Raw genomic sequence first — 233,193 nt, 5'->3', positions numbered from 1 at the left:
CTAAGTCATGTTTTGCAGAGGGGTCAAATATTTATTTCCCTCATTAAAATGCAAATCAATTTATAAAAAAATTGACATGCGTTTTTTTGGATTTTGTTGTTGTTATTCTGTCTCTCACTGTTCAAATAAACCTACCATTAAAATTATAGACTGATCATTTCTTTGTCAGTGGGCAAACGTACAAAATCAGCAGGGGATCAAATACTTTCTCCCTCACTGTAGCTGCTCGCGAGCAACACTAGCCCCAACAGTCTGATCAGGTTATTAAAGGGATCTTTGTCTCTAATGGACATCTGTGTAAAGGAGCTTAACAGCTCATCGGATTCCTCCAGTATAACATTACTATCTCTCTCACTCACACTAAACTGCAAACTTTTTTTCATTTTACTTGTTAAGGCTCCACTGAGCTATGTCCTTGCTATCTTTCAGACGCGACCTGGCCATCACAAATGATAGTTCCCCGAAGTGGCTTATCGTCATCATCATCATCAACGTGACGTTGTATCTAAATGTGGAGGGAGAACCTGGAGGTCCAGGAGCTAAATCCACGCGACCAAGGGGAGAGAGAGAGAGATACACGCAAACACCAATTATACAGCAAGCGTCACGGTCGGCATCGAACCCACGACCTTCTATATTCCAGGCAAGGTAGTGAACATATCCTAGCAACCATAACATTAGTTGTTGAGGCCGGTCTAGTGGATATACAGAAAGGATAATGATCATCATCGGAGTTGGCGACTGCAGTTGTTAACACCACGGGGGTCTGATGAGAATCGCACTGCGTTAAATGAGGCAATCTAAACATACACACATATTTATTTATTTTAAATTGAGTTCTCATCAGGTCTCGTGGTGTCTAAAGGCTCTCTTACATGAAGGTCCTGCCAGTAGGGGGTGACAACAAACTAAACAAACTGCTACCCATAGACTCAGCACTGCACCATAGACTCAACTCTACTACCTATAGACTCAGCACTGCACCATAGACTCAACACTACTACCCATAGACTCGGCACTGTACCATAGACTCAACACTACTACCCATAGACTCAACACTCCCCATAGACTCAACACTACTACCCATAGACTCAACACTACTACCCATAGACTCAGCACTGCACCATAGACCCAACACTACTACCCATATACTCAGCACTGCACCACAGATTCAACACTACTACCCATAGACTCAGCACTGCACCATAGACTCAACACTACTACCCATAGACTCAGCACTGCACCATAGACTCAACACTACTACCCATGGACTCAGCACTGCACCATAGACTCAACACTACTGCCCATATACTCAGCACTGCACCATAGACTCAACACTACTACCCATATACTCAGCACTGCACCATAGACTCAACACTACTACCCATAGACTCAGCACTGCACCATAGACTCAACACTACTACCCATAGACTCCACAGTGACCATAGACTCAGCACTACTACCCATATACTCAACACTCCCCATAGACTCAACACTGCTACCCATAGACTCAACACTCCCCATAGACTCAACACAGCCCATAGACTCAACACTACTACCCATAGACTCAGCACTGCACCATAGACTCAACACTACTACCCATAGACTCAACACTCCCCATAGACTCAACACTGCCCATAGACTCAACACTACTACCCATAGACTCAACACTCCCCATAGACTCAACACTGCCCACAGACTCAACACTACTACCCATAGACTCAGCACTGCACCATAGACTCAACACTACTGCCCATAGACTCAACACAGCCCATAGACTCAGCACTACTACCCATATACTCAACACTCCCCATAGACTCAACACTACTACCCATAGACTCAACACTCCCCATAGACTCAAGACAGCCCATAGACTCAACACTACTAACCATAGACTCAGCACTGCACTATAGACTCAACACTACTACCCATAGACTCAACACTCCCCATAGACTCAACACTGCCCATAGACTCAACACTACTACCCATAGACTCAACACTCCCCATAGACTCAACACTGCCCACAGACTCAACACTACTACCCATAGACGCAGCACTGCACCATAGACTCAACAATACTACCCATAGACTCAACACTCCCCATATACTCAACACTGCACCATAGACTCAACAATACTACCCATAGACTCAACACTCCCCATAAACTCAACACTGCCCATAGACTCAACACTACTACCCATAGACTCAACACTCCCCATAGACTCAACACTGCCCATAGACTCAACACTACTACCCATAGACTCAACAATCCTCATAGACTAAACACTGCCCACAGACTCAACACTACTACCCATAGACTCAGCACTGCACCATAGACTCAACACTACTACCCACAGACTCAACACTCCCCATAGACTCAACACTGCCCATAGACTCAACACTACTACCCATAGACTCAACACTCCCCATAGACTCAACACTGCCCATAGACTCAACACCACTACCCATAGACTCAACACAGCCCATAGACTCAACACTACTACCCATAGACTCAACACTCCCCATAGACTCAACACTGCCCATAGACTCAACACTACTACCCATAGACTCAACACTCCCCATAGACTCAACACTGCCCACAGACTCAACACTACTACCCATAGACTCAGCACTGCACCATAGACTCAACACTACTACCCACAGACTCAACACTCCCCATAGACTCAACACTGCCCATAGACTCAACACTACTACCCATAGACTCAACACTCCCCATAGACTCAACACTGCCCATAGACTCAACACCACTACCCATAGACTCAACACAGCCCATAGACTCAACACTACTACCCATAGACTCAACATAGCCCATAGACTCAACACTACTACGCATAGACTCAACACAGCTCATAGACTCAACACTACTACCCATAGACTCAACACTACTACCCATATACTCAGCACTGCACCATAGACTCAACACTACTACCCATAGACTCAACACTCCCCATAGACTCAACACTGCCCATAGACTCAGCACTACTACCCATGGACTCAACACTCCCCATTTACTCAACACTACTACCCATAGACTCAACACTCCCCATATACTCAGCACTGCACCATAGACTCAACACTACTACCCATAGACTCAACACGGCCCATAGACTCAACACTTCCCATATGCTCAACACTCCCCATAGACTCAACACTACTACCCATAGACTCAACACTCCCCATAGACTCAAGATAGCCCATAGACTCAACACTCCCCATAGACTCAACACTGCCCATAGACTCAACACTACTACCCATAGACTCAACAATCCTCATAGACTAAACACTGCCCACAGACTCAACACTACTACCCATAGACTCAGCACTGCACCATAGACTCAACACTACTACCCACAGACTCAACACTCCCCATAGACTCAACACTGCCCATAGACTCAACACTACTACCCATAGACTCAACACTCCCCATAGACTCAACACTGCCCATAGACTCAACACCACTACCCATAGACTCAACACAGCCCATAGACTCAACACTACTACCCATAGACTCAACACTCCCCATAGACTCAACACTGCCCATAGACTCAACACTACTACCCATAGACTCAACACTCCCCATAGACTCAACACTGCCCACAGACTCAACACTACTACCCATAGACTCAGCACTGCACCATAGACTCAACACTACTACCCACAGACTCAACACTCCCCATAGACTCAACACTGCCCATAGACTCAACACTACTACCCATAGACTCAACACTCCCCATAGACTCAACACTGCCCATAGACTCAACACCACTACCCATAGACTCAACACAGCCCATAGACTCAACACTACTACCCATAGACTCAACATAGCCCATAGACTCAACACTACTACGCATAGACTCAACACAGCTCATAGACTCAACACTACTACCCATAGACTCAACACTACTACCCATATACTCAGCACTGCACCATAGACTCAACACTACTACCCATAGACTCAACACTCCCCATAGACTCAACACTGCCCATAGACTCAGCACTACTACCCATGGACTCAACACTCCCCATTTACTCAACACTACTACCCATAGACTCAACACTCCCCATATACTCAGCACTGCACCATAGACTCAACACTACTACCCATAGACTCAACACGGCCCATAGACTCAACACTACCCATATACTCAACACTCCCCATAGACTCAACACTACTACCCATAGACTCAACACTCCCCATAGACTCAAGATAGCCCATAGACTCAACACTACTACCCATAGACTCAACACTGCCCATAGACTCAACACTACTACCCATAGACTCAACACTCCCCATAGACTCAACACTGCCCACAGACTCAACACTACTACCCATAGACTCAGCACTGCACCATAGACTCAACACTACTACCCACAGACTCAACACTCCCCATAGACTCAACACTGCCCATAGACTCAACACTACTACCCATAGACTCAACACTCCCCATAGACTCAACACTGCCCATAGACTCAACACCACTACCCATAGACTCAACACAGCCCATAGACTGAACACTATTACCCATAGACTCAACATAGCCCATAGACTCAACACTACTACCCATAGACTCAACACAGCTCATAGACTCAAAACTACTACCCATAGACTCAACACTACTACCCATATACTCAGCACTGCACCATAGACTCAACACTACTACCCATAGACTCAACACTCCCCATAGACTCAACACTGCCCATAGACTCAGCACTACTACCCATGGACTCAACACTCCCCATTTACTCAACACTACTGCCCATAGACTCAACACTCCCCATATACTCAGCACTGCACCATAGACTCAACACTACTACCCATAGACTCAACACGGCCCATAGACTCAACACTACCCATATACTCAACACTCCCCATAGACTCAGCACTGCACCTTCGACAACACTACTACCCATAGACTCAACACTCCCCATAGACTCAACACTACTACCCATATACTCAGCACTGCACCATAGACTCAACACTACTACCCATAGACTCAACACTCCCCATAGACTCAGCACTACACCAATAACTCAACACTACTACCCATAGACTCAACACTCCCCATAGACTCAACACTGCCCATAGACTCAACACTGCTACCCATAGACTCAACACAGCCCATAGACTCAACACTGCCCATAGACTCAACACTACTACCCATAGACTCAACACAGCCCATAGACTCAACATTACTACCCATAGAATCAACACAGCTCATAGACGCAACACAGCCCATAGACGTAACACTGCCCATAGACTAAACACTGCCCATAGACTCAACGCTATATGTATTCACGTTGAATTTCCTTCGCACCGCATGTAGCCAACCGTGCTAATCGTATTTGCGGGGGAAGGACAACAAACTAAACACAAATAGCAGTTATATATAAGTAAGTTGTCAATCTGGATGATTTCTAAGTGCATAGCTCCAGTGGCTTTTAATAGCGGAAGGAAGAGCGTTCCAGACGGCCACAGAAGCAGTGTATCTGAAAGCGCACAATATGGTTACCATCTTTGTTCAGCATTGTTTGTTGGGATGTAACGTGGCCGATAGCAGTTCCACTGTGTGTGTGGATTGTGCTATGGGTGGAGGAAACCGAAGAACCCGCACCCCCGATTAGCACTGTTGGCTACCTACGGTGCGAAAGAAGTTCACCATACACACACACACAGAGATATAACCCAGAGGAAACCCTTGCTGAACAGTGGGAGGGAATACAAACTCCACGCATTGAAGGCGCCTGAGTAAAGAGTCGAACCTGAGAGCTTTTAGCTGTGAGGCAGCGCGAGTGTCCCCACTGCACCGCTCTTTTTAATCAAACACAGCAGTAACAACATATTGTTTTATTTTTTTATTTTATTGTTTCCCTTCTATGTGACTTTACCGAAAGAACTAAGTATATAACAACAACGATATTGATAATAAATATATAATCAGTTGACCAATAATTAAGATACAACTTTATTGAGTTACATCCATATTCGATGCGTATGTTGTGAGGATAAAATCAATGTTTGTCAAGGGATCGATGCATTGTTACACCAGAGTGGTGTTGATGACTCTGTATGTGGTCCTGGGACTCCTGTAGGTAGACTCAGCCTTAAACGAGTACCTTTCACGGTATGCAAATGGAGTGTGCTAATTCATAGACACTAGTAGGAGGTGCTCTCTCTCTCTCTCTCATTTATCCCGGCCTTCACAGCCATAGGGGATAACTATACACCGGGTCAGGACAGCCAACATGCCTCCTGACCCACAGCTCGAAGATGCGAAGACCATGACGACGGCAGCACAACAAGTTCCACTCCAGACCACGGCAGCCCCGACTGTCAGTCGGAGCTCGCCTTTTATCCTCCCCAGCGTGGCCAGGCTCCGCCCTCCGCCACGCCCCCTTCTGGATTCCCCCAGAAGGCTCTGGGCTTTGCCCACGTGTCCCACCGGTAGATCGGGCTGCTACCCATAATGCCACTTTCTACCAGTCCCCAGCGCTACGCGTTCCAGTGACTCATTCTATGTCACTACACAAACATCAACGCTGCGAAGACAAAAGCGGTTGGGGTTGGTCATATCTTCCCCTCGTGTGGCCTTGCCGGCCTACACAGGTGCTGCTACTCGCTTACAGCACTTGCCCGGAGCAGTCTACTAAAGACTATACAGGCATTCTTTACCTTTAGGGAGCGGTGGCACAATGATTAGTGCACCGCGCTACGAACCCGGCGCTCGATCCAATTGGCGAATATTCGAACAGGGCCCAGGTCCTCGTCTTGGTCGACTCAGCCTTAAACAAAAAATATCTAGTGCAGCGTGTATTAAACAGCACTGGGTGGAAAAATCAGTGATGAATAATATAACTGATTGTGCATTTCGTCTTAGGTCGACTCAGCTTTAAATAAATATCCGTTACGGGGTGTATTCATTAAACATCAGCACTGGGGAGTCAAAGGTGTCCGGGCGTGGTACTGCGTTATGAACTTTACAAGCCGAGTTCGATCGCCGCTCACAACCACCATTATCAGTGAGGAATATATGAATTGGTGCAGGGCCTCCCCCTAGGTCGACTCAGCCTCAAAATGAGCACTTGGCGCGGTGGTGTGTAGCAAACATCGCCACTATGGAGACAAAGGCGGCCTGGCGTAGTGCTGGTCACCCACCCCCTCGCGTGCCGTGCCGGCCTTCAAAGGTTGCTGCTTCCTCGCAACTAACAGCACTTGCCCCGACAGCCTGCGCAGGTCACACTGGTGCGTGCGGATCTTTGTCTTTATCTTTATAGAGAAAAGCAATCAAAATCCACTGCCACGTGTTGTCGTGTTTACATCGAGCAGCTGTTTTTGTTCGGATCATGCACAATAAGAACAACCTTATCTCCATTCAGAGATCAACTGATACATATTAATGACCCATTGTTATAATCTCTGCTATTCTCTCTCTCTCCGCGAGGAGCAGTGGGGGTAGGGGAGATTATTTTGGCTGCTGCTATACATTTCCATGCGATGATAAGAAGCAACTTCGTTGAGCTCTCATTTGTAGCGGCCAGATCGCTTCTGAAAAAAGAAGCTAAGAGCTCAGTGGCTTTACCTGGTAAGATAAAACAAATTAATTGGGTCTTTCGGTAAAGTCACGTAGGTAGAAAAATAAAATAAAACAAAAAAATAATACATCACGACGTTATGATAACATGTTGTTGTAAAAGCTCTCTCGCTGGTTCAGCAGTTCCACTGCTGGATTATTTTTTCTGCCTGAGGACGACCGCTTGTGTTGTGATCAAAACGTCGTGATATTTTTACTTATTTATTGTATTTATCTACCTACGTGACTTTCCCGAAAGACCCAAAGACGATGAATTCATGCAGTCACGAAAGCTTTAAGCGAAGACTTAAGTGATTTGTTTACCTTTCCAATACCTTTCACTCCTATCGTGTTATCCAATCGTTTGTTGTTGTAACGTTCTGACTCCGTGCCCCCTGACTGGATATCTGCGAAGAAGCGCTTAATAGCTCATCGGATTGAGCCCGATAAAAAATGTATATTCTGATCACATCATCCCCTCGTGTGTAGCCGTGTCGACACTCATAGCAGCCCTCTCTGGGTACTAATGAGGTTAAATAAACGGCTGAACCGGTAACCGGTTTGGGAATTGGTTACCGGTTCGGTGAAGTCGTGAACGTACAACTAAGAGAGATAGGCATACCCACGATGCTTCCCACCACACCCAACCATCAAACACGTAACTGGGATTTTAATCGGGTTTTGTTCACTCAGGTACCAATAATAATGCAACAAAAACGATGGTTCAAACAACAAGAATAGTCAGGTGGCAACCCAAGTAGGTGGGTAGGTAGGTGGGTGAGCGAGTGGGTGGGCAGGTAGGTGGGTGAGCGAGTGGGTGGGTAGGTAGGTGGGTGAGTGAGTGGGTGGGTAGGTAGGTGGGTGAGCGAGTTGGTGGGTAGGTAGGTGGGTGAGCGAGTGGGTGGGTAGGTAGGTGGGTGAGCGAGTGGGTGGGTAGGTAGGTAGGTAGGTGAGCGAGTGGGTGGGTAGGTAGGTGGGTGAGCGAGTAGGTGGGTAGGTAGGTGGGTGAGCGAGTGGGTGGGTAGGTAGGTGGGTGAGCGAGTGGGTGGGTAGGTAGGTAGGTGGGTGAGCGAGTGGGTGGGTAGGTAGGTGGGTGAGCAAGTGGGTGGGTTGGTAGGTAGGTGGGTGAGCGAGTGGGTGGGTAGGTAGGTGGGTGAGCAAGTGGGTGGGTTGGTAGGTGGGTGAGCGAGTGGGTGGGTAGGTAGGTGGGTGAGCGAGTAGGTGGGTAGGTAGGTGGGTGAGGACTGGGTGGGTAGATAGGTGGGTGAGCGAGTAGGTGGGTAGGTAGGTGAGTGAGCTAGTGGGTGGGTAGGTAGGTAGGTGAGCGAGTGGGTGGGTAGGTAGGTGGGCGAGCGAGTGGGTGAGTAGGTAGGTGGGTGAGTGAGTGGGTGGGTACGTAAGTGGGTGAGCGAGTGGGTGGGTAGGTAGGTGAGTAAGCGAGTGGGTGGGTAGGTAGGTAGGTGAGCGAGTGGGTGGGTAGGTAGGTGGGTGAGCGAGTGGGTGGGTAGGTAGGTGGGTGAGCGAGTGGGTTGGTAGGTAGGTAGTTGAGCGAGTAGGTGGGTAGGTAGGTGGGCGAGCGAGTGGGTGAGTAGGTAGGTGGGTGAGTGAGTGGGTGGGTACATAAGTGGGTGAGCGAGTGGGTGGGTAGGTAGGTGAGTAAGCGAGTGGGTGGGTAGGTAGGTAGGTGAGTTAGTGGGTGGGTGGGTAGGTGGGTGAGCGAGTGGGTGGGTAGGTAGGTGGGTGAGCGAGTGGATGGGTAGGTGGGTGAGCGAATGGGTGAGTGGTTGGGTGGTTGGGTGGGTGGGTGGGTGAGTGAATGGGTGGTTGGTTGGGTGGTGACTGAGTGAGTGGGTGGGAAGTAGGTGGGTGAGCAAGTGGGTGGGTAGGTAGGTGGGTGAGCGAATGGGTGGGTAGGTAGGTGGGTGAGCGAGCGAGTGGGTGGGTAAGTAGGTGGGTGAGCAAGTGGGTGGATAGGTAGGTGGGTGAATGAGTGGGTGGGTAGGTAGGTGGGTGAGCGAGTGGGTGGGTAGGTAGGTGGGTGAGCGAGTGGGTGGGTAGGTACGTGGGTGAGCGAGTGGGTGGGTAGGTAGGTGGGTGAGCGAGTGGGTGGGTAGGTAGGTGGGTGAGCGAGTGGGTGGGTAGGTAAGTGGGTGAGCGAGTGGGTGGGTGGTTGGGTGGGTGAGTGAATGGATGGTTGGTTGGGTGGTGGCTGAGTGAGTGGGTGGAGAGTAAGTGGGTGAGCGAGTGGGTGTGTACGTAGGTGGGTGAGCGAGTGGGTGGGTGGGTGGGTGGTTGGGTGGTTGGGTGGGTGAGTGAATGGATGGTTGGTTGGGTGGTGGCTGAGTGAGTGGGTGGAGAGTAAGTGGGTGAGCGAGTGGGTGGGTAGGTAGGTGGGTGAGTGAGTAGGTGGGTGGTTGAGTGAGTGGGTGGGTGGTTGGTTGGGTGGTGGCTGAGTGAGTGGGTGGGGAGTAGGTGGGTGAGTGGGTGGATGAATGTGTAGGTGATTGGTTGAGATAAGGGCCACATAGGCTCACAGAGAGGCATCTTGCCTCACACAAAGACCCATAGACGAAAGTTCAGCGAGTCAACCATTGCTCCTCGGATTAGCACAGTGTGGCTATGCATGGTGCGAAAGACGTTCAACAGACGTAAGTACGTGCACCTTGTCAAGAGAGTCAGTAAGTGCACGTGACAGGCCGTGTTCCCGAGGGAGCGTCACAATCTGTTGTTGTCAATGTTGTTTATATGATCGTTGTTGTTATCGTTGCTATCAAGTGCTGCTGCTCCAAGATTAATTTTGGTGGCGGTCGAGAAGCTACCCTTTTCCCCACACCTCCGATTACATACATGCACACATTATCATGGTTGGCTATGTACGGTGTGAAAGAAGTTCAACATACATATACCAGCAACCCTACCTCTACTGCCCCATCCACCACTGGACGGACTGCTACCCCATCACCCAACCCAGCCCAACCTGGTAGGAAGTGGTGGATCCTAAAGAGGAAGTGGTGGACCCTAAAGAGGAAGTGGTGGATCCTAAAGAGGAAGTGGTGGATCCTAAAGAGGAAGTGGTGGATCCTAAAGAGGAAGTGGTGGATCCTAAAGAGGAAGTGGTGGATCCTAAAGAGGAAGTGGTGGATCCTAAAGAGGAAGTGGTGGATCCTAAAGAGAAGGGGCACGGCCTATAGAAGTTGAATTTCACCTGTGTTGATGTAGGGCGATAGAAGCATAGATGGGAGCCTGTGCAGCAGGTAGCGGCAACAGCTTTTGTGCTGTAGATGCGGCCTCAAGCCGGGCCGGCCGTAGCAAGTCGCAGTAATAATAGTGGCGATACAATGGCGCGCCAATAAACTGATACAGCCACAGCCGCAGTTATTTTGGGACTCGGCCCTTAAGCACTGATATGTGAAATGCTCCCGCATCGATCACCATTTCGGAGACGGCAAATGGAGTGATTGGAAAGTTGTGCCCCGTATGTATCGATGGGAGGGATGGATCGGCTGACGGCGAGATGGGGCGACACTATCAAAATAAGAGTCACCTCCAATTCCACTGATTTACAAAAAGCAATTTTTTTTGTGAACTAAAGCCGCGGTGCCTCGGATCGCTCCAGTAATTCCAATTAGCGGCCCCAAAAAATCCCACTCTGGGGAAAAAAAAATGTCAATGGGTATTGCGTAACGGTGATCCATGCCGCGCACACACACACACACAGTCATTATTATTATTGACCTTGTTTACTCAGGAATTAAGCCTCGCCGAGTCTCAGGGCTTATTGTCAGGAGGGTCCTACCAGGTTTGTCGCGTTAGGGGGTGGCGGGGGGGGGGTATTACTGTTGTGTCTGTGTGTGATCCAATTTAAGTGATTTTTTTCCGAGTGATTTATCAGCATTGGGGATTTCGCATTGAGAGTTTGCACCAATACCAGTTGCACCGTGTGTGAGTTTAACACGTAGTAGTCGGCTTTCGCGACCAACATTATCCATAATAAAGGTTTTTTTTTTTCAGGTGCGCGTGTATGGGTTTAGCTCTTGGAGGAAAGAGCGAAGGACCAAAAAAAACTCATGCAGAACAGGGGGAGAAGAACAAACTCCACGTTCCGTGGCGTTCCGCGTCGAGACTCGAACCCAGGGCGCCTCCTGCTTTCGGGTGCGAGCGTCACGGCTGCGCTGCCACCCGGCCGCCCTATGTACGTAACAGACAAAGCACAGCCCTGAAATTGCTCTATCACGCCACATTCAGGGACACACACAGACAGAGATGCACACAGAGACAGACAGAGAGACACACACAAGAGACACACGCACAGAGTTGCACACACACACACGTCCAGAGACACACACACAGATACACACACAGAGCCACACCACACAGAGACACACACACAGACAGAAACAATAAAGCCACAAATCACACACACGCACAGAATTACATGCACACAGACACAGAGTGATAACAACAACAAGACAAAGATCCCCCGCATAGCCGTTAACAGACTGTTGGACAAGTGCTGTAAGCGAGCAGCAGCAGATATGAAGTCCGGCACTGCACACGAGGGGTGGGTGGCTAGCACCACGCCGGGCCATCTTTGTCTTCCTAGTGGCGATGTTTCGCACACACCGCACCAGGAATTCATTTGAGGCTGAGTCGACCGAGGGAGATGCCGCGGATCGGTTCAGAGAATCGTCACCGATTTTGGTGAGTTTGCGACCTCCAATCAAATTCGGCTCGCCAGGTTTACAGCGCAGCGCGCTAACCACTACACTCCCGCACCCCCCACAATCTACAAACCGTGCCACGCAGCCTTCTGCACTGCAGGGCCCGCCGGCCCCTGGTGGGCCCTTAGTGGCGTTTCGTGCGGCGCCTGACGCGCGGCCCCCAACAAAACACAACATGTGGAAAATACCCCCATCGACATCGTTCTGCTGTCAACCCCCCAATGGTTTCAAATGTGTCACGGCCCTACCACTGATGAGTCTCATCGGCAAAAGTGGCCCACCTCTGGAAATGTGTGATAACAACTGATGTAATATAGACACACACATAGGGGTAAAGGGATGTGAATTACCTCGCCTGGTATGCTGGACGTGAGTTTGATCCCAACCCTGACGCCTGCTGTAGATTTGGAATTTGCGTGTCTCTCCCCATGGTTGCGTGGATTTTTCTCCGGGTCCTCCGGGTTTCACCTCCACATTTAGAATCAACAGCACGCGTTTAGAGTTAGTTGGCTGTTGCTATACATGTCCACGTGATGATGTTGATGATAAGCCACTTCGTTGGGCTATCATTTGTGATATTCAGGTCGCATCTGATAAAAGAGCTACATAGCTCAGTGGACCTTACCTGGTAAAATCGAGAGTAGTTTAATAGTATATATATACGTGTGTGGAGGGGCTGTGTGTATCCGATTGGGGTGGCTGGGTCGGCTGTTCCACACAGGTCCCCCGTGCCTGTCGCTTTGAGATGGCGAGAGGCGCTCGTGTTGATCTTCGCCGGGATTTAACGCGGACGGGAGATTCGCTCTCCGTCACCCCTAATTGATTTCGAGTGATCCCCCCGTAACAATTGAAATTGATGAAGGACCTCGGCCAATTCTCCCGGTGCCTTAGAATTCTGAACGTTAATGGGCATCGAGTCCAAAATTGCTGGAAATTGATTGCGGTGGTTTAAATAATTGCGTTTCTCTCTCTCTCTCTCTTTTTTAATATCCACGGTTAGCTGAGCCTAAAATCCACCGACACGGCAAGCGGCCAGCAACACACGGCACTGTTAATGCTGTAATAGATACGAGCGAGCGGCACGTGAGTTGAATAGGGCGAGGTTATTGCTGTTGTTGTTGCAGTGAGACTGTGGGGGTGGTGGGAGGGTGGGAAGAGACGGCGATGGTGATGATGATGGGAGAGGGAATTCCAGAGTGGTGCAGAGCGAGGGGAGAAGCTGAGAGAGAGAGAGAGTGTGTGGAAGTGACCTGTAGTATGGTGTGCGGGTGAGTGAGTGGGTGGATGGGTGAGTGCGTGGGTGAGTGGGTGGGTGAGGGTGTCGATGGGTCAGTGAGCGGGTGAGTGGATGAGTGAGTGGGTGAGTGGGTGGATGAGTGAATAGGGGAGTGAGTGGGTGGGCGAGGGAGTGATTAGGTGAGTGAGTGAGTGGGTGAGTGAGTGGGTGAGTGAGTGTGTCGTTCTGACCTGCAGTGTAGTGGATGAGGCGCCAGAATCAGTGTCTGGAACAGACGGAATCCTCATCACGTGTTCAAGAGGAATCAACGATTGAAGCTCACGTGAACATGTATTCAATTGAGGCTGAGTTGACCTAGGAGACGCCCAGCAGCGGTTTCAGATAATCGTCACCGATGCTGTTGGTGTTCGTGAGCGGGATTCGAACGTGGTGCAGCGCGCTCCTTTCACACACACGCCTACACATAACACGCACACACGCACACACACACCTACACATAACACGCACGCAGCTGAAAAGCTTTTCAATTGGGCTCAGGATAACCTCCTGGCCTCTAACTGCCCACAGACAAGAAACCGTGATCACACATTGACTCACAAGTTACCATCTTAACCCTGTATGTGTACGTGTGTGTGTGTGTGTCTGTGTACGTGGGGAGCGGTGGTGCAGCGGTCAGCGCGCTGCGCTATGTACCCGGCCACCCGAGTTCGAATCCCGCTCATGGTTAACACCAGTGATAATTATCTGAACCGGATTTGGGCCTCCCCGAGGTCGACTGAGCCTCAAATACGTACCTGGTGGGGTGTATAAACATCGATGCTGGGAAGACAATGGCGGTCGGGCGTGTATGTATGTATGTATGTTGAACGTCTTTTGCACCATACGTAGCCAACCTTGCTAATCGGATGTGTGCAGGCGTGGTACGAGCCACCTATCCCCTCGTGTTTCGTGCCGATCTTCATAATCGGGGCTGCTTGCTAATAGCACTTGCCCAAACAGCCTGGTCTAGGCTATACGGGGGATCTTTGTCTTTGTGTGCACGGGTGGGTGGGTGGGCGGGTTGTCACGTGGGAGCGGTCGCGCAGCGGTTAGCGCCGTCGGCTCCGTGGTCAGCGCTAACTGATGCGCGCCCCGATTTGCATAAAATTTGCATTAATTGTTTAAAAAAATCGATGGCTTGCATGCGTGCTCGTGTGAGTCTGCACGTATGTATCGATGGTAAAAAAAAAATCAATGTTAATTGATGAGCTGTCACGGGCGCGGTCCGACTTGGAGCTGTGACGTGCAGTCCCAGCGCGATGGGGTTGTATGAGTCTCCATGCATCTCTGAGTGGGTCTCTGTATATCTCGAAAGGTCTCCTAACCCACTGGTGTCACTATTAATCTCTATGAATCTCTATGTGTCTCTATGGGTCTCTTGTATAGGTCTCTATGAGGAAGACGAACCGCTTTCTCCCCTCGGATTCTCACGATGGGGGAGGGGAGGATTTTAAACAAATCTCGTTTGGGAATTAAATTGTCTTCGAAGCATTCAGCTGGGGAAGATTCAGTCGTGGACAACATTCTCATACAGATATATGAATGGAGTCTGCGTGTCTCTCTCCCCGTGGTCGTGTGGACTTTTCTCCCGGTTCTCCGTTTTTTTCCCCTTCCACATTTAAAATGAACATCACGGGTTCAGAGTATTTGGCCGCTGCTTTAAATTTCCACACAATGATGATGATGATGATAAGCCACTTCGTCGCTTCTGAAAAAGAGTTAGACAGCTCAGTGTGGGGCTTTACCTGGTCAAATATAAATAAATAACTAGTTTAGTTCTGTTTGTATAGTATGGGCGAATGTCCTATTCCGTCTGTATGAGATAGAGCGTTGCGCCCTTGCACACGTTGCTTTACTCCAGGTGCTCCGGTTTCTTTCCGAATGTGAACACACTCATTGACTTGCTGATTACACCTACATATAGAGAGGACCGCAGAGCTTGGGGGACAGTTGTTCATATCTCCTCCTCCTCACCACCGCGTGGCTGCTGCTGCTGCTGCTGTCCACCCGCTCCTGGTTTGTAGTCCCTCCTCCTGACGCCTCTGAGTCGTCCCCCCCCCCCCTCTCTCTCTCTGAGTCGTCCCCTCTCACTCTCTTTGAGTCTTCCTCTCTCTCTCTCTGAGTCGTCTTCTCTCTCTTTGAGTCTTCCTCTCTCTTTTAGTCGTCCTCTCTCTCTGAGTCTCTCTCTCTCTGTACGAGAGCAATGAGCGGATACCGTGCAGTGTTACGAGTTTACATAAGGATGATGATGATAATGACGGTAAAATAACCACTCCTGTGCTGGATCAAACGTCAGCGTCATTCTGTCTCCCACGTGCATAAAATGCTCGGACCTATTGGAATTTCCCCAGAGCTTCTTGTTTGAGGTCACGGTTGAATATTTATATAATATATAAATATTTTAGAAATTTGAGACTAAATTAGAAAAAGAATACACTTTCAAGTCGATTTGGCAAACGTTCCCTGTTTAATTTGCGGCTTTTAAAAAAAGAAAAAGAGACCATTTATAAAAAGGGACAACTTTAAAAGATGTGATCAAATTCACGCGCCATCGTCATATATAACTTGGCCTGAATAAAAAAAACCCGCCCATCAGTTCACTAAGTAAGGCATCAGCAGAGCTTTGTCTCGATAACTCGTTTTAAACTTTTGCAAATGCAGGCTGGTCTCGACTTACGAACCCCCGACTTTCGAACACCCGACTTACGAACCCCCGACTTACGAACACCCGCACTTACGAACCTACTTTTAACATGGACTTAAAACGCGAACTTGCAAATTGAACCGCGGAATTAGTTTGTTCCAGCGGAGCGATCCTCCGTGAGATGTAAGGAGCCAGCCGCAGCCTGGGAGTGAGTGTTTGTGTGTGTCTGTGTGTGAAAGTGATTGTGTGGGGAGCGGCAGTGTAGCGGTTAGCACGCTGCACTACGAAGACGGCGACCCGAGTTCGATTAACCGGTCCTGGGCCTCCCCTAGGTCAACATCGCCACTGCAGAGTCAAACGGGGCCGGGCGTGGTGCTGGCCATCCACCCCCTCGTGTGCCGTGCCGGCCTTCTTAGGCACTGCTGCAAACAGCACTTGCTCCAACAGTTTGTGAACGATACGAGGGGTATCTTTCGTTGGTGTGTGTGTGTCTGTGTGTATGTGTGACGGGTGCGTACTAATTGTGGGGACAAGCAAGCCAGCATCAGGACTCGCGGTAAGTGAAAATAAAACTGAATCTTTTTCTATTCGTGTTACTTCATTTTATGTTTTATTTCATTTGATATACAGTATTTATTCCAGTATTCCATGCAAATGCACAACATTTCCTATTATTTACGAGTTTTAAAATGTTTAGATGTTCAAGCACCAAATATGTACCTTTGTGTAAGGCATATAGTCTGGATGAACCACGCCACGCCTAGTTGTGGCAAAACATGCAAACAGACATGCCCCCCTCCCCCAGGCCACGTGTCCCACGCGCATCATCGCAATGAGCACGCGGGGGCATTCAGGAATCACCACCCCCCCTTCCCTCCCCCCCCAGTAGGAGCCCCCCCCACTGACAGGAGACGCGGGGGGAGAGGAGGAGGAGGGGGTTGGGGTGAGGGGGGGAGGGGCCCCCATCCGCCTCCCCAACCCGAACCGTAATGAGACTCCACGGGGGGTGGGGCCATAGGCGTCTCTCCCCCGCAAGCCCCCCCCCCCGCCCCCCCGTGTCTTACCGATCCCGCGACTCCTCCATCGGTCTCTCGCTCTCTCTCCCTCCAGCTGGGCGTGCAATGCCGCGGTAAGTAATCATCATCATCAACATCATCATCAGCAGCAGCATCCACAACAGACAATAACAACATATAGCGACGCAATGCCCGAAGCTGACTTGCGAGAGCTGAATGGAGTTCAAAAGAACTCACAAACAAACAAACACCTTACGAAAGAACAATCTCTGGGGTTTGATCTTCCATGGAGCTCATGGTCGACCCCAAACCACACCCGTTCAAATCATGGCAGTAGGTGCGGCTACCTGGTGATGCTCAATTGGAAAGTAAAAAAAAAACTCTCCAGTTGTAGTGTGCGACTGTGGTCATCCAGGACAGGCCGTACAACGTGTAACTACGCAATGCCCCGATTTACAAATACGAAAGAGACATCGCAGCGATGATACACTCCGCCACTCTTGACGCGGTTGTCTGGGCTTGATCACCTGAATTTTTACATTTTTGTCGTTCCGCAATCTACATCAGCCGTATGCAGAAGCATCAGCATCATTAGCAGCAGCAGCAGGAGCTTAATCATCATCAGCATCATCATCAGTAGCAAGCAGCAACATCAGCAGCATCATCATCAGCAGTCACAGTCAATCAATCCACTGCTGGATGAAAGCTTCCCCCATGACGTCGCCACACCGCTCTCACGCTACGGGTGAAGTCAACGCTCCGTCTCATCCGGGCTCTCGAACGCGTTCCCGAATGTAGCTGCCGCTCCGCCTGTTGTTGTTGTCATTGTTGTTGGTGTTGTGATTCCTTACACCCGCACCTCCGATTCGCCACGGTTGGCTACGTAGGGTGCGAAAGACTTCAACATACATGCGTACATTCCGCTCGTTCGTTTGTTTGTTTTACGAATAAAAACTAAAGTAAACTATGTTTTACTTTACCCACTGAGCTATGTAGCTATTTTCAAAAGCGACCTGGCCACAAGTGACATTACAACGAAGTGGCCTATTATCACGTGGACATTTAAAGCAGTGGCAAAAATAAATGTGGAGGGAAAAACCGGAGGACCTGGAGAAAAATCCACGCGACCATGGGGAGAGAGACACGCAAACTCCAAATACACAGTAGCAGGCGAGGTAGTTAACATCTCCTCGTATACCAGGCGAGGTAGTTAACATCTCTCCGTATACCACACGAGGTAGTTAACATCTCCCCGTATACCAGGCGAAGTAGTTAACATCTCCTGTATACCAGGCGAGGTAGTTGACATCTCCTCGTATACCAGGCGAGGTAGTTAACATCTCCTGTGTACCAGGCGAGGTAGTTAACATCTCTTCGTATACCAGGCGAGGGAGTTAACATCTCCTCGTATACCAGGCGAGGTAGTTAACATCTCCTGTGTACCAGGCGAGGTAGTTAACATCTCTTCGTATACCAGGCGAGGTAGTTAACATCTCCTGTATACCAGGCGAGGTAGTTAACATCTCCCCGTATACCAGGCGAGGTAGTTAACATCTCCTGTGTACCAGGCGAGGTAGTTAACATCTCATGTGTACCAGGCGAGGTAGTTAACATCTCATGTGTACCAGGCGAGGTAGTTAACATCTCCTGTGTACCAGGCGAGGTAGTTAACATCTCCTGTGTACCAGGCGAGGGAGTTAACATCTCCTGTGTACCAGGCGAAGTAGTTAACATCTCCTGTGTACCAGGCGAGGGAGTTAACATCTCCTGTGTACCAGGCGAGGTAGTTAACATCTCCTGTGTACCAGGCGAGGGAGTTAACATCTCCTGGCCACCGGGAAAGTCTCACCGAGTCTCAGGAGTCGTTATTCACGAGGGTCCTGCCAGGTGTGTTGCGTGATTCCAGTCGAGTTATTTTGCAAGTGATTTGTCACTGTTGTTTTGGATATTGATTTAGCCGATAGCAGTTCCACTGTGTTTCTTGGTTTAGCTATGAGGGTAGGAAACTGGGAAACCTGGAGGAAATCCACGCTGAACAGGGGGAGATGTATGTATGCTGAACTTATTTCACACCGTACGTAGCCAACCGTACTAATCAGAGGTCCGGTGGAACAACAACACACAATTCAGTTCTAAAAAAGTGAGTTTTCAATTTAGATACATACAAACTCCACTCTCTCACACACTCCACAATCACAACGATCCCCCTTATAGCCTTAACAGCCTTTTGGGGCTAGTGGTTTTAGCGAGTAGCACCGATAACGAAGACCGCCATGAGGGGGTGTTGTGGCCCACACCATGCCCGGCCGCCTTTGTCTCCCTCTTGGCGATGTTTACACATCGCAACAGGTACTCGTTTGAGGCTGAGCCAACCAAGAGGAGGCGCAATACTGGTTCAGAAAATCATCACTGGTGTTGGCCGTGAGTGGAACTCGAACTCGTATTCATACTGCTCGCTACCAACCCAATACTGACACTCTGCAGAACAGCAGCCGCCCGAGTCAGTAGTTTAATCCAGGGACCTTTTTTGCTGTGAGACTTGAGCGTCACCACAGTGCTACCACCGCCACCATTCGACCCACACTACCACCACCCTGCCACCCACACCACCACCACCCTGCCTCCCACATCAACACCACCACCCTGCCATCGACACCACCACAACCACCACCACCACCCACCTTTCCACCGCAACGAACACGGCTCACACAGCCACACTGCGAACTGGGGGAAACGTCGATTGGAAATTCTAAACACAGCAGGAGAAACCTCCCACAATCCGGCCTGACCAAGATGCCTTGTGTGTTGTGGTTATTGTTGTTGATCTGAATATCTAGTAAAGTAAACGGATAAAAACATTTGAAATTAAATGCCCCATTAGAAACTCGTGGCAGTTGAAGCGGAGATAATTCTCTCTGCATGGATGGGGAGAGAGACCCCTACCCCTGACATGAATTGGGCCCCGCTATGAACGGCGCCACTTTAATTTTCTGCCTTAATTCTTCGTAAAATTGAAAGTCTCCCCTGGCTTCATTCTCTATTTGTTACGTGCTAATGATTTATTTATTATTTCTAGAAGCACTTCTTTCCACCGTGTGTGCTTTATTGGTTGTGCGTGTGCGTGCGTGCGTGCATGTGCGTGTGTTTAATTCGCACTGCGTGTCTTCTCTTGAATATAAAATAAACTGGCTGGAATGAGGACAGAATGACGCATGGACGCCACGCGTGATGGTGATTCTTAATGGTTATGGACGAGACCCGTAGACGGTGGCTCCAGGAGGAATCCGTGGCGAATGTCTGAACGATCCTCTTTGCGGGTTCATTAATTTTAGGGGTTTGCTGGGAGGTGGCGGTGGCACGGTGGTAACATAGTGCTTCACAGCAAGAAGGGCCTAGATTAGATTCCCGATTCGATGCGCTGTGGCGCAATGGCTTGGGATCGAGAATGGGATTGAGAATTGGATCGAACATGAGATCGAGCATGGGATCGAGTATGGGATCGAGTATGTGATTTAGCATGGGATCGAGCCTGGGATTGAGTATGGGATCGAGCATGGGATTGAATATGAGATCTAACCTGGGATTGAGTATGGACTCGAGCATGCGATTGAGGAAGGGATCGAGGATGGGATAGAGCATGGAATTGAGGAAGGGATCGAGGATGGGAACGAGTATAGGGTTGAGTAAGGGATTAAGCATGGGATCGAGTATGGGATCGAATATGGGATCAAGCATGGGATCGTGTATGATATTGAGCATGGATTCCTGTTCCATAACTCCTTATATGTGCAAGCACACGCCCAGGATAATATTGTTTGGGAATGACACACAGACTCTACATCATAATCATTGAGCGCTCAATATTACACAGACGCGTGATGTCGTTTTACAGCGCCGGTTTGTGTGGAGTTTCTGTGTTATCTTCCTGATCTCCAGAGTGTGAGTGTGTGTGTGTATGTGAGTGCAGCGCTCACAACAACGAGCAGAGCGCCAGGCAGCTAAAACGCAGCAAGTTGGCACAATAGGGAGCACAGTCAATACATCTGCCAGTCATCTCGGTTAGTCAACCCACGGCACCTGGTTCTGTACCGTAACCTCCTGCACCTAGCTTGCCACAGCAGTCATCCCATGGAATCCCGTGACCTCCTGCACCTAGCCTGGCACAGCAGTCAACCCATGGTACCTGGGTCTGTCCCGTAACCTCCTGCACCTAGCCTGGCACAGCAGTCAACTCACGGCACCTTGGTTTTGTCATATGACCTCCTGCACCTAGCCTGGTACAGCAGTCAACCCATGACACCTGGGTCTGCCCCGGGACCTCCTGCCAGCGAACCTTCTACACTTCACCTGATAGCCTCAATGTGCACCTAGTCTGGTACAAGAATCGGGGAAACGTCACTGACACTTAGTGGCGAACGGCGGCTGCTGCTGTTGTTGTTGTTGTTGAGAGTGAGCGAGTGAGTGGAATATGAATTAGAATCAGAATCTTGACTTAAAGCTTTCGTGACTGCAGGAATACATATTCTATGGGTCTTTCAGTAAAGCCACGTAGATAGAAAAATAATAAAGAAAATATCACGACGTTTAGATCACAATGCAAGCAATCGTCTCTCACCTGAAGACGATTGCTTGTGTTGCGATCGAAAGTTCGTGATATTTTTTTTCTATCTACGTGGCTTTATCGAAAGACCCATAGAATATAGAATAAGAATATTTATTTATACTGGAGGAATCCGATTAGCTATAAAGCTATTTTCCACAGATGTCCAGTAGGGGCAGGTCACAACGTTACAACAACAAACAGTACAAAAACACAATAGGAATGAAAAGTATAGCAAAGGTAAACAAATAATTACGAAAAAGCATATGCAAGTAAAACATAACTATTTTTTTTAAATCTTACTACGTAATGCCCACTGAGCTATTAGCTTTCTTTCTCAGGAGCGACCTGGTCATAATTGATAGCTCCACGAAGTGGATTATTACGTGGATAGCAGTAAAACAATAGAGACGCACGTTTCTAAATGTCGATGGGAAGACCGGAAAACCCGGAGAAAAGATCCACGTGACCACCAGGAGAGAGACAGATTGAGAGACGCAAACTCTAAATATACAGCAGCAGGCGTCAGGGTAGGGATCGAACCCCCGACCACGTGTATACCAGGCGAGGGAGCTAACATCACACCACTATGGAGCTCCTTAAATAAATAATGCGTATACGTTATAATTGATTTTGTACATCAATTCTCAAGTTTGGGAAAGGCAGTAAAACACAAATAGTCCCAGGCCACACCAAAACAACACACAGTCCATCAATACGATTGTACATTAAAATGTAGCTGTCGATACATTGTTAAGAATCTAATTTACAAATTACATTGGCAAAGAGAAGATTATTGCTGGCTGCATCCAGCAATAATCTTCTGTTTTAGAATATTTTTGAAGGAAGATTTACGATGTTTCAAAACGTTGGCGCTGCAACGGCAAAGCCTTTGTCACTTATTCCGGGTCTTGTTCTTGGGATAGTTAAAAGGCAATTATATGGACGTATAAAGTTTTTTGGATTTGACGATGGGTGAATGAAATAGCTAATTATAGCACAGAATTGCCAATTTTTGTAATGGATGGAAAGGGCCCGATGTAGATTTGTATTGCATCAAGTGATGTGAGATTGGATTTAAGTAGCGGTAACAATGGTGGGTCCTGTATGGTACATCCAGTGCGAATCGAAGAGCAAAATGATGAAGCAGGTTGAGTCTTATTCTTAGTTTTTTCGGTAAAGTCACGTTGAAGAGAAACAACAAAATAACAAAATATATATAAAACAATAAAAAATTCTCACGACGTTTCGACCATAACTGATGACCGTTTGAGTTATGGTCGAAACGTCGTGAGAATTTTTTATTGTTTTATATATATTTTGTTATTTTGTTGTTTCTCTTCAACGTGACTTTACCGAAAAAACTAAGAATATGAATTACTGCAGTCACGAAAGCTTTAAATCAAAATTCAGGTTGAGTCTGTTTAGTGTTTCCTTAGTAGCTCATCTGTAAGCAGCATCACCGTTAGCAAACAGTGGTAGAATGATAGCGTCAACAATTTGAAGGCGTAATCGAATTGGAAAACAATGTTTTTTGCCCGTATAAACAACCTATTTTTTTATTTCGTTTTCTGCGAGATGCGATGAATCGACGAGTAAACCCAAAGCATCCCAGCGATTCTGAATCAAAAATCCCCTGAAAATTACTCCACTGCGCCCAACAGTGCAGCAGCATCATCCCTACTGAAACTAAACTAATACAACTAGAACTATGGATATGTTACCAGGTAAGGCCCACTGAGCTATTTATATATATTTTTAGAAGCGACCTTGCCATCACAAATGATAGCTCAACGAAGTAGCGTATCATCATCACGTGGAAATGCATAGCAGCAGCCAAATCCTCTGAACGCGTGATGTTGATTCTAAAAGTGGAGGGGAAAAAACAGAGGAACCGGAGAAAAATCCACGGGACAATGGGGAGGGAGAGAGAGAGAGAGACGCAAACTCCAAATCTACAGCAGGCGTTAGGGTCGGGGCCGAACCCACTACCTCCTAAAACACTATAAACTGTTCAGACCTGACCTGATCCTCCTGAAAATAGGTGTTGCTTCCTTGCATAAAGAAGCGTCTCTACAAGAAAACGTGGTAAGAATGTTACACATATTATTTAAATATATAAATAATAATGATATATCTCAGAAAGGAGCCTGAGGCTATTCCAGACCGAGGCGGTTTAATAATCCCTTTTGCGATCTGAGAGAGCATCTCGGTGATGGTGACCCGTGGCTCTGCAGCGGGATGATAACCGGGGTACTCACGAGTCTGCGGGGCTTTGCAGCCTTCTTCACTTCGCATTTCTACCCCCCACGCGACGGAGTGACGTTGGCAGGGCAAAATGTCGCGGAGAACAATTCGGGCTGAAAGCAACCCCCCTTTGAATCAGCTCGAATTTGTCCAGCAATTTGATTGAGCGGGGCGTATAGATGATGGCCCGAGATGATGAACCGCGTTGTATCTGGCGATCCATCTTCCTTTGCCTCGATGATGATGATGGACACGTACGAAATACAAAGATACCCCGTGTAGCCTTAACACACTGGTTGGGGGCAAGTGCTGTTCGCTCGTAGCGCCTATCAGGGCGGGCACAGCACCCGAGGAGAGTTCGTGGACAACAACAGTCGGGTCGCCGGGTCCGTGTGTACACCACCACACTCATCCATGAGCGTGCACACACACACACACACGGGTGTGTGCGTGGCGACGGGCCTGTTATCTCTCTGCATCTCCCTGTATCTCTCTGTATGTCTGTCTTTCCGTGTCTGTATTTCTGTGTCTCTCTGTATCGCTGCGTCTTTCTATGTCTCAATATCCCTGTTGTCTCTCTCTCTGTGTCTCTGTATCCCTGTTTCTCTCTATGTCTCTATATCTCTGTTTCTCTCTGTATCTCTGTCTCTCACTATCTGTGTCATTCTGTGTCTCTGTATCTCATGTCTCTCTGTATCTCTGTGTCTCCGTGTGTCTGTGTATCTGTTTCTTTCCGTGTCTCTTTGTCTCTGTGTCTGTCTGTTTGTCTCTGTATCTCTCTGTTTGTCTCTGTGTCTGTGTGTCTGTGTGTCTGTCGGTTTGTTTCTGTGTCTGTGTGTCTGTCTGTTTCTCGCTCTATCTTTGTGTTTCTCCGTGTCTCTTTGTCTCCGTGTGTCTCTACGTCTCGGTATATCTGTGTCTGAGTCTATGTGTCTGTGTGTGTCTGTGTGTGTCTGTGTGTGGCTCTGTGTCTCTGTGTGTCTCTGCGTGTGGTTCTGTGTGTCTCTGTGTCTCCGTGTATCTCTGCGTCTCGGTATATCTGTGTCTGGGTCTATGTGTCTCCGTGTGTCTCTGTGTGTGTCTGTGTGTCTCTGTGTGTGTCTCTGTGTGTGGCTCTGTGTGTCTCTGTGTGGCTCTGTATGTCTCCGTGTGTCTCTGCGTCTCGGTATATCTGTGTCTGGGTCTATGTGTCTCTGTGTGTGTCTCTGTGTGTGTCTCTGTGTGTGTCTCTGTGTGTGTCTCCGTGTGTGTCTCCGTGTGTGCCTCCGTGTGTGTCTCTGTGTGTCTGTTTCTTTGCCCGTGGAGCCGTTTTGTCGTGGCCGCGAGACCCCGGCGCACGCGGCCTGCATAGCGATGCCTCGTACGCGCCTCTCTCTTACTGCTGCTGCTGTCATTGATACTGCTGCTATTGCTGCTGCTGACATTGCTATTGCTGCTGTCACTGCTATTGCTGCTCTCACTGCTATTGCTGCTGCCACTGCTCTATCTACTGCTATCACTGACATTGTTGCTGTCACTGACACTGCTGTCACTGTCACTGCTGCTGCTGTCACTGATACTGCTGCTGCTGTCACTGACATTGCTGCTATTGCTGCTGCTGTCACTGACATTGCTGCTATTGCTGCTGCTGACACTGCTATTGCTGCTCTCACTGCTATTGCTGCTGCTGCCACTGCTGTATCTACTGCTGTTACTGCCATTGTTGCTGTTACTGATATTGCTGATGTCACGACTATTGCTTTCACTGCCTTAACAGACTGTTGGGGCAGGTGCTGCTAGCGAGTAGCGCCGATGAAGAAGGATCGCCGGGTTCGTAGAGCGGCGCACGAACCGCTGCACGAACCACCATCGGAACCACTAAAACACGCACACAGGAGACAAAGATCCCCCTTATAGCCTTTAACAGACTGTCGGGGCAGGTGACACACAACAACAACGACCGCCATTCTCCACTAAGTGGCGGTGACGTCACCACGACGCTTGTGCCAGACTATGTGCACCTTGAGGCCAAGTGAAGTGTCGAACGCCCCCTGGCAGGAGGTCACGGGGCAGACCCAGCAGGTGCCACAGGTCGACTAACACCTGTTTCCCCTACGTGTTAAATTGATGTGCTTTAATTCTAGATTTAAAGCTTTCGTGACTGCTAGGATCCATACTCTTTGGTTCTATTGGGTAAAGTCACGTAGGTGAAAATAAAATAACAAAAAATCACGACGTTTCGGCCACAACACAAGCGGCCTTCATCAGGTGAAGGGACGAGACTGTCTGGAGGACAGCGCTGGAGTGGGAGAAGCCACGCTTAGATCGTGATCTAAGCGTGGCTTAGATCACCTGATGAAGGCCGCTTGTGTTGTGGCCGAAACGTCGTGATTTTTTGTTATTTGATGTGCTTTAGCCACCCGGCTCTCCGCTCGTTGTTGGCAGCGTGGCTCCTCCGCCTTCCTTTGTTGTTGGAGGGTGACTGCCTCCAACTGCCCAGTAGCAGCATCCTTCACGAGCCTCCTCCACAGAGGCCGATCTTGACACCGCTGGTAACAGTCATCGGCAAGTCCACTCAGCTCCACGTCTTTCTGTACCACGTTACTCCATCTCTTATCTAGCCCGTGCCGCGCCCGTTTAGCCCCCTCGATCCGGCCGAACAAAAGCTGTTTCGGCATGCGGTGGCTGGGCATGCGGGCTACATGACCCAGCCAACGCAGCCTTGCCTGCTGGAGGAGCTCACCAATGGGACCGTGCCCAGATCTTTCAAAGATTTGTGAGCTCCTCACACAATCCAGCCTGGTTAAACCCAGGATGGATCGTAGGCAGGCCAGCCTAAATGTTTCTAACCGGCGAAGATGTTCAATTAAGGGGTCCACGTTTCGCAAGCGTAGAGAAGGGAGGGAATAACCGTGGCCGAGAAGACCTGAAGCTTAGTGCGGAGCGACAGACAAGGTAGCTTCCATACAGCGTTACGCAACCGATGAAAAGATATTGTCGCTCGACTGATTCGGAGTGAGACCTCTGCTGCTAAACTGGAGCCAGTCGTAAGCACACTGCCCAGGTATGGGAAAGGTAAGGCCCCATCTCTTAGTGGCATGCTCCAGTCTCAGCAGCAGCGTCTCCAACTCCTCCTCTGAATGAGCAGCTATTACCAAATCGGCATACATAACATGGTTGAACAATAGGGAGCCATCCCTTGACCACACCCGGGCATCGATCAGCCTCCCATCATATATGTACCAAATGGAGATTCTCCCGGTAGAGCTATTGAAGGCTTTACGAACTACGTGGTTAAAAAAGATGTTAAATAATGTGGGAGCCAGAGGACATCCCTGCCACGTAGTTTTACCCGGGCCCACTCACCATCATGAAGGTCCTTAATGATCGTGAGCAGAGGGTCAGGGACTCCAAAAGCACGAAGAACAACCCAGAGCCCAGGCCTACTGATGGTATCATAGGCCTTGACCAGGTCAATAAAGCAGAGATGTAGGTCTTGTTGGAATTCCCTACACCTCTGCTGTAGCAGACGGACAGAAAATATGGCAAATGGAGATTCTCCCGGTACAGCTATTGAAGGCTTTACGAACTACGTGGTCAAAAAAGATGTTAAATAATGTGGGAGCCAGAGGACATCCCTGCCACGTAGTTTTACCCGGGCCCGCTCACCATCATGAAGGTCCTTAATGATCGTGAGCAGAGGGTCAGGGACTTCAAAAGCACGAAGAACAACCCAGAGCCCAGGCCTACTGATGGTATCATAGGCCTTGACCAGGTCAATAAAGCAGAGATGTAGGTCTTGTTGGAATTCCCTACACCTCTGCTGTAGCAGACAGACAGAAAATATGGCATTTGTGCAGGACCGCCCTTCCCTGAAACCGCATTGGAGCTCCGCAAGCCTCTCCTCAGCATGCCTGGCAAGGCGATGTTGAATAATCCTTGCCAGGACCTTTCCCGGCACACTGAGGAGCGAGATGCCCCTGTAGTTGTTAGAGTCTATGCGGTCCCCCTTCTTAAAGAGGGGGACCACCAGGGCATCCTTCCAATCCTGCGGAACCCGTCCATTGGTCCAGACTGTTGTTATGATGTCATAAAGGGCAGTCTGTGTACAAAAGCCACCCTCCCTCAGCATTTCGCTTGGGAGATCATCTCTGCCCGCTGCCTTTCCTGGTCTCAGACTCCGGATCACCTTCAGTACTTCCTCAACAGATGGCACCTCAGCCAGCCACTCACAGGGGGTGACTTCTTCCAATATTTGAGGCACTGCAGCCTCAGCAAGGTCATCCCCACTTTGTGCCACGATGTTTTCCTGGCTGAGGGATTTCCCCTCCCCCAGGACCTCACAGAAATGCTCAGCAAATCTGTTTCGGTCGGAGATTGGATCACCGTTTTTTCTCCTAATTATGGTAATAGGTGTGGCGCTGCAGGTTACTCTTTTGATGGAGTTAAATAGAGATTTGTGATCGCGGGCCACTGAGGCAGATTCCATCTCCTCAGCAACCCGCGACCACCACCCATCCTTGCAGCGCCTCACGGCTCTCCGAACCTCTGCGCGAAGGCTGCGGTAAGCCTCCTCATTCTCTGACGTGGGATTCTGTAGCCGATGACAGTGGGCCTGTCGCTTTTTCTCAACCATCCTGAACACCTCCTCTGTCAGCCAGGGTCTCTGGGGAGGTCTGGACCGCGTACCCAAAGCAGCCATTGCAGCTGCATGAGTCACAGTCCTAAACCTCGCCCATTTGCCCTCGACATCAGGAGGAGTCGGGGACGATGCCAATCCCAGCCGCAAGCGATGATGAAATTCTCGCTTGCAACTTTCATCACACTGACACACAAAGATCCCCCATATAGCCTTAACAGACAGTAGGGGCAAGTGCTGTTAGCGAGCACCTATGAAGGCCGGAACGGTACACGAGGGGGTGGGTGGCCAGCACCACGCCCGACCGCCTTTGTTTCCCTAGTTGCAATGTTTACACACCGCACCAGGTACTCATTTGAGGCTGAGTCGACCTAGGGGAGGCCCGGGACCGGTTCAGATAATCGTCACTAGTGTTGGCCGTGAGCGGGAATCGAACTCGGGTCGCCAGGTTCATAGCGCAGCGCGCTAACCGCTACACTATCGCTCCCCACTGACACACACACACTGACACACACACACTGACACACACACACTGACACACACACACTGACACACACACACTGACACACACACTGACACACTGACACACACACACTGACACACACACTGACACACACACTGACACACACACACACTGACACACACACACACTGACACACACACTGACACACACATGCGCAAACTCACCCAGAGTCCCGCATGATTACATGACGGGCACCCTTTATGCTGCGTTGATAAATATCCCCATTGTGGACATTTATTTAGCCAAATTATACCCGCGATGTACCCGGCTCCACGCGTATAAATATAGACGCGATACATTTTATTGTGTGTGTGTTTTTATGACTCAGAGGAGAAAAAAAATCAATGCGGCTTTTAACGCAAACAATAGCAGCCTTGCGCATCTCACGCGCTCTCTGTTTAATGTTGTGGGATCGATTCGCGGGACAGCCATCGCACAAAGACAAAGACCCCCACCACCACCACCCCGCATCGCCTGTAACGGACTGTCAGGGCAAGTGTTGTTAGCGAGTCGCACCTATGAAGGTCGGCACGGCACACCAGGGGTGGGTGGCCAGCAACACACTCGGCCGCCTTTGTCTCCCCATTGGTGAGGTTTACTAAACATCGCACCAGGATACTTAGTTGAGGCTGAGTCGACCTAGGGGGCAGGCCCAGGACCGGTTTATATAATCACTGGTGTTGGCTGTGAGCGGTGATTGAACACCACCACCACTCCCCACAACAAAGACAAAGATCCTCCGTATAGCCTTAACAGACTGTAGGGGCAAGTGCTGTGAGCGAGCACCTATGAAGGCCGGCACGGCACACGAGGGGTTGGGTGGCCAGCACCACGTTCGACCGCCTTTGTCTCCCCAGTGGCGATGTTTACACACCGCACCAGGCACTAATTTCAGGCTGAGTCGACCCACAACACACACACATACACACACGCGTCCATACGCGCCATTTGCCCCTTAGAGACAGTGATGTCACCACAGCGCCTATGCTAGGCTAGGTGCACTTTGAGGCCACGTGAAGTGTCGAAGGCTGGCTTACAGGAGATCACGGGACAGACCCAGCAGGTGCCATGGGTTGCATGATATGACTGGCAAAGCAGCACCTTAGGCCCCCTACTGTGCCAACTTGCTGGGTTTTATCTGCCAGGCTTTCCGCTCGTTGTTGTGAGCGTCCCTCCCCTGCCCTCCGTTGTTGTTGGAGGGCGACTGCCTTCCAACTTGCCCAGCAGCGTCCTTCACGAGCCTCCACTCACTCATTCACACCCACACCATGCCAAAAGTTTCCCGTACAGCCTCAGCAGACTGTAGGGTGGTAGTGCTGTTCGCCTATTAAGATCACACGTTATAATCATCCATAGTCCTTGTGGCAAATTAAAGTCGCAGCTTGGCTCGAGAGACAATTCCATTGCACGCTACGCACACACCCCCGTCCCTCCACCGACCTGTTGCTCATGCTGAACCAATGCAGCTGATGCATCTTGGACTCCCGGAAGGCCGTGTGTTTGCTGATGGGATGTGTGAAAACAATAATAATGAGATTTCACACTCAAGATTATGATTCATTATACATATTTTTTTGTTTAGTTTGAAAGGCGCCCCAACGTCAACACTTGACCAGAAACTCTTTAGAGTATTTGGCTGCTGCGAGAGATTCCCACGTGACATCAGTCACCTCTTTCAGCTGTCTTTAGTGGCGGTCTGGTCACTTTTGAAAAATAAGCTAACATCTCAGTGGGCTTTACCTGGTAAGATAAAATATATTTATTTTTCGATTTAAAGCTTTCGTGACTGCAATGATTCATCTTCTTTGGTTCTTTCGGTAAAGTCACGTATTCTCATTCTACGTGACTTTACCGAAAGAACCAAAGAAGAAAAATATATTTAGTTCAGTTGTATTTGTATTTATTTTTAAAGTGATTTGTTTTACTTTTCCTATACTTTGCAACTCCTGTCGTAGTTTATATTATTTGTTGTTCTCACGTCCTGACCCCGTGTCACCTACTCACAAACACACTCACAGACACACTCGCAGACACACTCACAGACACACTCGCAGACACACTCACAGACACACTCGCAGACACACTCACAGACACAATCGCAGACACACAGACACAATCACAGGCACAATCAGACACAATCACAGACACACTCACAGACACAATCACAGACACACTAGAGACACACTCACAGACACTCTCACAGACACACTCACAGACACACAGACACACTCACAGACACACTCACAGACACACAGACACTCTCACAGACACACTCACAGACACACAGACACACTCACAGACACGATCACAGACACACAGACACACTCACAGACACAATCACAGACACACAGACACACTCACAGACACAATCACAGACACACTCACAGACACACTCACAGACACACTCACAGACACACTCGCAGACACACTCACAGACACAATCACAGACACACTCACAGACTCACAGACACTTTCACAGACACACAGACACACTCACTGACACACTCACAGACACACTCACAGACACACTCATAGACACACTCACAGACACACTAACAGACTCACAGACACACTTACAGACACAATCACAGACACACTCACAGACACACTCATAGACACACTCACAGACACACAGACACAATCACAGACACACAGACACACTCATAGACACACACACAGACACACAGACACAATCACAGACACTCATAGACACACAGACACAACAAAGATCCCCCATATAGCCTTAACAGACTGTAGGGGCAAGTGCTGTTAGCGAGCACTTATGAAGGCCGGAACGGTACACGAGGGGGTGGGTGGCCAGCACCACGCCCGACCGCCTTTGTCTCCCTAGTGGCAATGTTTACACACCACACCAGGTACTCATTTGAGGCTGAGTTGACCTAGGGGAGGCCCAGGACCGGTTCAGATAATCGTACACACAGACACACTCACAGACACACAGACACACAGACACAATCACAGGCACACTCACAGACACACAGACACACTCGCAGACACACTCGCAGACACACTCACAGACACACTCACAGACACACTCACAGACACAATCACAGGCACACTCACAGACACACAGACACACTCGCAGACACACTTATAGACACACTCACAGGCACACTCACAGACACAATCACAGACACTCTCACAGACACACAGACAGACACACTCACAGACACACTTACAGACACACTCACAGACACACTCACAGACACACTCACAGACACACAGACACACTCACAGACACACTCACAGACACTCTCACAGACACACTCACAGACTCACAGACACACTTACAGACACAATCACATACACTCTCACAGACACTCACAGACACACTCATAGACACACACACAGACACACTCACAGACGCACAGACACTCACAGACACACTCACAGAAACACTTACAGAAACAATATCAGACACAGTCATAGACACACACACAGACACACTCACAGACACACAGACACTCACAGACACACTCACAGAAACACTTACAGACACAATATCAGACACACTCACAGACACACTCACAGACACACTCACAGACACACTCATAGACACACTCACAGACACACTCACAGACACACTCATAGACACACAGACACACAGACACAATCACAGACACACAGACAGACTCATAGACACACACACAGACACACAGACACAATCACAGACACTCATAGACACACTCACAGAAACACTTACAGAAAAAATATCAGACATACTCATAGACACACACAAAGACACACTCACAGACACACAGACACTCACAGACACACTCACAGAAACACTTACAGACACAATATCAGACACACTCACAGACACACTCACAGACACACTCACAGACACACTCATAGACACACTCACAGACACACTCACAGACACACTCATAGACACACAGACACACAGACACAATCACAGACACACAGACAGACTCATAGACACACACACAGACACACAGACACAATCACAGACACTCATAGACACACAGACACACTCACAGACACACAGACACAATCACAGGCACACTCACAGACACACAGACACACTCGCAGACACACTCGCAGACACACTCACAGACACACTTACAGACACAATCACAGACACACTCAAAGACACAATCACAGGCACACTCACAGACACACAGACACACTCGTAGACACACTCACAGACACACTCACAGACACACTCACAGACACAATCACATACACACTCACAAACACACTCACAGACACACTTACAGACACACTCACAGACACACTCACAGACACACTCACAGACACACTCACAGACACACAGACACACTCACAGACACACTCACAGACACTCTCACAGACAAACTCACAGACTCACAGACACACTTACAGACACAATCACAGACACTCTCACAGACACACTCACAGACACACTCATAGACACACACACAGACACACTCGCAGACACACTCACAGACACACTCACAGACATACTCACAGACACACTCACAGACACACTCATAGACACACACACAGACACACTCACAGACACACAGACACTCACAGACACACAGACACACTCACAGAAACACTTACAGACACACACACAGACACACTCACAGACACACTCAAACGAGATCTGGCGGAGAGGGGAACGCGTTGCTAGCGAGGAGGTGGTGATGGTGGAGGTGGTGGTGGTGATTGTCGAGGTTGTGGTGGAGGAGGTGGTGGAGGTTATGATGGTGGTTGTGGTGATGATAGTCGAAGTTGCAGTGGCGGTTGTGATGGTGGAGGTTGTGGTAGTGGTGTTAATGGTCGAGGTGGTGGTGCTGGTGGGGGAGGTTGTGGTGATAGTTGTGGTGGTGGAGGTTGTGGAGGTGGTGGTGGGGAAGGTTATGGTGGTGGTTGTAGTGATGGTTGTGTTGGTGGAATTACACTTTCATCACCAAAGCAGCGATCCAACCAAGTTTCCGAAGAGCTCGAGGCAAGCGCTTAATCTCTCTCTGTCTCTTACTCTTAAGATCTCAAAAAACATCGCCTCCGTCCCTCCCCCCTCGCCCCCCTTCCCTCCCCCTGCCCCCCATCAATGCCCACAAAATGTGAGCGTAATTACCGCTCGCGACTGATGAGCGATTATTGTGTGGCAGGAAACGTCTCCGCGCGCTGATCCTAAAAGCTTTCTGCATTAAAGAGCCGCGCCGATCCCCCCTCGCTCGCCGTGAACAACGCGCGACTGGCACCGCGTCGGTGGAGATGGCAGGGAGAGAGACAGGGAGAGACACAGAGAGAGACAGGGAGAGAGACGGGGAGAAAGGCAAAGAGAGGCAGGGAGAGAGACGGGGAGAGAGGCAGGGAGAGAGACATGGAGAGACACAGAGAGAGACAGGGAGAGTGACGGGGAGAAAGACAAAGAGAGGCAGGGAGAGAGACAGGGAGAGAGACGGGGAGAGAGACAGGGAGAGAGACGGGGAGAGAGACAAAGGGAGAGGTAGGGACAGGGAAGGACAAGGAGAGAGACAGGGACAAAGACAGGGAGAGAGACACAGAGAGAGGCAGGGAGAGAGGCAGGGAGAGACCGAGAGGGAGTTGCATTTGGGTGGCTAGTCCCGTACCTCACAGCCAAATGGCCATTCAATTCCCTCCAGACTCGACGAATATTGACGAACATCTACAATAAATCGGACCTTCCCCTAGGTCGACTCAGCCGTAAATCAGTATACCTGGTTATGGAGGGTAAAACATCAGCGCCGGGGATACAAAGGCGGCCGGTCGGCCGGGGGTGGCGTTGGCTATAACACCCCCTCCCCATACGTGCGCCGTTCCAGCGAACTGCACTTTCCCTTAGACCATGCGTGGGCTACACGGGGGGTCTTCGTCTTCGTTTTGCATGCATATGTGGGGGTGTGTACATAGCAATGCGGGTGTGTGTGTGGGGGCGTAAGCATGTCTCTGCGTGTTTCAATGTGTACGCCTCTGTGCATGTCTTTGTGTCCGTGTGCGTGCGTTAGTGCGCGTGTGTGTGTCCGTGTGTGAGAGTGGTGTGTGGGTCGCGGTACCTGGTGTGTAAAAACATCACCACTGGGGAGACAAAGACGGCCGAGCGTTGTTCTGGCCACCCACCCCCTGGTGTGCCGCGCCGGCCTGCATAGCTGTTTGCTTACAGCATTTGCCCCAACAGCATGTTCAAGGTTCAACGGGGATCTTTGTCTGTGTGTGTGTGTGCGTGTCAGCGCGCTGCGCTACAAACCCGGCGACCCGAGTTCAAATTTCGCTCACGGTCACGGACACCCACCCAGTGATAGCAATTATCTGCAGCGGTTGCTGGGCCTTCCCCGAGGTCGACTCAGCGCTATAACAAGTGGACACGTGTGTCCCTGGTGCAGTGGGTATAAAGCATCAAGGCGGGACCGGGCGTAGTGTTGGCTACCCACCTGCCCGTCAGCTCTCTCCCACGCCCCCCCCCCTCCCGTTGGCCGCCTAACTAAACCACACTTGCCCCAACAGAAACCGTAAAGACTATGCGAAGGCACTATGTCTTTGTTATTCGCACAGTTGGTGGCACCTCGCGGGGGGAATCTGCCACCGTGCCACGTGACGGGGACGACGAGTGACGGATGTGCAAGAGGCGCGCCCGTGGCCCCGAGTGGTTGTCGATTGATGGCGTGTCCACGATGAATGAACGTCTCACACACAGACACACACACACACAGACATACAACAACAACAACCGCATTCGCCACTAAGTGGCGGTGACGTCACCACGACGCTTGTGCCAGGCCATGTGCACCTTGAGGCCACGTGAAGTGTCGAACGCCCGCGGGCAGGAGGTCACGGGGCAGACCCCGATGCCACGGGTCGACTGACTGAGATGACTGGCTGATGCACCACCTGTGCCCCTTACTGTGCCAACTTACTGTGCTTTAGCAACCCGGCGCTCCGCTCGTTGTTGTGAGCGTCGCTCCTCCGCCCTCCGTTGTTGTTGGAGGGCGACTGCCTCCAACTGCCCAGTAGCGTCCTTCACGAGCCTCCTCCACAGAGGCCGACCTTGACACTGCTGGTACCAGTCATCGGCAAGTCCACTCAGCTCCACTTCCTCTTGTACCACATCATTCCATCTCTTCTCTAGCCCGTGCCGCGCGCGTTTAGCCCCGGCCACGTAGTTTTACCAGGGCCAGCCTACCATCATGAAAGTCCTTAATGATTTTGAGCAGAGAGTCAGGAACTATGAAAGCACGAAGAACAACCCAGAGCCCAGGCCTACTGATTGTATCATAGGCCTTGACCAGGTCAATAAAACAGAGATGTAGGTCTTGTTGGAATTCCCTGCACCTCTGCTGTAGCATACAGAAAGAAAATATGGCATTTGTGCAGGACCGCCCTTTCCTGAGAGCACATTGGGGCTCCGCAAACCTCTCCTCAGCGTGCCTGGCCAGACGATTTTGAATAATTCTTGCCAAGACCTATTCCGGCACACTGAGGAGTAAGATGCCCCTGTAGTTGTTACAGTTTGTGCGGTCTTCCTTCTTAAAGAGGGACACCATCCTTCCAATCCTGCGAAACCCGTCCAGTTGTCCAGACTATATTACGTCATTTTAGGGCAGTCTGCGCACAAACGCCACCTTCCCTCAGCATTTCGCTTGGGAGATCATCTCTGCCCGGCGCTTTTCCTGGTCTCAGACTCTGGATCGCCTTCTGTATTTCCTGAACAGATGGGACTTCAGCCAGCAGCTCACGGAGGTGACTACTTATTCCAATATTTGAGGCACAGCAGCCTCAGCAGGGTCAGCCTCACTTTGCCCCATGATGTTTTTCAGGCTGAGGGATTTCCCTTCCCCAAGACCTCACAGAAATGCTCAGCAAATCTGCAAATCTGTTCTCTGGCGTCGAAGATCGGGCCACCTCTTTTTTATACTCTTTGGTTCTTTCGGTAAAGTCTCCGAACCTCCGAGCCAAGACTATGGTAAGCCTCCTCATTCTTAGATGTGGGATACTTTAGACGGTGAGAGTGGGGCTGTCGCTTTTTCTCAGCCAGCCAGAACACCTCCTCTGTCATCCAGGGTCTCTGGGGAGGGTTGGACCGTGTACCCAAAGCAGCCATTGCTGCTGCATGAGCCACAGTCCTAAACCTCGCCCATTTCTGCTCGGCATCAGAAGGAGTGGGAAACGATGTCAACTCCAGCTGCAAGCGATGATGAAATTCTCGCTTGCATCTTTCATCAGCTGGCTGAGACCAGGACAGGGACCTGGATGTACACCCACCACTGGAGTGGAAGAATGGCAGGCGCATCTTACAGATGACAAGCCGATGGTCAGTGGGCAAATTAGCTCCACAGTAGGCCCTGTTCTCAAGAACATGGGCCCGCATCACCTGTTCCATCACTTTATAGTCCAGCAGATTTTGATTTAAAGCTTTCGTGACTGCACTGATTCATATTCTTGGTTCTTTCAGTAAAGTCACGTTGAAGGGAAACAATAAAATAATAAAACGTGAGAATTTTATTGTTTTATATATATATTTTATCATTTTATTGTTTCCCTTCAACGTGACTTTACCGAAAGAACCAAGAATATGAGTCCAGCAGATGTTCTTGCTTGGACCCCGCGTGCATCCATGACGTGTGGATGTGCCGATGCCGGAACAGCGTGTTGGTAATTACATGCGCATGGGCTGCACAAAAGTCGACCAGCCTCTTACCGTTGTTATTTAGCTGATCTGGCCCATGCCTTCCAATCACTCCAGACCAGGTGCCAGCATCCTGACGCACTCGGACATATTTTCACCCAACAAGATGACTCTATCCCGAGGACCAACTTTAGCTAGCACCTGTGACAGGAGGTCATAGAAGGCATCCGATTCATCGGCCTTGCCTGCATCCCTCCACGGATGTTCGTCTTCGGTGGGGGCATAAGTAACCACGACCACCGCTCCTCACCTCTGGGCGCACACACACACGGACAAAGACACACACAGAGCTGTTGCTTGCCCCGTTGAGACGGCAGCGCTCTGACCAAAATACAAAAATCCCCCGTGTAGCCTTGGCAGACTCTTGGGGCAAGTGCTGGTAGTGAGCAGCACCTATGAAGGCCGGAACGGCACACGAAGGGGTGGTAGGCCAGCACCATGCCCATCCACTTACACCACACAGACTACACATACCACACGCACCAAACGCACCATACTCGGCGCACACACACGAGTAGGGAGCGGGAGTCAAACTGTCAGCGTGCTCCGCTACATGCAAATCACGAGCATAAAGTGTGGATACTGCAGACTTTGCGTCTTGAGACGCAAACTCAAATATAGAGCAGGCGTCAGGGTCGCGATCGAACCCACGACCTCGTGTGTAACATGCGAGGTAGTTAACATCTCCTCGCCACTGTGACGTCAGGGCGTATCGCTACCGTGAGCTCAGCTAAGCAGGCGTTGCGCCTGCCTTGTAACGAGTGTTGAGAGAATGGAGCAGGCCTGGAGACCTCCATGACTCCCGAGTGTCGAGGAGGTTTCCAAGCCCACGTATCTGGCAGACGATACCATAAACTACTCTGTCCCTCACACACAGAGAGAGATAGGAGCCTCCTCTCTCACACACGCACACAGAGCGCGGCTGTTTGTTTTGTGGCCGTAATTTTTTGGGTGAAATGCGGACGCCATTATTCCGTCACTTTAGCCGCCTCGGGATTGATTTTCATGGCTCAGGGATGCGGTTTCCGTCTTTTCCTCTTTCTCTCTCTGCCGCTCTCTCCATTCCTTTCTCTCTACATCCCTCTCTCGCCCCCCCTCTCCCCGTTCCTCTGTCTCTCGCTCTCTCGCCCTTCCTCGTTCAGAGGCCGAGTCTTGGGTCGCGGCTCGGTCTCCAACACTCGGGCCCGGGTCCAGCCTGAAGCTACTCAGTCGCTCCCAGCATTTCCCTGCACTCCGCTCTACTAGAATCCAGCCTGGTGCTTCTCAGTCGCTCCCAGCATTTCCCTGCACGCCACTCTGCTAGGATCCAGCCTGGAGCCACTCAGTCGCTCCCAGCATTTCCCTGCACTCCGCTCTGCTAGGATCCAGCCCGGAGCCACTCAGTCGCTTCCAATGGCACGGCTCGACTCAAGCTCGGTTCGTGGGGGGAAAATCCCCGAGCGTGGCTCTGAACCGTTCATTGCTCGGGGCCGGCTCAAGAAGTTAAGCGTGGCTCTTTCAGCCGCCTCGCTGGAGCCAGAGCCAAGTCGCCACCAAGACCACAGTGGGGGGGGGGGGGGGGGAGTCTTACAACCTCACGGTCCATTCTCAGGCTCATCACCACCACCATCATCATCGGTTGTTGCTGTGTCTGTGTGTGTGTCCGGTGAGCGTGGCGGTGTATAGTAATCATCACCACCCACCCCCTCGTTTGCCAGCCTTTGAAGGAAGGTGCTACTCGCTTACAGCACTTGCCCCAACAGTCTGTTAGAGGCTATACGAGGGATCTTTGTCTCTTTTGTGCGTGGCTTGGGTGATTGCTCGGAGCCGGCTCAGACGTTAATCGTGGGCTTTGAGCCGGCTCACTTGAGCCAGAGCCAAGTCTGGGCCTTGACTCAGAATATTTATTTATACTGCAGGAAATGTCCAGTAAGGGGCACGGGGTCTGAAAGTTACAACAAAAATACGAAAACAAGATATGAGATTCAATGTATAAAAAGGTAAACAAATTAAATATATATCCATGTTTCATTTACCAGGTAAAGCCCACTGAGCTATGTAGCTCTTTTTTCAGAAGCGACCAGGCCACAAATGAAAGCTCAACGAAGTGGCTTATCATCAGCATCATAATCACGTGAAAATGCATAGGAGTAGCCAAATACCATAAGCGCGTGATGCCGATTCTAAATGTGGATGGGAAAACCCGGAGGACAACCCGGAGAAAAATCCACACGACCACAAGGGGAGAGAGAGGGAAGCAACCTCCAAATATACAGCAGGCATCAGGATCGGGATCGAACCGACGTCCTTCTGTGTACCAGGCGAGGTGGTTAACATCTCTTAACCACCCTGAATATTACCCCGGCCTTCGTCGCTGCCAGCTGACTGTATGTGTTTTTTATATATATATTTTGAACCGTTTCACAATAGAGTGCTGAATAACAATCATCATCAGCAGCAGCCGCCTGCCAAGGTGGTGCAGGAATGAATTGGACCAATCACACAGAGGGAGCCATCAAAGAAACAAAATCAGGCGAACACAAAAGGATTTGACACACGAGCCCGAAGTAGCAGACAGCCATTTCGCCATTCAGGATTACTACATAAATGCAAAACCGCATTGTAATGGTGGTTGTGATGATGATGAGGTTGTTGGTGGTGGTGGTGGTGCCAATGATGGTGGTGGTGGTAATGATTATGGTGGTGATGATGGTGGTGATGATGGTGGTGATGATGATGGTGGTGATGATGGTGGTGACGATAATGATGCTAATGGTAATGGCGATGATGATGATGGTGATGATGGTGGTGATGATAATGATGCTAATGGTAATGGTGATGATGATGGTGGTGATAATGGTGGTGATGATAATGATGCTAATGGTAATGGTGATGATAATGATGCTAATGGTAATGATGATGATGGTGGTGATGTTAATGATGCTAATGGTAATGGCGATGATGATGATGATGAATCTGTACCGATGGCATGAGCGCGGCACTGGGCGCTCATCACGGAGCGGGCGTGGAGAGGTTCCAGTCGGTCCCAAGGCGCCGCTCCCATCGCGAGCCTCGCCTCCACGTGCAGCAGCGCGCGGTGACGTGCGGCGGATGCCCGCGACGCCGCTCCGCGGCGAGTTGAGACAACGCAGCACGTGTCTGGACCCCACCCCCTATTACCACAGTGAACTCCATGGGCAGATCGCGTGCGCTGGAGTCAGGAGCGCAACGATGGGGTGGGTGGGTGTGGGTGGCTGTATGGCAGCGTGATGCGACGCGTGTAGGGGCCCAAGCGGCCACAAGTGCCTTCCCGAATCGCATTGAAAGCCAAAAAACGTTTAAACGTTTCTTTTTTTTTAATATCCCACCAATGAACCACGAATGTCAACAAAAAAATCGTTATTAATGAAAAGAATTATATTTCCGATAAATACACGCGGGGTAGAATATAGTAGCGTAAAATATAGTCGCTCTACTGTTGGTGTCACTGTAGAAACTGTTTATGTGAGGCTGAGTCGACCTAGGGGAGGCCCAATACCGATTCAGAACATGGTCACCTGGTGTTGGCCGCGAGAGGGAATCGGGTGCTCGCTGGGTTCGTAGCCACCGCTCCCCACACTCACGCAAAAAGACACTCACCGCACGCTCACTCTGCAGAACAGAGGGAGAACATGCGGACACAGAATAGCAAGACAGATCTCCCATACAGCCTTCACAGATTATTTTGGGCAAGTGCTGTTAGCGAGTAGCACCTATGACTAACACTCGAATATAAATAAACCACAGAATCTCCTTCCTTCCCATATCTGCCTCCGCATATTAAAATAAACACGGAAGTTTTCGTGGGAATTTTTTGCTTGTAGCTTGGGATCACAAAACGGAGCTCTGCCGACACCTGGTGGTCCAAATTGTTATGGAAATGCCGCAGTGGCGAGATGTTAACTATCTCGCGAGGAATACAGGAGATCATGGGTTTAATTTCTGAAATATGACGATGCATGCTATATATTTGCAGTTTGCGTGTCTGCCTGTCTTTCTCTCCCCGTGGTCGCGTGGATTTTTATCCGGGCCCTCCGGTTTTTTCCCCCGTCCATATTTAGAATCAACATCACGCGTTTTAGAGCATTTGGCTGCTCGAAATGTCCACGTGATAAGCCACTACACATTGATATCATTTGTGATGGCCAGGTTGCTTCTGAAAAAAAAAGCGATGCATCTCTGTGGGCCTTACCTGGTTCAAAAAAGATTTTAAACTTTGAGTTTTTATTGCCGGCTAACGCCTCAGCGAGGGAGCGGTGGCGGAGTGCTTCGTGCACTGTTCTGTTTGACCTGGCGACCAGAACTGGGATTTTTTCCGCCCAGGGTCAAAACAATTCCTTGAAACCGATTTCGTACCCACCGCTTCTCCCCCATTTAATAATCATTTCTGCGAATTAAAGTTTGGGAAAAAGTGAACGAATCCTCCCACTTTAAAACTTGCAGTAAGCTTTCACGACCAATATTAAATCTCTTTTTTTGTTTAATCGCGTTAATATAAGTGTCCTTAACGCACCACCACCACCACCCAACACAGCCAATTATTAAGGGTTGTCACGTGAACAAAGTATGCCACACCGATGCTCGGCAGTAAGCCCACAAGATTTAGAATTCAAATTGTAAGTAATTGGCACGTTTTGTTTGCGTGACAAACCTAGCTACTATGCCGTGTAGGGTGGTGGTGGGTTAACGTCACATTCATATTTATGCGATCGAACCAAAAAATACCTTTATTATTTAAATCCTCCAAGACTCCTTTTGCAAACTCCACAATCTCACCTCGTTACCGTTGGTGTGTTGTTGTGGTGTTCACGTTGAATATCGCCCGGTCTCGTTGTCTCGAGATTTAAATATCGCGGTGGCTCAGACATTTTATTATTAATTTCATAAGAAATCAGAGGACGAGAGATTTCCGTTTCACACAGATTTAATTTGTGGTCAAGTATGACATTTCTTCCCGAGTCCCCATCCGTTTTCAATGCTTCAGAGTTTCCGCTGCCACTTGGCCTAAAGGAGAAAGAATCGACATGGAATTTAGATTTTTTTTGTTTCATCTCGAGAATTTGTTTACTCAAATTTCCCATTTCCCCCGATCGTGCTGTGCGCATCGTGCAACAGAAACGCCCCGCCTGGATTCCCGAGCCTCTCGACAGGACTGGGGCGCCACGTTGGCGAGATGTCTCCCTCGCCTGGTGTGCAGGAGCGCGTGGGTTCGATACCGACCCTGACCGCCTGTTGTATATTTGGAGTTTGCGGTCTCTCTCTCGCTGTGGTCGCGTGGATTTTTTCCCCCTCGACATTTAGAGTCAACATCACGCGTTTATATTAAGAAAACTCCAAGTAGCACGGTGGGCTATGTACGGTGTGAGAGAAGTTAATAGGTGCATGCTTACATACACTACCTCACACCGACTCGCATCACAACCGCCAATTGCCACTAAGTGGAGGTGACGTCACCACGCCGCTTATGCTCGGCCAAGTGCACTTTGAGGCCACCACGTGACGTATCGAAGGACTCGCCGACAGGTCACGGGACAGAGAGGTGCCACGGGTTCATTTGACCGACTGAGACCATTTCGGCTGCTATAAAATGTCCACGTAATAAGCCACTTCGTTGAACTATCATTTGTGGTGGCCACGCCGCTTCTGAAAAATAGCAACATAGCACCTCGGTGGGGACTTTCCTTGTAAAGTATTTTTTTTTTAGTTTTAAAGGCGGGTGGCTGGGTGGTGGTGGTGGTGGTGACGGGTTGAATGATGCGAGTGTTGAATGGAGCGAGGATGTTGTTCTGGTGAGTTTGGGGGGGGTGGTGCGTCGGAAAGTGGATGATGATGATGATGATGATGCCGATGGAAGAAGGAATTCTTCCACAGTGGAGCAGTGCAAGGGGAGACGCGTAGAGAGACTGCAATGTGGCGAGGGAGCGAGTGGGTGGGCGTGCGTTAATGGCAAGTGAATGGTGAGCGAATCATCAAGTGGATGTGTGCGGGCAAGTAAACAGGTGAGCGGATGAGCTGCCAGGGGATGAGTGAAGTGAATGTCAACACCAGTGACGATTATCCAAACCGATCCTTGGCCTCACCTAGGTTGACTCAGCCTCAAATATATACCTCGTGCGATGTAAAAAACGTCGCCACTCTAGAGAAAAAGGTGTGGTGCTGACCACCCACCGCCTCGTGTGCCGTGCCGGCCTTCATAGGTGCTGCTCCTCGCTAACAGTACTTGCCTCAACGGTCTGTTAAGGCTATATGGGTGATCTTTGTCTTTGTGTGTGTACGTGCATTCACCTTCGTCAAACGCCTTGTTCCTGAACTGCGACTCCAGGCCAGAGATTTGAGATGTACGCGCCTCCTTCGTGATCTCTTTGCCATCTCTGTGCGCGCACACAGACGCATCAGCAGTTACACCACCAACTGAAGTCAAAGCAACAGCAGCAACGACAGAAACAGCAGCAATATCAGCCAGTCGTAACAGCAGCAGCAGTAGCAGCAACAGTAACAACAGTAACGGAGCGTCACGATGGCTACTTCGCCTGGTACACAGGAGGTCGTGGGTTCGATCCCGACCCTGACGATGCCTGCTGCTGCTGCTGTATATTTGGGGCTTGTGCGTCTCTCGCTCTGCTCGCGGTCGTGCGGATTTTTCTCCGGATCCTCCGGTTTTTCCCTCCACATTTTTTTTTAAACACATGCATTTTGAGTATTTGGCTGCTATAAATATCCACTTGATAAGCCAATTAAATGGGCTATCGTTTGTTTCCAGGTCGCTATTCAACTCAGTAGGGCCTTAACTGTTAAATACAAAAAAAATTGTTTCGTAAATAGTTTAAGTTTAACAGCAACCGCGCCAACCTGGCAAAAACGGCACCAAGCTGCAGGATGTACAACCATTCTCTCAGGCACGTGTCGTGACGGGTACTGCGAAACCCGACCATGCCCGATCAGTGATCGCCGAGCTGCATTGACTCCCGGTTGCCGCACGATGACAGTAGAAGGTCGCACTCATCACACACAAAGCGCCTTCCACAAATGAACCACAATACCTTGCTGATCTCGTAAAGCAGTTTTTTTTGTCAACCATGAAACAAAGTCGGTCATCGCATCGCGCGTTTTCAGATGCGCTTCTGCGGCAATCTGGAACGCTCTTCCTTCCGATGTGAGGAAGCTACTGGAGCTATGCACTTTTAAATCATCATCTAGATTGGCAAACATTTCTTCAGAACTGCTTTGTGTTCTTCCACTTCCGATTAGCACGCTTGATTACGTATGGAGCTAAAGAAGCTCAACGTACGCACACACGGCGCACGTAATACCATGACTGCGAGTCGCTCGATGGAGCGCGAGAATCATTTGTATTGGTGAAGACGGCACACGACGGCCTCGCTATTCCCCCCCCTCTCCTACCGATGTCACCGCGAGGAACTTTAAGGAGCACCGTGCAGTGGAGCAGAGCAGCACCGCGCCACGTTCGCTCCACGCCACAAACTACCGGCGTTTACCAGTGCCGGCTGCTCGTCCTCCAACACCTCCACAACGGCGACCAGCGGCGCCACTGGCTCATCGGCGCGGAGGGCTCGCCGGGGGCCCGCCGACGCCAGAGGCTCGCCGGCTTACCGGCTGGGCGCGAGCAGCGCGGCGGTGAGCGCAAAGAGCAGCACGAAGAGGATGGAGCAGAGCACGGAGGTCACCACCACCATGCCCCCCGTGCGCTTGCCGGGCCACACGTGGATCTGCTCAACGCTCACCACTGTGACAACGACCACAGCGAGAACAACCATGATAAGCACTACGACCGCTACTGCTACACTTGTTTACCCATGGAATAATAACAACAACAATAGTCTAATGAGAACAACGCCAACCCTACGCTGCGCCACCGCACGGTATCCTCTCATCGCTCTCGCGTAGAAAGCGAGAGAGGGGGGACGACTCTCAGAGAGGACGACTCCGAGAGAGAGGGAACGACTCCGAGGTGCCAAGAGGAACAATAGACGAGGAGCAGGAAGGCAGCAGCAGCAGCAGCCACGCGGTAGTGAGGAGGAGGGAGTGAGGAGCAGTGGGGAGGAGGGAGAGGAGGGGGTGGCGCTACCAACAATTACCCCCCCAAGCTCTGTGGCTCTATACATATTAAGTTGTTATTGACACAACTAACGAGTGTTTATACCCACTCGTGCGAAGGGGGCAACAGCCTATCCCAATTTTTTTCATCGCAAGGCCCCGCGGGCCACTGCCAAACCCCGATGGCCTTTAGTGCGGCCCCTGACAATACACAGTGAAGCCCCCCCCCCCTCATAATGCTGCTGTCAAATCCCCAATGGTTTCAAATGTGGCGGCCCTCACTCTGAAATGCCCCCCCCCCCCCCCACCACTTAAAAAGAGCGAGGAACACTGCCCCATCTCGGAGCGATGGAGATCATTTGTGCCTTCCCCTGCACCGCCATCTCCTGGCAGACCCAGGGCACGGCTCCTCCTAGACGCACATCCACTGGATAGGAAGGGAGCTTCACAGCCCATCCGCGTGAGAGCCACCAACCCTGGTTACTGCCTACACAGCGGTGCTGGATCTCGGGCTCCTCCTCTTCGTGGCGAACGCGTCGCTCTTGCGCTCTCTCTATGCGCTTAAGGGCCGTTGCCTGAAACGTCGCCCATTAAAAAAGACTCGTTTCCCGTAATCGTTAGCACGGCCTTCTCCACCTCACCTGGCTTGGTGGATATGGGGTCGGACCACGGCGTCTCCATGGCAGGAGGGGAGAGCAGAGAGCTCCTCGCCAGGAGCACGAACTTCACTCTGACGGAGGGAGAGAACGCGAGAGAGAGAGAGAGGAGAATTCACGTGGGATAAAGGCAGTGGGGATGATGGAGGAGTCTGGACAAAATCAAGGTTTCGGTAGATTCGGGTTGTTGTTGTTTTTGTTAAACAGTAACCGTTTTTTTTACTGATTAGTCGTGGTTCAGAATGTCAGGAGAACCGGTAACCGATAGGGAGTTGAATTAGCAGTTCCGTAACGAACGCAAGCCATTTAAGAGATGGCATTGAAGCAGCGACCTCCTGAGTTCACAGGTCCAGGGTGCTGCCGACCCGAGTCCCACCGTTGAGTCGTTATCAGGGGTGACCGGTCCCATACATTTCCTATAAGAATTAAAGTGTATACTGTATATATATTTAACAGCGAAAGAATGACATAAATTAGGAGCACGAGTTGAAAAGCTGTAGCGATTTTTTTTTAAATGAGCAGTGGTCATTCTTCTGCATTCACTACTCTCACCGTCTTTAATATTGCTTCCATTATTTATAATTTTTATTAAATGTCTCCCGAACTTCTTATGCCACCACTTCAACTCAATGTTTATTTGTTGCACGGAAAATTCCGGTGTAACCAGCTACCCAGCTATGGTTACGGTGGCTACAGGCCCGCAGCAGCCACTAACAGCAGAGTTACCGTTGCGGTGGAGATTCGCACAGCCCTGCCAGGAAACTCGAGGCATGAATTATTTATAAATCGTGCAATGATTGGGACACAGATAATCATCATCATCACAGATTAGTTGACACTTGCTGATGTTGTTAGTGACATGGACAAAAGCGTTGTCGTTGTGGTGGACAAGAACAGAGCCAGCAGGCAGCCAGCAAACCTTCAGAATCAGAATATGTATTTCTACTGGGTGGAATCCGATTAACTATCAAAAGCTCTTTTTCACAGATGTCCAGGAATGGCGGGTCAGAACGTTACAATACAATAACACAAGTGCAAAGTATAGGAAAGGTAAACACATCACTTAAATATGCAACTATTTTTATTTAACTAGGTAAAGCCCACCAGGTGTTAAACTTTTTTTCAGAAGCGACCTGGCCAACACAAATATCATCATCACGTGGACATTTATAGTAGCAAAATAATGTATGGCAGAAAAATAATAATCATCATAATGTTGCCAGGGTGTGGCAGTGGACAGGAGCCAAGCCAGTCAGCCAGCAAACCTTACCGGTAGGCCGTGCCGTTCCAGAGGGGGCCGTTGCACACAAGCGCCGCGGGGTCATCGGCGATGCCCGTGGCGCAGGCCGGGTCACCCCCGAGACGGAAGATGACCATCCCGAGGAGGGCCAGGGCAACGCTGGACCCGCCGGTGCCCACCACCACGGAGGGCGGCGGCGGCTGCGCGCAGGGGGGCACGGGGAAGTAGCCGGCGAGGTAGGGGCCCCGATCTCCTGCGCCGGTGGCCACCCTCGACCCCACGGCTCCGAGCACGCGTGAGAACGAGTAGCCTGGAAACACCACAAAGCCGAAAACGAGTAGCCTCAAAACCACAAGGACAAAGGCCGACACAGGAACACTTGAACCGTATGGCGGGACCCTGGGGTCCCGAATAAACGGAAGTCAAAATCGTAATTTATTTATTTTTGGCGACTCCGTCCCACCGCGCACAAACGCCACGACCCACCTGGCGCGGATCGTTCTGTTGTCGTGTCGTACAAGCGCAGCAGCGAGGACGAATACGCAGAGGAAACAAAACTTTGGAACTGATTAGCGCATCGTGTAGAGCTCGTCGAGGGGAACAGATTGCCGTATCGTTCGCCTTCAACAGGCATAAAATGACATCGCAACGCAGTTTGTGCGAGAACCGGGGGCTTATGAGACCCCGGGGTCCCGCCGTAAGGTTCACTTCACAATTCTGGCTATCGCGCCGGATGAAGCTGGTTGTCATCACCGGCGAAATGTCACTCTAATTGGAAATGTTGTGGGTTTACTCTCCAACACACCGGTGTTCCGAATTCATAACCAACTTTTGTTTGCTTGACAAACTTGAATAATTGGTTGTACCGGGTGGTGGCGAGTTTTACGACGCATTTATATTTAACAAAAAAAACGGAATTATGGATAATAATGCTAGGGAAAGCCTACTAGGTGTTAAATTGACAAAGATCCTCTGTATAGCTTTAGCAGACTGTTGGGGCAAGTGCTGTTAGCGAGTAGCACCTATGAATGCTGGCACGGTACGCCAGGGGGTGGGTGGCCAGCACCACGCCTCACCACCGCCTTTGCCTAGCTAGTGGCGACGGTTGCGCACAGCCCCAGGTACTCATTTGAGGCCGAATCGACCTTGGGGAGGCCTAGGACCGGTTCAGATAATCGTCACCTGTTGCCAGCCATGAGCGGGAATCGAGCTCAGGTGGCCGGATTCGTAGCGCAGTTAACAGCGACGTTATTGCTCCCTCACCCATTACACACAGAGACTCGCAGCACGCACACTCACTCTGCAGAGCACGGGGGAGACCATACACATTCCACACAAGGCGACAGAGTCGGGAATCTAACCGAGGCTCTTCTATTTTTATTTTACAATGTAAGGTCCGCCGAGCTACGTAGCTCGTTTTCAGAAGAGATCAGACAACAAATGATAGCTAAACTGAGTGGCTCATCATCACCACCATGTGGACATTTATAGCAGGAGCCAAATACTCTCAACGCATGATGTTCATTCTAAATGTAGCGGGAAAAAACTGGAAGACCCGTAAAAAAAATCAACGCGACCACTACGGGGAGAGCGAGAGAGACGCAAACTCCAAATATACAACAGGCGTCGGGATCCAACCCAGAAACCTCCTGCATACCAGGCGAGGGAGCTAACATCTCCTAGCCAATTTCGATTTAAAGCTTTCGTGACTGCAAGGATTCATCTTCTTTGGTTCATTCGGTAAAGTCACGTAGAATGAGAATAAAATAATAAATTAATAAAATAAAATAACACAATAAAATTCTCACGACGTTTCGGCCACAACACAAGTGGCCTTCTTCAGGTGAAAGGAACAGACCTGTCGGGACGACAGAGCTTCAAAGAAGATCTCCTAGCCACTGTGCGCCACTGCAGGCAACCCTCCCCCCGCCCCCTCTCCCCTCCTCACCTTTCCCGACCTGTGCGGTCACCACGCCGACCACGGAGCCGGGGTCTGACGGGAAGACGCAGATGGGCCGAGCCAGGATGGCTGTGCTCTGGGTCGGGTTGTACGGGAAGATCGCCGCCGACACGAGCCGGGGTTTGGTTCCGTCACCTCGTATCACACAAAGACAAAGACGCCACCCCGTGTAGCCGTAACAAACTTTTGGGGCAAGTGCTGTGAGCGAGTAGCAGCACCGATGATGGCCGGCAAGGCACGCGAGGGGATGCATGGCCAGCACCATGCCTGGCCACCTTTGTCTATAAATGTAGCTGCTACTAGAGATTTACACGTGATGATAATCCACTTGATTGAGCTATCATTTGTTGTTAGGTCGGTGGACTTTACCTGGTCAAATTAAAAGTTTAGTTTCCGTTTGTTTATTGATTTAATTTGTGATTTGCTTACGTTTCCTATATTTTGCGCTCCCTGTCGTTTTTTTTTGTATTGTTTGTTGTAACTTTCCGACGCCCTAACTGGACATCTGCGAAAAAGAGAGCTTCCACAGCTCATCAGATTTCTCCAGGAGGAATAAATATTCTGGTTGTCCCTAGCGGCGATGTTAACGCACCACACCAGGTCATCATTTGAGGCCGAGTCGACCTCGGGGAGGCCCGGGACCGATTCAGATACTCTCCACACCACTGGGGTTCCGTTCACATACGCACAGACGTACGGTACTTGTGTTAATCTACTGCTGGATGATGGCATTTGTACTACATAGTTGTTTCTTCACCCATCACGTGTTTATAATCCCCTACACACATATACAGTATATACTATAGAAGCACATTTTACACAGATTCCTGACAACCATACTTGTAGGAAACAATTATAAAAAAAAACATCCAGGCATGAAGGCTCTTACCCGTACAGCCAAGTTGGTTAAGTTTAAGTGGATTTCCGTTTGTTAAATTAAACTATTATTTTCATTTACCATGTTAGGCCCACTGAACTATATAGCTCTTTTTCAGAAGCGACCTGGCCACAAACGATAATTTACAGAAGTGGCTTATCATCATCTGGACATGCATAGTAGCAGACAAATACTCTAAACGCGTGATGTCGAGTCTAAACCTGGAGAAAAAACCTGGAGAGAATGCCCGGAGGACCCGGAGAAAAATCCACGCAAACTCTAAATATACAGCAGCAGGCATCGTCAGGGTCGGGATCAAACCCACGAACCTCCTCCTGCATACTAGGCGAGGTGGTTAATATCTCGCCCTAGGTGAATTGCCTCGCTATTGTATGCTGGGATATCGGTGGTGCTGCGTGAGCACTGCAGCAGCAGCAGCAAAGACATCAACATTGCAGAGAACAAGTCCAGCAGGATCCTTAAGGGAGATCGTAAATGAGAAATTTACTTCCCACTGAGTGAAGCCCACGGAGCCAAGGCGCTCCTTTTTCATGGCGAATCGGCCGGCAGACAACACAATTATAGATTTAAAACCAAAACAACTTAATAATCGCAATCATGTTGTAAACATTACAGCCACACAAACTTTATTGATATTGATAACAGTCAGTTTCAACCAGGGGTCGGGCAACCTGCGGCACTTTAAGAACTGCTTTGGGACGTTATTGATTAAGAACAGACACAAATATTTAAACAGATCCTTCGTATAGCCTTAACAAACTATTGGGGCAAGTGCTGTTAGCGAGGTGGTGGGTAGCCAGCACCACGCCCGGCCCCCTTCGTCTACCTGAGTGGCGATGTTTACACACCGCACCAGGCTGAGTCGACCTAGGGGAGGCCCAAGACAGATTCAGATAACATTAACCGCATTGCATTGCGGCTCTCGAATTGTTGGGTTCTTGCTACCGAATTCTAAATAAATAAATGTACCTCCTTGTTCATTTCGATTTCAGACCCCCCCCCCCGGTTTAAAAATGGAAGACAGAGATGGCGGAATTGGGGAGATCGAGAGCCTAAAAACTCGGGATGGCTCCAAACAATGAAGCTACATTACAATTATTGTGATCCAAACGGTGCGTGCAAAAAACTATTACTAGACAAAATCAGCCACGGTGGCTAGGGGATGTTAACTACCTCGCCTGGTATACAGGAGGCCGTGAGTTCGACCCCGACCTTGACACCTGCTGCTGTATATTCGGAGTTTGCGCGTCTCGCTCCCCGCGTTCGTGGATTTTGCGCCGGATCCTCCGGGTTTTCCCTCCACATTTAGAATCATGCGTTTAGAATGTGGCCGCGATACATTTCCACACGATGACCCACTTCGTTGCGCTATCATTTGTGACCAGGTCGCGTCATTTAAAAAAAAAAGAGCTATATAGCTCAGTGGGCCTTACCTGGTAAAATAAAAATAGTTCTTAGTATTTCACAACCAACTCACGAACTCATCGTTTCTCACATTCTTACCGAGCAGGAGTTGAGAAGTTCCGGCTCCAAACAGCGCGTGGTGGATCGCCACCAAAAAACACAGCAGCCATCGGCGAAAGATACACGTCTTATGAAACATTGCAATGTACCGGAGACGATTTCTCCTCTTTTTAAATATTCGGTTCACGATAGTGGAGCGGAGAGAGAGGAGAGGAGAGATTCTGAAATGCACCCCCCTCCAGTTACAGCGGTCAAACCGGAATAACGGAACACGTTTCAGCGAGCAATCAAATCCGGCGGAGTCGGATTTTATCCTCCCCCCCACACGGGTTGAGTTGATGGGTGATTGTGACGATGACGTTGCACTGTACCACGCGCGTGACCATCGCACCGACACGCGCCTCAGTTTCACTTCAGAATAAGAATCTGTATTTGATACCGGAGGAATCCGATGAGCTATAAAGCTGTTATTTGACAGATGTGCAGTAGTTTCACAGCTGTCAAGATACAAAAACACAATTGGCCAACTATCTAAAGATGTAATGCACATACCGTGTTATAAACACATCATATTTACGTTGTGTTATTTATTTTATAAATTCCGCACATTTATTTATTTATTCCGTGTATGCTTATTATTTTTATTATTAACTTTTAGTTTTCCCAAATCCCGCCCGAGTGTTCGGTGGCTCGGCTAATGAGCGAGTCGGCTCGGAATTCGAAATGCCGCGAGTTAAAATCCTGGTTGAGTTGGGTGAGGGTTGACTCAGCCCACTCATCCCATCACCATCAGCAATCCCTCCGGGGTCGATAAAGTAGGTACCACTTCGTGGGGAGAGATCAACACCAGCGGTTGTCCTATGGAGAGACTCGACACACCCCTCCCTGTCATCCATAAGAATGTGGAATTTCTAATTGTGGCTCCCTGCAGGGGCTATTAAATCTGGGAGGTGGGCACCACCAAGTACTTAACTGCTGTTCATTTGACCAAACAAAAAATCAACGTTGACTCTAAACTGGTATTTGGGACGCTACGGAATAGCGAGATGTTAACTACCCTGCCTGGTATACAGGAGGTCGTGGGTTCGATCCTGTCCATCACGTCTGTATTTTTGGAGTTTGCGTGTCTCTCTCTCTCTCTCCCCGCGGTCGTGTGGATTTTTCGCCGGGTCCTACGGTTTTCCGTCCACATTTAGAATCAGCATCATGCGTTTAGAATATTTGGCTGCTGGTATGCATTTCCACGTGAAGAAAAGCCATCATCGTTGAGCTATCATTCGTGATAGCCAGGTCGGTTCTAGAAAGAGCGCTAAATAGCTCAGTGGGCCCTTACCTGGTAAAATAAAAAAAAAATTGTAGTTTATCCGGTCAAGGTCTCACGGAGTCTCAAGACTTGTTATCGGGAGGGTCCTGCTACATTGCGATGTTTGTCCATGGATGCCATGAGTGGTGGTGAAGAGGCTCGTGAAGGACGCTACTGGGTCAGTTGGAGGCAGTCGCCCTCCAGCAACAAGAACGGAGGGCAGAAGAGTGACGCTCAGCTGGTGCATCTGGTCAGTCATCTCGGTCGGTCAACCCATGGCGCCTGCTGGGTGTCCCGTGACCTGTCGGCAGCGAGCCTCCGACTCTTCACGTGATGGCCTCAGGGTGCACCTGGCCTGGCACAGGCGCTGTGGTGACGTTTTCATCCCTCCACATTTAGAAACAAGCGTTTAGACTTATTTAGATTATTTTGCTGATATAAATGTCCAAATGATAAGGCGCTTTGTTGAGCTATTATTTGTGACGAGGTCGCTTTTGAAAATCAAGTCCTTACCTCAGTGGGCTTTGTCTGGTAGGATGGTTTGGGTGATTTGTTTACCTTTCTTGCACTTTGTACTCGTATCAAGTTTTTGTACTGTTTGTTGATGTAACCTTCTTACTCGCCCCGACTGGACGTATGTGAAAAAGAGCTTCATAGCTCATCGGATTCCTCCTCCAGTACAAATAAATGTTCTGATTCTAAGTGGCGAATGGCGGGTGGTGAGCGTTTGGCTGCCCGTGGGAGGGAACCGGAGAAGCCGGTTTCAAGCTTAATTATATCATCACTTCAACCACCATCATCATCATTACCACGATTCGTATCTTCAGCAGCAAGAGGACTAATTCACTTTGGGCGTCATTGCCCATTCGTATGATGAAGACGGCTGACTATGCAGGTGTTATACGATGTTGAAACGCCAAATAAAACTCACCGATTACAAGGCTGCATTCACCCACACACGCTTGTGCTAAAACAGGCACACAGACGTGCTTTGATGACAATGCACGGATTGTCCTGGGAACTGTTTGGCCTACATCAGAGCTACAGCATCCTCTTTGGCCGTGTCTCTGCATCAGTGTTAGCCCAAAATGGCAAAAGGCGAAGAGCACACGAGGCTGGAAGGGGTGACCAGCACAATGGCCGGCGGTTTTTGTCTCTCTCGCGGAGATGTTTTAGAAACACTGGGCACCCTACTCGACTGAGCGGGGGTGCCCAGAACCGGTTCAGATAACTCTTCCTGGCGTTGGTGGTGTTGGCCGTGAGCGGGAATCGCCGAGCTCGCAGCGCGCTAACCGCTGCACTAGGGCTCACCTACAATTGTGGGCGCGTTTCCCATTGACTCGTACACACCCCCCCCCCACCAACCGCCTCCGACTGACACGGGACCCTGGATCTTCTGGTGTTTTTTCTCGAGTTGACGGATTTGTGGTCGGCGTGACCACGAAAGCGATGAGACCAACAACCGCAGCGCGTCACGAATGCGGCAGCCAAGACTCCTCGCTGGCACGAGGCCGAAAGGACCACGGACTCATTACCCATACTAACATGATCACCATAACCACAACCACCACAACCACCACCATGGTGAAACGAGCATGGCCGGGCGTGGTGCTGGTGACCCACCTCCTCGTGTTCCACAGTGCCGGCCGACATAGGTGCTACTCGCTAACAGCATTTGCCCCAACAATCTAAGGGTATACAGAGGATCTTTGTCTTATCTATGTGTGGTGTAGTTCACTGGAGCGGTATACAGTGCGGTGTTGTCGAGTGGCTCGTGCGGTGGTTGTGGTTGCTGCGTGGTGTGTTGTACAATGCTGTGGTACGTTGTGAATGTGGAGGTGTGTGTACTGTAGCATTATCTTTTCATCGGCTGCGTAATGTGAAAGCTACCTGGTCTGTCGCTCCATACGAAGTTTCAGGTCTTCTCGGCCAGTCAAGCCCCTTTCTCTACGCTTGTGAAACGTGGATCCCACTATTGGAACATCTTCACCGGTTAAAAACATTTAGGCTGGCTTGCCTATGATCCATCATGTGTTTAATCAAGCTGGATTGTGAGCTCACAAATCCTGGAAAGATATGGACAAAGTCCCATTGGTGAACTCCTCTGGCGAATTAGGGTTACGTTGGCTGGGTTATGTAGCCCGCATGCCCAGCCGCCGCATGCCCAGCCGCCGCATGCCCAGCCGCCGCATGCCCAGCCGCCGCATGCCCAGCCGCCGCATGCCCAGCCGCCGCATGCCCAGCCGCCGCATGCCCAGCCGCCGCATGCCCAGCCGCCGCATGCCCAGCCGCCGCATGCCCAGCCGCCGCATGCCCAGCCGCCGCATGCCCAGCCGCCGCATGCCCAGCCGCCGCATGCCCAGCCGCCGCATGCCCAGCCGCCGCATGCCCAGCCGCCGCATGCCCAGCCGCCGCATGCCCAGCCGCCGCATGCCCAGCCGCCGCATGCCCAGCCGCCGCATGCCCAGCCGCCGCATGCCCAGCCGCCGCATGCCCAGCCGCCGCATGCCCAGCCGCCGCATGCCCAGCCGCCGCATGCCCAGCCGCCGCATGCCCAGCCGCCGCATGCCCAGCCGCCGCATGCCCAGCCGCCGCATGCCCAGCCGCCGCATGCCCAGCCGCCGCATGCCCAGCCGCCGCATGCCCAGCCGCCGCATGCCCAGCCGCCGCATGCCCAGCCGCCGCATGCCCAGCCGCCGCATGCCCAGCCGCCGCATGCCCAGCCGCCGCATGCCCAGCCGCCGCATGCCCAGCCGCCGCATGCCCAGCCGCCGCATGCCCAAGCAGCTATTGTTTGGCTGGATAGAGGAGGCTAAATGGGCGTGACATGGGCTGAAAAAGAGATGGACTAATGTGGTACAGGATGTGGACCTGAGAGGATTTTCCAATGACTGGTACCAGCGGTGTCAAGGTCGGCCTCTATAGGGGAGGCTCGTGAAGGACGCTACTGGGCAGTTAAAGGCCGTAACCCTCCAACAACAACGGAGGGCAGAGGAGCAACGCTCACAGCAACGAGGGGAGCGTCAGGCGGATAAAATACAGCTAGTTGGCGCAATAGGGGGTACAGCTGGTGCATCGGCCACTTATCCGAGTCAACTCATGGCACCTGAGTCTGTCCAGCGACCTCCTGTCGCGAGCCTTTGATACTTCACGTGGCCTCAAAGTACATGTAGCCCGGAACAGGCGCCGTGGTGAGTTCATCACTTAGTGGCGAATAGAGGCTGTTGTTGGTGGTGGTGATCTTGTTGTTCCACGAGCCCCACGAGAAACGTACAGTGACCGCTCTCTTCACAACGAGCCCTTTACATTTCATAACACAGCGCGATGAGATGGAAATGTGAAACAGAGATGATTTTACAGCATTTTTCATTTCGTAAATGACTATTTACACTAAACGTCTCTTTACATCAACTGATAAGACGGATTTAAACAACGCAGAGCACCACGCGTGACGCACCTCCACCAATATGGTCTCCTGCGTGTCAATGCACGCGTGTGGCCTCCACTGCAATGGAGACACTTGTAAACGCCCGGTGATTGATTCACCCAACACCTTCTGCTGGCTTGCTGTGCAGACCTCGGAACCAGTGGCGAGTTGCTTCAATGGTGGGCGTCACAGTCCCAGTAATACGTTAGTGCGTGGCCTAGCCCCCGAATTCTGGCTGTAAAATTTTTGGTTGAGTGCTTGAGAAACCTCATGGCTTTGTAGGTTTTCCTTTTTAGAAACATATTAATTTCTCAGTCAAATTGGACAGCAAGGACTAGAGAGTCCCTGAAATAAAATTAAAACGTGTTTTTATTCCCTTCCATAAAACTCTCTCCCTGGCTTTTAGGGTTCATGAATTTCAAATATCAGAAAGTCATTTTGCTCCTAAAATATCGTGGGGAGCCTCTCGAATACTATTGCAATAATCATTGGAATATACGAACGGCCTTTCTATTGGTCTCACGAGTCACTGGTCTCTACTGCCCCAGCAGCTGTGGAATCTGGCACAGCGTAACAAGAAGGTGGTAGTGGTGTCATCGACATGTATTGGGTCTACGATTTGCGGAAGTACGCCAAACGCCACTTCTGCCCGGAACAGGGCACCAGCACGAGCTCCAGGCCATAGCTTTTCTGAGCATTCTCTTTCACCTCCAGGCACTTTCCTCCTTCCTGGAGCCTCAGTTCTCCGTTCTGCAGCCGCACAGTAAACAAACATTGAATCTTGAAGCGGGTCTTCCATCAGCAACTAAATAATCATCAGCATTGTTGTGGTAACTAACACAATAGATAATCAGGCAATACAGCTCCTTCCATATGTCTGTGTCCCTGCACACTTTAGTAAAATAAAAGTCTTCAGGTGGAGAGGCAGATCAACGAAAGAGGGTTTGTAATGAACCAAATCTGATCAGCATTGCTAAATCAATTCCTAATGAAACGTATTTTGGTGACTTAAAAACCCACGTGGTTACTGTCAAGTCCGTCACCTCAAAGTGAAGCACCCTGCTGCTGGCCTCCTGACCGGACAGCTGACAGTCCACAAACGCAGGCTCGACTCCCGATGTTGACACCCCCAGACACACAGCTCCGGGGCTCACCAAGTCCATGTTCAGCCCGATCATAATCCGGTTATCGGAGGTTCTCATTGCCAGCTGCTCAATACAACAAACACAAGGAGACACACAGACACGCGCAGACACGTACAGATTGCAAGGGCGGCCCGTCTATGTAGGCGAACTAGGCGGTCGCCGAGAGCACCAAGTAAGTGGGGTGCCAAATTCTAGTAAAAAAAAACTCATAAAAAAACAAATAAACGAATGGAGATGTCATTATTTCACTTCCCGTGCACGTACAGAGGGAATATGAATTATAATTCATTTCTAAAAATGTATGAGAATTTATATAGTAAAATATTTACTGCAAATATAAATACCTTAAATTGAACTGAAATATGATCTAGCTGTCGTTTACAAATCTATTCTGAAAATTCGTATCTCTATTTCATCTGATCTCAGAAACACTAGTTGGGCAAACGGACAGACAGACAACCCGAATAATTATGCTTCTGTCGAAAAAAATACGCTTAGAAAACATTAAACAGAAAATAGGAGCAAAACGTGTCCCAGCTTACAAAACAACCTCAGCCTAGATCTGCCCTTGGACTTTAGGGGTGGGGGAGCCGATTGCATGGTTCGCCCTAGGGCGCCAGTTGCTGGCAGCTCATCTAGGGCCGCCCCTGACAGATTGGGTAGCAGGGTGGCGTAGCGGTGACACTCGTGTCTCACAGCGAGAAGCACTTGGGTTGGAGTTTTATTATTACAGTAGACACTCAATTATTCGCGTGACATTTTGACAGAAATTGAAAACTCATGGATTTCCCCTTAAGCGCAAATCGAAGAACAGTTATACATTGTTATTCTTGGAAATATGTATTACAAGTCATGTGTCTAAACCCAGCAAATATTTGCGCCAGTTAATCCGAAATCCACGTGATCGCCTATACAGTACAGTAATTGAACATATTTACAACAGTGGGCAGAGTTTGATTGATTTTGATTGGCGTGGCTCTAAACACTTAGTGGGCGGAGTCTTCATTAACAAACTAAATTTTTATTTAACTTAAACATAATTTAAACCTATATTAGTGCTTTTTGGCATATAGATCCGCGAAAATTTGATATTTTGGGATTATCCGCAATTTTTTATCTGCGGCCGTGCTCGCCGTAATTATTGTGGATAATCGAATCTATTGTATTTATGCTTTTTAAGGCGCGGAAGACCCAACGAAGGGCTTCAGAGGATTGTACAGAAAATATGAAGATACATCTTTAGTTTATCTGATATTTCCTAGGTAAAAAAGTGTTTTTTTGTTCTAAATGGGATAATATCAGCGATCAGGCGCAGTTCTTCAGGCAGAGAGCATTCTAAATCTGAGGGCCAAGGACAGAAAAAGCCTAAAAGCATCAATTATTGAGGCAAATGCTGAAATAATGCATCGTGAATTAAGCACAACAATTTTAATCGTGCACGGAGCTCAATTGGAAGCAAGTGGTGGAGGTCCAGTAAGGTTTGGGAGATTGGGTCTTGACAAGAATGACGAGTCAGTAAATCGTCGCACAGAGGCGTTCCAGATGCCCTGGAGTAGTCTAACTCGACACCATGGAAGACTCTCGTACACAGGGCATTTCTATAGTCGAGAACAGATGTTGCAAGGGCATTCAGTCCCATAGTGCAATCGCTGTCTGAAAGGAATGGTTTAACCTTTTGTTGTCCGTAAGTGGAACACACAGGTTTTTACTACTTGATTTATCTGGGGCATAAACGACAGTGAATTATCTCACACCAAGCCAAGTCTCTTCGTCATATTTGCCAGTTGGGATGCCATTCCATAGACAGTTAAAGACACTGCCAAGAGCCTCAGGTCAAAAAGTTTAGACTCCTACCCTACCAGCAAATATTCCAATTTGTCTGGATTGAGTTGTATCTGCTTGTCAGACATTCAACTGTCGATATCTGACAAACAAGCGAAGATGGTAGTAAAGTCCTGCTTGTCCCGAAATATCAAGGTATAGTAATACCCTGATTTACACCCTCCCGCTTTTCATACTTTACCATCGACGCTTAGAGCAAATCTATTTTTTTTGGAGCCGCTGGGTCAAGAGCTTTGATAAGTGAAACGTTATGCAGGTTTACTAATTCGGCAAGCTGAATTGTGGAGCAAACAGTCCACAGTTCCTCCTGCATAAATGGTGTCAGGTGGTTCATCATTGAGGTATAATAAGAATGATTTATATTTTAGGATAATTGGGATGTAAACTAGCTTTGATGAGAAGCTGAAATTAAATCAGGAAATCATCCGACCAGTCGACCTGAATCATGTCCAAAATTTAGATTTGTCCAGATCCATAGGTTGGGCGATTGACAGCTTCAATATAGCCTAGGCTAAGCATATTGTCTATGAACTGGCAGGCTAACTTGTCATGAGGAGAGTCGGCCCAGTATAAGGGAGATAGGGGACTCGAGTGACGGGGGTATGCTCAGCTCAAACATGTCATCCAACCAATCAGAATCTGAACGAGGGGGAGAATAAAGAATAGACAGCTGAAAGGAGCAATGTTTTGAAAAGAGCAATGAGCAGATAGATATTCTGATGATTTAAAATAAATAGGAGGCCTAAACGTGCAGTGCAAATTATCTTGAAAGATGAGAGCTACACCACCACCAAGTTTTGCAATTTTATTCACATTGAGAACTTTATAACCAGGGGAAAGTATGTTACCTACATCTGGAGAAGATGATTCATGTAACCAGGTCTCTGTCATGCAGGCAATTTGGGGTTTCAGCCCCTCCGTTGTGTCTGATAATGATAATGCATGTCTTTCTGCAGATCTGGCATTAATGAGAAAGGCATTCATTCCCAGGATGGGATGAGAGTCATTAAGGATAGGAGTATGTTGTTTGGGAATAGTGATTAGATTTTCTAGGTGGATTTGTTCTTGTAAGTGAGGCTAATTGGTTGAAAGTTAATAAAGCTGGTATTGTGAATGATAGGTGGTATGAGATTGATTGCGTGAGGGGTAGATAGGTTAATAAGGGGGGATGCACGTGAGGAAAAGAGGACATGGGCAAACAAGTTGGGACATAATCTTACATTGGCCCCACCCACATTGCATGTAGGGCAGCCAACATAGTATGCCCATTGATTTACACATCAATGATAGACATCTCTTGAGATAAAAATAGATATCAACCATAATAAGGTGGCACAAGAATAGTTGACCATGGGTAGGTATCCCAGAAATCCTAATATATGAACACCCAGGTCTGTGATTCTATCATTCTGTCATTCTGTGACTACCGTGGCACAGATTGGTTGAAGTGCGTCACGTGACCGGGACCAAGCAGCCAACCAACGCTTGGCGGGGCTATAGAGGGGCGGGTGAAAGTCCGCATCGAACCAAACCCCCAGCAAGGCCATCTACTTAACGACGAGAGGAAATTCACACGAAATGTCGTTTTCATTTAAGTATTCCAGATGTAAAGTGATATAAGCTTTTAATGAAGAAATAAAATTATCTAATTCAAAATATAATACAATTCAAAATGTTTCATTTTAAAACTTCAAAACGGAGCATCTGGTGCTTGCGTGAATGCGTCGTTCGTGTGCAATGTTTTTCGTGACATTCCTGGCCGAAGGCCGTAAATGGTTGTGAGGGGCACCACAGGCGCCCCCTAACAACCCCTAGTAAAGATATTGTTGTTGATGGCGTCGGGCTGCCCGACAAAAACAATGGAGCTGCCTGGCAATAGCGATGGAGTTGCCTCAAAATGGCATGGCCATGGAGCTGTCTGACAATGGCCATGGAGCTGCCTCATGATGGTGATGGAGCTGCCTCATGATGCCGATGAAGCTGCCTAACTAGAGAAACACAGCAGATAGGCGCAGTAGTTAGGAAGCGAGACGACAAAGCACTGGCGTTTCCTGCAGCCGGTGACATCACACGTGTGCTGCTGCACATTAAGGCTTGCCTCTCATCCTCCGGCTTAGACACGGTACTTCATCAACTTGTTTGTGTGTAAATGTTTGTTCAATTGAAGTTGCCTCTCTGTGTGAAGTTTTGTATGTTCTCTCTCCCCCTGCTCTTGGTTTCCTTCAGGTTTTCCGGATTCCTCCTCCCATAGCTTAAAAGCTTAGCAATGGTGGAAAATTACCTGCAAACTACTCAAATGGGATTTCACTTCATAACAGAACTGGCAACCTTTCTTGCAAGTCTGGTGTGCTCACCATTACACCACAAAGACACCCCTATAGCTTTAAGAGACTGTTGGCGCAAGTGTTCTTAGCAAGCACCTATGAAGGCCGTTACGGCACATAAGGTCGTGGATGGCGACCACCACGCCCAACCACCTTTATCTCCCCAGTGGTGATGTTTACACACACATTAGTTACTCATTTGAGGCTGAGTAGACCTAGGGGTGCCTCAAGACCAGTAAAGATAATCGTCACTGGTGGTGGCTGTGAGCAGGAATCCAATTCGGAATGCCAGGTTCAATGCGCAGCATGCTAACCTACCTCACTGCTGCTCCCCACCATTACACCACGGGCAACATCACACATTCATTGGCCAGGCGTTCAATACAACACAGTACCTGGGGGGTGTATCCATGGCATGGGTACAAAATGGGAAATTTATCCTTTGGGTCTCCTTTGTCCAGACAGAGGCTTTCTTTTTTGTTGTTGGTCATCTGAAATAAGAAAATTGTAACGATGTACATTTTCAAATTATTACACGCGAGTGCTTTAGAGCCTCTGTCATTACAGCATCGGTGAAACTTAAGACCACTTTGTAAGTTTTCGCGGCTGTGCTGCTGCATAGCTGTCTGATGTGTTTTTGGGTTGTTCCACTGTGTTGCTCGGCATGATGTCAGACGTTTCTCTCCGCGTGAGGGAGCTTCTTCAGGGACTTAATTGTGCCACTACATTTCTCGACGTCCGTGGAACAGCTCCAGCTTCTGCAGTGGAAAAACCACACTGGTGCCTCCTGAGCTGTGCTGGGCTGGCTCGATCCCGGCATGGCTTGGATATGCCAGTGGAAAAGGGGCATCGGATATGCGCCACACCATGCTGGATATGCACCATACCATACTGAGTACTCACCACATCGTACTGGATACTCACCACTCCATACTGGATACTCACTATGCCGTACTGCACGATGTCGTCGTGCCGTGGTAGTGAGGGCAGCACGTTCTCCAGGTACCACGCGAAGCTTTTGCAGTTGAGCCGCTTGCGCAGAGCCACACGCTCTGAGATGTCGCCGATGTCTATCCCAGAGCCCTAGTGTGGCACCACCAACGAGACAAGAGTTATACACCCGGTGAACGTTGGGTCAATGCTAGCAAACATTAACATTTGGTTGGAAACGTTGCACCAAAGTTGGCCCAACGTTCCATGTTCATTGAGAGGTAATCGGGATGGTGAAGCTGTGGGCCCACCGCTCGTTGCACAGTTTCGTGGTTCATCTCCGGCAGGTGGCACAGGTTAACACTGTAGGGTATGCTCCATTAAATACCACTTAATATGCGCCATCTGCTCGTTCAAAATGAGGAAAGCCATTGCGTGCTGACGTCACTGTGAAAACAAGTTGCCAATTTTGAAAAATCACCCCGCAAATTACTCAATTGGGATCACACCCAGCAGCAGCAGTATCGCAATTGACTTGGGCTATGGGAATGAATGCGTGAACACAAAATGGGGCAAATGGTTTGGCTGGGTTCCACCCAGGGGCTCAGCACTCCAGACTCAGCGCGGGCCACACGCGGCCACCTCCGGAATGTGGCGTCTCGCTGAGTTGGCCGAACGAGACGCATGGCATTGTGTCTCATGTCTTGTATCACGTAGAACACAATGGGCCCATCTGGTAACTTTACAGACCTTGACGACCCACCATGCCCGAGTGCGTGCCCTTACGTGAATATGCATCATGTATACATGCATATGCATCACGTCAACATGAATATGCATCACATCCACATGAATATGCATCACATCCACATGAATATGCATGAGTTTGATACACGTGAATCACAGAGGGTGCCCTGCATCGCGCACGTTCATGGGCACGTTCCAGGCCATGTAGACGTTTCTCTTGTAGTCGTCCATCCAGATCTCGGCCACACGCAGCGCATTCCTGCGCATGTGGACGCTCAGGTCCAGGGCATACGGCTTGAAGTAGCGCTCGATGTGAGCCAAGCGTGAGCAGGGCAGCACCTCCACGCGGCCCCCGCACTGCCACACCTGGATACACGGGGGTGGGGGGGGCGGAGAGTAGGGGCTGGTCACCAATAGCCCAGGCACTGTGATCGGCCACTCGGAACAGGGCAGCCAGTTGGGGTTGGCGTACACAGATCCTCCATTTTTCTGCAGTCGCCCAGGAGAGCTTCAAGACTATTTTCTTCAGGAGGGTCCCGTTAGTTTTTTGCAGCAGTGGGGGCAATGTTGTTGCTGCTGCTGTGTGATCTCGATTGAGTAATTTTCAGGTAATTATTCCACATTCCGATGTTGCGGCCAATGCCTGTTACATTATATGTTTTTTAAGCTATGGGAGGAACCTGAGAACCCAGATGAAGCCCAAACGGAACAGGGCGAGACCTGATACCTTCCACAAAGAAGGCACCCGAGGCAGGAATCAAACCCAGGCTTGTCTTGCTGTGAGGTACGAGTGTTACCAGCGTGCCACCCTGCGCCACGGTGGCGATATTGTTAGCTACCTTGCCTGGTATACAGGAGGGCATAGGTTCGACCCCAACCCTGATGCCTGTATATTTAGCGTTTGCGTCTATCTCTCCCGGTGGTCGCGTGGATTGTTCTCTGGACCCTCCAGTTTTTCCGTTCACATTTAGAATCAAAGTCAGACATTCAGAGTTTTTGGCTGCTATACATTTTCACGTGATATGCTGCTTCATTCAGCTATCATTTGTGATAGCCAAGTTGCTTTTTAAAAAGAGCTAAATAGCTCAGTGGGCCTTACCCGTGTAATGAGAGTGCGCAACCTACAGGACGACCGGGGGGGTTATTGCAGATACGTGCTATGTTGTCTCACATCCAATCAGTACGGGGGTTCCCATCTGGATGTAAGGTAAATGGGCAGAGCTAGCGGGAAGCCTCGAGAGCCCTCTGGAAGGTTCCGAGAGGGGCGTGGCTAGAGGCGGGGCTTAGCCCCGCCGAGAGGGATATAAGCAGAAGCAGGAGAGGACTCTGGGTTGTCGGTGTGAAGAGCCTGGGTATGAACGTCGTCACCGCCTGTGCTCCCACCATCAGCCACGTGGCCGGCTCCACCAGCTGATCCTCTCCTCTCTCCGACACGCGGTTAGCCAGCGGTGGGGCGGAGAGAGAGGGAGTGCCACGAGGCAAGCGTGAGCCGCGTCCCGAAGAAGAGAGAAGCAGGCCGCGAAGGAAAGAGAGGGAGACACGTGCTGTACTGCAACTTAAGAATACAACTGAAGTTAACCCGTGTCGGAGACGATTATTACACCTGCTAAAAAAAGTTTGGTATAATAATCTATAAGGGCCGATAATGTATTTGTCTTTGTGCCTTAGCATCCTCACCCTGAGGCCCAGCTCCACGTTCTCCCCTCCGTACACCTGCATGCCTTCATCCAGAAACCCGATCTCCTCCAAGTAACTCTTGCTGGCCGCCATACAGCCCATCACAATCGGGCTCCTGGAAGCGAGAGGGGGGTGAGTAAGCTGGATGACAAATAATCACAGAAATATCTCAAGTAGGGCTTTGCGAGCAAAGACTCACCATCTGAGGCCAACGGGCTGTCATTGACACCGGCATAAGGAGAGGAAGCCTGCAACGCAGTTCAGTCTGACTGCAGTTAACATCTCACCACAGTGACGAGATGCTAACTACCACGCCTGGTATGGAGGAGGTCGTGGGTTTGATTCCGATCCTGATGGATTTCTATTTGGAGTTTGCATGTTCTCCCCGTGGTCGCATGTATTTTTTTCGAGATCCTTCGGTTTTCCATTTCACATTTAGAAACATGTGTTTAGAGTATTTGGCTGCTATAAATTTCCACGTGCTAAGCCACTTCATTGACCTATCATTTGTGACCAGGTCGCTTCTGAAAACGAGCTCTACAGCTCAGTAGGCCTTACCGGTAAAATTAAAAGTTGAGTTTAGTTCATTTATTGGTATATACGAGCACTGCCTGCGCAAACCTGGGCAGGGTTACGCAAAGGTGGACGTGGTTAGGCGAACGTGGGCATGGCTGCGCAAATGTGGGCGGGGCTACACATTTGGCAGCCTTCAGGATAAGTACCTGATGGGGGCCGTGGGGTCGTTTCTGTTGATCCATTCGAGGGGGGGCACCATGTAGGTGCACCACAGCTGCCAGGTGAACGTCTGCGCCTGCGACTGGTAGCGGTGGACCTCGAGCGTGTCGTAGTGCGTGTTGTCGAACACCGTGGAGACCACGACGCGCCGGTCCTCCTGGATCCGTGCCAGGATCGGCTCGGCCCTGGTTAGCGAATTGAACAACGCGAATTATTTATTTTCAAATATTTACTGTCATCAGAGGTGACCAAATGGCTCATGAAAGATTGTGTTGTGAATACTTAGATCCTGGGTTAATCGGATTTGAGTGTGTCCGTGATTAAACCAGGTTCTTAAGTGCAGTGAGATAATGGTTTGTCCACATACAGTAAAACCTTGGACAGAGAGTAACTTGGTCTGCGAGTGTTTTGCAAGACGAGCAAAAATGTTAAATAAATATTAATTTGATAAACGAGCGAGGTCGTGCAATACGAGTAGTACGTACACGCTTCGTCTGCCGAGCGTCACGTGATCACAACTGATATACGAGTGCTTTGATAAACGAGTGCTTTGGATTACAATCACGTTTCCGGAACGAATTATGCTCGCAATCCAAGGTTTTACTGTATACCAATGACTCACAAAGAAACCTATAAACAAACAGAACCCACACATAAACCCATAGACTCACATAGAGACCCATAGACTCACATAGATACGCATAGACTCACAGTCAAGAGCTATAGATTCACACAGAGACCTATATACTCACACATAGACCAATAGACTCGCAGATAGATCCATAGACTTACATAGAGAGCCATTAACTCACACAGAGACTCATAAACTCACACAGAAACCTGTAGACTAACACAGATACCCACATACTCACACAGAGACCCATACACTCACACAGCGTTATACAGGCTCACATAGAGACCTATAGAAGCACAGAGACCAATGGGTGGCAAAATGCTGCCCTCTATGGTGTTTGAAGCAAAGGGTCACTTGAAGGGATCTCGGCGGTACTTCTGTGATATCCACTTCCCTGGCCCATTATCATCCATATTCATAAAAGGCAGTCACAATCCAGATTGGAACCCAGGGTTTCATTGGTGCCGGTCCAGTGTCTCTGACCTCAACGCTACCAGGCCAGCTCACACATCGGTAATAAACATATGACGGTAAGTCCTCGTTTACCACATTAGATGCCTTCCTGAAAAGTGGCTGCATCAAGCGAAACACACGTTTGAGCAATAACAATTTCCCCATAAATAATGCGAAGATCACGTTTGGTGAGATACGATGTCACTACGACAACGAACACACAGAAAGAATGCCGGGACATAACTGAGGGTACACCGCCGTGTTATTGTATACTCCGCGTACTGTATAACTGTACTACTCAGCTACACAGCTCAAGAAAGTAGTTCGTTGACGACTGCTGAGAAACTGCGTTATAAAAGTGCACATTCCACGTTATAACTAGTGCCTTCCGCGTTATAACGGTGGGGTTTCATATTATAACAGGTGCCTGGTTGGCTGGCACGGTGGTGACGTCACTGCTGTACGTCTGCGTGATGAAGTCACCCGCAATCCACAGCCCTTTGAGCTGGGTGCGTCGCACTGTGACATCATCGCGCCTCTCCACCCTCTACCCACCCACCCCACTCACCCCACCCACCCCACCCACCCTCCAGTATGGCCCAGTGTTGGTTACTATGATCTATTGAACTCGCGGTGCAAAGCGTCATGGCCCAGCAGACTCACCAGTCGGAGAGAGTTTGGGACTCACCATCCGACGGGGAACTCCACGTGGGCGTCCATGACGGCCACCACGGGCCCCGAGGCCGCCTGGACGCCGGTGACCCGGGCCGCGCTCAGCCCCCTGCGGGCAGCATGCCGGATGATGCGGAGAGACACCTCCGGGTACCTGCTGTCCAGCTCCTCGATCTGAGCATTGAATTGTTGCTGCAGGTCTCCTGGTGAAGGGCACCATTCATTGTTGTCTGTATTTATCATCATAAATCATGAGTAAGTGTAGCTGCAGCCGTGAGCATCCCACAGCTGTGTGAAGGGTTGTGTGTGTCAGTCCGCCACGTGGTCTGTGTATGCCGACCTCGTGCTGATGACCTCCGCACCTTTGACTAAGCACGGTTGGCTATGTATGGTGAAAAAAAAGTTCAGCATACATACTATACACTACTATACTCTACACTACTATACACTTCTATGCTAAATTGAAAACGAATTTCTTTAGAACTGCTGTTTGTGTTTAATTTACTGTCCCCCCAAACCTCCGATTAGCCACTGTTGGCTACGTACGGTGCGAAAGAAGTTCAACATACATACATGATAACATACAAAGTATGTCCTTTAAAATGTTGTTTTTTTTGCCTTGTAGCTCTCACGGTGGCCGCTGCGGTCGTCGACGAGGATGATCTCCTTGAGGAGGTGGTGCGGCGTGTTGCGCACGGCGGAGGTGACGGCACGCAGCAGGATGGAGACGGCCTCGTTGTAGAAGATCAGCACCAGGCTCAGGGCCGGCAGCTCCGACGGGTACCGCTTGGAGCTGCAGCTGGGGGGGGGAGGCGGGAGAGAGGAAGCGACCCACGTGGTGAAGTATGGGCGAGTAACCCCTCCAGTGACCCACGTGGTGACGTATGGTCCAGTAACCCCTCCAGCGACCCACGTGGTGACGTATGGTCCAGTAACCCCTCCTGCGACCCACGTGGTGAAGTATGGTCAAATAGCCCCACACGTCGCCTATGAGTACCTTATCTAAGGATTATGAGATGCACTTTTTTTCCCCCACTGTGTTTGAAATCAAAAGTTTTGGGGTGTGTCTCGTAATAGCAACTTGGGAGGGGCAGTAGTGCGGGAGAGGGGAAGTATGGTCAAATGATCCCCCATGAACCGCATGGCGTGCAGAGGCCTCTCTTCCAGCAATGGATAGACCGTGGTTGATCATCAATAATGATGGTTATGAACTTATGGGGCTGGCATGTTTTGGTCTGGTTGGTGCATACAAGTGGTTTAGCGGGACTGGTTTTCAACAGGGCGAGTTCCGAAGAGTATCAACACAACTTGATACTCAAGTTTTGTTCATATCGGATCAGCTTCACGAGAGTTATTGTGCCTCTCCCTTAAAGACGAATGCATGGACAGATAGATAGACAGATCGGTGAATGGGTGGACAGACTGAGAGAGGGACAGGCAGACCGATGTTCATCAGGCAGGAGGAAAGGAGACAGACAGAGCTAAGGTAGGCTCACGCTCAGCTGGTGATCGCTATGATGAGGATGATGGTGATGTTGATGGTGATGATCATGACGATGGTGATGATCATGACGATGGTGATTGTGATGATGATGAGTGAGTGAGTGTGACTGTAGGTGGCGCATTCGGGGAGGGGGGGGGGGTTCATGATGATAATTATGGGAGTGATGATGATGCGGAGTGATTGTGGACTCCAAGTGGTGTACGCAAGAGGGCTGTTGATGATGACGATGGTGATGATGATGATGCCGATGGTAATGATGATGATGACTATGCTGATTACAGTGATGATACAATAATGATGGTGGTGGTGGTGATGATGATCATATAAATGTGTCGTTAACCCGCCACCACCCGACACAGCCAATTAGTAAGTTTTGTCACGTAAACAGAACATGACAATTTGTCACTAGTACAGCACACCGGTGTGTTGGAGAGCAATTCCACAACATTTACAATCTGAGCACGACTTTTCGCCAGTAATTACAACGAGCTGGCTGTCGCCTGATGAAGCTAGTTGTAATTATTCGCAAAACATCGTGCTCAGATTGTAAATGTTGTGGGTTTACTTTCCAACACACTGGTGTGCTGTAATAGTAACGAATTGGCATGTTCTGTTTATGTGACAAACCTTACTAAGTGGCTGTGTCGAGTGATGGGGGGTTTAATGACGCATTTATACTTACGCGATCTAACCCAAACAATCCTATATTATGGATGATATTGGTCGCAAAAACATAGGTGTTAAACTGATGATGATCATGATGGTGGTGGTGACGCTGAGCGAGAGTGTGACTCCGAGTGGCGTACCCGGGAGGGCGGTTGTCGGGCACGTCGCGGTCGAGGGGCAGCCGGTCGCTCAGGTAGGCGTTGTAGCCGTAGGTGAGGAAGCGGGCGCACGCCGCGCGCTTCTGCCGGGCCGGGAGCTCCTTGCCCCACTCCTTGAAGAGCTGCATCTCGGGGTCGGGTACCCACTGGCTCCCCTTACACACCGGGCCCTTCTCAGATGGCTCCTCGGGCTTAGCGCCATCTGAAAGGGTGGTTGGGGGTCGGGATGACGCGCAGCTCACGAGCACGCAGTCTCTATGTGCGTCCCCCCGGGGCGACCAGGTCGGCGCACCTCACACGCCTGGTTAACGGGGGGGGCAGGGGGGGGAGGGTCTGTACACTTCCCCCAATGCTATTCATCCTCTGGCTACACGAGCGCGCTGCCGCTCTTTCGCATCGCTGTGTCATGTACGCGGACGATGGTGTCGCCACGCGAGCTCTCGGTCTCGGTGACCCTGGAGGGCGCTCCCGAGACTCCGACCTCAACCGTCATGGCAGCGCCGGGGTTCTTGCCGAAAGCGGCGGCGGCTAAGACCAAAGCCAGGGCCCAGCGATAGTCTGGGTGCTGCGGTGGCTGGGAGATGTTCACTACCTCGCCTGTTCTACACGAAGTCGTGGGTTCGATCCCGACCCTGACGCCTGTACCTTTGGGGTTTGCATCTCTCTCTCTCTCGCACCCCGTGGTCGCACGTAGATTTTTATCCGGGTCCTCCAATTTTTTTCCTCTCCATGTCGAGAATCAACGTCTTGCATTTAGAATATTTGTCTGCTGCTATACATTTCCACATGATGATGATGATGAGCCGCCACTTCATTGGTCGCTTCTGGAAAAGAGCTACATAGCTCAGTGGGGCCTTAACCTGGTAAATAAAAATAAATAAAAACTGTTTAGTTTCAGTCTCGGTTTCATCTCAATGACAGTGCCAATGGTGCACTTGATGCCATCTTCTGTATGGCGAAAAGGAGGAAATACGACCTTGGTGGGACAGTTACTAAACTTATTTATATTTATATATACCAGGCAAGGCCCACTGAGCTGTGTAGCTATTTTTCAGAAGATACCTGACTTTCACAAATGATAGCTTATTACGTGGAAATCTATATCAGCCAAATATTCTAAACGCGTGATTCTAAATGTGGAGGGAAACATCGGAGACAAATCCACGTGACCACGGGGAGAGAGACACCGCAAACTCAGAGTCGGGATCGAAGCCACGACCTCCTGCATACAAAGCGACGTAGGTAACATCTTCTAGCCACGGTGGCTCACTATTAATGAAAAAAAGGGCTGCTGGAAAAAAACCAAGACACAAGTGAACCTCATTCAAAAATTACGTGGAAGGAGATGGGGAGCCAGCAGATCCCCCCCCACCCGCCGGTGCTTTGGACATTGTGGGTTGCCCGGGCAAGGTCAACCACAGAGAACTGCACACCAGGTTTGGGCAAAGAAAGCCAACACTGCCGACTACGACGAGAGACAACTGAACGCCGATCGCGATACGGACCTTCTCGGGGAGTTTAGCATCTATGCCGGTTGCCTTGGGATCCTGGTGCTGTCAAATATCAAAACCCCAAGGTTGGGATGGGAGGCTGGCGGGTACACCAGCATGAACACCACCTCCACCATATCACCAGCACCAAAACCACCAACACTATATGGATCTATGCGTGTCTGTGTAAATGTATGGGCCTCTGCGTGAGTCTGTGGGTCTCTGTGTGAGTGTATGGGTATCTGCTCGAGTCTATGGGTATCTACGTGCATCTATGAGTCTCTGTGCGAGTCGAATCTCTGTGTAAGCAGATAGCACAACTACTCGCTCGGATGTTGACAAAGCAGTCAAAACAGCCATCTCTAAACACAAATTTGAGTGAAACTCACCTTCCAGAATCATTTTTAGCATCTCCTCAATGTTGTTAAGTTGCTCAGCGAAAGCCAGGGGATTGTGTAGGAGTGTCTTCTCGGAAGACGTGCTGGCCGGCCCTTGCGATCTGATGACAACCGTGGTGCTCCTGAAACCCCTCAGCATCCACAGGAGGTTCCCGAAGCAGGAGAAGACGAGGAAGAAGCACAGGATACTGGACTTCCTCGCCACGGCCATCGTCGCTGTCACAAATCACATGTCGAGACGTAATGCATCCTCATAATTACGGAAGGGTCGAGAGCATCCTGGCTCGCCACCCATACCGTGGTGAGGTCACGATCGATAGGAAAACGGGGCAAAAAATGTTAACATCGCTTAATTCACGTTACCGCTAACCGCATGAGAGATCTCGGTGTTTGATTTTGCCGCACGTGTAACAATAAGCGCCGCATGGTACCTGAAGGCAAATGAACCACGCGGTCACCTCGGCCGCCAGGCGGTTTGTACGTTCCCACGGCGCGCCAATCGCTGCGCTCGTTATTAAAACTTCGCTGTAAATGGTTCCCGGTTCAGCGGTTATCGTTCAGTGAACCCGAAACACAACAACAACAATAACAACAAGGCGTTTGAGCCGCTTGCATTCAAGCGTTCAACGTGGATAGTGATAAAATGTTGCCACTAAAAGAAGACGCCCTGCTGCTGCTGATGATGATGATGCAGTGATGAGAATGAAACGGCCCTATTTCGACACATCCGTAGGATGGATAAAAGCAGGAATATTAAAAGTGATTCATATTAAAAGTGTGTGATTCGAAAAAATGGAAGGAACCGTTAAGAGAGCAACACCGACGCTTTCCAGGGGGGTCGGTGACCTCTCAAAGAGGAAGAGACACTTTTATTTCAGTTACGTTTTTGTTGTCTTTGACCAAAAAATAGGCCGAGAGCCGCATCACAACGCAGAGCCACTCGCACACAGACGCAGCAGCAGGTAACAGCAGCAGCAGGTAACGCAGCAGCAGCAGCAGGTAACGCAGCAGCAGGTAACGCAGCAGCAGCAGCAGGTAACGCAGCAGCAGCAGCAGGTAACGCAGCAGCAGCAGGTAACAGCAGCAGCAGGTAACAGCAGTAGCAGGTAACGCAGCAGGTAACAGCAGCAGGTAACGCAGCAGCAGCAGGTAACGCAGCATGTAACAGCAGCAGGTAACAGCAGCAGGTAACAGCAGCAGGTAACGCAGCAGCAGGTAACAGCAGCAGCAGGTAACGCAGCAGCAGGTAACAGCAGCAGCAGGTAACAGCAGCAGCAGGTAACAGCAGCAGGTAACGCAGCAGGTAACAGCAGCAGGTAATACAGCAGCAGGTAAAGCAGCAGCAGGTAACAGCAGCAGCAGGTAACAGCAGCAGCAGGTAACAGCAGCAGCAGGTAACACAGCAGCAGGTAACAGCAGCAGGTAACGCAGCAGGTAACAGCAGCAGGTAATACAGCAGCAGGTAAAGCAGCAGCAGGTAACGCAGCAGCAGGTAACTAGCAGGTAACGCAGCAGCAGGTAACTAGCAGGTAACGCAGCAGCAGGTAACTAGCAGGTAACGCAGCAGCAGGTAACTAGCAGGTAACGCAGCAGCAGGTAACTAGCAGGTAACGCAGCAGCAGGTAACTAGCAGGTAACGCAGCAGCAGGTAACGCAGCAGCAGGTAACAGCAGCAGGTAACGCAGCAGGTAACAGCAGCAGGTAAAGCAGCAGCAGGTAACGCAGCAGCAGGTAACAGCAGCAGGTAATGCAGCAGCAGGTAACGCAGCAGCAGGTAATACAGCAGCAGCAGGTAACACAGCAGACGGCAACACAGCAGCAGGTAACACAGTAGCAGGTAATGCAGCAGCAGGTAAAGCAGCAGGTAACAGCAGCAGGTAACGCAGCAGCAGCAGGTAACGCAGCATGTAACAGCAGCAGGTAACAGCAGCAGGTAACAGCAGCAGGTAACGCAGCAGCAGGTAACAGCAGCAGCAGGTAACGCAGCAGCAGGTAACAGCAGCAGCAGGTAACAGCAGCAGCAGGTAACAGCAGCAGGTAACGCAGCAGGTAACAGCAGCAGGTAATACAGCAGCAGGTAAAGCAGCAGCAGGTAACAGCAGCAGCAGGTAACAGCAGCAGCAGGTAACAGCAGCAGCAGGTAACACAGCAGCAGGTAACAGCAGCAGGTAACGCAGCAGGTAACAGCAGCAGGTAATACAGCAGCAGGTAAAGCAGCAGCAGGTAACGCAGCAGCAGGTAACTAGCAGGTAACGCAGCAGCAGGTAACTAGCAGGTAACGCAGCAGCAGGTAACTAGCAGGTAACGCAGCAGCAGGTAACTAGCAGGTAACGCAGCAGCAGGTAACTAGCAGGTAACGCAGCAGCAGGTAACTAGCAGGTAACGCAGCAGCAGGTAACGCAGCAGCAGGTAACAGCAGCAGGTAACGCAGCAGGTAACAGCAGCAGGTAAAGCAGCAGCAGGTAACGCAGCAGCAGGTAACAGCAGCAGGTAATGCAGCAGCAGGTAACGCAGCAGCAGGTAATACAGCAGCAGCAGGTAACACAGCAGACGGCAACACAGCAGCAGGTAACACAGTAGCAGGTAATGCAGCAGCAGGTAAAGCAGCAGCAGGTAATACAGCAGCAGATAACGCAGCAGCAGGTAACAGCAGCAGGTAACAGCAGCAGGTAATACAGCAGACGGCAACACGCACTCTGACTTACATTTTAAAAAATGTGTGATGAAATCAACTGTGTCTATTTAATATTTTTTTCCCCATTTAGTTATTCTTTAACAAAACAGTTTGACTGTTGTACATTTTCACCAAGACATTCCATAGGGACCCATTCCCCGCCATATTTAATACATTATCTTTATGTTAAATTATGTTTAAGATTAATTTATTTATTTTAATGGCTGCCCACAACGGGCCAGCCAAGGAGCCAGAATGCAGCTGTGGAGTGGCAGGTTACCGACTCCTGTTCGAGATTGAGGGGCTGCCTCTGAACCGCTCATCGCCAAGCAGTGGTGTGAGCACCAAATGGCAAGGCAGCACCCGTCCCTCGTGTGCCTTGTACCTGCTATAGCGATCAGGAGACGTTCCGGGTAAACGGAGCGCGATACGAAACGGCACTGAGGTCTGTTTGATTGAAAGCTTTCGTGACTGCAGGGATTCATATTCTTGGTTATTTCGGTAAAGTCACGTAGAAGGGAAACAATAAAATAATAAAAAATATAAAACAATAAAATTCTCACGACGTTTCGACTGCAACACAAGCAATCATCATCAGGTGTGAAAACCACAGCAAGAAAATTTGAAAAAAGTGGCGGTTATTTTTAACGTTAGCACCACGGAGAGCAATTTTACAGTTTGTTCCTTATTCACCAAAGTTACTGTACCTGACACCATCGCAATCATTGAAGGCTTGGTTCATCAAGGACTAATCACTGAGGTACCCCCCCTGGTGAGACACTGCTTAACCAATACATACTTCACTTGGAATGGAAGTATCTACAAACAAACTGAGGGCACCCCAATGGACTCTCCCCTATCTCCGGTTGTAGCCAACATTTTCATGGAGAAATTTGAGACTGACGCCATCCAGACTGCCACTCTGCGCCCAACCTTATGGAAGAGGTACGTGGATGACACTGTTGCCATCTGGCCACATGGTCGGCCTGCTCTAGACCAATTCTTCGACCACAACAATTCCATACACCCAGCCATCAGATTTACCATGGAAGTCGAAAAAGATGGCAAGCTACCTTTTTTGGATGTCCTAATAAAAAAGAGACCTGATGGTTCAATGAGCCACTCTGTCTACAGGAAAGATACCCATACGGATGCTTACCTGAAACCGGATTCCCACCACCATCCATCCCAGAAGGATTCCCTCATCAAGACTCTGCACCATAGAGCCCAATGCATATCCAACCAGGAACACATAGCCAGTGAACTCAAGCACGTACACCAAGCTCTTAAGGCTAATGGTTATTCCAACTACACAATCCGTAAAGCTATCACTCCAACCATGAAGAAGGACCCTCTTGAGGAGCCTTTCAAAACCATCACTTTACCCTACATTTAGGGGATCACAAAAAAGATCTCCAAAATCTTGAATAAACACAAGATCCAGGTCCGTTTCAACACATTACATAAAATCCGTGATCTGGTTCCGTCTGTAAAAGATGTGATTCCAGATATACAGTACCCTGGCGTCTACAAACTAAGTTGCCTCTGTGGTAGTAGTTACATTGGAGAAACCAAACGACATGTCTCGGACCGCATTCGTGAACACAAAGCAGACCTGAAACACGGTAGGACCAACACCTCGGCCGTGGCAGATCACTGTTATAATTCAGTAGGCTCACATGACATTGACTTCTCCAAGACAGAGGTTCTTTGCAAACCATCTGGCTACCATGAGAGATTCGTTCATGAGGCTATCCACATATACAAACATAGAGACAATTTCAACCGAGAAGATGGATTCTGGCTTAGCAATCATTGGAAAGATTTGGTAAACCATTTCGGGTCTTAATTGATAGATCACGCTTAAGGTGCATTTCAGACCGCATCCATTATTTTTCGTCTCCCCCCTCCTCTTTTCCGAACATAGATGGACTCGTCCATCTGAAAAAACTGTCAAATCGCTCTCCGTGGGGCTAACGTTAAAAAACCCGCCACTTTTTTCAAAAAATGTTGCTGTGGTTTTCACACCTGATGATGATTGCTTGCGTTGCGGTCGAAACGTCGTGAGAATTTTGTTGTTCAATATTTTTATTATTTTATTGTTTCCCTTCTACGTGACTTTACCGAAAGAACCAAGAATATGAATACCTGCAGTCACGAAAGCTTTAAATCAAAATTCAGCGCGTTCGTCAATACTATGGCCTAAACAGTAAACAGCTAATAGGCGACGTTCCGGGCAATGGCCTTTCTTTAGAGCAAACCTATTAACAACGATGTGTTTACTTAATATGAGTTACTCAAACGTCATTGTCAATTAATTTTCAGCACCAGTTGTCGTTTGTGTGTATGTTGAACTTTTTTCGCACCGTACATAACCAACCGTGCTGACAGGAGGTGCGCAAAACAAAAAACGGTTATAAAAAAAATTCGTTTACTTACGGATAGGTCGATCTCCCGGCTTGGCAGTCCGTGGTTGAAATTTTGAACAAACAAACGAACTGAACAGAAAAACTCCGTCGAGCTGTGTAGAGTGTACGTGTTTTATATGCCACTCGACGTGTCCCCTTGCCAGGCAAGACAGTAAAGGTATTTCGGCGCAGCCGTGCAAGAGCCCGCTCACGCCCACTGCTAACGAAAGTTTCAGTTTTTTCAGTTTCAATTATTTAGTATAGCCCTGTGAGCCATTCGGCTCTTGACTCGGGTGCAACCGCAACAAACAAAAACAGGAACAAGAAACATATTAAAGTGACTATGTGCCAACAGAAAAATCCAGAAAAAAACAGCAAAGTCTGCCAGAAAAAGCACCGTATATCAATGCTGTGTGCAAAAATCTCATTGGGAAGTAAGTCAAACAATAACAACCATAAGACAATTTTAGCTTAAAGTTATCTGTCTAACTATGTACTACAACAAACAATACGTTTGCTTTTTGATTTAAAGCTTTCGTGACTGCAGTGATGCATATTCTTGGTTCTTTCGGTAAAGTCACGTTGAAGGGAAACAATTAAATAATAAAATTTATATAAAACAATAAAATTCTCACGACGTTTCGACTGTAACACAGTCATCATCACGTACACCAATCTCTTAAGGCTAATGGTTACTCCGACTATACAATCCGCAAAGCCATCACTCCAGTCATGAAGAAGGATCCTCTTGAGGAGCCATTCAAAACCATCACCTTACCCTACATTGCGGGGGTCACAAAAAAGATCTCCAAAATCCTGAATAAACACAAGATCCAGGTCCGATTCAACACAGTACATAAAATCCGTGATCTGCTTCCGTCTGTAAAATATGTGGTTCCAGACATACAGTAGCCGGGCGTTTACAAACTAAGTTGCCTCTGTGGTAGCAGCTACATTGGAGAAACCAAACGACATATCTCGGACCGCATCCGTGAACATAAAGCAGACTTGAAACACGGTAGGACGAACTCCTCAGCCATGGCAGATCACTGTTATAATTCAGTGGACTCACATGACATTGACTTCTCCAAAAGACAGAGGTTCTCTGCAAGCCATCCGGCTACCATGAGAGATTCGTTCATGAGGCCATCCACATATAAAAACACAGAGACAATTTCAACCGAGAGGATGGATTCTGGCTTAGTATCCATTGGAATTATGTAATAAAGCATTTCGGTTCTTAATTGATTGTATTTTACGGTGACCTTCAGACCGCAGTCCATTCGCTGGCACTGCCTCTTAATACCTTTCACACGACGGTCAATGGTATGGTTTATAACATGTGGTATAATAATAATAATAAATAGTATAACATTGTAATGTTTAACATAATTCATAAGGCAATATAGAATCGTAATTCTATAGTGAATATACAGCAGTGTGGTATACAGTAGGGTTGATAGAATAAGACATAGTGTAATATTACAAGTCTAATATTGTATAGTCTAAAGTATAGGGTAGTGTATAGTGACGCATTGTATAATTCAAAGGTGAAGTTTGTCTATGGATATTATATTATACCAGGTAGTTTAGATTGGAAGGTATAATATTGTATTGTATAGTAGTCCAGTTTATAGCATAGCTATAATGCAACACAGGACAGAGTAGCGCACCTTGGCTATTCTTCTTTCTTTTTCTGTGTGCCCAGCCGCCCCCCTCATCCGCTCCGGAGGTGGGGCTGGGTAATATGCTAATTCATATGTTAATTCCGCCCACACAGCTTAAAAGACGCGGTCCATGCTTGGCAGTGTTCACTCAAGCGCTGTCTTCTGGACAGTCCTGTTTCTTCACCTGAAGAAGGCTACTTGTGTTGTGGCCGAAACGTCGTGTGAATTTTATTTTATTATGTTTTATTTTTATTATTTTATTTCCATTCTACGTGACTTTACCGCATGAACCAAGAAGATATAAATGTGTCGCTAAGTCCGCCACCACCACCCGACACAGCCAATCAGTAAGGTTTGTCACGTAAACAAAACGTGTCAAATAGTGACGAGAAACAACACGAACCGGTTGGGTGTTGGAGAGTAAACTCACAACAACATTTACAATTCGATTACCGTGACGTTTCGCTGGCAATTACAGCAACCAGCGTACATGTACACCGTAGATTGGCTGTGTTGGGTGGTGGTGGTGATGGGTTTGACGACACATTTATATTTATGCGACCAAACCCAAAAAAACTCGATTATGGATTTTAATGGCGACAAGCTGGATAGTAATTGTAGGGCTATTCCGCCTGCAACTGATTGAGCAAGAAATTGCAGGGGCTGCGCATTTGCCTGCTCTTTTGTATAATTATTATTATCACTTACATGCAGGGTCATCCGAGTAAAATTTGCAGAAACACGTGCGTATATGCCTGCTCTTTTATATAATTATTATCATCACTTACGTTCAGGGTCATCTGAGTAAAATTTGCATAAACACGTGCGTACATGATGCAACAAATAAGAATGTTTTGTTTTTACCCTTTCTGGCAATAAAACAACAAGATCATCCCTTTTCATCATTATCATACTGGCAAAACAAGGTCCCAAAGATATATCGTGCGTACATGCATAACAGATAAAATACGTCTCGCACATCAACACAATTATAAGTATTTCGTGTACAGCTCATTTGTCAATCCACTCCTGATTGACGGCCTCGCCGTGCCGCGTGGGTCACGGAGGGAGGGGGGGGGGGTTTACCATACTTCACCACGCTGGTCAGTGCGAGTTGATTGAAGGTGGCGAGCAAAGTTTTCCTGTAATTATAGAAATCAACTCAACACGTTAATAAACACAAGAGCGCCGTGTGTGTGTGGCCTTAAAAGGAAACAAATATATGATGTACGACGTTTAGTGTAATGACCCTTCTTCATAGCACGTAAACTAAAAAGTAACCTGTTTTTATTTTACCAGATAAGGCACACTGTGCCGTTATATAATTAGTCTTCAGAAGCAACCTGTCTCTCATACACGTGGAGGTTTAACGGAGTGGCCAAATACTCTAAACGCGAGATGTCGAGTGTGGATGTGGAGGGAAAAACTGGAGGACCCGGAGAGAAATCCACGGGACCACGGAGAGACTTTTGACTTTTAAACAACTTTTATTGCCGCCAGCAGCAAAAGCACTGGAGGCGATTTCGATGTGAAATACACAAAGTCACCAGCAACACAAATGAAAATAAACGTTACAAATCCAAGCGCTGTGGCGCTAAAACGCACCGCGCACAACATGAAAGAAAAGTCACGGAGAGAGAGACTCAAATTGTGCTTGGGCTATTTTTATGATCCTCGGTCCCCTCTTGCAAATGAGGCTCATATCCTGGGACGTTTGAGTCCTGGTCTAGTTAAAAAGAAATAAACGTTACGCTTTAAATTTAGTAGCGTCGACACTACCACTAAAGCAACACCTGTCACCTCACTTCCTCCTTTACCTGAACCCTCCGTTTAACGAGATGGCTTTTGCAACCAAAATTATCCATAACAAATGGGGTTTTGGGTTAGATCGCGTAAATATAAACACGGCCAATTGGTAAAGGTTTGTCACGCAAACCGAACGTGCCAATTAGTTACTAGTTCAGTACTAACCCGTGTTGTATAGTAAACCCAAAACAACAGTTATCATTTCGAGTGTTGTGACGTTTCTGCCAGTGATTACAAAAATCCACAACAATGACAACAACAATGCCTCCATGGCAAAAACAAAAACCTAGGGCTTAAGGGTTCAAGTCGTCGGTGTTAGAAATTAAAGATGCACTTGCGTGTGTGTTGAACATCTTTCGCACCTTTTTAATCATTTTGATACTGGCAAAACACGTTCATCAATAAAGTAACACCGTGTGTGTGTGGCCTTAAAAATACATAAAAATATGATGCACGACGTTTCATGTAATGACCCTTCTTCATAGCACAAACTAAAAACTAAACCGTTTTGATTTTACCAAGATAAGGCCCATTAAGTTGTGTAGGTCTTTTATTAGAAACGACCTGGCCACAAATGAAAGCTCAACGAAGTGGCTTATCATCACCATGTCAAACATTTATAGCCACATCCAATTACTCTAAACGCGAGATGTTTAGAGTATTGGGATTCTTGAATTAAATGTGCCTTACAAATCTAAATTATTATTAATATGATGTTCATTCTAAATGTGGAGGGGAAAAACCGGAGGACCCGGAGAAAAATCCACACGACCACGAGGAGAGAGACAGGCAAACTCCAAATATACAGCAGGCGTCAGGGTCGGGATCGCAACCACGGCCTCCTGTATACCACGCGAGGTAGTTAACGTCTCCTAGCCAGCGTGTTACAGATATAAAAGCCCGAGGTCAGGTGCTCACGGGGCCGAATACAGGGAAGGAGGATGTTGGGCTCGCTGCCCTCCACTCGCGTAGGGACAACGATCGGGAGCGTGGTGTTTTTAGGGGAGGGCAAGGCAAGGGAAGGTGGGGGGGGGGAGAGGTTGGGTGGGGGAGATGCTCTGGGCGCCGTGGTGGCTGGGAGACGTCAACTCCATCGCCTGGTATACAGGAGGGCGTGGATTCGATCCCGACCCTGATGTGAGGGTATTTGGAGTTTTTATGTCTCTCTCCCCGTGGTTGCGTGGACTTTTCTCCTTTTTCCCCGGGTCCTTCGGGTTTTCCCTCCACATTTAGAAACGTGCCTTTAGACTATTTGGCTGCTCTACATTTCCACACGATAAGCCACTTCGTTGAGCTGTCGTTTATAGCCAGATCGCGTCTGAAAACGAGTTAAATAGCTCAGTGGGCCTTATCTGATAAAATAAAAAATAAAAATTATAGATGGCCCGGACATGTGCCTGGCATGGAGGATGATAGAATGCCAAAGAACATCCGATATGGAGAGCCTGCAACAGGCAGAAGACCCACCAGACGCTTCGTACTGCGCTTCAAATATGCCTGTGACGGGACTTGAAGCCTTGCGACATCAACCCAGGGGGCTTGGTGCAAACAGCCGAAGGCCGCCTCAGCTGGTAGCAAGCAGTGAGCACAGGCCTCGGGAGAAGCAGGAAAAAAGGCGCATCACATGGCACAGAGAGCTAAGCGGGAAGAAAGACCCTCAGGCACCTATGCACCTGCCACAAACTTCATTTGCAACGGCTGTGGCAAAGATTACCACTCAACGATTTGCCTACTCAGCCACATAAGACGCTGCACAATTGTCAGCTGACCTCTAAAGCAGAAAGCATTCTCTCGAGACACACAGGACTATATATATAGTTTATTTTAAAAAATCACCCAAACACAAACATCTACCGAGTAAAATAACAAAAGATACGTGCCGAGTCAAACTGTCGGCAGTGAGAATCCCCTGGGGCAGCGGCTGCCTCACGGCCAGAGGTCGGCGATAGAACCAAAGAGTATGGATCCTTGCAGTCACGAAAGCTTCAAATCTAGAACAACAAACTCAACAGAAAAAGCAGTGCCACGAAAATTATAGTTTTCAATCCCGAAAATTAGTTTTCAATCTAGAATGTGAGTTTTCAATAAACAGGTCCCTGCAGGGTGGGCTGGTAGGAACATTGGAATTTTGCGCAATTTTATTTTTACACCCCAACAGCACGAGATTTCACTTCGTTAAAGTATTGAAAGGGGACGGACGGACGGACACATTAATCTATTGCAGGCTGGTACACTCAGTTTACAACTTCGTTCCTACCAGTATAAATTCAAGTATAGTAATATAATGAAGCGTGCTCGTGTACCTACATCGCAATGTCGAGAAGGTTTACTGTGGAACGGCGTTGGTTGTAAAGGTGCGTTGCAAGGTAAAACGGCGTTGGTTGTAAAGTTGCGTTTAAAGGTAAAACGGCGTTGGTTGTAAAGTTGCTATTCATAGAAGAATTCGTATTGAGCGAAATAAAACGGTTTTCTCCGTAGCACAACGTCACCAGGGTGAGATGAGTCCAGTCAAGAATGTAAACTATTAAAAAAAATATTACTGGGTAAGGCCCACTGAGCTCAATAGCTTTTTATTTTATTTTATTCTCATTCTACGTGACTTTACCGAAAGAACCAAAGAAGATGAGAATAGGTTTTCCCCTTTTTTCTGGCAACAAAACAGGTGTTAAGATGTTACAACACCAAACTGAAACCTTTTACAAGGAATCATGTCTGCATTAATCACCATGCTTGTGGTCAGAATGCAAACAAAAACATACTCTGATAATATATGCATTGTCTTTGAAACTGATTGGTCCACACCAGAGACAGCTTTCTTTAGAGCCGAGTCTCAAATGGTGTTCGACCAGAGGACGTCCTCTGGTCCTCTGGTCTAAAACCATTCTTCCACTCCGATGGTGGGTGTTCACATAGGACCTCATTCAAATCTGCAGTAGCCTGGTCTCAGCTAGATGCTCGTAGTTGCACGCAGGAATTTCAACATTGCTTGCAGCTGGGGTTGGCATCGCCCCCCACCCCTTTACCTAATGCTGAGGGGAAATTGTTTAGGTTCAGGACTGTGGCTCATGCAGCTGCAATGGCTGCGTATATAGTCTAGACCTGAAAGAGGAGGTGTGTCCAGCTGGCTGAAAGAAAACGACGTGCCCACTCCCATCATCTGCAAGATCCCCGTCGGAGAATGAGGAAATGGAATTTGCCTCGGTAGGCTGAGGTCACAAGTCACTTTTTATTCCATCACGAAAGTAACTTGCAGCACCTCACCTATCACCATCCTTTGGGGAAGAACGATGATCCGATCTCCAACCCTCATGAACAGGTCTGCACATTTGCAGAGCATTTATATGAGGTATTCGGGGGAAGGGAATGGCCTCAGCCCAGATAACATCAGAGCAAGGTGGGGACGACCCAGCTGGGGCTGTCATGCCTGAAATATTGGAAGAAGTTGCTAACCATTGTGAGTGGTTGGTTGATGTGCCATCTGTGGAGGAAGTATGAGGAGTAATCTGTAGTCTGACACCAGGAAAAATATAGATAATCTCCCAAGCAATATGCTGAGAGAGGGTGGCATCTGTGTGCAGACTGCCCAATATGACATTATCACAAATGGCTCGATCACAGGACAGGTTCTGCAGGATTGGAAGGATGTCTTGGTGGTCCCCCTCTTTAAGGGTGGTCCCCCACTTTCATAGATTGTAACAACTACAGTGGCATTTCCCTCCTCAGTGTGCTGGGAAAGGTCCTGGCAAGGATTATTCAACATCGCCTTGCCAGGCATGCTGAGGAGAGGCTTGCGAAGCCCCATTGTGGTTTCAGACCAGGGTGGTCCCACATGGATGCCATATTCTCTGCCCGTCTGCTATAGCAGAGGTGCAGGAAATTCCAACAAGACCTAAATGTCTGCTTTATTGATCTGGTCAAGGCCTATGATACCATTAACAGGCCAGGGCTTTTGGCTGTTCTTCATGCTTTTGGAGTCCCTTACTCTGCTCACAATCATTAAGGACCTACATGATGGTGGGCAGACCCAGATAAAGCTACGTGGCCTGGAGTCAGAGCAATTCCCTTCGACCACGTATTTTGATAAGCTTTCCATTGCTGTAGCAGAACAAATTCCATCTGATACAGATACAATAGGGGGCTGATCGATACCCGAGTGCAGTCGAGGGATGGCTCCCTATGTTATGTTTGCTGATGATCTGGTAATTGCTGCTCACTCAGAGGAAGTGGAGGCGCTGCTGCTAAACCTGGAGTGACACTGAGAGGTGGGGTCTTCCTATCAGCCCCAACAAAACGAAGCACCTGCCTCGATATGTTGTGCCTTAAAACATTCTATCCCCACAACTCCCCTTTTGTGATGGAGCAGTTGTGGAGAGTGGAGAGTTTTCCATACCTGAGCAGTGTGAAGGACTCGCTCCAATTTAACAGTAGAGGCTTCACTCCGGATCAGTCGGGTGGCATTATCTTTTCATCAGCTGCGTAATACTGTGTGGAAGCTACCTGATCTGTCGCTCCACACGAAGCTTTGGGTCTTCTCGGCAACGGTGATGCCATCGCTTATCTATGCCTGTAAAACGTGGACCCTTCTAATGGAACTCCTGCACCGGTTAGATACATTTAGGCTGAACTGCCTATGCCCCATCGTGGGTTTAACCAGGCTGGAGTGTTTGAGGAGCACACTAATCCTTGAAAGATCTGGACACATTCCCATCAGTGAGCTCCTTCGACAGGAAAAGCTGCATTGGCTGGGTCATGTAGTTGGCATGCCCAGCCATTACAAGCCCAAGCAGCTTGTTTGGCCCGATAGAGGGGGCTAAATTGACACGACACAGGCTGGAAAAGAGATGGACTGATGTGGCACAGGAGGATGTGGAGCTGAGTGGCCTTACCAAACACTGGTAGCAGCGATGTGAAGATCGGCCTCTGTGGGGGAGGCTCGTGAAGAATGCTACTGGGAAGTTGGAGGCAGTCGCCCGCCAACAACAGAGGACAGAGAAGCAATGCTCAAAACAATGAGGGGAGTACCGGGCAGCTAAAATGTAGCAGGTTGGCACAGTAGGGGACACAGTTGGTGCATGTGCTGTTCATCTCAGTCAGTGAATCCATGAAACCTGGGTCTATCCCGTGACCTCCTGTCGGCAAGCCTTCGACACTTCACATGGCCTCAAAGTGCACCTGGCCTGACATAGGCACTATAGTAACTTCACCGCCAATTCATTGCGAATGGTCGCTGTTGTCGATGGTGGTGATCTTGTTACACGAGCCCAACTAGAAACGTAAGGTAACCACTCTTTTCACAACACGCACCCTGTTCTGAGGAGTGAACAAACCCCAGAAGAAACACCTCAAGTTCAACCAACTTCAAGCGAGCCCTTAAAATGTAATAAACAGCGTGATGAGATGACAATGCAGAACAGATATGCTTATACAGCATGAGTTAGCATTTCTTAAATGACTATTTACATGAAATGTATCTTAAAATCAATCTATACACAATTCTAAGCAACGTATGACACACCTCCACCAATATGGTCTACTTTGTGTCAACATGCGCGTGTGGCCTTCACTACAATGTAAAAACTGGTAAACGCCCCGACGATCGATTGAACCAACATCTCCTGCTGGCTCACCGTGCAGACCTCAGAACCAGTGGAGCGTCGCTTCAACGGTGGGCGTCACAGCCCTAGTGACACGCCGGTGCGTGGCCTCGCCCCCGATTTCCGGTTGTATAGTTTTATTTTTGAGTGCTGGACAAACCTCATCCCTTTGTACGGTTCAAAAATGGTGTAACCTCATCTTGGAAGACATTTATTCAAACGACAACATTTCTCAAATTGGATAGCAAGGGCTAGAAAGGCATTTAAAAATATTCTCCATAAATTTCTCTATCCACGGTTGGGGGTTCATGAATTTTAAATATCAGAAATTCCCTTTGCTCCTAAAATGTCTTGGGAAGCCTCTCTAATGCTATTGAAATAATCAGTGGAATATGCTAATGACCTTGCTGTCGGCCTCACAAGTCACAGATCTCTGCTGTGCCAGCAGCTGTGGGATCTGGCACAGCGTAGAACGTGTTGGTGACAAAGCCTTTTCCATTGCTGCACCAACGTTTTGGAACAACCTTGTTTCCTAACTTAACATCATATACATCTTCCTTCCAAATATATTCTGATGCAGAGTAGTGTTGGATACAGCCACATTTGCCCATGTGAATTATAAATTGAATCCTTAACAATGTATTGAGAGTTCAATTGTAATGAACAATTTTTATTAAGGGATTGTATGTTAAATTTTGATTTAAAGCTTTCGTGACTGCAGTAATTCATATTCTTAGTTCTTTCGGTAAAGTCACGTTGAAGGCAAACAACAAAATAATACAATATTATTATTTTAATAATAATAATAAATATTAATAAAATATTATTATTTTAATAATAATAAATATTATTTTGTTGTTTCCCTTCAACTTGACTTTACCGATAAATAATAATATTTTATTATTTTGTTGTTTCCCTTCAACGTGACTTTACCGAAAGAACTAAGAATATGGATTGTATGTTGTCTTGGTGTGGTCTAGGACTGTTTTTGCTGTTGTTTTACTGCCTGTTCGAAGCTTTGGAATTGATTACGCAATTTTAACTTAATACTTTTTTATATATTCAAGAGGCACTACGGTGGTGTGATGTTATGGTATGCAGGAGGTTGGGGGTTCAATCCCGTCCCTTGATGCCTGTATATTTAGAGTTTGCATAATTGGAGTTTTCTTCCCGTGGTCACGTGGATTTTTTCTCCGGGTCCTCCGGTTTTTTCCTCCACATTTATAAACATGCGTTTAGACTATTTAGATTATTTTGCTGCTATAAAGGTTCAAATGTTGGACCACTTTGTTAAACTATCTTTTGTGGCCACGTCGCTTTTGAAAAGCAAGTTAATACCTCAGTGGGGTTTGTCTGATGGCATGGGGATGGTTTAGTGTTTTGTATTTGTTTGTGTTTTGGTGATTTGTTAACCTTTCTTGTACTTTGCACTCCTATCGTGTTTTTGTGTTGTTTGTTGTTGTAACGTTCTTACCCACTCCGAATGGACACCTTTGAAAAAGAGCTTTATAGCTCATGGGATTTCTCCAGTTTATTAAAAAAATATTCTGATACTGATCGACAGCTTTCAGCACGATGATGACATCTTGATATAATGTGTTCCCTGTATTGGGGCTACGATTTGCGGAAGTACGCCAAATCCCACTTCTGCCCAGAACAGGGCACCAGCACGAGCTCCAGGCTGTAGCTTTTCTTTGCAGGTTCCTTCACCTCCAGGCACTTTTCTCCTTTCTGGAACCTCAGTTCTCCGTTCTGCAGCCACACGGTAAACAAACGTTGGATCTTACGAACTATTTGTACTCACTTTTTCTTTTACGAGGTAAGGCCCAATGAGCTGTTTAGCTCTTTTTTTAGAAGTGACCTGGCTATCACAAATGATCGCTCAATGATGGGGCTTATCACGTGGATATGTATAGCAGCCAAATACTCTAAACCCATATTTATAGATGTAGAAGGAAAAACCGGAGGACCCGGAGAGAAATTCGAAAGACCACAGTAAAACATGCAAACTCTAAATATACAGGCGTCAGAGTCAGGGTTGAAACCACAACCTCCTGTATACTCGGCAAGGTGATATACATCTCGCCACTGTGCTGCCCCAACCTTAAAGCCGTACGTCGATCAGCAACTAAATAATCATCATCGGTGCTGTGGGGAATAACAAAATAGAAAATCAGGCAATACAGCTCTTCCTTCCATGTACGTGTCCCTGCACACTATATATATACACAAGGGAAATTTGTGAATATGTGTGTCTGTTCAAAATGTTTAGCGTACTTCCCGACATGCAACAAACTTGAAATTTGCCATGTGGGTACTTTCCAGACTGTACACCATGCAAACATTATACAAATACACTTTTGTATTTTGGGGGGGGGGGGGGCACAATAATGCATGTAATATTTTGCACGGTGGCGTCACGCAGTGTGCTTGCTGAGGTCACGCATCCGCCCCCACCCCAAACCCTTCACGTAGGCCGTGTATCCCGCACAAATGCGCGGCATCGCTGTCTCAATGTTATAAGTCACTATTTTCAGAATATAAGATAGAAATATTCTTAGCTCTTTCGGTAAAGTAACGTTGAAGGGAAACAAAATCATAAAACATATATAAAACAATAAAATTATCACGACGTTTCGACCGTAACACAAACGGTCATCATCAGGTGATCATCACCTGATGATGACCGTTTGTGTTATGTTCGAAACGTCGTGAGAATTTTATTGTTTTATATATGTTTTATGATTTTATTGTTTCCCTTCAACGTGACTTTACCGAAAGAGCTAAGAATATGAATTACTTTTCGATTTAAAGCTTTCGTGACTGCAATGATTCATCTTCTTTGGTTCTTTCGGTAAAGTCACGTAGAATGAGAATAAAATAATAAATTGATAAATAATAAAATAATTAAATTTATACATAATATTATTGTGTTATTTTATTTGATCAATTTATTATTTTATTCTCATTCTACGTGACTTTACCGAAAGAACCAAAGAAGATGAAATATGAATTACTGCAGTCACGAAAGCTTTAAATCAAAATATAAAGTAGAAAGTTCATCTGTTTGAGTGCAGCAGCAAAAACTCTCGAACGCTGAGCTCTGGCGTCTTGGAATTTGCACAGCTTATGCTGTCTGGAATTTCAAAGGGAACACGACTATTTTCAGCTCGCCACGTCATTCCCTTCCCGAGTTGCCTGCTTAAGGTTCAATTTCCTTGAGTGAAAAACATCCGATTTAGTTAAATTGATGTTTTGGATTTTTTCTTTCTTGCAAGCATCAATTCTTTTCAGGGTTTTCCACTGAAATATAAGGGAATATTAAATTAATCCAAGACAAGAATCCAAGTCCCGGGCGAAGCCGGGTAGTAAAGTTAGTTAAAATATAAGTCTCTATGTGGAAAGACAGATGAACGAAGGGGGGTTAGTAACGAGTCAAATATGGTCACATTGCTACATGGCCCGAAACCAACAATCAATAACGAACCAAAATATTGGCTACGTAAAAACCCACGTGGTTACTGTCAAGTCCGTCACCTCAAAGTGAAGCAGCCTGCTGCTGGCCTCCTGACCGGACAGCTGACAGTCCACAAACGCAGGCTCGACTCCCGATGTTGACACCCCCAGACACACAGCTCCGGGGCTCACCAAGTCTATGTTCAGCCCGATCATAATCCGGTTGTCTGAGGTTCTCATTGCCAGCTGCTCAATGAAACAAACACAAGCAGACACACGCACAGAAGGATACCAGGGTGGTGCAGCGGTGACACTTGTGCCACACAGAAAGAAGGCCCTGAGTTCGATTTTGTATGTAGCCAACCGTATGCATGTATGTATGTATGTTGAACTTCTTTCGCACCATACGTTACAAACCATGTTAATCCGAGGTGCAGGGGAAGGACAAAAAACGAAATGCAAAAAGCAGTTCTAAACAAATTAGTTTTCAATCTAAATTTAAAAGTGAATAGCTCCAGTGGCTCCTAATATCGGAAGAGCGTTCCAGACGGCTGCAGAAGCGCATCTAAAAGCTTGCGATGCGGCGGTCGTCTTTGTTCGATGGCTCGCCAAAAGCCGCTGCTGCGAGGATGATCGGAGTTTGCATTGATGGTTTAAGCTTCTTTACAAATGAGCAAGGTATTGTGGTTCATTTGGGGCAAGCACTTTGTCTGTGATGAGTGTGAAGTGTGTTCTTCATAATTGATGTGCTATGAAGGGCCATTGCCTGAAACGTCACATATTGCTGAACGTGTAAGGTTAATTGTTATTTGTGGTTGTACACCACTGACAATGCAGTCTCGCCGAATAATCTGCAGTGCAAATACAGTGTAATGGCCATTAACACCACATCAATACCACAAGTTAATTGGCCAGTTATTCAATACAATACCTGGGGGGTGTATCCATGGCACTGGTACAGAATGGGACGCTGTGAGATTGGGTTTCCTTTGTCCATGCACATGCCCACTTGTTTGTTGTTTGTCATCTGAAATAAAATAAAAAGTTGAACGCTGTAAATTTTTGAATGATGACATGCAAGCAAACGTTCATGAATAACGAGAGTTTTAGGGTCTCTGTCCTTAAAAGAAGTCAATGCATGCTTCCGGTGACGTAATGGCCGAGTGAGCAGCGCTGAGCGGGCCGCTCCTATCCCTACTTCAGAAAACGACCCCTCGAACACGATAAACCACCTATTTACCTGCTTAATCGTTTTCCTTCTCCTTAGATCTTTAGATGATTTTTTTGAGCTTTCCAGGGCATTCGCAGACCCTCTAGGTCTAGGGCCCTTAACGAGCAGCTCGAGCCTGACCTTGTGGCTAGGTTAGCGGGATTCCTCCTCCCCTCCCCCCCCCCCCCCCCGTATCTTCTTGTGCCATGGAAGACACGTCCCCCTGGAAAAAAAGCCAAGGTTTCATCGTCGCTGGCCTTCCCGGTCAAGGTGAGACCAGAGATTCCGGTGGGAGGAGCGTGGGACCTCAACAGGCTCGACGCTAAGAGACAGGTGTGTCAACTTAAACCCTACGGCCTCCCGGAGGCGTTTTAGGGCACCGCTTACCAAAGTGCTCTCACTTACATCCAGCTGCACTTGCCCGAAGCTTCAAGGTGCCCAGAATCTCCTGGGACACAGCCTCTCAAGTCGGAGGGAATTGTGCAGGTGTACCGGGTGGAAAAGAGAGGCAGGAGGCACCTGATGGAGACAAATGATGCAGCTCGGGCGGCAAAAGGGAGGGTAACCATGTTTTCATCGCCCCAGATCTCACTCTGGTGGATGCCAAAAAGAATAACCTCCTCCTGCCCTTTCACAATGACTTGGTTGGGAGAACCGGGGTGCACTCCCAGTTACTGTACCCGGCAAAGATTAAAATCCATGTTGGGGGGAGGTGGGGGGGATTGATTTCCTGATGCTGGATGAAGCAATGGGGTGCAAAGAAGTGCAGGAGATCCTGCAGGGGCCAGCAGGGGCCCGAAAGGAAATGGAGGTCAACCCTGAGTCAGCGTGCTGGAGATGGGGACCTTCATGGCTTGGGCAGTGCAGGACAACCCAGGTCCACGACAGCGGTTCCTGGGCGGCGTGTACTCATCAGGTGGCGGCGTGTAGCGGGAGGCTGCCATGCAGTTCCCCAGTCTCTCTTTATTCCTTCCACTTCATTCATGGTCTTAGTCGGGATTGGGCCCCCCCATCCCCAGGGACGGCCCGGAGTTTGGCACCCTGTGAGGGCGGAACGGAGATGATCTGATTCTTCTCCTCTGGCTCCCCTTCGGATGGCCACTGTTGATGGCGGGCCGGTGGTGCCTGTCCCCTTATCCCCTGGAGAACCCCTGGAGAACCCCCGGAGGGTGCCCGCAGTGCAACTGTCAAGAGGCCCCCTTCTCAGCCCACGTTGTGCATGAGGCGGCGGACTTTCGACGGCGGAAGGACCCATACGTATGGGAGTGTGCTGAGGTACCATGTATATATGTTGAACTTCTTTCGCACTGCACGCAGCCAACCATGCTAATCAGAGGTGCGGGAAAGGTGGGGATGATACACATCCCTGCAGCTGCTCACTGGAGGAGCCGAGGGGCGGTAGCGGCCGTGGTCCCCTTCCCTCCTATACCTCGGAGCACCTCCCAATATGCCCCCCTTGCCCCTGCCTCCTACCCGGCTCCTCAGCAGGACGTGCCGAGCATACAAACCTCGGTTCCCTCCCCTTACCCATCACATTCCACCTGCGGGAGAATAGGCCCTTACCGAGGGGCTCCCCGCATCTTCGGTAAGCCGATATAACTTTATAAGTTTCTGGGTTGTGCTGCTACGTGTCGTTCGGCACAACGTCCAACTTTTAGCTCCACATGCTCAGAGCTTCATAAGGAATTGAATTGTGCCACTATGTGTCCCAACGTCAGCGGAATGGCTACAGCTCCTGCAGTAGAAAAAGCAATACTGGTGCCTCCCGAGCCACGCTGGGCTACCTCGGCCCTTGGCATGGCTCAGATGTGCCAGTGGAAAACGGGAATCAGATACTCACCATGCCTTACTGGATACTCACCACGCCGTACTGGACGATGTCATCATGCCGTGGCAGTGAGGGCAGCACATTCTCCAGGTACCACGCGAAGCTCTTGCAGTTGAGCCGCTTGCGCAGAGCCATGCGCTCCGAGATGTCACCGATGTCGATCCCGGATCCCTGCGCCGGGGTCGTCAACGAGAAGAGAGTTGTACACTCATTGAACGTTAGGCCAAAGTTGCACAAACGTTGGACCGACGTTGGGCCAACGATCCACCGTTCACTGGGAAGTAATCAGGGTGGTGGCCCGCTCCGAGATGTCTCTGATGTCTATCCCAGAGCCCTGCGTGGCAGCCATAACAATTGGAAGAATAAACTCGCAATGAAACTTTCCAAGATGTTTCTGTATTTTCATACATTGATTGCCACCAACATCATCATCAATGTATAAAGACATCCTCATGCTGTCATCATCATTCACGGACTTGTGATGCAACAATTCAACAGCAGATTGATCATGACCGATGCTGATGATAACTATGATGACGAAGGATTAGACTACACCGCGTACATTCATGGGCACGTTCCAGGCCATGTAGACGTTCCTCTTGAAGTCGTCCATCCAGATCTCGGCCACGCGCAGCGCATTCCTGCGCATGTGGGAACTCAGGTCTGGGGCGTACGGCTTGAAGTGGCGTTCGATGTGAGCCAAGCGCGAGCAGGGCAGCACCTCCACGCTGCCCCCGCACTGCCACACCTGGAGACAGGAATAGCCCAGCCAGCAATGAAAAGCCATGGCAGAAAAGTACAATCTGTTCTCCAATAACGGGTGTTTTATAACACAAACTGGATATAACGAGATTAATGTATTAGGGTACACTTTTTTTTTAATCACGCGAATGCGTATTAAATCTGTAATGCAATCGAGTTAACAGAACAACGTCGCACGAGTAGGAATAAGCAGTTGTACGGCTGCCTCAGCGTAGTATCACACAAGGTTGAATGCTTACTGGATGCTTCGAGTTGCTACCCACGCGCCTTAGTCTTTGTTCAGCCTGTGTACATATTTCACATGTTATCGGGGACTGTGCTTTACCCTATATTATCTATTATTATGCAGTGCTTTTCAGGAATGCAACTTCCACGTTATTGGAGAACAGACTGTACATTCAGAATAAGGAAGCCGGCAGCACAGTGGACCCATAACGCCTGTATCTGTCTGTATGGACACGCACAAGTGAGTGAGTGCGGTCAAGGTTGTGTGTCTGGGTCATCACCCTGAGGCCCAGCTCCACGTTCTCCCCTCCGTACACCTGCATGCCTTCATCCAGAAAGCCGATCTCCTCCAGGTAGCTCTTGCTGGCCGCCATGCAGCCCATCACAATCGGACTCCTGGGGGGGTCAGTAAACTCGATGACAAAGTTCACTGTGTGTTTGGTACGATGCCCAAGGTTTCACGACACCACGCCTTCGGGTGGAGGCTCCCAGAGTGTGGAGAAAAACGTGCCAAACAACACACGGCAACAGCCAGAAAATACCCGGGAGAGCCGCTTACTGTGTGAACAAGGGGATAGGATTTGAGTGGGTGTGGTTATGTATAGGTGGGTGTGGCTAGTGTTCATGTGGGCGTAGTTATATAAGTAGGTGTGGCTAGTGTTATTGTGGATGTGGGTATGTGTAAGGGGCATGGCTACTGGTGAAGTGGGTGTGGTTATGTATAATTGGGTACGGTTAGTGGCCATGCGGTGCTTGGCTATATAACTCTAGCTCATTTCATGCTAATCTCTCTCCCTAATCTCTCTCTCCCTAATCTCCCCCGTTAACACAACTGACATACTTGCGCCCGGGGATGGAATTATTTTCCAGCTCAGACCCCGCTTGCTTGCCCATCGCCACATATATAACCTCTTGTAACAGCTCTCTCGCTGGTTCAGCAGTTCCACTGCTGGATTTTTTTGTTCCGCCTGAGGACGACCGCTTGTGTTGCGATTGAAACGTCATATATTATTTTCTGTTTTATTAAAATTTTCTACCTACATGACTTTACCGAAAGAACCAAAGAGTATGGATTCCTGCAGCCATAAAAGCTTCAAATCAAGATTGAATCTGGGTGGGGTTGATATTCTTTGGGTCTTTCGGTGGGTGGGGTTGACTTTTGGAGAATAAGGGGACTGCCAGCTCACTGCATGTCCTGCTTGAAGCCGAGCCCTTGGGGGGGGGGGGGGAGGTACCTGATGGGGGCCGTGACGTCCTTGTCGGAGAACCACTTGAGAGGGGGCACCATGTAGGTGCACCACAGCTGCCAGGTGAACGTCTGCGCCTGCGACGGGTAGCGGTGGACCTCGAGCGTGTCGTAGTGCGTGTTGTCGAACACCGTGGAGACCACGACGCGGCGGTCCTCCTGGATCCGCGCCAGGATGGGCTCGGCCCTAATTCGCAGAAATGAACAACAACATTGTAAGATTTTGGTCAGGGCCCATCACGACATCTCTCCAATACCGCTAGTAAAGCAGTCCAGCCCACCCAAGCTCTCAGCACACACCCAATCCTCAGTACAGTCTGCCAAAAACGAAGAACCACCGACTCTTGCAAGACTTTTTTTTAACGCAACAGAAATAAGCCAAAAAACAATCACGAAACAATCAACCCGCTCACGTCACCCTGAAAGACATCCAACTGCGCAGCAGAGTCTGGACTCTGGTAACCCTTCCAGGCCTAGGACAGGATAGGCTTGCAGCCTCAATCGCCTGGGCTCTGATGCAAAAGCAGCTTGTCGCCTCAGACCCGAGGCAAACTCAGGAGCAGAGTGCTACCTCAAACTCCTGTGCTCTGCACTCGACGGTAATGTAGATGTCGAACGCCCACCATTGCAGAGATCATGCGTGCCTAAGAGGCTCCCAGCCCCCATTCTCGGTGGTGCTGTAGACGTTTAACGCACAGGGGTTGCAGAAATGTGGACGCCTGGGAGATTCATCAACAGCGAACGCTCCCTCCTTGAAAGCGCACGGCAGATGCAGGGCATGAACCACCACCCTAACACTACGATGGCTGGGAGTAGCCTGAATACCACCCTGCCTGAAACACTGAACCTGTTCATTTACTTCCTGTATCACTATGCCTGTAACCACGGAAACCCATTGAAACACGACCTGTATCATGACTATGCCTGTAACCACGGAAACCCATTGAAAAACTTCCTGTATTATCACTCTGCCTGTAACCACGGAAACCCATTGAAACACTTTCTGTATCATCAATATGCCTGTAACCACAGAAACCCATTGAAACACTTCCTGTATCATCACTCTGCCTGTAACCACGGAAATCCATTGAAACACTTTCTGTATCATCACTATGCCTGTAACCACGGAAACCCATTGAAACACTTCCTGTATCATCACTATGCCTGTAACCACGGAAACCCATTGAAACACTTCCTGTATCATCACTATGCCTGTAACCACGGTAACCCATTGAAACACTTCCTGAATCATCACTATGCCTGTAACCACAGAAACCCATTAAAACACTTCATGTTTCATCACTATGCCTGTAAACACGGAAACCCATTGAAACACTACCTGTATCACTCTGCCTGTAACCACGGAAACCTATTGAAACACTTCCTGTATCATCATTACGCGCAGCTACGAGAGCAGACGTCTCGTCCAATCAGAGCGGCTGTTTCATCATTAGACCTCCTTTGCCAGTACCAAAATGTAATAATACGGTTTTTCCCCTTTTCTCTGGCAACAAAACTGAAACCTTTTTACAAGGATTCATGGCTGCATTAACCACAATACCTGCAGTCAAAATGCAAACAAAAAACACACTATGATAATATATGTGGCATTGTCCTTGAAACTGATTGTTCCACACCAAGGGACGGCTTTATTTTGAGCCTCGACCCAATTGGTGCTCGACCAGGGGACATTCGCTGTTGATGAACCTCCCAGGTCTCCACATTTCTGCAACCTGTGAACTGTGAGCGTTCGATGTCTGCAGTACCACCGAGTACGGAAGCTGGGAGTCTGAGGCTGTACGCTGCTCCTGAGTTTAGCCCAGGGGTCTGAGGTGACAAGCTCTTTTTGCATGAGAGCCCAGGGGCCTGAGACTGCAAGCCTGTCCTGCCGAGGCCTGGAAGAGCGACCAGAGTCAAGACTCCTGCGCGGTTGGGTGACTTTCTGTGTGACATGAGCGGGTAGTTTCATGATGATTTTGGTGTTGTGTTTATTTGTGTTGTGTTAAATATTAAAGCGTCTGTTGCAAGAGTCGATGGTTCTCCGTTTTCGACTGAATGTGCTGAGGAGTGGCTGTGTGCTAAAGTGGACTGCTTTACGAGTGGCTTTGGAGAGAGGTCCTGACCCTCATAATCGTCACAACGGCTTATGGCCAGCCATCGAATAAAGTCGGTCACCGTATCGTGCACTTTCAGATGCACTTCTGCGGCTGTCTGGAACGCTCTTCCATCCGATGTTAGGAAGCCACTGGAGCTGTGCACTTTTACATCATCTCAGTTAAACATGTATTTCTCTTGAACTGCTTTTTGTGTTACAGTGTGTTGTCATTCCCCCGCACCTCTGATTAGCATGCTTGGCTACATCCTGTGAAAACTAAGTTCATATAATATCATTTGTATATGCATACAAATGATATTCCCGCTGATTTCACATTCGTCTTGTGCACAGGGAGCCAAGTCGGGTTGTGCTGTGCAGACTCTTGAGTGGCAACCAGTGTCATGCTCCTCGCGACGCGAGGAGCATGACACTGGCCAACTCCACCCCCCCTTCCATGCCGTAAGCAGCCTTCCTTCATCGGTGCTTTTTGCTATTTGCATTCTCGCCAACTGGTAAAGGCTATGCACGGGTGGGGGGGAGGGGAACCTTTACCTTGATGTGGGACTCACCATCCGACGGGGAACTCCACGTGCGCGTCCATGACGGCCACCACGGGCCCCGTAGCCGCCCGGATGCCGGTGACGCGCGACGCGCTGAGCCCACGCTGCGTTGCATGCCGGACGATGCGGATGGAGACCTCTGGGTACTTGCGATCCAGTGCCGCGATCCTCGCTTTGAATTGTTCTTGCAGGTCTCCTGGTGAGAGCAGCGTTCATTCTTTTTTGTCCGCATTCATCATCATTAAGTAGCAACAGAACGCTGCTCAATCCAGAAAAATCGGAGGTTCTGCTGGTAGGCATTCGGGGTCAAGCGAAAATGTTGTTGATGACAGGTTCCGACAGTTCAGTTTTCTACTCAGCTAAAAAAGCCTCAGCACCATACTTGACCACACTACATAATCTGATCACCACGTGCAAAATATAGCCAGGTCCTGTAATTTTTATATCAGGGCTCTACAACACATTCGACCACTTGAGCTGTGACATCGCTAACACGGTGGCGTGTAGCATAGTATCGACAAAGCTTGATGATTACAACTCACTACTGTACGGGGACGTATGTCAAAAACATTACCAAGCTGCCGCATGGACAAGATTCTTTGGCACGTGCTGTGACAGATATTGCATTATCTGTCCATGTCCGTCCAGTGCTCGCTGAGCTGCATTGGTTCCGATTGCCAAACATACATTATAAGGTTTCACTCATTACACACAAAGTGCTTGCCTCAAATGAACCACAATACCTTACTGATCTCGTCAAGGAACATAAACCATCACTCGAACTCCTGTTATCCTCGCAAGCAGCTTTTGGTTAACCATCAAACAAAGACTGCCACTGCATCGTGCACTTTCAGATGCGCTTCTGTGGCTGTCTGGAACACTTCCTTCAGATATTAGGAAGAAAATGGAGCTATGCAGTTTTAAATCATCTCAAATGAAAATGCGTATAATTTGTTGTCCTTCCCGCGCATCTCCGATTAGCACGGTTGGCTATGTACAGTGTGAAAGAAGAACAACGAACTAAACACAAAAATACTAAAGTCGGTTTGTACGGTGCAAACTCCACAATCATTAGCAGCACATTGTCCTGACGCCGGTTTGGTCATGCATCATTCCGCCACTTGGTCTAGCAAGTGATAACCTTGCACTCTCTCATTAATATTAAGTGTCAAAATGGGTTTACCGATTTCATCAATATACAGAGCTTGAGAAGTATATTTGTATGACAATTTGGCATAACAGGTTTCTATGGGCTATTGTACATTATTCCGCCACACGCACGCCCCACATCCCACTCACTGACGTTTGGACATTTCCTGCCACGAGTGGAGGACTGTCCATCCTCGTGGCGACTGGAGCCAGAACCAGTCCACTAGGCCTCTTGTATTCCACAGAGGTCCAGTTAGTAGTGGTTCAGCTCCCAACTTAAAAGATCAACTTAAAGATATAAATTTTACCTGGTAAGGCCCACTGAACATTATAGCCCATTTTCAAAAACGAGGTGGTCATGAATAAAAGCTTAACGAAGTGGCTCGTGGAAATGTATAGTGGCCAAATACTCTTGAGTGCACGTTTCTAAATGTGGAGGGGGAAACTGAGAGAAAGCAATGCGACCATGGGGAGAGAAACGCAAACTCCAAATATACAGCAGGCATCAGGGTCAGGATTGAACCCACGACCTGTAACTCAGGAATTTCAGCCTCTCCAGAGAGCTTTCACACGTTCCAGGCCGACTGAGGAATCCATCCGGATTTGGTCTGCGGTGAAAAAGGTAGCGGGAGTGGAGGTTGGGGAGGAGGAAATCAGGGAGGTGGCAGCCCTGCAGCTCTCACCCAAGGTGCTGCAGTCATCTATGAGGATGACCTCGCTGAGGAGGTGGTGCGGCGTGTTGCGCACGGCGGAGGTGACGGCGCGCAGCAGGATGGAGACGGCCTCGTTGTAGAAGATCAGCACCAGGCTGAGAGCCGGCAGCTCCGACGGGTACTTTTTGGTGCTGCATCTGTTGGATGCACGGGAGAGGGGAAGTATGGTCAAGCGATCCCCGTAACAACGAACTACGTGGGGAGGCCCTAGTCCAGCAGTGCTGATGCACACTCGTACTCACGCTCAGCTGGCGAGTTCTGTGATGGTGATGATGATGAGTGTAACTCTGCGAGTGAGTCGCATGCCTGGGGGAGGGCGGTGGTTGATGATGATGGTGGTGATGATGATGGTAGTGGTGATGATGATGTTCGCCAAATTAACTCTGTACCTCCTCGGTGGTGCCAAATGGTAACGCTTTGGTGGATGTGAGCAATGCCATGGAGGGAAGGCTGATTCCGATCGGCTGTATCCCTCATGGGGCTTGTACCCACCAAAGCGGCCAAACGGGGGCTCTGGATGGGTGCGAGGGGCGGGTAACCCCTCCACCTTCAATTTAAGTACCACAGAACTGCGTGAAAAATATTCAGCTAAGCTTTTTCCAGATGCCCCGGGGGGACAGACGTCTATGACTTCTCCTGGCCAAACTCCATTTGGCGAAACCAGGAGACTGAACTCCAGGGAGTTCCTCCAGAAACAGCAAAACGCCACTGCGAGTGGCCATGTGGAATGTTAGAACGCTAACTGCGGAGGAGAGGCTACCACTCTTCTGTCAGGAACTTGACCAGTACCGCCTGGATCTCTGTGGTATTCTGGAGGTCCAGTGGACTAACTCTGGCTCCAGTCACCATGGGGGGTGGACAGTCCTCTACTCGGGGTAGGGAACTACCAAACAACAAAGAGTGGCTCTTCTTCTGAACAAAATAATGAAGGGGGCGTGGAGCATGGCGGTGAGGTGTGGGAAGCTATAAGCCTCAGGCTACTGTGGGCTCGCCTCCATATCAACCAGAGGAAAGGAGTGGTGGTGGTTGCTTACACCGCCACCGAAGATAAACATGAGTGAAGGGATTAAGGCAAGACCGATGAGTCAGATGCCTTTTATGACCTCCTGTCACAGGTGTTTGCTAAAGTGGCCTCTCGAGTTAGAGTCATCCTGTTGGGTGACTTCAATGCCCGAGTTGGTCATGATGCTGGCAACTGGGCTGGAGTGATGGGAAGGCATGGGCCAGATCAGCTTAATAACAACGGTAGAAAGCTGCTAGAGTTACCATTAGGCTGTTCCGGCATTGCAGCATCCACACAATAACCTGGATGCACGCCGGGTCCAAGCAAGAACATCTTCTGGACTATATAGTGACGGAACAGCGGATGGAGGCCTGGTCTCGGCAAGTTGATGAAAGTTAAAAGTGAGAATATCATCACTTGCAGCTGGGGTTGGCATTGCCCCCCCCCCCCTCCTCCTGATGCCAAGGGGAAATGGGCAAGGTTTAGGACTGTGGCTGCAATGGCTGCTTTGGGTACACGGTCCAAACCTCCCCAGAGACCCTGGCTGATGGAGGACGTGTTGTGGCTCAGAAAAAGCGACAGGTCCACTCCTTCCCACGTCAGAGAATGAGGAGGCTTACCGCAGCCTTCGCTCGGAGGTTCAGAGAGCCGTGCGGAGCTTCAAGGATGAGTGGTGGTCGCGAGTTACTGAGGAGATGGAGTCTGCCTAAGTAGCCCGTAATAATCAGCCCCATCAAAACTAATGATAATAATGGTGATTAGGACGATGATGGTAGTGATGATGATTTCGACGACGATGATATAGTTGATGATGATGATGATAACAATGACGATGGCAGTGATAACGTCGCTGCTGATGATAATGACGCCGACCAAGTGTGACTCCGAGTGGCATACCCGAGAGGCCGATTGTCGGGCACGTCGCGGTCGAGGGGCAGCCGGTCGCTCAGGTAGGCGTTGTAGCCGTAGGTGAGGAAGCGTTCACACGCTTTGCGCTTCTGCCGTGCCGAGAGGTCCTTGCCCCACTCCTTGAAGAGATGAGTCTCGGGGCTATAAACCCACTCGTTCCCTTTACACACCGGTGCATTCTCTGGTGTCTTCTCAGACTTGGCGCCATCTGCAAGGGCGGCGAGGTAGGAGAGACTCGTTTCACTGGATTCATCTCTACGTGAGCTCATGGAACTCTGTGTGAGTTGATGAGTCTCTGTGCGGGTCTATGAATCTCTGCGTGAGTTGATGAGTCTCTGTGCGGGTCTATGAATCTCTGTGTGAGTGGATGAGTCTCTGTGCAGGTCTATGAATCTCTGTGTGAGTGGATGAGTCTGTTTGGGTCTATGAATCTATGTGTAAGTGGATGAGTCTCTGTGTGGGTCTATGAATCTCTGTGTGAGTGGATGAGTCTCTGTGCAGGTCTATAAATCTCTGTGTGAGAGGATGAGTCTCTGTGTGGGTCTAGGAATCTCTGTGTGAGTGGATGAGTCTCTGTGCGGGTCTATGAATCTCTGTGTGAGAGGATGAGTCTCTGTGTGGGTCTATGAATCTCTGTGTGAGTGGATGAGTCTCTGTGTGGGTCTATGAATCTCTGTGTGAGTGGAAGAGTTTCTGTGTGGGTCTATGAATCTCTGTGTGAGTGGATGAGTCTCTGTGTGGGTCTATAAAGCTCTCTGTGAGTGGATGAGTCTCTGTGTGGGTCTATGAATCTCTGTGTGAGAGGATGAGTCTCTGTGTGGGTCAATGAATCTCTGTGTGAGAGGATGAGTCTCTGTGCGGGTCTATGAATCTCTGTGTGAGTGGATGAGTCTCTGTGCGGGTCTATGAATCTCTGCGTGAGTTGATGAGTCTCTGTGCGGGTCTATGAATCTCTGTGTGAGTGGATGAGTCTCTGTGCAGGTCTATGAATCTCTGTGTGAGTGGATGAGTCTGTTTGGGTCTATGAATCTATGTGTGAGTGGATGAGTCTCTGTGTGGGTCTATGAATCTCTGTGTGAGTGGATGAGTCTCTGTGCTGGTCTATAAATCTCTGTGTGAGAGGATGAGTCTCTGTGTGGGTCTAGGAATCTCTGTGTGAGTGGATGAGTCTCTGTGCGGGTCTATGAATCTCTGTGTGAGAGGATGAGTCTCTGTGTGGGTCTATGAATCTCTGTGTGAGATGATGAGTCTCTGTGCGGGTCTATGAATCTCTGTGTGAGTGGATGAGTCTCTGTGTGGGTCTATAAATCTCTCTGTGAGTGGATGAGTCTCTGTGTGGGTCTATGAATCTCTGTGTGAGAGGATGAGTCTCTGTGTGGGTCAATTAATCTCTGTGTGAGAGGATGAGTCTCTGTGCGGGTCTATGAATCTCTGTGTGAGTGGATGAGTCTCTGTGTGGGTCTATGAATCTCTGTGTGAGAGGATGAGTCTCTGTGCGGGTCTATAAATCTCTGTGTGAGATGATGAGTCTCTGTGTGGGTCTATGAATCTCTGTGTGAGTGGATGAGTCTCTGTGCGGGTCTATGAATCTCTGTGTGAGAGGATGAGTCTCTGTGTGGGTCTATGAATCTCTGTGTGAGAGGATGAGTCTCTGTGCGGGTCTATAAATCTCTGTGTGAGTGGATGAGTCTCTGTGTGGGTCTATGAATCTCTGTGTGAGTGGATGAGTCTCTGTGCGGGTCTATGAATCTCTGTGTGAGTGGATGAGTCTCTGTGTGGGTCTATAAATCTCTGTGTGAGTGGATGAGTCTCTGTGTGGGTCTATGAATCTCTGTGTGAGTGGTTGAGTCTCTGTGTGGGTCTATAAATCTCTCTGTGAGTGGATGAGTCTCTGTGTGGGTCTATGAATCTCTGTGTGAGAGGATGAGTCTCTGTGTGGGTCAATGAATCTCTGTGTGAGAGGATGAGTCTCTGTGCGGGTCTATGAATCTCTGTGTGAGTGGATGAGTCTCTGTGTGGGTCTATGAATCTCTGTGTGAGAGGATGAGTCTCTGTGCGGGTCTATGAATCTCTGTGTGAGTGGATGAGTCTCTGTGCGGGTCTATGAATCTCTGTGTGAGAGGATGAGTCTCTTTGTGGGTCTATGAATCTCTGTGTGAGAGGATGAGTCTCTGTGCGGGTCTATGAATCTCTGTGTGAGAGGATGAGTCTCTGTGTGGGTCTATGAATCTCTGTGTGAGAGGATGAGTCTCTGTGCGGGTCTATGAATCTCTGTGTGAGTGGATGAGTCTCTGTGTGGGTCTATGAATCTCTATGTGAGTGGATGAGTCTCTGTGTGGGTCTATGAATCTGTGTTAGTGGATGAGTCTCTGTTTGGGTCTATAAATCTCTCTGTGAGTGGATGAGTCTCTGTGCGGGTCTATGAATCTCTGTGTGAGTGGATGAGTCTCTGTGTGGGTCAATGAATCTCTGTGTGAGAGGATGAGTCTCTGTGCGGGTCTATGAATCTCTGTGTGAGAGGATGAGTCTCTGTGCGGGTCTATGAATCTCTGTGTGAGAGGATGAGTCTGTGTGTGGGTCTATGAATCTCTGTGTGAGTGCATGAGTCTCTGTGCGGGTCTATGAATCTCTGTGTGAGTGGTTGAGTCTCTGCGTGGGTCTATAAATCTCTCTGTGAGTGGATGAGTCTCTGTGTGGGTCTATGAATGTCCACGCCAGTTTATGAGTCTCCGTGTGGGTCTATGAATCTCCACGCGAGTTGATAAGTCTCTGTGTGGGTCTATGAATCTCCACAAGAGTGTATGAGTCTCTGTGTGGGTATATGAATTTTCACGCGAGTTGATGAGTCTATGTGCCAGTCGATGAATCTCCACGGGAGTTGATGAGTCTCTGTGCGGGTCTATAAATCTCCAGACGAGTTGAATTTCTACGTGAGCGGGTTGCGCAACTATTCTCTCAGATGTAGAACAAAGCAGTCGACATTTTCGCGACACGTACCTTCCAGAATAATTTCCAGCATGTCCTCGATTTTATTAAGCTGCGCGGCGAGATCCCAAGGCTCATACGGGACTGCGCTCTCTCTAGACAGAGGGGTCGACCCCTCTCCTGATCTGACGGTGACAGTCGAGGTGCTGGCGAAATCCCTCAGCATCCACAGGAGGTTTCCGATGCAGGAGAAGGTGAGGAAGAAACACAGGAGGCTCGACCTCCTCGCCACGGCCATCTTCGTACCCGGTCTTGGTAAAACACAGATCATTTGGTGATGCTGCTGCTGTGTTGGCAGTTATGCACAAGCACAAATAACAACTCAACGTGTCTGTCAATAACATGGGGTCCTTAAAAGTACCCTTTTGTAATCGTTGACTTTTCAGGCAATGGCCCTTATTCATATCACATGGTGCCACGGTGGCTAGGAGATGTTAACTACCTCACCTGTTATACAGGAGGTTGTGGTTTCCATCCCGACCCTGACGCCTGCTACTGCTGTATATTCGGAGTTTGCGTGTCAAAGTAAAGTTTTACTTTTTTTTGCGAATTACAAACCCGTCTCTAATCCTCCTCTTCCACCTGACCATGAGCGGGGAATGTGGAGGGGGAGAGAAAGGGGTGTGATGCGTGGCTTCTCCTCTGCCTCCCCTTGTGACTTTGTTCGGCGCCGGAGTTCGTCATGGAATCATCAGAACCGTAATGTTGAATCAGAATCAATATTTATGCTGGGAGGAATCCACAGATGTCAGGGACGGGTGGGTAAGCACGTTACGACAACAAACAGCACAACATCACACACGATAGCAGTGCAAAGTACAAGAGCGGTGATCAAATCAGCCAAAAGCATACAGAGCAAAGTAAACCATCCCCATCCAACGAGGCAAAGCCCACCGAGGTATTAACTTGTTTGTCAGAAGCGACCTGCAGGTGACCATCGCGCTGAGCTCACCGCTCTCTGCCTCCGGGGCCCAGTGGCTTTACCCTCACCACCGATGTCACGCGGAAAGAAATGGCAAGGTCCCCTCGCACGGTTGGCACGCAAACCCCTTTTGAACCCATGCAACTAAACCTTCAACAATGCGAGTTCAATCCCTCCCGATGAAGCTTGGGGAGCTGAATGGAGTTCAAAAGAACTCACAAACAAACACCGCCTTGCTGTGAAAGACCCGACGCAGAAGATTGCTGGTGTTTGATCTTCCACGAAGCTGCTCATGGTCTAAGTTGTACTTAGATTTTTCAGCCGCTTTGTATGTATGTGTGTTGAACTTCTTTCACACCGCATGTAGCCAACCGTGCTAATCGGAGGTGAGGCGGGGGACAGGAAGGACAACCAACTAAAGCGCAAAACGCAGTTCTAAAGAAATGTAATTTTCAATTTCGATTTAAGAGGTGTAACCTTTGTAATGCCACCGTCCGCCGAGGAATTAATTGAGGAACCCTCCCGACCAAGTCGAGGGCTTGAGTCAAAATCTGCCTTTGGAACACGGAGCCAGCCAATCATCATCATGGCTGGAGTTGCTGCTACACGACAGCAGCCTCTGTGAAGCGTCGTGTGACAGCCGCTCATCAACGATCGTCTTCTGACCGCGTCGACATCACGAAAAGGCGAACCCCACAAGATTTTCTTGGTTTGGCGAATCGCGGGAAAATAAATAATTGCTGCCAAAAAATCTGCTTATTCTTTTTAACTCGCCTTTTGCCCATCCAAGGACGAGTGTATGGCAGTAAATGTGAAACTTGCAAGCGAAAAGCAGAGAGCGACGTGATATTAATTGCATCAATTCGTGTGCAGTTTGTAAGGGCGCGGTGACACAGACCTATTTAATTTACAGGTTATAATCCCTTGTTCATCACGACGTCCTTTTTACTTTGATGTCTCAACAGCAGCGTGACGGAGATCACGTGATGACGTGAGGGTTCTGTAGTGAGGGTTGTCAGTTGACGCCGAGGGGGGAGGAGGCGCCTCGCCCCCCATGTGGAATGACGTCACCTGCTAATTATTATGAATGGGGGGGGGGGGTGTCCATTTGGAGGACGTCACCTTATAATGATTATTAATTAGGGGGGCTGTTCGATGTGGAGTAATGTCACCTGCTCATGATTATTAATAAGGGGGGGGGGCATGTGGAGGACGTAACCTGTTCATGATTATTAATGAGTGGGGCTGTTCGATCGGGAGTGACGTCACTTGCACATGATTATTAGTGAGGGGGGGGAGTACTCCATATTGAGTGACATCACCCGCTCATGCTTATTAATCAGGAGGGGTGGGGGGGGGGTGTCCATTTGGAGGACGTCACCTGCTCATGAATATTAATGAAGGGGGCTGGTCGATGTGGAGTAATGTCATGAGCGTTAAGGGCAGACATTCCTGGTTGTTACCCAGAACCGAATCATGCAGCATCTAACGTAGACTCGATGCCCGATTCGCAAGTACGGAGGAGGAGGGGGGAGGGGGAGGCATCGTCACAACCGCTGACGACTCCAATGCTCTTGACGCAATCACCTGGCTCAGCCGACCTCGGTGTCAAATCGACAGCTGGTCGCTCAATATCGAAACGCTCTGCATCAACATCAGCCTACGAAGACGAGTATCTTCACCACGTGGCCAGGTTCATGCTCCGTAGAGTTTTACTATGTCCATTAAAAGCCCTCGCACTCTCCCCGAGAAAGGCTTACACCACCAGATATAACCTAATCTCAATAGAATCAGAATCAGCATTTGTATTGCAAGAGGAATCCGATGAGCTATGAAGCTCTTTTTCACCGGTATCCATCATCAACATCGATATGAATGCAAAATAGAGAAAACAGATACCCAAGTCACGGAATATGAATAAAACATTTTATTAACTATATATAAGTCCGATCTATCAAACTTGGGCAAGGCAGCAAAAACAACACCAACATAGTCCCGGGCCACACCAAGATAACGCCTCAAAGCAGTCGTCCCTCACTACAACGGCAGGCTAGCATTGAAAGATCGATACAGAGGTAATGATCAAAGTTACAAAATCACATTTGCAAATGTGACAGCTGTATCCAGCACTTATCTTCTGCTTCAGGATATTAATATTCCACGCAAGAAGCGGCAGTGTTGTCCTTTAAAATATATTGTCGCCGGTCCAACTTATTCCTGTTTGCACATGAAGTAATCACCCCTCTCTCTATCTCCCTGCGCAGGATTACAGCACTGCCAACAACATAATCTCAATATCAATAGAATTATGGAAGAAGCTGGTTGAACCTTGAAATCTATTTCAACCGGCTGTGACCCTGTCTCTCTCCACCTCCAGCTGTGGTTGTAATGAGAATACAGGCCGCCTGAATCTTGAACCAATGAGATCGTGACGTTCTGCGCCGTGTCCTGGGCCTTTTGTTGTGGCGATCAAGAGACGAGTGATCGAGAAGATAGTGTAACTGTATGCAGCCTATTTTGCTAGAACGCCACGTGTTGTTTTCATGACGCTGAATTGGATATAACGCAATGAACGCATTCGTGAGCTCCATTTTTTTTATAACGCGGATGCGAATTTGATCCAATTTAGATGCAGTATCCGTCGATATAAATACATCTCGAACGCCAATATCTTATCTCTGGCAGTCTTTTCTGATGTCCAAGTCTCACACGCATACAAAGCTGTCCTGAACACGTCGGCCAGACTCATGATGTCAGAATCCACACGCCACAAACACCTCACTGCCCAACCCCCTGTAGACGGGAAAACCAAGCAGGTGTTGTTCTTCTCCCACAAAGACTTTATGATCAACTTTAAATTTACAATATGTGTTGCTCATAAACCCCCAATCAATAAACCGTCAAACAATAGCATCGTTATTGTTGTTGCTGTAAATAGCAGCGTAAAAATATGTGTGTTACGTCGGCAGGTTAAGTGTTCCACGATCAAACAGGTTTAAACTATAAACTGTGAAGCATTTTTTTTCATTCACCACGTAAGGCCCACTGAGCTACGTAGCTCTTTTTTTAGAAGCGACCTGGCTGTCACAAATGGCAGCAGAACGAAGTAACGTATCATCATCAAGTGGAAATCAATAGCAGCCAAACGCGTGATGCTGATTCTAAATGCGGAGGGAAAACCCGGAGAAAAATCCATGCGACCACGGGGAAAGTGAGAAACGCAGATTCCGATTATACAGCAGGCGTTAGGGTCGGGCTCGAACCCACTAAACTGAACTATAAACTATTTTTCATTTTGCCAGGTAAGGCCCACTGAGCTATATAGCTCTTTACAGAAGCGACCTGGCCACAAATTACAGCTCAATCGAGTGGCTTATCATCATGTCGAAATGTATTGCAGTCAAATACTCCAAACGCATGCTGCTGAAGGACCTGGAGAAAAATCCACGCGATCATGGAGAGAGAGAGAGAGAGAGACGCAAACTCCAAATATACAGCAGGCGTCAGGGTCGGGATCGACTTTACGATCTCGTGTATACTAGGCGAGGGAGTTAACATCGCCTAGCCACCGCGACGCAGCAGGCATCGTCAAGGTCGGGATCGCACCCAGGAACTCCTGCGTACCAGGCGAGGTAGTGAACATCTCTTAGCCACCGCGGCGTGATGGATGCGGGACTCACCTGGGACTCCGGGCCCACGTCAGAAGCGGCAATGGGCCGAGGGAGTGCACTGGAGTTTGGTTGACCGCCAACGGCCGTGGGTCACGTGGGCGGGACTTCGATGCCCGCGTGAGAGGCTTCAAACTGAAATGTGACAGCGGGGACGGCTGGGATTCGAACGCAGCTCCCGCGGGCCATCGGACAGAGATGGTTCGCCGCAAAAGGCGCGGCGCTTTCGGATGCGCTGTTTCCACGGCCGTCTGGAACGCCCTTCCCTTCCGATATTAGGAATCCACTGGGGGCTTTGCACTTATAAGTCAACATCTACATTGACAAACTCATTTCTCCAGAACTGCTTTATGTGTTTTAGTTTGTTGTCTCCCACCTCCACCGAACCTCCGATTAATACGGTTGGCTACGTACGGCGTGAAAGAAGTTCAACATAACGCATACATGGTGGTGGTGGTGGTGGTGATGCTGATGGTGTTGGTGATGTTGTTGATGCGGCCGCCTGGAATCCGCTTCTTTCCGATATTCGCAAGCCACTGCTATGCACTTTCACATCTAAATTGAAAACGAATTTCTTTAGGACTGCTTTTTGTGTATTAGTGTGTTGTCCTCCCCCCCCCCCCTCCCACATCTCCAATGAGCACGGTTTGGCTACGTACGGTGCGAAAGAAATTCATCATTCATGCACGTTGGCGACCTACATTTCTCACACGATGTCCGACGCATTGCAACATTTGTAACCTTTCCTTTAGTGCGCGTGGGTCATGTAAAAAAAAAAGGCCTTTGAAATCAAAACAAACAAAACAAAAATCTATGGATGGCCGAGTTGAGTGCGCGAAGAACAGCGGGAAGTTCTTGACACCTGCCAATCTCAATTTTGGAGCGACCTCTCAAATATCGATCACCGCTGAACGGACCCGCACATAACAACCCCTCGTAGACCGCACGTGCCCCGGTACAACTCACGCCGGCGAGCGCGTACCCCCCAGAGGCACTCCCACAGGCACCCACGCCGGCCATGGCCCTGCTGACACCGGCACGCGGGCAGGGGGTCGCGTGCGCGCTCGCCCTCACGGCCCTCTGCTGCGCCAACGCGTGGTGGCTCCTGCGGTGCGGCCGCGACGCTGGGCGCGTTCGGCCGCGCGGGAGGGAATCGGCGGCGTCCGCCTTGGGAGAGGGGCGAGACGCGGGGCGTGGGGTGGACGACAGACGACTCGGCAACATCGAACGGCTTTTGGAGTCGCTCGTGCGAGGTACGGGGACTTTGACAGTCGTGCTGGTTGTTGTAAGCCGTGATAAAATCCACTGCTAGATGAAAGCCCCCGCCCCCCCCCCCCCCCCCACCGAGCCGCCACCATCATCAACCATAGCAGCCATGGTGAATTCACAGATGGACGTTACTAGCTCGTTTAGATGTACCTCAAAGGATGGACAAGTGGTTACAATACTGATGCTCATTATTCGTATATTTCTCGGGACCACGTTGGGTCAGGCAGGGGGTAGTACAGTAGTAACCAAAACAAGACTGAGAATAGTCACTGCCCTACTCCATGCGTGTCTCTCAATGAACCTCCGATTATCACAGTTGGCTATGTACGGTGCGATAGAAGTTCAACATACGTGCATACGATTTTAATTCCAAGCATGCACTTATCCGTGCTTATTTGCGACACTTTTCATTTATTGTTTCGATATTGTTCCACAGTCTTTGCTCACTTTTCATGTTGTGTTCCACATTTTTTAGTTCAGTGATCGGGGTCTTTCTGAACCGTGTCGCAAGTGGAATGGCATTAAACACACACGGATTCTAAATACATCTTCAGTACGTTGTTGCTGACGGACGTTTCGATACTTAAAAAATGCCACGAACTGCTGACTTTTTACAGTATTCGGATGCGTTGATATAACCCGGCAGCATTTATTTAACAAGCCCTGCTCTGCTGATGAAATCCAGAAGGTCGATATCGGCACAAGTTGTTTTGCTTAACTCTTCTTACACTGTTTTTATTTCACCAGGCAAGGTCCCACTGAACTATCATCATCATCACGTGGAAATGTATAGCAGCCCAAATACTCTAAACGTGTCATTTTGGTTCTAAATGTAGTGGGAAAAACCGGAGGACCCGGAGAAAAATGCACGCGAGCACGAGGAGAGAGAGAGAAAGAGATGCAAATTCCAAATATGCAGCAAGCGCCAGGGTCGGGATCGAACCCGCACGCTCCTACATACCAGGCCAGGCAGTTAACATATCGCCATGCTTGTATTTTAACATGTGCACGTAGCCGAAAGTGAATAGCCCGAGTGGGCGAGTGGTTGGTAAACCGAGTGGGTGAGTGAGTGGGTGAGTCGTTGAGTAAGTGGGCGAGTGGTTGGTAGCCCGAGTGGGTCAGTGAGTGAGTGATTGAAAGATCCAGTGGGTGAGTGAGTGGGTGAGTGATTGAAAGATCCAGTTGCTGAGTGAGTGGGTGAGTGATTGGTACACGGAGTGAGTGGTTGAGTGGATGAGTAATTGAAAGACCCAGTGGGTGAGTGAGTGGGTGAGTGATTCGTAGACCGAGTGGGTGAGTGCGTGAGTGAGTGGGTGAGTGATTGAAAGATCCAGTGGCTGAGTGAGTGGGTGAGTGGATGAGTAATTGAAAGACCCAGTGGTTAAGTGAGTGAGTAGATGAGTGAGTGAGTGGTAGACCGAGTGGGTGAGTGAATAAGTGGGTGAGTGGGTTAGTGCGTGGGCGAATAGCTGAATGAGTGGGTGGGTGAGTGAGTGAGTGGGTGAGTGTTTGAAAGACCGAGTGGATGAGTGAGTGGGTGAGTGAGTGATTGGTAGACCGAATGGCTGAGTGAGTGGGTGAGTGAGTGGATGAGTGATTAAAATACCCAGTGGATGAGTGAGTGAGAGGGTGAGTGAGTGGTAGACCGAGTGGGTGATTGAGTGGGTGAGTGGTTAAGTGGAAGAGTGGTTGATAGACCAAGTGGGTGAGTTAGTGGGTGAGTGAGTGAGTGGGTGAGTGGGTGAGTGATAGGTTTCACCGAGTGCACGGAGTGCACTGACTCAAACGTGGGTGCGACGACACGGGGTTTACGAGTGGATTTGACAAAGTTCAAATTGTATCCGGGAACTTGACACCGCTGCCCAATGTTCTGGGCTTGAGTCAATAAACCCAGCGTTGTGTTTGCTCTGTTCTTGACCAGAACGGATTCATGTATTAGAGCTTCTAAAAGCGACTGCGTCGCACGGCACTGGGCAGACACTGGTGATATTTAAACAAAACCTCAACTTTAAAATATTTTACCAGGTAAGGCCCCACTGAGCTGTGTAGCTCTTTTTCAGAAGCGACCTGGCCATCATAAATGGCAGTTTAACGAAGTGGTTTGTCATCATAACATGGGAATGTATAGCAGCCCAAATACTCTAAACGTGTGATGTTGATTCTAAATGTGGTGGGGAAACCCGGAGGACTTCGGGACAAATCCATGCGACTGCGGGGAGAGAGAGAGACACCCAAACTACAAATACAGAGCAGCAGCAGGCGTCAGGGTCTGGATCGAACCCACGACTCCTGCATACCAGGCGAGGTAGTTAACATCTCCTAGCCACCGTGATGATGATGAGAGACGCAAACTACAAATAGACAGCAGCAGCAGGCGTCAGGAGTCGGGATCGAACCCACGACTCCTGCACACCAGGCGAGGTAGTTAACATCGCCTAGCCACCGCGGCGCCCTTAGATGGAAAGCCCCACGTCTCTGCGTGAGTCTGTGGGGCTCTAAAGGAGTCTGTGGCATTGTGAGTCTGTGGCTCCGTGTATTAGTATATTGGCCCCTATGTGATTCTGGTGGGTCTCTAATGTCACTGTTATGGGTGTAGCTGAGTAGTATACTGGTCCCTCAGAGAGTCTGAGGGTGACGTAGTCTGCCCATTTACAATTACCCTGTGGATTTTGCACAGCCTTTGAATGCGACCTCATATCAAGACGGTGGTTCGAAAACCGAAAAACTCACTCAGTTTTGCAGTTTGCAGTTTTGCAGTTTATTTATTTTGGTATAGCCCTGTGAGCCATTCGGCTCTTGAATCGGGTGCAACCACAACAAAAAAAAAAACAAGAAAACATCTTAAAGTGACTATGTGACTGTGCAAATAGAAAATCCATGAAAAAAACAGCAAAATATTCCTGAAAAAAGCACCGTACACCAACGCTGTGTGCAAAAAATCCCAGTGGGATGCAAGTCAAACAACAACAACCACAAGAAAACTTAGATTTAAGCCATCAGTCTAACTCCGTACTACAACAAAACAAACATGTCCAAACCAAAAAACGTTTTCGAAAATCACCAAAAAATAAAGCCAGAATTGCAACGTAACAGTGATCATAGGGATTGTGACCGATATTTTTTTTTACAATAAACTACATAAATAACATGCAACACCAAATCCTAGAGCCATATCTGGCTGCATGAGTTACTCCACAACAACAGAAGCATCAGTCGGAGTATCACATTTTTCAATGCACCTTTAAGATCAGCATGCTAAATCAAAATACAGATTCTAGATTTGAAGCTTTCGTGACTGCAAGGATCCATACTCTTTGGTTAAATTCGGCAAAGTCACAACACAAGTGGCCCCCACCAGGCGAAAGGACCGGACTGTCCAGAGGACAGCACTGGAGTGAACACAGCCAAGCCCAGGTCGCGTCCCCCAAGCTGTGTGGGAGGAAACAAAGCGTCCCGACAAAGGAACAGAAGCGGCCACTGTCATTTACATAACGATGAACACAATACGAACGAAGATCGAGTTTCAAGTTTTGTTGAACTCGAAGACCGGGCTGCTATGATCCATCTCTCCCATTACCAATTCAGTCACAATTGTGTTGCTACGTCTTAGCATCCGCATTGTGTAAGAATCCGCATGATGATTGCGCTCCCAGGAGAGTTTCAAGTCTCTCGTTGTTCAGGAGGGACCTGCCAGGTTTGTCGCGCCCGGAGCAATGATGCTGCTGCTGTGTGATCCAAATCGCCACGGTGGCTATAAGATGTTAACTCCCTCGCCTGGTACACAGGAGGTCGTAGGTTTGATCGCGACCCTGATGCCAGCGGTATATTTGGAGTTTCTCTCTCACCGTGGTCGCGTGGAAATATGCGTTTAGATTATTTAGATGATTTGGCTGCTATAAATTTCCACATGAAGAGCCACTTCGTTGAGCTTTCATTTGTGATGGGCGGGTCGCTTCTGAGAAATAAGTCCATAGCTCCATGGGCTTTACCTGCTAAAATAAAATTGTTTAGTTGTATTATTGTATTTTTTAGTGATTTGGTTACCTTTGATATAACTTGCACTCCTGCCTTGTGTTTTACTCTTTGTTGTTGTAACGTTCTGACCCACTCCGACTGGACATTTGCGAACAATATCTGTATAGCTCATCAGATTCATTCAGTATGAATACATTTTCTGGTTCTAAAGTAATTTTCCGGGAATTTTTCAGCATCGAGGATGTGGTTTTGCCCAATAGCAGTTCCACTGCAGGTGTGGGTTTAGCTGTGGGAGGGGGAAATCGGAGAATATGGAGGAAACCCAGGCAGAAGAGCGGCAGAGCATACAGTATTCGCACTTACTTACCCACACTCATACTCACTCACTTTACAGACAAGGGTCAGATCATACAAACTCAACAGTGAGTCACTCACTCTGCAGAAGATGCCCCAGTTCGGGAATCGAACCCAGGCTGCTGTCTCGTCAGACAGCGACAGCGTCACCGCTAGGAGATGTTCACTACCTCGCCTGCTATGCAGGAAGTCGTGCCTACGATCCCGACCTTGACGATGCCTGCTGCTGCGTATTTAGAGTTTCCGTGTCTCCCTCTCTTCCCCCGTGGTCGAGTGAATTTTTCTCCGGGTCTTCCGATTTTCCCTCCACATTTGGAATCGACATCGCGCGTTTAGAGTAATTTGCTGCTGCTGTAAATTTCCATTCGATGATGATAAGCCACCTCCTTGAGTTATAATTTGTGATCGCCAGATCCCTTCTGAAAAAAAAAACAGCTACACAACTTAGTGGGCCCTTACCTGGTAAAATAAAAACAGATTATAGGTTTTTTTTTATAGTCTAATCTTCACGGGGCATTAGCCGAACCTGTGTGTGCACGCGCGCGCGTTTTACGTATTTGTCTTTTTACAAATTCCAACAACGACAGCAACAGCCAGGAACAATTCGGAGGCAGGCGGAACAGTGGAGGCCGCGGGCGCCGTGTGCCCTGGGAACGAGCTGGTGGACAAGCCAGCCGAGATCCTCTTCAAGGAGTGGGGCAAGGGGCTCCCGGCGTGGCAGAAGCGCGCGGCGTGCGCCCGCTTCCTCACCTACGGCTACAACGCCTACCTGAGCGACCGGCTGCCCCTCGACCGCGACGTGCCCGACAACCGCCCTCCCGGGTACGCCACTCGGAGTCACACTCTCGCTCAGCGTCACCACCACCACCACCACCGTCATCATTCATCACCACCATCATCGCCATCATCACCATCATCATCGTCTTCATCATCACTACCATCATTATCATGAACCGCCCCGGGTACACCACCCACAGTCACACTCACCATCACCACCACCATCGGCATCACCAGCATCAGCGTCATCGTCATCATCATCATTGTAATCATCGTCATCATAACGGCCACTATCATCATCACCACCATTATCATCACTCCCATCATCATCATCGTCATCATCAACCACCCTCCCGAGTATGCTACTCGGAGTCACACTCGCTCATCCTCGCCATCATCGTAATCACCGTCATCATCGTCACCACTATCGTCATCATCGCCATGATCGTCACCACCATTACAACCACCACCATCGTCATCATCGCCACCATCATAGTCGTCATCGTCACCACCATCACAACCACCATCATCGTCATCATCGTTATCATCACCATCACCACGATCATCATCATCACCACCACCATCGTCGTCGTCGTCATCATCATCGCCACCATCATCGTTATCATCGTCATCACCACCATCATCGTTATCATCGTCATCACCACCATCATCGTCATCATCACCACCATCATCATCACCACCACCACCACCATCGTCATCACCACCACCATCATCGCCATGATCGTCACCACAATCACAACCACCATCATTGTCATCATCATCGTCATCATCACCACCACCGCCACCGTCATCATCACCATCATCGTCATCATCATCGTCACCACCATCATAACCACCAACATCACCATCATCGTCACCACCATCAGCGTCATCATCGTCATCACCACCACCATCATCGCCATGATCGTCACCACCATCACAACCACCATCATCGTCATCATCACCATCATCGTCATCATCACCACCATCATCATCGCCACTATCATCATCGTCATCGCCACTATCCTCGTCGTCATCGCCATCATCATCATCGCCACTATCATCGTCGTCATCGCCATCATCGTCATCATCGCCATCATCATCATCGCCACTATCATCGTCGTCATCACCATCATCATCATCGCCACTATCATCGTCGTCATCGCCATCATCGTCGTCATCCCGATGCCATCGCCGCGCGTGACGTCACCCTCTGGAGCGTCACGTCGGCGTCGCGAACCGCGCATTGTGTGCCGTGGGTGGTGTCGAGATGTCAACTGCCTCGCCTGGTGCACAGGAGGTCGTCAAAGATAACGAAAGAGCTCAGTGGGCCCTACCTGGTCAAATACAAAATAAGTAATCTTTAAAAAAAACTTTTTTTTAAAACACGCTTTAATTAAATGTGCCCTACTAGTAATGGAAGAACTCCACGACTCCAGGAAGTTTCAAGTTTCATTTATTTAGGTATAGCCCTGTGAGCCATGCGGCTCTTAAGTCGGGTGCAACCGCAACAAACAAAATATGAATACAGAACATCCCAAAGCGACGACGCGCAACAGAAACATCCTTGAATAAACCAGCAAATATTCCACACAAAAAAAAACGTATTAAAACGCTGTGCAAAAATCACAATGTGGTGCAAGCCAACAACAACAGGAAGTGGCCCCGAGGCTTGCCATAACGTAATGGACCGTGGCCAATTACAGCCAACGTCAGTTGAGCGTGGACAATTATACCCAAGGCGAAACATAACATATTAAAAAGATTATTTAAAATGTTTATTTTTTTATGATAGAATATAGTATTGTCATCAGAATGACATAAGTATACCAAGTGTGCATTCGATACCACATTGGGAAGTGCGTTTAAATAGAGTTACAAGATTTGAGGATACGACAACAGACAGTGAGTTAATAGAAAACGTGTAAATAAATAAAAAATATATTCCGTGGAAAGGGGGCCGCGTGTTGGAAAGCGTAGGCCGCTTGTAAACTAAACAACAAACTTCGCTTTATACCAAGTAAGGCCCACTGAGCTACTTAGCTCTTTTCAGAAGCGACCTGGCTATCACAATTGATAGCTCGACGAAGCAGTGGCTTATCACGTGCACATTGAGAGCAGCTGAAACACTCAGAACGCGTGGCGTTGATTCCAGATGCGGAGGGGACAAACCGGAGCAGGACCCAGAGAAAATTCCACGCGAAGACGGGGAGAGAGAGAGAAACACGCAAACACCAATTAGCTCAGTGGGGCCTTACCTGGTGGACAAATAAAATAATAGAAAAATAGTTTTGATTTAAAGCTTTCGTGACTGCAGTAATTCATATTCTTAGTTTTTTCGGTAAAGTCACGTTGAAGAGAAACAACAAAATAACAAAATATATATAAAACAATAATAAATTCTCACGACGTTTCGACCATAACTCATGATGATGACCGTTTGAGTTATGGTCGAAACGTCGTGAGAATTTATTATTGTTTTATATATATTTTGTTATTTTGTTGTTTCTCTTCAACGTGACTTTACCGAAAAAACTAAGAATAAGAAAAATAGTTGTTAACTTTAATTTCAAAGTCTGTGGAAAGCGAACGCCGCCTGTGAAGTGGCGGCTACGCCGAAGGGCGCTCGGGAGCACGGGCGAACCCCTCGACCCCTGCAGGCGGGCCGAGTGGCGACTCGGCGGCAATCGGAGAAGGTCGCGAGGTCAAGTCCTGGTTGAGGGAGGGGTGGGGGAGGGGCGGGGAGGGCTGGGGGGAGGGGCGGGGTGAATCAGCCCCATCAACGTAATCCCTCGCCCCGTGGCGGATACAATTAGAACTCCAGGTAAGGGCACACTACTGAGTTTTGTAGCTCTTTCTCAGTAGCGACCTGGCGAACACGAATGATAGCTCAACGACGTGGCTTGTCATCATCACCGTGTGGAAATGTGTAGCAGCTAAAACAATCAAAACGTGTGGCGTCGAGATGTGGAGGGGAAAAAAACGGAGAACCAGGAGAAAAATCCACGCGACCACGGGAATAGAGAGAGGCACGCAAACTCGGAATATACAGCAGGCGTCAGGGTTGGGATTGAGCCCACGACCTCCTGTGTAGCAGGCGAGGTAGTTAACATCTCCTATCCGCCGCGAGATGTAACATTAACCCAGGGAAGTCAACGGCGGTGGTCCTATGGATTGGGACTCGCCTCCAGTTCACAGTAATGTGGAATGTCCACCGATGGCTGAGGGCCGCATGCGGCTCGAGGGAGACTGATGCGGCCGTCTGGAACGCTCTTCCCTCCGATATTAGGAAGCGAATGGGAGCTATGCATTTTAACTCATCTATATTGAAAACTAATTTCTTTCAAACTGCTGTTTGTGTTTAGTTTGTTGTCCTTCCACCGCACCTCCGATTTAGCACGATTGGCTACCTACGGTGCCGAAGAGGTTCATCGTACGTACGAGCACATGTAGTCTGCGGGTCTCTTTCCCAGAATATATACAAAGTTTGTTCACCCTCAGTCCTCCAGACACACTCACACCGCCAATGAGAAGAGCTCAAGGGTCTGGCGAGAGCCATTCCAGACGGAGGCCCCGAGTGTGAGTCAAGGGTTCACTTCGCTGTTTGCTCAGCCAGCACTGCAGCGCTGCTGCTGGTGGTGGGTGGGGGACGCAACGGTGACGCTCGCGCCCCACAGCGAGAAGCGTCTGAGTTCGAGTCTGCGGTGGCTCGGAGATGTTAACTACCTCGCCTTGTATGCAGGAGGTCGTGGGTTCGATTCCGACCATGACGCCTGCTGCTGTATATTTGGAGTTTGCGTGTCTCTCTCCCTGTGGTCGCGTGGATTTTTCTCCGGGTTCTCCGGTTGTTTCCCTCCACATTTAGAATCAACGTCATGCGTTCAGAGTATTTAGTTGCTATAAATGTCCACGTGATGAGCCACTTTGTTGAGTTATCATTTATGGCCAGGTCGCTTCTGAAAAAGCGCTACATAGCTCAGTGGGCCTTACCCACTAAAATATAAAAACATTGTTTATTTTAGACTCGGGCGCATCTCTGTGTGGAGTTTGCATGTTCTGTAGAAATGTTTGTGATGGTGGGAGATTGTGTGAGCAAGTGCGTGGCGGAAAGCAAAAGTGTAGCGGCAGTCAGCGCGCCGCGCTACGAACCCCGGTTATGACCCGAGTTCGATTCCCACTCACGGCCAACACCAATAGCGGTGACGATCATCTCAAGCCGTCATGGGCCTCCCCCCACCTAGGTAGGCTCAACCTCAAATGAGGACCTGGTGGAGTGTGGACACGTCGCCACTGTGTAGACAAAGTCGGCCGGGCGTGGTGCTGCCCATACTTCACCACGTGGGTCGCTTCCCCTCTCCCGCCCCCCCCCCCCCTGCAGCTGCAGCTCCAAGCGGTACCCGTCGGAGCTGCCGGCCCTGAGCCTGGTGCTGATCTTCTACAACGAGGCCGTCTCCATCCTGCTGCGCGCCGTCACCTCCGCCGTGCGCAACACGCCGCACCACCTCCTCAAGGAGATCATCCTCGTCGACGACTGCAGCGACTACGGTGAGAGCTGCGGGGTTGCCACCTCCTCATCAACCTCCTACTCCAAAACCTTTATACATGCTAAAGATTTCATTGTAGCAGGTAAAGCCCACCGAGTTATCGTATGCATTATGCCTCGTTGGTGATAATGACCAGAGGGTTCCGTATTTGTCTCTGCGTCTCGTCCATCAAGCCGACCTGCAGGAGGGCTTCAGGGAAAACATCACCCAGCTACAGCGCAGGTACGAGCACGTGTCCATCCGCCTCGTCCGGCACGCAGCCCGCAGGGGCCTCAGCGCGTCGCGCGTCACCGGCATCCGGGCGGCTTCAGGGCCCGTGGTGGCCGTCATGGACGCCCACGTGGAGTTCCCCGTCGGATGGTGAGTCCCAAAGTCGCTGAGTCCCAAACTCTCTCCAGCTGGTGAACCCCAAACTTTCTCCGGCTGGTAAGATCCAAACTCTCTTTCGGCTGGTAAGATCCAAACTCTCTTCGGCTGGTGAGTCCCAAACTCTCTCCGGCTGGTGAGTCCGCTGTGCCGTGACGCTTTGCACCGCGAGTTTCATCAATCGCTATAGCCAGCACTGGGTCATGCTGAAGGGTGGGAGATTGGGTGGGTGGGTTGGGTGAGGTTGGGGGTAGAGGAGGCGTGATGACGTCACAGCGCGACGCACCCGGCTCAAGGGCTGTGGAATGCGTGATGACGTCATCACGCAGACAGCTGTGACGTTACCAACACCGTGCGCACTTCCCCCCGACCGCGTGCCAGGCAGCCGACTAGGAGGTCGCCGTTGGCTGCCGAATTCGACCCATCCAGAGGGGGCGCCACGGTGGCAAGGAAATGTTAACTACCTCTCCGTGTGAACAGGAGGTCGTGGTTTCAATTCCGAATCTGACGCCCCCCATGTCTCTTTCTCTCTCTCCCCGTACTCACGTGGACTTTTCTTCCAGTTTTTTTCTCTCCACATTTAAAATGGCCGTCGCGCGTTTAGAGTATTTGGCTGCCGCTAAACATCAGCGTGTGATAAGCCACTTCGTTGAGCTATTATTTGTGGCCGGAATGGATGTCCCCGGATTTTTTAATGCTACCCTGTTACCAGAACTTTTCGGGCGTGGTATGTCGGGCTTTATTTTGTTGTCATATAACAAAAAAACAACCGTACAATTCGTACAATTTAATTACCGCTCATAGCGAATCGAATGCTGCCGTAAGAGATCGCACGTTTGGTGCAACGGTCCTTCGCCGACTACGCATGACGAATGAATGAATTGTAACGCATCTCTACTCGCTGCTGCTGCCATTACCGCGTCAGGGCCGAGCCGATTCTGGGTCGCCTCGCGGCCAACCGGCGCCTACTGCTGTCGCCGGTATTCGACAACACGCACTACGATTCACTACGCGTGCAGCACTACACCGCCAACGCCCAGGCCTTCAACTGGGAGCTGTGGTGCGCCTACCTCAAGCCGCCCGCCGACTGGGTGAGCAAGGGGGACCCCACCGCCCCCATCAGGTGAGCCTCACGCGGCGGTGACGGACCCATCAGGTGAGCCTCAAGCGGCAGTGATGGAGCATCAGGTTAGGCTCATGTGGCAGTGACAGACCATTAGGTGAGCCTCACGCGGAGGTGACGGACCATCAGGTGGTGGCTAAAGCTACGATTTGGGGGGCCCCCTTGACAGCCATCATGATGAGATTTGTTTTTTTACGCGGATTAACGTTTTGATATTTTTTTATGAAAATGCATTCAATTCGTGTTGCACGTTTTCTTTTAATTTAATTAGCTTAATTAATTATTTTCATTAAAATTATAATGCAAAGACGCCACTACTACGGAGCTGTAAGTGGCTGCCATTTTTTCTAAGGCAGAGCGCCCCCTACAGCGTTAAATGTTCGAGACCGTGAGCGCGTCAGAGATTCTAGGACAGCAGCAGCAGCGCGATCCCAGAAAGGATGCGATTGCATATGTTAGTGTGTGCGGCTGCCGGCCTTCATAGGTACTGCTACTCACTATAACAGCACTTCCCCCAGCAGTCTGTTCAAGGCTATACGTGGGAGGGATCTTTGTCTGTTGTGTTGTTTGTTTGGGTATAGGAGCCCGATTGTGATGGGCTGCATGGCGGCCAGCAAGAGCTACCTGGAGGAGATCGGGTTTCTGGATGAAGGCATGCAGGTGTACGGAGGGGAGAACGTGGAGCTGGGCCTTAGGGTGAGGACGCACAGAAACAAAGACAAAGATCCCCCGTGTAGCCTTAACAGATTGTTGGGGCAAGTGCTGTCACTAGCGAGTAGCAGTAAAGGGTTTTGGCTGGCCATCGAACAATGACGGCCATCTCGTCACGCGCTTCTGCGGCCGTCGGGAACGCTCTTCCGATATTCGGAAGCCACTGGAGCTATGCACTTTTGCATCATCTAGATTGACAGACTAATTTCTTTAGAACTCCTGTTTGTGTTTTAGTTTGGTGTCCTTCCCCCGCACCTCCGATTAGTACCGTTGACTGTGCACTGTACCGAAGAATGTGCATGTATGATGTATATATGTTGTGGGAGCGGTGGTGTAGTGGTTATCACGCTGTGCTACGGAACCGGTGACCCGCATTCGATTACCGCTCACGGCCAACACCAGTGACAATTATCTGAACTGGCCCTGGCCTCCCCTAGGTCGACTCAGCCTTAAATGAGTCCTGGTGTGGTGTGTAAACTTCGCCGTTGGGGAGATAAACGCGGTGCCGTGCCAGCCTTCATATGAGCTCGCTAACAGCACTTGCCACAAAAGTCTTCAACGGCAATACGGGGATCTTTGTCTTGTGTTGTATGTATGTTGAACTTCTTTCGCAACCGTGATAATCGAAGGTGCGGGAAAATGAAAACAACAAGTTCAACACAAATAAGTGCATCTGGCTACCCTGTTGCTAGTGGACAATCACAGCGGCTGGGCTATTGGTCACGACGCCCTACCCCCCCCCACCCCCGTGTATCCAGGTGTGGCAGTGCGGGGGTAGCGTGGAGGTGCTGCCCTGCTCACGCTTGGCTCACATCGAGCGCTACTTCAAGCCGTACGCCCCGGACCTGAGCGTCCACATGCGCAGGAATGCGCTGCGCGTGGCCGAGATCTGGATGGACGACTTCAAGAGGAACGTCTACATGGCCTGGAACGTGCCCATGAACGTACGCGCAGCACGCGCATGCGTATTAATGTGGACGCAATGCATATTCGTTTTACCGTGATGCATATTTACGTTGACATGATGCATATTCACGTTACCGTGATGCATATGCATGTAGACGAGATGCATATTCATGTTGACCTGATGTAGATATTCGTTCGTTTCTCAATCCGCTTGTCCTAGTGAGGGTCACGGCGGCAGTGTTAACCAGGGCGACCTGCCGGAGTCGAACCTCGGCAACTACAAGCGGCGAATGCGCCACCGCTGGGCCCTAGCGTCACGGCCCGATTACTTCCCAGTGAACATGGAACCTTGGCCGAGCATTGGTTCAACGTTGGCCCAACGGTGGTCGAACGTTGGCTCAAAGTTCGTGCAACGTTGGCCCATTCACTGTGTGTACAACTCTTGTCTCGTTGTAGTGCCGCACAGGACTTCAGGATAGACATCGGAGACATCTCGGAGTGTCTCACCATCCTGATTACTTCCCAGTGAACATGGAACGTCGGTCCAACGTTCGTGCAACGTTGTCCCAACGTTTTCTCGAACGTTGTCCCAACGTTGGCGCATCGTTGGCCCAACGTTGGCCCAACGTTCATTCAACGTTGGCCCATTCACTGGGTGTGCAACTCTCGTGTCATTGGTGTCACCGCGCAGGGCTCCGGGATCGACATCGGCGACATCTCGGAGCGCGTGGCTCTGCGCAAGCGGCTCAACTGCAAGAGCTTCGCGTGGTACCTGGAGAACGTGCTGCCCTCACTGCCACGGCACGATGACATCGTGCAGTACGGTGTGGTTAGTATCCAGTACAGCATAGTGAGTATCCAGTACGTCGTACTGCCAGGACCTCTTATCCAGGAGGCACTGTGCCTTGGGCCTACGAAAACTAAAGGGCCTACGGAAGAAAAAAAACTGACCATGTTCTTTTTTGTTTGTATGATAAATAATGTGCCAAAGATATCTTCTTGAATAAATATAATTACATATAGCAAGTAATGGCACAGTGTATATAGAGAGGCAGTCAAGTCAGTCTTTTTTTTATAAGGTGAGAGAATCTACATCATGGGACCTCTTTTGCGAGTACCAAAATATGATAATAGGTTTTCCCCATTTTTCTGGCAACAAAAGAGATGTTAAGATGTTAAAACACCAAACTGAAACCTTTTACAAGGAATCATGTACTCTTTGGTTCTTTCGGTAAAGTCACGTGGGCAGAAATAAAATAAAACAAATCACGACGTTTCGATCGCAACACAAGCAAACTTCATCAGGTGGAACAACCACAGCAAGAAAATGGCGTCTGGTCTAACATCGTTTTGAGACTAGGCTCAAAAGAAAGCTGTCTCTGGTGTGGACCAATCAGTTTCAAAGACGATGCATATATTATCAGAGTACGTTTATTGGTTGCATTCTGACCACAAGCATTGTGGTTAATGCAAACATGATTCCTTGTAAAAGGTTTCAGTTTGGTGTTTTAACATCTTAACACCTGTTTTGTTGCCAGAAAACAGGGGAAAACCTATTCTCATAAGGTGAGAAAAATTAACACCGGAGGTGAACTTTTCAAGATTTTTGTTCATTGCAAAATTAGCTAATAAAGTTTTTTCAAATGGTGTTTTTCGCACAATCTCATTCTCAATAGAAAGTAGTGCAAGGGAAGGCACGTGTTGTTGTCCTATGGTTGATCGGAGGCAGTGTTTTTTTTTTTTATCAGATTTATCTTCGAAAAAGAACGCTCCCAATTCACAATTTATTCCCAAGATGGCAAGATACATCCTGAGAGAAATGTAAACATTCGGAAAGCTGCTGATCAGCTTGTCAGATATTTCAGATTTGAGCAAATCTGCCACTGTTGTTTTCTCTGCATACAAGTTCAGTAACAACAGCAATTAATCAGTGGATGATTTTTCAAGATCTGCTGGATATGCGGCAACCAATGCATTAACCCGCACAACAATTTCCTCTGTGAACAGTGATCCATCTACAAGGAAACTGAATCGATCATTCAATCTGGCACGTGCATTTCGCCTTTTTTGAAGTCTCAAAATCTGCAGTGACTTCTGTCCAGAGTGCAGGATTACTGGCAAGCCAACTCGTAAAGGCAGCATATGATGTTAGCTTTGGAGTCTGATTTTGTTTCCACCACATCATCTTGTTCCAAAGGGGCATGAGCCTATTCTTCACTTGATCTACCCTCTATATACGAATGATCGTCTGCTTCAAGAACAACATTTTCATGAGGTTCATTATTATCATGATCCAGCTTTATCATTAATAGCGATGAATCCATTGGAGGTTTTGCACTCTCACTCTTCACATCCTTGTTCATGAACTTCAGAAAAGATCCCTTGATCTCATTCAATGCTTCATCCTTGTGTATTGTTGATTCTTCTTCTCGTGTCCTGACTGATGCTTTCTTTTATATCCATCTGACATATTTGAAGAGTGGGGAGGGTTGGATTATTTAAAATAAAAATAAAAACATTTAAAAAAATAAAAACCGTACTAAATTCTTAAAAATATCGCAAAATTTCCGTGTAAGAAATTACATATGAGTAAATGAATTTAAATAATAAATACACAAAGCAAGAAGCAAATAACATTCCCTGCACAGCTTGACCAAACAGGAATATAAGACAGACTACTAAGAAAGGAAAAATGCAATGAGGCGCTAAATTTTTTTTCTAATTTAGCCTAAAATAGTATCCATATGGCACCTTATTTTTCCATGCAGCAATTTTGACAAATTGAGTATTTTAGAAAAAAAAGAGCAAATTACATTTTTTTGCATTATTTTTGCCGATTAATTTGTTGGCTGCTCTTTGCAATTTCTTTGCATTTGTAACAAGTCGTTGACTCGTCGTGAGGCATATTACACCTAAATACACCTAAAAACAACAGTCAAACAAATGTTTAAGCTTAAACAAAGTAAGGCAACATGACGCTCGTCATGCAGTCGTTCCGTCAGAACATTGAGTTTGTCATCGATGAAAATGAACGGCGTCCTTGTAAATCTACGTCTTCCGATATGATAATAACAGTAAGAAATATTTGAAGAAAATTTCGCTTATTACATTTTTACGCTTACCTTTTTTTTCCAAATAATTTCTAATTAAATTTGATTTTCTGCGGCACATGTCGCGCTCCCATCGAATGAGGGCACAGACTAAATGATGAACGTGTCAGCAGTAACGACGTCTGTCCAGCGGTTGGACGATGTAGGCGTGAAACATTCGGAGTGACAGCGGCAGTAGTGACACAGTCGTGACATGGGGCAGCAGCAGTACCAACTGTGTAAAGTTATTACTTAAGGCCTACAAAACATAAGTGCCTAGGGCCAACAAGAACTTTAATATGGCCCTGCACGTCTCTGAAAGTCGTCACTGAGTCTCATCAAAGCTGTGCGGTTTTACTACAATAACGTTCATCACAGTGGACCGCGACTCCAGCTACACAACGCCACCAATGCGACACCACCAACACAACACCACCAACATGAAACCGCTAATACAACACCGCCAACACAACACCACCAACATGATACTACCAACATGACACCGCTAACACAATACCACCAATATGACACCACGAGCAACACCACCAACACGATACCACAACAACAAAGCGCCATTCGCCACTAAGTCGCGGTGACATCATCACGGCGCTTGTGCCAGGCTAGGTGCACTTAAAGGCCACGTGAAATCTCAAATGCCCGCTGGCAGGTCACGGGACAGACCCAGCAGGTGCCATGGGTTGACTAACTGAGATTATCGGAAGATGCACCACCTGTGCCCCCTACTGTGCCAACTTGCCGTGTTCTAGTCGCCCAGCGCTCCTCTCGTTGTTGTGAGCGTCGCTCTACCGCCCTCCGTTGTTGCTGGAGGGCGACCACCTCCGACTACCCAGTAGCGTACTTCACGACCCTCGCTCACTCACCCAGCCACTCGCTCACATACTCACACATTCACCCACCGACTCACTGCAGAACGGGGGGAGAACTCCAGGCATAAAGTTGCGCCCGAGTCGGGAATCGAGCCCGGAGGCTACTCACTGCCAGTTACCGTGAGCACCACCTCTGCGCCGTCCACCTTCACCTCCGCTTTCCTCGGCAGATGAAAAACGAAGTGAGAGAAGATCTGTGTTTGGACCAAGGCTCTCCCGAGAAGAAGCGGCCCATCCTCTACCCGTGCCACATTTACTCCACGCAGGTGAGGCTCTGGGTGGGCAGAGCGTTCGCCAACTCGGCCTGACAGGAAATGCGCCGGGTTCACCCTCTGCATCTGTCTCTAACGGGATGGAGAGGAGGGGGTCACGAAAGCTCTCCCACAATAGATCTCAAGATAGGTCTCATGATAGATCCCACGATAGCTCTCACATCTCACGATAATGCTCATCTTAAATCTCACAATAGATCTCACGATGGATCTCACGATAGATGTCCCGAGTCACGGTGGCTAGGAGATGTTAACTACCTCACGTGGTATGCAGGAGGTCGTGGGTTCGACCCTGACGCCTGGTGTATATTTGGAGTCTGCGTGTCTGTCTCTCCTTGTGGTCGCGTGGATTTTTCTCCGGGTCCTCCGGTTTCCCCCTCTACATTTAGAATCAACATCACCGCGCGTTTAGAGTATGTGGCTGCTGCTGTAAATGTCCACACGATGACGACAAGCCACTTCCTTGAGCTATCATTTGGTCAAATGAAAGATCGTTTGGTTGACATCTTACGACGACGATACGACGGTGAATGTGCCGCGTGCGGCGCAGCGCGTCTGCCTAACGGCCGCGTCCGAGCTGCTCATTGGAGACTGGAGCCTGGACTTGTGGAGGCCGAAGAGACGCTGCCTGGTGGAGGTGGAGGAGGAGGTGGAGGAGGGGAGGGAGAGCGGTGGCCCGGCCCTCATCGCCTGCTCGCTCGCTCTGCAGCAGAGACGCAGGATGCACTGGAAATTCACTCAGGTGACGGTGCTGGTGGTGGTGGTGCTGGGGAGTGCTGGTGTAGCGGTTACCGCTCTGCGCTACAAACCCGGAAACCCAAGTTCGATTCCCGCTCACGGCGAACATCAGTGACGCTTATGTGAACTAGTACTGGGCCTCCCTTTGGTCGATTCGGCCTCAAATGAGTACCTGGTGCAATGTGTAAAACATCGCCACTGGGGAGACAAAGACGGTCGAGCGTGGTGCTGGCCACTCACCCCCTCGTGTACCGTGCCGGCCTTCATAGGTGCTCGCTAACAGCTCTTGTCCCAGTCTGTTAAGGCTATAAAGGGGGTCTTTGTTAGTGTGTGTATGTGAAGTGTATATGATCTCCACCTCCCATAGCTAAACCCACACCCACAGTGGAACTGCTATTGGCCAAAACCACATCCCCAATGCTGAGAAATGACCAGCAGGTTAGGAAGACCCTGCTAAGAAAACGTGTTGAGACTCAGTGAGGCTTTCCTGGGTAAACGAGACGTATACATAATGCATTAAGTGCCGTACTTCCCAGGACAAACTCACCTCAGTGGAAAGTGTCACATAACCCACGCGTAAGCATGATTTTTCCTTTTTTTATCCCCTAACCACCCGTCAACCAACTGACCCACCCATCCATCTGCCCACCCACCCATCCACCGACCTATCCACCCACCCACTCACCCGCCCATCCACGCACCCACCGACCTATCCACTTACCCACTCACCCGCCAATCCACGTACCCACCGTCCTATCCACCTACCCACTCACCCATCCATGCACCTACCCACCCACCCACCCGCCCATCCACGCACCCACCGACGGCACCCGCAGGACGGAGAGATTCGGAACACGGAGAGCGGTAACTGCCTGGAGGTGACGGAGAGCACCGACGATGAGCAGGGGCTGAGGCTGGTGGTGCGCCGCTGCTCCCGCCAGCGCTGGCACCTCGGGGAGGTTGGGCGCGTGGCAAAAGCGGGCACCGAATAAACCAGCGGTGGCATCTCGGGCCCAGCGGTAATGGGAAGAGTGGATTTCATGTCTCTGCAGGTCCTCCGGTTTTTCCCTCGACATTAAGAAATGACGTCACGCGTTTAGAGTAGTTGGTTCCCGCTAGAAACGTCCACGCGATGATGATGATGATCATAAGCCGAGACTTGGTTGAGCTATCATTTGTGACCGGGTCATTTCTTTAAAAGACGCTTATAGCTCGGTGGGCTTTACTGGGTAAAATAAAAATCGTCTAGTTTCATTTGTATTTTTTAGGGATTTGTTTACCTTTGCACTCCTATCGAGTTTTTGTATTGTTTTTCGAACGTTCTGACCCCGTGCCCCTACTGGACATCTGGGAAAATAAGCTTTATAGCTCATCAGATTCCTCGAGTATAAATGTTCAGATTCTGATTTTTTTAATGTATATATTCTGACTCTTTAATCGAGCGAGGTGGCTGTTATTGAGAGCGTTGGAACTTGGTGAAGCTCTTCTGGGAAAGCAAGCGTAATCAATTAATAATAAACTATACTAAAACAAAAGCACCGTGCGTAGCCAACCGTGCTCATCAGAGGTGCGGGGGAAGGACACACACACGCGCGTGACAACGTGGATGTGGGCTTCGCTGGTGGTTGGTGTGGGCATCATCAGGTAGTTGCCAGAATCGTGTAAATGTCCTCCCAACCGTGGACCTTAATAATCAGAATGACTTTAAACTGCAGGAGGAATCCGATGAGCTACGAAGCTCTTTTTGCACAGAAGTCCAGGAACAATGATGCCAACTTGTAACAGTGCGCTGCCACGACATTGATACCCGCTCGTCACTCTCGTAGAGAGAGGACGACTCGGAGGCACGAGGGGGAATCACAGACGAGGAGCAGAAAGGCAGCAGCAGCAGCGGCCACGTGATGAGCCGGCACTACCAACAGTTTCCCAAGCTCTGCAGTTCACTATGTATCCAGGTGGTCAGCCAATGAACGAGTTGCTCACATCATTGCGAGAGCATTATCGTGACACCGCTCCGTTACACCGACATCAGAATCAGACTCTTGAGTTAAACTGCAGGAGGAATCCCACGAGCTACAGAAGCTCCTTCCCCCAGGATGTCCGGGTAAGACGGACAGAGAGACAGACATGAAGACTGACCGAAGCCATTCTCAACCCCTTCTTCACGCTTTGCTCGGGGAACGTTCACCGTCAGAAGCCCAAAGTGGTGGAAAAAGCAAGTGCAGTCTGGTTCTCCTAGAACGCCGCGTGCGGTTTTCATGACATGAATTGGATAGGGAACACATTTGTTGTTATAACGCGGATTGCAAATTGGATATAACGCGATCGAGTTGAACGGAGCTGCGTCGCAGCGCAAGGCATAAGCGGCCGTAGCGGCTGTGCACGCATCTCACGCATTATCGCGGACTGTGCTTTACCCTCCAAAATTATTTATAATAACACGATTTTTTTTTCTACGACGCGGTGTTCTTCAGGAACGCAACGAATACCGCGTTATAGGAGAACAACAACAGACTGCTCCCACGACCAAGATTTGGTAATTGCAGTGTGCAGCCACGAGGGGGCGGCTACCGCCCACACGAGATTGCCCCTTGTGTGAGGAGTGCGAGACGACAGCGTTTGGGGCTGGAGATCGGCGCGCGCAGTGGCTACATTGTGAGCTGCGGAGGGGTGCGCAATCGGTTTAAGTGGGGGCCATGATATTTGATTTGTCTCTTCGCACGGTCGCACCCCAGAGACTATGATATATATGTATTATATATATAGACTATGATATATTATATATAGACTATGATATCTATTATATATAGACTATGACATACATTATATATACTATGATATATTATATATACTATGATATATAGACTATGATATATAAATATATATAGACTATGATATATAAATATATATAGACTATGATATATTATATATAGACTATGATATATTATATATAGACTATGATATATCATATATAGACTATGATATATATTATATTATATATAGACTATGATATATATTATATATAGACTATGATATATTATATATAGACTATGATATATATTATATTGCACGGCGGCTCCTATCGCCCTAATCCACATCGTAGCTTTGGCCACCAGGGAGGGGAGAGGGGAGGGGGGGCAAGGCACCCCCCCCCCCCAGCTCGTTATGCGAGTTACACGACTTACACTATTGGTTTAGGCGGTTCGATATGAACCAAACTGTAGCGTAGGAGTGCGCAGCGCAACAATGGATGTTTTGTTTCACTTGCAGCCCTTCGCTGTCCGCTAAGCAGAGGCCTGTGTGGTGTCATCGCCTCCGACACGCGCGCCACTGAGCACGGAGGCGGTGGTGCAGTCACCCAGACCGGCAACGATCCACAGGCTCAAACCCCGCTTGGATTTACAAGAGATACAGTCTGGGGGGGGGGGGGGGGTGTACCGCTCAGGGTTAGCGGTTAGGGTCAGGGTTGGCGGTCAGGGTTGGTGGTTAGGGTCAGGGTTGGCGGCGGTCAGGGTTGGTGGTTAGGGTCAGGGTTGGCGGTCAGGGTTGGTGATTAGGGTCAAGGTTGGCGGTCAGGGTTGGTGGTCAGGGTTGGTGGTTAGGGTCAGGGTTGGTGGTTAGGGTCAGGGTTGGCGGTCAGGGTTGGTGGTTAGGGTCAGGGTTGGTCGTCAGGGTTGGTGGTTAGGGTCAGGGTTGGCGGTCAGGGTTGGTGGTTAGGGTCAGGGTTGGTGGTTGGGTCAGGGTTGGCGGTCAGGGTTAGCGGTTAGGGTCAGGATTGGCGGTCAAGCGTACGGACGATGTAACGGTGCCAGATGACAAAGACAGATCAGACCGCTGTTGGGGAGAGGTGAGTGAGATGAGAGAGAGAGGTAAGCGTGGGGGGAAAGAGGGCGGCAGGGTGATGGCGATGCAGCCCAAGGACTCGTACCTCGTAGCAAGAAGGGGGCCGCATTCCGTTCCCTACTCGGGCACCTGTGATGATTCAGGATGTTCTCTCTCACCCTGGTCTGCGTGGGCTTCCTCCGGGTTCCCTGGTGTCCTCCTCCCATTGCTAAACCCAAACCTGTACCCATACCCGTACCCGCCATTCGCCACTCAGTGACGGTGACGTCACCACGGCGTCTGTGCCAGGCCAGGTGCATTATGAGGCTGTCACGTGAAGTGCCGATGGCTCGCTGATGGAAGGCCACGGGACAGACCCAGGAGCGATGGGTTTACCGACTGAGATCTGGCAAATGCACCAGCTGTGCCCCCCTACAGTGCCATAGCTAAACCCACACACGCACACACACACAGAATGTAATTGGTATTGACCAAGTTACATCCCAACAACGCTAGGAAATTCACAGAGCCGTAACATCGCAGACCCCTCTTAAAAAGTCTTGGGTAAACGTGCGTAGTATAGCAACAATCGTCATTATCATCACGATCCATGGGTAGATAGCCCGTAGTAAGTGTCCACTTCACATTTGTTTTCACTTTCCTCTCTATCTTGTTGTGCGAATCTGCTGAAGTGGTGGCCACATCTTTCTGGCACCAATCTCTTCATGCCGTCAAGCCATATGTTAGGTCTTCCTCTCCTTCTGGTTCTTTCCATTTTTACCGAACAACAAACAACACTTTAAATTTCCCTGATGTTGCCCATCGTACGTGTGTCCAAATAGTGCCAGTTTCCTTCTCGTCACTGCCTGCCTGCATCAGCAACAACAACAGAGACCAGGAAACGGGAGATGCACGATGCTTGGCGTCAAGTGCACAGGACGTTGTGACATTTTCCCCATCGCCAAGTGATGTCACGACGTCTCTGCACACGTGGCACATGACGTCACATGGTCTCTGTATACGTGGTGCATGGCGTCACCTACAGAGTGGAAGAAGATAACAAACTCGACATATACTCTTTGGTTCTATTCGGTAAAGTCACGTAGGTAAAAATAAAATAACAAAAAATCACGACGTTTCGGCCACAACACAAGTGGCCTTCATCAGGTGAAGGGACTGGACTGTCCAGAGAACAGCGTTGGAGTGAAAACAGCAAGCCCAGGTCGCGTCCTTTAAGCTGTGTGGGAGGAAACAAAAAAACGCCTTGACAAAGGAATTAGCATAACAATGATGTACTGGACAGGCACGGTGGAGGGGGGGCAGTTTACATAATGTTGGTGTGAAGGGAAATAAGCTGCTGTGAAAGTTTGGAATACCACTACTTGAATAAATATACTGTACCATTGAAAATTAGTTTAATGTTTGGTTTGATTTAGAACATCTTTCCAATGATTGCTTAATTTGAAACCATCCTCTCGGTTGAAATTGTGTCTGTGTTTGTAAATCTGAATTGCCTTGTGGACAAATCTCTGATAAAAACCCGTGGGTTTGCAGAGAACCTTGGTATCGGAGAAAATAATATCATGATAACCCACAGCGTTGTAACAGTGATCAGCTACGGTAGAAGAGTTCGTTCTGCCGTGTTTTAAATCTGATTTGTGCTCGCGAATTCGGTCAGAGACATGTCGTTTCGTCTCCCCGATATAGTAGTCACCACTGGTACAACTCAATTTGTAAACCCCGGGGTACTGTAAGTCAGGAACGACATCCTTCATGGATGGGATCAGGTCACGGATTTTGTGTACTGTATTGAACCGGACCAGGATCTTGTGTTTGTTTAGAATTTTAGAGATCTTTTTAGTAACGCCTCCTATATATGGTAGTGTGATGGTTTTGACCAGAGTATCAAGTGGTTGTTTCTGTATGGAGGGAGAAACAGCTTGGCGGATGGTACGGTCAGAGTATGCATTTCTCTTGAGGGCCAGGTGTACATGTTTTAATTCACTAGTCAGGTGGTGTTGGTCCGAAATGAAATGTGCCCTGTGGTATAACGTTTTGATGAGAGAGTTCTTTTGAGCTGGGTGGTGGTGGGATTCAGGTTTCAAGTAGGAATCTGTGTGGGTGGGTTTCCTGTAGACAGAATGCCTCAGTGAGCCATCAGGTCTCCTCTCAAACAGAACATCCAAGAATGGTAGCTTGCCATCTTTCTCCACTTTCATGGTGAATTTGATGGCGGGATGTCTAGAATTTATGTGGTGTAGGAAAAGGTTCAAAGCAGGGAGGCCATGTGGCCAAATGACGAAAGTGTCATCCACATATCTCTTCCACAGGGAAGGTCTGAGGGTGGAAGTCTGGATGGCGTCTGATTCAAATTTCTCCATGAAAACATTGGCTATCACTGGTGATAAGGGAGAACCCATGGGGGTACCCTCATTTTGTTTGTAGAAGGTGCCATTCCAAGTAAAGTAGGTATTGGTGAGGCAGTGTCTAATCAGCGCAGGTGTATCAGGGTCTAGTCCATGTTGTACCAAATTTTCAATGATTTCAATGGTGTCAGGTACCGGGACCTTGGTGAACAACGAGACCACATCGAAGCTGACAAGGATATCGTCAGGGGACAGTACAACGTCTTTGACCATAGAGACCAAATGAGCTGAGTTAAGTACTGCTGAGGAGGTCTTGCCAGTGAAGGTAGCAAGGTATCTGACAGAAAACGTGCTAGCTTATAGGTAGGGGAGTTGATCGTGGATACGATGGGTCGTAGTGGAGTGCCTTCTTTATGAATCTTGGGGAGACCATAGAATCTAGGGGTTCTTGCAGCAGAAGGTTTTAAGGAGGGACGTTTAGTTGGTTCGATTAGGGAGGTCGAATTTGTGATGATCTTGTTGGTTTTTATAGTTAGGCTATTAGTAGAGTCATTTTTAATTTTTGAGTAACTTCCATCGTTGAGTATGTTCTGGATTTTGTTGTTGTACGAATCTTTATCCATAATTACAGTAGCGTTGCCTTTGTCGGCTGAGAGGATGACTATATCACTTATGTTTTTTAAATTCGCGAGTTCAGAGCGTTAATTTTTGCTGATCTTGCTAATGGATTTCTTAGCATTCTTAAGAATAGTGGCTATTTCAGCTCTCGCAACGTCTGCTTGGATGTGTCCTATGCCTTTAAGGACCACATCGACCTGAGAGATGATATAATCTACAGGAATATGTTTCGGGTTGACAGCAAAATTTAGCCCTCTAGCCAGTACTGTTTTCAGATTGTCCGAAATCGGGGTGCTACTCTGATTAATGACGATTGTGTTAACGTCTAGTTTTGTTATATGTGGGACTGGGTTCTTCTTCGATAGGTGGTTGAATTTAGAAATCAGGTTAGCTTTGTATTTGACTGAAAGTGAATCGGCAGAAGAAGCAGTCATGTTGTCTACGTGGTTCCAATCAGAAGGTGACATTTTTTTATGTTAGCGTTAAATGAGCTTGTAGGAGAGTCCTGTCTAAAGTATCGAGTTCAAAACGGAGTAGTCTTATCCTCTCTGAGATTAAAGATAGGCTGGCCTTAAACAGAATCTGTTTAGAATTCGGTGCGGATACAGCAGCAGATGTGAGTGTGAAGGCGATGGGTATTACCTTGTTGTCGCGGCATCTTTTGAGGAAGGTCAGCGTCTCGATGAGCTTTGACTTCTTGTCCCGTTGTCTGTTCAAAGCTCTAACAGATAGGTGAAAGCCCTCCCCGTAGAGGTTATCAATTCTAGATTTGAAGCTTTCGTGACTGCAATAATCCATACTCTTTGGTTATATTCGGTAAAGTCACGTAGGTAAAAATAAAATAACAAAAAATCACCCAACCCATAGCACGTGCCGAGTCTGTCCCGTGACCTCCTGCACCTAGCCTGGCACAGCACCCAACCCATAGCACGTGCCGGGTCTGTCCCGTGACCTCCTGCACATAGCCTGGCGCAGCAGTCAACCCATGACACCTGCTGGGTCTGTTCCGTGACCTCCTGCACCTAGCCTGGCACAGCACCCAACCCATAGCACGTGCCGGGTCTGTCCCGTGACCTCCTTTCCCCCAGCCTGGCACAGCACCCAACCCATAGCACGTGCCGGGTCTGTCCCGTGACCTCTCCAGCCAGCCTTCGACACTCCCACGTGGCCTCCAAGTGCACGTGGCCTTGCACAAGCGCCGCGACGAGATGCCACGGAGGTTGCGGTGGTTTGTATCAGTGCGAGGCTGTTGGTGCGTGTGGCTGTTCGTAACTAAGTCAGTGTGGACAGCACACACACACACCACATACCACACACACCACATACCACACACACACACACGTGTGTGAGGATTCGTATGGAGTTGGGGGAGTGGTGGCGCAGTGGTTAGGGCGCGATGCTGCGCTACGAAGCCCCCTCCTGGCCAACCCGAGTTCGATTCACCGCTCACGGCCGCCAACACCGGTGACGATTATCTGAACCGGTTCTGGGTATCCCCTAGGTCGACTCAGCCTCAATTGAGTACCTGGTGCGGTGTGTAGTAAGCATCGCCACTGGGGAGACAAAGGCGGCCGGGCGCGTGGTGCTGGCCATCCACCCCCCCCATCGCGTGCCGTTCCATGAGCGGTGGCTACCAGCACTTGCCCCAACAGTCTGTTGAGGCTACACGGGGATATTTGTTTTTGTATGTGTGTGTCCGTATGAGAATGTGTGTGTATACGTGTGTACCATGTTGTGTAACATGCATTCCGCGCATTGTAATCATCACGCCCGTCTGTCAAACACAGGGGACCTGACCCATCCTCTCACAGAACCGGTGCCATCACAAACACTCACACGCACACCTGCACAGGTGACTCAGACAATTACAGACAATTCTAGATTTGAAGCTTTCGTGACTGCAAGGATCCATACTTTTTGGTTCTATTCGGTAAAGGTCACGTAGGTAAAAATTAAATAACAAAAAATCACGACGTTTCGGCCACAACACAAGTGGCCTTCATCAGGTGAAGGGACTGGACTGTCCAGAGGACAGCGTTGGAGTGAAGACAGCAAGCCCAGTCGTTCCTGACTTACAGTACCCCGGGGTTTACAAACTGAGCTGCACCGGTGGTGACTGCTATATCGGGGAGACGAAGCGACATGTCTCTGACCGAATTCGCGAGCACAAATCAGATTTGAAACACGGCAGAACGAATTCTTCTGCCGTAGCTAATCACTGTTACAACGCTGTGGGTGATCACAATATAGTTTTCTCCGATACCAAGGTTCTTTGCAAACCCACGGGTTTTTATCAGAGATTTGTCCACGAGGCAATTCAAATTTACAAAGACAGACACAAATTCAACCGAGAGGATGGTTTCAAATTAAGCAATCATTGGAAAGATGTTCTAAATCAAACCAAACATTAAATTAATATTCAATGGTACAGTATATTTATTCAAGTAGTGGTATTCCAAACTTTCACAGCAGCTTATTTCCCTTCACACCAACATTATGTAAACTCCCCCCCCCCCCCCCCACCATGCCGATCCAGTACATCATTGTTATGCTAATTCCTTTGTCAAGGCGTTTTTTTGTTTCCTCCCACACAGCTTAAAGGACGCGACCTGGGCTTGCTGTTTTCACTCCAACGCTGTCCTCTGGACAGTCCAGTCCCTTCACCTGATGAAGGCCACTTGTGTTGTGGCCGAAACGTCGTGATTTTTGTTATTTTATTTTTACTTACGTGACTTTTACCGAATAGAACCAAAGAGTATGGATCCTTGCAGTTATGAAGGCTTCAAATCTAAAACTCGACACATTCCGTGGTTAACGTGGTCCTTGACGATAAAATGTTTCTACAAGGAGGCAGAGAAGACAGCGAGTGATGTGACTTCGCGAGCAGTGTCAATAATTGGTTATAGCAACTGGAAGTGTGCGATATAAAGTTCTCGGGACAATATCACAGGCAGAGCTGAATATTAAAATACATTTTATTTACCAGGTAAATTCCACTGAGTTCTGCAGCTCTCTTTTCAGAAGCGACCTGGCCACAAATGATACGTTCAACGAAAGTGGCTTATCATCACCTTGGTGTGGAAATTCATAGCAGCCAAAATACTCTAAACGCGTGATGTTGATTATTCATGTGTAGGGAAAACCCGGAGGACCCGGAGACAAATCCACACGACCACGAGTAAAGAGAGAGAGAGAGGGAGAATACGCAAAACTCCAAATATACAGCAGGCAACAGGGTCAGGATGGAACCCACGACCCACTATGTACCAGGCGAGGGAGATAACATTTCGCCACCGCGGCGCCCCTGTTTATGTGGAAGTGCATCGCTCGCTGGCGTCTTTGAGAAAGGACAACATGCAATGTTGACACGGAATGCGTTGAGAGTTGTTGTTGTTTGCACAACTACTGCCAATGCATCATTCAACCGGATAATAATTTTATCAACATCGCCCCGCTACTGCCAAACTACCGCAGACTGCGTTCAATCTCTTAGTTTTAAAACGCAGCAGCGAGACAGAATTTGGCCCGGCCCCGGTTACCACGCGTCTCGTTTGAATGCGAGCTGCCAGAAAATATCACTGCGATATTAATACAATAAATATGATTTAGAACTTAGAACACACAGCACTCTATTCACTCAATCTGGAACAGAGAGATAGAACGACTCGGGGAAGCAATTTCTCTCTATCCCGTGCAGACGGAACAGATGGAGATTAGTCCACACACTTTGGCTGTACCAGGGAGTACGGCTCCTCCTCGATGCCCATCTAAGGGCATTGATGGAAGCTTCACAACCCATCTGTGCGGTGATCCACCAACCCTCGCTGTTGCTGCTGCCCTCGCAGCAGTGCTGGTTCACAGGCAGCAGCCACATGCAGCGGCATAGCCACGACCACCACCGAAGACAAAGATCCCCCGGGTAGCCTCAACACACTGTTGGGTCAAGTGCTGTTGGCGAGTAGCACCTATGAAGGCCGACACGGTACACTAGGGGGTGGGGTGGCTAGCACCACGCCCGGCCGCCTTTGTCTCCCGAGTGGCGAAGTTTACTCATCTTACCAGGTACCTATTTGAGGTCGAGTCGACCTCGTGCCAATGAAGGTCAACATACATACAGGAGAGACCCAGGACCCATTCAGATAATCGTCAATGGTGTTGGTAGCCGTGAGCGGGAATCGAAGTAGGGTCGCCGGGTTCGTAGCGCAGAATGCTAACCGCAGCACCACCGCTCCCCCACCATCACCAAATGGAAAATAAAAAACTTTCCAGTAGTGTGCGACTGTGGTTACCCAGACCACACCGTACGATGTATAAGGACGCAATTCCCCGATCCACAAATACGAAGGAGACATCATCGCAGCGATGACGATTCACGACTCGGCTTACTCCTGACGCGGTTATTATCTGGGTGTGACACCTGAATATTGAAATTGTAGTTGTCGCTCTGCGTCGACATCAGCCGTACGTTAGAATAAGAGGGAGGGGGTGGCCCCCCGGCACAGGAACGGTTTTGCTGGCAGAGGCGTGACGAGCGAAACGGGGGGGGGGGGAGGGGGGGCATCTCGAGCACGCACGTCGCGTCGGACCCGTCGTGGCACACACCCGCCCGTCGCAGATTCACTCAAAGCAAAACTCCTTCGGTGCGTATTCACAACGCGCAACGGTGTCTTATAAAACAAGACCGCCCGAACTCCAATAGCAATACACTCCGGTAACGCGAGAGGCCGACGTAACGCGGATCGTTGCACCGCGGATCGGGATCGACCACTGGCTCCCGAGAACGCAAAGAACGTGCGTGGATGGATGAGCGAAGACAACTTGAGATCAAAGCCCGAGGTGTTGAGTGGACAATGCGGCCCCCACCCTCCCCTGAGTCTCACCCACTACCCTCTCCCCCGGCATGGCACGCGCAGTGCAAGCTGCCGTCAGCCACCATCGCTGGCCCTCCCAACTCTCCCTCTCGGTCATCTATTCCGCAGTTGGGGCAGGCACGCGGAGGCAAACAACTACGCACATACACACACATTAACACACACCAACAGACGCACACACGGATATGGAGACACACACATAGACACGGAGATACAAACGGATACACGCACGCACACACACAGACACACGCACACACACACGCACACACACAGACACGCACACACACACACGGAGACACGCACACACACACGGAGACACGCACACACAGACCGACACACATACACACAGAGACACAAACACGGAGACACAAACGGAGACGCGCGGGCATTCCCATTGTGACGCCGGTGCTAGCCATGTCGCTCGACACCCGCATTGTGATATCGGCTCTCGCCGTGCAACTATTCCCGCGCAAAGCAAAACTTAATGCAGCCCTTCATAAATCTTCACAACCGTGTTAACGCAGCAGAGCGTCCCACTGTCGTTTTTTTACAGTTCTCTTTTAAATATATATTGCTTTAAATAAACATCCCAAAGGCACAATCAGTTGCCACCTCTCTTATTATTAATTATAATTATTATAGAAAGTTTGGTCTCGCTCTGTAAACGATAATCGTCACGATCGTCATCGTCGTCTTCATCACAATGACGATGATGAAGAGGATGATGACTGGGATCACTTGGGGGGACTGTAAAACTCCACGATCCACTTCTTTCCGGTGCAGGGCTGGATGACGAGCCGAGCCCCAAAGCTCTCGCCTTCCACCTCTTGCACTTCCAAGCACTTTCCTCCGTCTCCGCTTCGCATTTCTCCGTCCTGCAGCAGGGGCCACGCGCAAAAAAAGATATGTACACGTGTGTATGTACGCATGTGTGAAGGAGATGGAGTCTGCCTCAATGGCCCGCCATCACAAATCCCTATTTAACTCCATCAAAAAAGTAACCTGCAGCACCACACCTATTACCATCATTAGGGGAAAGAACGGTGATCCAATCTCCGACACCCAGGAACAGGTTTGCAGATTTGCTGCGCATTTCTGTGAAGCCCTGGGGGAGGGGAAATCCCGCGAAATGGCAACAAATCGCGGGACAAAGTGGGGATGACCCTGCTGAGGCTGCGGTGCCTCAAATATTGGAAGAAGTCACCCCCTGTGAGTGGCTGGCTGAAGTGCCATCTGTTGAGGAAGTACTGAAGGCGATCCAGAGTCTGAGACCAAGAAAGGCACCGGGCAGAGATGATCTCCCAAGCGAAATGCTGAGGGAGGGTGGCGTTTGTGCACAGACTGCCCTATATGACATCATAACAACAGTCTGGACAACTGGATGGGTTCCACAGGATTGGAAGGATGCCCTTGTGGTACCCCTCTTTAAGAAGGGGGACCGCACAGACTGTAACAACTACAGGGGCATCTCACGTCTCAGTGTGCCGGGAAAGGTCCTGGCACGGATTATTCAACATCGCCTTACTCGGCATGCTGAGGAGAGGCTTGCGGAGCCTCAACGTGGTTTCAGGAAAGGGTGGTCTCCTGCACAGATGCTATATTTTCTGTGTGTATGCTACAGCAGAGGTGTAGGGTATTCCGACAAACCTACATCTCTGCTTTATTGACCTGGTCAAGGCCTATGATACCATCAGTAGGCCTGGGCTCTGGGTTGTTCTTCGTGCTTTCGGAGTCCCTGACCCTCTGCTCACGCTCATTAAGGACCTTCATGATGGTGAGCAGGCCCGGGTAAAACTACGTAGCCAGGAGTCAGAGCCATTCCCTGTACACCTTGGGGTGCGACAGGGATGTCCTCTGGCTCCAACATTATTTAACATCCCTTTCGACCACGTAGTTCGTGAAGCCTTCAGTAGCTGTACTGGAGAAATTTCCATTTGGTACAGATACAATGGGAGGCTGATCGATGCCCGGGTGCAGTCAAGGGATGGCTCCCTATTGGTCAACCACGTTATGTATGCCGACGACCTGGTAATTGCGGCTCACTGAGAGGAGAAGTTGGAGGCGCTGCTGCTGAAACTGGAGTGTGCCACTAAGAGGTGGAGCCTTACCATTAGCCCCACCAAAACGAAGCACCTGCCTGGGTATTTTGTACCATCGGGCACTCCACCCCCACAAATCCCAATCGGTGATGGGGCAGTTGTGGAGTGAGTGGAGAGTTTCTCATACCTGGGCAGTGTGCTCATGACCGGCTCCGGTTTAACAGCAGAGGTCTCACTCTGAATCAGTCGAGCGGCATTATATTTTCATCGGTTGCGTAACGCTGTGTGGAAGCTACCTGGTCTGTCGCTCCGTATGAAGCTTCGGGTCTTCTCGGCCACAGTCATTCCCTCCCTTCTCTAGGCTTGTGAAACGTGGACCCCCTTAATGGAACATCTACGCTGGTTAGAAACATTTAGGCTGGCCTGCCTACGATCAATCCCTGGTTTAACCAGGCTGGATTGTGTGAGGAGCTCACAAATCCTCGAAAGATCTGGACAATGTCCCATCGGTGAGCTCCTCCGGCAGGCAAGGCTGCGTTGGCTGGGCCATGTAGCCCGCATGCCCTATCACCGCATGCCCAAACAGCTTTTGTACAGTGGGATCGAGGGGGCTAAACGGGCGTGGCACGGGCTAGAGAAGAGATGGAGTGATGTGGTACAGGAGGACGTGGAGCTGAGTGGACATGCCAATGACTGGTACCAGCAGTGTCAAGATCGGCCTCTGTGGAGGAGGCTTGTGTAGGACGCTACTGGGCAGTTGGAGGCAGTCGCCCTCCAACATCAACGGAGGGCGGAGGAACGACGCTCACAACAACGAGCGGAGTGCCGGGTGGCTAAAGCACAGCAAGTAGGCACAGTAGAGGGCACAGGTGGTGCATCAGCCAGTCATCTCAGTCAGTCGACCCGTGGCACCTGGGTCTGCCCCGTGACCTCCTGCCAGTGGGCGTTCGACATTTCACACATACACACACACAAACACACACAGACACACACACACACGGATATGCACGGGGGGGGGGCGGGGGGGTGGGAGGCGGGACCCTCCTGAACGAGAGAGCCTTGAGTCACGGCGGTGAGGCGCTTCTGGGTATAAACGAGCGGAATGCTGTGAAGCGTCCACAGGTGCGGGCCACCCACCTGGAACTTGAGAATCCTCTCTTGCACCGACTGCAGGTCGCAGTCGAGCAGGGCGGGTTCAGTCTCTGTCTTGGACATCCCCACGCAGATGACTCCGGGAGACTTCAGGTCCACGTTGAAGCCCACCATGATCCTCTTTGTTGACGTTTCCACTGCCAACTGCATCCCAGAGCGTCGTTGTGAAATCACCGGCGCAAACGTCACGGTCACTCGAATTGTAAACGGCGCTGCGCGTTTACTCTCCCAATGCACAACCGGTTAGCACTGAACTCGTAACTAGACTGGCAGGCTTCTGTTTACATGACAAAACCTTAGCAATTGGCTGTGTCGGGTGGTAGTGGCGGGTTTAAACGACACATTTATATTAACACGAGCTAACCCAAAAAATAAACCCTATTATGGATAATATTGGTGTTAAAAGCCGACTACTGCTGCTGTGTGTTAAACTGACGTACACAGAGGGCCGTCGCGCTTGGGCAGGGGGTTGGCAACCTGCGGCTGCCGGAACCGCGATGCGGTGGCTCTTTAAGTAACTGTGGTGCGGCTCTTGAAATTCGAAAAAAATGTCTCTTCTTGTTATTTTGGTTGCCAACCTCTGACCATGGGAGTCCAGTTCACCATGGGAGTCCAGTTCACCATGGGAGTCCAGTTCACCATAGGAGAGCAGTTCACCATGGCCAGGGGTCAGCAACCTGCGGCTCCAGAGCAGCCCGCGACTCTTTAAGGAATCATTTTGTGACGCTATTTATCAAGTACCACCACCGTCTCGTATTCACCACAGTCCATTGTAAGGCTCTTTAAATATTTTTACCAAATTCGAAAAAAATGCCTTCCCACATTTGCCACTCGTCTTGCAGAGGCTCGTGGTTTTTAAACAATACACAACGGTTGCCCCGGTTAATACCGCGGTAGCGGCCGTAATAAACGCAAATGGGCCGTTAACTTCAGGTCGCATGGCAGACGTTAAAGATGCCGTGGTGGTGTTGTTACGATCCCAAATTTTTGAAAAATCAAACGCAAATGACTCAGTTGGGAATCAAACACAGCAGCAATATTCGCCCCCCAACTTGGCAGGACTCGAATGAAAGACAGTCTTTAAGACTCTTTTCAGTCTTGAGGGTTTCATGGACGAGTCCAACACAAAACCCTCATATCTGTTTTTTGTGTTTTGGTTTGTTGTCCTTCCCCCCGCACCTCCGATTAGCCACAGTTTTCTACATACGGTTGCGAAAGTTTAACATACATACAAACTACTAAACACCAGACTACTATGGACTACACTACTATACACTACACTATACACTACGCTAAATCAGAGGTGCGGGGGGGAGGGGGGGTGAAGGACAGCAAACTGCACATGGAAGGGAAATTGTGACGAGCACCTGGGGTTGAAATCCATGGCAGGGGTGGATGATGGGGGTGTTCTTCTGAGGGTCGCCCCGGTCCAGGCAGAGGTCCTTCCTCTCAACGCTCCTCATCTAACAGGGCAACACCGGTCACAGCAGCAGCAGCAGCGCACACCGCCATCACATCCCCGCGCTCTCCACCGCATCATTCGGTGCACTACGACGTGTGCCCGATGTTTCGCCTCGTGTGCCTGCAATAGGATCGGTTTGAGTTTCTTTTTTCCCCCTCCTGAAATGATCATTGACTAAGTAATTAAATCATCATCACCAACAGTTTATGTAGTCAGTCTTTCTATAACGCGTGTTGCTTTCATGACGCGAATTAGATATAATGCAATAAATGGATTAGAAAACGTAACTACTGCCGCGTTATTAGGAGAACAGACTCCATTCAGCGAACAAGCCAGCCCTGAACGTGCAGAAGGACTACGCACCACGCCGTACTGGACGATTTCCTTGTGGTTAGGCAGCGAGGGTAGCACGTTCTCCAGGTACCACTCGAAGCTCTTACATTGGAGCCGCTTGCGCAGAGCCACGCGGTCCGAGATATCGCCAATGTCTATCCCAGAGCCCTGGAAACAAAAAAAGACAAAGACCAACCATGTAGCTCTCCAACAACCTGTTGGGGGGCGGGTGCTACGAGCGTACACCAACATCCTCACCCAAATCTTATTCACCATTTGGCTCAAAAAAGTTTCGCCTTAGATGCCCATTTGTTGAACTCCTCACTGTGAGCTCTACTCCAGAGCGAATCTGGCCTCGCCGGAAGTTACGTAGGTGATCTACACTGCATGATCTCCACCCAAAAAAGGTTCTTAACATCAACTCAATGTTGAACTGATGTCCTGAGACTGGTCCCAGAGACTTCTCTTGCACACAACAACCCACACTGGAAGAAAAAAAAGTCATCATGGCCAATCTCAATATTCCACATTGACCTTTTCTTGGCCACGAGCATGTTAAGTCCATGCTGACAGGATCACCGCTGACTATGCTTACTACGAATTCTATGCCCAAGCTCGGAAATATCTTGAGGCTGTGAAAACACGGTATATTTACACAAGCCTGTGACAAACGTTTTTGATGGTTTTTCGATTTGTATCTAGGCAACGTTACTAATTTGTCTATCCTGTCTGCAGTAAATTCCACTGTGAAGAAGTATGGAAATGGCAAAGACTGCTTCTCGCTGAGAGTAGTTGAAAAGTTGATTGACAGTTAACGGACAGTTGAGGGAGAAGGGGAGGGCTGAAATGGGAGAGTTTGGGTCATGTGATATGGGCTGGCGAATCCTGCACGACCCCTCCCCTATCGGTAGCGAATCAGGAAGCTAGAGCCCAGAGTGGGCATAGACCAGGAAGGACGAGGCACAGGGTATGGGAGGGGACAGTCTGGTGGAGGCGCATTGGAGAGTGAAAATGTGTGGACGAATGAGAAGGCGTTGAGTTCCACAGACCACACGCAGATAATGGTACAGATATACAATTAGTGCCTTATCGCGTGTTCCAGACTGGGTACACCTTGACGCCACGTGAAGTGTTGAAGGCTCACCAGCAGGAAACAAAACAAGTTGCTGGTTACATGTAGGTACATACATGCACAAACACCCATACAGGTGTAGAGATATCTACCTACATAGAGACACTATCACACCGATGTTCACACAGGCACCTCAGACTCAACGAAGCGGGGGGTGGAGTATTAACCCCCTGTCTGAGGTCGTGAGGTGGCGGAGTGATTACCCAGCCGGTGTGTGGTATGACGAACCAGGGGTGCACGCCGGTGGACTCGGAGGAGGGGTAATTACCCTCCAGGAGGGTGTTCCTCAGAGGAAGGACTGTCCTATATAGGAGAAGTACACACTGAGGAAGGGATGGAGACCAGCCGAGTCCACAGCCAGGTGCGCCGGCGTGGTAGAGGGCTGCATGATGCACCCCCGGAGTAGTTGCTAGCGAGGACTAGCGATGATGGTGCATAAAGGGCCTAGCAGAGGCGGGGAGCTACCCCAGGCGGGCAAGGCCTTTGGTGGAGTCAGCCCACCAATTTCTCCACCCTGCCTCGCACTAACTTCGCGGCGCGTAACAGTGCACTGTGTACATTCATGGGTTGGTTCCAGGCCAGGTAGACATTCCTCTTGTAGTCGTCCATCCAGATCTCGGCCACACGCAGCGCATTCCTGCGCATGTGGATGCTCAGGTCCGGGGCGTACGGCTTGAAGTAGCGCTCGATGTGAGCCAAGCGCGAGCAGGGCAGCACCTCCACGCTGCCCCCGCACTGCCACACCTGGATACACGGGGGCGGAGAAGGGGGATGGAGGAGAGAGGTGTGTCTGGGCACCCAATAGACCAGCCAGTGTGATCGTCCACTCTGAATTAGGCTGCAAAACGGGGCTGGAGCTCAGTGTTTCTACCTCTGGTAAGGAGGAGCCCAGCCACCCTCACCGTTGACTCTGAACAAGGCAGCACAGTGATCTCATAATGCCTGTGCCGGTCTGTATAAACACGCACGAGTGAGTGAGTGAGTGAATTTGGTCAAGGTTGCATCTTTGTAGTAGTGTAGCGGTTCGCGCACTGTGCTATAAACCTGGTTTACCAGAGTTCAATTCCTGCTCACGGCAAACATCAGGGACAGATTATCTGAACTGGTCATGGACCTTTCTGTAGGTCGACTTCGCCTCAAATGAGAACCTCGGTGCAGTGTGTATACATCACCACTGGGGAGACAATGGCGGCCGAGCGTGGTGATGACTATGCAGCCCCTCGTGTGCCGTGCCGGCCTTCATAGGTGCTGCTACTCGCTATAACAACACTTGCCCCAACAGTCTGTTAAGGCTACACGGGGGATCTTTGTCTCTGTGTCTCTGCGTCCTCACCCTGAGGCCCAGCTCCACGTTCTCCCCTCCGTACACCTGCATGCCTTCATCCAGAAACCCGATCTCCTCCAGGTAGCTCTTGCTGGCCGCCATGCAGCCCATCACAATTGGACTCCTGGGGGGGGGGGGGGGGGGTGGTCAAAGCAACTTGAGTGAACTTGGCAAGCGAAAGGACTTTGAATGCCACATGCAACGGAGACATCATTCACTAGATTCAATATTTTTAATTTAACCAGGTGTAGTGTTTTGAAAAATACTCACACTAACATATTGTAACAAGTCACCTGCTTACACTTTATTCACCTGTTCTTGCGCCAGTTATAGGCACTCCTGTAACTATTTGTACGGTCACATATACTTAACATCTCCCCGCTCTCATCTATTCTGCACCTCGCTTATCCTGCACTCAGCAGCTCTGCTCTCAGCCACTCTGCACACAGCAGCTTCACACCCAGCGACTCAGCACACAGCGTCTCCACACTCAGCATTTCCGCACACAGCGTCTCCACACTCGGCAACTCCGCACACAGCAGCTTCACACCCAGCGACTCCGCACACAGCGTCTTCGCACCCAGCGACTCCACACACAGCGTCTCCACACTCAGCAACTCCGCACACAGCGTCTCCACACTCAGCAACTCTGCACACAGCGTCTCCACACTCGGCAACTCCGAACACAGCGTCTCCACACTCAGCAACTCCGCACACAGCGTCTTCGCACCCAGAGACTCCGCACACAGCGTCTTCACACCCAGCAACTCCGTGCACATAGAGATTCCGCACACAGCATCTTTGCATCTCCACCACTGCCCTCACCTACACTCTCTCAGACCCCTTCACCCGTCTGTCCCGGGCGGGGGGTTCAGCCAACACCCGCCCGGCGACGGCGTGAGGGTTGAGGTCCCGGTGACGGCTGGAGTGGCAGCGGCGAGATGTCTTCACTCTTGGTTCCTGGCAACAACTCCCCTCGCCAGGCTGGCGCCAGTTGTCCCATTAATCTCTTATCATCACCCCCCATCTCCCATCTCCTAGACGCCAACCTAAGGTCACAGCGTAGCACCTGTTCGACCTCGGTTGCACCCGCTTCTCCCCTTAACTACTGGCGGTTTGTCTGTGCAAACCTCATGTAGCAACCCGCACACCTGTTTGCCCTCAGTTGCACCCACTTAACTGTGCCCACCGCATATTTCTCTCCTCTACACAGGTAAGGCACCACTGATCTATGCAGCTCTTTGTTCAGAAACGACTTGGCTATCACACACCGAAGTGGATTATCAAGTGAACATTTATAGTAACCAAATACTCTAAAAACGCACGTTTCTAAATGTGGAGGTAAAAACCGGTGGACCCGGAGACAGATCCACGCGACCATGGGGAGAGAGACACCGCAAACTCCGAAATCTACAGCAAGCGTCAGGGTCAGGATCGAACCAACAACCTTCTGCATGCCTGGGGAGGTATTCAACATCTCCTAGCCACCTCAGTCCGTGCGGGCGTGCGACTCACCTAATGGGGGCCGTGGGGTCCTTGTTGGTGATCCACTCGAGGGGAGGCTCTCTGTAGGTGCACCACAGCTGCCAGGTGAACGTCTGTGCCTGCGACTCGTAGCGGTGTACGACGAACGTGTCATAGTGTGTGTTGTCAAACACCGTGGAGACCACCACACGGCGATCCTCCTGGATTCGCGCCAGGATTGGCTCGGCCCTATGGGGAGGGGGGGGGGGAAATCGGTCATCGCCGCTGTCGAGTTTAACGCTTTTCCCCAACTGAATACAATGGTGATGTTTTGGCTCTATACGGTTTACCAAATGAGGTCTGTTTTCCAGAAAACGCGGCAGTGTTTCAGCAATACACGGTTTGACGTTGCTAGGATTCTCATCTCGGCATTGACAATTGGTGCCATGAGAGTGCTGCATCAATTGGAAGGCAAGAATGAATCGGGAGTGAGAACGATTTATTTACCATGCGTGTTTTTTTTGTGTGATAATGTAACACTCAACACACACAACGGCACGATGCAAATGTTAACACACATTGCTCCTATAACGCAGTGGTAGTTGCGTTCCTAAATACACCGTGTTATGGAAAAATTGCGTTATAATAAATATATAATATAGGATGAAGCACAGTCCACAATAATGCGTGAGATGCGAATGCAGGCTGAACAAATACTGAGGCACGTGGGTAGCATCTAGAAGCATCCAGCAGCATGTCAATGCCTTGTGTGATGCTTCGCTGAGGTAGCTATACAAACTACTTATTCTTACTCATGCGACGTACACTTGAATCACATCATATCCAATTCATATCCGCGTTATGAAAAATGTGTTCCCTGATACATTCATCACGTTATATCAAATTCACAGAATGAAAACAACACGCACTATAGAAGAACTGACTGTAGAAAAGGTTTTTCTTTCACACCGTACATCGCCAACTATGCTAATCGGAGATGCAAATGCACAGCACAAATTATTCACACATTGCCGATTGCATTTAGCCATCCAGTCATTAATGTGCCATCCAGTCACCGATAGGCCGTAAACATTGGGGAAATTCAACGTCAACATACAAAGCGACGTTTTTTCACTGAATCTGCTCTGAGCTTCATCAGGCGATGGAACTGGGGATTCAAAGCGGACTGCGACCCTCAAGGGAATGGCGCCACCTCCGTGATCGCCCCACCCCCCCCCCCCCCCCATGATCCGTAAATCAAATAAATCACTCGACGCCGGTGTATGGCAGCGAGAGCAGTTTATGTGAATGCTGCTGCAAGAGATTGCACGTTTGGCACAACGGTCCTTCGCTGACTATGCTGTGATGAATGAATGAATGCTTCATCAGATGTTTCTTTTCTCTGAGTCAAGAAGAGTCTGAAGCCACTTGGCGACCAAGATTGTCAATCGAAATGTGTTTATTTATTTTTGCAGAGAGAGAGTTTGGGACCCATGCCTTGGGTGCATCTCTTAGCCACATGTGCTCACGGCACAACAGGTGTCCGGGCTGCCATGTTAACTCATGGCGGGACCCTGGAGTCCCGAATAAATGGAAGTCAAAATCGTAATTGATTCATTTATTTTTGGCAACTCCGTCCCACCGCGCACATAAACGCCGCGACCCACCTGGGGCGGATCATTCTGTTGTCGTGTCGTCCAAGCGCAGCGAGGACGAATGCGCAGAAGAAACAAAACTTTGAAACTTTTATTAGTGCATTGTGTAGAGCTCGTCGAGAGGAATAGATTCCCGTATTGTTCGCCTTCAACAGACATAAAATTACGTCGCAACGCAGTTTATGCGAGAGCCGGGAGCTTATGGGACCCCGGGGTCACGTCATAAGGTTCATGTAATGCCCAACAGTGGCCACCGGTACCCCTAGCCCGAGTCAAAAATGGAAAGGCCCAAAAAGTAGAAATGGGCCGAGCCATTGCTGGAGAGATTTCAGGACTCACCAGCTGGAGAGAGTTCGGGACTCACCAGCCAACGGGGAACTACTAGTTAGCTGGCTGGCGCACAGTCAGAGAGATGTGTGCGGTGGTGATGTCACTGCTGCACATCTGCACAATGACGTCACCACGCATTCCACAGCCCTTGAGCTGGATGTGTCACGCTTTGATGCCATCACGCCTTCCCCCACCCACCCCACCCACCCTCCAGAATGGCCCAATGCTGGTTCTGATGATCAATGGAACTCACGGTGCAAAGTGTCACGGCACAGCGGACTCACCACCCGGAGAGAGTTTGGCACTCACCATCCAATGGGGAACTCCACATGGGCGTCCATGACGGCCACCACGGGCCCTGAGGCTGCTCGGATGCCGGTGACACGCGACGCGCTGAGGCCCCTCCGTGCCGTGTGCCGCTCTAGCCGGAATTTCACATGGTCGTACTTGCGGCCCAGCTCCTTGACGAGGGAGTCGAACCCTTCCTGCAGGTCATCTGCGAAGTGGTGACAACATCGTCAACCCCCGTGGCAGCCGTGTTACATGGGGCCATGACCGAGAGGCCTTTCACCAGATTCGGGTGAAGAGGGCGGTGCACGGAAATAATGATGCCTCGGTTTGATTCCAGATTCGGGCAGTCTTCTACGTGGAGTTTGTTTTGGGGCCTCTCCGTTTGGCACGTAACTTACTCACTCACTCTCGCACTCATTGGTATATTTGGAGTTTGCATCTCTCTCTCCCTGTGGTTGGGTGGATTGTTATCCAGGCCCTCCGGTTTTTCCCTCCAAATTTAGAAACATGCATTGAGAGTATTTGGCTGCTTTAAATTTGCACGTAATAAGCCACTTCATTGGGATATCATGTATGGCCAGGTCGCTCCTGAAAAAGAGCTATATAGCTCAGTGGGCCTTACTTGGTGAAATAAAACATAGTTTAGTTGTTAAATAATTTTAGTTTATTTAATAATTCACGAATGAATTAACTCACACACTTGCTCATTTATCCACTCCCACCCACTCAATTCCCACCCACCCAGTTCCCACCCACCCACAGAGCCACCCACTCACCGACCTACCCACCCACACAATCCCCACCTGCCCTCTCGGGTTGCCACCAGCCCGGAAACATACATTGTTTGTTAAGGAGGTGGGAATTTATTTGTGCTGCCGAAATCTGATACCAGAATTGCATTGACCCTTGCTGTAGGAAATCCGCCGGGCTGACAGAGAGAGAGATCCATCATGGAGTATAACAGCGCCTCGCAGCTGTCTCTCTCCTCCCTCCTCCGTTCCAACCATGGATGGACTCGTCCATCTGAACGGGGCTCGTAGCTGTCCGTGGTGCTGAAGTTGCGGGTAAGAATCCACCCATTTTTTCGCCACGTAGCATTGTGATATATAACGACTTATTGTTGGTAGCTCAGCTGATTGGAGAATATATATAGAGTTTATTGATAACATTGAGGTAGTTTATATTTTAGTTTTTATTGGTTATATGGTATTCATTATATAGTGTAGTGTATACCCAGTTACTGTTAATACCTCAGCTTATTGAAGAATATATTGAGTACATTTATTATATTTATGTAATTTAGACTTAGGTTTTTTCACATCAGTTTACTGTATGATAGTTGAGTTGTGGCAGCCCCTTAAGCGTCCATGTACTAGGTGCCTCTGTGGATGTTGACTTTAACACAGCTATTTCTATGACCAGTCACAAGCTAATCCCTCAGTTATTTCAATGCTAAATTCTCCTGTTTGATTTGTACTAGGTGCCTCTGTGGATGTGTAGGCTTTGACGTTAACATAGCCATTTCTGTGACCAGTCACAAGCTAATCACTCAGCTATTTCAATGCTATATTCTCCTGTTTGATTTGTACTAGGTGCCTCTGTGGATGTGTAGGCTTTGACTTTAACATAGCCATTTCTGTGACCAGTCACAAGCTAATCCCTCAGCTATTTCAATGCTAAATTCTCCTGTTTGATATGTAAACCCCTTTGTCAAGGTGCCTCACTTCTCTAAACCAGCTTAAAAGATGCTACGAATCTTGACAACGTTCAATGAAGCTCTGTCATCCCGACAGGTTTGTTCCTTTCACCTGAAGAAGGCCACTTGTGTTGTGGCCGAAACGTCGTGAGAATTTTATTGTGTTATTTTTTTTTTAATTCTCATTCTACGTGACTTTACCGAAAGAACCAAAGAAGATGAATCCTTGCAGTCACGAAAGCTTTTAATCGAATTTTAGATCCATCTCTCTTTCAGTTTTCTCTGTGGGGGCGGAGGTGGAGGACGAGGTGGAGGAGGAATTGGAGAACGAGGTGGAAGATTACGAGGTCAAGAATTAGTAAGTGGAGGATTAGGAGGTGGAGAATTCGGTGGTAGAAAATTAGGAGGTTCAGGTGTAGGAGGAGAAGGTTGAGGTGGCATCCCTGCAGCTCTCACCATAGTCGCTGCAGTCATCGACGAGGATGATCTCCTTGAGGAGGTGGTGCGGCGTGTTGCGCACGGCGGAGGTGACGGCGCGCAGCAGGATGGAGACGGCCTCGTTATAGAAGATCAGCACCAGGCTGAGAGCCGGCAGCTCCGACGGGTACCGCTTGGAGCTGCAGCTGGGGTGAGGCACGGGAAAGGGGAAGTATGGTCAAACGATCCCCGGGACCAATTTTTTAAAAATAAATCAAGTAACAAGAGGGACGACAATGAAGCGAGTAGAAATCATAGACAAGAAACAACCAATTACAAATCGCCAATCAAGATCCAACATGTTTAGTCAATTTTGGTGACCCAGGTCATGATTGCAAATGAGACTCATCCTGGCCTCTTGATTTCTCAACTTGTTAACATCATTATCATGGGTTATCCCTCGAAATCGAGGATTGTCTTCCATAGAAAAGTTGTATTATCTGTGGGTCCAAAGATGGCTGAAGAGACAAATCTGGGATTGACAGATTTTGCCACAGCTTAGGCACATGTGTACAGAAAGAGTGATGGATGTAACTGGGTTGGTAAGGCGGGCTACAACAGGCAGCGTTGATCGTACTTTTCTAGCGCTTTGAGATGTCTCCTGTATATTATCTACGTCTCAGCTCCATACAGTAAGGTAAAGATTACGACTGCTTTATAAACCAGGATTTTGGGTTTGGACCTGATGTCACGTTCTTCAAACTACCTTTTCCTCAGCCAACCAAAAGCTACACTTGCACATTTAAGGCAATTTTGTATTTCTTTGTCGATGTCAGCATTCTGTGAAAGAAGGCTTCCAAGGTATGGCAAATGCTCAACATTTTCCAGAGTCTAACCATGGATGTAGATTATTGGAGCTGGGAACTGCCCATTGAGAACTGGTTGATGGATGACCTTAGTCTTTAAAATATTAAGAGTCAGTCCCATTTTCTCATATGCCTCAGTACAAGTTTTGACAATTGCCTGAAGATCCGCTTCTCAGTCGGGAACAAATAACAGCATCGTCAGCATACTAGAACTCAACAACTGCTGCCAGGATGGTCTTAATTTTAGATAGAAATTGGTTGATGTTGAACAGCTTAACATCCATTCGGAAGTTTAGCTCCACTCCTGCTCGAAATTTTCCAGTAATTATCTATAGTGTCATAGCGAGGAATATTGAAAAGAGTGTTGGGTCGATGACAGAGCCTTGTTTGACTCCAGTCTTAACTTCAAAATGGTCTGAGAAGGATCCATTACGAAAAATCACTGCTCACAGACCATCATGCAGCAGGTGACAAAATGGTGACACATTTCAGTGGACATCCATACTTTTGAAGGATACTCCACAGAGCTTCTCGTTTGACAGAATCAAAGGCTTTCATGAGGTCAAAGAAGGTCATGTAGAGAGGTTTGGGTTGTCCCTGACATGTGTCCTGCAGTTGACAGGCAGTAAAGATAAAGTCATTTGTGCCTCTCGATGGCCTAAACCCACATTGGGATTCTGGGAGGAGTTCATCAGCAAGTGGCAGTAGACGGTTCAGGAGAGATCTGGCAATGATCTTTCTTGCAGTGGACAGCAAGGCGATCCCCCCTGTAATTTCCACAATCGGATTTATGTTTTTCTTAAAGATTGTCACAATAATGGAATTCCTGAGGTCGTTTGGGATTTCCTCGTATTTTCAAATCTTTAAGATGAGACCTTGGAGCCATAATCTGAGCTCCTCTCCCACTTGTTTGAACATTTCAGCAGGGATTCTATCAACTCAAGATGCATTTTGTTCTTCATCATTTGAATGGTTTCCTCACTTCAATGGTTTTGGGAGAATCCAAGCTCATTTCTGATTAGGTGTTGTGGGATGGAGCCAAAAACTCTGCCATCGACGAACGAGTCTCGATTGAGAATATTTTCTAAATTATCCTTCTCTCCTAGATTTGAAGCATTCGTGACTGCAAGGATTCATACTCTTTGGTTTTATTCGGTAAAGTCACGTAGGTAAAATAAAATAAAACAATTAAATCACGACGTTTTGGAGGCAACACAAGCTTCCGTCTTCAGGTGGAAAAGTCACAGCAGAATATCTGTGTCAAGTGCACAGCTCTGAGACGATCGGGTTTATATATAGGTTAAGGAGGGGGGGGGAGCCAGAAAGGGAACGTGGGTGAGTGGGAGGGCTGAGTTAAGCCGCCTTTTGTTATGCTGCAGGGGGGTTCGGGGGGAGGCGAGGGCGTGCGAGTACGCCCCATTTTTGAAAACGAAAGAAGCAGCTAAAGTTTGACATACCACCACTGAAAATGGCTGTACAATTAAAAGGCAGCTAACGTTTGACTTGATTTATAACATCTTTCCAATAGTTGCTTAATTTGAAACCATCCTCTCGGTTGAAGTTGCGTCTGTGTTTGTATATCTGGATGGCCTCGTGGACAAATCTCTGGTAATAGCCGGGAGGTTTGCAGAGTACCTTGGTATCGGAGAAAATAATATCATGATAACCCACAGCGTTGTAACAGTGATCAGCTACGGCAGAAGAGTTCGTTCTGCCATGTTTTAAATCTGATTTGTGCTCGCGAATTCGGTCAGATATATGTCGTTTCGTCTCCCCGATATAGCGGTCACCGCAGGTACAACTCAATTTTGTAAACACCGGGGTACTGTAAGTCAGGAATGACATCCTTTACGATGGGATCAGATCACGGATTTTGTGTACTGTGTTGAACCGGACCTGGATCTTGTGTTTATTTAGAATTTTGGAAATCTTTTTAGTAACGCCTGCTATGTATGGTAATGTGATGATTTTGATCAGAGTATCAAGTGGTTCTTTCTGTATGGTGGGAGAAACAGCTTGGCGGATGGTATGGTCAGAGTATGCGTTCATCTTGAGGGCCAGATGTACATGTTTTAATTCACTGGTCAGGTGGTGTTGGTCAGAAATGCAATGAGCCCTATGGTATAACGTTTTGATGAGAGAATTCTTCTGAGTCGGGTGGTGGTGGGAATCAGGTTTCAAGTAGGAATCTGTGTGGGTGGGCGTCCTGTAAACAGAATGTCCCAAAGAGCCATCAGACCTCCTCTCAAACAAAACATCCAAGAATGGCAGCTTGCCATCTTTCTCCACTTCCATGGTGAATTTGATGGAAGGGTGTCTGGAATTGATCTGGTCTAGGAAAAGGTTCAAAGCTGGGAGGCCATGTGGCCAAATTACCAAAGTATCATCCACATATCTCTTCCACAGGGAAGGACTGAGTGTGGGTGTCTGGATGGTGTCTGATTCAAATTTCTCCATGAAAACATTGGCTATCACTGGTGATAAGGGGGAACCCATAGGGGTACCATCATTTTGTTTGTAGAAGGTGCCATTCCAAGTAAAGTAGGTGTTGGTGAGGCAGTGCCTAACCAGCACAGGTACATCGGAGTCCAGTCCATGTTGGACCAAATCTTCAATTATTGTTATGGTATCAGGTACTGGGACCTTGGTGAACAGAGAGACCACATCAAAGCTGACGAGGATATCGTCAGGAGACAGTACAATGTCTTTGATCATAGAAACCAATTGGGTAGAGTTAAGTACTGCTGAGGTGGTCTTGCCAGTGAAGGGAAGCAGAGTATCTGACAGAAAACGGGCCAGCTTGTAGGTAGGGGAGTTGATCGTGGACACGATGAGTCATAGTGGGGTACCTTCTTTATGGATCTTGGGAAGACCATAGAATCTGGGAGGTCTTGCAGCGGAGGGTTTTAGGCAGGGACGTTTGGTTGGTTCGATTAGGGAAGTCGAACTAGTGATGATCTTGTTGGTTTTTATCGTTAGGCTGTTAGTAGGGTCATTTTTTATTTTTGAGTAACTCCCATCATTGAGTAGGTCCTGGATTTTGTTGTTGTATGAGTTTTTATCCATAATGACAGTGGCATTGCCTTTGTCGGCCGAGAGGATGACTATATCATCTCTTTTTTTTTAATTCGCGAGTTCAGAGCGTTCATTTTTGCTGATGTTGCTAATGGGTTTCTTAACATTCTTAAGAATAGTGGCTATTTCAGCTCTCGCAACGTCTGCTTGGATGTGTCCTATGCCTTTGAGGGCTACATCGACCTGAGAGATGATATCCTCTACTGGTATATGTTTTGCTGTCACCTTTTCCTAGACCACATCAATTCCAGACATCCTTCCATCAAATTCACCATGGAAATGGAGAAAGATGGCAAGCTGCCATTCTTGGATGTTCTTTTTGAGAGGAGGTCTGATGGCTCTTTGGGACATTCTGTTTACAGGAAGCCCACCCACACAGACTCCTACTTGAAACCTGATTCCCACCAACCACCCAACTCAGAAGAGTTCTCTCATCAAAACGTTATACCATAGGGCTCATTGCATTTCTGACCGACACCACCTGACCAGTGAATTAAAACATGTACATCTGGCCCTCAAGATGAACGGATACTCTGACCGTACCATCCGCCAAGCTGTTTCTCCCACCATACAGAAACAACCACTTGATACTCCGATCAAAATCATCACATTACCATACATAGCAGGCATTACTAAAAAGATTTCCAAAATTCTAAACAAACACAAGATCCAGGTCCAGTTCAACACAATACACATAATCCGTGATCTGATCCCATCCGTAAAAGATGTCATTCCTGACTTACAATACCCCGGTGTTTACAAATTGAGTTATAACTGCGGTGACTGCTATATCGGGGAGACGAAACGACATATATCTGACCGAATTCGCGAGCACAAATCAGATTTAAAACACGGCAGAACGAACTCTTTTACCTTAGCTGATCACTGTTACAACGCTGTGGGTTATCATGATATTGTTTTCTCCGATACCAAGGTACTCTGCAAACCTCCCGGCTATTACCAGAGATTTGTCCACGAGGCCATCCAGATATACAAACACAGACACAACTTCAACCGAGAGGATGGTTTCAAATTAAGCAACCATTGGAAAGATGTTATAAATCAAGTCAAACGTTAGCTGCCTTTCAATTGTACAGCAATTTTCAGTGGTGGTATGCCAAACTTTAGCTGCTTCTTTCGTTTTCAAAAAGGGGCGTACTCGCACGCCATTGCTTAATCGAGTCCTTTAGACCTTCAACATTGACCTTCTGTCGGCATCTCTTCCACCAGTTTTATGGACATGATTGAGCAGATGAGTCCCTGATAATGCCGACAATCACCAGCTTCTATAACACAGCCTGGGTGATGCAGACATCTTTGTGATCCCGGGCACAAACAATTATGTCATTGATTAAGTGTCAATGGTTAGATCGTGGATGTTGCCATTATGTTATATATTTGATTTTCTTGCAGAACAGGGTGTTGGTGATGATGAGTCAATGTTTGTGAGCATTTTGTCAAGGGGAGGATACCGTTGGAAATGACTTTCCACACTCCTAAAATCACCACGAAAAATAAGTTTGTCTCCGGCAGGAATGGTAGAAACGACCTGATCAAGGTTGGCCTAAAATTCTTCTTTGGTTTCATCATTGGAGTCAAGAGTTGGGGCATATGCGCTATTGACAGTGGCTCGCCACCAGTTTGAGACGTAGAGTCATGAGGTCCTCACTGATTCCGCTAGGTAACTCGTGAAGCTGATTGATGAGTTCGTTATTGATGGAGAAACCAACTCCGTGCAGCTGCCAATTCCGGCCTGCAGAAGTGGACATCACAGAGCTACCTCTGAGATCCCTTCTTCTTCAATCTAAACACAAACTTTGTGTCTACTTTGTTATCCTACCCCCACACTTCTGATTAGCACGGTTGGCTATGTACGGTGTGAAGGAAGTTCAACATATGTTCATATGGTCCACACACAGTCAAGGGACAGCACTTTTTCACCAGCTATCCCAACCTAACATTTTGGTGATTTCTAAAGTAACTTTTTATAATAGACTCACCCGCCCCTAAAACAGGAACGTGGAATTTCCACCACTGGCTCCGCAGGGCTTCACGCGGGGGATAAGCACGGCGATAGCCCAAGGGCTTTGTAAATATTTGTACCAGCATACAAATGATATTCTGATGTATTTATTGCTGGGGTTGTTGTGCTCCTTTTGCCATTGCTCTTGCTCGTTCAGAGGTGAAGGTGCGAGGTTCCGTGAAAAGTTGAGATCACTGGAGATTAGCGTGGCAATAAAACGGAACAATACAAACGTCGACACATTCTCACGTTTCACAACGAGTGTTTGTCCTGCCAGTAGTGGCTTTTACGAATGCACTTGGTACCCAAGGTGGCTAGGATATATTAATGACCACGCCTGGGTATACAGGAGGTCGTGGGTTCAATCCCGACCCTGACGTCTACTGTATACCTGGAGTTTGCGTCTATCTATCTGTTTCACCGTGGTCGTGTGGATTGGGTTTTCCTCCCCACAGTTAAAATCAACATCACGCGTTTGGAATATTTGGCTGCTGCTAGAAATTTCCCCCCGATGATGATAAGCCACTTTGTAGAGCTGCTATAATTTGTGATAACAAAATATATATTTTAGTTCAGTTCAGTATGTGAAATTGTAGTCTTTGCTCTGCATCTACATCGGCGATATGAAATAAAAAGTAGCGATATGCTCTGATCAACGTGGGCAGTGTCTTGTTGGGCAGGGTAAACTTTCGAGAGCAGCAAACAAACAAGGCTTTTCTTTTATTTTCGATATACAAAAAACCCCAGAGATAAAAATCCGGTTCATCACAGATCCCCATGGCGGCGTATTGCAGTAAGCGTGCACGTGCATTCACGAGCGACAACACGTCCCTGGTTTTGCAATCGTGTTTAATGGGAGCTGAGAGGCAGCCCTCTTACAAGGACGTAGATAGATCTATCGTCACACTGACAGCGATGTGGTTACATAGAGTTAAATGCTCATGATAATGACCAAAGTGAAGATGGTGATGATGACGATTATGACGACAACGACGATGGTGGCGATGATGATGATGATGGCAATGATGGCCATGATAACGTTGCTAATAATGATGGTGGTGATGATGATAATGGCGATGCCAAGCGAGAGTGTGACTCTGAGTGGCGTACCCGGGAGGGCGGTTGTCGGGCACGTCACGGTCGAGGGGCAGCCGGTCGCTCAGGTAGGCGTTGTAGCCGTAGGTGAGGAAGCGGGCGCATGCCTTGCGTTTCTGCCGCGCCGGGAGCTCCTTGCCCCACTCTTTGAATAGCGGGGTCTCGGGATCGGGTACCCACTGGTTCCCCTCGCACACGACCTCTTTCTTCGATGCTCCATCGCTCTTGTGCAATCCTATGCAAAAATCGCGTTTAGGATTCGTGGGCGATGGGGGGTGGGGTAAGAAATGAAACATGGCTCGGTTATCAATCAAATCAATTGTTATCCATAATAAAAGTGTTTTGGTGGGTTAGATCGCGTAAATATAAATGGGTCCTTAAACCCGGCACCACCACCCGACATGGCCAATTAGCAAGGTAAAAAACAAAAACATGAACAAGAAAACATCTTAAAGTGACTATGTGACTTTGTACAAACAGAAAATCCAAGAAAAGACAGCAAAATATTGCAGAAAAAGCACCGTATACCAACGCTGTGTGCAAAAATCCCAGTGGGATGCAAGTCAAACAGCAACAACCACAAGACAACTTAGATTAAGGCCATCAGTCTAACTCCATACTACAACAAACAAACGTGGTCAAACCAAAAAAAGTTTTCGAAATCACCAAAATAAAGCCATAAAAGCAATGTAACGGTGATCATAGTGTAATGGGAGCGTACACTGATGTTCGCCGATAGGTGGGATAGGCTTCGCCGCTTCAGCCTCTAAGCCAATCGGGTGAAAGGGATTATCTGGGCCAGAGTTCAAGGGTCGAGCTCGGGGGTGCTAGTGGGTTACTATCTACAAGCTTCATAAGGGGGCGTGGCTAGAGGCGGGGCTTGGTGACGCGGAGAGGGGTTATAAGGGGAAGCCGGAAAGAACTCGAGGTCAGTGTGGGAAGTCTGGAAGCGGGACCACGTCTCGCGCCTACGGCACGCCATCGGCCACGTGGCGGTCCGGAGGCAGTCTCCCTGCGCGCCGTCTGCCATTGGTGCACAGGAACGGGAAGAGTGAGCGAGCGTGCGCGAATGATAACAACTCACGCCGCGCAACGCGGAGCAACGGTGATAGCGTGGGAGAACGCGGAGCTGTCCAGCGGTGAGAAATAAATAAGACACAGCCAGATTGTCATCGAAGTCTTTTATTACAAGTGTCAGAAGTGACTCTTGAAATCGGTTGACGCGAGTGCCACGGAAATGTCCAAGCATCTCAAGAAGAAGAACCGCCTGCGCCTTCTTCCGACGATGATGATGACTCACTCACCCAAGACCCACCGACCCCGGGTGCCGCGGACCCGATTACTGCAACCGCGGCTGGCTCTACCAAGGCGCCAGGTAAAGACGTCGGAGCAGAGCCATCTTCGTCTTCGGGCGTGGACGACGGCTGTCAGCGTGTGGCGGAGCAGATAGACTCGCTCCGCACGGTCCTGCGCAACCTTGTGACGCTGGTCGCGTCGTCCGCGGCGCCGGGACGACTGCAGGGAACGTTGCCGAGTGGTGACGTGCAGGGCTCCCTTCGGGGGGTCTCGGAGGGTCCCTTTATGCAGGAATCGGCCGCCATTGCGGCCTCCAAAGGGCCGTCCACCATTACGACCACGGTGGCCGCCACGTGGTGCGAAGTCGCCATCTTGGGCGGGGCCGCGGGTGCGCAGCTTGAGTCTGCCATTTCGCCAGAGCCGCGTGGTGCGCGGCCGACAGTGACTACATCGGCTGCTGACGGTGGCGCGGGGCAAAGCCATCGCCTTCTTCACATCAAGGAATTTCGATTTAAAGCTTTCATGACTGCAGGGATTCATCTTCTTGGTTCTTTCGGTAAAGTCACCACGTAGAATGGAAATAAAATAATAAAAATAAAACATAATAAAATAAAATTCTCACGACGTTTCGGCCACAACACAAGTAGCCTTCTTCAGGTGAAAGAACAGAACTGTCGGGACGACAGCGCTTCAATGAACACTACTAAGCTTGGCAGTGTCTTTTGAGCTGGGTGGGAGGAGCAAAGCGCCTTGACAAAGGAGTTTACATATCGACAGAATAATTTAGCATTGAAGTAGCTGTGTTAATGTGTTGGATTAGCAGGGTGTTAAAGTCAGAAATTAGCATGTAACTGGGAGATTAGGATGATGTTAGTGTAAGGGATTAGCATGTAACCGGTCACAGAAGTAGCTATGTTAAAGTCAGAGTTTACATATCAAGAGGCATTTAGTATATTGACGCTAAAGAACTGCAACTACTCAACTATCATAGAATAAGCCAATGTGAAAGAACAAAGTGTAAACTACATCAATATAATAAATGTACTCAATATATTCTTCAATAAGTTGAGCTATTAACATAAAGTAAATGGGTATACACTACACTATATAATGAATACCATATAGTAAACTGATGAAAAAAACAACTAAAATATAAACTACATCAATGTTATCAATAAACTCAATATACTCTCCAAACAGCTGAACTACTGACAATAAGTCCTTATACATTACAATTCTATTTCGAAAAAGTGACTTTAACATAGCTACTTCCGTGACCAGTTACATGCTAATCCCTCACACTAACATCATGCTAATCTCCCAGTTACATGTTAATTTCTGACTTTAACACCCTGCTAATCTAACACATTAACACAGATACTTCAATGCTAAATTCTTCTGTTGATATGTAAACTCCTTTGTCAAGGTGCTCTGCTCCTCCAACCCTTCTTAAAAGGCGCTGCCAAGCTTAGCAGTGTTCATTGAAGCGCTGTCGTCCCGACAGTTCTGTTCCTTCACCTGAAGAAGGCTACTTGTGTTGTGGCCGAAACGTCGTGAGAATTTTATTTTATTATGTTTTATTTTTATTATTTTATTTCCATTCTACGTGACTTTACCGAAATAATTTTTTCTTCTTATTTTCTTTTGTGATTTTACTTCTAATCGCATAAATTACCAATAGATTAATCGATGCAAACTAAACTTTTGAAACCTTCGTCACGAATCTACATGCTCACAGAGAGAATATCGTGTTAACCTGTTTCTTTATCATGTAATCTTGTCCACGAATTAATTAAAGCTTAGCCAAAGATAAGAATCTCCCGTAGGAGGGCACACACCCCGTCGCATACCTTATTCCAAAACATTTCGTTAATTATATAATCTTGCCGATGAATCTATGACGTATACTTTTGCCTTTGGGGTATAATAATTTGCTTTTATTGCCTTTCGTATGAATATCGTTGCATGCCTGTTTTAAAGACTCTCCCTATCACCAACTAAGCTCGTGTTACGCGGTGGAATTAATCATATGTGCGGTTGCCAAAGTGAAACAACGCAACCATTGATTGTCAAATGTACTGCTCGCTGAGGGAAATTTCCCCGATGGTACCGGGGGTAATTCCAAGCATGAGAGTTCGCATATTAGAGTGTCATGTTTCTGTTTTGAATTAAAATTGCTTAACACAGAAGTGTTTGAGTGTTTCTTTCCTGAGTTCATGCGTAATAATCTAAATAATAAGAACTGTATCCTGCGGAGAGATTTGAATTTGGAGATCTGACATAAACACACTAATACATAATCAGTAAATGTTAAAGCAAGAATAATTGTATTATACTGATTGATAATACAAACTGAACAACGAAGCTGAGCTTAATCTAGCATACTTACAGCACACCTGCATAACTTCATACAATTAATTGTATGATCCCGATTGATGATACGACCATGCGCAACGAAGCTAAGCCTAATTATCATAACTGCCCACAGCATAATCGCATACATTCACATTAATTAATACCATCATCTCTATGCACACAATTACATCAATTAACATAATTTCGGATAATTACGCATTTTTTTCAAATTTTATTAAATTTTTATTATTTTCATCAAATTTTCAATACCTGGCATATACAACATAATGGGGAGCTCGTCCGGGATCTCTCGCAGACAGTTTATGCATGAATTAAGGAATGATCCACTGTTGAGTTAACCAAAGTATTGTGAACTAACATTGCCTTGTGATTGTAAATGGGCGTAAAACAAACACAAACGCACTCTGAAGGGAAATACCAGAGTAGCAGAGCATAATGAAGACAGTTGGATTAAGATTATTTGCTTGAGTCGAACTGACTGCATTCTGTGATACAATTGTTTTGATATGCACTCTGAGGTGGAATACCAGAGTAGCCCGAGTCGAACTGACTGCATTCTGTGATACAATTGTTTTGATATGCACTCTGAAGTGGAATACCAGAGATGCTAGGATTAAAAGGAATTTTTGAGTGGATTGCGGGATATTGGGAATTTGTATTAAAACGTACAGGCCGGTCTGCTACAGAGCAGACAAATCAGGGAGACACGTGGGAGGAGAGCCGCATCGATGACATTGAGACTCATCGCGAGCAACTACTTAAGGGCTCGATGCCACGGCATACGGAAGGTCAAAATTACCCACACAGATGGCAAGGTAACAATTCAGCGAGACAGTGGCACACAAACTGGAGGCGACCACAGCACGCAAAGACACGTATTAACGAGAATCGCAAAGTGTGGAGGCCAAGAGCAGAATCATTCCAGTACCCAATGCCACGGCACATGGAAGGTCAAAAACAATCTGCCCACTTCCGATCGATACCACCACCGGCTCCACCAGGAGGGGTAAGAGAAACAGGGAATAAGGAAACAGAAATGGTCTCAACTGAGATACAAAATGTGGCACAAACACGTGATGAATCACCCACATTAATTGAGAAGGAGCTGTCAGTGAGAGCAATACCCACTGAATCACAGCAAAATCACAGCCCCGTTGGAAAATACAAGCAGGCTGCTAGTGACAAGGCAAACCAGAAGAGTAGCGATGATTGGGAAACACTAAATGCGTCGAGTACCAATTCTGATAATGTGGTAGAGAACGCAAGTATCGCTCCCGTAATTGACACACCTATCGAACAGGACAACATAACTGCATTGAAGTGTGATCCGACAGGAGATGATAACCAACCGCAGGGAGGGGGAGTAATGCCTGATCGCCAGGTAAATGAAAAGCCGCCCATTGTGTCGCGAGTTTGCATGGTTGTACTATGGATTTGGCAGAGAAAGGTGCTGCAGGGACACGACCTGAGGAATGCAGGCATCAGCCTTTGGATGAAAAATTGTGCATTGGCACACTGAGGAGGGATGGAGATCGGAGTGCTGAAATGGACGGATCGGGAATTGTGTTGAAACCCAGCACACTCAAAGGCACGGAATCGAATCGTGGCACAGAATCGAATCGACTCACAGAGTCATCAAATGCGCATATTGCTGCGGGGAAGGCAAATGCCCCCGACAGTCGAGCACGGAAACTCGTGGTGTGTGCGAATTCTGGTTACGTGCAACACAACTTCACGCCACATAGTCTCACATGGAAAGAGAGTGAAATAAAAATATACAAAAACGAACCAGTAAACTGTGCTCATTTGGCCAAAGCCATAACAACGATGAACCAGGAGGATGATGTGATGTTGCGTGAAAAGGTCATAGGTTACTCTAAAATACCTGGCCATGAGAAAACTGATGATACACTCTTGACCAAAAGTGGCAGTGAGGTTACCCATAACTTAGTAAACATGTGGCAAAGAGGTAACATAAGGAAGACAATGCAAAACCGTGTTCGAAGCCGCTGCCTAGCGTTTCCCAGGAACTAAAACAAAAATCACAGTAACAATAATTGATAATAACCGATGTAACATGTTGCCTTAATATTTTTTTTCTCTTTTCTTATTTCAAATGTAACCATGCTAAGTTTGTGACACGTACGCGCGCATTGTAAGGAAATAGCAGCCGAAACTTGAGGACCGTCGATGGTTCATGATGGAAAAGGCATTTATTTTGTTTAAAAATAACCCGTGGTCATTTGACCACTGATCATTTTTAAAAGGGCAGAATGTTGTATATATAGGCATTTTCCCATTTTTTATATTAATAATGATTTTGCCAATATCTCTTTTCATATAATCACTCGCGTGGTTGCTGGGAGCACAAACAAATGGAACCCCCCCCCCCTTTTCGAGTAGCTGTCTTGTCACTCTCGCAAAGATAATGACACCCTCCCCTCCCACCAACGGAAAGGGTCAGTCATAAAGTTAAGTAAAAAAACACACACACACGCCCCCCCCCCTTTATAAGCTGCTGTCTTGTCACTCTTTCTACTGGACATCTTCCACAATTATGGCAACTTGCCCGATGATGCCGGTCGTAGCCACCAGGACTGGTGAGAGTCTGGACTGGCGAGAGTCTGGACTGGCGAGAGTCTGAACTGGTGAGAACATGGATCTGGTGAGAGGCAGAACACTGCGTAGGACACAACAAAGTCAGTGGAGGGTCGTAGAGAAGAATGGGGGGGGGGGCGGAAACCTGAGAGGGAGCTGGCAGCACGAGATAGCGATCTGCACCCTTGACTTCAGTTCAGTTCAGTTTCAATTCATTTATTAGGTATCGCCCTGTGAGACATTCGGCTCTTGAATTGGGTGCAACCGCAACAAGCAAAAACATGAACAAGGAACATCTTAAAGTAACTACGCGCAGCAGAAAAAACCCAGAAAAAACAGCAAAGTCTTCCAGATAAAACACCGTTTATCAATGCTGTGTGACTTGATGGAGATGCCAGTGCAAGGCATTTATCGGAGTCGTAGGGGCATGTGGTTATTGTTGAGTGTGAAGTGAAGTTCACGAAGAGGACAAGGTACCCCCACACCCATAGAGATAACGAGAGGGGGAACCCCCCCCCCACATCCATAGAAATAATGATGAGGGGCCCCCCAAGCCCATGTAAATAACGGGGGGGGGCACTCACATTTAGATAACGAGGGCAACATAGTAATTGCCATGAATAAGGACTATTGCCCGAAATGCCTATTATGGGTTTTTTTTATTTTAAGGCCACACACAGTGGTGATGTTGCTATCGACAACCGTGTTGATGTCGTTATTACTGTCTGTGCACCAACAGTATCGCCAACACAACACATGTAACGTATGTAACGCGTTATTGATATTTAATTGAAGTTATCTGTGAATCCCGTCGTCTACACCTCTCACGCTGTCTGAGTGGTAATGACCCCAATCCACAATTAACTCTCCCATATGGAACACGTCCTCCTGTTATCTCTGCTTCTTCTGATGCTACGGTTGATGTTGGTGCCGATGAACCAGATAACAGGGTCATAGCAGGAAGAGATGGCGGCGCCGCGGTGGCAAGGCGATGTTAACTACCTTGCCTGATATGCAGGAGGTGGTAATCGCATGGATTTTTCTCGAGGTCCTCTGGTTTTTCCCTCCACATTTAGAATTGATGTCTGTTCAGAGTATTTGGCTGTTATGAAAAAAAATTACCATCTAAGGCCGAATGAGCTGTATAGCTCTTATCAGAAGCGACCACAAATTATAGCTCAACGAAGTGGCTTACCATCATCATCATGATCACGTGGAAATGTATACTCTAAATGTGTGACATGTTTCTAAATGTGGAGAGGAAAAAATCCATGCAACCATGGGTAGAGACAGAGAGAGACGCAAACTCCAAATATACAGAAGGCATCGTCAGGGCCGAAATCGAACCCATAAGCTCCTACATACCAGGCGAGGTAGTTAACATCTCCTAGCCACCATAAGTGCCCTACACACTAACATGATGATTCCGCCCAATTGGGTCACTGCAGCCAAGCTCGCCACACACATATACAGTGGTGATCCCACGCCGACTTCGCTAATCACCGTCACCTTTGAGGATCTTCTCCAACATGGTCTCGATGTCGTTGAGCTGCTCCGTCAGAGTCCCATCGTTGAGTGTCTCCACCAGGGGCCCGTTGGCGACCCTCTCAAGAGACCGCTGGAGGGCCCTCCCCTCACCGCCTGTTACGGCGTCCCGCAATGTCGTCGTTGTGGAGCCGCGTTGGAACCAGAAGAGGTTGACGAGGCAGGAGAAGAGGAGCGCCACACACAGCAGACTCGACCTCCTCGCTACCGCCATGCTCGACTCGTGTTCCTCCTGTGGGAACAACATGAACTCGTGAACTCAAAACGGGAACAACGATGCGGAGTCACCAACTCAAAACGGGAACAACGATGCAGAGTCACCAACTCAACATGGGAACAACGATGCAGAGTCACCAACTCAACATGGGAACAACGATGCAGAGTCACCAACTCAACATGGGAACAACGATGTGAAGTCACCAACTCAACATGGGAACAACGATGCAGAGTCACCAACTCAAAACGGGAACAATGATGCGGAGTCACCAACTCAAAACGTGAACAATGATGCGGAGTCACCAACTCAACATGGGAACAACGATGCGGAGTCACCAACTCGAAACGGGAACAACGATGCGGAGTCACCAACTCGAAACGTACCTTGGTGGCATCACCGAGTGGCGGGTATTTGGTAATGGTGTGTCTGTCTTTGTGTGCGAGTGCTCACTAGCAGCACTTGCCCCTACAATCTGTTAAAGGCTGTTCAGGGGGAGCGGTAACATAGTTGTTAGCGCACTGCACTACGAACCTGGCAGAGACCCAAGTTCAATTCCCGCTCACGGCCACCAAACACCGGTGACGATGATCTGAACTGGTCCTGGGCCTCCCCTTGGTAGACTCAGCCTCATAATGAGTACCTGGTGCAGCGTGTAAAACATTGCCACTGGGGAGACAAAGCCAGCCGGGCGGGCGTGGAGCTGGCCCACGCCCGCCCTCGTGTACCGTGCTGGCCATCAGGAGCTCACTAACAGCACTTACCCCTAACATCCTTTTCAGGCTATAAAGGGATCATTATCTCTGGTGGTGGCTCGCCTGTAGTGACCCAGTGCTGTGGAGGCAGCGGCGAGTGTTGGTGAATCACCGCACAGATGGGCTGTGGAACTCCCTTCCCTATCCGTGGGTGGGCGTCGAGGAGCAAGCCATAGCATGGCTCGGCAGGAGAAGGCGGTAGAGCAAAGTGTGGACTAATCTCCATCTGTCCCTTCTGTAAGGGATAGATTGTTGCCCCCTCACGCAAGGAATGGGTTTCTCCAGGCGATCCGGCTCATTCCCACGTGTGTAGACGCTCGTTAATGAGCTGAATGCATCTTGATATGTAGCTCGATAAACATCATTAGCGTCGTTATATGAAATAAATAATATATCAGTAGACAATGTATCTGGTCTAACACTGGTGTAGAGACAAGGCCATATAGAAGGCTGTCGCTGGTGTCGGCCAATCAGTTTCAAAGACAATGCAAGCATTATCAGGTGATGTTTGTTTGCATGTTTTTTTCACAAGTATGTGTGATGACTTGAAAAAGGTACTATTTGGAATTTCGACATCTTCACACACCTCCTGTTTCATTGCTAGAAAGAGTAAAGTCCATTTATATATGTTTCATAATTTTGCTACAGGCAAAAAGGTCTCATTCGTGTTTCAGTTTCTCCACACACAAAAAAATTTAAGCATTCCTGATATCCCATTAGCCACACGGCCTTCCTGGGAGTTCTGCAGCATCAAGAAGGGCAAATAACTCTCGACTGTTGTCGACATTTAGTGTCTCATAAGGAGAGTCTGGCTTGTCAATACGTGAATGATGGGACGAAACAGATGCGCTTTCCGCGGCCGTCTGGAATGCTCTTCCTTCCCATATTAGGAAGCCACCGGAGCTATACATTTTCAAATCATCTAGATTGACAAACTCATTTATTTAGAACTAATTTTTATGTCCAGTTTGTCGTCCTTCCCCCACACCTCACATTAGCACGGTTGCCTATGTACGGCACCAAGGAAGTTCAATGTACATCGAGACAAATACACAGCCAGTGTCTGGTAGTCCCAGACGCAGCAGCGGTGGAGGAATGGGCGAGTGACGCCCACTGGAACAGTGACCATGACGGTAGCGATCGAAGAGCAATCATCTTTCTCTTCTTTCCGTACGGATGCTGATGTAGACGCAGAGCAACGACTACAATTTCATACGCAGGCAATCATGCCCAGACAATCACGTGATGGGCCAGTGGAGTGTTACACATTGTACTGTCTGTTCTGGATAACCACAAGTCGCACACTACTGGAGAGTTTTCTATTTAGTGCATCAGGTAATCGCATCTGCCATGGTTTGTGCAGTGGATCCGGTTTAGGATGGACCATGAGCTGCTTCGTGGAAGATCAAATCCAGGGATCTTCTGCGTTGGGGTTTCACAACAACGTGGTGTTTGTGAATTATTTTAACTCCATGCAGTTCTCCCAAGCTTCATCGGGGGGACAGAGGGGTAGACTCGGGTGAGCAATAAGGAACCGGGCAGAGCAAAGCGGCGAGCAAACCGGCAAGCAGCAATCACCCTGATCTGATTTATATCACTGGACGATGCGGGATGAGGACTCTAGGTTGCTGTGGCCCAGATCAAACAGCAGCGTTTTAGTTTGATGCCAAGGGGTGCAGGCCTGTTGCTTAATAGCTCTGAGAGCATTCGGCATCGCGGCCGTGTAGAGAAGCCGCCGTTGTTTGGCGTTCATTACAACGGTTGTGGTGTCGGATGATAATGGTTGTGATGAGGGTGATGATGGCGATGATGGCGATGATGGTGGTGATGATGATGATGTTGATGATGATCACACCTGATTCCCATCAAGCAGAATTACATCCCAACGTCAAAATAAACAACCAACGCCTCCCACTAGCAAAAACCTCAAAAATTATAGGTGTAACCTTTGACATCATGTTCAGCTTCGCTCAACACGGCAGAAACGTCCATGCAAAAGTTAACAAACGAAATAACATCTTACGAGTTTTATCCGGCACATCTTGGGGTCAACAAAAGGAGACTTTACTCCTAACCTACAAGGCCATTGGACGTCCCATCCTCAATTATGCCAGTCCCATTTGGTGCCCAAACCTCTCCTCTACAGGTTGCCAAAAGCTCCAAACCGCCCAAAACCAGGCACTTCGCCTAGCCATAGGATGCCACCTCATGGCGCCCATTAACCATCTCCACCAAGAAGCCAAAGTTCTTCCGATTCAAAAACACTGCAAGCTTCTCACCAATCAATATCTGGCTTCATGCCACTCAACAACGCATCCTTGCACAAAGCTACTCAAAGCCCCCCCTGCACCTATACTCATTGGTTCTTTCCCCTGCACCTGCTAGGAAAATGAAATTCACCTTGCTTTCCTTCAGCTCTGGCAACGTGCAATCTACTTTAAACGCTCTTCCACCAAATAGCACCACCAAATCAATGTTGAACCACTTGCACACCGCTGCCACCATGCACTGCCTGAACGCCTCCACAAGCCCCCAATTTCGTGCTAGGGGGTTGGACCCCACCCATAGCAGACGACGAAAAATCCCCGACCCGGGCAACTCGCACAAAACTGGCTCAACTCCGTTCAGGTTACTGCTGCTCCATGCTCGCCGATTACCAAAATCGAATCGACCCAAGCGTCCAAAACTACTGCTCTTTGTGCCCGGCAATGCCAGAAGACGTCTCCGATTTTCTCAGTTGCCTAAAACGCGTACCAAAAATGTAATCGATTGGTCTCTGGCTAAACCTTTCCAAAGTGGCGACACAACGCCACCTATAAACAGAAAGTGCGAGGAACACAACAACATGGTGATGATTATGACCATGGTGATATTGACAAAGGTGACGACGGTGATGGTGGTGATGAAGAGACGGAGAGAGTGCACCTTGGATGGGTGTCAATTTACAACAAAGCAGCCACGCGCTGTCATCACGGTGATAATGGTGACCGTGGTGATAATGATGATGATGGTGACGATGGTGATGATAACGATGATGGTGATGGCGATGATGATGATGGCGATGATGATGGCGATGATGATGATGATGATGGCGTTGATGATTACGGTGATGGTGATGGCCATGAGGACGGTGATGGTGATGATGATGAGATGGAGAGAGTGCACCTTGGTTGGGTGTCAATCCACAGCAAAACAGCGACGCGCTGTTATTGTGGTGTCCACCAAAATAGCTTATCAGGGACCTCCTGTTTTGACCTCTGATTAGTGTACAGTGGAACAACGTCAGGCAGGTGACTGTGGTGGTTCATCACTGCTGAAGTCCGAGTTGAAGGGGACGGAAATGTTCAGAGGTACGGTCGTGACAATGGGGTGACGTTCCTGTCGTGACAATTGGTAATGTCCCCACAACAATGAATCAACTTTGGAGGTGTAGTGTTTATAATGACGAATACACTTATAGGAATAGGTTTTACCATATTAACTGGCACAAAAACTGACACCTTTATTCAAGGCATCATGCATGCAATAACCACAACACAAGCAGTCAAAATGCAAACAAAAAAGACAACTCTGATAATAATATGCACTGTCCTTGAATTTGATTGGTCCACACCCGAGACGGCTTTTCTTAGAGCCTAGTCTCCATTGGTGTTGGACCAGAAGATGCCTTTTAGGCTCTAAGAAGAAAAGCCGTCTCGGGTGTGGACCATGGACACACAAACACACGGACCCCCCCCCCCCCCCCCCCCCACAACGCAGAGCGAGATCAAAGGAATCCGGCCGGCCTTTTGTGAAAGAACATGACGGAGTGAGCATCTGTTTTTTCCTCTCGCAAGAGACGCGCAGAGGGGAGATTTTTTTGGATATAAACAGCGACCATCAGCTCGTCAATTCAGCTCGGCGAGCGACAGAAGAGGGCGGCGAGCAGCAGGCTCCGGGGTGGGCCCCGCAATGGGCCCCGCAATCAACCGAGGATGGCGAGGCCTGCAGAGTAGCGATGTGTCACCGAGTGTGAGTTTAGAGCTGAAAGACGAAGTATCGCTAAAATAGTTTTACTCTACATCGAGTGCCAGCTCCCAGCTACAGAGCAACCAGCGCAACCAGCTCCACCAAGCATTGGAGCAAGCTACCAGGAGAGAGTGCATGCAACGCAGCTCCTCCAGCAGTGGAAGGAGCCTGCTGCTGTCAGCGGACCAGCGGCGAGCGCGATCGAGCATCTTCAAGGACCAACAACGTGCCGACGCAGCGCCTCCAGAAGTGGAAAGAGCCTGACCAGCCGCCCGTGAGCAAGGGTGTCAGCTGCCAGCGCACGAGCGCGATCGTGCATTTCCAAGGAGAGGGCATCGTGCCGACACAGCTCATCACCCAGCGGCGGAGAGAACCTTCAGCCAACGTCCGACGCCAAGAGATAGAGGGAACCAGCCGTTGTTCGTATGCCCCTCCCCCACCCTCACAAACCCATGACGCTCCCGGCATCTAATCACACAAGAATTTACCAAAGAGACAATCCACCGCACCCACACAATATTAAGACTAATTATAAGAGTGCATTAAATATCGACTGATCGTGAAGAACATTGCTGCCCATTGAGTTACATGGATAAGGTCATTTAGAAGCATCTTGGTCGTTCGTTTTTTTATTTTTTATTGCATAATCTTGCCGATGAATCTATTGACGTATACTTTGCCTTTGGGGTATAAAAATTGCTTTTATCGCCTTTCGCATGAATATCGTCGGATGAATTTTTCAGGACTTTTTATTCCTATTTGCCGTGTATACTCGCGTTACTCTGAAGTAATCAATTGATCTGTTACCCAATTAACAACGTGATTATTGAGGGTTACATGTATGGTCAATGAGGGGAATATCGCCTGGAGTACTGTGTTGACAATTTCAAGCATAATAATTTGCATATTAGAATGTATTAAGGTTTTGTTATAATATTGTGCATGCCTGTTTTAAAGACTCTCCCCATCACCAACTGAGCTCGCGTTACGCGGCGGAATTAATCATAGGTGCTGTTGCCAAAGTGAAACAATGCAATCATTGATGTTAAATGTACCGCCACCTGAGGGAAAATTCCCCGATGATACTGTGTTGATAATTCCAAACATGAGAGTTCGCATATTAGAGTGTTAAAGTTTGTTCAGAATTAAAACCGCTTAAAACAGAAGTGTTTGAGTGTTCATTCCTGAGTTCATGCGTAATAATCTTATTCACAAGAACTGTATCCTGCGTTGAGATTTGAATTTAGAGACCTGACACAAAACACTAAGACATAATCAGTAAAGGTTAAAGCGAGAATAAAGTAACATACCGATTGATAATACGAACCTTGACAACGAAGCCGAGTTTAATCTGGCATGACCTCATACGATCAATTGTATTATCCCAATTGATAATACAACCCTCGTCAGTGAGGCAGGGCCTAATTATCATAAAGGCTTACATTAGCATAACCGTGCACACTCACATACGCTAATATGATTATATCTCGGATTAGCATAATTTATGCGCATAATTACATAAATTTACTTAATTTCGGACACACATTTTTCCAAATTTCATTTTTTTTTTATTTTCATCAAATTTTCATACCCAACATATACAACAGGGTACAACGCCGCATATCCGTGCCAACCGATTAACCACTCACATGCAGCGCAGAATTCGTGCGGCATTCAGAGGGATCCATCTCACGCACAGTACGGTATTCTAGGGGCTCCATGGTGGCGAGATGTTAATTCCCTCACCTGGTATGCCGGAGGTCGTGATTTTGATACCGACCCTGTCGCCTGTTGTATTTTTGGAGTTTGTGCGTCTTTCTCTCTCTACCCCGTGGTTGCATGGATTTTTCTCCAAGTCCTCCGGTTTTCCCTCGACATTTAGAATCAACATCACCACGCGTTTGGAGTCTTTGGCTACTGCTATAAATGTCCACACGGTGATGATGACAAGTCACTTGTCGTTGGGCTATCTTTTGTGATAGCCAGTTGGATTAACAAAAAAAAGCTACGTAGCTCAGTGGGCCTTGCCTGGTAAAATAAAATAGATCGTTTGTCCAGTCACCTTTTTGCATGCAGTTGGAGTCATTGTCAATTTCTTTACACGTTCACTTAACCGACCTTTTCATCTATCTGAATGAAACGCAATCCAGCCAGTTGTTTGACCATACTTCACCACGCTGGTCAGTGCAGGTTTGGGGCGGGGGGGGGGGGTGGTGGCACGGTACCCGGGGGGGAGCGGGAAGGGGCGAAGAATCTCGTCTCACCCTTGGCCTGGAATTGAACTCAACGCCACCACTCTGTCCCCCGGATAAAATACCGAAGGGTAGGAGACGAGCTCACAACAGCTTAGTGCCCCCGTCTGACATTTCAAAACCATGGGGAGGGGTAAGTGTGACAAGGTGACGCGACGCGTAGGGGCCCAGTCGGCCATGAAGAGGCCCCGAATCAACAAGACATACACAAGGAACAGAACACGTAAAGACAACATTATTCGGAAGAAATAAAATATTCATTAAAAACGACCTGAGGTCTACCATGAACCAAGCCCGCTTTCGCATCTGGCTATCGTATCAATAGGGCAGCATCAGGTTGCGTGATGGGGCCGGCATGAAAGCAAGATTCACGATAACTTAATTGTTTAGCATTGCACCTTTAAATAAATAACTTTTATTAATAGAGTCACTGAGACTGTCACCATCTAAACGCAATACAAGGGTGAAACTTAAATAATAATATATAGTTACAGCCTACATGTTATTTTATATACGGCGTTAAAAAAAACATCCGTAGCTTATATATTTTCTTAGTTCTTTCGGTAAAGTCAAGTAGAAGGGAAACAATAAAATAATAAAAACATAAAACAATAATAATAAAAATATAAAACAATAAAATTATTGTTTTATATTTTTATTATTTTATTGTTTCAATTCTACGTGGCTTTACCGAAAGAACCAAGAATATGAATCTCTACAGTCACGAAAGCTTTAAATCAAAACATCCGTAGCTATTTCAGTAAAGCGAGTCAGGAGATAGGAGGCGGCCAACAGTCGGATCCCGCATAACCCCCCCCCCCCCCCCCTTCAGTTGTGCCCCTGGGTGCATCTCTCTGGCTGGGTTTCTCCAGGGTCTCACCCCATCCCACCACGTCTCCTCCTGCCAGTGTTGCCCAAGAACTTGTTTCGGGAGGTGATGAGTAATACAAAGACAAAGATACCCCGATGAGCTTTAACAGACTGTTGGGGCAAGTGCTGTTCGCGAGCACCAATAAAGGCCGGCACGGCACGCGAGGGGGTGGGTGACCACAACAGCACGCCCGGCCGCCTTTGTCTCCCTCGCGGCGATGTTTACGCATCGCACTAGGTACTAATTTGAGGCTGAGTCGACCTAGGGGAGGTCCAGGACCGGTTCGGACAATCGTGACCGGTGTTGGCAGTGAGGGGGAATCAAACCCGGGTCGCCAGGTTCGAAGCGCAGCGTAGCGCTAACCGCTACACCACCGCTCCCCACACACACACATACAGACACCGACACACATTCATAGACATACAACAACCGCCATTCGCCACTAAGTGGCGGTGACGTCACCACGACGCTTGTGCCAGGCTATGTGCACCCTGAGGCCACGTGAAGTGTCGAACGCCCGCTGGCAGGAGGTCACGGGGCAGACCCAGGTGCCACGGGTCGACTGACTGAGATGACTGGCTGATGCACCACCTGTGCCCAATACTGTGGCAACCTGCTGTGCTTTAGCCACCCGGCGCTCCGCTCGTTGTTGTGAGCGTCGCTCCTCCGCCCTCCGTTGTTGTTGGAGGGCGACTGCCTCCAACTGCCCAGTAGCGTCCTTCACGAGCCTCCTCCACAGAGGCCGATCTTGACACCGCTGGTACCAGTAATCGGCAAGTCCACTTAGCTCCACGTCCTCCTGTACCACATCACTCCATCCCTTCTCTAGCCCGTGCCGCGCCGGCTTAGCCCCCTCAATCCGGCCGAACAAAAGTTGTTTCGGCATGCGGTGGCTGGGCATGCGGGCTACATGACCCAGCCATCGCAGCCTTCCCCGCCGGAGGAGCTCACCGATGGAACCTTGCCCAGATCTTTCAAGGATTTGTGAGCTCCTCACACAATCCAGTCTGGTTAAACCCAGGATGGATCGTAGGCAGGCTAGCCTAAATGTTTCTAACCGGCGAAGATGTTCCATTAGGGGGGTCCACGTTTCGCAAGCGTAGAGAAGGGAGGGAATGACCATGGCCGAGAAGACCTGAAGCTTAGTGCGGAGCGACAGGCCAGGTAGCTTCCACACAGCGTTACGCAACCGATGAAAAGATATTGCATACACACACTGACACCCACCCACAGACACACAGCTCACGATCGGAAACCCGCGGGTGGCCCATCTCATGAACTCTAAACACGTCCAAAGTTTGGGTTGAGTTTTTATTGTTTTTGCTACGTTAACAGCCACTGCGCTGTCTACACGTATCTCTCTCACGTCCGGAGATGAAATTGAGCTAGGCATGAGCAGTTAAGGGGGCGTGTGGGCTTAGGAGCTACATTATGAGTTCAGAGGCCATGTTAGCATAGCAACTCTACATTATTATCAGCGCAGGGGTGGGGGGGGGGGGGGGTGGTCGGTTCGGGTATTGGCCCAATATTTGATTTGTCTCTCGCACAGTCACGCAACCTAGAGGCTATTAGAGTATATATATACACCACGGCTGCTCCTCCATCGCCCCTAATCCACATCGTCGTGACGCGCTCACGGTGTCGAACATTTCTCGCTGCAAGGGGGCGCTCCGTCTACGAGCCACCACTTACAGCTCCGTAGTCGTGGCGTCGTTGCAACATTGATGATTTTTTTTTAAAAAAGAATAATTAATTAATCGATTATTTCATTTCAATAAAAACGTGTAACGTCAATTAAATACATTCTCATGCAAAAAAAAAATGTGAACCCGCGTTTTAACCGATTGTGTTGTTCTTTTTGCACTGTTGTTGAAATCTCTTTACGAGGCTGCGACGGGTGTCCCCAGCGGGAGGTGGAGGAGGTGGCCCCCTGCCACGTCCCCATGCTCGTTACGCTCGTTACGCTCGTTACGCTACTGGTTATGGGGGTCAATGTGCAGTACTGTAATCTGTTGTTTGTTGTTTTCACGTTCTGACACCGTGCCTCTATACTGGAGCTCTGTGAAAAGAGCTTTATAGCTCATCGGATTCCTCCAGCAGTATAAAATACATCTTCTGATTCGAACGACAATGCTGGCCGAAGGGGCTCTGTCGACTATAGGGAAGTTCGAGAGAAACACACGGAGATCCTTGCCAATTGGTATCTTTGGCCTCCCCTTCCACGTCGGCTGAGGTGGGGAGTTACCCAACACGTTGCGCATCACAACGCTTGTCGCGCAGGCGAGCGGCCATGGGCAATGGGGAGGGAGGGGAGGGAGGGGAGGGAGGGGAGGGAGGGGAGGGAAGGGAGGGAGGGGAGGGAGGGGAGGGGAGGGAGGGGAGGGACGGGAGGGAGGGGAGGGAGGGGAGGGAGGGGAGGGGAGGGGAGGGAGGGGAGGGGTCACGTTTCTCGTATCCCCTGGTTCGTGCCACCCTCGCTCACGGGCACACGCACGCCCCTGTGCACCAAGCAGCAGCAGCAGCAGCGTGCACACCTCACACCACCACGGGTTGTCCCACGTTGAACTTCTTTGGCACCGCACGTAGTCAAACGCGCCAATCGGAGGTGCGAGGGGAAAGGCAACTGAACACAAAAAGCAGTTCTTAAAAAACATGTTTTTTCAATCTGTATGATGATTTCCAAGTGCAGAGCTCCCAGTGGCTTCCTAATATCGGAAGGAAAAACGTTCCAGACGGACGCAGAAACGCATCTGATAATTCACCAGGTAAGACGCACTGAGCTATATCGCTCTTTTTCAGAAGCGACCTGCCTATCACAAACGACAGCAGCAGCGGCAGCAGCACAACTAAGTGGAGTCTAAATGTGGAGGGTAAAACCGGAGGACCTGGAGAAAAACAATCGACGCGTCCACGGGGAGAGAAAGAGAGAGAGGCGCAAACTCCAAATAGACAGCAGCAGGCGTCAGGGTCGGGATCGAACCCACGACCTCCCGCCGTATACCAGGCGAGGGAGTTCACATCGCGACCTCGTGGCGCCCTGAACCGACTGGGTCACTCTCGCTGCAAGGTGTGCGTCATTGCTTTAAACAGTGTTAAATATAAAAGTCAAACTAAATTGTAGCCACAATAGCATGTGTAATACACGCAAGACCCGCATAGGCTTCAAATGGAACAAGAGTGTTTAAAATGCGGAGGTCGGAACTAATTCCGCCTTTTTAACAGAGTCACAAGCCCCGTTAATTAGGAGGGTCTTGCCAGGTTTGTCGCAGTAAGGGGATGGGGGCGATGCTGCTGCATGATCCCAGTCGAGTCACCTGCAGGGGATTTATCAGCATTCGGGGATGTGGTTTGGGCGAATAGCAGTTCCACTGTGGGTGTGGGTTTAGCTACGGGAGGAGAAACCCCACGCAGAACAGGGGGAGATCATACACACGCCACTCTAACTCACACTCACTCTCATACTCGCTCACATACACTTTCACTTTACAGAAACAGGGGGAGACCATGCAAACTCCACACGCACACAAAGACAAGAACCCCCGTATAGCCCGAACAGCCTGCTGGGACAAGGGCTGTGAGCGAGCAGCATCTATGAAGGCCGGCACGCGACACGGGGGGGGGGGGGGGGGGGGGGTGGTGGCCAGCAAGCACCACGCCCGGCTGCATGTCTCCCCAGGGGCGATGTTTACGACACATCTAGGGGTGACCCAGGACCGGTTCAAATCATCGTCACTGGTGCTGGCCGTGAGCGGAATCGAAATTGGCTCGCCGGGTTTGCAGCCCAGCGTAGCGCCAGCCGCTCCCACACCATTACTTTTATATATACACAACTCTGCATCCTCAGAGCCACACACACATCATACACAATACTCACATAACACACACATTATACACAATACTCACATAACGCACACATTATACAATACTCACATAACGCGCACATTATACACAATACTCACATAACGCACACATTATACACAATACTCACATAACACACACATTATACACAATACTCACATAACGCACACATCATACACAATACTCACATAACGCACACATTATACACAATACTCACATAAGCCCGCATTCGCATCATTCGCGATCGCGTTAAGTAGGAACATGTATTTCTAAATGTGTAATAATTATAAATGGTGTGAGCCTCTACTTGGCTGCATGGCTTTTGTAGACTGTTGACTGTCAAATGTTGAATTTTGATTTAAAGCTTTCGTGACTGCAGTTATTCATATTCTTAGTTCTTTCGGTAAAGTCACGTTGAAGGGAAACAATTAAATAATAATATATATATATAAAACAATAAAAATTCTCACAACGTTTCGACCATAACACAAACGGTCGTCATTAGGTGTGTCGGTTTGCATAAATTTCGATTTAAAGCTTTCGTGACTGCAATGATTCATCTTCTTTGGTTCTTTCGGTAAAGTCACGTAGAATGAGAATAAAATGATAAATTGATAAAATAAAAATAACACAATAATATTCTCACGACGTTTCGGCCACAACACAAGCGGGCCTTCATCAGGTGAAGGGGCGCGACTGTCTGGTAGGACATTCTCATTCTACGTGACTTTACCGAAAGAACCAAAGAAGATGAATCATTGCAGGTTTGCATAAATTTATTTTTAAACGGTGTATTTATTTATTTATAAAAAAAAAAACACGTTAGCGCCACGTGCTTACAGTGGCTTTCAGACAGCATACATTAATTTTTCGTCTCCCCCCTCCTCTTTTCAGAACATAGATGGACTAGTCCTTCTAAATAAACTGCCAAATCGCTGCGCGTGGCGCTGACGGTTTTTAGAAATAAATAAATAAATACACCGTTTGCAAATTAATAAATTTATGCAAACCGACACACCTGATGACGACCGTTTGTGTTATGGTCGAAACGTCGTGAGAATTTTTATTGTTTTTATATAATTTATTATTTTATTGTTTCCTTTCAACGTGACTTTACCGAAAGAACTAAGAATATGTCAAATGTTACTCGACAGGTTATCACAAATGTCGAGTTGTAAGCCCACGGACCGAGTATGAATAATTAAGAACGCGTCCAAGCCGGCGGAGTGGATGACATTCTCGAAATGTAATTATATCATCGGGAGCCATTGCAGGTGCGACACGTGTACCGAATTAAGCCGAGAGATTCTGTGGGTCTCTTTGTACGTGTGGATGTTGAACTTCTTTCACACCCTACGTAGCCAAACCGTACTAGTCGGAGGTGCGAGAGTACAGGGGGGGGGGGGGAGCCAAATCAAGTAAACACAAAAAGCCGTTCTCAAAGGGAGTGGCGTGAAACAGGGAAGACATCGCAGGGGCTGCGCCTTTATCCTAATTAGTCGAAATAAATAAATAAATCGACGTGGCGGACACTAGCTGACAAACACAATCGTCTCGCCCAAGCAGGAGGGTTGTGAACCAGCAAGGATATTGCTGCGCCTTTATCCTCGCCCCCTACAAACGGTAACTACCACTACTACATCGATTATTACTACGACCTTCACGGCCAAGTTCGGGTCGCGATCACTCGCACGTAAAAGTTATTTGGAGACTTCAGCCTTGTTAGACTTGTCGATATCGCTATTACCACCACCACCACCCACCCCACGCTACCACCACCGCCACCCCCACACCGCCACCGCCACCCCCACACCACCACCGCCACCACCACCGCCACCTCCACCGCCACCGCCACACCACACGCTACCACCACCACCCACCCACCCCACGCTACCACCCCCCCGACCCCACGCTACCACCCCCCCCACCCCACGCTACCACCACCCCCCCACCCTACCACCACCCCCCACCCTACCACCACCCCCCCACCCTACCACCACCCCCCCCACCCTACCACCACCCCCCCACCCTACCACCACCCCCCCACCCTACCACCACCCCCCCACCCTACCACCACTCCCCCACCCTACCACTACCCCCCCACCCTACCACCACCCCCCCACCCTACGCTATCACCACCCCCCCACCCTACGCTATCACCACCACCACCCACCCACCCACCCACCCCACGCTACCACCACCCCCCCACCCCACGCTACCACCCCCCCCCCCACACCCCACGCTACCACCACCCACCCCCCCACCCTACGCTACCACCACCCCCCCCCACACCCTACGCTACCCCCCCCCACACCCCACGCTACCACCCCCCCCCACACCCCACGCTACCACCACCCCCCCCACACCCCACGCTACCACCACCACCCCCACACACCACCACCATTTTCGCTGTGGTCATCTTTATTTTCTTGAGGAAGTTGAAGAGGGCCGTGGATTTTCATGTCCACACCGGTTGTGGCTTCTCTTAGGATTCGTGTAAATCACAGAAACGCATTTCTGCGGCTCGCGTATGCGAAACGTAAAGTTGACGCTCAGAGTTCGGTGAAGATATTAAAGAGAAAGATTGCAAGCTCCTTGATTTGTGAGTATTTTAGAAATACCTCGGCATCGACGAATCTTCATTATTTGCACTTCCCATCGCTTTAATTTGGCACGCAAATAATTGACGTTGGTGGGGTCACACGGTGGAGAGATTGCTGCTTATATTTTCATTACAATAAATTGCAAGTTTGCTAAAAAAAACTACTGAATTGCAAAAATTGTATAGGAACCACACATTCGAGCAGCCGATGATCCAATTACATTTCGATAATGTCATCGTCATCCATTCTGCCGGCTTGGACGCATTCTTCATTATTTATTCCAGTTCCATAAACGTAAAACTCGATGTTGATTATGACCTGTTGCGTAATATTTGATCAAGCTAACAGTAAACAAAATACATGAAGCCGAGTCGAAGCTCGCAAGATTTATAATTACACACCCAGGAACACAATGCAACCTAACGTAATGGTGTTAGGTTTCATTGTGATTAAAAACAAAGTACATAGCACTTACCGGAGGGAGATGAATGTGGGGTTATGTAAGTGTAGTGCATGAGTGCGTGTGTCTGGCACTAAGCGTGCAGAGTTTATCTTTCAAGAGCAGCACTATGTATAGCTAATGAATAGTGTGGGAGCGGTGACCGATGCGCTATGAAACCGACAACCCGAATTCGATTCCCGCTCACGGCCAACACCATTGCCGATTATCTGAATTGGTCATGGGTCTCTCCTAGGTCGACTCGGCCTCAAATAAGTACCTGGTGTGTAAACATCGTTACTGGGGAGACAAAGGCGGCCGGGCGTGGCGCTGGCCACCCCACCCCATCGTGTGCCACAGTGCCGGCCTTCATAGGTGCTCGCTAACAGCACTTGCCCCAACCGTCTGTTAAGGCTATCGGGGGATCTTTGCCCTTATCTTATTAATGTAACGTTCACGCCAAAATGTTATCTTATACGGAACACCCTTTATAACCTCAAAAAATGCAACAGTTACCAACTCAATAATATAAGAATATTCGGTAATTCGCTTGGTAGTATAAACGTCGGATTGTTTTGCAGTATTAATGTACAACATGCCAAGTTCCTTTTACCGGTGGATGCTCGCGATGGACACGCACTCGGCGGTGACGATACAAATCGATTCGCACCGACACCGGATTATAAGACGCACTCAAAGTTACACAAATCTGGACATACACACAATGATCGGATAATAAGACGTAATTTGAACTTATTATTCAAAATACAGGGGGGGGGGGGTGGATTGGAAACGCGTGATTTTACAATGGGATTCAATGCAGGCTGATCCATTTGTAGATACCTCGCGTAATTACTGCACGAGCGACAAAAAAGTCCCTTCTCTGCCTATTTCAGGCGACTTTACTGTGTGCTTGTCTCTGTGCTGGCTCGCTCTACTCGGATGTCTGTGTGTGTGCGGTCTGTATTTTGAGTTTCATGCTTAACTTGCAATTTAGCAATCTTTGAAATAGCGTGATCAACCGGACTATGCGTTAATTGTGTTTTGACCGACCGTCTGTGTTGCTTTACATGGTTTCCAAAAAATTTGCTAAACCCTGTTTGTCTGGTATGCTTCTCTCTCTGTGTCCCCTGTTGTATCTGTGTCAATTCTCCCTACTTGGGTGTCTGTATATACATCCTGAGGATATGTGTTTCCCCTCTCTCATAAATTGAGCTCTTCTGTACCTGATGATGGCTGATTGTGTTACAACCGAAACGTCGTACGCTATTATGTTAGTTTACTATTTCTTAATTATACGTGACTTTACCGAAAAAACCAAAACGTAAGAGAATAAAAGTTTAAAAGCCTCCTTTTCTCTCTGGCTCGCTCTCTCCACGTCTGTTCGTTAACATCTTGTTTTTGTTATAAAAAACCATCACTTCCAAACAACAAGATACCCGAGCAAATCACACATTTTAAAAAGAACAAAAAGAATATACTCGCTGGCTCCGAGATATCGAGAGAGACACGGGGGTAATGTTAGCGGCAAGAGTTAAATTAGCAATGAGTGGGGCATCTTTAAATGGGTCGCGCGTATATACATGAGGTGGCGAGATTACAAAAAAACTAAAATCTACTTACCTGCGACATAATCGGCACTCAAAAACAATAACCAACATTTCAAGTCGCTAAAGAACGTTACCTGGCTGAATGTTTCAGGTGAGTGAAGTGAAATCGGCCTCGAGTGTTCCGGAGCGACGCGCGCGGGATAGGTGGTGGGGGTCCGCTCAGGAGTTGCAGGTGGCGATTGAAGGAAATAAATTCCGCGGTGGCTCACCCAGCCACCCACCCAGCCGCTCGCTCGCTTACTCACCCACCCACTCGCTCGCTTACTCACCCAGCCACCCGCCCAGCCACCCACCCAGCCACCCACCCAGCAGCCACTCGCTCGCTTACTCATCCACCCAGCCAGCCACTCGCTCGCTTACCCACCCAGGCAGCCACTCGCTCGCTTACTCACCCAGCCAGCCACTCGCTCGCTTACCCACCCAGGCAGCCACTCGCTCGCTTACCCACCCAGGCAGCCACTCGCTCGCTTACTCACCCACCCACTCGCTAGCTTACTCACCCACCCACTCGCTCGCTTACTCACCCACCCACCCACTCGCTTGCTTACTCACCCAGCCATCCACTCGCTCGCTTACCCACCCAGGCAGCCACTCTCTCGCTTACTCACCCACCCAGCCACTCGCTCACTTACTCACCCATCCACTCGCTCGCTTACTCGCCCACCCAGCCACCCAGCCACTCGCTCGCTCGCTTACTCACCCACCCACTCGCTCGCTTACTCACCCACCCACTCGCTCGCTTACTCACCCACCCACTCGCTCGCTTACTCACCCAGCCAGCCACTCGTTTACTCACCTTTCAGGCAGCCACTCGCTCGCTTACTCACCCACCCACTCGCTCGCTCACTCACCCACCCACCCACTCGCTCGCTTACTCACTCACCCACCCACCCACTCGCTCGCTTACTCACCCACCCACCCACCCACTCGCTCGCTTACTCACCCACCCACCCACCCACTCGCTCGCTTACTCACCCACCCACCCACCCACTCGCTCGCTTACTCACCCACCCACCCACCCACTCGCTCGCTTACTCACCCACCCACCCACCCACTCGCTCGCTTACTCACCCACCCACCCACTCGCTCGCTTACTCACCCACCCACCCACCCACTCGCTCGCTTACTCACCCACCCACCCACTCGCTCGCTTACTCACCCACCCACCCACCCACTCGCTCGCTTACTCACCCACCCACCCACTCGCTCGCTTACTCACCCACCCACTCGCTCTCTTACTCACCCACCCACCCACTCGCTCGCTTACTCACCCAGCCACTCGCTCGCTTACTCACCCACCCACTCGCTCGCTTACTCACCCACTCGCTCTCTTACTCACCCACCCACCCACTCGCTCGCTTACTCACCCGGCCACTCGCTCGCTTACTCACCCAGCCAGTCACTCGTTTACTCACCCAGCCAGCCACTCGCTCGCTTACTCACCCACCCAGCCACTCGCTCACTTACTCACTCACCCAGCCACTCGCATCGCTTACTCACCCACCCACTCGCTCGCTTACTCACCCACCCACTCGCTCGCTTACTCACCCACCCACTCGCTCGCTTACTCACCCACCCACTCGCTCTCTTACTCACCCACCCACTCGCTCGCTTACTCACCCAGCCACTCGCTCGCTTACTCACCCAGCCAGTCACTCGTTTACTCACCCAGCCAGCCACTCGCTCGCTTACTCACCCACCCAGCCACTCGCTCGCTTACTCACTCACCCAGCCACTCGCATCGCTTACTCACCCACCCAGCCACCCACTAGCCCGCATCCTCACTCGCTCGTCCCACGCACTCCTCACCCACCCACCCACGCACACAAAAGCCAAATATCCCCCCCCCCCCCGTATTGCGTTCAACAGACTGTCGGGACAAGTGCTGTTAGTAGCGAGTAGCAGCACATAAGGGTGGTCAGCACCACGCCCGGCCGCCTTTGTATCCCTAAGTGGCGAGGTTTACACACACATCCACCAATATAACTCGTACACAAATATACATACGTACCCATATACACACAGACACCAATATAACGCACGTGGACACAGGCACACTTGCATGTAGTCCAACATACGGCATCGCTAGACTCCTGCGTGAAGGTGTTTGGCCGTGCGGCGTTGTTTGACCATACTTCACCACGCTGGTCAGTGCGGCTGGGCGAGTGAACGGGGGAATGGTGGTGGCCGTGCCACGGGGCTGCTGTCCTTGCTGAGGTTCGCCGGGCCCCGTGGGGCTGGGAAATCCACGCCGCGTGGTGGCTGCCGCGGATTTCTACGCGGAGCCGGAGTGTGCCAACCGCTGCGCCACCGCTCGTAGGCAGCCACTCTGCAATCCTCGGCGTGCCCGACTTTGTGGGGTGAGAATCCCGCTCGACGTTCTCGCTGAAACCCGGCCTGCGGGATGTTCGTGCTAATTATTATAAATTAGTACAAATTATTATAATTAGTACAAATTATTATAATTAGTACAAATTCATCATCACGATCCATGGGCAGATGGCCCGTAGGAGGCGTCCACTGCACACTCCGGCATTTGTTTACACTTTACTCTCTGTCTTGTAGTGTCAATGTACTTCTTGTATCGTGCTCTAAAGTAGTGTCGTGTATAACGTAGTGTATAACGTAGTGTATAATAGTGGTGTATAGTAGTGTCGTGTATATTGTAGTGTGTTGTAGTGTATAACGTAGTGTATAGTGGTGGTGTATAGTGTCGTACGTAGTGTATCGTGGTGGTGTATAGATAGTGTCATGTGTAGTGTATAACGTAGTGTATAATAGTGGTAGTGTATAGTGTAGTGTGTAGTGTATAACGTAGTGTATAATAGTGGTGTATAGTAGTGTCGTGTATATTGTAGTGTATAACGTAGTGTATAATAGTGGTGCATACTGTAGTGTGTTGTGTATAACGTAGTGTATAATGGTGTAGTGTATAGTGTATCATAATGATCACGACGATCCACGGGCAGACATCCCGTAATAGGTGTCCACAGCACACTTGGCGATTTGTTTACATTTCGATTTAAAGCTTTCGTGACTGCAAGGATTCATCTTCCTTGGTTCTTTCGGTAAAGTCACGTAGAATGAGAATAAAATAATAAAATAACACAAATAAAATTCTCACGACGTTTCGGCCACAACGCAAGCGGCCGTCTTCAGGTGAAAGGTACAGAATTTTATTGTGTTATTTTATTATTTTATTCTCATTCTACGTGACTTCACCGAAAGAACCAGAGAAGATTTGTTTCCACTTTACTCTGTCTTGTAGTGCCAATATGCTCCCAGGTAGTGGCCGCATATTGTGTAGCACCAATGTCTTGATGTCGTCGGCATCGTCACTTTGAGCTATCATTTCTAAAAAAAATAAGTGAATACCTCCGTGAGCTTTGCCTGGTAGGATGGGGATGGTTTAGTTGTATTTGTAGATGTGTTGGTGATGTGTTTACCTTTCTGTAGTGTTGTGTAACGTCCTTACCCTGCCCCGACTGGACATCTGTGAAAAAGAGCTTGATAGCTTATCGGATTCCAACAGTGTACTTGAATATTCTGATTGTCTCTGTGAAGGTCTTCCTCGCTTTCCGATTCCTTAATAAATAAATGAAAGTCGACCCCATCGCGGTTCCTGGCTTTGAGGACACGGCCCCGTTGAGCCGGGGGCCCCGTTGAGCCGGGGGCCCCGTTGAGCCGGGGGCCCCGTTGAGCCGGGGGCCCCGTTGAGCCGGGGGCCCCGTTGAGCCGGGGGCCCCGTTGAGCCGGGGGCCCCGTTGAGCCGGGGGCCCCGTTGAGCCGGGGGCCCCGTTGAGCCGGGGGCCCCGTTGAGCCGGGGGCCCCGTTGAGCCGGGGGCCCCGTTGAGCCGGGGGCCCCGTTGAGCCGGGGGCCCCGTTGAGCCGGGGGCCCCGTTGAGCCGGGGGCCCCGTTGAGCCGGGGGCCCCGTTGAGCCGGGGGCCCCGTTGAGCCGGGGGCCCCGTTGAGCCGGGGGCCCCGTTGAGCCGGGGGCCCCGTTGAGCCGGGGGCCCCGTTGAGCCGGGGGCCCCGTTGAGCCGGGGGCCCCGTTGAGCCGGGGGCCCCGTTGAGCCGGGGGCCCCGTTGAGCCGGCATCCTCCTCCTGTGGTCACCGCCACGTGCCATTGGATTCCTTTCGTCTTTTTCCTTCTTTACGGGTTTTCTTTATATCCAGGCTTGGGACCGGCTCAGATCGCCACTGGACTGTGAAGCCCCCAAGGTGGAGTTTACTACCAAACTATTGTCACGTAAATTTACTTTCGTCCAAATGGAACCCAGCGTTTTACCCATTCGAGCTGAAGTCGCGGTCACATGGTACAGGCGGGGTGGGAAAGTGGGGGGGGGGGGGGTGATGAGGTGGTTAGCGCACTGCCCTGCGAATCATGGTGAACCCGAGTTCGATTCCCGCTCATGGTCAAATGAGTATCTGGTTGTGTTGTGTAATGATTATCAGCGCGAGTGGGTGGATGAGTGGGTGGATGAGTGGGTGGGCGGATGGGTGAGTGGGTTGGTGAGTGAGCGGGTGGATTGGTGAGTGGATGGGTTGGTGAGTGACCGGATCGGTTGATGAGTGGGCGGCCGGACGTGTGAGTAGCAGGTAGATGCGTGGTCCCATTCTGTGTTTATGCTAACTAGCCAAACGAAAATTTTATGTTAATAAATTGACATTTGATTGGACATTCTGTATTTGCATACGTGCCAAAATCAGGAAGAGCCTCATTGCATTGTATATTTTTAGTCTGCACCTGCAAGCAGCTCACATTGCCACAGTGCCTGGTACCAGGTGGGGAAGTGGACCTAGCAATGCCGCCATAAATTATACCACGTCGTAAAACCAGTTCCATCCATGCGTGTTTACCCCAACGACTCTGGATCAACACGGCCAATTGGAACAAGCATATAGAGTGATACAGTGAAAGAAAAAAATTGTGTTAACCGCAATCACAGTGATGGAAATCCCATAGTTTTACCCCGATAGTCTTCTTCAATCATAACCGGCCTTTTAAATATCCAACGGGGTTTATATTAACCAATTCCATGTCTTTTGAACCAAAATTAAGTAAGAAATAAACAAACAATGAGTAATTAAGGTTCAGGGTATGTCAAAAAGTGAGTGAAGCCCTGGTTTCATTAGCTTAAGGGAATAATTAGAATCAGGTGTTTAATGAATTTGGTAGATGTTCAGGGGTGAGTTTGGGAGGCACTGCCCTATAAAAAGATCAGAAACTGTGTGAGTTTGGTCTTCGCCATAAAGGTGTGTGGAAACAAGTCATGAGTTATTGATGCTCATCTGTCCAGAAAGGGTAACAAACCCATTTCTACGGATTTGGAGCTCCACCAATCTACTGTCAGACAGAGTTGTCTACAAATAGAGAAAGTTCAAGACCACAGTCACTCTATGCAGGAGCGGTCGTCCAAATCTCCATAAGAACACACCGGAAAATCATCAAGGAAGTCACAACGAACCCCGGAGAAAAATCCAATGATCTGCAGGCCACTCTCTCCTTGTCTAATGTGAGTGTACATGACTCAACTTTCAGAAAAAGACTGAACATGAATGAAGTTCATAGAAGGAGAGATAGGAGAAAATCACTTTGCTGCTCGTCTGAAGTTCGCCAAAGAGCGCACGGATGATCCACAAGACTTTTGGAACAATGTTCTCTGGACAGACGAGTCAAATGTAGAACTTATTGGCCTCAATCAGAAACGTTATATTTGGCGAAAACCAAACACTGCTTTCGAACAGAAGAATCTCATCCCAACCGCAAGGCATGGTGGGAGGAATGTGATGGTTTGGGGCTGCTTTGCTGCCTCAGGACTTGGACGGCTTGGCAACATTTACGCAACCATGGATTCTGCATTGTATTGGAAGATTCTAGAGGATAATGTCAGGCCACCCGCCCGTGAGCTGAAGCTGAACCGAAAGTGGGTCTTGCAGCAAGACAATGATCCTAAACTTGTTTTACAATGGCCTAGTCAAAGTTCGGACCTAAAGCCCATCTAAATGTTGTTGCAGGACCTGCAGCGAGCTGTCCATGCAAGGCAACCCTCAAATGCCACCGAGTTGAAGGAGTTCTGTAAGGAGGAATGGGTCAACATTCCTCAAACCCGATGTGAGGAACTGACCAATGGTTACAGGAAACGCTTAGTTGCAGTCATTGCTGCTTAAGGGGGTGTCCGCGGTTACTGAATGTAAACGTTCACATGTTTTTCCCCACATGGTTATTGCATGTAGAATCATTTGAAGATAAATAAATGTTGAAAGAGTATCATGTTTTTGTGTCATTTGTTTAATCAGGTTATCTTTATTATTAGAACTTAGACTAAGATCTAGCAACCTTTTTTGGTTTCAAAGATAGTCACTATATTGGGCACAACGGCGGCTAGGAGATGTTAACTCCCTCGCCTGCTATACAGGATGTCATGGGTCCAATCCCGACCCGACACCTTCTGGTATATTTGAAGTTTGCGTTCTCTATTTCAGAAGCGAAATGGTTATCAAAAATGATAGTCAAACATGGTGGCTTACCGTGTGGAAATTTAGAGTAGCAACTGAATACTTGAAACGCGTTAGGATGATTCTAAATGTGGACACAAACTCCAAATATCCAGCAGGTGTCAGGGTCACGACCTCAGGATAAATGACGAATCTGATTCTCTTCTGCTCCAGATTTTCCCATGGCAATGGCACGGAGGTCGAGTCTCTTGTGCGTGGCGCTGCTCGTCTCCTGCTTGGTCAACCTCTTCTGGCTCCAAAGGAACTCGAACGACACCTCGGACTCCTCCTCGAGGTCCATCCGGGGGGAGGCTCCTGGTTCGATGTTCAGCATCCGTAGGAGGTTGGAGAGCGAACCATACACGGAACAGTTGAACGACATCGAGAGGATGGTGGTGAAGATCCTGCAAGGTATGGAGACCACCACAACTCTGTTCGGCCACAACAGTTTCCATGGCCACAACTCCTCCCCAGCCACAAATTCTCCCCAACCACAACTCCCTTGACTACAGATCCCGTGGCCACAACTCCCTCTGCTACAACTCCCCTCTGCTACAATAACTCCTTGGCCACAACTCCTCTCTCTAGCCACAACGACCTTCACCACAACTCCCCGCGGCCACAACAACTGCCATGGCCACAGCAACTCCCTCAGCCACAACAACCCCCCCGGCCACAACAATTCCTTCGGCCACAACAACTCCCACGGCCCCAACAACTCCCTCTGCCACAACAACTCCCATGGCCACAACAACTCCCACGGCCCCAACAACTCCCATGGCCCCAACAACTCCCATGGCCCCAACAACTCCCATGGCCACAACAACTCCCATGGCCACAACAACTCCACAGGCCACAACATCTCCCATGGCCACAACATCTCCCATGGCCACAACAACTCCAACGGCCACAACAACTCCCACGGCCCCAACAACTCCCCCGGCCCCAACAACTCCCACGGCCCCAACAACTCCCATGGCCACAACAACTCCCATGGCCACAACAACTCCACAGGCCACAACATCTCCCATGGCCACAACATCTCCCATGGCCACAACGACTCCCCCGGCCCCAACGACTCCCATGGCCACAACAACTCCCATGGCCACAACAACTCCCATGGCCACAACAACTCCCATGGCCACAACATCTCCCATGGCCACAACATCTCCCATGGCCACAGCAACTCCCATGGTCACAACATCTCCCCTGGCCCCAACATCTCCCATGGCCACAACATCTCCCATGGCCACAACATCTCCCATGGCCACAACAACTCCCATGGCCACAACAACTCCCATGGCCACAACAACTCCCATGGCCACAACAACTCCCATGGCCACAATATCTCCCATGGCCACAACATCTCCCATGGCCACAACATCTCCCATGGCCACAACATCTCCCATGGCCACAACATCTCCCATGGCCACAACATCTCCCATGGCCACAACATCTCCCATGGCCACAACATCTCCCATGGCCACAACATCTCCCATGGCCCCAACATCTCCCATGGCCACAGCATCTCCCATGGCCACAGCAACTCCCATGGCCACAACATTTCCCATGGCCACAACAACTCCCATGGCCACAACATCTCCCATGGCCACAACATCTCCCATGGCCACAACATCTCCCATGGCCACAACATCTCCCATGGCCACACGCCATCGGGCACTGACAGTGCCCCAGTAGTGGCCGCTCATTGTGGAGGATTGCAGTTCGAATCTTTGCCACGGTGGCTAGGAGATGTTAACTCCCTCGCCTGGTATGCAGGAGGTCGTGAATTCGATCCCGACCCTGACACCAGCTGCATATTTGAATTTTGTGGTATCCCTTCTCTCACTCTCCCCGTGGTCGCGTGGATGTTTTCTACGGGTCCTACTACGCTTTTTCCCCTCCACATGTATAACACGATGTAACACAATTTTTGTTCCTGGGTAGTAAGTGATATTTCGGGTATTGCTGATGCCTAAAAAGTATAGAAATGGCTATTATTCCCCATAAACCTTGGTTTTTTGTGTTCAATGAGAAAACGGGAGAATTTGTCTTTTCGTTCACAGAAAGTCATAAAAAACAACATATGAATCAAAATGAACATGTATTTATACTAAAGTAGAAAGAAAGCTGTCTCTGGTGTGGACCAATCAGTTTCAAAGACAATGCATATATTATCAGAGTGTTTTTTGTTTACTTTCTGACCACAAGTATTGTGGTTAATGCAGACATGATTCCTCGAAAAAGGTTTGTTTTGTTGCCAGAAAAAAGGGGGAAAAACATATTCTCATATCATTAGGGTTAAGCTTATTATCTTTAATTAAATTTACAAGATATTCTGAGTTTGCAATGAACAAAGAGGTCCTGTAGATGTAGGGCTGTATTTGTTTCGTTACGTATTGTGCTCATTTGTATTTGGCAGAGCCTGTTGTACTAACTATGGATCTTAATGACATATCAGGTTTGTGAATCTTTGGTAGCCCATAAAGTCTTGGTGGTTTTGACGCCCTTGGTTTGATCACTTATTGCTCTTCCTTGGCAATTGATTACTTGGCAATGATTGCCGTTGGACTGCCTCAGCGTGACTTTACCGAAATACCCAAAGAGCATGAATTCCTGCAGTCACGAAAACTTTCAGTGAAGATTTAAACTTGAACTTGATCACGCAACCGCTTGGCTCGGCTTGGGTGTGGCGTTAGAACAGGTCGGGTGGGAAGGGTTGATGGGAGGCAGTTAACAGGGCAGCTAGGTACGGAGTGATTGTGTTGAGAGAGAAGACGAATGTCAGACGAGCACAGTTTTGTGTCGAAAAAACACGCACAGGCAAAAGCCGCAGCGACCTGCAACGGCTCGGTCATGTTGCTGCTGCTGGTGGTGGTGGTGGAAGGCGCCTCCCAGGCTCGAGAGCTGGAGAGGGCCACTCTGTTTGACCAGGATGGAGCCATCAACTCGCCACACTCGAGAACCCGGGTTTAATCTAAACTCTAAATCATGTTTTTGTGTTTTTACCAGGTAAGGGCCCACTGAGCTACGTAGCGCTTTTTCAGAAGCGACCTGCCTATCACGAATGATAGCTCAACGAAGCGGCAATTATCATCATCACGTGCCAGCCACATAACTCTCAAACGCGTGATGTTGATTCTGAGCGCCCACTACGATCATGGCCGTGACGATATCCATCTGTTCCTTCTGCATGGGGGTTCGAGTTATTGCCCCCCCCCCCCTCCCTCGCGTATACAAATAAACAACAGCAGGCATCGTCAGGGTCGGGATTGAACCACGGACCTCCCGCATACCAAGCGAGGTAGTGAACGTCTCGCTCTCTGCTTGTGTCCCGTTTCTTCGTTTCGTTTCAAGAGATGAAGAGCGCCAGGAATGAGCCTCAGGCGGCAGCAGGGCAGGGCGGCAGGGACGTGGAGGAGGAGGAGGAGTGTGAGGGGAACGAGGTGGTGGCGCGGCCCGAGCTTCCGCTCTTCAAGGAGTGGGGGGGGCAGCTGCCCCCCCGTGAGAGGCGCAAGGCGTGCGCCCGCTTCCTCACCTACGGCTACAACGCCTACCTGAGCGACCGGCTGCCCCTCGACCGCGACGTGCCCGACAACCGCCCTCCCGGGTACGCCACTCGGAGTCGCACACTCGCCCGTCATCGTCACCGTCATCGTCGGCGTCATCATAATCACCATAATCATAATCATCTTCAACGTCATCATCGTAAGTGTCATCAGCGTCTTCATCAGCATCATCATCATCGTCGTTATTGTCATTAGCATCACCGTCATCACCATTATCATCAACCGCCCTACCCAGGTACGCCACTCGGGAGTCACTCATTCATCATCGCCATTATCGTCACCACCACCATCATCATTAGCATCGTCATCATCATCATCATCGCCATCATCATCATCGCCACAATCGTCGTCGTCATAATCGCCATCATCACCATGTATGTAACTCGATGGCTCTCTATGTAGCCACATGGCTCTCAGTGTGACTATTGATCTCTCTACGTCCTTGTAAGAGGGCCCCCTCTCGGCTCCCAGTAAACACGATTGCAAAACCAGGGACGCGTTGCCGCTCGTGAATGCACGTGCGCGCTTACTGCAATACGCCGCCATGGGGATCTGTGATGAACCGGATTTTTATCCCTTGTTTTTTTTTTCCAACGGCAATGAAATATAAGACGCTTGTTTTGTTTGTTATGCAACCCGAGTTGCTCTTGGCAATTTACCTTGCCAAACAAGACACTGCCCCCGTTTATCAAATTGTGGCCCTTCTTCCTCTTCTTCTTCTTCCTTTGTATCGCTGATTCAGAGCAATGGCTACAATTTCACATTCTAAACTTAACTAAAATATATTATTTTTCTCACAAATTACAAACACCCGTTGTGAAACGGTTGTTTGTAATTTGTAGCAATTTGTCATTGCTGCGCTGACCTCCAGTGACCTCAAATTTCCACGGGACCTTGAACCTTCACATCCAAACGACCGGCAGCAGGGGCACAACAACCCTGGCAATAAATAAATCCAAAGTCATTTGGATCCGCTCAAATATTTGCCGAGCCTTCGGGCTATCGCCTCCCCCGCATGAAGCCCTGCGGAGCCAGTGGTGGAAATTCCACATTCCTGTTGTAGGGGCGGGTGAGTCTATTCGAAAAAGTAAATTTAGAAATAACCCAAATGTTGGGTTGACTGACGAGCGTGCTGTCCCTCGACTCTGTGTGGACCGTATGAATGTATGTTTATCTTAATTCACACCATATATAGCCAACCGTGCTAATCGGAAGTGTGGGGGTAGGATAACAAAGTAGACACAAAGTTTGTGTTTAGTTTGAAGAAGAAGGGATCTCAGAGGTAAATCTGTGATGTCCACTTCTGCAGGCCGGAATTGGCAGCTGCACGGAGTTGGTTTCCCCATCAATAACGAACTCGTCAATCAGCTTCACGAGTTACCTATCGGAATCACCACCTCCATCATCGTTGTCATCACCACAAATACCATCACCACCATCACCTTCGTCACCATCATAATCCCCATCATCACCATCGTCATCAGCGTCATCATCAACTGTGACCCCTCCCACCCGGGTACGCCACTCAGAGTGCCTTGCCGTTTCAAAGCTCCGCACAGGTGGATACAAGAATCCATTGCTGCACACCCATCACCCGGCCGCCCGGCAGCTAGCCCCCACACTTCTATAGCAGACTCCAGGGCTTCACTTCCAAGCGATCTCCCACTCAACCTAACCTCTTGTTTTACCAGGTCAGGCACACTGCTCTATGTAGCTCTTGATCAAAAGCCACCTGGCTATCACATACGCTAGTCCAACAAATTGGCTCATCGTCATGTGAACATTTACAGGAGCCAAATACTCCAAATGCGTGTTTCTAAATATGGAGAGAAAAACCGGAGAGAGAGAGACATGCAAACTCCAAATATACAGCAGGTGTCAGTCAGGATCAAACCCATTACCTCCTGCATACTGGGCGAGGTCGTTACCATCTAGCCATCGTGGCCCACCCAATATTTTATGACAATAGAAAGAGCAGCCACCGGCGATAATAAGATGGGCAGAGCCGGTATGAACCATGCACCGGATTCACCCCGATCTGGATTAGACGTGAAACAGGGTGACATTCTTGTCTGGGCAAGTAGCCCAGAGTGTCATCGGCCCGTTCAGCTGAGCTGCTGTCAAACGCACAAATGAAAGGTGGTGCCGCCCTGGAAGATGACGGACACATGCTTCAGAAACATGGGACATTGATTGTTTTACACTCGTTCACCTAGGAAAGTGAGGTGAGTGAGTGAGCAGATGAGCGAGCACTTGAGTTGGTGAGCGAGCAAGTGATCAAGTGTCCATTTGGGGCGACGCGGGGAAATTGCGTGCGACAGATTGTGTCACTACGTACATTCTGATAGTGCGTTTTGGGATTTTTTTAGTTCTTGAAGTTGATCCAATTAAACTCCATTTTATTCATAATATATTTTTGGGTTAGATCACGTCAACATAAATGTGTCGTTAAACCCGCCACCACCCGACACAGCCAATTAATAAGGTTTGTCATGTAAACATAAATCTTACAAACTTTTATTGGCTGTGTCAGGTGGTGGCGGGTTTAACGACACATTTATATTTACGCGATCTCGCCCAAAAAAACTCTTGTGGATAATATTGGTTGCAAAAACCTCCATGTTGAATCAATTTTATTCTTACGTAACTTCACTGCCTGTGTGTGCGTAGGTCACCGCTTACAGTTTTCTGCAACATTTGGACGTTTCCCTTGGCATTAAAATTATAATAATGCGTATTTCTTTATTTATCCAGGAGGCATCAGCAGGGGCCTGGGCCCTGCATTAGTGTTTATTCGTGACACGTGTTCAGCCCCAATTGACCCGGTTGGTGGCAACTATAAAGTTTTTTTATATTCTTGGTTCTTTCGGTAAAGTCACGTAGAAGGAAAATAATAAAAATATAAAACAATAAAAAAACAATAAAATGTATATTTTTATAATTTTATTGCTTCCCTTCTACGTGACTTTACCGAAAGAACCAAGACTATATATATCCCTGCAGTCACGAAAGCTTTAAATAAAAATGTATGAAGTTTTTTTTTATATTTTACCAGGTAAGGCCCCCACTGAGCTATGTAGCTCTTTTACAGAAGCAACCTGGCCGTCACAAGTGATAGCTCCAACGAAGTGGCTTATCATGTGGATATTTATAGCAGCCATTAATGCTCTAAACTCCTGAGATTGATTTTAGATGTGGAGGGAAAAACCGGAGGAGCCAGAGACAAATCCACGCAACCACGAGGAGAGAGAGAGAGAGAGAGACGCAAACTCCAAATATACAGCATCAGTCAGGTTCGGAAACCCACGACCTCCTGTATACCCAGCGAGGTAGGTAACATCTCACCACCGTGGCCTGTATAGACAGTGAAAAAAGTTGGCGTGACTACTGATGAACCTTATGGCAATCCATTGTTGAGGAACGGGAGTGAGTGTCCCCCATATCGACACGCAGTCGCCTCTGTTACTCAGCATCGTCCCACATATCAGTCGTTATTGTTTCAAGGCAAGGGAATTGACATTGCGAGCTTCAACATCAAGCCCTTAATCCAGACTTGTGTTGTAGGCCAATGACAAGTCCACTGGAGCCCTGCACTTTTAAATCATCTAGATTGATAAACTAATTTCTTTAGGACTGCTCTGTGTGTTTTGCTGTCCTTCCCACCGCACCCCCGATTAGCACGGTTGAATACGTACGGTGCGAAAGAAGTTCAACACACGTACCGTAGATGGATAATTGTATAATTTATTTATAGATTTCCGTGCATCCATGTATTCTCTTATTTAAATTTTTACCATTACTATAATGGTAATAAATCCAAAGTTCGTTATTCTGAAACTTCGCATATTGAATCTTCGCGTTTCAAACTCCGCTTATCTTCGCAGAATCAGATTTTGCCTCGGCCATGGCACAAAGGCGGTGGTCACCGCATCGCGCGCGGCCCTTTCAGATGCGCTCCTGCGGCCGTCTCCAATGCTCTGCCTCGTGACATTAGTAACCCACTGGGGCCCTGCACTCTTAAATCACATCGATTGGCAAACTCATTTCTTTCGGACTGCTATTTGTTGTGTTTAATTGGTTTGTCCTTCACCCGCACCATGCGATGAAGCGCGGTCGGGCTACGTGCGTACCGTGCGAAAGAGAACATCGACGCCTTATGGCAAGGTGCGGTCGGAGATCGCTGGTCGCTTTGACAAGCGGTCACGAATGAGCAGGCGAGCACGTGAGTCATGCGATGGCGAAACTTTGCCGGTCGCAACAATTTGTCCGTCGCGCCCCAAACTGGCCTGAGATCGGAGCCGTCGGATAATTGTCGGTGGGATGTGATGTTGGTTTGTTTAATGACTCAATTATTATATATATTTACGGATATGATGTATTTCGGGAGGAAAGGACAAAACACGCTTTCAAAATAACCCCTTGAGGAGAGAGCCGCTGCCAAAAAAGCGTTCGGACCGGAACATTTTGTACCATCATCATGGTCGTCACCCCTACTGAGCCCCACGGCGCTTTGTGTCATGCAGCAAACACATGGACTGACCTGACTGGCCATATTGTACCGTGCGTGTGTGTGTTTGATTTATTTCGCACCGTACATAGCCAACCCTGCTAATGTGAGGTGCGGGGGCCGTCTTGACAATGCATTTCACAGCTCCTTGCTCTATCCACTGCTGGGTGGAGGCCTCCCCCTTCTTGGTCTATCCACTGCTGGGTGGAGTTGCTTCTTCGTAGCTAGTTAGTAACAAGCTACCCCTTCGCTCGCCAAAATGTATTATGAAACATTTAAAAAAGAAATTCGCTTACAATGTTGAGGGCACTCACTCACCCACTCCCTCACCCACTCACTCACCCACTCACTCACCCACTCACTCAACCACACACTCACCCACTCATTCAACCACTCACTCACCCACTCCCTCACCCACCCACACACTCACTCACCCACCCACACACTCCCTCACCCACCCGCACACTCACTCACCCACTCCCTCACCCAACCACCCACACACTCCCTCACCTACTCCCTCACCCACCCACTCACTCACCCACTCCCTCACCCACCCACACACTCCCTCGCCCACCCACACACTCCCTCACCCACTCCCTCACCCACCCACACACTCACTCACCCACTCCCTCACCCAACCACCCACACACTCCCTCACCTACTCCCTCACCCACCCACTCACTCACCCACTCCCTCACCCACGCCACACACTCCTTCACCCACCCACACACTCCCTCCCTCACCCACCCACGCCACACACTCCTTCACCCACCCACACACTCCCTCACCCACCCACACACACATACTCCCTCACCCACCCACACACATACTCCCTCACCCACCCACACACACACACTCCCTCACCCACCCACACACACACTCCCTCATTCACCCACACACTCCCTCACCCACCCACACACTCCCTCCCTCATCCACCCACACACTCCCTCACCCACCCACACACTCCCTCCCTCACCCACCCACACACTCCCTCACCCACCCACACACTCCCTCACTCACTCCCTCACCCACCCACACACTCCCTCACCCACACACTCCCTCACCCACCCACCCACACACTCCCTCACCCACACACTCCCTCACCCACCCACCCACACACTCCCTCACCCACCCACCCACACACTCCCTCACCCACCCACACACTCACTCCCTCACTCACTCCCTCACCCACCCACACACTCACTCACCCACTCCCTCACCCAACCACCCACACACTCCCTCACCTACTCCCTCACCCACCCACTCACTCACCCACTCCCTCACCCACCCACACACTCCCTCGCCCACCCACACACTCCCTCACCCACTCCCTCACCCACCCACACACTCACTCGCCCACTCCCTCACCCAAACAAATATACTCGCTCACCCACTCACTGACACAAAGACACTCACCCATTCACCCACACAAACCTACCCACTCTCACAAAGACACTCACCCACCCACTCACCCACACTCACCCACCCACTCGCACAAAGACACTCACCCACCCACTCACCCACCCACTCCCTCACCCACTCATTCAACCATTCACTCAACCACTCCCTCACCCACTCACTCAACCACTCCCTCACCCACCCACACACTCCCTCACCCACACACTCCATCACTCACTCCCCCACCCACTCCCTCACCCACTCATTCAACCACTCACTCAACCACTCCCTCACTCACCCACCCACACACTCCCTCACCCACCCACACACTCCATCACTCACTCCCTCACCCACTCCCTCACCCACTCATTCAACCACTCACTCAACCACTCCCTCACTCACCCACCCACACACTCCCTCACCCACTCACACACTCCCTCACCCACCCACACACTCCCTCACTCACTCCCTCACCCACCCACACACTCCCTCACCCACACACTCCCTCACCCACCCACCCACACACTCCCTCACCCACACACTCCCTCACTCACCCACACACTCCCTCACCCACCCACACACTCCCTCACCCACCCACCCACACACTCCCTCACCCACCCACACACTCAATCACCCACCCACACACTCAATCACTCACCCACACACTCACTCGCCCACTCCCTCACCCAAACAAATATACTCACTCAGTCACTCACTGACACAAAGACGCTCACCCACCCACTCACTCACCCACACAAACATACCCACTCGCACAAAGACACTCACCCACCCACTCACTCACCCACACTCACCCACCCACTCTCACAAAGACACTCACCCACCCACTCTCACAAAGACACTCACCCACTCACTCACTCACCCACACTCACCCACCCACTCGCACAAAGACACCCACCCACTCACCCACCCACTCACTCACTCACCCACACTCACCCACCCACTCTCACAAAGAAACTCACCCACACACTCACCCACCCACTCACTCACCCACTCTCACCGACCCACTCACCCACCCACTCACTCACCCACACTCACCCACCGACTCTCACAAAGACACTCACCGACCCACTCGCCCACCCTCTCACTCACCCACACTCACCCACCCACTCTCACAAAGACACTCACCGACCCACTCGCCCACTCGTTTGCCTGCTGTTAAGATAAGAAGACTCGGTTTGTCAATTCCGCACACCTGCTCTCACGTCTCCATGATACAACCTGACGTGAGATGCCCCTGGCCCAGGGCGAAGCGACCCTTGGAGTACCACGTGGTGCTTCTGCCTCACAGCAGCGCGTCGGCCACTGAGCACGCGTAGCGCGTCAAGCAGTCGGCCCCACCAATTGAATCATGCCTACGCGGGCAGCGACAAAGTCGGGGGCACTGGGAAGCGAGGATATTGGGGGGGCGGTAGCCCGAACCCGACAGAGCAGTCGGGGAGCAGTAGCTCGACCATAACGGAGGAGTCGGGGCGGACAGCGGCCCCGACACAGACACACATCTACTGCAAGGCATCAAGACTGCATTCACCACACATACTTGTGACAAAACGTGCAACAACAAAAAAAACGTGCTTTGATGATGATGATAATAATGTCATACATTCTTTAAAACTGATTGGCCTACACCCAGAGGCAGCCTGTCTTGTATGGCCACGTCTCTGCACCGCCACCGGTGTCTTCGTAGAACAGAGAATATTGCCACAAGGCGAACAGCACAAATCACAGTGCAAGTGTCGTGTTGTACTCACACGGACACTCTTAACTTTCCACCTGTGTGACTGTATTACCTTGCATCCGATGTGGATGCTCCTCACTTCACATGAACACACACGCCCTTTGTTCCGAACTCCCCGACTCTCACTTGTCACCTCCGCTCATCCGGTGCAAAGTAAACACTGCCTCCCCAGCTATACCCTGCTATCCCCTCTCACTGACCTAACTCCCCTCGCCTGCCCTACTTCCCTTACACCTCTGTTGTATACATATAGGCCTTTTTCCATTTTTGTTTTTATATTAATAAGGATTTTGCCAATCTATTTTTTTTTCAATCGTGGTGTCACTTGGGGCAAAAGGGTGAGGTGAACAACCCCCTCCCCTCACAGCAGCCGCCATTCTCACACACAACAGGACGCCGGAGATAGGCCATAACAAGTAATAAACCCAAAATAAAGAGGAAAGGAGGGGGGGGAATTACTAATGAGACTCTAGGGGAACTCTACAGGACCTCAAAGACACCCTTTTTGAGAGCACAGACAACCAAGCGGCCACTCACAGGCGAATTCTAAAATAATTTTCCCTTTCGTTATTATTAATACAACGGTTAAAGTTCAGAACTTATCAACAAATGCGTCGGCATCATAGACTGTCCACACACTCGCTACAATAAAAAAAAGAACACCGGACTATAATCTCCCTCGTGGGTTATCACTTCTCATACATGTCATATTAATACTAATGTTATTTACCTTAAATTCTATTACATCTTGTCGTTTACATGACCTTACAAAAACCAAGAAATATGAATTTCAACCGTCAACAAACTTACCTCTAAAACTCAGGACGGATACAGACGGGGGGACGAAATTAATAAAACCTAAAAAATACGTGGTGATGACAATGTTAAATCACAAATCTTAGGAAACATAAACCAAATAATATTTATGCATTATTAAACCGAGGGTTATCGAGAAGGGATGAGGCGAAATAGGGCAAACTTACACAACCAAAATAAACTGTGTTCCACAGGAAAAGAGCCGCCCAACCGTCTTTGTCTTCCCGCAGCACGGGATAGCAAGGAATGTTACACCCACAGCGAGGGAAATGACTCATCGCCAGAGAGCTTTCATTGCAGGGGCGGCATCTGTGTCCCACGGATGAACAGATGGCTTAATAAATTACACACACACACGGACACGCGTACAGCCCCCCCCCCACAACACAGAGCGAGATCAAAGTAAGTTCTGGTTCTTTCTGAGAGGGCGAGCGGAGTAAGGAATTTTTGGCATAAAAAGAGACAAAAATAAGCATTGAACGCAGCTACCAGCAGCAAAAGACGGCGACCATCGGCTCGACAAGAAGACACAGCAGCTCGGAACAGGACAGCAAGCCAGCTCCGGGGCATGGCCTCGAGATCGACAATGCATGTGGTGCATCGCGGAGAAGAGGGGCGAGGTGATGCTCTGTGCTGAGTTCGGCATGGACCGAACAGAGTATCACTGAAAATTATTTTCAACGTCAAGCAATCAACCTCGAGGAAGGGCGGAGAGGGCCAAACGTCGACCAAGCCTGCCATCAACGAACGAAAGCATCGTTCATCGCCAGCAGCGCCACCAGCGTCACCGAGCAAGGGTGCCAGCTGCCAGCGGACGAGCGTTGTGCCGACTCGGCTCATCCAGCAGGGGAAAGAGCCTGGCCAGCCGCCCGTGAGCAAGAATGTCAGCGACAGCGAGCACGCCGTGGGTTCGACCCACTCACACACCGACCAGCACCGGCTGGGACCCAAGACAAGAGCGAGGGAGCCAGCCGTCGTTCGTATACCCTCCCCCACCCTTACCAACCCACGACGCTCCCGGCGTCTGCTCACACAAGAATTTACCAAAGAGACAATCCAAGCATCCACAATAAGAAGACTAATTATAAAGTGCCCGACCATCAGCTGGCCGTGAAGGCATCGTGGCTCATCGAGTGATACGAATACGTCGTTTATAAGTACATTCATATTTTTTTAAATTGTTTTATGTGATTTTACTTCCAATTGCATAAATTACCAATAGATTAATCGATACAAACTAAACTTTTCAAACCTTTGTCACGAATCTACACGCTCACAGAGAGAATGTCGTGTTAAACGGGGTGCGTGCCTTCCTACGGGAAGGCACGCACCCCGTCGCGCACCCTTATTCCAAGGCATTTCGTTAATTATATAATCTTGCCGATGAATCTATTGACGTATATATTCTTAGCTCTTTCGGTAAAGTCACATAGAAGGGAAACAATAAAATAATATTGTTTCCCTTCTACGTGACTTTACCGAAAGAACCAAGAATATGAATCCCTGCAGTCACGAAAGCTTTAAATCAAAATTTTACACAGAAGTGTTTGAGTGTTTCTTTCCTAAGTTCATGCGTAATAATCTTAATTATAAGAACTGTATCCTGCGGTAAGATTTGAATTTGGAGACCTGACATAAAACACACGAATACATAATCAGTAAATGTTAAAGCGAGAATAATTGTATTATACCGATTGACAATACAACCCTAGACAACGAAGCTGAGCTTAATCTAGCATACTTACAGGACATCTGCATAACTTAATACAATTAATTTTATTATCCCCGATTGATAATACTACCCTCATCAGCGAGGCAGGGCCTAAGTATCATAATGGTGTGCATTAGCATAATTTCATACATTCGCATAAATTAATACGATTATATTTCTAATTAGCATACATGCGCATAACTACATAAATTAACATGATTTCGGATAATTACGCTTTTTTTATTATATTTAAAATGTATTATTTTCATTCAATTTTCAATACCCGGCATATACAACACCTCCCCACTCATTCGTGCCCCAGCAGGGGATCAGCCAACACTGCTGGGGAGGACGAGGTGAGGAGGGCGAAGTCCCAGGCGTCTTCTCCCCGACGCTTCACTTCTTCATCCCTGGATCCCCAACCCCGCGCTGCTCCGCACACTCCCCTTATGTATCCCTCCTCCACGGCGTCTCCGGCACGCGCTGTCCCCCCAATTACCGCCTCCATCTCCCGCCTCTCCAGCGCCTCCTCCGTGCCCCAACGCTCACACCTGCTCGTCCCCAATTGCACCCGCTCAATCTATGCTTCGCCCCCTAATTGCCGCCAGCCACACCAGTTGTCACCTCACCTCACCCCTCACTCACCCCGCGCGTTACGCCACAACACAACTATCAAAGCATTAAGGGCTCGCGTTGACCAGTTGTATATGTATCTATCTCATGAACCTTTTTAGCCAGTCTCAAAATAATGCCAGGAAGGGGTAAATGTTATTTATTTTTCTTTGATCATTTTGATACTGGGGGAAAAAGGTCCCCAATCAACAAAAGTTTTAGTTTTTTTGGCTTTGTTACAAGGATGATGGTCGCGGCTTAGCCACGCTGCCCGACTCTTGTACACGGGAGATCCGTGCTGCGTGAGGACAGCAAAGACAAATATCCCCCGGACAACCTTGAGCAGGCAGTTGGGGCAAGTGCTGTTAGAGAATAGCGAGCGAAGGCCAGCGCGGCACATGAAGGGGGCGGTTTGGCCAACACCACGCCCGGGGCCGCCTTTGTCTCCCCGAGTGGCGATGTTTAACTACACACCACCGCACCAGCTACTCATTCGAGGCCGAGTCGCATCACCAGTTCGAAATGATCTGTCACCGGTGTTGGTGACGTTGTCCGTGAGCAGGAATGGAGCTCGAGGGCCCGCTGGGTTCGTAGACAGGTGCAGCTTAACAAAGACACACAGACAATCGACATTGCAGAGGACGAGTGCAGCGCCCAGAAGGCTTAAGGAGAGGTTGGGTGACGGTCGAAATCGAAAAGAAAAACACGAACGCGTGAATTTGTATTGTTTTTTTTTAATGCAAATATATCATCTGAGAGCAAGTGGAGGCGCTGAAAAAACGATTAAGGCACAGGTGCAAGCAAGCGATGAGTATATTTTTTAAAGTCGAGCAATGACGTAATAACCCACATGCCAGTGGGGTGACAGGCGGCGGAAACGTGTGGGTACAAGCCTAAGGGGTTGGTTTTGTTTGTGGGTTAGATCGCGTAAATATCAGAATCAGAATGTTCATTTACACTGCAGGAGAAATCCAAAGACCTATGGAAGCTCTTTTTCACAGATGTCCAGTAGGGGCACGGGGTTGGGACGTTACAACAAAAAAAAAATACAAAAAGATGATAGGAGTGCAAAGTATAGGAAAGTTCAACAAATAATCTTTGGTTCTTCGGTAAAGTCACATCGGTATAAAATAAATTTTAATAAAATAAAATGTATTAAAATAAAATACATTTATTTTATTTTATACCTACTTGCCTTTACCGAAAGAACCAAAGAGTGGATCCCTGCAGTCACGAAACTTCAAATCTAGATTTAAGTTCAACAAATCACTTTTTAAAAAAGGCAGAAATAAAAGTAAACTTTTTATATTGCCAGGTAAGGCCCACTGAGCTGTATAGCTCTTTTTTTCAGAAGCGACCTGCCTATCACAAATGATGGCTCAACGAAGTGGCTTATCATGATCATCGTGTGGAAATTCATAGTAGCGGCCAAATAATTCTGAATGCGGTCGAGAGTTTATGCTTGTCCTGAAGCAATGCTGCTGGAATTGTGCTCTTGGAGAAGGAGAGAATACGTTTACCTTTGTACGTGGGGAGGCACACATGCAGGAAGGTTCAGCAGTTCCACTGCTGGATTATATATTTTCCGCCTGAAGACGACCGCGTGTGTTGCAATCGAAACGTCGTGATTTATTTTATTTTATACCTACGTGACTTTACCAAAAGAACCAAAGAGTATGGGAGATATGTCGTTTGCTAATCTGGTTTCGTATCAGTACCCACGCACACCTACGTGCCAAACACGTGACGGTTTCGTTTCGTTTATGTAAACATTAAAATTACAATACACTCCACGGAGTTTATTCAAAATCGACGGCTTTCGATTCTATTCGCTTTCAAATTATATATTTTTTGCAAGGCAACCTTCATCACCCACGTGCATTCCTCCTTAGAGAGGCAATTATGACATTTTAAAATCTTACTTAAACCTACTTGGCATTTATGTTTCAAACACCTATTTAATAATAATGACTCTTAAAAGGGCATGCCTGTTCTGACGAAGACTCATATTCCTGTGTAACCTTTAACAGGCTATGGGACATGTTTTTGGCAGGATCCAATTTTTTTTAAAGGGATAGGATTTCAACCTTTGTGGGCATCAAACAGGAGTTGTGTTGATGTTCAAACACTTAAAAGGTAGAACGGCCCATGGCATCGTTAAGTCTGCATTAACCACACGTACTTTCTGGGCTTGTCTAGAGAGACAAGGCCATCAAGAAGGCTGTCTCTGGTGTAGAATAATCAGTTTCAAATCAGTTTGGGGTGCCACGGTGGCTAGAAGATGTTAACTACCTCACCTGGAATGCAGGAGGTTGGGGGTTCGATCCCTGTGGTCGCGTAGATTTTTCTCCAGGTCCTCTGGTGTTTCCCCTCCAAATTTTGAAACGTGCGTTTACGAGTATTTGGCTGCTAGAAATTTCTCCGTGATCAGCCACTTTGTTGAGCTTCCATTTGTGGCCAGGTCACTTATGAAAAAGGGCTACCATAGCCTTACCTGGTAAAATAAAAAGTGTCGTTTAGTTTAAAGAAAATGTGTGTATTGTCAGAGCTTGTTTGTTTGCATGTTTTGCAACAAATATGAGTGGTTAATGCAGACCTGATGCCTGTGACGAGGCAACTATTTGGTGTTTGAACATCTGAACACTTCCTCTTTCATTGCCAGAAAGGAGGAAAGCGAATTCTTCCTTAAACAGGCTGTTGGGGCCAGGGCTGTTTAGCGAGCACCTTTGAAGTGGCTGGGTGGGTGACAAGCACCACGCTCGGCCACCTTTGTCTCCCCAGTGGCGATGTTTTACTACTCACGGCATAAAGTACTTATTTGAGGTTGAGTCGACCTTGCGGGAAGCCCCAGGACCGGTTCAGATAATCCTCACTGGCATTGGTCCTGAGCGCGAATCAAACTCGTGTGACTGGGTTCCTAGTGTAGTGCAGCAGCTGCCGTGCCACCACTGCTCCAATGATGAAGAATCCCCGTATCGCCTTAACAGACTGATGGGCCATTTCTGTTTACGAGCACCATATGAAGGCCGGCACGGCACACGAGGGGGTGGGTGTGGCCAGCACCACGCCCGGCCGCCTTTGTCTCCCCTGTGGCGATGCTATACACATGGCATCAAGTACTCATTTTGAGGCCGAGTCGAACTAGGGGAGTCCCGCAACCAGTTCATTACTGCCATTGACTCGAACTCAGGGCCGCCGGGGTTCGCAGCGCAAGACGCTAATTGTCAGTACAGGACCACTCCCCACACGCACACACACACACACGAGCATGTGCACGTGTGCGTGTGATCGTGCCCAGAGTGTGACAATGGTACCAACAGGTATGTAATACCCACACCGATACAATAGACAATGCGCACCTTGACGAATCGCTTGAACTTGACCAGGAGGCAAATGCAAACTGATCCGAGCCAGTGCACTTTGTCCTTAACCACCCTCCCTCTTCCTACTTACCTTTCCCATACTTTACATTTCTATTTGTGGTCAGGTCGCTTTAAAAAATCAGTAAGCAAATAGCTCCGTGGCCTTTATCTGGTAATATACAAACATCGTTTGGTTTTATCTGTTTATTTTTCAGTGGTTTATTTACCTTTCCTACACTTTGCACTCATATCGTGTTTGTGTATTGCAAGGCCGTAGCCATGGAGTTAACATTGGGGGGTGTCTGGGGGTTCCAACCCAGAAAAAAATATCTAAATTTTTAAACTAATTTCCTGCTTAAAATGTGACAAAAATCACTAATACATGGGACGGACTTTTTTATTTATTTACAATAATGTATAATATTGTATTGTATTGCATTGCTCTGTTTTTACTTTTTTCCCATTTCTTGTTTCTCTGTGTGTGTCATTTATTAAGCCATCTTTTCATCCGTAGACACAGATGCCCGCGCCCCCGCCCCCCCCCCCCCTTCAATAAAGCTCTCTGGCGATGAGTCATTTCCCCTGCTCGGGGGTGTTACATTCTTTTGCTATCCTGTGCTGTGGGAAGACAAAGACGGTTGGGAAGCTCTTTTCCTATGGAACACAGTTTTTCTCGCTTGTGTAAGTTTGACCTCTTTCGGCTCATCTCTTCTGGACAACCCTCGGTTTAATACTGCACAAATATTATTTGGTTTATGTTTCTTAAGATTTGCGATTTAACATTGTCATCACCACGTATTTTTTTTAGGGTTTATTAATTTCGTCCCCCCGTCTCTATCCGGGGATCGGTGTTTTTTTATTCTCGAGGTCAGAGATATAGCTTAGTTTGGACTTAAGTTTTCGTGATTGCAGGAACTCATGTAGTTTGGTTATTTTCGTAAAGTTACATAGATAGAAATATACAATAAGAAACAATATATGAGTTGAATAAGGGTGAAATAATATAAGTAATAATAAAGCCACTAATATAGACTGCAGTCTATCATGTCGACTTATTCTTATAGCCAAGCTTCAACTTTTTCCGTAAAAAAAATCTCAGTTATAATGTCCGTTTGCCCTGTGCTCTGTGTCTGTGATTCTGGATATGTGTTTGTGAACTGTCCGTTGGCAATCTGGAGATTTCGATTTAAAGCTTTCGTGACTGCAAGGATTAATCTTCTTTGGTTCTTTCGGTAAAGTCACGTAGAATGAGAATAAAATAATAAATTGATAAAATAAAATAACACAATAATATTCTCTCTGATGAAGGCCGCTTGTGTTGTGGCCGAAACGTCGTGAGAATATTATTGTGTTATTTTATTTTATCAATTTATTATTTTATTCTCATTCTACGTGACTTTACCGAAAGAACCAAAGAAGATGAATCTGGAGATTGTATTATGCAATGGCCTTTTACGACCTCCAGCTGCTTGGTGCTTGTGGGAGGTAGCGGGTTTGAGGGTGTTTTATTTATTTATTGTATCGATTATCATTATTATAACATAAAAAATGGCAGAATTATTTTTAATATAAATTTTTGGAAAAAGGCCTATATATAAAACAGCTCTCATTTCTGATAGGCCAGGTCGTTTCTGAAAAAAGAGCTACATCGGTCAGTGGGGCCTTACATGGTAAAATAACAAAAATCTTTGTAGTTTTTAGAATTTAAAAAGAGTATAATGCAGATCGGGGACTTTGTAAGGAGATAAAACCCGTGTCTCATCTGATGCCGCTGCTGCTACACAAAAGCAATTGATAGCTTCTTCCTCTTAACCTCTTGAAGAGCCGCACTTCTCAACCCCCACATGGCACGTGCTCTCGAGCTCACGCCATCTTCACAGTGACGCTGGGACTGCGTGGGAGGGTGGGTCGGTGAGTGGGTGGGTGGGAACTCGTTTGATCTCACGGAGAACAAGCACATCACGTGCAGCCAAATTCTGCATGAGGAATATTCCTACATGTTGAGTGGAGATGATACCACGAAGAAAGTTAAAACGAAACTAAAAACTGTACTATTTTTTATTTTATCACGTAAGGCTGACTACTCAGCTATGTAGCTATTTTTCAGAAGCCACCTGGCCATCACAAATAATAACTCAACGAAGTAGTTTGGCATAACGTGCTAATTTATAATGGCCAAATGCTCTAAATGCATGTTTCTAATGGTGGAGGGAAAATACAAGAGGGCTCAGAGAAAAAAAATGTACACGACCACGGAGAGAGAGACATGCAAACTCCAAATATACAGGCTTTGGTGCTGGGCTCGAACCCACACCCTCCTGCATACCGGACTGAGGGAGATAACATCTCGCCACTGCAGCACCCAACTGCAAAATACCCGGGTGATGGTGGCTTGCGGCTGACGGCCGTCTGCTGCCATACCATACCAAGGAAAACAATGAGAGAGGTGGGCGAGGGGACTCGTTCAGCTATTATTCTATCATTACATCTACAGGACCTTTTGCCAGTATGAAAACAAGTATAGTTTGACCCTTTCTGGTAATAAAAGAGGTGTTAAGATTATCAGACACGATATAGATACATTCTGCAAGGCATCAAGTCTACATTAACCGCACAGTACTTGCCCAACACGGCATTTCCCAGGAACGTAACCGCAGCGTTCGGCAATTCTGCCTGTAATCACAGGCAGATTGTCAACTGGGATCTCAGCAGTGTAGGCTCAGCCCTATAACCCCTGAGCCACCGTCCTCTTAAACAACAATGATGATGATTTTGATGATGACAAATAATGACGAAAAACGATGCTTACCTTGGCCCCCTCAACCCAGTCCTGCTTTAATCGACGTTCCACTGTGATTAACCTGTGTCCTACAGCTGCAGCGCTAAACAGTACCCATCGGAGCTGCCGGGCCTCAGTGTCATTCTCATCTTCTACAACGAGGCCGTCTCCATCCTGCTGCGTGCCGTCACCTCGGCCGTGCGCAACACGCCACGCCACCTCCTCAACGAGGTCATCCTCGTCGATGACTGCAGCGACTTTGGTAAGAGCTGCAGGTCTGCCACCTTCTCCATCTCCTCCACCTCCTCTTGTACCTCCTCCTCTTCTGCCACCTCCTAAACCACCTCTACTTCCTCATCCTCCATTTCCTCTTCTGCCTCCACCTCCTCTACCCCCACCTCCTCTGCCACAAAGAAAACCCAGAGACGGATCTCTCTTTCTCTCTGTCAACCCGGGTCTATCAAACCTGTGCAGTTTCTCGCAATATTTTCAATACATTTGTGCCGGTTCTCAACCGCAAATCAATTCCTGCCACCCAAGCACAGATGCCGTTTACCGGATTGGTGGCAACCAGAGAGAAATTCCCTTCCCTCGATAGTCAAGAGGAGGTGGCCGGGTAGTTGAGGGGTTAGGAATAGACTTGGGCCTAGAGTAGGCTCAGGAAATTGACATGGGCCTAGTGTAGGTTTAGGAAATAGAGATTTGAAGCTTTCGTGACTGCAAAGATCCATACTCTTTGGTTCTATTCGGTAAAGTCACGTAGGTACAAAAAAATTAAAACAACAAAAATCACGACGTTTCAGCCACAACACAAGCGGCCTTCATCAGGTGAAGGGACCAGACTGTCTCGAAGACAGCGCTGGAGTGAAACACAGCCAAGCTCAGACCGCGACCTTTAAGCTGTGTGAGAGGCATTTAAGTGCCTTGACAAAGGAATTAGCATAAAAAAATAGCATTTACTTGGCCGACTTAGCATGATGAACGGTGTAGAGGTGGTGTACATGCGGGTGAACATGCCGGTTGGCGAGGGGGGGAGGGGGAGTTTACCTATTGATGGTAAGTTTACCTATTGATGGTAAACTCCCCCTCCCCCCCTCGCCAACCGGCATGTTCACCCGCATGTACACCACTTCTACACCATTCATCATGCTAAGTCGGCCAATTAAATGCTAATTTTTATGCTAATTCCTTTGTCAAGGCACCTAAATGCCTCTCACACAGCTTAAAGGTCGCGGTCTGAGCTTGGCTGTGTTTCACTCCAGTGCTGTCTTCGAGACAGTCTGGTCCCTTCACCTGATGAAGGCCACTTGTGTTGTGGCCGAAACGTCGTGATTTTTGTTGTTTTATTTTTTTTTACCTACGTGACTTTACCGAATAGAACCAAAGAGTTAGGAAATAGACTTGGGTCGAGAGTCGGGTTAGAAAATAGACTTGGTACTAGAGTAGGGTTAGGAAATAGCATTTGGCTCAGAGGTAGGGCTACAGGTAAGGATGAAGTTAGGAACAGTTATGATTAGAGATTGGTTCAGGTTGGGTTAGATATAAGAAATGGGATTAGGGTAGAACTAGGGTTTGAGAGTTGGGGAATAGATTTCGGATTTTTGTCGCTCAGCCTCATTTCAAGAGCCCTGACCACAGCCATGGCACTCCTGGCCTCGTTTATTGCCACTCCTCTCTCCCCCTGTTCCCCCTGTCCCCCCCCCCCCCGGCTCCACGGTCCTGTGCCTCCGTGCCGCCCCCCGCTCATACTCACAGCTGACCTGAAGGAATCATTCGACGTGCAGATCGAAGAGCTGGACGATAAGTACCCGGAGGTGTCCATCCGCCTCGTCCGGCACGCATCCCACAGGGGTCCGAGCGCGTCGCGCGTCACCGGCATTCGGGCGGCCAAGGGGCCCGTAGTGGCCATTATGGATGCGCACGTGGAGTTCCCTGTCGGCTGGTGAGTCCCAAACTCTCTGTCCTGTAGAAACTCGGCCCATTTCTACTTCTGGGCCTTTGCACCGTTGACTGGGACCAGGGGTACTGGCAGCCGCTGGATTTTTAAACCCTGACCCTCTGACCACAAGCGGCGAGTAAGCTCACAACATAGGGCCTCGCATTATGAGGGGCCTTTAAATACTAAAAAAAAGCATATTTACGAAGTTTCAAGTTTCATCTAATCAGTTGATAAACAAAGAAGATTGGGAAAAAAGACTCTCCAAAACGCTTATTTTCGTTCTGATATGACGAAATTATATCGACAGTAAATGGCCTTTTAAGCATGCTATGCCATAGGGCCCCAGCAATGTCATATTCCGGTCCTGGTGCCGGTGCTGGGCCCTGGCGGCACTGCCATGAAAGCGCCGGGTCCCTTCACCCCTTGGTCGGTTGGGGAAAAACGTTGAACTATAGAGCGGCAACGATCGATCTCTCCCCCCCACCCCCTCCCTGCAGGGCTGAGCCGATCCTGGCGCGGATCCAGGAAGACCGCCGTGTGGTCATCTCCACGGTGTTTGACAACACACACTATGACACGTTCGTCGTAAACCGCTACGAGTCGCAGGCACAGACGTTCACCTGGCAGCTGTGGTGCACCTACAAGGAGCCTCCCCTCGACTGGATCACCAACAATGACCCCACGGCCCCCATCAGGTACTCCCCGGGGGAAAGGGATGAGAGGGGGTCTCACCTTTCTTACAGCTGCCAAATTTATTGGGAGGCTCAACAATGACACTAGCCCGCCGACGTTTGGAAAGTCATGTCCACAAGGCCAGAGAATTTGAAACCAGGACAAAATCTTGTAATATTTTATTTTTTGCAAATGCCTGAGAACACCTCTAGGGCAGAATTCATCATAGGCACCTTTTAGTATCTGGAGCTTTAGTTGTGCTGCATAATGGGTGACACTAATCGCCGGTGGTGGTAACCGTGCCAAGACTTGGGGTAAGATCTTCTTGTTCACAAGTGTCAGGACGGCATAGTGGTCGCACTCTGTGCCTCGCAAAAAGAATAGCCTCGGTTTGGTTTCCAACTTGGGCACCTTTACTTTGTGGAGTTTAAATTTTAATCTAAAGCTTTCGTGACTGCAGGGATTCATATGAGTGGAGTTTGTTCTGCAATGCGTTTGGTTCCAGATTCTCCGGCTTCCTCCTCCTATAGCTAGAAGAGAGCCATACAGTGAAACTGGTATTAGCTATAACCACATCCCCAAAGTTAGAAAAATGACCTGCAAATCAACTCAATCAGAATCACACACAGCAGCGTAGAAGCAACATCACCTCCTCCTATTGTGAAAACTTAGCAGGAACCTCCTGAAAATAAAATTGAGTCGGTGATCATTTCCTGCACAAAGAAACCTAGTAGTCATAATAATAATAATATGATAGCTTAATCTCTATGATTGTTTACATTCCAGTAATGTGACATATATATCTTCTTATCGCCTTACATCAGGACATATTTTTTTTAACGACCACAATTCTCCAAACGTTCAGTGTGCAGACACGTGATCTTGAGCTGTTGGGATTGTTAGGGGGGGGGGGGAAGTGTTTTTGCAACGTTTGCACAACAACAATTTATCATCACAAATCGAGGGTGCCCCGACCAGGATGACTGTTCACACTTTGACCCCCATTCCCCAGGAGCCCGATTGTGATGGGCTGCATAGCGGCCAGCAAGAGCTACCTGGAGGAAATCGGGTTTCTGGATGAAGGCATGCAGGTGTATGGAGGGGAGAACGTGGAGCTGGGCCTCAGGGTGAGGACGCAGAGACACAACCTTGAACGCACCCACCCACCAACTCCCTCATGCATGTGCCATATATACATAGACAGACATGGGTGTTTTGAGTTCACTGTGCTGCCCCCGCCTGCCTTGTTCAGAGTGGACGGTGAGAGTGGCCGGGCTATTGGTGACCAGCCCCACCTCACCCCTCCATTCCCCCCACCCCGTGTCCAGGTGTGGCAGTGCGGGGGCCGCGTGGAGGTGCTGCCCTGCTCACGCTTGGCTCACATCGAGCGCTACTTCAAGCCGTACGCCCCGGACCTGAGCATCCACATGCGCAGGAATGCGCTGCGCGTGGCCGAGATCTGGATGGACGACTACAAGAGGAACGTCTACCTGGCCTGGAACGTGCCCATGAATGTACGGCATGTGGTTTATTGTTTTCCGTTAGGTGCGTGTGCGGTTCAAGTGTCAAAGTGTATGTTGCACGGCCAGGATGAGTCTCGTTTAAACTAAAAACTATAAACTATTTATTTTTATTTTCCCAGGTAAGGGCCCACTGAGCTTGGTAGCTTTTTTTCCAGAAGCGACCTGGCCATCACAAATGATAGCTGAACGAAGTGGCTTATCACCACGTGAAAATGCATAGCAACCAAATACTCCAAATGCATGCTTCTAAATGTGAAAGGGAAAAAAACATGAGCCACGGGGAGAGAGAATATGCAAACTCCAAATATACAACAGACATCAGGTTCGGGATCGAATTCACGACCTCCTGTATACCATCCATAATGCAGGTTTTTTTAGGTTAGATCGCATAAATATATAAATGTATCATTAAACCCTCCTCCACCCGACACAGCCAATTATCCTGTATACCAGGCGAGGTAGTTAACATCTCACCACCGTGGCGCCCTCAATAAACTCACTTTAAATTTACAACGGGGGGAGGGGGCGAGGTTATGTGTGGCCCAATGTTTGTTGTCCCTAGCCATAGTTGCTACACCAGGAGAGAGTGAGAGTCCTTCACTTTCCACGCGTGCATTCGGTATCCGCATCTTCTGACCGGATGTTTGTTTGTTGGGCACGTTGCTAATATCCCACAGATTTGCGCCTTTTGGAATGAATCGGGGGCCATCGTGTGCCGCCATCACGGTCCAAATTTGAACACTTACAGTGCATATTACTTGACTAACTTGTTTGTCTGTCCTAGGACGGAAGACCCAAAGAATATTTACGAAAAAATTGAGCAGATTATAATTGTATCTTGTGTAAATTTAATGGCAGTGAATCTTGCAAAAGAATGTCATCAAACACTTCACTTCATTTCACTATAGCACTGTATTAATGGCAGTGATTCTTGCACTAAATAATGTCATCAAACACCTCACTTAATGTCACTGTAGCACTGTATTTAACTGATCTTCAATTTGTTCAAATTCACTGCTCTGATACTTTATTCTCTTCTGCTTTCGGTCGCTGTGGTGAAATAAATTGGAATTCGATAAAATATCTGGAAAATCACCGAGAAATGTCTAATTAGACTTACCTTTTGTCTCAAGTGCTGAATAAATAAATAAAGACACCAAATCCACTTTGTTTCTGCGTAGAATAATTGATTAGATTCACTTTCAATAAAGAAACGTGAAACTTAAAGCGAATTTGCAAAAAAATATTTCCGCTCGACCTTCTGCGTGAGTGTAAAATCCACCCGTCACGCGCGTTACACACGAACATACATTATTGGTTCATTATAGTAGTAATTAAGATTATACACAAACAGCAGCTGCAGCAGCAGCAGCAGAAACATCAGCAACATCGCCACCCCTTATTGTGAAATCACCGTAGGCTGTGTCTGTTAAACACAGCAGCAGTGCCTTGCCGCGTGATGATAGCCATGTGCCACATAGGGACAGCTGCCACTGGGGGTGCCCCTAGGCTAGACCATACAGAAGCAGCAAAAACATCGCTCCCCCTTCAGTGAAACCACTTCAGGCTGTGACTGTGAAACACAGCGGAGGTGCCTTCCTGCATGACGATTGCCCTTCGCTTTTAGAAGGATGGCAACGTTAGCAAACGCACCCAAACCATTGATATTGATATTGTGAAACCATAACGAATGCACAAAACCAATATTATTGATGTTGTAAAACCGTAGCAAACACACAAAACCATTGTTATTGATCAGTTTAAGACCTAGGCTTTCGCGACCAATATTGTTCATAATAAAGGTTTTTGGGTGAGATGGCGTCAGTATAAACGTGTCATAACCCTCCACCACCCAACACAGCCAGTAAAGTTGTCACGTAAACAATGCGCCAATTAGTTACTAGTATATAGTAGTGTATAGTAGTGTATAGTGTAGTGTATAGTGTAGTTTACTGCTTCAGCCCACCGGTGTGTTGGAGAGTAAATTTTCAACATTTACAATTTGAATACGGCGCTTAGCTGGTAATTACATCCAGCATTATCAGGCGATTTGCCAGAATAGTGAAGCAATCCACCTGCTTCAGGTCTTAAATACAGCGAGATGACATCATCACTGAACCCATCAGGCACAGAGATCAGAGCCAGAGGAGTGGCGGTTATTGTAATTATAGTTAGTAATCAGTTAATTAGTATGCGTTTTCTCTGTTAAGATGTATTACTTAATAATACGCTTCCAGGCCACACTAAGCCTGTAGCTTTCAGAGCAGTTAAAATAATTAGTATTTCTCCCAATTTCAATGGATTCTCGAATTAGTCTGGGCCAATAATGATTAACTTTTCACAACACTTCAACGTTATCATCGTAACATATTGGCGCGTTGTTTACGTGACAACCCTTACTGGCTGTGTCGGGTGGTGAAGGGTTACAATACTATCTTACGCGATCTCACCCAAAAATCTTTATTATGAACATTGTTATTGATGTTGTGAAACCGTAGCAAATACACAAAACCATTGCTATTGATGTTGTTAAACCAACGTGGTGACCGGACCCTGCTCGCTTCCCTCGTAACCCCTCCTCTGCATTGACGACCCCTGCGCAGGGATCCGGGATCGACATCGGCGACATCTCGGAGCGCATGGCTCTGCGCAAGCGGCTCAACTGCAAGAGCTTCGCGTGGTACCTGGAGAACGTGCTGCCCTCACTGCCACGGCACGATGACATCGTCCAGTACGGGGTGGTGAGTTCCAAATGCTTTTAGCTCTTTGTCTTTGATTTTCGGCTCTCACTTTCCAATCACATGTTGATCGCATGTTGATCACATGACAGATACGAATTAAACAGGCGGTTGTAGCGGCCCTTGCGAGCCGCTACTTGTCCTAGCCCCCCGCCCCCCCTCAGTTGGGCCCTGCATATTGCGGGAGGGGAGGTGTCCTCATGGGCAGAATGGAGAGTTTGACAGGAGGGGAGGAGCCCGATTGATTGACAGGAGAAGGAGAAGCCAAAGGAGAGAGATGGGCCGCATGGGGCATGATGGCCCGGCCGCGTCGTCGCCTCAAACATAAAGTTATGAGGGTGGAACAACGAGACATGTGAGGGTGGAACAACGAGACGGGTGAGAGTGGAACAACGAGACGGGTGAGAGTGGAACAAAGAGACGGGTGAGAGTGGAACAACGAGACGGGTGAGAGTGGAACAATGAGACGGGTGAGAGTGGAACGAGACGGGTGAGAGTGGAACAACGAGATGGGTGAAAGTGGAACAAAGAGACGGGTGAGAGTGGAACAACGAGACGGGTGAGAGTGGAACAACTAGACAGGTGAGAGTGGAACAACGAGACGGGTGAGAGTGGAACAACGAGACGGGTGAGAGTGGAACAACGAGATGGGTGAAAGTGGAACAAAGAGACGGGTGAGAGTGGAACAACGAGACGGGTGAGAGTGGAACAACGAGACGGGTGAGAGTGGAACAACGAGACGGGTGAGAGTGGAACAACGAGATGGGTGAGAGTGGAACAACGAGACGGGTGAGAGTGGAACAACGAGACGGGTAAGAGTGGAACAACCAGATGGGTGAGAGTGGAACAACGAGACAGGTGAGAGTGGAACAACGAGACGGGTGAGAGTGGAACGAGACGGGTGAGAGTGGAACAACGAGATGGGTGAAAGTGGAACAAAGAGACGGGTGAGAGTGGAACAACGAGACGGGTGAGAGTGGAACAACCAGATGGGTGAGGGTGGAACAACGAGACAGGTGAGAGTGGAACAACGAGACGGGTGAGAGTGGAACAACGAGACAGGTGAGAGTGGAACAACGAGACGGGTGAGAGTGGAACAAAGAGACGGGTGAGAGTGGAACAAAGAGATGGGTGAGACGGGTGAGAGTGGAACAACGAGATGGGTGAGAGTGGAACAACGAGACGGGTGAGCGTGGAACAACGAAACGGGTGAGAGTGGAACAACGAGATGGGTGAGAGTGGAACAACGAGACAGGTGAGAGTGGAACAACGAGACGGGTGAGAGTGGAACAACCAGATGGGTGAGGGTGGAACAACTAGACAGGTGAGAGTGGAACAACGAGACGGGTGAGACGGGTGAGAGTGGAACAACGAGATGGGTGAGAGTGGAACAACGAGACGGGTGAGAGTGGAACAAAGAGACGGGTGAGAGTGGAACAAAGAGACGGGTGAGAGTGGAACAACGAGACGGGTGAGAGTGGAACAAAGAGATGGGTGAGAGTGGAACAACCAGATGGGTGAGGGTGGAACAACTAGACAGGTGAGAGTGGAACAACGAGACGGGTGATACTGGTGAGAGTGGAACAACGAGATGGGTGAGAGTGGAACAACGAGACGGGTGAGAGTGGAACAACGAGACGGGTGAGAGTGGAACAACGAGATTGGTGAGAGTGGAACAACGAGACGGGTGTGAGTGGAACAAAGAGACGGGTGAGAGTGGAACAAAGAGACGGGTGAGAGTGGAACAACGAGACGGGTGAGAGTGGAACAACGAGATGGGTGAGGGTGGAACAACTAGACGGGTGAGAGTGGAACAACGAGACGGGTGAGACGGGTGAGAGTGGAACAACGAGATGGGTGAGAGTGGAACAACGAGACGGGTGAGAGTGGAACAACGAGACGGGTGAGAGTGGAACAAAGAGATGGGTGAGAGTGGAACAACGAGACGGGTGAGAGTGGAACAACCAGATGGGTGAGGGTGGAACAACTAGACAGGTGAGAGTGGAACAACGAGACGGGTGAGACGGGTGAGAGTGGAACAACGAGATGGGTGAGAGTGGAACAACGAGACGGGTGAGCGTGGAACAACGAAACGGGTGAGAGTGGAACAACGAGATGGGTGAGAGTGGAACAACGAGACAGGTGAGAGTGGAACAACGAGACGGGTGAGAGTGGAACAACCAGATGGGTGAGGGTGGAACAACTAGACAGGTGAGAGTGGAACAACGAGACGGGTGAGACGGGTGAGAGTGGAACAACGAGATGGGTGAGAGTGGAACAACGAGACGGGTGAGAGTGGAACAACGAGACGGGTGAAAGTGGAACAACGAGATTGGTGAGAGTGGAACAACGAGACGGGTGAGAGTGGAACAAAGAGACGGGTGAGAGTGGAACAAAGAGACGGGTGAGAGTGGAACAACGAGACGGGTGAGAGTGGAACAAAGAGATGGGTGAGAGTGGAACAACCAGATGGGTGAGGGTGGAACAACTAGACAGGTGAGAGTGGAACAACGAGACGGGTGAGACGGGTGAGAGTGGAACAACGAGATGGGTGAGAGTGGAACAACGAGACGGGTGAGAGTGGAACAACGAGACGGGTGAGAGTGGAACAACGAGATTGGTGAGAGTGGAACAACGAGACGGGTGTGAGTGGAACAAAGAGACGGGTGAGAGTGGAACAAAGAGACGGGTGAGAGTGGAACAACGAGACGGGTGAGAGTGGAACAACGAGATGGGTGAGGGTGGAACAACTAGACGGGTGAGAGTGGAACAACGAGACGGGTGAGACGGGTGAGAGTGGAACAACGAGATGGGTGAGAGTGGAACAACGAGACGGGTGAGAGTGGAACAACGAGACGGGTGAGAGTGGAACAAAGAGATGGGTGAGAGTGGAACAACGAGACGGGTGAGAGTGGAACAAAGAGACGGGTGAGAGTGGAACAAAGAGACGGGTGAGAGTGGAACAAAGAGATGGGTGAGAGTGGAACAACGAGACGGGTGAGAGTGGAACAACGAGATGGGTGAGGGTGGAACAACTAGACGGGTGAGAGTGGAACAAGGAGACGGGTGAGAGTGGAACAACGAGACGGGTGAGAGTGGAACAAAGAGATGGGTGAGAGTGGAACAACGAGACGGGTGAGAGTGGAACAACGAGACGGGTGAGTGTGGAACAACGAGATTGGTGAGAGTGGAACAACGAGACGGGTGAGAGTGGAACAAAGAGACGGGTGAGAGTGGAACAAAGAGACGGGTGAGAGTGGAACAACGAGACGGGTGAGAGTGGAACAAAGAGATGGGTGAGAGTGGAACAACCAGATGGGTGAGGGTGGAACAACTAGACAGGTGAGAGTGGAACAACGAGACGGGTGAGACGGGTGAGAGTGGAACAACGAGATGGGTGAGAGTGGAACAACGAGACGGGTGAGAGTGGAACAACGAGACGGGTGAGAGTGGAACAACGAGATTGGTGAGAGTGGAACAACGAGACGGGTGTGAGTGGAACAAAGAGACGGGTGAGAGTGGAACAAAGAGACGGGTGAGAGTGGAACAACGAGACGGGTGAGAGTGGAACAACGAGATGGGTGAGGGTGGAACAACTAGACGGGTGAGAGTGGAACAACGAGACGGGTGAGACGGGTGAGAGTGGAACAACGAGATGGGTGAGAGTGGAACAACGAGACGGGTGAGAGTGGAACAACGAGACGGGTGAAAGTGGAACGAGACGGGTGAAAGTGGAACAACGAGATGGGTGAGAGTGGAACAACGAGATGGGTGAGAGTAGAACAACGAGACGGGTGAGAGTGGAACAACGAGATGGGTGAGAGTGGAACAACGAGACAGGTGAGAGTGGAACAACGAGACGGGTGAGAGTGGAACAACCAGATGGGTGAGGGTGGAACAACTAGACAGGTGAGAGTGGAACAACGAGACGGGTGAGACGGGTGAGAGTGGAACAACGAGATGGGTGAGAGTGGAACAACGAGACGGGTGAGCGTGGAACAACGAAACGGGTGAGAGTGGAACAACGAGATGGGTGAGAGTGGAACAACGAGACAGGTGAGAGTGGAACAACGAGACGGGTGAGAGTGGAACAACCAGATGGGTGAGGGTGGAACAACTAGACAGGTGAGAGTGGAACAACGAGACGGGTGAGACGGGTGAGAGTGGAACAACGAGATGGGTGAGAGTGGAACAACGAGACGGGTGAGAGTGGAACAACGAGACGGGTGAGAGTGGAACAACGAGATTGGTGAGAGTGGAACAACGAGACGGGTGAGAGTGGAACAAAGAGACGGGTGAGAGTGGAACAAAGAGACGGGTGAGAGTGGAACAACGAGACGGGTGAGAGTGGAACAAAGAGATGGGTGAGAGTGGAACAACCAGATGGGTGAGGGTGGAACAACTAGACAGGTGAGAGTGGAACAACGAGACGGGTGAGACGGGTGAGAGTGGAACAACGAGATGGGTGAGAGTGGAACAACGAGACGGGTGAGAGTGGAACAACGAGACGGGTGAGAGTGGAACAACGAGATTGGTGAGAGTGGAACAACGAGACGGGTGTGAGTGGAACAAAGAGACGGGTGAGAGTGGAACAAAGAGACGGGTGAGAGTGGAACAACGAGACGGGTGAGAGTGGAACAACGAGATGGGTGAGGGTGGAACAACTAGACGGGTGAGAGTGGAACAACGAGATGGGTGAGACGGGTGAGAGTGGAACAACGAGATGGGTGAGAGTGGAACAACGAGACGGGTGAGAGTGGAACAACGAGACGGGTGAGAGTGGAACAAAGAGATGGGTGAGAGTGGAACAACGAGACGGGTGAGAGTGGAACAAAGAGACGGGTGAGAGTGGAACAAAGAGACGGGTGAGAGTGGAACAAAGAGATGGGTGAGAGTGGAACAAAGAGATGGGTGAGAGTGGAACAACGAGACGGGTGAGAGTGGAACAACGAGATGGGTGAGGGTGGAACAACTAGACGGGTGAGAGTGGAACAAGGAGATGGGTGAGAGTGGAACAACGAGACGGGTGAGAGTGGAACAACGAGATGGGTGAGAGTGGAACAACGAGACGGGTGAGAGTGGAACAACGAGATTGGTGAGAGTGGAACAACGAGACGGGTGAGATTGGAACAAAGAGATGGGTGAGAGTGGAACAACGAGACGGGTGAGAGTGGAACAAAGAGACGGGTGAGAGTGGAACAAGGAGACGGGTGAGAGTGGAACAAGGAGACGGGTGAGAGTGGAACAAAGAGATGGGTGAGAGTGGAACAACGAGACGGGTGAGAGTGGAACAACGAGACGGGTGAGAGTGGAACAACGAGATGGGTGAGAGTGGAACAACAAGACGGGTGAGAGTGGAACAAAGAGACGGGTGAGAGTGGAACAAGGAGACGGGTGAGAGTGGAACAAGGAGACGGGTGAGAGTGGAACAAAGAGATGGGTGAGAGTGGAACAACGAGACGGGTGAGAGTGGAACAACGAGACGGGTGAGAGTGGAACAACGAGATGGGTGAGAGTGGAACAACGAGACGGGTGAGAGTGGAACAAAGAGACGGGTGAGAGTGGAACAAAGAGACGGGTGAGAGTGGAACAACGAGACGGGTGAGAGTGGAACAAAGAGATGGGTGAGAGTGGAACAACGAGATGGGTGAGAGTGGAACAATGAGATGGGTGAGAGTGGAACAATGAGATGGGTGAGAGTGGAACAATGAGATGGGTGAGAGTGGAACAACAAGATGGGTGAGGGTGCCACAGGGAGCAATGTCCCGGGGTGTGCACGGCTCTGCTGATCCCCCAGGAGCCGATGAGTGATAGACGGGGGAGTGTAAAGAGGTCAGTTAGGGGCGATAATGTTTTCTAATAGTTTGAAAACAGAAACGCGGGAGCAGGTCATTGTTGAATAATGCAGACGTGCACACATGAGCCATGCCTGTTCATAACGCAGGTGGTGAACGAGAAGAGGAAGGAGCTGTGCCTAGACCGCGGAAACCCAGCGCTCAACACGCCCATCCTGTACTCCTGCTACGGGTACCAGCCGCAGGTAGGCCGCCCCACCCATCAGGTGCATGCCACTCGGTTGGCTACGTGCGTGTGTGTGCGTGTGTGTACGTGGTGCATCGGCCAGTCATCACAGTCAGTCAACCCGTGGCACCTGGGTTAGTCCCGTGACCTCCTGCAAGCAGGCGTTCGACACTTCACCTGGCCTTGAAGTGCACATAGCCTGGCACAAGCACCGTGGTGACATCACCGCCACTTAGTCGCGAATGGCGGTTGTTGTGTATATTGAACTTCTTTCACACCATACGTAGCCAACCATACTAATGTATGTGATTCTAAATGTGGATGGAAATGTCGGAAGACCCGGAGACAAATCCACACGACCACGTGGAGAGAGAGAGACACGCAAACGCCAAATACACAGCAGCAGGCGTCGTCAGGGTCGAGATTGAACCCACGGACCTCCTGCATACCAGACGAGGTAGTTAACATCTCCTCGCCACCATGGCGCCCACATCTGCATGTGATCCACCAACCCAGGCAACCACGTGCAGCAGCAGCGTGGCCACCACCACCGTGACGATCGTTGCCGTGTCGACTTGGGGGGTCTGCACGCATTACTGCAGCGATATCCATCTGTACCTTCTTCATGGTATTAGAGTATTGCCCCCCTCGCTAATAAGCATGGGTTACCTCCAATGTGCCGAGAACACCTTCATGTATGTAGAGGATCGCAGAGCTTGGGGGGTGATTGTTGGCAGCACCGGCTTCTCACCACCACCGCGTGGCTTCTGCTGCTGCTGCCTTCCAGCTCCTCGTATGTGGTTCCTCCTCCTGGCTCTTCTGAGTCTCTGTGTGCATCTATGGGGGTCTGTGGGTCTATGGGTCTCTATGTGAGTCTACGGGTTTGTTGTGGGTCTGTGTGTCTCTATGTCAGTCTGTGGGTCTCTGTGTGGTGAGTCTGTGGGTCTTTGTGAAGTGAGTCTGTGGGTCTCCGTGTGGTGCGTCTGTGAGTCTCTGTGTGGTGAGTCTGTGGGTCTCTGCATGAATCTATGGGTCGGTGTGGTGAGTCTGTGGGTCTCTGTTGTGAGTCTATAGGTCTCTATATGAGTAGTCTGTGGGTCTCTGCGTGGGCCTGTGCCAATGATGATGCCGTGAGCTGCCTCGCGCCCGTCCCTCTGTCTGTCCAGCTGGCCGTGAGGACCTCCTCGGGCCTCGTGATGGTCGGCTTCAACGTGGAGCAGGCGAGCGCCGGTGCGGTGTGCCTGGGCACGACCGAGGATGGCGAGCGGCCGGCCCTCGTGGAGTGCTCCATGGCCATGGAACTCGGCCGCTTCCTCAGCTTCCAGGTCACTACTCTGGCACTACGGCCTCTCTGTGTCTGGTGGGGGGGGGGGTCTGTGTGTGAGTCTATGAGTCTCTTTGTGAGTAAAGTCTGTTCGTAAAGTTGATTTGTTCGTAAGTTTACCCTTACTCTGTCGATTCCAAACATGTTGTATGGCATGTACACTAAACGCGGGGAATGGATTTAAAAGTTTTAACATCTCTTGTAGATGTAGATACCACTGGTTCTTTACGTTCTGCAGATGTAGATGCCACTGGTTCTTTACGTTCTGCAGATGTAGATGCCATTGGTTCTTCACGTTCTGAAGATGTAGATGCCAGTGGTTCTTCACGTTCTGCAGATGTAGATGCCACTGGTTCTTCACGTTCGCAGATGTAGATGCCACTGGTTCTTTACGTTCTGCAGATGTAGATGCCACTGGTTCTTCACGTTCTACAGATGTAGATGCCACTGGTTCTTCACGTTCTGCAGATGTAGATGAAGCTGGTTCTTCATCTTCTGCAGATGTAGATGCCACTGGTTCTTTACGTTCTGCAGATGTAGATGCCACTGGTTCTTTACGTTCTGCAGATGTAGATGCCACTGGTTCTTCACGTTCTGAAGATGTAGATCCTATTTCCCTTTAGTGCTCGTGTTTCCTCTCTACTATCTTGAAAAGGTTACCAAGAGATGTCTGCACAGTTGCTCTCTTCTTCTGTTCATAAATCAACTTGTAACAATCAATAGCGTTGTGCTCGTGAAAAGCAGAGAGAGTGTCGTAGTGAACTGCACAGCGACAACACAACAACAGATCATGTTGGCAGCCTAGGCAGAAATGCTGGGAATGTGTCTCGGTGTGTGTGTGTGTTTCGAACAAATTAACTTCCGAACAGACCTCTGGAACCTAGAGGAGTCTGGCAAAACAAGCCCCTATCTCCTCGTTGGTGCCGGACAGTAACGCTGTGGGTGAGCAGTGACATGGGGTGAGGGTCATTTTCGATTGATCATTCCCCTCAAAGTGTTTGTAGCCACAACAGCGGCCAAATGGGGGCTCTGGATGGGTGCGAGGGGCTGGTAACCACCTTCAATTTAATTATCACAAAAGCACTTTAAAAATATCAAGGTAAGCTTGTGTCAGAGTCCCCGAGGGAACAGGCGTCTATGATGTCTCTTGGCCAAACCCCATTTGGCGGAGACAGGAGACTGAATAGTTACCCTCGGGGCTCCTCCATAAACAACAAAAAGCCACTGCAGGTGGCCACGTGGAATGTTCGAACACTCACTGCGGAGGACAGGCTGCCACTCTTCTGTCGGGAGCTGGACCAGTACAGCCTGTATCTCTGCGGTATTCATGAGATCTGGTGGACCAGCTCTGGCTCCTGCCACCATGAGGGGTGGACGGTCCTCTCCTCGGGGCAGGAGACTGCCAAACAACAGGGAGTGGCTCTTCTGAACAAAAGCATGAAGGGTAAGTGGGAGCGTGGTGGTGAGATGTGGGAAGCTGTAAGCCCCAGGTTACTTTTGGCTCATCTTACCATCAACCAGAGGCAAGGAGTGGTAGTCGTGGTTGCTTATGTCCCTACCACAGATGAACATCAGTGGAGGGATGAGTCAGATGCCTTCTATGACGTCCTGTCACAGGTGCTAGCTAAAGTGGCCCCTTGGGATAGAATCAGACTGTTGGGTGACTTTAATGCCCAAGTTGGTCATGATGCTGGCACCTGGTCTGGAGTGATTGGAGGGCATGGGCCAGATCAACTCAATAACAACGGTAGGAGGCTGCAAGACTTTTGTGCAGCCCATGGGCTTATAATTACCAACACGCTGTTCCGGCATCGGCAGATCCACTCAACATCATGGATGCACACCAGGTCCAAGCAAGGACATCTGCTGGACTACATAGTGATGGAACAGTGGATGCGGCCCATGTCCTTGACACCAGGACCTACCGTAGAGCTAATCTGCCCACTGACCACTGGCTTGTCATCTGTAAGATGCGCCTGCCATTCTTCCACTCCGGTTGTGGGTGTACACCCAGGTCCCTATTCAAACCAACAGTGGCCTGGTCTCGGCAAGTTGATGAAAGTTGCAAGCAAGAATTTTATCATCGCTTGCAACTGGGATTGCCATTGTCCCCCACTTCTCCTGATGCCGAGGTGAAATGGGCGAGGTTTAGGGCTGTGGCTCATGCAGCTACAATGGCTGCTTTGGGTACATGGTCCCAACATTACCTGAGATCCTGGCTGACAGAGGTGTTCAGGCTGGCTGAGAAAAAGCGATAGGCCCACTCTCACCGCCTACAGCATCCCACGTCAGAGAATGAGAAGGCTTACCGCAACCTTCGCTGGGAGATTAGGAGAGCTGTGAGCCACTGCAATGATGGATCATGGTAGCGGGTTGCTGAGGAGATGCAGTCTGCCTCAGTAGCCCGCGATCAAAAATCACTCTTTAACTCTGTAGTGACATAGCGCTGACTGCTGTACAGCAGCTGCACTGCAGGTAGACACTTAGTGCACACGCCGTTGAGCATAGACACGGTGGGTGTGCCAGCAGGGCGGAGGTACTGGGGCAAGGTTCACGGTAGACCTCATGGGGAGGCCCCTGGAACCCTCTGGTGGGTTCGAGAAGGGAGGCACGGCTAGGGCGGAGGCAAGCCGCGCCGAGGGGAATAAAAGCAGCGGAGAGAGAGCTCTGGGCTGCCAGTTCTGGGAGTGGACTCGTCTCGTCGCCGCTGTCATTGTCACCGCATTCACGGCTGCCACCTTCGCCCAATCATTGGACGGCTGGACAGCGGTTGGCTGTACTGGTGGACGCTGTCGGTGCAACACGGACAGGGTCTTGTTTGGGTCGGGTCATACAGCAGCGTGGTCGTGAGAGAGGGAGGGGGGGGCTGGACTTGGTGGCAGTGGAAAGTAATAAAGGAAGGACGGTGCCCCCTGGACTACCTTGTCTCCGACTGAGTGCGTGCGCCGCACGCCACCCGCACACACATAAGCCCCGCCGGGGAAGAAGAGATCTACGACACTACAACTTCATCAAAAAAGTAACTTGTAGTGCCACACTTATCACCATCATTATGGGAAAGAAAGGTGATCCAATCTCCGACCCCCAGAAACAGGTTTGCAGATTTGCTGAGCATTTCTGTGAGGACTTGTGGGAGGGGAAATCCCTCAGCCTGGAAAACATCAATGGGCAAAGTGTGGATGACCCTGCTGAGGCAGCTGTGCCTCAAATATTGGAAGAAGTAGTCAACCACTGTGAGTGGCTGACTGAGGTGCGATTTGTTCAGGAAGTACAGAAGGAAATCCAGAGTCTGGCACCAGGCAAAGCACCAGGCAGAGATGATCTCCCAAACGAAATGCTGAGGGAGGGTGTCATTTGTGCGCAGACTGCCCTATATGACATCATAACAACAGTCTAGACTACTGGATGGGTTCCGCAGGATTGGAAGAATGCTCTGGTGGTCCCCGTCTTTAAGAAGGGGGACCGCACAGACTGTAACAACTACAGGGGCATCTCCCTCTTCAGTGTACTGGGAAAGATCCTGGCAAGGAAATATTCAACATCGCCTTACCAGGCATGCTGAGGAGAACCTTACGGAGCCCCAATGTGGACAGATGCCATATTTTTTGTCCGTCTGCTTCAGCAGAGGTTTAGGGAATTTCAACAGGACCCACATCTCAGGTTTTCGACCTGGTCAAGGCCTATGATACTATCAGGAGGCCTGGGCTCTGGGTTATTCTTCGTGCTTTTGGAGTCCCTGACTCTCTGCTCACAATCATTAAGGACCTTCATGATGGTGAGCAGGCCCAGGTAAAACTACGTGCCCATTTCCTGTTCACCTTGAGGTGTGACAGGGATATCTTCTGGCTCCCACATTATTTAACATCTATTTTGACCACATAGTTTGTGAAGCCTTCGATGGCTGTACCGGAGGAATTTCCATCTGGTACAGATACAATGGGATTCTAATCAATACCCAGGTGTGGTCAAGAGATGGCTCCCTATTGGTCAACCATGTTATGTATGGTGATGATCTGGTGAATGCTGCTCACTCAGAGGAGGAGTTGGAGGCTCTGCTGCTGAACCTGGATCGTGCAAATTAGAGGTGGGGCCTTACCATCAGCCCCACCAAAGCTATGCACCTGCCTGGGTATGTTGTATCATCAGATACTCAACCCCCATAACTCCCAATTGGTGATGGGGCAGTTGTGGACAGAGTGGAGCATTTTCCATACCTGGGCAGTGTGCTCATGACATGCTCCGGTTTGACAGCAGAGGTCTCACTTTAAATCAGTTGAGCGGCATTATCTTTTCATCGTCTGCGTAATGCTGTGTGGAAGCTACCTGGTCTGTCACTCCACACGAAGCTTCGGGTCTTCTCATCCATGGTCATGGCCTCCCTTCTCTATGCTTGTGAAACGTGGACCCCCCTAATGAAACATCTTCGCCGGTGATAAACATTTAGGCTGGCCTGCCTAGGATCAATCTTAGGTTTAACCAAGCTGGATTGTGTGAGGAGCTCACAAATCCTTGAAATATCTGGACAAAGTCCCATCAGTGAGCTCCTCCGGCAGGAGAGGCTGCATTGGCTGGGTCATGTAGCCCGCATGCCCAGCATGCCCAGCCATGGCATGCATAAACAGCTTTTGTTTGACCGGATAGAAGGGGCTAAACGGGCGTGGCACGGGCTAAAGGAGAGATGGAGTGATGTGGTACAGGAGGACGTGTAGCTGAGTGGACTTGCTGATGACTAGTAACAGCGGTGTTAAGATCTGCCTCTGTGGAGGAGGCTCGTGAAGGACGCTACTGGGCAGTTGGAGGCAGTCACCCTTAAGCAACAACGGAGGGCAGAGGAGTGACGCTCACAACATTGAGCGGAATTCCGTGTGGCTAAAACGCAGCAAGTTGGCATAGTAGGTGGCACAGGTGGTGCATCGGCCAGTCATCTCAGTCGACCCATGGCACCTGGGTCTGTTCTGTGACCTCCTGCCAGCGATCATTCGACACTTCAAGTGGCCTTAACTTGCACATAGCCTGGCACCAGCGCCGTGGTGACAACACCGCCATTTAGTGGTAAATGGCGGTTGTTGTGTGTTTTTCTCTTTCTGTCTCTCTCTGCAAATCACAGTATCTCTCTCTCTGCCTCTCTCTGTGTCTCTTTCCGTATATCTCTCCACATCTCTGTTTGTCTCTCTGTCTGTGTGTGTGTGTGTGTCCAGGACGAGCAGCTGAAGACGCACGATGGAGCCAAGTGCATGGAGCTGAGCGAGGATTTGGAGGAGCATCCCGGCAGTGTTCTCCTCGTCCTGCGGCCGTGCTCCGGACAGAGGTGGAGCCTCGCGTTCTTCCACAAGACCACGTAGTCCATCACATAGTCCCTCACGTAGTTCGTCACGTCGTCCGCCATGTGCGCACACTTCCATCCCTTGCGCAGTTTCTGTCCCTCCACCATCACCCTCCCCCCACCCCTCCACCCCCCTACAATATCGATCGGCGTTTAGTACCGTTGTACCGGGCTCTCGTTTTGTTGCAATTTAAACTAAAAAAAACACAGACCATCGTGAAAAGAAAAAAACCTAAACTATTCCAACTATTTTTTATTTTACCAGGTAAGGCCCCCCACACTGAGCTATGTGAACTCCTTTTTTCAAAAGTGACCTGCCCATATCACAAATTATAGCCTTAAAGAAGTGGCTTATCATCATCATCGTGTGGAGAGTTATAGCAGCAGCCAAATACCCCTATAAGTTTAGTTGATTCTAAATGTGGAAGGGAAAAACCGGAGTGGGAAAAACCGGAGTAGGACACCAGAGAAAATCCACACAACCACCACGGGGAGAGAGAGAGAGAGATGCACTAAATTAAAATATACAGCAGGCATCAGGGGTCGGGATAGAACCCACAACCCTCCTGCATACCACGCCTAGGTAGTTAACATCTCCGAGCCACTGTGAACGTCTAAACAACGTTCAGTCCAGAACTTCCCAGGCACGTAGTTGGTCAGAACCCCCTGTCACGCCAATTTCGAAACTCTTACGCAGTTTCTGTTCCTCCACCTCATCCTCCCCTCCAATGTCGTTCGGTGTATTGTATCTATCGGTGTATTGTACCTATCGGCGTATTGTACCTATCGGTGTATTGTACCTATCGGCGTATTGTAGCGATCGGCTTATTTTACCGATCAACTTATTGTACCAATTGGTGTATTGTACCGAATGGTGTATTGTACCGATGAACGCATTGTACCGATCGGCATATTGTACCGCGCTCGCGTTTTGTCACAATTAAAATCTTTAAAATAAAATACGAATGTGAAAAATAAGAATAGGTTTTCACCCTTTTTCTGATAATGATAACATGTGAATATTGTGGGTTTACTCCAACACACAGGTGTGCTTAACTAGTAACGAATTTGCCACGTTCTCTTTACATGACAAACCTTAGTCATTGTCTGTGTCGGGTGGTGGCAGGTTTAACGACACGACACATTTATATCTATGCAATCTAACCCAAAAAAACCTCTGAATAAAACAAGAGTTGTGTTAAGATGTTGAAACACCAAATAGATAACTACTGCAAGGAATCAAGTCAACATTAACCACACATCGCCCTTGTGGTAAAAAATGCAAACAATCAAGTACTAGCTTATACAGAGTTGATGCCTTGGGAAAAAGGTATCATTCGGTGTTTGAACATCTTAACACAACTCGTGTTTCATTATTGCTAGAAAGTGGTAAAGTCTATTCTTAGTTTTCATACTTTGAACCTGGCTCGAGTAGATCCCCAGTTATTATCATTTCACCATTACGAAATCGTATATGATTTTTTTTTTGGGCTGTGAATCCTCACTTGCAAACTTTTACTCACAAACTATTTACGCAGGCGGGGGAGAAAACAATAAAGCGATTTGCCAACATAGCCCCCTCCCTTCTGGAAAACTAAACGGCCGCTCACAGGGCCCAGGGTGCCGTACAGGGACAGCTGCCGCTGGGTGGTCCCCTCGGCTCGACTGCAGCGTGGAAATGCAATGGTCGAGGTGCCATCGTAAGTGCGTTGTGCGCAGTATTAATTATTAAAGTTGCGCTTTACACACACATTTGGTTTTGTTTTCCCCTTCGGTGGGTCCTCCATGCGAGTCTATAGAGCTCCGTAGTCTATAGACCTCTATAGTGTATAGAGCTTTGGTCTCTATAGAGCTTTATATTCTATAGAGCTCTGTGCGAGTCTATAGAGCTGTGAGTCGATAGAGTCTGTGGGTCTGCGCGAGTGAGTATCCATTTGCGGGCAGGTGTCGGGGCGATTCACCTTGTATTTATTCTGAAAATAAGTCCTA

The 233,193-nt window shown here is 49.0% G+C and overlaps 6 protein-coding genes across 13 annotated transcripts; 2 read left to right on the top strand and 4 right to left on the bottom strand.

Annotated features, from left to right (window-relative positions):
• Positions 1 to 42,835: 42,835 nt before the first annotated feature.
• LOC116956515 (uroplakin-3a-like) lies at positions 42,836 to 52,506 on the bottom strand. Of its 3 annotated transcripts, XM_032978195.2 has the most exons (7): positions 52,242 to 52,500; positions 49,829 to 49,975; positions 47,911 to 48,190; positions 46,626 to 46,714; positions 45,541 to 45,673; positions 44,215 to 44,300; positions 42,836 to 42,933 (listed from the first exon to the last, which is right to left on the bottom strand). In XM_032978195.2, exons 1-7 carry the CDS (start codon positions 52,339 to 52,341, stop codon positions 42,902 to 42,904), a joined length of 867 nt encoding a protein of 288 aa, XP_032834086.2. In that variant the 5' UTR covers positions 52,342 to 52,500; the 3' UTR covers positions 42,836 to 42,901. The 3 variants fall into 3 exon arrangements, with proteins under 3 accessions (XP_032834086.2, XP_032834087.2, XP_075910468.1); XM_032978196.2 differs by lacking the exon at positions 49,829 to 49,975 and having other exon boundaries at positions 52,242 to 52,506; XM_076054353.1 differs by lacking the exon at positions 45,541 to 45,673 and having other exon boundaries at positions 52,242 to 52,502.
• A 4,286-nt stretch (positions 52,507 to 56,792) lies between these two features.
• LOC116956428 (polypeptide N-acetylgalactosaminyltransferase 18-like) lies at positions 56,793 to 77,598 on the bottom strand. 4 transcript variants are annotated; one of them, XM_076054350.1, is made up of 12 exons: positions 77,421 to 77,598; positions 72,299 to 72,523; positions 70,402 to 70,621; positions 68,724 to 68,890; positions 68,108 to 68,294; positions 66,320 to 66,517; positions 65,598 to 65,712; positions 64,101 to 64,286; positions 63,168 to 63,326; positions 62,639 to 62,734; positions 57,976 to 58,140; positions 56,793 to 57,682 (listed from the first exon to the last, which is right to left on the bottom strand). In XM_076054350.1, exons 2-12 carry the CDS (start codon positions 72,516 to 72,518, stop codon positions 57,545 to 57,547), a joined length of 1,851 nt encoding a protein of 616 aa, XP_075910465.1. In that variant the 5' UTR covers positions 72,519 to 72,523; positions 77,421 to 77,598; the 3' UTR covers positions 56,793 to 57,544. The 4 variants fall into 4 exon arrangements, with proteins under 4 accessions (XP_075910465.1, XP_075910466.1, XP_075910464.1 ...); XM_076054351.1 differs by lacking the exon at positions 77,421 to 77,598 and adding an exon at positions 73,190 to 73,269; XM_076054349.1 differs by lacking the exon at positions 77,421 to 77,598 and adding an exon at positions 72,739 to 73,122.
• A 16,373-nt stretch (positions 77,599 to 93,971) lies between these two features.
• Positions 93,972 to 185,450, bottom strand: LOC116956392 (polypeptide N-acetylgalactosaminyltransferase 18-like). Of its 2 annotated transcripts, XM_032977980.2 has the most exons (12): positions 184,729 to 184,940; positions 168,009 to 168,276; positions 160,245 to 160,464; positions 153,210 to 153,376; positions 151,076 to 151,262; positions 148,833 to 149,030; positions 147,327 to 147,441; positions 146,552 to 146,737; positions 144,892 to 145,029; positions 144,434 to 144,529; positions 143,052 to 143,210; positions 137,956 to 140,750 (listed from the first exon to the last, which is right to left on the bottom strand). In XM_032977980.2, exons 2-12 carry the CDS (start codon positions 168,256 to 168,258, stop codon positions 140,610 to 140,612), a joined length of 1,857 nt encoding a protein of 618 aa, XP_032833871.1. In that variant the 5' UTR covers positions 168,259 to 168,276; positions 184,729 to 184,940; the 3' UTR covers positions 137,956 to 140,609. The 2 variants fall into 2 exon arrangements, with proteins under 2 accessions (XP_075910463.1, XP_032833871.1); XM_076054348.1 differs by lacking the exons at positions 137,956 to 140,750; positions 143,052 to 143,210; positions 144,434 to 144,529; ... (1 more) ...; positions 146,552 to 146,737; positions 147,327 to 147,441 and adding an exon at positions 93,972 to 94,333 and having other exon boundaries at positions 184,729 to 185,450.
• LOC116956429 (polypeptide N-acetylgalactosaminyltransferase 18-like) lies at positions 95,121 to 109,750 on the bottom strand. Its single transcript, XM_032978022.2, has 6 exons — positions 109,200 to 109,750; positions 104,610 to 104,848; positions 101,601 to 101,820; positions 99,671 to 99,837; positions 97,848 to 98,034; positions 95,121 to 95,370 (listed from the first exon to the last, which is right to left on the bottom strand). The coding sequence occupies exons 2-6, from the start codon at positions 104,833 to 104,835 to the stop codon at positions 95,121 to 95,123; spliced, it is 1,050 nt and encodes a 349-aa protein (XP_032833913.2). The 5' UTR covers positions 104,836 to 104,848; positions 109,200 to 109,750.
• Positions 110,206 to 130,527, top strand: LOC116956398 (polypeptide N-acetylgalactosaminyltransferase 18-like). Its single transcript, XM_076054358.1, has 11 exons — positions 110,206 to 110,440; positions 115,373 to 115,607; positions 119,941 to 120,107; positions 120,280 to 120,466; positions 121,398 to 121,595; positions 122,177 to 122,291; positions 123,065 to 123,250; positions 123,904 to 124,041; positions 127,359 to 127,454; positions 128,011 to 128,202; positions 129,035 to 130,527. The coding sequence occupies exons 1-11, from the start codon at positions 110,206 to 110,208 to the stop codon at positions 129,188 to 129,190; spliced, it is 1,905 nt and encodes a 634-aa protein (XP_075910473.1). The 3' UTR covers positions 129,191 to 130,527.
• LOC116956391 (polypeptide N-acetylgalactosaminyltransferase 18-like) lies at positions 182,412 to 232,185 on the top strand. 2 transcript variants are annotated; one of them, XM_032977978.2, is made up of 12 exons: positions 182,412 to 182,604; positions 191,329 to 191,565; positions 194,512 to 194,764; positions 211,760 to 211,926; positions 213,420 to 213,606; positions 214,101 to 214,298; positions 215,288 to 215,402; positions 215,604 to 215,789; positions 218,402 to 218,539; positions 224,481 to 224,576; positions 225,724 to 225,882; positions 231,080 to 232,185. In XM_032977978.2, exons 1-12 carry the CDS (start codon positions 182,463 to 182,465, stop codon positions 231,221 to 231,223), a joined length of 2,022 nt encoding a protein of 673 aa, XP_032833869.1. In that variant the 5' UTR covers positions 182,412 to 182,462; the 3' UTR covers positions 231,224 to 232,185. The 2 variants fall into 2 exon arrangements, with proteins under 2 accessions (XP_032833869.1, XP_032833870.1); XM_032977979.2 differs by lacking the exon at positions 182,412 to 182,604 and having other exon boundaries at positions 191,337 to 191,565.
• The last annotated feature ends 1,008 nt before the right edge of the window (positions 232,186 to 233,193 follow it).

The sequence above is a fragment of the Petromyzon marinus genome, chromosome 65 (assembly GCF_048934315.1).
Source record: "Petromyzon marinus isolate PM22_M1 ecotype Great Lakes invasive population chromosome 65, UKy_Petmar_22M1.pri1.0, whole genome shotgun sequence".
Classification (NCBI taxonomy): Eukaryota; Metazoa; Chordata; class Hyperoartia; order Petromyzontiformes; family Petromyzontidae; genus Petromyzon; species Petromyzon marinus.
The sequence above is the reverse complement of the archived record's forward strand: the minus strand, read 5'-3'. Positions and strand labels throughout refer to the sequence as shown.

What these genes read in the sequence shown, in the direction of transcription:
- LOC116956515 (XM_032978195.2), bottom strand. Translation starts at nt 52,341, where the DNA reads ATGTTTCATAAGACGTGTATCTTTCGCCGATGGCTGCTGTGTTTTTTG. An exon ending in CCCCATATCCACCAAGCCAG is followed by an intron (nt 45,674 to 46,625) that starts GTGAGGTGGAGA and finishes TCGTTGTCACAG; the next exon opens with TGGTGAGCGTTGAGCAGATC. An exon ending in GAACAAGGCGTTTGACGAAG is followed by an intron (nt 42,934 to 44,214) that starts GTGAATGCACGT and finishes TTTCTCCTTTAG; the next exon opens with GCCAAGTGGCAGCGGAAACT.
- LOC116956428 (XM_076054350.1), bottom strand. Translation starts at nt 72,518, where the DNA reads ATGGCCGTGGCGAGGAAGTCCAGTATCCTGTGCTTCTTCCTCGTCTTC. An exon ending in GTGGAGTTCCCCGTCGGATG is followed by an intron (nt 66,518 to 68,107) that starts GTGAGTCCCAAA and finishes TTCGCTAACCAG; the next exon opens with GGCCGAGCCGATCCTGGCAC. An exon ending in CCTGGAACGTGCCCATGAAC is followed by an intron (nt 63,327 to 64,100) that starts GTGCGCGATGCA and finishes GTGCCACACTAG; the next exon opens with GGCTCTGGGATAGACATCGG.
- LOC116956429 (XM_032978022.2), bottom strand. Translation starts at nt 104,835, where the DNA reads ATGGCCGTGGCGAGGAGGTCGAGCCTCCTGTGTTTCTTCCTCACCTTC. An exon ending in GCTGGAAATTATTCTGGAAG is followed by an intron (nt 101,821 to 104,609) that starts GTACGTGTCGCG and finishes CCGCCCTTGCAG; the next exon opens with ATGGCGCCAAGTCTGAGAAG. An exon ending in AGATGACTGCAGCACCTTGG is followed by an intron (nt 98,035 to 99,670) that starts GTGAGAGCTGCA and finishes TGCTCTCACCAG; the next exon opens with GAGACCTGCAAGAACAATTC.
- LOC116956398 (XM_076054358.1), top strand. Translation starts at nt 110,206, where the DNA reads ATGGCCCTGCTGACACCGGCACGCGGGCAGGGGGTCGCGTGCGCGCTC. An exon ending in ACATCGTGCAGTACGGTGTG is followed by an intron (nt 124,042 to 127,358) that starts GTTAGTATCCAG and finishes TTTCCTCGGCAG; the next exon opens with ATGAAAAACGAAGTGAGAGA. An exon ending in TGCACTGGAAATTCACTCAG is followed by an intron (nt 128,203 to 129,034) that starts GTGACGGTGCTG and finishes CGGCACCCGCAG; the next exon opens with GACGGAGAGATTCGGAACAC.
- LOC116956392 (XM_032977980.2), bottom strand. Translation starts at nt 168,258, where the DNA reads ATGGCGGTAGCGAGGAGGTCGAGTCTGCTGTGTGTGGCGCTCCTCTTC. An exon ending in ACGTGGAGCTGGGCCTCAGG is followed by an intron (nt 146,738 to 147,326) that starts GTGAGGACGCAG and finishes CCGTGTATCCAG; the next exon opens with GTGTGGCAGTGCGGGGGCAG. An exon ending in AAATCGTCCAGTACGGCGTG is followed by an intron (nt 144,530 to 144,891) that starts GTGCGTAGTCCT and finishes TTGCCCTGTTAG; the next exon opens with ATGAGGAGCGTTGAGAGGAA.
- LOC116956391 (XM_032977978.2), top strand. Translation starts at nt 182,463, where the DNA reads ATGTCCACACCGGTTGTGGCTTCTCTTAGGATTCGTGTAAATCACAGA. An exon ending in CCCGACAACCGCCCTCCCGG is followed by an intron (nt 194,765 to 211,759) that starts GTACGCCACTCG and finishes TGTGTCCTACAG; the next exon opens with CTGCAGCGCTAAACAGTACC. An exon ending in GCCGCTTCCTCAGCTTCCAG is followed by an intron (nt 225,883 to 231,079) that starts GTCACTACTCTG and finishes GTGTGTGTCCAG; the next exon opens with GACGAGCAGCTGAAGACGCA.